General features: G+C 38.2%; 2 protein-coding genes across 7 annotated transcripts; one reads left to right on the top strand and one right to left on the bottom strand.

Moving 5' to 3' along the window:
* The first annotated feature begins 52,769 nt into the window (after positions 1–52,769).
* Positions 52,770–258,770, top strand: pcdh9 (protocadherin 9). Of its 4 annotated transcripts, none has more exons than XM_004543363.3 (5): positions 52,771–53,670; positions 54,174–57,310; positions 109,732–109,833; positions 197,225–197,426; positions 253,916–258,770. In XM_004543363.3, the coding sequence occupies exons 2-5, from the start codon at positions 54,275–54,277 to the stop codon at positions 254,284–254,286; spliced, it is 3,711 nt and encodes a 1,236-aa protein (XP_004543420.1). In that variant the 5' UTR covers positions 52,771–53,670; positions 54,174–54,274; the 3' UTR covers positions 254,287–258,770. The 4 variants fall into 4 exon arrangements, with proteins under 4 accessions (XP_024658379.1, XP_004543420.1, XP_004543422.1 ...); XM_004543365.3 differs by having other exon boundaries at positions 52,773–53,670; positions 197,351–197,426; XM_024802611.2 differs by lacking the exon at positions 109,732–109,833 and having other exon boundaries at positions 52,770–53,670.
* LOC106676618 (sterile alpha motif domain-containing protein 3-like) lies at positions 119,305–125,695 on the bottom strand. Of its 3 annotated transcripts, XM_076883900.1 has the most exons (9): positions 125,554–125,695; positions 124,413–124,496; positions 124,085–124,243; positions 123,839–123,926; positions 123,488–123,643; positions 122,823–123,029; positions 122,388–122,559; positions 122,189–122,268; positions 119,305–122,084 (listed from the first exon to the last, which is right to left on the bottom strand). In XM_076883900.1, the coding sequence occupies exons 2-9, from the start codon at positions 124,493–124,495 to the stop codon at positions 121,788–121,790; spliced, it is 1,242 nt and encodes a 413-aa protein (XP_076740015.1). In that variant the 5' UTR covers position 124,496; positions 125,554–125,695; the 3' UTR covers positions 119,305–121,787. The 3 variants fall into 3 exon arrangements, with proteins under 3 accessions (XP_076740015.1, XP_076740009.1, XP_076740016.1); XM_076883894.1 differs by lacking the exon at positions 125,554–125,695 and having other exon boundaries at positions 124,413–124,574; XM_076883901.1 differs by lacking the exons at positions 123,488–123,643; positions 125,554–125,695 and having other exon boundaries at positions 124,413–124,574.
* Positions 258,771–288,358: the final 29,588 nt, after the last annotated feature.

The following is a 288,358-nucleotide window of genomic DNA, read 5'->3' as shown; positions in this document are numbered from 1 at the left end:
CCTGGGGCAGTCCTTATGTGAGCCAGTTTCATCATAGCGCTCAGTGGTTTTTGTTGTCAGACAGGGCTGTCAGCTGTGTAACAACCTGACTTCTGCACAACATAACTGATGGTCCCAACACCACTAAGAAGGAAATAAATTCCACATCATGAATTCACAAATTGCTGAGTATTTTCAGCGTGGCTTCAAAAATGAGGAGATTCTTGCATTATTAGCTGAATCACATGGCATTACTATCAGCTTTCATACACTTCAAAGGATTTTACACAACAACCAACTTTGCCGCAGAAAGAACAAAACAGAGGTGGGAGAGGTGGCAGCTTTTATACAAGCACAATTGCCAACCTCAGGACAGCGTCATGGGTATCGTTGGATGCACCAGAGGTGTTGGATGAATGGCATTGTTACTGACAGAGAAACCGTTCGTCTTCTGCTCCGTTTATTCGATGGAGAAGGTGTGGATTTGAGGTCATGTAGACGACTGCGGAGGCGAGTGTATCATAGCAGAGGCCCCAACTATGTGTGACATATCGACGGCTACGATAAGCTGTAGCCATTTGGGACTGGACTTCTCAGATGATGTGTTTCATACAGTGGATCTGTATGTATATGTAAGTGTTTAGAAAGATATTGCCTCAGTTGTAATAAGAAAACACACAAACACAAAGAAGTACCTCAAATTGGATTACAGTGGTATTTCACCAAAGAGTCTTTATTGGAACTCAGTTTAATGTCCATGACCCACATTGATTCCAACACACTGTTCATCTCCGATCTGAAGTCAGGATAGCTGTCATAATTTATCGACAGCTCCAGTACACATCCACATGTGTGTGCCACAGGCCGTCTCTGAAAACCTTTAAGTTCGTTAAACCCAATGATAATGTTCTTTCCAAGATGTAAATCTGAACCTGTGAAAAACCTGAGGAACAAGCACAAATGTTCCTTCTCAGCATTCTTCACATATGTAGTTAGATATTTCTGAATCAGCTTCTGGTGAGCTGCCATTGTTTCAGGGAAAGTGAGACACTTGAGAACTTTTCTCACATTTGGTCGGAGGGTTTCATAAACTGAAGATAGATCACAAAGGCTTTCCCATGCAGTGCTGAGTGTTCTTGCCCACTGTTCAATAACATAGGCAGGCTCTTGGACAAGTGTTTCGTGTGCAAGCTCCAGTAGGACTTCAGTGGCATTGTAGGCTGTTGGTATCTTTCTGCAGCTGTGGTTATCAAGTATGTCTACAAGTTGTTCTTGGTCCACGGTGTTTCAGTTTCATGATTGAAGTAGAAACAGGAGCGGGAGTGGAGAAAATGAGAGAAGAAGAGGCAGCTGTGCAGCAAAGGCACAGAATAACTCCAGCTTTGTGGTTTTTTTTTCGTTGCAGCTGAAGACCCAGCTCTCTAGAAACTCCATCATGCTAGCCAGTACCCAGTACGAAAAAGTCAGCATAACGAAAATAAACTACACCTAAACTTGGTTTATATCTGACCCAGATAGACTGCAGGTCATAACTTCTTACCTGAAGTTCAGTTCGCCTGGCAATCGGACCGGCCCAGCCTCGGGTCTCTGCTCCTCCTGCCTCCCCTTTCCCTCATCCACCTGCTGGCCTCCACCACTTGCGAATGTTACTGAATCTGTGGAAGCTCCGCGATAGCCACCGCAAGAAGTAGCGAATAACGACCCTATCTAAATCCCAGTAACGATTAACACGTTCCTGATTTTGGATAATAACTAGTTACCGTGCTCGTTACCACAATAATAACGTAGTTACTGTAACACGTTACTTAATAACGCATTAGTCCCTACACTGGACTTATGACACTGGCATCAATCTAAAGATGGAAAAATAATTTAATTTATTAAAACAACCAGCCTTGATAATACAATCCTGTTTTTAACTTAAAAACAATGAGGAAAAGTTGCATTTCAACCAGTATCTTGTTGGAATTAAGTACCTTCTCATTCTCCAAGGTCTGTATAATTTCCTCAGAGATTTCTCTTTGTTTCAAGAATTCCATCAAGTCTCCCATGCTGTAAGAAAGGATGTAAATTAAAATGACCTATTATAAAGCCACCATATTATCATCAAAGTATCTGGGCCTACTTTATGAGCTATGGTGGAGAAGTAGGAATTGCATTTTTAAGTGTCCATTTGCACTGTAACTACAATCTGCATCACAATACAGTCAATCCCACATTTTCTCAGTTGTCTGGTTGCATTTTTATTGGTTTGTTCCTTATTTATGGAGTTTTCAGTCATATTCCCTGTTTTGGGTGATTTGTGATTTTTATACAGTGCTGTACACTTATTATTTACGCACGCTTTCAGCAAAACATCGTCTTAAATAAGTTTCACCAGACCTAACAGGTGTCATTAGCGTGTAACAGAAACCTTGTAGGTACCTTTGGTTAACCCTCACGTTGCATTCTAGTCAACTTTGTGTGTAACAATCGGTCACACCGTTGTTGTATACCTTTTATCCAATTATCATTTGTGGGAAAGCATTCAAAACTGAAGAACCTGGTGGCAAAATTTGTTGTTATACAGTAGCTCACGACACGATCCAGTTTTGAGTGCGCACCCCTTTGCGCCATATCCTTCTGGGTAACAAGGAAATTTTTTTTTTTAGTGGCGGAAACGGGCTTCCATAGATTTCAACTGGAAAATTGGGAAATGCAAATGCATAAAGAGTCTGAAAGATAATTTCTATACTTTTTTTATCGCTACGTTTTCTGTGAGTTCATCTAAGTAGCTGATATAGATTGAAGTTAATTTCTGAAAATAGTCTAATTATAATTACACTATAGACCATTATGCTGATCACAAGTTGTGTCATCCAAGAATTGTAATTTTCAGCATTTTTTTCTTTCCTTTTATTGATGGCTATATCATTAAGCTGAACAGGATTATGTTTTATGTGGGTAAGCACCGTAGTTACTTCACCATTACCTTAATTACACGTACAGTTGATTGGTCTCAGAGGGCGTAAAGATTAAAAGTGCCAGGGAATCTAAGTGTGGGTGGCAATGATATAGTGGGGGCATCTAATGCTAGAAAAACCCTGCATTTTCTAATTTAACCGCTTTCAAAAAGCAACCGCTTTAACAAAAAAGGCACTGACCAGCATGTCCCGAGGCTGGAGTGTACATTTCTACAGTTAAACCAGCTAGAACAGCTAGACTGGATCTCATTGTTATTTTCATGGCCATACGTTCCTGTTGAATAGAGGCCAAGTGTATTTGAGGGAAATTATACTTTACAGACTTGTTTTGGAAATCAAAAGTTACATTAAAAATGAATAAAAACAAACAAATGAACAATAAAAGAAAATACATATGTCTTCACAGTCCACTTTCACTGAACTCAGATTTCTTTTCCTGAATAAAATAATTGGGAGAAAAATGTAGATGATGGTACAAGAAACAACAACAAATATGATAATGGCATGTGGACCACACGTTTTAGTACTTCTTGTGAGAAGAGACATCCCTCACCAAGGCAAATGTTAAAATTAGCATTTTGAAAGTAGGAGGTCTAAATGTTCATGGGGTTTTCATGGATCCACACTCCACCTCTATAGTGAGTTTAAGTTTGCCATTAATCTAAACACACTGGATATACTAAATAAACCACATTAAATTCAAGGACTTCTAACCCTAACCCTCTTCTATGTCACCTTGCCTGTTATACTTTAATATGCCTTGTGTCAAAATTTAGGTCATGTAAATGCTTATGGTGAGAAATGTTCTCTGTTGTAAGCATTTCTGAGTCTCTACAAACATGCCTTCAACATGGAATTTATTATATTATGTCATGCATCTTAATTTAGTGCTAGAATAACTAAAATTGCATATGCATTGCCAGGGTTACCGTGCAGCTACTGTGGTGGGGCAAAATGGTTTTCGTTTAAGCAATTTCTGCCTTTGAACTCACCAGTTACCTTATTAAATCATAAACTCTCATAAAGCTGCAGGGTACACTTGTTAAATTAGCTTAAGTTAGTGTGGACCACCAAATGCAGCCTACTAGACAGCATGCAGTGTTTGCTAACATTTAGGCAATAAGATATATGCAGAGCTACATACCAATAAAGTACGAATGTAGTTTAGATGCCGAATAAAGACACTTTTTCTCTCTCACAGAAAACTCAACAAGTAAATACTGATTTTATCTCATTAAAAAATGTTTAACTAGAAACACGATGAAAAACATTTTACACTCAGTGTGTACAATGAACTGGAGGCTTCAAGTTATCATAAGAAAAGCAACTGCAAAACTCAGTTATTATAAAGTTTTATTGTTATTTGGTGCAGCTGAACCTTGAAAAACATTTAAACATGCTGAGGACTGTGACTTTTGTCCCATATCACTCTCACTGAAACCATTTTAGAAATGTATCTTTAACAGTGTGTGCGAAGAGCAAGCAAAGCTTCTTTCAATACTCCTATGGGCCCCTGGCTGCTAAAACAAGAATAAAATTGAATCACGGATAAATATTCTCCCTTAAGGAGATGAATTTGAAAACAGCCATTTACCACCAAACTATGCACAAAACATCATTGCAAATGCAAGAAAATAACTAACTGCAGAGAAGAAAACAAGCATATCAGCATTACAATAAGCCTACTTTGTAATGGATATTCTTGTGCTATTCTCTAAAGGTATGCTGATTAACTATTAACTGTCATCAGGAAAACATGAAAATACAATCACCTTACAGACAAAAGCACAGCCAGGTAAGAAGAGTCAGACTTTAATCTGGCATGCTCTCTATGTCTGTTTGGTGAAGGTTGTGGTGTTCCAGGGCCAGCAGGAATTCACACAAGAAAATAACATATCGTATTTCCCCTCCCTTTCACACAGCTCTATCGTTTTGCTTATTATTCGAACAGTGTAATAAGAATTCTAGTTAATTTGCAAAACCTCTCATTCTGTCTGTTTTGCCTAATATTCAGCATGCAGATCTGGAGGTTTAATACGTAACACGTGTGTATACACCACGTTAATTGCCATGTCATTTATCAAAAAAGCAACAGAATTCAAATTGCTGGTTCTTCACTGAAAGAACGCATTCAGTTGCTTTTGTAGCAAAAGGGACTGTGAAAAGACTCAGATAAAGAATCTCAGGTATATTTCTAATGGCTAAGATGTGATGCTATAATTACATTTAATCATAGCATGGGTTAGAATGGCTTTCAGTTTTACTCGTTTGCTAAATGGAATATGGAAAGTCAATCACCACTAAAATGTTAATGCAGCAGGTACACCAACACAATTATCCTCTAAGATAATGACTGCAGACTCTAACTCTGCATGAACAGCAGTGATGGATAAATGTAAAATAGGAAGTTTTACTGCAGATATTGTGTCTACCATGCCTTCAGCCAGTGTCTGTCTCGGTATTAGTTTTACTGCTTCCAACATACAATTAATTAATGAGTATTAAATGCAATCCCACTGGAACGCTCAGCCAGTATGGGAATGAACTCAATTTTCCTTTCCATATATGGGCTGGTAATAGGAGAAAGGGTCTTAGATTATCTCTAACCTAAGTAAAACTGCAGACACACTTGTGCATAGTCAAAGTCAATTAACTTTATGGGTCTTCAGTGTAGAGGTATAACTGTGGTGCAATTAGAGTGGCCATCTCGGGGCATCAGGTACTACTGTTCTGTCTGATGTTGCTGGTGACACAGAAATATATGTGTATCTCCCAGAGATAGATATTTTTAAACAAATCATCCAAACAGTCCAAAAAGAAACTTAGCCTTGTTTGACTGAAATTACAGGCAGACAGGAAAATAGTAACACACTGGTTGGGGCTGGAGGGCAACAGCCAAGAACTGAGGGGACGAAATTGACAATAAACCTGCCTAAACACCTCAGGTGAGATGGCAGCTCTTATAAATATTATAGTATACACATAGGTCTGATTGGGGATTGAAAATGTGTGTGTGTGTGTGTGTGTGTAAGTCAGGTTAATGGAATTGAAAGGAGCTGCTAGGGGCACCTGGAAGTCGTATAGCAGGAGACAAGACGGAAAATCACAAAATAGTCAGGATCTTAGAAAGTTTTGGTTGTGTCATGACCCCAGTTGTGATTTAGTTGTTTGAGGAAGTCTAAACTTAACCTCAGCTCATGCTGGAATGGTCACAGAATCCTAGATATATGACAGCATATTATCTTCATATTTTTCATGTCTATAGCCAGTGCTGTAAGGTGCCAGGTTATGGCATTAATGAGACAGGTATGTCATCCCCAACTCTGCATTAATCAGTTTGCAGGGTTACTGTTGTAAAGGAGCATATTCTAACCCAAATCACAATATTTTACTAACCTTAAAAGATATGGGTAGATTTTAGTTTCAAAATGTAACCAGTCAGTGAAAACAAGGTCACACAAAAACACAGGTCTTACCTTGACTCAGCACACAGGCAGTCTAACTCATGAATGCCCAGGCTTTGCGCTAATAGCGCCTATTATTGTTATTTGTAGCTATCTTAGGTTGTCATGTCTCAGTGCTAAATTATACCAGGGTTTTAAAAATTGTTATGATGCCATTCCTTGTGGTGCTATCCAGTTATGGATATAACTAATTTGTAAAATTAGTTATTTTCAAGAATTTTAATACTGACTAAAGTGTTGTCTAATTTAAGTATTCTAAGCAACAGAAACCCACAGGTACAACATTACAGCACATATAAAGATGGTCATAGACAAGTGATAGTAACCTACACAATGCAATTTTTTTTATTGTGTGCATCTGTGCATATTTACTGTATCCTCTGTTTTTTCACTTCCGTGCAAATATGTTGACATTAGTGGTTTTTTTATGAGACTATATCTTCAGTCCAATAGCACTTGTGTTTTGTCTCGCATTTTATCTTTTCAGTCTTGTCTCTCCCGGCAGCAGTCTCATCATTTAATTGTTGTGCCTGCATGATTCGCCGTGTTGCCTAGCACTGTCACTTTTACAGATAGCCTTTCTTCCTGTGTCCCTTTATCTTTCTCTCTGTCTCTCTCTCTCTGTGACACACAAAAACATAAACACACACCCCACATATTTACATTGGTAATTATTCATATCTTGTCTTTATCTGTATTTAGATTTTAGAGTCTGCACAACTTTGAGCCTGTTTGTTAAAAGCTCTTTTAACTTGATGAATAAAATCTAATCAATGCACAATATTGCAGGTACTTGAAGACTCAGTGGAAAACTCATTGTATTTCTATTTAGTATGAGTCTCTAAGTCTAACTTGAAAACATCTGCTTGTTTACTTTTTACTTCCTCATCATCTAAAAGTTAAGATTGGCATAATGAATATAAACAAATCAGTCAATACAAAGCCGAAAATGATGCGATTAACTTTTTAACATTCATAAAAACTTAGCCACAGATGTGGCTAACTGCACACAGATATTATCAGGTGTCCATTGCATGCTTTTGTGGCAATTTATAATATCAAAAATTTGATATTTGATGCTGTTTACATTGATGTAATTTCCAGATATTTGTAAAAAAAAGAAGTGGCTCAGCTTCAATTTTGCACTTTAAGTAAATTGTGAGTTGATGACAGGATTGGATATAGTAACAAATTAAAATCATTATTATAGGATATGGCAAGTTTTTAAATCTGTTTATCTCAAGCAATAAATGTGAATAAATAATAAATATTAAATAAATAGAGATGTAGCTTAATTATTTAAAAAAATACACACAGACAATGTTTGCTTTATTTGGTTAACTTAAGCCAGCTAATGTTACAGCTCTGAATAGCTCAACAGACATTGTTTCATAGCAGTGTTTCAAAAAAAATGCTATGTTGTTTAGCTTTTAATGTTGGCGTGGTAAATTAATTGAATCCCGTTGATGATTTTGGTACTTCGAGGTAAGTAAACTGACCGATAGGGATGGGTATTGATAAGATTTTCATGATTCCGATTCCATTTTCGATTCTGTTTAACGATTCGATTCTTTATCAATTCTCTTATCGATTATTTTTTAAAAAAGGAGAACACTAAGGTCGATTAGCCTAGAACTTTGTATCTTTGAACAAGATGGAAATTTAGGAGTAACATGGCCTTACAAACCCAACAGTGAGATCTTAAGAGATCCAGCCTAGGGCTCTTCAATGGGGTGTCAACAAAAACCGGTTTTCGATACCCATCCCTACCGACCGACCAACTTTCATGTCAAGAATCACAAAAGGCCCTTTTCTTGACTTTAGCATTTTGAGACTTCTTGTAATGTTTTTTACATTTTTAAATGTCCTACATATAACATATTGTATTTGCCACCTGTGAAGCAGATGTTACGTGTTTTTTTCTAGTTCCATTCAGTCTGCAGTGGTACAACATATGGTAGCCTCGGGCTGAGGGAGGGAAAAAATAAACTTCACGCTGAATAAAATTTTAACGTATCAGATGTTTAATTTTTAAGAAAATATAAACGTAGTGATAATGCAGTGACATGGCACACTGTTAAAAATTTTGATTACAATGAAAGACGAACATTCTTTTTATATTTTTAAATAATTAACAGTGAGAAACAAATAAATCTTATTCCACAATTTAATTAAGTTATAATTAAAGCTAATGAAATACAGAATGGCACCATTTGAGACAATATTCTGTAAAGCAACAAACATTTACATACAAATGCTGTATAGTACAGGGCAGCAATACAATAGATTGCAATTTAGATTACAATTTTATAAGATTTTTTCAAATATGCTTGTGCATAATGATATAAGATTATATCAAGCACTAAACAAACATATTCATAGGCTCCCAAGGGCACTATGCAATCTGTTACAGAGCTGTAATGATGAGGTAGGGAAGACAGAAAAACACAAGGTTGCAGTTTACAATTTGAAATACTGATGAATTACAGGTCAACAACCTCTCAGTTCTTGTATGGGTGGACACACAGAGGATAAGACAGGAGAATGGGCTGGGGGCAGTTATGCTGTACAGTGTAATCTGTGCTTACCAGTGCAGCTCTCTGTGGCAGGGAGCAAATAAATCTGCCAAGCAGCAGTAGATTCATAAAATCCCTCAGGTGGCTCTGTTCATTTATCTACATTTTCCAGGGCTTCCAGCTGCCAAAAGCAGGTGGCATACTTTGGCTTGGAAATTGACTGTTTTAAAGATGTAGAGCTGTTTAAATGGGTGGGAGAGCAGACAGGGAGATGCTGCTATGGCTTTAAAGGGAGGCAGTGGGGTATAGGTGACAAGGTCATATGGTGAAGGGTATCAAGGATGTGGGAGTTCCTTGCTGTAACATTAAAAGGACTTACATCAAAATTGTCTCATTTAAAAGATAAATTGAAATTTAAATTCCCTCATTTCTAATTTTCTCCCCTCCAATTCAATTTTGAGATGGGCGGCACACCCATTCAGTTAAAGGCATAGCCTTTGGGGGGTAGGGGGTGGGGATGGGTTGTGGCTGAGAAAGGGAGAGGCAGAATGAGTGTATGCCACAAGATAAGAAATTATAGATGGAAGCAATCAAGAGATCTATTTCCTCTTCTTCCTTTCTTGGCTTGCTGCAAATATGATGTGGCAAAGAAGGAAATTAAGAGTTACTGTGATGCACCTCATTGCAGCTAGCACTTGTTTGGGAGGTCTAAAGCTTCTTGAGATTGGACTTAGGCCTCAAACAGCTGCTGGCCAACACACACTTATGGCTTGATTCACATTAATCCACTGCTAACAAGCATCTACAAGTTAGATATTTTAGATATCAACAAATTACTTTAAAAACAATTGAGAAAAATCGCTTTCCCCCCCCCTCCTTTTCTTTTTTTTCTTTTTTTCTTTCTTTTTTTTTTTTTTTACACATAAACACACATTCTCGTGTGTGTTAAAAATAGTAGCAATCTGCAAAGCTCTTTTTTGGATGTTGGCTGCCTTTTGTTCTGTTCCCAATCAATATGATCCCACAATGCTTCGGTAATGTTGATTAATGGGTTCTGGGGAGGTCAATCCAAGACTCATAGTGTTCATTTGTGTTTTTCCATCCAGGTATGTTTTTACTGTTGGCAGCATATCAGGGATCATTGTCTCCCTGAACAACGAAGCTATTATCAGTCACATTTCAGATGGTACTGCATGGTGAATCAAAGTCTGATGGTACTTTTCTGTGTTCATAATTCTATGAATTTTACCAAGATTCCAACATGAGTTGATGAACTGTAGCCCCAAACCATGACACACCCTCAACTGTGCTTTAGTGGAGCTGCCTTTCATAGAAGAGTAGATGGATCAGCTGATGGGCCAGATGCATCTCAGTTTCAAGTCTTTACTGTTTTCTTTTCCTTTTTCTCAAGGACATGACTTTTTAAATCCTTTGTTCTTCACTTGTCCACTTTCCAGCACACCAGGACACCACTAAACAAGCAAAGGCATACCAAATGTTTAGCTTATTGTTCTTCAGAAAACACCTTGTTGTTGCAAATGTAATATTTTATACCTGTTAAACAGTGTCATCATTGATGTTTTACAAAGATTCAACTAATTTTGTGATTTTGTGCCTGGGTGCTAGTGCCCAAGGATACATTTAAAATAGATTATTTTCTAAGTTTGGTGCCTTTTTTGTGCTTGAATTGTCACGGCGAGTGAGATGAGCCGTGTGGAAAGATTAAAGGAGGATCCAGTCGCAGGCACTCGTGAAGGTGAGGTGGTTTATTGAACACAAAATGCAAATGGAGAAACGGCAAATGGGACTCAAAACTATTTAAACTGAGAACAACTAAACTACTGAACACAAACCAGGACCTGAACATGAAGGAGGACGAGCAGAGGTAAATAACGACGGACAGCAGGGAGAACACACAGATGAAGCATGCTGGATACACAGACGGACCAGCGACTACAATGACAGAAAACACGACTTAAATACACTCAGAGAAACACAGGGAGATTACACACAGGTGGGGGACTCAATTGGGAGTGATTAACGAGACGAGACAAGGGAGGTAGACTGAACACGCTCACATGAGACGCAGACCTTCACAATAAAACAGGAAACAAGAAATCACTACACAGAGACGCAGACTCGACACCGAGAGACAGACAGAAAATGACACATGGAACTTGAACTATACTAAACAGACACAACCAACGAACAAATCCTTAAACATGAATAAACAGACAAATAATAATCAAAGGACAACAAAACGATCATTCAAAAATAAACCAAAACATTAGAACTCAAAATACTGGGTCGCACCGACCCAGTACCGTGACATGAATGAGTCTTGGGTTAGAACAGTAAGTGGTATAAACAACAACAACAAGATCCAGTGAAAAGCTTCAGATACAGTAAAAGGACTGGACTGAAAATAAGTGAAAAAGCAGTCGATGTCCATACTTTTGAGAAAGCCTTGAGAAGTATTGCTCAGGACCACATGAGAAAGAGAAAATGAACAAAGACTGCCTCGTTCGATTTAAAAGAAATAAGGGGTGGCTCAAGACATTAGCACAGTACGGTCCATTGCTGAGCAGTATTAAGACAAATCGCGTACTAGGAATTTTGCCATAAACTGACATTTTGGAAATGTTTAACTTTTAACCAGATGATGTCATTTGAAAAAAATTAAATAAATACATTATCAACTTAGGTTAATATAGTTTATTTCTTTAAAATTAATATAGTTAATTAAATTAAAAGATGCTGATATATACATATAATCCTGGATCAAAGTGTTGGGTCATCTGGCTGAGAGACTACGTATGTTACCTGATGACATTAAATAACATTACTTTTAGAGGAAAATAATAAAAGGGACTCAGAGCTTTTTAACTAGCCCTTTTACTTCTTTTCAGGATGATGCTAATTCATGTATTTAGTAAATTTCACATAACATTTAATTAAGACTCGCCTCTAGAGTGAGGTCAAGTCTTGCAATGATACAATGAAATCTGCAGTGCATGAACATTCCCATAGCCACGTTTGGTTCTCAGTGCTTTTGCATTTAATTGCAGCTCCATTTGAATTCAACTGAGGTTCTACTTTGCTCTCAGTTGCCTTGAAACAGAATGAAGTACGAGGCGTAATGAAAAGAGCACAAGCAAACATGGATATGAGTTTTCAAACAGCCTTGCTCTCTCTTTCTTTTTCCAAGAGAGCTTAAAGATTGACATGAATAACTTTAATAGTTTTCTCTCCCCGCTCTTAAGGAAATGATGGAATACATACAGCACACAAGGAGAAACACTGATCAAAGCCATTCATGCTTCCCACCATGCAGTATAGCATAAAATCATCAAGAAATTAGACAAATTCATGATCTTCTATTTCAAATATGAATGTGTTCTGAGGTCTATTTACTGAGGTGTGAAAATATGTCTTCTCGTGCTTTTTCTGTTAAGTGAAGTAGAGTATCACCATCTGCCTAAAATGTCCCTGGATATCTCTGGTTCTTGATAAACTCTCTCAACACTGAAGGCATTATGCAGGAAACCAGTGTGATTACACATCATTAGAGGTAGTGCAATGCTGCTGACTATATTTTTTAAGAGCAGGTCAGGGGTAAGTAACAAGGAGAAAAGTGCTGAATAGGCAGATTTATTCCTATGCATGTGGTCAAGTCTTGCAGCATTGCATCATGTCCACTTTGACTCTTTTGCATTTTTTCCCCAGAAAAATGCATTCATAGCAATATCTTCTTCTTTGGAGGGGATCTTTGCAAAAACATTATAGCTACTAAGATATTGTTAAAAACATTCATTGTGTGATGGTTAAAGAATCAGTTTATATTAGTGCACAACATTCCTCACTTAAAAACTGGGTGAGTTTTGGACTCTGTCAGTGTAATTAATAAGGTTTAGATTTGAAAAGATGATTGGCTTATGGCAGACAACAGTGCCAGTACCATATAAGAGGCATACCGACAGCTGTAACAACTCACAGGAGATGAACACAATTTCAAAAGTCTAATGTAAAATGCCATGCGATACCTTAACAGAGTCTTGGTTGGCAGTGGTTCCCAAAATGTTTATGGCATATCCATCCTCAGAAGTTGAAAAAATAATGTTAATAATTACTAGTAATAAAAGAAACCTAAAATTCTAAGATGAATTTTAATATAATAAATAACTTCACAATAGCATTTAAGACTGATGCCCACTTAGCAGGATCTGCTGTCATCTTCCACATTGTCTAAAGAAGGAATCCAGCTGACGTTTTAGAAATGGCTAAGCTCTATTTGTCTCCAGACAGTGGACCTCTGAGGTTATTGTCTTTTTCTGCAGGATCATGTCATAAGGGCAGTAACCTTTAAACAACAAATCTTACGGTTGGATGGGGTTGGGGTTTGGAGAGTTGCAGAGGAGGCAATTTTCTGCAGTTGATTGCTGGGACTGGGCATGGCATCATATGTAGCTTGGATTAGGAAACTCATTCAGGCTTGGAGCACATGTCAATCCAGTTCATCTTGATGATTCCCTCCCATGTTGTCCAGTACCCTTCTGACTAGTAGCACTACTCCTGCTGTCAACCTGTTGGCTCTTATCTACCTTTTCCAGACCTTCAGAAATGTGATGAAACACTGTGGTTGACATATGCTTGTGTGGGGCTCTGCTGTACTGTATACAGCCAGGACATGCGCTAACAAGGGGATTCTCCCTCTATACACTCTCACAGTAAGACAAATTCTTTTCAAGATGTTTGCCGGATTGATCGGTTGGAATGATCCTGGCCCAGCAAGAAGTTTTTTTTCAGTTTTCCTAAAAATCAAGTTTGTGCCAGTTACTATTTGGAGAATGATGGTTACACCATATATGTAGCTACCTAGAGTTAGCTATGTTTTGAATTTGACTCCTTACAGTACAACCTGCAACTATAAATGAAGTTGTGGAGGTGGCACATCCTATTACTATAATCTTTGTTGGGGGTGATACCACCTGATTAATACTTCCATGAAGAACATTATGGTGGAAACTGGGATGTAGTGTTGTAGAGGATATTAAGTAATTTGGGACAAACGCAGGCATTCTCTAAGCGCAGACAGCAAGTCCGAGTCAGTACATTTAGTCCGTGTGGATGTGCTCTCAGATGATGATGGAGTGTTTTATAAAATCTGGCACTCCAGCAGATGTGTCATATGTTCTATCTTCAGAGTCTCTCAAAAGGCTAGTTCTGCATCAAGCTTGTTGATTTAGAATAAATGGAAGAATGACCTTGATCATTCCAAGTGCTGTCAACAGACTCCACCAGAAAGTTTTTACAGAGTCCAGTATAATAACTTGTACTGTATAGAATTATTTGGCCCTGAAGTCAAACAAAATCTAGCTTTGTATACCATGCCCCTGGTTTCATTCAGTGTTGTTAACAAGGTATCAAACTGTGTCACTAGCAGTAAGGCATCAAAGCCTAGTGCTCTCGGAGGCACATCCCTTTTCAGCTCTCCTCGATGACTTTTTATGCATTCCTCCGGTCTGACTTATCATTTGAAATACCATGGTAAAATGCATCAACTGATCAAGTTTCATGAAATCTACATTGGCTGCTAAATAAAAAAAACTGCCTACATGAACACAAAGTGATTTTCTCAGTTTTAATAATTGCTTGTGGCATTTCAACTTGCAGCTGACCATTTAGCCTACTTTGTAGAAAATATTGTTACGTGTCACTATTAAACCCCAAAATTACTACAAGAAATTATTGGGGGGAGGGCCATAGTGGTTCATATTGCCCAGCCATTATATCCCATTACCATTTTCACACTACAGGGAGTGCAGAATTAATAGGCAAGTTGTATTTTTGAGGAATAATTTTATTATTGAACAACAACCATGTTCTCAATGAAGCCAAAAAACTCATTAATATCAAAGCTGAATGTTTTTGGAAGTAGTTTTTAGTTTATTTTTAGTTTTAGCTATTTTAGGGGGATATCTGTGTGTGCAGGTGACTATTACTGTGCATAATTATTAGGCAACTTAACAAAAAACAAATATATACCCATTTCAATTATTTCTTTTTACCAGTGAAACCAATATAACATCTCCACATTCACAAATACACATTTCTGACATTCAAAAACAAAACAAAAACAAATCAGCGACCAATATAGCCACCTTTCTTTGCAAGGACACTCAAAAGCCTGCCATCCATGGATTCTGTCAGTGTTTTGATCTGTTCACCATCAACATTGCGTGCAGCAGCAACCACAGCCTCCCAGACACTGTTCAGAGAGGTGTACTGTTTTCCCTCCTTGTAAATCTCACATTTGATGATGGACCACAGGTTCTCAATGGGGTTCAGATCAGGTGAACAAGGAGGCCATGTCATTAGTTTTTTTTCTTTTATACCCTTTCTTGCCAGCCACGCTGTGGAGTACTTGGACGCGTGTGATGGAGCATTGTCCTGCATGGAAATCATGTTTTTCTTGAAGGATGCAGACTTCTTCCTGTACCACTGCTTGAAGAAGGTGTCTTCCAGAAACTGGCAGTAGGACTGGGAGTTGAGCTTGACTCCATCCTCAACCCGAAAAGGCTCCACAAGCTCATCTTTGATGATACCAGCCCAAACCAGTACTCCACCTCCACCTTGCTGGCGTCTGAGTCGGACTGGAGCTCTCTGCCCTTTACCAATCCAGCCACGGGCCCATCCATCTGGCCCATCAAGACTCACTCTCATTTCATCAGTCCATAAAACCTTAGAAAAACCAGTCTTGAGATATTTCTTGGCCCAGTCTTGACGTTTCAGCTTGTGTGTCTTGTTCAGTGGTGGTCGTCTTTCAGCCTTTCTTACCTTGGCCATGTCTCTGAGTATTGCACACCTTGTGCTTTTGGGCACTCCAGTGATGTTGCAGCTCTGAAATATGGCCAAACTGGTGGCAAGTGGCATCTTGGCAGCTGCACGCTTGACTTTTCTCAGTTCATGGGCAGTTATTTGGCGCCTTGGTTTTTCCACACGCTTCTTGCGACCCTGTTGACTATTTTGAATGAAACGCTTGATTGTTCGATGATCACGCTTCAGAAGCTTTGCAATTTTGAGACTGCTGCATCCCTCTGCAAGATATCTCACTATTTTTGACTTTTCTGAGCCTGTCAAGTCCTTCTTTTGACCCATTTTGCCAAAGGAAAGGATGTTGCCTAATAATTATGCACACCTGATATAGGGTGTTGATGTCATTAGACCACACCCCTTCTCATTACAGAGTTGCACATCACCTAATATGCTTAATTGGTAGTAGGCTTTCGAGCCTATACAGCTTGGAGTAAGACAACATGCATGAAGAGGATGATGTGGACAAAATACTCATTTGCCTAATAATTCTGCACTCCCTGTAGTTCCAGAGATATGTCTTTTCTTCATATTACACTCGGCCTGTCATACCACCGTTTCTGAAATTAATAAATCATTCAAATATACACAACTGACTTAGCTTTTGTGCATGTGTGTATTTATGAATTTTATTTTGTAATTTTAAGGAGGCAATTTTTTTTTAAATTCACATTTTCATACCTCCTTGTGCTGTCCACGGCTCTGATCAAGAGATTCTTCCAGACTTGCGGGAGGGAAAGTGGGGATGAATGCTCTGGGTATGAAAGTCCCACCAAGACTCTTAGTCGTGAGTTATAATAACAACAAATTATGTAAAAGTTAAGCCAAGTCTATATTAATGAACCTGTGGCTTGATAGCTGAATAGAGGAATTAATTCACTAAAAGCTATTTTTTAAATCTCTGTCTCCAGGTCCTTTGTCCATAAATAAATTAAAAAATGATAAGTTAAACCAATTTGAATAATCTTATTTTAGTTAGATTCATTGAAAATAACCTCTCACGTTTACAAAATGTTTTATATGTTTTCCAGCTTTAATGTTTATTACATCAAATACTTTATAATCTCTACAGTATGGATAACTAGTAGTTAGCATTATTGTCAAAACTGCTACTTAGAGAAGCATAATTTTTAAAGCTCTGTGTCTAATTCTTCTGATTTTTGTAGTACCAGCAATAAGAAACAGCTGCAAACAGTGTGCTAGAATTTCAGTGGAAAACCGATTAAGCTAAATGACTGCCTGGATGTCCAATTATTTTATAGCTCTACAATCCTAGGGAGGAAATTGCAATATCATGCGTAGCTGGTACAATATCTTGAACTGAGTTATTTATGAAAATGTGCTCTGACCTGAAGATTATTGCATGGTTTTCTGTGGGAAAATAAAATCGACAGGCATGGAAGTTATCGGTTGAACACTCAATCTGCATTTTGAAACATGTCTCCCCGGATATAAGTGCATGTAATTACAGAGAATATATTCCATGCTTTCTAAACTGGTTTGTCTAAACTGATATTTTATTTATATAGTGTTTGACAGTATTTTAGAAAAGCATAGAAACAAACAAAGACATGCACGAAATGTTTAAAGGTAGAAATATGCATTACAATTGTGTTAATATAAATACACTCTATGCACATTGTTTGTTTTATACTAACGATTTAACTATGGTTCCTAATTTTCCAATTAATTTCCCCCTGCCCGCACAAATGTTCCAATCTGTCACAATCAATCATGATCAGTTTTATAGTGTCTCCTATTGACCCCGTCATCTGGTCTACCTGCTGCTGCCCTTTCATATTCTTTTCATCTCATTAATTTAACAAATTTCAATTGTGTATGTTTTTGACAGGTTTCATTTTCTGTCTGAAATTTTTAAATGGTTTTTTATCAGTGTGGGATTATTAACCGCCAACTCATGCATATGCGTAAGCCCGAATAAACAATGCAAGGTTAATAACACTCAGTCAGACATTCCGTCACTCCTTCACTCACAGTTGAGCTTGCAGACATTCACACTTATTAATAAAGACAAGGGTACTTAAAGAAGAATTAAGAGACAAATAGAATAAAAAGAAAAGCTACACGCATTTCTGTTCTATGGCATAGCTGGCAAGGCAAACAAGTCAGGGACTAGAGGTTTTGAACTATGCAAAGGCAGATTAATCACCTCGATAGTAGCAATACAATATGCCAGCAATCAATCAAGCTGTGGAATTACCCACTGTGACAGCAATCTATTCTCCTGTTTAGCCTCTTTTGTACATATTAATTCTTGCGGTCAAGCCACCTCCACTCCAATCTGCTCCACTGTGGGAATCCATTTGAGCATTAAAATGTCCTCTGGCTGATATAATTTCAAGGAAAAACATTTTGAATATCTATTTATAGCTTAACTTTAAGCAGACTGACAGGCTGTCAATGTTATACATAATTAACAACAATAAAGAATGTATATTTCCCCAAGGTTGCTGCTTTCTAACCAAGCCACATGTTTTTCTTGAATGTAAAACAGATAATTGTAACAGTTTTGCTGTTAAATTATGATTATTTATTTTATTTTTTGGGATTTTTCTAATCTGGATACAACTGTGAATTCAACAATCACTATATTGTGGAAATGTTGAATTTTGACTTTGATGATTTTATGCAAAAATGGCTTAGCAAAATCAATTTTTGTTTAACAGTAATGTTATGTGACATCAATAGAACATAAATCTTATCACTTAAAGTGAAGAAGTTAATTGATATTGCAAAGGAGATCTTATATCTAACAACATGTCAGACAATCTCCTTTGCATGTGAGAAGGATGCAGCTGGGCATGCAATGCTGTAATACTTGCCCACTCTGGAACTGAAACTAAAATGGTCCTAAGGAAAGCTATAAAAGCTACAATTTTTTATCTGCAGTCACTATAAAAAGAAATTTCAGTCAGTTCTGAGGCTTTACTATTCAAAATGTAACACGAAAAATACATATTTATTACCAGGATTTAACATGAGGTAAATGCAACATGTGACATATTACACTGCGTCATTATTTATTATTATTTAACAAAAACTAAATCAAAATGCAGTGTATGAAAAACAAAGCATGCCCCATGATACACTAGCTTGTAGAAACACTTTTAATAGTAATAAAATAAAATGAAGTAATTAAAGTAACAGTTAAAAACATTTTCCGTATAAATTTAACAGTCACTCAGATCACTGTGGGGGGAATTTTGGCTCACTCTTCTTTTTAATGTTGCTTCAGTACCTTTTTGCTTACAGTGATTTTTTATTCAAAGCACTTTCAAGGCTTTGCCACAGCTTTTCAGTCAGGTTTAGGTTTGGACTTCGACTGGTCCATTGGAACACCTTGATTCTATTCTTTTCCAGAGATTTTGTGTTACATTTGCTGCTGTGCTTGGGATCATTGTCCTGTGGCATGATCAAAGTATGTGCAAGCTGTCAGACACGTGACCTCATATTTGACTCTAGACTACTTTGGTATGCGGAGGAGTTCATGGTTAACTCAATGGCTGCAGGGTGTGCAGTTCCTAATCATCACCCCACCAACACCATGTGTGACAGCTGGCATGGGGTGGTCGTGTTTATGTTTGTTTTTTGCCAAACATGGTGGGTTGCATTATTGCCAACAATCACGACTTTGGTCTTGTCTTTCTACAGGACATTGTTCCAGGAGTCTTGCAGTTTGTTCAGCTGTAACTTTACAAGTGTGAGACATGCTGACATGTTCTTTCCTCTTGAACCTTTCCAAACAAGTCATACTTTTCTTTTTCTAATTGTACTTTCACAAAGTTTAACAATTAACATGCTAACTGAGGCCTATAGAGTCTGAGATGTAGCGTTGAGTTTTGTTTTTTTTTGCAATTTCTCTGAGCACTGCATGGTCTCAGCTTGGGGTGAATTTTCTGGGACTTCTACTCCTAAGAAGCATGGCAATTGTCCAGAATGTTTTCCATTTGTGAATAATCTTTCTCTCTCGAATGATGGACTTCAAATTGTTTGGGAATGGCCTCATAATCCTTCCCAGATTGGTGGGCAGCAACAATTGCTTCTTTAACACTATTGCTGATCTCTTTCCTCCCTCACACTGTCATAATACGCTCCTGAAACCTGAGGTTGTCACTTTTCCAGATGATTAATTAATTGAGTGCATTTGTTTAACGCCAAATGACTGCTACCTACTCTATGGAAACAGTATATACTTAGTTTTCCACACATGTTTCTGCATTTAGACTTAATCGTTGCTAAATAAATAGTGACACGGTATATGTTTTGTAGTTCATCAAATTTACCTAATTTCAAGGACAAGATTATTTTTTATTATATTCCGATAACTGAAACCTTAAACCAGGCATACTTTGTACATGGCAGAAGCACTTTCATGGGTTGCAGTTCCCTTCTCTCTACCCTTTTCTTGCTTTTGTATGACTAATTTTGGTGTTCTTTGTTCACATATTGTGACACAGATTCAGCTCATATTTCAGGTCCTGACTCAGGACTCAAATTTTTCTTCATGAGATAAATATTAGACTTACTTTCCAAATGTACAAAGCAATAGTTTGGTTGCAGAATCTTCTGTGTCACCATTATTGGCAAAAAATATAAGCATTGTGTTTGGTAATGAACGTTTGCTATATACCAGCACTTTAAAACAAACTGACCAGCTATAGCGAGAGTATATGGTGTTTATAGCCTCTGTGCGTAGTCACATTTTTGAGGAGATGCCATCAGTGGGAGCAGAGAGACACTCTGATGCATAAGTATGACTCTGACTTCACAGAAGGGCATTGTCATGGGGATATTTTTTTCTTTCTACGCACACGGATCTTTCGAAGAGCTGACTTGGAAAATGATGGAATTAAAAAGCACCTTGTTCGTTTAGTACTTGTTTGACACAATCGCAGATTTAGTATTAAGAATATACGCTAAAGCAACACGGTTTAAAGTGTTGTAGTTTAAATAATGTATGATACTTTTCTCCTCCATATCTCAGGCAGAGAATATCAAACAGAGAATTTCTGATGGACGCAAATAGCACATTTCTCTTATTCATAAGTAAACAAGTGGAATCCATTGATTTTCAAAGGAAGCTGCTTGATTATGTCTTCATTTTTTAAGCATGGTTGATTTTTAAATGAGGTGAGGGAATTTGAAATACAACGGGGAGTCATAGGCTTGTCAAGGTTGCTTGCATGTACACATATATTTGCAGGCTGTGCTTAACGTGGCAAATGGCTTTTGATGCACATTTTGATTTACATAACTTTGGAGGAGGGATGCGGTAAAGGATTCCCTCAGCACCAAAGGACATGGAAGATATTGCGGTGTATTAATGACTGTCTCTTTTCCCCAGCGAAGAATCAAACAGAAATTTCAAGCAGGACACACAGAGAGTGAGGCTGGGCAGGGAGATCTGATAGATTTCAGCATCACACACAGTCTGCCATAGTCTATTACTGAATATGGATATGTCATAGCATGACCTTCTTTTTCAGTTATGCTCTCCTCTCCTTACCCACATTCCAATATATGTGCACAGACATAAATATATCACAACTTGTTGGATTTGAGAAACATCTTCTGAGAAAGCCATGACATACATCTGGTCTTTTAGGGTTGGTCTTGAATCATTTCTGTCATCATACCATCATATATGCAGCCACTCAGCTCAGAACCATCTGTAGATCAATAAGGAATGTTTGCATATTCACTCTCCCGGGCATAAGCAGCACAAAGCCCAATAATTTACCCAGACCACATTAGCAGTGAGAAAAGGGCTATGTGTTTTCTTGCTTAGCCATCTGAAACACTGAGGGAATTTATTTTTATTGCCCCTATTAATATCAAACATAACTAATAAGGTGTGATTGTCCTGTGTGCTTATTGTAATAATGATGCAGACACACTGTAATAAAGAGCCTGCAAGGAAAGGCTTGGCTTGCTTTTCAGCTACAGTGTCATTCTTGAATCTGTTTAATACCTGTGAGAATTTGTTACTTCCATAAAGCAGTAAATCAACTGTAACAGAGAAGAAAATCTAACAACAAATCAGCTCCCACTGGGAACAAAGTACAACACAGACTTTATAGGGCTCTGTGATAATATGGGACTTATCTTTGTACCTAACCTAAACATGACAAACTACTCCATTATCTGCCATAAGGATCATGCAGTGCAACTGCATGCATGTGCAGCCTGCAGTTAATGCGTGATCACATTATCTCATGCAAGTACATAATAAACATGTTTAAGATGTTCTTCTTCCCTTTGAGTTTCACTGTCTATATATCTGTCTGTATTCCTTCTTATATTTTGAATGGCCCACCATGTGTTATCTGACCTGACTTTGCCACCGAGAGCTGGATTTTACATGGAACCTGCTTAGATTTAGATTAAGATTTTTATAATAATTATTGGTTAGTAAATAAGACCTGACAGAACATGTATTCAGACCTTTCAGCTAATTATCAAGAAGATTAGAGAAAAAAATTTTTTTGGTGGAAATGCTAAAGCAAGATATATATATTTTTTAAAGAATTAGAAAACCAACATAGTTGGAGCACAATAGTTTGATAATGTAACATGGTTTTATTCATCCATCCATGCGCTTATCCTTTTTCAGGGTTGCGGGGACCGCTGGAGCCTATCCCAGCTGTCATAGGGCAAGAGGTACACCATGGACAGGTCGCCAGTCTGTCGCAGGGCTAACACACAGAGACAGACAACCATTCCCGCATTCACATCTATGGGCAATTTAGATTGATCAATTAACCTATCCCCAATAACTGCATGTCTTTGGATTGTGGGAGGCAGTCGGAGTACCCGGAGAGACCCCACGCAAACACAGGGGGGGGATGCAAACTCCACACAGACAGATCCCGCCCTGATGGTGGAAATGAACTCAAGACCTTGCTGTGCGGCAACAGTGCTAACCACCGTGCCACCATGCTGCCCATGGTTTTGTTATAAACTTTTATTTTTGGAAGCATAATATGGCTAAAACAATTTCTAATGCCTCCAAATTTCACTTAAGTGCAGTGTTTGTGTTGACATAAATTTACTTTCTTTTGACATAATCCTTAATTCATTTCAATTCAATTCATGATCATTCATATAGTGCTAATTCACAACAATAGTCACCTCAAAGTGGTGTACAGGACTGAAGAAAACCCCAAAAATCAAGCAACCCACTGTGAGCAAGCACTTTGAGACAGTGGGAAGAAAAAACTCCCTTTTAACAGGAAGAAGCCTTTGGCAGAACCAGACTTAGGGAGGAGCAGGCATCTCCTGGGAGGGAGAGCCTTCAGTTTTCAGGCCCCTCTTCTGTGGAACCAGCTTCCAGTTTGGATTCGGGATACAGACACTATCTCCACTTTTAAGATTTGGCTTAAAACTTTCCTTTTTGCTAAAGCATATAGTTAGGGCTGGACTAGGTGACCCTGAATCCTCCCTTAGTTATGCTGCAATAGACATAGGCTGCTGGGGGATTCCCATGATGCATTGAGTTTTTCCTTTCCACTCACCTTTCTCACTCACTCTCTGCATTGAATCATATCTGTTATTAACCTCTGTCTCTCTTCCACAGCATGTCTTTATCCTGTCTTCCTTCTCTCACCCCAACCGGTTGCAGCAGATGGCCGCCCCTCCCTGAGCCTGGTTCCGCCGGAGGTTTCTTCCTGTTAAAAGGGAGTTTTTCCTTCCCACTGTCGCCAAAGTGCCTGCTCATAAGCGCTATATAAATGCAATCCATTGTTATTATTATATGATTGCTGGGTTTTTCTCTGTATCTATTATTGTGCGATCTACTGTACAATATAAAGCGCCTTGAGGCGACTGTTGTTGTGATTTGGCGCTAAATAAATAAAATTGAATTGAATCTGCTATAACTGGTTGGGGATTGAGAAAAGAGAAGACCAAAGTTGAATAACATGCTCCAGTAGTATATTAACACCTGAGGAATCAAAAAAGGTGAGTGGAGAAGTAGTGCTCAGTGCATCACATGAAGTCCTGGAGCAGTCTATAGCAGCATAATTAAGAGATGGCTAAGGGATACCTGGTCCATGTAACTACAAACTTTATCAAAATGGAAAGTTTTGAGACTAATCTTAAAATGAAAGAATGTCAGGAGAGGGCCTGAAAGCTGAATCCTTTGCCTCCAATTCTACTTTTAGAAACTCAAGAAGTCGCAAGTAAGTCTGTAGTCTAGGAGCAAAGTGTTCTATTAGGATAATACTATATCTTTAAGGCAGGATGGGACATGAAGCCAATAACAAAAAAGTCAATATGGTAGAAACGTGTCTTTCTCATCCCTGTTAGTACTCTTGAAACAGCATTTTGGATTAATTGGAGGCTTTTTAAGGAATTTTTAGAAGAACCTGATAATAATATATATTTTTTATATTTTTCCTGCTTCTAATAAAGAAACTTAGAGGACAAAATGCTCACTTGCGTGCTAATATATCATCACAACGGGGAATCATTGTTATTCACTTGACCTGTCAGGGATCATATAGTTATGTTTGATTGGTGTATTGTTGTAGATGGCTTACAACTCTCTACTACAAAAGTCCTTCCTTCAAAAAAATAAAAACAAACGAACAAGCAAACAAGAAAGAAACAAAATACGATGTCAGCATTGTGGTGGCACATGACAAGACCTTGACGTGCAGAGTTTGCATGTTGCCCTGCGGGTCTGAGGGTCACTCACATAGTTCATTGACATACATATAAGGTTAATTGTTGAATCATTCATGGATGTGAGCTGCAAAGAAAAAACATATTCTGTATGAATGCATGGATAAATGTGGCTTGTTAATAACACTAGAAAAGCACTAGATAAATGCAGTCCAAATATTATGTGTTACTGTGTTACATTTTCAGAAATGTGTGGTAGAATTTGATCTAAAGCACATGAAGTTATAGAAGACGAGTATTTTCTGGTTTCACAGCAGTAATGAAAAATTTCAGATTCCTTTCACCAGAAGTCTGAAATAGATATTTAGTAACAGTTTGTTGGTGTGTGTTAAGGACTGCCCTATTAAATAAATAATAATAATAAATAAATAAATGATAAATTATGAATCGTACATTAGTTGACTACAAAGAGAGAAGTATGGTATTCTACCACATTGTACCACAGAATGTCTTAAACAGAAAGTTGAGCTAGACTGTGGTCATGCAAACTTTCAGACTTTAAGATGGGAGGCCAAAGGTTTGAATCAATGTCTTTGGTCAGTAATGCTTCCTTTTAAACCGAACCACAGACTCTTAACATTAAAAGATAATTATGGTTATTTCAGCCTGGTATATTTCCACTAAGTGCAGATATTGTCTGTAGGGATGAATATGTGTGATGACTCGATGGGACGTTTTTAAAAAATGGCTGACTTCTTGCTTTACTTTTGGTAACAGTTTGTTGAGGAGTTGTAGGGGATCAAATACTTATTTCACTCAATGACATACAGATCAGCGCATAGGTTTTATGTAAATATGACTTTCCATCTGTGTCTTTGGCTTTTGGCTTCTTCTGTTTTCAGACCCCTTCGATAGTTATTCTAGTTTATTTATTATTTTTTCACCTGTAACTACCTACTCAGCAGCTCTATGTATCTATCTTCCACTAGAGTTCTGAAGTCTGTACTTTTGAAGCAAGTCAAGCAACCAACATATTTGCTATTATTGTTATTGTTGTTCTGATCGACTAAATGAAAAACGTGCTTGCACACTGAAGAAAATACCATAATTAAAATTATAATTTCAATGCTACATGGATGTAATGCATGCACAAAGAAAAAAAAATGCCATTAAGGACTGATCGCTCTATGTGACATGAAACCTCTAGTCACCTAAAAACACTCACCCAAAACCATTCCTACTAAATCAGTTGCTGTGAAGGCAACTTATAGGATGTTATAATGCTGACAGAAGACTTTGTATTCAAAATAGTGGCACCTCTTAAACGTATCAAGTCAGCACTGTTAAACCGACTCCTTGGGTCACTGAATCCATCCACAGATTTCCTATAAAACTGAGTACCTGTCGAAAGCCAGGAAACAAGAGGTCCACGAGCTTTATCTGAAGGAACTCTTGTCTACCTATAATAACATGGTGAAAGACGTGAGAGCCTCTTCTCTAAATTACTTACAGCATAAAAAAGGGATCCTAAGGATTCGATAAAGTGAACAGCATAGTTTCTCCTCCAACAGCACGTACATCCACGTGCATCCATCAGATAAGGACCATTATCAGATAAGGGGGCCATTATTCCCAAGTTAGAACATCACAGTCTTTCACTGTAAAAGCTAACCAAGGAACTTTGGTTTAATTTTGATCCGTCTTTGCCTTGTGACGCTCGCATAAAGTATCTGGCACAATTTCCATTTAAAGAATGTTGCTCAACTCAGTACCATCCCTAGTCTTCAAGTTGGATCCTTAGATCAGAAGCTAGAAGTCCTCTTGTGATCCCATGTACCCATCTAAAAACTAAGGGGAATTGTGCTAAACCTTAGCAACAAGATTTTGGAAGAGCTTACCACTCTCTATTCATACCCTTGACTCTGTAGCATCATTTTAAATAAACAATTTAAAACTCATCTATTCAGACAGGCATAATATTGTATTCTGTGTTGCTCATGTGTGTTTATTCTACCTAATTACTTACTAAAAAAAACCTGTGGCTCTTTTTGAGTTATTCTATAATTTCTGTATTAACTACCTCTTAACCCACTGTTGAACTAAATTTTGGGAAAACAGGTCTTTATTTAAACTTCCACTGCAGCCATGACCTCAGTCTGCTCCTCTGCTGCAGTCAGGTGGTTTTATTCAGCTTTTTGGCCACCCATTCCTTTTTCGCTGATGAGGCCTTGACACCGGTTACAGCCCTGTAGCTGGGCTCCCTGCACTACACTGTCAATTTCAAGTAGTTCAACCTTTCCTCTTTTTTTTTTTGTTTACCTTCTTCTCTCTGCCTTTTTAGCAGAGCTAATTCGGCAGTGCTTTTTCTCGTTTTACTAATCGTGAGATGTCTTCATGAACATTTTAAAGAGATTAACCATTAACAGTGTTTTTCATTGTTTTTGCAGTGATTGTGTGAGACAGACTAAGTGCAGTGCAGTCACACTGGGATGCCTCACATTCATCATCATAGTTATCGTGACCTTAATAATATCTCTTTTATGGCGTAGTGTGTAATGTGTGCTGTGATTAATAGCATGTGATTATCTGTTCAGTTTTCATCACAGCACTGAAAAGATTTGTTGAGATGGTAGTTTAAATATGACTCACTTCAGATATTGAAAATGTTCGATTCACAATTTATGGAAAAAAAGTAAAATTCTAATAAATTAAGACTTTGCTTTTGTCACCTATGCACAGCATATTCCACATGTTTCCCTACTGACTATTCACTCCTTGTTTCAACTGCAATGCCGCTCAGTCATCAGTAATCATTAATATATGCTGTAGATGGACACAGATGCAATAGGGCTCTCTACAGTTTAGTTGAAAGCAGAGGCTGGAGCAGAGGCTGCAGCTCTTATAAGAGATGATTTTGAAACTAGTTCGTTTCTGAGCAGGACACTGAGAGCAAAGAGCCTCAAGGGTTGCTGCTGTGCCTCTTGATTTTCTCCTCCCCTGTCTTTTCGCCTTTTGTTCATCCTCCTCTAATTTGGCATCACATTAGTTTGAGATATATAACAATATTTATATATCTCAAGCTTTTCTTCCTTTTGAAGACCAGATCTCCCCTTTCAAAAGCACTTTGTCCTCTAGCGCTGTTTGACATTCTGATTGCAAGTCAAATAACCAATGGGGGGTTTTGAAAGGATGTGAATTACTTCAACTGATGATGTGGTGTCTAACAAGATCAACCAATTTCTCTTCTTATCTTGTCAATCAATAGAACTCTGTAGTGCTTTTCAGAGCCTCCCTTCCTCAGGATGCAAGTTCATTGACTTGTTTTTTTCTCTATGTTCTTCTGTCAGCTAAATGGCATTGTGGCATGAGCAGTCGCTCACAAGGAGGCTCAACGAACATCAGGCGCAGAGCACACGCTGAAAAAAATCTTTCTATTAATTAATGGTGTAATTAAGGTTTTGTCATTGACATGGCATGAGCTGACAGGGATGGATGGCGTACTTGGTACTGCACCAAGCAGTCGCACATTCGATAATGAATGGCAGCTATTACGAGCACGTTTGGGTGGTGATGGGGCCACCTGCAAAGGCTTGGCATCCCCACCTATTCTTGCTCTTTTTCCCTCCCAGAGCTCTTTATCTGTTCCCAACACTTTGGTTTTCCAATTCTGACCTTATCCTTCATTTAGCATGCTCCTAATTTAACACAGTCTCTCCCATTGTGCTCACGCAGACTTAGTAGACCCTGCTGTTCTAACTGCTTAAAATTAATACCAGGTAATTTAACCAGAGGAATCCCTTTCTCCTAATATTTTTGTTGGCAATTATTGTCACCTTTTCACATCCGTTATTTAATTCAAGCTGGGAGAAATGTTCACGTTATTTTAATGCATAGTCCAGCTGTGAAGTCACTGTTCCTGATCAAGACAATCTGTCTCACAGCTTAACACTTAAATGAGCCTGCACAAAAGTGAATTTCTTTTTTTTTAGCTGGATAACTTCCAGCATCAGTCCAGCTGCATGACTTTACCTTAGCAGGATACCATAGATGGCAAAATTACCATTAGTTCTAATTTTAGTCCTAATAATTTATATAACAAAGTAGCTGTAGTTTAAGACAGAACAAAAACCAGACTGTACAGTTACCAAGGCTACGACAAGAAACATTTTGCAAGGCATGGGGTTTTGAGCTGTCAGTCTAAAACCCTAAAAGCAAGACAAGCTATTTTCACCCTCTTTGAAAATGTACATGAATAAGTTGCTTCAGTACACTATAGCAACTCAAAAGGATGTTCAGTGCTGAAGTGCATCAAAATGTGTCTTGGATGAAATCACATCTAAAGTAATAAAAAGTGGTGCTTTTTACATGCAGCTGTTTTTCGTTATGAGGCTGCTGAAAGCTTCAAATCAACATCAATGGTTCAGGCTTTAATTATTAAAATCAAAAGGATGGCATGTAATATTAAAACATCTTCAGGCACTCCACAGTTGAGGGGTAGGAGGAGGATGGTGGTGGTGGTAGTGGAGGTGAATCTGTTTCAGAGATAAGGCGATATTTTCATTTCCTATCAAGGGTAAGATTACATAGGTTTGGAGCTATAGACTACTTTTGAGGACAGTGTAAAAATGGCTCTTCTTGTAATATAGGGGAAGATTTATTAGTTCGCCAGTGACGATCTGAAGAACAGTTTGAATGCTCATTATCCAAATATGTTGGGTAATGAGTATTCAGTGAGCACAGATGTACATATTCACAACCCCACTTGCACCTGTGACACCTTTACCCATCCATTGCATGCTTGTGCAGTGGTGAAAGCAGTGCAAAGACCCCCCACCCCAAACACACACACACACACACACACACACACACACACACACACACACTCCACCCCACCCCAGTGGGGACAAAATGCAAATGCAGTATGGTAAAAACATGGGGCTGCAACTGAAGCTGTGAGCTGGGGGTGGAAAATGCTGTGCCAAAAAAAGCAACAAGAACAAAAAACAGTAATAAAAAGAAACGTAGGCTTAAAAAAACCTGCGGTACAGAGACTATTTATGATGCTTCAATACCATGCTGCATTATCCTTAGCTTAATATGAATGCTTAACTAATACATTTTAAAATCCTCTCTGAATTCATCTCGGGTACTTCAGAGTTGATTTTTGTCACATCGAAGCAGAAGGAGTATATCCAGACACGTCCTACACAAAGGAGATTATACTGTGTACAGTCATTCAATCTTTCATCGATCTTACACACATATAATTCCTCTTCATTATTATCCTTTGAGCCTGGGTCCTCTACCATAGGGCTGGGAGCTTGAGGGTCCTGTTCAGTATCTTTTCTGTTCCCAGGACTGCATACTTCTGGAGAGAGATCTATGATGATGTTCCTGGAATCTGCTGGAGCTTGTCTATTATGTCTGGTTGGTGCCACCCTAGGGGGTTTATCCCATTTTAACATTGGGACTTCCAGGTCGTACTTGACACAGATGTTCCTGTATACAGGGAGTGCAGAATTATTAGGCAAATGAGTATTTTGTCCACATCATCCCCTCCATGCATGTTGTCTTACTCCAAGCTGTATAGGCTCGAAAGCCTACTACCAATTAAGCATATTAGGTGATGTGCAACTCTGTAATGAGAAGGGGTGTGGTCTAATGACATCAACACCCTATATCAGGTGTGCATAATTATTAGGCAACGTCCTTTCCTTTGGCAAAATGGGTCAAAAGAAGAACTTGACAGGCTCAGAAAAGTCAAAAATAGTGAGATATCTTGCAGAGGGATGCAGCAGTCTCAAAATTGCAAAGCTTCTGAAGCGTGATCATCGACCAATCAAGCGTTTCATTCAAAATAGTCAACAGGGTCGCAAGAAGCGTGTGGAAAAACCAAGGCACCAAATAACTGCCCATGAACTGAGAAAAGTCAAGCGTGCAGCTGCCAAGATGTAACTGAGTTCAATTGAAAGCCTGCATGCGCTAGTACCTCTTGCCACAAGTTCCCAGAATCCTTTGCGGTTTTACCCCTGAATGACGTCACATTTTTGGTGGGCCGGTCTCTAGTCAAAATGCCCGGGCCGATTTTTTTGTCCCAGTCCAGCCCTGGTTGCATCTGTCTCCTATATGCTCTTCCAGTATTGCAGTGTCTCCAGCCTTGTTGGAGTGGTTGTCATATTGTGCCTTTGAGAATACACCTTGAATTGTTCAGTGGGGGACATCTGGTTTATTCTCCTGGCCTCTAGCCCTCTGGTATACCTCTTCAAGTGGTAGCTAAGACTGTGAGTCTTTGCTTGGCAGTTTCTAAGGCCTCGGGGATGAACAGCTTGTTGTATTTGTTAGACACCTCTTTTTTTTATCACATGTGTACAGTATATTCATCATCTCTTTTGGGTAGGACATTTTGTGTGTCAATATTTCAATAATATATTTTTACAAAATAAAGAAATACATAAAAACAAGACCTATATCCAAAAATTTGTGGAAATATTTCAAGGTGGCTGTTTTCCATTGCAGCTCCTTCTTGTTGTCTTTATTGTCATATTTCTGTGGTAACATTATGTTTAAATGGCCTGAAAACCTATTATGGTATTTTATCATGAAATGCAGGAAGCGTTTGCTATGATACAATAATGTATAGAGTCTGACACTAAATCTTTACCTCAGAGACAAAAAGTGAATTGTCTTATAGACAACAGAATAACAGATATAGGTTAGGCTTTTATTGCCAGGCCTTTGTGAAGGTTTATCAGTGATAGAAATTAATAATTTCGCCTCAGTGCTAGTGAACAGTGGAACAGTTACCAGCCTCGCAGCTGAGATCAAGCTCATGCATTTCATATATCATATATCCTTACATTTATGATCATTCAAGGTTATCCCTGCTTAGGATTAATGACAAGAAAGCTTGCCATGTGACCTTTCCCTGCATCTTCTGCTGTGTCCTCAAGTGTGTATGTTGTACCAACTCCCTGGTATGGTCTACTAAAACAAATCTGTCATTCTGGAAATCAATCATTCTCATATAAATTCCGCTATCAGCTTGACCTGTCTTAAATGAACTAGAACAGGGAACTGAATTGACTTGAATAGCCTGATCAAAGCATTAGCTTTTTTTTCCTTTTTGAAGATTTAAACAATTTTCATAGTCAGTTGGTTATGATGAGCTAATTTCCATTACACTCCAGATGGTTGTAAACATACACTGAAATAGGGTGTTAGAAATCCTGCGAAAATAATGCCGCATTTTCTTAACTAAAATTGACTTAAATTGTATGCAGCAAGTGCCTTTACCAAGCGAAGTAGAAATACACAAAAAAAAAATGAAGGTATGATGGTGTCAGAAATGAGTCAAACACACAGCCAAAGCCGTTCAAATTTCAATTACTCAGAAGGAGGTAAGAGGAGGATAGAAAAGAAGGATGAGGTGGAATGAGAAAAGAGAAGGTGGGGGTGGGGGTGGGGGGTTGTCACTGAAATGCGAGAGAAGCTATATCAGTCTGATCAGTCATCCGTCCTCCTCCAATCTCCTGATAAAGCAGGTACTGCAGGAGGTGAAACGATGTGTATCAAAACCTCATGAAGATCGATGGCATCCTTCTGCCAGCTTTGAGAGAGACAAAAGAGAATGACTGTAAGAAATAAAAAGGAAAAGACGGCTATCTAAAGTGGTCAACACAAACGTGACAAGAGCAGGGAGACAGAGGAAATTGTGGGCTATTAAAAAGTACGAACAGGAGGAAGGCTTGATTTTTCTGCAGCTTGTTAACACAATGTCAGGTGATGCGGTAAATAAGTCCCAGAGAAATGAGAGAGGGCTATAATCAGAAATTTGCAGGATCTTGAGCCAGGTGTGTTTATGTACACAGTTCTTAGGCAAACAGCAGAGCGACAGGTGATATCAGCTCTAAGAGCTTAACAGGCCCGCAGATGTAGAGGTCATGTCTTAGTTTCACAAACAGACACGGACTATAAGAGAGCCTTGATTTCACCCTCGTACTTCACAGAATTTACTCACTTTTCTTTTTACGGTTTAAACTGTGAGTGTACTTTAAGACACTTTAAGAATAACTTGGACTAAAATAAATTATATTTCCTTCAAAGCCAACAGAGGATTAATTAAACAACAAAATGCTATAATAAAAACAATAAAAAAACAGATGTAAATTATGTCCCTGGAAATATATTTAAATAATGCAAATGCACTTATTTTTAGTGAAAAGCCATGCACACTTATCCAACACCACTGTTATCATAGTTAGGAACAAAGACATTCCAGTATAGTATGCTTTAATATGCCTATAATAGATCACAGATGACTTTCATTATACGCCTGCCACGGTTATATGATTCACATCATGAATGGCGACACAGTGACTATTTATTTGCTGTTAAGAGCAAGTATTTTTCATATTCTACAGAGGAAAACATGAACTTATCACATGTGGTGTCAAAACAAATGCTGTTGTGTCTGCACACACAACGACTAATGTGCCATTAAAAGGGCAACCACAAACAAACAGCGAACATGTGAGAAATCCCACAGATGATATTTTTGAACTAGTGATTTTTTAAGATGCAAATTTGTATTAACAGAAAAAAGATCTTTGCTTGTGCAGCCGTGGCATAGGGCTTTTTACACTGAATACATTTTCACATGTGCGAAAAATGAAACTAATGACTGCTAGATTCTATTTAACTGCTTTAGATTCAAGGTCCTGAAATTAAGCATGCCTAGCCACTGTCACACTGTGAATAGAACAGAGCCACCAGCAACACTTTTACTGCCATGTCAAGGCAAGATATGTGCTAAAAGGCCTGTTGTTGTTTCCTATTTGCACAGACAAACTGTCCAAAGCCATCTGCATCAAATAAGTCTCATTACGACCACTCTTCAGCTATGATTAGCTAAACTACTCAGGTGGTACTTTGTGTGAGTTCCCCAAGAGTGAATATCCACAAATGATATGAAGTGGTAGCTAATAAGTCTTAATATTAACAAGCAATACCTCCGTTTACATCCACATTTCAATTAAGTATCAAATAGTGAATGCTTAGCTTGAAGAGACTGAAGATTTCTGAAAGACTTCTGTTGCACTGTTTATTTGCCTTTTTCAAAAAATAAAAAAGTTATCCAATGAGCAACATAACTGACATTATGTAACAAATAAACTGGCCACATTTCATGTTTTGTTACATAATTTTTTAACTTGAACAGAACTTTTACCTTTTCTAGGAAAGTGTCTTTTTGACACTCTTCAGTAGCACTTACATACAGCAGACTTCACAGTTTGAATTTTGTATATATACTGCAGGGATTTAGACAATGCGTTGCTCATGTGCCATTGACAGTATGATGTATGATTTAGGTGCAAGAACCTTCTAGTTTATTGGAGGAAGATAAAGAACAAAATTTTTAAACCAGGCTTTATCCAACATTTAAACTTCTCTTCTGAAAAGTTTGCATTATTAATGCCATATTTGCATATTTAAGAATTTCAGCAAATTTCAGAAAGATTGTAGAAGAAATACACACACACACACACACACACACACACACACACACACACACACACACACACACACACACACACACACACACACACACACACACACACACATTAGGTGTCTTTTAATTTCTATTTACTTGCAGTGAAAATAATCACTGAAAAAAGACAGTGGACGACCTGAGTTGGACTGAGAAGAGGACGAAACAGTGGAACTTTTGTATGATTAACCAGGATCCTCCCCCTCTACACACACACACAGTGATATGAGAATGAGAATAGTCAATTATTAATGCTCATTATATTTACTTTTTCCAGTTCAGTTTATCAACACATGTGCCGTGCAGCTGCTCCCTTGTTGAGGCTGACTGATGATCAGAGGTGGGAGTGGCTGCAGCTGTCGGGGAGGAGCTTCTTAACAGGCTGTGCATCATACCACGAGTTGGATACAGAGGGAAAGGAACCAAGCAGGGAACAAAGAGTCTGTTACAATCTCAAAACTTGCAGTTGCTCTCTTCTTTGAGTAGCATTTTAGAAAGTGTGAATCCCACTTTGCAAACTTGTGAAAGTGTTTGTGAAGAAAAATGCATTTAAAGGACAGAGAAATAGGTGTTAAATATTTTAGTACATTACCGAAGACTTCTTACTGTCAGTCTGGCAGCAGCCTCCCACTGAATAAAACTGGAAATAATTTCTAAAGTGTGCACCAAACTATGTGTTTAAAGTACAAAAGACTTTTGTTGTCTGAGCAATGATTGGATGTCCGCCAGAATAGGTCCAAGCGCTCACGTAGCCAGCCACAAGTGATGTGCTCGCTGTTCTTTTTTCATTTTCCTTAGACACTTCACTATCATCTTGTTTTGCAAAGTTGCAGGCTTTTGTATTGGGTAATTTTGCCTGAGGACACAAAGATAATGGTCAGCCAGTCAGTCACTCCATGAGATGCATATCAGATGTTTGTAAGGGTTATCAATAGCATTATAATAACAATCATGTAACATCAACTCAAGGAAGTCTGTTGAATTACGTCAGGGACTCAAATACTCTCATTTTGTGCACTGAGTACCCTCGCGTATTATTTTTCAGTGTTGCAGGGATAGTGTAGTGAGGAGGGATATTTTAGCCTAAACAATGATCTAAATTTAACCAGGCAGCAAGTAAAAGCCAAAGTAAAAATAAATGAAAACAAAACAAAAGATACCAAACAGTGCATCCGCCTGTGTGTATATGTTGCTGTTCTTTCAAGCTGCTCTCACCGTCCAGTATTTCTTCCATCACTGTGTCAAGGGTTGGAAGCCAAAGGGCACTTTTTGCATGTCTCTGTGATGCCAAAAGCTAAAATACAAATGGCAGTATTTGATGTTCTGGTAGGAGAATATGTCGAACAGATGCAAAAAGATTTGTTTTTAAAGCAAAATCTCATAAAATCTAAATAAAAAACAACATTTACACGTTGTATATAATCTACTGGTATATCTATAGCCTACGTTGAAAGCTGATCAATTCTTATTGAGCCCAAGTAAGGTAAGTAATATAGGTTCATATGGGTGTGCAACACGTATTGCAAAATGTATCAGCCTCATAATGTTGTTTGTTTATGCAGCTGCATAGTTCAGTTGGTGTAGTTTCTAAATTCTGTACATATTTATTGATTTATGTATTGACTGTAATAATATTGTACTGTGATGTCATGTCCACAAAACAGATACTTTGCTGCCATTCAGTTTCTATAAAACAGTATTTAAAAAACGATGTCTCCCAGCTATAACATAAAGATTTCAGAATATGACTGATTATACAGATATAGTTCTCAAATATGTAGTAGTGGTTTTACAGATGATACTTCTTCTGGTGAATAGTAAGCCCTGACCTGCCCTTTACTCTGTGATTCTGGTCCAAAAATGAACAGTATATTCTTCGTGTTATTTTGGTGTTACACAGGAAGATTTATTTTTTGTGGAGGCAGGCTGGTATTTTGTGGTGTAAATTTGAATTTGAGTTAAAAAGTATTTTCCTGGGTGGGAACAGGTTTGCCTGGGCTGGTTTCCAAGGGAAGGCCTATGTTTTGGAAACACTGATCTGGCATACACAAGCCGCTGGTCAGTTTCCAAGGCACCTAGCCTCAAAACTCACTCTTCACACCTTCCCTCCGCTGCTGTAAAAGCCTAGAGTATTTGCCAAACACAACTAGGCACAGTTGTGGTGGTGATGCTGGATGCGTACAACCACTGATTATGGTAGTTCAACAAAAACATCTCCATATTTATCCATTTATCTACCCCTACTAACACAATAAAAGCAACATTTAAAATTGTAATGTTCCTTCTGAATCCATTTTGAGTTTCATTGAGAAATATTTTAATGGCTAAACGGAACCAACGTAATTGTTATTCCTATGTTTGTGATGATTACATTCATTAACTACAACAAAGTGCAAAAAAATGAAATAAAAAAAAGAATCTTTTAACTTGCGTCTTCATCCTATCACCCCAAATAAACTCAAATGTACTCCATAAGGCTGGATATCTGTGCAGCCTTAAACCTGTTGTGTACCAGGGGGATGAAAGGGGGAGATGTTTGTCTGCTCAATATTGCAGCAGATCAGCCAGCCACAACACGGATCTGTGTGCAAACACTTCTATAATAAGAAATTTGTATCTAAGTATACCTCTGCCGTTTCCAACAACAGTCTAATTTCATGGTGTGTCGTGTTTATTCTCTCAAGATGTTTGACCCTTTATGGAACAACTCAAATTTAATTTGTAGCAGGAAGATCCAGAACACTGCAGAGCCCCACTGTTAAGCCTCCTATACATGGAAAATCACTGCGAGGGCACAGGGGTCTGGTTTGTCGGAAAAGCAGTTTATTTATAAGGGGATTTGTGCTGATCTGCATATAAACACAAAGGAATGATGAGGCTATTATCCTATCACTAACCTTACTACAATAATGTGTTTTTAATTACTGTATTGGGTCCCCTGGTTGTATTTAGTACTTAATGGAAATTCATGAGAGCGACTTGGCATCACAATACTAGAATATGTGATGCATTTGATCCTGTATTTTCTATGCTTGCTTAGAAATTAGAAATTAGGTATTAACATTAACTTAAAGTAATAAAGCTTAAATGTGAAGCACAGTTGTGGGATGCACCAAAAGACTTTGTTCTTTTACATTGTCTTATAAAGGAAATAAGTAATGCACATGAATCTTGGGTCCACAAACAGTGCAAATAGCTTTAGGCTATTTATTGAAATTTTAAAAGTAAAACTAGGACCCAGTTGTATGATCCATCGTGGCAAGTTACCAAAACCAGCACATTTACAACTAAAATTTTTACCATTAAATCTGAAATAAATTCAAATCTAACACTACGGATACTGCAGTCTTTGTGTATGGGCTGAATGGAAGAAGAGGTGGGAGTTAGTTGAGTGGGAGTCAGGGTTATCTCTCTGACCTTTTTATATTGTATTGCAGGTGTCATTTACATGTCCTAGGTGATTTTGTTGTAATTGGATAGTGCACAACACATAAAATCCAGATGGAAAAGCTTCCAGAAAGCATTAAAAACCTGATTACCAATGCAACCTCGGGGTGCTCATTACCATGCAGTCTAATACAGAAAACAGTCTCAAAGATGAGCGTAGAGTTGAGTCAACACTTGACCCAAGCAAACAAAATGAACATCAGCAGCTTCACCATAGTATTTTTATTTTTTTGCATTCACGCATCTTAACTGCTGATGTGAAATTACTACTGCATCAGTTGATAACATGTTTTTTACAGCTTTTCAGATGTGAAGACTTTCTTGCTCTGGGATGATATAATAGAAATACAATGAAATTTTTTTCACTATTCACTTCCATGTCGTATTATTTACTATTACTTATTTATGCTTCTAACTTCAATCCTAATGCTGGGTAGAACTCCTTGGTTTTTCATTTTAATGCACTAGGTACCCTATAGTAAGGTTCTTGAGGTAGTGAATGACTTGAACAACAATGAGACATGCTCTGTTTGACTTTGACTTTGACACTGAGATACAGTGACAAATCAGAAAATGATGCTGCAGTGATACACCTTGTATCCCCCCCAAAAAAGATGGCCCCGATAAAGCATCCATATATTGAATACACCTGTTAGGATTAAAAGTTTATTGTCATGAAAAGTTCTCTGCTGGTGTTATTGCAATTTCTGCCGTGGTTCTTGTAGTGGTTCTTGTTCTTTTTTCAGTTGCTTCCTTTAAGTCAGGGGTGGGGGAACTCCAGGCCTTAAGGGCCGGTATCCTGCAGGTTTTAGATGTGTCCATGATCCAACACAGTTGATTTAAATGGCTAAATTACCTCCTCAACATATCTCGAAGTTCTCCAGAGGCCTGGTAATGAATTAATGATTTGATTTAGGTGTGCTGACCCAGGGTGATATTTAAAACCTGCAGCACATCGGCGCTTGAGGCCTGGAGTTCCCTCGCCCTGCTTTAGGGGATTCCACAGCTGGTCATCTGCTCTCATCATATCCCTAATATTGTTCTTTGTCACACCGACCCTCTGCATGTCCACTACATCTATGAATCTTCTCTGTGGTCGTGCTCCTGCCTGGCAGCTCAATATTAAACATACATTGTCAAATATATTGACTGTCTCTCCTCTGTACATGTCCAAACCATCTCAGCTTGCCCTTCCTAACTTTGTCTCCAAACTGCTCAACCTGAGCTGTCCCTCTGATATACTCATTTCTAATCTTGTCCATCCTAGTCACTGCCAATAAAAATCTTAATATTTTCAGCTCTGTTTTACAGGTCAGCCTTGTGTCTTTTTGACAATGCCACTGTCTCCAAACCATACACCATAGCAGGTCTCAATACCATTTTGTAAATCTTCCCTTTCACTTTTGGTGACAGTCATCTCTACTCACTCCACCCTGCCTGAACTCTCTTCTTCACTTCTCTCGTGCACTGTCTGTTGCTTTGGTTGTTAACCCCAGGTATTTAAACTCATCTGCCTTCATGATTTCTACTCCTTGTATGTTGCCTTTGCCTTTTGACACCTTTATACGGACACATATTCTGCCTTGTGTCTACTGACTTTCATTCCTCCTTTCTCCAGCGCATACCTCTACCTCTCCAATCTCTTTCACCTGCTCTCTACTCTCAGTATAGATCACGCGATTGTCTGCAAAAACCATATACGACAGAGAATCCTTCCTGACCTCATCTGTCAATTTATCAATCACCAATGCAAAGAAGTCAGAGCTGATTCCTGATAAACTCTATCCATACCTTGCACCTTTTTGTCACTCCTACTGCACACTTCACCACTGCCTCAATGTGTCCCCATGTCCCTTGCATATCTGCACCACCATCATATAATTCTCTGTCACTCCTGACTTCCTCATGCTGTACCACAGTTCTTTTCTTGGCACCCTATCGCATGCTTTCTCTAGATCCACAAAGACACAGCACAGCGCCTTCTGATTTTCTCTATACGTCTATATCAACACTCCCACAGCAAACATTGCATCTGTAGTGCTCTTTCTCAGCATGAAGCCATGCTGCTGCTCACTTGTCACCCCTCTTCTTAACTGAACTTCAACAGTTCTTTCCTATATTTTTTGAATTGTTATGTATGTCACTGTAGTTACTACATCTCTGCACATCATGTTTGTCCTTGCAAACTTGTACCAGTACGATTCTTCTCTATTCCTCTGGCATTTTCGTACTCTCCAAGATTGTTTAGCATAATCTGGCCAAAAGGTCCACTGCCCTTTCTCCAAGACATCTTCACAACTGCACACCTCCACAGTTATGTCATCTCGGCAACCACCTTTTTCACTCTTCATCCTCATCAGAGCTGCCCTCACATTCTCATTACTAATCCTCAAAACTTTCTGTCCTCCGTCTCTCAGGTTCTCTCTTATTTTCTTCACTCATGAGCTCTTGAAAGTACTCCTTCCATTTTCTCAAGACATCTTGTTACTCCCTAGTACATTTTCATCTATGTCCTAAATCAACCCAACCTGCTGCACATCCTAAACAGCTTGATCTCTTTGTTCAGCCATCTGATACAAATGCTTTTCCCTTTTGTTAGTATCCACAGTGTCCAGCCTCACATGCAACTCACTATTAGAGTTTTCCTTTGCCACTTCTCTCTGGAAGTAGCCTCCCAGTAATCCTGCCCTGCGTACTTGTGGTTGGACTTATAAAAAAGCGTGTGCATGAGTGTGTACACATTTTACCCCAAACCATGATAATAGTAGCTAGATGTAACCAAGTATTTGATTCCTAAAGTTAATCTGCCAACATCTAAAAACAAGTGTCCTACACAAAATCTTCAAGTTTAAAGGCTTTTTGTTTGTACACCCACCACGATACTACCAACATCAAAATTTGTCAGTTTATACGCCTTTTTGTCAAGCTATATGTTTTCCACAGCACTGCTTTGTACGTTGGACAATCTCAAACTGGACAAGTGGTGAAAAACTGGGTGAATGGGTAATGATGTTAACTGCTTCCATGTGTGTTATGAAGACAAGGGGTCCTGACCATGACACTTTATGGGGAGTTAGGGGTGAGAATGTGTTGGTAATTTGACTAATTTTCCTGTCTCCATTTCGCATCTGGAGTGTGACTATAGGTGACAAATGCACTTTTTTCCCATAGTTGTGGCTTGTGTTCCACATGTAACCCAAAGAAGCATGCAGGAGAAACCCACATAGGAAAACTGCAACTAAACTATCAGAATAAACACTAATGAGGGCCGTGGAAGTTATAGTTAACACTAATCTATGCATTGTTTACCTCATTGCCACCACATTCAAAGCCTAACTATTAACTATTAACAACCAACCGAAGTGCATTTTTTCTTTACACTGTTGCATCTGTTTCAGAACTGTCCATCCATTCATTTTCTTTACAGCTTATCGAGTTCAGGGTTACAGGGAGTAAGAGGGTGAACCCTATTCCAGCTGTCTGAGAGGTAGGGTACACCCTGGACAGGTCAGCAGTCCATCATAGGGCTAACACAGAGAGACAAACAACAGTTTATGTTCAGAGTCATACCTATGGCCAATTTAGAATCATCAGTTAACCTACGAAGCGTCCCTTTGTACTGGAGGAGGAAGGTAGAGTAGCCAGAGATAACTCAGGGAGAACATTCAAACTCCACAAAGAAAGGCTTCAGCCAGCTGATGGTATAGAACCCAGAACCTTCTTGGTATTAGGTGACAGTGCTAACCACTGCACCAATGTGGCACCCTGTTTCTGAACTACTACCCTGAAAAAAAAAGGCCTTTCTGAAAAAACACAGTTTTTGAGCCACTGCTTGAACTACTGTGATGTGTGTAGCACAGGGTTTAGGTATTACTATCACAGTGTCAGTGCTATAACTGCAGTAGATAAGCATCAGGAACTTCTTTTCTCAGAAAGGCTACTGGATAGAAGATGCTTGCATTATTTAAAATAATTGATTATTATAGTCTAAGTCACTGTGCAAGACAGCTGTAATGGCCACAGTTACCATTTCTTATCGAGGTGAGTAAATAGTTTTAACAGTCCTGTCAGCATCAGTCTTGTTATTTATTGCAGATCACTTATCTATGACACAGTTGACAGCGACAACACAAACAGGAAGTCAGCGATATGAGCATTGCTGCAATCCTCCAATCACGGCAAGACAGACAAGTAGGCAGGTCTTCATTGCACTGCACTCTACTAGATGGGCTTCTCCCTGGCCCCTGCGATTGCCATTGCATCAATATGTCCTGTTTAATGAATCTAACAGACTGGAGATAAACAGATCAATTGAAGCTGTCAATGTTGAACCAGTGTTACAAAACAATTTTTGTTTTTTGCATTGAAAGTCAGCCTGAGTATTACTTAACTGCTGTTTCTTGTAAGACCTATTGTGAGATGTATTTCAGCTGAAATAGAAGATGACTACTTGGGAAGATGTTATTTACACTGGTCAGAGTTTTAGCTATGGTAGAGACGTATGTCAAGATGACACAGTCAATCTGCCAGCTGGTTTTGTTTGTTCATTCTACTACAACACCAAGGATTATAGTACTTGTAACATAAATACAATAACTATGTCAAGTATGCTGACATGGTTATTATTACTACCTTAGCATGCTAGCAAAGATTAGCATTCAGCCTAAACACTAAAGTAAACACTAAAGTACCCATAGATACACTGTAAAAATAAATTGTAATATAAAAGTATTTTACTGTGTATTTTACAGTTTTGTACTGTTCTTCTAGAATATCATTAAATTTACATAAATAGACTGTGGTTTAACATTTCAAATGTAAATTAACGTAAAATCACTGTAAATGTAATAAAACATAATTTTCTTGTTTTTAAATATATTTGTCTGTACATATGCATATTTAGATTGTTAAAATACATTCACAAATGTATCATAATTTCACAAATATTTGTCCGTTATTTGAAAGATTGAACTGTTAAATTCAAATGTAATGCTATGGAAAAATATATAAAATGACTCGTATAAACTTTTTTTACATCAAATAATTATTATTATTATTGTTATTTAGGGCGATCGTGGCTCAAGAGTTGGCAGTTCGCCTTGTAATCAGAAGATTGCTGGTTCGAGCCCCGGCTCGGACACTCTCGGACGTTGTGTCCTTGGGCAAGACACTTCTCCTACTGGTGATGACCAGAGGGGCCAATGGTGCGATATGGCAGCCTCGCCTCTGTCCCCGGGCATGCAATCCATTATTATTTAAACCAACTGTTAACTGTATATTTCTGTACATTTACGTATAATTATTCATATTGCCGCATTCATTGACCTTGTTTATAGGTAATTTCATTGTTTAATCACATTAAAATGTTCCTAATTTAATGTTTAAAAGCACTTGAAAAAGGAAAAATCCCATGTAAAATTAGGGCAACAAACTGTATTGTCATTACTGAAAATAACCGTATTATTCATTAGAAAGTTATTTTCTGTTATTTTATGGTATTATTTCACCGCCCCAGCTGCCGGAATATTACTGGTTTTTTTAGGATTTTTTTTTTACAGTGTAGTATAAAAGATGGACACAGCTTCTGAGTCTTAAAAAAATAAAAACCAAAGCAATGTCTCAAACCTGATTTCTATCTGAGAGTCACCAGATGATGATAGTTGTGTTTGAAACAAGGCATTTAAACCATATAGAAGTTTACACGCATGCTTTTTTTTAATTTTTAATTTTTATTTTTATGATTTTATGGTCCAGGCCACAAATTTTGGGTCACTGCAAACAAATACTGTCTTTCAAAAAGAAGGATTATCGGACATGCTCAGTGGTTAATGACTTTGATGGACAAGTTTATTATTTTTTTGGCATACAAAAAAGTTACAATTTCTCACAGTATTTTTAAACCAAAAGCATAACTCATTTATACTTAAATAAATTTTTTAATCCAGGTGAACTGAAATGGGAACATATTGATTAGATTATATTTCAAATGTCTGACTAAATTTTTAAATAACAAGAAAAAGTCATGGATGATTCAAGCAGAACATCCATGACATCCAAAATGAAACTTTGAAGGCATGATGTAATTTTCTGTCCTCTCCAAACAAACTAAGACACATCTCTCGTAGGAAAATGCTTTTTGAATGTGAATTCACAGTAAAGAGACAATCTTCTAAAGGAGTTTCCATGTGTAGGCAAATTGCAGGCACAGGGGTTACTTTAACCTTTGAAACTCACATATGACATGAGAGCAGTAAGCCACAAGCTTTAAAGTTCATAAAAAGCATAAGGTCCACATCATTGCACAGAGACGACTCTCTTTCTTTTGAGAACTTGTATTAATCATGTGATTATTTAATTCTTCAAGATGTTACTTTTCCCCTCCAAGTTTTCTCGTTAAAAGTTTCCTTGAATTATTTTCTCTGAGAGACACAAAAGGAGAACAATTAGGAAGGATTTTTTTTTATCAGATTTCTCTTGTGCTACAGAGTCAACAGTGAGTTGACTGTGGGGTTAAAAAGCTTGTGAGATGCCTAACAATATTCAGTTTTTGTTATGACTTGAACTAGTTATCTTTATTTTTTTGGAAGGGTTGTTGTTTAGACTTACAGGTCCAGAAATATATGTACGGTATATCTCTTAAAGAACTAGAGGCTGGAAAAAAGATTGCTAAGTGACTGCAGTCTGACAGACAAAGCAAACTAAAGGGGGTCATGTAATTCACTGAGTATGCGAGTTTATATTAGGAATGTTTCCAGGGAAGAACACAATTCATTAGTCTACAGTTGTGGTAACATTTTGCTGATGTTTGTGTGTATAAACCATAGGTTGCAATAGAATGTGATCCTCAATTAGTGAAAAAAGGGAACTCATTAGGAAACAATTACAGTCACACATCCGTGCGAATCCCCACTGAGCAGTCTCGCTGCTTGTCCCAGGTTGTGAAATGAAAATCTGAAGATGAAGAAAGTGAAATGCATCACTCTGCACCTGTGATTCCTCTTCCAGATCTCCACCAGCTGCAGCCCATTAACGGCTGGAGGTAAAGGTTAAGTTTAAATATCTATTAAGGATAAAATAGAAAATGGTTTTCAGTGAAAGGTACCTTGTTTAAGTTGTTGCCATCACGACCTGGATACGAGGCAGAAAATAGATCGATGCATGGATGGATGGTTGGAATATTCTGCGCTCTTCTGTGGAACCAGAGAATAGCAGTGTTTAGATCTCGCAGGGTCACTATGCCTGAAAATAGCATTCATGTTGCCTGTAACATCCAAGAATATGGCTTTCTACCTAAGCTGGTGAAGATGTTACACAGGCCAGCGAATCAGTACAATATAGAGTGAAAGAGGTAAATCGCTAGATAAAACATTGATTGGCACAAAGATAGACTTCGAAGACTTCAAGATTTAATATAAATCAGGAGCTACTCATAAAATTTTGCTCCGCCTTGCAAGTTTTCATAGGCGATGTCAGCCACAGTGTATGGGTATTTGTGTTTTTGCTCCACGCCAAGTATGGGTTCTTTCAATTGACAAGTCTTTACAGCTGAATGAGACCAGACATGAACATATGAAAAGGCAAGAATTATCCTTCAGGTACCCTCAAAGTTGTCAGTCATGTGGGGTTGCTTGCTATATTCATCATGCAAAAAGGATTTATTGGCAGTCCCCAGCGTCAAACATCATGCCACACAGAATGAATAACAACAACACATGACATTATTTTCTTAGCTGAATCTGTGCTTTTGAAAATGTGGACATGAGGGAGAGTGGCATTTTCCATTCTCTGTGTCATCTGCTAAACATTAATTGTATGTTGTCACTGATTATACCGTATCATTTTGACCAGTGATTTGAATGCTAAGAGCTTGTGTTGCCTGTAAAATGATGTGTAGAGTTGGTACCCTGGCATTTGTTCAACAGAAGCAAGCATTAGCATGTGAAGAGGCTAAGAAAAAACAAACAAGCAACAAAGATTCGTAACTTTCCCACCAACAACGTGATTTCTGTGTGTGTAGATTGTTAAATCAACATAGACTTAAGATACAGATACACTAAAACAATATTATGCAACATTGTGTAAAATACAAAGCTATGTATATCGAATAGAATATGACATTTATTCATTTTGAAATAATGAACATAGTTACCATATGGTTGGAATTTGTCAAGGAGTTTGACATATGGTTAAAAAGTATGCATTCAACAAAGTAGCATTAAATTAAATTGCAGCTGCTGTGAGGTAAATGCGTTAGTCATCTTCTCAGACACATATTTATTGTCAACTTCCACAACAACTTTTAGAATACACAAAAGCCTGTTTTGATTAGCACTGATGGGATATTTACTAGTTTGAAACTGATAAATAACCCATTATATGAATGCCGTAAGAAGAGGTCTGGGTCATTGTTGACAAGCGTCATTTGCTTATGTTTGAGACACAGTTTGTCCTTTTTATTCGCTTCTTCTGTTTTCTCCCCAGTGTCCATTGTCGACATTAGAAATATTCTTTTGCATTTACAGAACAAATCTATGGCACCTCATTCTGAGGCAATGACTCATTCTCTCTTGTAGACCAATGATTAAAACTGATAAGTGGGTGGTTTTTTTTCTCCTTTTTACATAAAAATCTAGGTGCAACAATTACTGGACACCTACAGGGTGATAATAGCATTTTTCATAGGAGACTGTATTTTTACTCATAATGGCTTTATTAACATAAATTGTTTAATGATGACAGGTATTCAGCAGATATAGTGCTATAGCTTGAGATTTAGCAGAGTGTGTGCCTGTATGATGGCTGTCTTCCCTTTAACTTTTCAAGATTATTTTTACAATTTTTTTTTACAGTACAATATAAAGCGAAGAAACAAAGCTATAAACTGCCTGGTTTTCAAATTTTGTTAATTCAAATTTTCAAATTTCAGCACTTCAGTGGATTTGGTCCACAAATACAATGTGAATAATACCTGCAAAATATTCTTAAACCTTCTTCACAGTAAAGCCCAATCACACTAATTTAATCCATTTCGGTGTGGGGGAAATAAACAGTGGGGAACCAGTAACGCTACCACACCTAACTACCTCGTATCTCACATTTTCATGCAGAACGGAATCAGTATATTACTGGAATAACTGTGCAAATGATAAATTAGCCAGATCCCTTTTTGTAAATGTGAAGCCACTTGGCTACTGCATGATAAAAAACTGCCATGTAGAAGTCTGACCTTTAGAATGACACACTAGAGTCTCAGTATGTACAACATGTGGGCATTTTCTTGCCATCCCCTCTCTTCTTCATGAGCTGTCCTCACTGTCAGAGTCATAATTACTACAAGATATAAATTAGTTCAATGTAGGTTACACTCATGTTGATCCAGACATTTTTTAAAGCTGCAGTTCTCCAAGTATGTACTCGAGTACTGTATGGAATCATTAAATATGTCACAGTTGGCTGGAGTCTAGAAATTTCGCAGCCTGATAAAAGATAAGTGACATCAAACCTCTGAGGAAATGGTATTTAATTGCACAGGGGCTATAAAAATAGTAATCGTGTAGAAATAAACTGACACTTCAAAGCCAGCTTGTGGAGTCCTGCATTTATATATGTAAACGAGTTACTCGGGACAAACAAAAAGAAATCTGAGAATGTAACTCAGGATCACCTGACACATATAGTTAAAGCTTCTACGAATAAAGATGACCTTTGAGTGCAAGATCGCTCGTGTCAAAAATATCCAAATCAATTTGATGTGATCTGGAAAAAAAAGTACTGGTATTTGAGCGCAGTCAAGTATCTTATAACTTTGTATTGCTTCATTCATACTGCACAAGGTCAAATCAGCCTGTGCACTGAGCAGAGAGGGATCTTGCTCGACTCTCTTTCCCTGGTTTGACCAGGATCTATTTCAGCTACTACAGGCAGCCTTCTGGCTTTCACATCAGTAAGAAAAGAGAATGGGAGGGAATGTTTGACCTTTTTCGGTGCACAGTCTGGAAAGTGATATGTGATTCAAATGTGTCAGGGAGAAGAAAAAAATGGGGAGAGACAGAAAGCAAAGGGAGAGAGCAAATTACAGTCCAAGGGAAGGTTTGAAGACAGAAGAGGCATTTCTTATAAGGCGTATCTTGCAACTTCTGACATCTTGAAACTCTAATCCACCCAGAATATCTTTTTTTTGATCAAACAATGTGTCAATCAATATTCAAGGGATTATCATGAATGGCATTATACCTCCCAAAATGCCAACCATAAGGCAGTAACGGATGTGCTGTGTGCATGAAAATGGTTTTGCAGTAATTAGGAGGGCTCAGTAGCAACTACGGGATATCTTTGGGGTTGCCATATGGTGAATCAAAACAATTACCTTGAGCAAGCATTTATATTTTAACTCATAAACTCACAGGTGTAAAGTTCTGTCTCAACACAAATCAAAGCACCTTGTTACAGCCTTGTTAAGTGATATAAGGCAAATTCCTTGGGGGAATTCAAAGATTTGAATACAGTGAAATCTGTTCCAAAGAAAATCATATGCATTTCCTATTCAGTTCACTCCCATGTATTTGGATTTTTAAGTTGGAGATGCCTGATTAGAAGATCTGATTAGTATTCAGGGTCCACAGCATGTGTGATGCCAATTATCCACCGGGTCATTACCACTCTGGAGAGAAGTCGCACTAGCAAAAGGCATTTAAGGAAAAAGGCCTAAATTTTCATCAGCGGTTGCAGTGGCTCTTTGACAAAGTACAAATGAAACCAGTCTTCTCAGTGGAACAAGAGAAAGAGCGAGCTGAGATAAAATAGAAAATTATTGGTTTCTATTTATACAAAACATAGGTAGACGACCTCATCTTTGTAAATGCAGCCCAACATTTTGACTTGAGTAACACAAAGCAGTTCCGGCACTGAGTAAATACCCTCTATAGACTTGATTATTGCACAAGTCAGTTTCTGCGCACATTTGTTTAGCTGGCAGGTGGTAGAGCGCCTCAAACAGAAGGATTCAGCTTGTGTGATAATAGCCTCACTAATGTTTTGCCTGAGTCAGCTGATTACGTGAACTGCGATGGAAAGTAGTGAAAATTTTCAGCAGTCATTAGAGTATGGGGAAAGCATGTTTTTCCAAATAATATAGACGCTTACACTGTGTACCCTGTTCACAGTGTGCTGGAAAAGACATCACTGACTGTCAAAGAGCTTTCACACTCTGAGCTGGCCTCTTATTAATACTGCTTCTCACCAACCAGCATAGATTTTCTCACTTGTACTAGTGAGGGCCATAACAGAAAATTACCCAAATTATGTTTACCCCAATAGTGCTTTTAAAGTTTAAATTTCCCAAATTGTTTCTCCTCCGCATTTCTTTAAATAAAAGGAAGAAGTTTCATATTAAATAATTAAGATGTAATTACAGAAAAACTGCTGCTTAACCCTGCTGATTACAGCCCTCAGCCATGTTTGCTGCTCCTTACACAGCAAATTCAAAAGTGTTAAATTTTTTGGTGTTAATAGTCTCCTTGCAAAAGTAGAGTTAATTTTACTCTAAGCAGAGTCACATTTTTTTAATGTAACTCTGAGGTGTAAAATGATAGTAGTTAAAATCGAGTGTTAAAAATGAGTGTTTCTATGTCAAATCTGGAGGTGTTACAATGGAAACATTAACTCTTGACCTCTTAACTCTGAACTCCTAGAGGGGCTATGACACCAACAGAGTAAATTCACAGACTCCGCCCTCAGCACGGCTCCAATCGAAGCTGAAGTGAAGCCGTTTCAGAACATTTTGCTCTACATATTTGAGTTGTTTGCCATGCTTGGTAAGTCATTTTTTCAAAGATTGTTTCAATTATTATTATGAGCTTTTACTTCTGTGGCTCTTTGGAGTTGAGACAAAGCTGTGTGAAAGGCATTAGCCATGTTGCTCGGTGATAGCATAATATTCTGTTTTAGCTAGCTGAAAGGTATTGTTTGCCGGCAAATACCACAGCCTTGAAAAAAAGCTTGCATGTGAATTTTCAGTCAAACTTTTGGTCAAATACACCTAAAACAATGTCTAGAATGTGAAATGTTGGTATAATGGTGCTACTTGAAGCCTGAAAACGATCGCCCATAAAAAAAAACAAAAAAACGAGCAAACAGCAGTAGCAGACGTCCTGACTGGATTCTACGTTAGCATAGATCCCTCCAGAGTTTTGTGCACACGGTTTAGGTAAAAATGAAAAAGGTTGAGGTTTTACATTTAGTTCAGTATTACCTGTTGCCTGTGTCCTTGTCTTTTGGGAAAATACTTTACACAAGTAATGGCTCAAAGAGGATTCCTTTTTTTTTTTACTGTGCTGCAATTGTTTACTGGATTATTTGTGCCATTAATTAGTGTCAACTAATTTTTATTCAATCTCCGCACAGGATATGCTTGTGAAGATGGAATATGGGGGAGAGCAGAAGTGCGTTGAAGTTCCACAAAGGGATGAATGAAGGACATGCATATTGTATTGAAGAAATAAGTGATGAGAATGCTGTTATTTGCATTTACCATGTCAGACCTTTTGATAAACAAAATTCTAATGAAAGTGAGAACATGTATACTGTTACATCTTTCAGAAAATGTTTTGAAATTGTGGTGCACAGTTCAGAATAAATGTTTTTCAAAAACCATTGCATCTTTTTAGCAAATGTTTATTTCCAAAAGAAATTTCTAGAAGTTCAGAACAGTAAAATTCCCACTTTTTAGAATGAATTAGAAGATAACTCTTACGTAGTTAAACTAAAATACTCTTTGAGAGTTAATATATAAACTCTTAACACCAAGTGTTAAATTATCAACTCCAGACAGATTTGGTGTTTAACACTAAATCAGAGTTAACGTACCAACTCTCCAAAAAGAGTTAAATTAACACTCTCTGGTGTGGACCCATATAGACACTTTAATAGTGTTGAAATCAAATCTGACAGTGTTAATTTGGACATGCTGGATTTGCTGTGTACTTCTATCAACACAGAAGTTGTGTTTATTACCATCCACCTCCAGCTATACTCAGACCTCCTTTAAGTTTAAATAGATAGATAGATATTACTTGTTTGATCTTGTGTTTTGACACACACGAAAAATACACATACTTGTTCCTTGTATTATTCATGAAGCCAATTCAAGAGTAAGAACAAGTCAATAAGGTGAATAATCTGACTGACTTCACCTGGTATATGGGGAATCATAGGGCCTAAGGTTTGGACACTTCCCTTAGGCTCTCTCTTCGACGTGAGTTTGTAGGAGGTAAGACCTACATTACATATTAACAAACTACATTATTCATCACTTGTCAGTGACTTGACTGGCAGAAACATAAGCTTTAGCTGATTTAAAACAGGCTTAATAAGATGATAAGAGACTCTAGAGCTCTGGTAGAATTGGAATTATCAGCCATACAGCTACTAACTTTGTCCTTGTCTAGTGTTTATATCACCATCGTGTGACATTTAACACATCTGTGAGGATAAAAAAGTTTTACTAAGCCATGGAACGAAATGTCCACATTTCTTGTGTGGAGTTCTGATAGGGTTGGTAATCAATACCAATGTTTTAACAGTTGCTTCACAATATGGGTATTTTTCGCTTTCTGGTTTACTTTTTGTCCAATACTCCTAATTACTGCTCATTCACTTGCATCACCCACACAGATACCTTAGAGACTTGACAAAGGTGGAAATTTCTACCAAATCGAAGCATATTTCTCATTTTCCAGATAAAGAAGAAAAAAATCCAGGACACACATACCACACAGGTTCCCAGAGAGCAACTAAAGGCAGGTGATGAGTTCCTAATGACTGCAGTTGGCCAGCAGAGCAAGAAAGTGTTTCACCACTACAGACAGTTATGTTGTCACTTTTCTTTCTACATCAGGGTGTCAAGCTTTAAGCTGAAGTGACAGATCACTCCTTTAGCTGCTCCCTTCCAGCTAAGGACAGTGACGGCTGCATCCAGAGGCAGAAAGGTCAGGCCACCAGGTTGGTTGTGCTAATGGACTGCTGACCAGGCAATAAGCCAGCCTCTCAAGAGACATTGGCAGCCTAGTTCTCACCTCAACTGTGCCGGTCTAATGTCCTTTGCATCACTTTCATCACCACTTGCCCAAACTGGGGCATATTCTCATTTTGCTTGATTTCCCATTCACGCATTGTTTCTTCTTCCTCTGAGCTGCCGATGATGCACTATGTTGTCTTAGTTGTCACGCTAAGTTGACCCAGGGTTGCGTGGCTGATCATGTTTTAAGACTTGAAGCTCAAATCATAGCTGAGGCGTTTGTGAAAGTCCACCTCAAGATGGCAGTGTTCACCACGACAGGCACTGAGCTCAACAGCTTGCCATTTCTCAGCAACAGCAACAGCACTGAGCCCAGGCTTAAATTGAGGGTTATCTCCTGCATTGAAATTAAGTAATGATTGGATGGAAGCAGGTAATAAATGATGTCTGGATCTGTATGGCTCAGTCTGATTTGCATTTTATGAAATTGCTATTTTCTACTTACCTTATAACATTCGGGGCGACTCGGAACAGTTCAGTCTCTTGTTGCTTTGAAACTTGTCACGTAAGGTCATCTGCGTTTATTCCAAAGTCACGCCACAGACTCCTCGGAGCACCACAGCAAGAGGCAGTAAACTTAAAATAAGAAGTGCAATTCACCCGTTAAACCAAGAACTCCGGCCACACGCGGCTTTGTAGCCTTGATGACTAGGATAACTGTCAAGGTTATTTCTCATAAACAAATGCTGACGACTGGCTGCAGGGTGCTAAGTGCGGTGGACGGAGCGTGAATATGCACCCGGCGCAAACATGCTTAGACAACGGATTCTCTGTTTAGAGTGCAATTATAACTGACTCTCACACAAGGCTTGTATTGTATATGCCAGTGTTTATTCTTGGCAAGTCAATATGCACGGGAAACCGCCATAGCGCATCTTTCTAATGTGCTTCAGTCTAGTGGCTTTTATGTCCACCCCAATTAGGCTATTGTAGCCTACCTGACAACAGCCTAACAGGTTGGCGTATGCTTTTGATGCGTCCCTTTAGAGCCAATGAGTGTTATCTGCTTTTATATAATCACACACACACTATAAAAGCTAGAGGACATCCACTATCTCTTTATTCTTTTCTCCCAGTGTCTTTTTTTACACTATCATCAGCAGCAGCTTCATCATCATCATCGTCGTCATCCTCCTCCTCCAGCCCAGCCACGGGGTTTTTGGTTAAGCGTCTCTTCAGCCTGCAGCATCTTCGCGGAGAATCTCACCGCGGACAGCCCTCCGGTTCGCTTTAAGTGACGTGACATCGGGCCAATCCCGTCCTCGCTCGGGTTGCCAACGCAATTGAAAGCGAGGGGCGGTGTCCAATGACGAGGGTCGGCCGGGTGGGGGTGCGGGGTGGTTAGTCGGTGTGGTGTGCATCGCCAACCCCTCCTATGGGTTTACACAGAGTTAGTGCAAGATATTCTGCTCTGGGAGTGAGAGTGCAAGGATAAACGCCACACACACGCTGCGCATCCGTGTCACACTGAGCAGCCGTAAGGCTGGTGTTTCTAAGTGGGATCGACTCTGAGCTTTTACACCTTTTTTGTTGTTGGCTTTTTTTTTTGTCTTTTTCATAAATGTCCTCGTGATCTTTTTTTCTTTCTTTTTAACCTTGAGTCTGATTATTGATGGAGCTCCGTGAACTTGAAACATAATGGGACACGCGTGTCTCTTTTTGGGTTCACCTCGTCTGCGCCTTAACCTTCACAGGTAGCCGGGGAGAAAAGGAAAGAAAGAAAGGGGGAAAGACGCCGGTTCTCTCTGGACATGCACAGGAGATGAGCATTGATTTTGGGACCCGTTTAATTGAAGACACCGCAAACCACTGACCACCTTGCTGTGTCTGCTGGAGAGCGACGCTGATCACCGCAATCACCGCAGGTCGCACAATTAGATCCAGTCAATTCCTGAAGTTAAATGGGGGGGAAAGGAACTGCGACATATGCAGCTTCTAATTTACCCCAGTTTCTGCGACCGGCTGCTTTTATTTAAAACCTGTACTCGTGTCTGATTAACCCAGTGCTGCTGGGTGATTGTTGTTATTATTATTTACCTGGAGCCAAAAGCAGATCGACAGAGGAGGATATCTTTACCTGAATGAACTACTGTACTACTGTGGATGAGAAGACTATGAGCTGACACACTCCAGTTTTTCTTCTGTGCTGCAACCGATTTGGGTATGTAATACAAGCATGGGTCTCTTTTGCCCACTAAGAATTCAAAATCTCACTGAGCTTACTTTGTTGGCTTCATTTATGCTTATTCACTCGTTAAGCAGCCCACTCACAGCCTAAGCTCTTTAATTTTGACAGTTTAAGTGGAAAAATTAATAAGACTGTGTAATGTGTTGTGAAGTTTTGTTGCCGTGGGGGTGTTCGAGGCACTGAAAATTCATAGTGACCGTAAAACGTAGAGGATGTAGAAAGAGAGTAACAGACATTAATGGCTGCTTAAAAGGTTAATGCAGTTTATTTTGGGATTTTCATTTTACTGTTTGAATGAAGTCATGATTTGTGGCTATGTTCAGATTTAAGGGTAAATCCTAAAGAAGAGGGGAAAAAAATATAGTGCATGAATCAGCTGACTGTGAGGAGAGGGATTGGATGATTGTTAATTAAATTTATTTACTGTGCATAATAAAGTTACTTCACTGAAGGGAATCTCTGTCCTGTATTCATAGGTTTATTCGTGGAAGATTCCTGCCAGGAGTCACTGTCTGTAACAACACTGCATAGAAAGAAACCTTTGAGTTTTGAAGGCTGGAAGCATATTAACACTGTTATGGATCTAAAAGACTATTACCTGTTGGGTGCACTGCTTGCCTGCATATGGCTAGATCCTTCAATAGCCCAAGAGCTAATCTACCCCATCAGGGAGGAGTTGCAAGAAAATGTCCTCATTGGGAACATACCAAAGGACCTAAACATTTCCCATACAAATGCTGCCACCGGAACGAGTGCTAATCTTGTGTACCGGCTCGTCTCCAAAGCAGGAGATAACCCACTGGTCCGTGTTCTGAGCAGCACTGGAGAAATATTCACAACATCAAACCGAATTGACAGAGAGAAGTTATGCCCCGGTCCCTCATTTGAGGACAGCGAGTGCTCCTTTGAAATTGAAGTGGTCATCCTGCCTAATGATTATTTCAGGCTGATTAAGATCAAAATAATCGTTAAAGACACAAACGATAATGCCCCCATGTTCCCGTCCCCTGTGATCAACATCTCTATCCCAGAGAACACGCTCATTAACAGCCGCTTTGCTATTCCTTCTGCCACTGACCCAGACACTGGCCCCAACAGTGTCCACAAATACGAGCTGATCAATGGGCAAAGTGCCTTCGGCTTAGACATAGTAGAAACGCCTGAGGGGGAAAAGTGGCCCCAGCTTATTGTGCAGCAGAATCTGGACAGAGAGCAGAAGGACACGTATGTGATGAAGATTAAAGTAGAGGATGGTGGCAGTCCACAGAAATCCAGCACTGCCATTCTCCAGGTTACTGTGACAGATGTCAATGACAACAAACCGGTGTTTAAAGAGAGTCAGATAGAGGTTCATATACCGGAGAACTCCATTATTGGCACATCTGTAGTGCAGCTCCAAGCTACAGATGCAGACATAGGGGCAAATGCAGAGATACATTATGTATTTGGGACTCAGGTGTCTCCTGCTACAAAAAGACTGTTTGCACTGAATGCAACATCTGGCCTAATTACAGTGCAGAGACCTTTGGACAGGGAAGAAACTGCTATCCATAAGCTCTCTGTTTTAGCTAGTGATGGCAGCTCAAGTCCAGCCAGAGCTACTGTTACCATAAATGTGACTGATGTTAATGACAATCCACCTAATATAGACCTGAGATACATAATCAGTCCCATTAATGGCACTGTTTTCCTCTCAGAGAAGGATCCCATCAATACAAAGATAGCACTCATCACAGTGTCAGACAAAGACACTGACATTAACGGCAAGGTCATTTGTTTCATAGAGAAGGATGTGCCCTTCCATCTAAAAGCTGTGTATGACAACCAGTATCTGTTAGAGACGTCCGCACTGCTTGACTACGAAGGGACAAAGGAATATAACTTTAAAATTGTAGCGTCTGACTCTGGAAAGCCGAGCTTGAATCAGACTGCCTTGGTGAGAGTGAGGCTGGAGGATGAGAATGACAACCCGCCTATTTTTACTCAGCCAGTTATTGAGCTGGCTGTTATGGAAAACAACAAACGTGACTTGTTCCTCACGACTCTTAGCGCCACAGATGAGGACAGTGGGAAAAATGCAGAAATTGTTTACCAGCTGGGACCAAATGCATCATTTTTTGATCTTGACCGTAAAACAGGTGTTCTGACTGCATCCAGGGTTTTTGACCGGGAGGATCAGGATAGGTTCCTCTTCACTGTAACAGCAAGAGATAACGGGACGCCCCCTCTACAAACGCAGGCAGCCGTTATTGTAACCGTGCTGGATGAAAATGATAACAACCCCAAGTTCACACATAACCACTTCCAGTTCTTTGTGTCAGAGAATCTTCCTAAGTACAGTACTGTGGGGGTGATAACTGTGACAGATTCAGACGCCGGAGAAAATGCTGCTGTTTCTCTTTCTATTCTGAATGACAATGAGAACTTTATACTAGATCCTTACTCTGGGGTGATAAAGTCTAATGTATCCTTCGACAGAGAGCAGCAGAGTTCCTACACTTTTGATGTAAGGGCTGTGGACAGTGGCAGGCCTCCTTGCTCCTCAGCTGCCAAGGTGACCATCAATGTCATTGATGTGAACGACAACACACCCATCGTTATCTACCCACCCTCCAACACGTCTTTCAAGCTCGTGCCTCTCTCCTCTATCCCAGGATCTGTGGTAGCAGAGGTGTTTGCTGTAGACGGTGATACAGGGATGAATGCGGAACTCAAATACACAATTGTGAGTGGGAATAACAAAGGTCTGTTTCGAATTGACCCAGTCACAGGGAATATTACTTTGGAGGAAAAGCCAGCACTAACCGACATAGGCTTGCACAGATTAGTGGTCAATATCAGTGACCTGGGTTATCCCAAATCTCTCCATACTCTTGTGCTGGTGTTTTTGTATGTTAATGACACTGTGGGCAACTCAACACTCATCAATGATCTCATTCGACGCACCATGGAGACCCCAATTGACCGAAACATTGGTGAAAGCAGTGAAACCTATCAGAGTGGTGACTATTTAACCATAATGATAGCCTTTGTTACCGGCGCCTTGGTGGTGATTATTGTCATCTTTGTGACTGTGTTGCTGCGCTGCCGCCATGCTTCTAGATTCAAAGCCGCACAGAGAAAAAAGCAGGGGGCAGAGTGGATGTCACCCAACACAGAAAACAAACAGAACAAGAAGAAAAAGCGCAAGAAAAGGAAGTCCCCCAAAAACTCCTTGCTCAACTTTGTCACCATAGAGGGGAACAAACCTGACGATCCTGCCCATGAGCCAATCAACGGAACCATCAGTCTGCCCACCGAGCTGGAAGAGCAAGGGATTGGACGCTTCGATTGGAATGCCACGCCGACCACAACCTTCAAACCTAGCAGCCCAGACCTGGCCCGGCACTACAAGTCCGCCTCACCGCAGTCGGCCTTTCATCTCAAGGCTGACACACCGGTCTCAGTGAAGAAGCATCACGTGATACAAGAGCTCCCATTGGATAACACATTTGTGGGGGGCTGTGACACCCTTTCCAAGAGATCTTCCACGAGCTCCGACCACTTCAGTGCCTCAGAGTGCAGCTCCCAAGGAGGGTTCAAGACGAAGGGGCCCATGCACACCAGACAGCAGGTAAAAGAGCACTTTTACTGGTCTATAAGTACTGCGTATAACTGCCCTGTTCCACAGTGCTAAAGTGCCAGTCTAGATTAGGGACTGACTCTAAGGTACTGTGAAGCAACAGAAAACTGTTCAGGAGACACACTGCTTCAGCAGATTTTCCAACCTAAACATAAAAAGAAAAGAGAGAAAAAGTAACTTGAACAACAGCTGATTAATGGAGTTGATTATGGACTCAGCAATCACACAATGCATAATTTGGGGGTAACACTTGCAAACCCATGTTTTGTATTTAATATATATTTAATTCATATTTACCAAAATGCAAGTGGACGAGTGACTGCTTTGCCTTATTTTGTCTCTTCAGTACCCAGGTTAGATCACTGGCAAACATGTACCAACATAACATTAACTGTAACCCAATGATCTTTGTAAAAGAAACATTTTTTTCTTGCCTATCTACTCAGATTGCTGCTTTTCATCATAGACAAATGCTGCACACATCCTCCAAAAAGTAGTTGACTTTTCACCTCTCTCTTTCTCTCTCTCTCTCTCTCTCTCTCTCTTCATAAAACTCTTGAGTGTATTCATGTTTTTTTGTTTGTTTGTTTCTTTATTATTATTATTTTTTTGGTGTGCATTGTAATATCATGAAAGACTTTGTAACCTTTTCAACACCTGCAGCAATAACAACATTCAATAATTAGACTGCTGCAATGGTATTGTGAATGTCACTGTAGGCTTTGCCACATCATCTGAGCTTGAATTAAATGCCTCCTCTCAAAGCACACTAGCGAACTGAGTGAAGCTTGTCTGGAACTTGATACACATCCAATTCAAAAAGGATTAGCCAATAATGAGCCTCAAATTTCAACGTAATCCATGCTGCTTTTTATCAAAGCCCTATTAATTTTTTTGCTAATAAAGCACCACTACACAACACACAGTTTTAATCTAATGGAACACACGTGGACAAATATTGGGAACTGCAGAAAAGAGTGAAGAAAGAGCGCAGAAGGAGAAGGGAAGGCAGAGACAGAGGCTGTTGTCGACGGGTCAGGCTTGACGGTGGTACTGAACCTTTAGGTGGCAGTGTTGCGCTGCATGGCAGAGCTTGGCACTACGCCAACCTGCAGTGGACTTATAAATGCAAGGGAGGAGAAGAAAGGAGTGAAACCTATGTTAGTGTTCTTAGTGAAATACTCTCGCCTAATGATGCAGAGGCTGCACAGGAAAGATTGATAATGGCAGTTAGAGATGTGAGTGATAAGATCTATCCGGACGAGCGAGTGGAATTACAGGGGTGACACTGTGCGACTCCTGTCGATGCATACCTCCGGGTCACTGCATCTGGGGTTGCATTTAATGTGTTTCTGTGTGAGAGGTAGCAGTCAAAAGAGGCATTCAGTGTGCCATCATTTGCCAGGCGCCGTTAGTGTGTGTTTGTGTGTGTGTGTGTGTGTGTGTGTGGGGGGGGGGGGGGGGGGGGGGGGGGGGTTGGTGATGTGTGAGAGAGAGATGAGACGAGGCGATGAAATGGGTGATGCTGGCGGTGGCAGCGGGTGGGGTGAGGTGGGGGCCACTATTCAACCCTAGAGGAGGACACATGAGATATGACACTATACTGTAAGCACAACTTCATTGATTTGCTCAGTCATCCTACAATTCCACACAAGATTTATTGGGATCAATAATTCTGACAAATGATTCAAAGAAGCACACAAACAGAGCCAGTGTATTCTATATTGTGCCACCGATATTATAAATGATGCACTGTTACAGACGCTTTTGGGCACAGACTTATGTCTAAAATGTTCTGTACAGTTTCGTGTTTTTCTCTGAACTTGTGTAAGTTGTGCCCCAGTCTAATTCTACTACTGTTCTGCTATTACTTACTGATATAAATTAGTTGAAATAAGTCCATTGTCTTTTATTTTTATGAAAGGGAATAAGAGAATCATATCTTTAAAAACTCTAAAGATGCATTTGCTTACATATTAAAACAACATTATCATACAGATATGCACAGAAAAGAAGTATGAGTTCCTTTTTTTACCAGTATGCATGGTTACATTGCGACTCCATACAACAAAGCACTTTATCTCCATTAAATAGTGATTATCCGTCTTTCCATTAATGGCTGATATCAATCTTTCAAATTTGTAAAGAAGGCCCTTACAGCATGCGGTTGGTTCTTAGTCATAATTACTCCAAAAAACATCTCACAGACAAAGACTCCAGCTCAGATTGGCAGTTATTGATTGTGGTTAAATGATTAGACTGCCCCGACTGCACTGACATGTCTTTCTGGATAAACCAGGGTATGTTATCAATGCCACTGTTCCATCCATTGTTTTGATTGTTTTGTACAATGCAGCCATTTGTATTGACATGCACATGTCATCTCCATTTCATGATCATTCATGCGGAGATGCCCATCCACTAAATTCTATGCCTTTTGGATTTGTGCTGTAGTTTAAAAAAAAAGAAGATCAAGAAAATACCAATTACCTTTGACTGAATCTTTAAACAGACAGTATATCCAAAAGGTAATATCACTGGATTATCATATCATTCTCTGCAGAGTAGAAGCGCTTTAGAAGAAGATAAGAGCTACATTATTAAAAGATTTCTTATATATACAGATAACAAAAATGAGCCAATTTCATTTAAAGTTATTACTGGTTAGTTTTTGGTTGGAAAATGTGATTTGATGTAATATATTGAAATTAAAGCTAAAGGTGTTAAACTGCTGCCATAGTTAAAGGATCCAAAAAGGTATACGGTAGGAAGATCAAATTTAGCACTTAGTTTGCTGCCCTATGACTAACAAACCAACACCAATAAACAACTGGTGCCTGAAGTTAACACGAAACAGTAAAATAGGAAGTTCAAGAGGAAGACACAAGCGAAGCTGTGGGTGGATCGCTTTTAAGATTGACCTTCTCTCAAGAAATTGAAAAGCCATTTTCTTCCAGTTTTCAAGAGTCACTTCTATGCAACATCAGCACCAGTCAAAAAAATAAGGAAACTGAAAGGAAATTGACAAACGATTAGACAGAGAATAAGACACTGCGAACAACAGCAAAGCACGAAGACGTCAGTGCTGTCTTCTTTTTAGGTGATATAGAGCGTATAAGTAAAAGAAATAGCTTATCTGCAGTAGCGTTATTACGCACTAATGCCTAGTGCAATCAGTTTTATACAGATCCTTATAGCTTATAGCAATAGGGGAATCTTTGCCTTTCCTTTCATTTTTCTCACTTATTTTTTTACCCTCTAGGGACCTACATTAGTGTAAACAACACAGAGGGAAAAAAGCATGAAAACACTGTCCTAGTTTCACTAGGCAACACAAGCATCTAAGAAACGGAGGATAATAATCATCATCATTCTTATTCTCATCCTGTCAGTAGTCATAGACATAGATGTGGCTCACTACCACAACATGAGCCCAGTGGCTATGCATTAACTATGTACTGTGCATCAGATCCCAAGGCTCGTGTTAAGAATACGTTAACATGGTTTTGCTGAGGGGAGCAGGGTTTGAAAGTAGTCTCAGAGACAGCGAATGCAACATCATTGCTGACTGATTGCAATCTACATTTTCCATATATCTAGTCTTCAGAATTAAACTTGAACAAATCTTGTAGTAAACGCGAATAAAGGGATGTTAATTATTACGTTTGCTACCACATATTGACAAGTTCACACAAGATGTGTTCTCTCTTCCGTCACTTTGCGGAAGCAACATTACGTATGTGAGAATCCACAGTTATGGGCCCTGTATGACATTTTTCAGTTGTGCAACCTTGTGGTCTGAACACCTAATCTGTAACATGTAGGCTGTAGGCTTCTAGGTTGTTGTTGGGTTTTTTTCATGCACATGCAAACACGGAAAGGAAGCGTGCATTGACAATTAACCCATCTCCTGTTGCTGTGATGTGCTTTTCTTCACCCCAAATCTGCCTCAGGCTGGGGGACATGTAACAGCTTTCTATCTGAGCAGTCTCAGTTTAGTTTCCGCACATATAGAGCAAATGGCAACATGTGAATATGGGTTAATTATTCCAAATAATACTGGAGGTATTTAAAATTTGATTCAGTATTTCTGTCTACATCTGACTCATGGATCATTTCCTTCTCTGTGTTGAGCACTACAGTGAAAATAGGCGTATGGTACATTATCTCATAAACAACAAGCAGGGTTTTAAATATCACAGTAACTGGAGTATTCAGTTTAAAGCGCAGGATATTAGAAGACTTGTGGAAAAAAAAGGGGGGAATCCTCAGCGAGAAGATTCCTGGAGTTGTCAGTAATATAATGAATGTAATGAATGGACATTCTATGCAAACAGGAGTTTGTACAGACCATTGTAATTATGGAGCCTTGAGGGAGTCGTCCTTCTTGTGCAGGTTCATTTGCCACATTAATAAGGGGATTAGTAGTATGTACGGGGGCTGATGGCAGCAGGAGAAGTTTGAGAAGATTAATGAACTATGACAATGTTGCACCTGAGGGGAAAAGTCTGTTGCAATATCTTATGGGTTGTGCTGACACAGAGTTTGGCAGTATGAAAGAGGAAGATGGAGAGAGGCCAGTGATTGCTGCCGACTGTGATCATACATCGTTTCTCCCAAGCTATCCTGTCACTTAATCAGGATACCGTGTTTGTGATCTCTTACACTGAGCATGTCCTTCATACATTTAACTAATGGCGTTCCAACAGCCTTAGCATTTTTTGTAATAAGAGGAAGAACGGAAAAAGGACACCAACATGTACAAAAGGTTAAATTGGGTCACTAAGTAAAGATATTAATTAACCAAATCTGTGAGCAAGCTCTGTGAAGTTAGGTCTGTTGCCAACATCTGCTGAATAATTAAGAAAACAGCAGGTAAATCCAAGAAGACAGATCTTTAGCGCTGCATCTTCTTATTGAGTAAAATGTAGCAGATCCTCAAAACAAATGTAGCTGTCTGGAGAAAGTAAGACAGGAAGTGTGCGAGTGAAGTTTCTATCAAAGTTTTAAATTATCAGTGGAGGATTTGCAAAGCCCTTCACCACAGAGAACATTGTATCTGCGTCTTTAAAAAACTTGTCATGTCCTTTATATTCTAGGTGGGTAAGAGGAAATGAAATGGATTGCGAGCTATACTATGGTAGTGGGTGTGAGTACTATCAGAGTAGATTATTGCCCCAAGGGGGATCCAGTTTTGTCTGCACAAAACAACAAAATAAATCAAAGCTCCCTGTTGATACACTGGCTGAACTATGGAGTTCATTTATATGTTTTTATTTTCCCCTGTTTCAGAAAAATGAAGTGCTACTGATTTCTAATAGATTTATATATTTATTAATTTATGGGCCTGTTTTTTCTTTTTTCTTTGTAACTGCCAGGGACATAATTGCCAAACACAGATGATGGCAAATTACCAGGAATTACATGTTTGTTGTTGTTGTTGTTCCTTTGTTTGTTTGTTTTTTGTGAACATTTCATGAATTTTTCCCTCATCTACAGAAACCTTCTCATCATTGCGCTGTTTCATTCTGTCCAAAATATACGACACCGTTTTGATAATGACAAATATTGTCTCTTATCAAAAGGTCTCTTGCAAGTGTGTTCATATGTGATTTTATTTGATTTTTTTCACAGCTGCTTTGTTGTTTGTCCATCACTTTTGGCTGGCAACCCATTCATCTTAAATTTATCATCCATTTCTGCAAATTCTCGAAGCGCATTGATTGATGATCAGTCTTCAGGGGCTTTGCTTTGTGAAATTAATGCACAAAAGTCATAGCGGCTTTTGTAGGACTGTCATTACTTAATTCATCTCCATGTTTTCACTAATCCACAAAACGCATTTCCCATTTTTCTAAGGCAATCAATCAAGTTGACATACTAGCTTCGTGTTTTTTTTCCTTTTCTTTTTTTCCCCAACACTGCATGACGTGAAAAGACAAACTGCAGCTTAAAACACTTAAGGTATCAACACCTCATCTGAAATTCTCTTGAATTTTCCTTAAAAATAAGAGTAGAGGGTGGAAGAAAATGTTTCTTGACTGCTTGCTTGTCTATAAATCTATCTATCTCTATATATATTATATAAAAAAAAGATGGAGTTATGATGCTACGTCATTGTTTGAATGCCCCCAATCCCCCCTTCCTCCCCACCAACAACAACCCATCTCTCCTTTCCACTCCTCACTTGGCTCCTCCACCCACTCCTTATCTTCCCCGTCTCCAGCCCTAACCTCTCACCCGTGTTTTACTGGGGTCAGCGCCGTTACATACGATGTTAAATCACCAAAGGTGTGTTCACCTTTGTGTTCTGATCATTTGTGACAGATGAGGGTGCTTTGTGTTCAACACATAGCCCAACTTTCACTCTTTTTTTCCCTGTTACCATCCTCTCTCCGTTTATCATCAGAGAAAAAGGGTGTGCGGGTAAAAGATGGGCAAAGCGGCGCTGTCTATTCTGACATGACAAACCCAGAGGGAGATGTGTCCTTGTCATTGGGGTGTTGCGTCAAATAACACACAGGCCGCTGCTCTGTCACTAGCGTGTGCCAGTGTCTAGACTAATAGTTGTGATAATGGCATTGCCAGCCAAAACCCCCCTCAAGCTAAGAGCCTCACTTGACTTGAAATGTGACTGCCATTGACTGCTTTGCCACTGGGCCTCATAGCTCACAAAGACTCTGTAACCCTCATCGATGTAAATCTTGTATATATGAGATGTTTCATGTAAATTGAACTCCTGGTAATCTTGCCTAATGTGCTGTGTTAAACAATAATGGACTTGTTTTATTTTAGTTTTGTATTATTTATTTCCGCTGCCTTCTCCTTTTCCTTTTTTTTCATTGCTGGCTATACATTAATTACATCTGAAATAAACTCTTCCAAATCTCCAGTACACTGCAAATCCCACTCTGTTTATAAAGCCTTTATTTGAACAGTGGTATTCTACCTTTACAATTTCATAATAAATGTTTCAAAGAGATCATATCTTTCTTGTTTGGAATTTGTCCGTTTGTTCTGCCTCTGTGATGTTGTGATGGGACATTATGTATAAACTGGGATATGTTTCAGTCAAGCTACCATGTGCGCACCGATTCTAATCAGCGTTTGCTCATATACATGTGCTTCGGCTCATTACGTTGCCAACTCGTGTATTTTAAGAAGCAAACAGATTTTCTGCTTTGACTGATCTGGTGTTTTTAAAGAGGCATACAAAGTCACTGACACACAGCCAACCCGATAATTCACTTAGAGTGGAAGGGAAATTTAATTCAAGGTTAATTTACAGAGGTATGTCATTTGGGGGGATTTCACTGTTCCTCAGTCTTAAACAGTCACACGTGCAAATGCTGTCTTTAATTTTCCTTCCAGCTGACCTAAATACATGAATGTTAATGAGATCAAGTTAGCAGCTGCTCTAAACATGTGACGGTGACGGATTTTTACACATACTGTAGTGCTTGTTTGGATAGCACCAGAAAATGGGCTCAGAGTTTTTTCCAAGTCTTGTATGTTTCCTCCTGTCTCTACTGGCCATGAAGAGATCAAATCTTTTTTAAAAATAAATAAATAAAGGACATGAGAGAAAAGCTTTTCCTTTATGAAAAATTGATCCTAAAATTTTCATAAAACTTCCAGCTATGCATCCATCTGACTACCTTCTACAGCTTCAGTTTTATAAGTGTGACGCCCCACAACCAATATGGACCCGAGGAACCGTTACAGTGAGTTTCTTTGCAGTTGCTCACATCCTTCTACAGCAGGACTTTAAAACCAATTTTAAAACATACGGTGTGCATATATTTGTACAAATCTGACATGGCTGTAAGCTAAATGTGGATAATAGTCTAATATGACTTCAAAGAACATGAAGCCTTTCATGAATTGTCTGACTGTAAGGCTGCACAGAGAAAAAATGCGCAAGTGAATTTTCTTTATGGTAGTATTTTAAAATTGAGTTCTAAAACACTCAGATTGTGTTGCCTCTTCACTCTTTCACATCAGATTTTTGTATTATCACATATACATGTGAACGGGAAACATACTAACCATTAGCAGCTGGGAGTTCCTAACCTATACCATCTTCATCATCATCATCATCATCACTGCCAGCTGCATCCTAATAAACCCTAACGCCGTGAAAATGTATATATTGTGAATATGTCTATATATCTATGAAATATTTATGAAAAAAAGATATATTTTTTGCAGCTATTGGCATTTTTGTACTGATGCTTCCATTTTTTTTTTTAATCTTCAGCTGTTTTCCAGTTAAAGCAGTGTAGATGTGTCACCTCTTAACTGGTTTTTGGAGAAAGGGTGATGGGGTAGGGGGTGGAGGGTGGATTTCAAATTGCTACGACAACACATCCATGGAAAGTAGGGCTAACTCAGCTTAATCTGTCCACTGAGTCTGAAAGCCAAAGGCAGAGCTTAGTCTGCATTTGAGTGAAGATGAGGAGGGGGGGAAGAAAGGATAAATAAATAAATATAGGCTTTAAAGTTTGACCTCATATATATGGTCACTTTCAAAAAAGCTGTCTGCACTTACTGAGTAGAATTTGAAACCTGACTTCTGACCTAAAGGATAATCATAGTGCTGGTCTATGAAAAAAAAAGTTGGGGTGGTGATCAGGTTAGGTAGGCAATCCTAATCTTGCACTTCCAAACATTTTATGAGAAATATATTTTCAGTGTTTCTCAGTCTTGTAAATCATGTCCTAAATTTAGTATCATTTGTGGACAATTGAGGGAACACATTGCATAGAGCTAGAAAAAAACTGCTCTCCAACCACTGAATTTGATGAGACTTTCTTTTGCTCCTACAGGCCAAATTTAATGCCTCACATGATCTCATGTACCACCTCTATGTGCATATACTGGTTAGTGAAAGACTGAATGTTCTCCACAAACCACGTCTTCAATTAATATCCCAGGCGCAAGATGTAATGTAAGCTTTGCCAAAGTGGAGGAAAATAACAGACTGCGCAATACAAAAGTCTTGTCTCACATATTGAAGCTGAACCACTTCAGCAACCAGATGCATTAAGCTGTGCGTGGATGCTTCGCAGAAAGAACCGTGTGTCTACCACAATCAGGCGTAGACAGTCTGTGCAGCAAATTTATAAAGCTCCAGCATTCAGACTGTTCTGTTACACAGTTCATCATGAAACTGCGCACGACAGAGCTGAACATCCACTTGAACAATTATCCACATGTGGATGATGTCACATGCCTTTTTAACCTTGTTTGGGCAGAAATCAGATTAATTCTGTTCCTGGTCTTCTACCAGCCGTGTCCTCAAAGCAGCACTTGTTTCATTATGCATAGTCACTATGCATTAACATGGATGCTAATAAACATGATCGTCTCATGACCCATAGGTGTTCGAACATATGACTCGCTTCCGGTAGTCGAAGAAGTCTTCACATTTTCAGCAGCAATCCACCTGGTTAGAAGGACAAGTTCTGAATGATAAATGTAAAGTATTATCAAGGTTTACATTAGAATCAAACTCATTATGCAGGGGGAAAAAATCCCCCTAGAGAGTGTTTTCTGATTAAATCTGATCACAACAGTAGAGTGAATGCACTTGTGTGCGTTCCACGCTGCTGTTCACTTGAGAGGCTACCTATTATACAGCCCAATTTGGGGAAGATTATGCGTGCTACAACTATATGTTGTAACGACACACATGAAAAACGCTGAACTCTGATCAGAAATTCAAAAGAACTCTAATGTGCAAAAAGAAAAAAAAAAGATGAAGGCTCCAAAGTCTCTTTCGGGGGTTTCCTTTCTCTTTGCTGCATTGCAGCATCAAGCTCTTCTCCGTCATAAAAGGCTGTCTTCATACACTGTGGATTGCATTTTTATAAATATGAGGATGTGTTTTTGAAGTGGTCTGTGAACACAAGGGACTGAAGTGAAAAAGGTTAATTTCAAAACTGACTTCAGCTTTACCTTTGTTATTAAACTGATAATTGCCCCTACATAATGTTGAAATCAATATTTTTATCAAATTTGGTTCACATTAGCTAGGAGGCTGACTTGCACTCTGGGGGCAACAACCAATTTTTCAGAGCTTCCAGTGTAGCCAGCCAATATCAGGGCTGACACGTTTGCAGGTAATTGTTTAGAAATGCAGATAATTTTAAAAAGGTAATAAAAAGCTAAATCAATGTCAGATGATAGCCGACTGTTTTGAGATTGCTTTCGGAAAATGCAATCTCTCTTTTGCTTCCCAAATGGGCCGCTAACCAGCATGCAAGAAAACCCTGCTCAATCCTGATTGGTCAATAGCACTGAGACTACAAGTGAATGTCAAAAAGCTTCCAGTACCAAAGATTTCTCCCTCTTGCCTACAGATTCTACATATTCACAAGCAGATGTCTTATTATGGAGATTAACAGATTAAGCTTAATAGACTGGAGAAATTTCATAGATGCTGGGCTTTTTTTTTTTTCGTGTTTTGACAAATTTAGGTGACAAAAAGAAACAAAAAGTTTAAGTAAGTAATAAACAAAGCAACAGTTGATATATTTGGGCAAAGTGCAATTTACATTAAAAGGGCCAAATAGCTGCTTTAAGTTTTTAGCAAACATGACTTGACTGAATATTCTCACATATGTTCCACTCATATTTTTCCATGAATTGACTGATGTCTTTTGAAAATTCTTTTTGCTTGGAGCGTCACCAAATTATTCATGCGCCCGATGTCATTCCACTGAATTAAAATCAGCATCAGTCAGACACTCGAAATTATTTTTCTGCCATTATTGTTATTATTATTTCTGCACATGCTGATGCACATGCTGTCATATTCCCCTTTAGTCTAGTTACACAAACATTTCCCCACAGTGGGTTATTGATCTATAACCAGTTTATAGTTTTTTGTAATTTCCCATGTAGGGAAACATTACGAATGTTTACTGCATTTCTTACATTTTAATTCCCGAATGTATTTTAACTCTAGAGAAAGAGAAAACTGTTCATTTTTACTGTTACAATAGTAACACAGAATCCATCAGGACAGCAGTGTGTTGTGCACTGAAGTTGCAGGCGGGGAAAACCCCATCTAGCATAATGTGTCTCTATCTTGGAAGAAGGTCTCGCTTCGCAGTGGCCACATTACTTAGGGCCTGAGCCAAGTGTGATTTTTCTGTTTACTTTTATTTCCAAAGACAGCAAACAACAAGACCAACCAAACAGCTGAGTAAAATAAAAATAAAAGTGGCCCAAGGGTTCCTGAGGTGACCTCTGGACCGGAAGGTTGTAGGGTCAGCTTTGGCCTGGCAAGATATATTAGAAATAATAAAATAAAACAAAAAACAGCCGCTTATATGCCTGTAAGCAAGGCGCTTTTGTTCCAGTGGGGTTACTTAGTAGATAAAAACTGCAACTTTCAAGTGTAGATGTGTAAACCCATGTGAGTGTGAAGCAGGATAATTCTGGAAAGAGATATTTGCTCGGTGAATCTACCCTGTATTTAAAAAGATAAAACTTCGCACCGAGGGAAAGAGTGGTGAATTGATCTTTATGCTTCTCTTCTCTATGACATTTTGACCCTGGATTGAAATTTAACCGCCACTCCTGGGTCTTTTAAGCACATAAACACGATATTTAGCTGTAGTCTTCTTACAACTTGGTTAGTTGATTCCACATGGATTCTTACGGCAAACACCTCAGACTTAAAATGCATGAATATCATTTTATAGGGATTCTGAAGGATTTCCATTTAAGAGCACAGTAATGAACAACATGAAAATAGAAGCGATGCTGCAACCTGCAACATTTTTGCTGCCTTTATGAGCATAAACAGCTTTCTACCAAAAATACTCTTAAGTAGTAAATTAAACTTTTGACCCTTTGGCGCTTTGCAGATTTGTTCCTAGACTTCAAAATAATACCACATCTGTGCAGATTCTGTTGGGAAAACATTTAACGTTGACACAGTGACTCCAGAAGGTATCGCTTGAGAGAGGAGCAGCAGCTACATTGGTATTAGGTTTGGAAGAGGTTTGATCTTGTGATTGAACTGCTGCAGATCATAGAATTAAGCCCACATTATTTCCCATGGTGAAACAGATGAAGGCCATTGATTAAATGGTGTTAAGACTAATTATATATTTCCTTAAATCTGTACTGTATCATTAATAGATTCCCTTCATCACAACAACAAAAAGCAACAACACTTAGCGTGGATGGCTTATTATTTCTTTTCTGGCAGAGAGTACAATGACTGAATTAGCAGACATATAAAGCTCTTCAGGGAGCTAATTAAATAAGAAGTTGTGATGTATGGCTGCTAGAAGGATGTGTGTCAACTCGGCCCTGTCCGACGTATAGACTGAAGATTTGTATTGATCGTATGCTTTGTCTCGTGCCTCAGGCATCAGCACGCCGCAGTGTAAGCCATGCGCCTTGCCTTTGTCTGTTGAGTTGAGCAGATAAAGGTTGTGATAAATCTGCCTGAGAATAAGCTGTCATAGAGGTGGCGCACATGGGAATATTTAACACAAACATAAAAAATGGCTTGTCTGTTGTTTTATCGTCGAGGGTATAAGAAATGGCAAGGTTTTAAAATACTCTCACCTCTGTATTTTTGCACTTTTCTATCTCTGCAGCCCTCATATGCACAGAAGTTTGCAGTCCTGCTCATCTTTGTTAGGCCCATGGAACAGACCTAAAAAAAAAAATGGGGGAAGGAAAGGAAGAGATGCTTTGCACAGAATGGTGAACCAGCACCTTATCTTCTCTCAGTAATATGCAGAGGTGTAAAACATTTGGCTAGCTTATTTAGATGAAATGATTTAGTCCTGGTTGCGCAGAGTTAGCGAAGGCTGAATCAAGTAGTGTGCTGGGGATGAGGAGGGAGGAGGTGAAAATTGGTTTCCACTATCTTACGGCACACATAGAGGCCCGGTTTCCTCTCTCTCCACAGACTCCCTTCTGACGATAACGTGCCCTGATAATGGATATATGCACCCAGATTTATTTTCTATTTCCTGCCACAACTGCTTTTCCAAGAAACTTTTTTTAATGTATGAGTTTTATGGCTGCTTTCAGCTGTGACATTCAGACGGCAGAGTTCCAGTAGCAGAGAATTGAGGGGAACATTTGCCATGCAAAAAATAGAAGAGGGTGCTCTTTTGTGGCCTGAAACTTTTACTGTAACATATATAAAAAGGATATAATGGAAGTTCAGATGCAAAGGAAGTGAAACTTCCACTCTGCTGATTTGTCTGCCTCAGTGCCTGCTCACAGAGTTTGTATCCCACTTGGCATCATTGCAAGAAACTACGGTAACACAGAGCATTTCATTATAGTCTCTCTGTTGCTGGAATGGTCTCATGGCCATCTGATTTATTAGGCTATCATGGATGAAAATTAGTTGGTCATTTATTGGTCAAAATTTGAAATCCAGTCTCGCAAAGTTTACTGTATGGGAGATGGTCTGAGTGACTTATAGATGACCCGAGAGAACATCACAGGCCCTAGTTTGACTATATTTGCCCCTTCCCCCTTAAATCTTTCAGAAGCGTTAGCTTTGTTTGTCATGTGACATATGACCCCACGACATACTTGCTAGGGCGTTTCAGTGTCCCAGAAACCAGCCCAGTCTCTGTGCTGGGAACAATAAGGTTCCTTCATCACCACAGACTCGGGACTTTGGTTGCCCCAGGCCATATATCACATGAAATCCCACATGAATCGAATACATGTGTGTCTGAGTGGAAGTGTGTATTTTGTTGTGGTGATGATGGGACTGTATTCCCTCAACACTTATTCAACACTGCTCTAAGCTGTTCACCCATTGAGATTAGTGACTCCCTTGTTCTGGTCCATATCTTCCCTGTAGGAAGTGTGTGCATGTGTGTGTCCACTTATTAATAGCCCAGCCTCTTGGATGATATTCATAACCAGAGCAGGACAGAGGGGGGTTTTATGCAGCACACTTGGCAGATTGGACTGATTCATATCTTAAAAGAGGACGTGCTTTGATCTTGTGTTTATTTTGTGATTAGGAACACACAGTTTGCCGTCAAAGATGTGCGTTATTGATTTGTAAAGGTTGAGCTAAGATGTTTTTAATAATTTTAGATTTTAAGCAACTTTACCTTTATAGAACAAAAATTCTCTTCCTAATATTGCATTCATATAACTATCCACATCTCAAGTGGAGATACACACGTCCTTAAATAAAGAACTGTGAATTCAGCATTTTGCCAAAACTGCTCCCTTTTTATTGGATACACTGTGGACACGCAATTTAGAGTGTTGATGGCTCAGTGAGAGACTAAATGACTTGTTTGGTGCAATGAAGGGTCAGTTTGTCACTTAACACTTTTTGCATGAGTGTGCACACGTACACACACACACACACACACACACTCATATTCCATTATTAATGTATCTTACAGGTTTAACTTGGCTACCTCATCCTATCAGTCAGCTCCTGTAATACTGGCAAAATTGACCAGTGCTCTCCAAAGCATGAATCCCTTGGATGCTGGTTGTTCCATGATGTTTTTATAAGTAAGAGTATGAACATTATTAGATCAGTAAACAACTACTTGCTGTGTAAAAACGGGAAGTAATGGTCTTAGTCACACTCCCTCTGTGTGTTTTGCGGTCCAAGCAGTGTTTTGGTAGCCGGTCCACCTGCAGGTGCAGGACAGCTCCCTTTGAAAGTGCATCAATAAAGAAATGATGCTTTAGATATATTGTCATAAGAAATTAGATAGACATTCATGTGCCCCTCAGGATAAATTGTAATCACTTCAGTGATTCCCTTTTCACATTAAAAATTCAATTTTTGTCCAATAGCCTACTTTGGTTTATGACTAAATACTTGTAAAACTGCAGTCAGCTTCAGTTTTGATATCTGTTTTGTTTTACCTAATGCTAATACACTTGTACACTGAGGTAAATGTTATAACTACTAAACTTCAGCATGTTTGGAATGCTTTTATTTCTGATATGTACGTGTCTGTCTAAGTAAAGGCAGCTCATTTTTCTTCCTTTTTTGTAAATGTAAGTTCTTCATTGAAGAGTGAAGATTTCAGTGATTTCAAATAATTGTTATTCCATTTAAGAATACCCAGTTTGTAAGAGATCACCACAAAGGATTTTCGGGTTACTTAAAGTTCCATTATATTTTATCTATAACGCCCCTTTGTGTTGAATAAAGCAAGTAAAACAGGCTAGCTTTATTATACTATCCTCTCAGAATATAAGGCTTTTTGTATCATTATGAATCAATACCTGAAAGCTTTAGCCTGTTATTTTTTAAGGAAATCCGTAAAGCAAGATTTGATCTGACAACTTTTTACTCTGCACCTGACAGTCTGCACTGGGCTTCGCAAGAAGGAATCCTTTCTTTCTTCTTCTTGTGTGTCTGTGTATGTGCTTGAGGAGGGGGTGAGGAGAGGTCACTGCTCTATAATTGAATAATTGACTGGAAAAACTCTTTCTTGCCCGAAAACATACAAAAAACTTGAAAGTCACTGACTTGGAAAAACATTCCAATTGTCAATGAACCCTACAGCTAAAAAGAGATGGCAACAAGCATTTGCTAATTAGATGAAGGCTTCCTCCATCACTGCTCATTGTGAGGATAATAGCAACGCACAGGTTTGTATTTAGTTTTTCAATTCCTTAGGCTTTACAAAATGCCATCTCTAATTTTCGACGAGGATCTGGCCTTGAAGCCCCTGGTAATATCAAGTACAAACAATCAATCCCGGCCAATCTCTTGAGGCCTTAATGGACTTGGAAGGAATATTAAGAGGTTTTGTCTGCAGAGAAGCTTTCTGCCACAGCAGTCGTCCCTCAGCAAATTTGTGTTTGTGTGCCAAGGGAGGCTACACACTGGGACTGCTGTAACAGACTCTCAGTCCTACTTTCTGAGAAGCTGCTGCCAGGCCAACGAGCAAGCAAACACATGCAAATATGGTGCTCCCACGTAGATGCATAAAGACTGCACAGGCTTCATTTTACATCAAATCAATCAGTTTTCACTGAATGAATTTCAACAGGACATTTTAATTCTTTTGTGTTTTGTTGGGTTTATGTGACAAATACGGCTGTGCTGATTATTTTGTGTGTGAGGCTGCACAGGCGGTGGCATTTTGCGATGCCAGACTGAATGTGGGGTAACCATGAGATTGTGGGACGAGTGCCCAATCCTTGGGTGGCAGTCCAGTTGTAAATCCGCCTGTTGTTGGCCACACATTGAAACTAATGAAACTGATGAAACACCATCCTAGACGTGTCATCGCTTCTCAGCATTACGTCACTGTTCAGTGAGAAAAGTCTGCACCGAGGAGTCTAATTAATTTGGATAGGAGGTTCTATTGCAGGCTTTCTATCCTGGTTATTCATTTTTTAGAGAGGCCCTGTTGGTGTGATGTGAGATGAGAGGGTTGACTTAAGATTCTGACTTAATACTAGCCTGACATTTGTGGGGTTTTTTCTTCCTTTTCTCTTCTTCTCTCTCTGTCAGTATTCATTTTCTGTCTCTGCTTGAGTGCAGGGACAAGACCATAGGCTACCTCAGTGACAAGCTGTTCTTTACATAAATGTATTTTTTGTGCCCTGTGATATCAAAGAATAAGCTATTTACCATTATTTTATTTCAGATTTTTCTCTTTGACCTTGCCTGTCTCTTCATCTCTCTTCTTCGATTTCTAATTTTCATGCCTGTATTTTCATCTCCATTTCTTGCCCGCTGCTCCACTCATTCCTTTCTCCATCTGTGTTCCTCAATCTTCTCTCTTTTTACACTTGCATTTCATTCCTTCCTATGCATTTCTCATTTTGTCCTCTAATTTATTTCTCAATTTTCATCATTCACCATCTGCCTGTCAATTTACTTTCACCCCAGCCATCTCTCCATCCCTGTTTGTTGGAAGTGAACATTTCACTCGTCCAATTTGCCACTATTTCACATTTTATTCTCTTGTTTTCAATATGCACTTACCCAATGTGTATAGCACAACATAGTATATATCTATTTGACTTTACCCACCTGAACCTTCCTGTCTAAGTGGCTGCTTAGCCGACTGCCAATTTAGAGTTTAACCTCAGGAGAGGAAGGCTATTGCCAGAGAGGCAGATGGTCAGAGGCGGAGGCAAAAGATGCTGGGAAATTCATCCCTTAACCTCTAATGCTCACTCTGTCATTCTCTCCCTTTATTTCTGTGGTTTTATGAGTGAATGAGGAAAGGCAGAGAGTGAGCGAGAGAGAGAGAATAGCAAATATATGTGGGAGTGCTTGCTGGGTGGCAGCAGCAACAGCCTGTGCACTTAGAACCAACTTCACAACCTACCTGCATATTTTAAAGCCCTCATGCAATATTGCGTCTTATTCTTCTGCTGATGTATGTTGCTGCTCTCACCAATTTTCTGCCTCATTGTCATTCATATGCAATCTGTTTGTTTGGCTAACCTTCTCGTATTCAGGCCATTTCAGCTGAGCTACTTCATGTCCATGTGTCACTGAGTGTATTTTGTGCTATCTTTTGTATTATCTGCATCACCTTGGTGATTCACACCTTTATCAGAAATGCTGCAGGACTTCTTTACAAGCTCAAGGCTTTTACACCTCCTCTAGGTGTAAGACCACGCATTAAGACTGGAACAATAAAACCTTCCAAGAGGTCTCACAATTGCACAATCGCTTTCTTTCCTTTGCCTCAGTCGAAGGATGTCTTTAGAAAAGTGTTCAATTCTGCACTGATAACCATGGAGAGATTTAGTGCAGCAACCCTTACCTGTGCCTGCGTACTGATTAAAGAAATGATTTATACCTGCTATTTTGATTGCATATGACCCAGCAGGAAACCTTTTTATTGTACACGGAGCACATGCAGCCATACTCTGTAATCTGGCCCTTCTTGTCAACGTCATACTGGTTCTAATTAGCTCTGCAATGTGAATTTATCTTTACAGACACACTGCATGACTTTTATGCTTCAGCTACAGAAATTGTTTCAATATATTCAATACCGTACGTGTTTCAGTGTTATAAAACTCCAATGAAATATGCAAGACAATGACGCTAAATTTGGATGAAACTTGTGTTTAGCATTTCACCAAGAAAAAAAAAACATTAAAAAAACATTAATGTCGCTTTAGCTGGGCGGTGCACTTTATAGCCTTTTAAATTTCCTCCTGTAAAAAAAGACTTGCTACACAGCATGAAGTCATCTTTAAAGAAAACTTTTTTCTCATTTATATTATAGTCTTTGTGTACAATGACTAATTTGTAGATATTATTTTTCAGTTTCATAAAACTTCTCCATTTTAAGGTCCAGTGGTAATTTGTCATGCTGATTTTCACATAAAGATGAGACACATCGTTAGCCTTCTGGAAAGCATACAGCACAATATCTGGATCTTAAAATTACACATATTTATTCTGCCTTATTATAAATGCTGTGGTAGTTCTGCTGTTCTTCGCTGCTCCTGTCAGAGCTGGTATGGTTTCTAATGGTAACCGGGCTGGATAAGAGGATGAAAGGCTCATTACAACCCCACTGAGTGGAAATTAGCCCCTCTCTCTCAGTAGTGCAGTAGCCTCCTCTTCACTGGACAGTCCGACATATCTGTTGTCATGATAATAGGCCTATTCTCCGTGAGTGGGGAGGCTGTTTTCAGCTCTATAGGTCATTTCCAGGCTGTGAATGTTCAGTGTTTGTGTACAGTGCCCATGTGAGTGTGTATTCATGATGTTCAACAGCCAACCAGTCAAGCTCACTCTAAATCACTCTCATTACTATGACTAATTATTGTGTAAACACTAAATACTTTTCATTCCAAAAATCCTACTTAATAAAAGACTATTGCTCAGTACTGAGTGTTTCATTATTTTCATAATAAGGATGCTAGAATCCTGTAAATTAATGCTATGCAAATCTGGAAACATAAACCCCTGCAAAATAATACCTAATAATTTATGGTTGTGGAGTGAAAATATGTTGATGTACTGTGAGCGAATGTAGTTATACATATGATTTAGAGTCATTCGTTGTCCATGAAAGAAGCAAAAAGTTTACTTTCAAACTGACTGGAGGCGAGATATGTTCAGGCAGAGAGTCACAAGACTGCTTTCAAGGGAGTTTAGTTTTCCCTAACCAAGGTCAGACATTATTTTCAACAGCAGACTTTTGAATGCTCACATCTTTGGTAAATACTGACAAAATATTTAAAAAATGCAGTTATAGTTATATAAGGACTTTACTTATTGTTTACTGCTTGTTCCTAGTTGTCCTTCTAGAGAGCTTTAAGAACGCTAAGCTTTTTATCATTTCATATTTATTCTAACTATGCAGTTTAAAACCTGCAGTGACTTTTAGCAGACAATAGCACCTTTCTCACTGGCTAGATAGCTCCGCCGAAGCCTGCAGTGAATGTAGCCAGTATTAGCCTCTTGTAACTGGAGTGCATTATGAAGTTGGTTCCCAAGACAACCCAGTATCATGACAAAACATGGAACAGACACACCGGTCCACCGTGTCCATTTCACGCTTTGACACTCCAAAGTGTGAAACGTACACGCATGCAGAAGTTCAATTACCAGCAGGGAGAGATATTTATTGCCAAGAAGTCGGTAGTGAGCAAAAAAAACCAAACAAAACATATTAAGTACATTCCAGGGTCCTTAATCACCAGAAACGACTGAGCTAGGTGTCTGTGTAAATGTGTCTGTTTTCATGTTAGCTTAAAGTAAAATATCTCTCTCTGCTCTTCTTGCAGCTTACTACAACTTAAGTGAGAAATGAACACAGTGAAGAACCTTTGAATTTCTGAATCATTATTTTATTTGAAAAAGCAACAATTGACTTGAGAACTTCACCATTAAGAGCACAAACCATTTTAAGAAATCTCCACACATATTTGTTGCATATTCATCTCATTGGAATATCTATCTTTGATTTTAGTTATATATTTCAGGAAAATACGCTGGATTAGATGAGCTTTTAAACAAAATCAACATGAGCTAAATAAATCACAAAAAAATTCATAGTGTTTTTTAACACCTCATAAGTAACTTGACTCCTACACCTCCTCTGAGTTCCTGATTTTAAGCTTCAAAAATCGAGCCCCTGATGGAGAATTTTGGTTGATCACAAGTCTTTACAGATCACATCAGGTGAATAGTATAAAGTAGTATAAAGAGACAAAAAAATCTATGTAGGAGTTGTGCAATAGGACAGGCAGAAGACTCTCACCTGGGAGAGTAGGGATTTAATCCTTCAATGCCTCAAAAATAGAAAAAAAGAGAAAACTCAGCAAGCTCTGCCAAAACACACGGCCCTTTACAGCAAGGTTGCTGTTTTGCCGTTTTTGAGCTCATCTGTATCTGTAAATAACTGGCTTGCAGTAGTTTGTTTTGATGGTACCTTATTTTAGTTAGCTTGTAATTGGATTCTTCTTTCTCTGTAACACAAATCCAGAGAAACTCAATTGGTTTAATCAGGAGGATGGTCAACAAAGCAACGTAGACAGAGGGGATAAGGGATCATTCTATTTTATAGGTGACTCATTGGGTTGCCGCACACTTTCAAATTTGCAAAAAAACACCTCTGCACATGCATTTCATATTTGACTTTGTTATTGTTATAAAAATGCAAAAACAAGTAGATAAGCAGAGCATGAAATAGAAATTCAGCGATAAAAAAAGGCTTTCTCAAGAAACACCACATCATTTCGATCAGCCACTATTCTGCTGCACTATATCACAAAGCACTCCGAGCACTATGTAGACTTTTCTTTAAATCATTGTTCAACTTGTTTTTGTGTTTCTCGAGCAGATGCGGCAGAAACTCTGCTCTGCCTGTGCTTTTCTTTTTAAGCCTGTTAAAACTTACAGCTTGTTTGCTCAAAAGATATTCATATTATAGTCAGTCCAAATGAATTGACTTCAGAAAATCCCACCGCAATTATACTTAATTCATAATTAATGCGGAGCAGACTGGGGACCTAATTTACACTTGCACATTGTCAGTTTCCCTGCATGTGCTTGTCATTCTGCATAAGAGTAAACATGGCTGGCTTTGGAAAGAGGGTGGCATCTCCCCACCATTACCTAGGCACTGGGGAGGTGTGCACCATGGCACACAATTATGCCATTAGATGCTAAAAACAAAGGAAATGATCTCACTGCCCAATTGCTCCAAACAAGATCAGGTGTGCACAGCCGTGTTAACAACAGGATGTATGCTCCTATTGTAAAGTAGGCAGCACTGCTGATTATTGAACACCCTCAGAAATGCAACTGACACCATCACTTTAGGTGATGGAAGAACAACACAAAAGCTTTGTTTCATCTGCAAGATAGAACCTTACAGACTGTGATAATCCGTACACATGTATTATATATCTATACATGTATAATGCATGTATACATGTAAGCGAATGGGCTTTTTTTTAGCATGCATTTGTATGTGCATGAGTTAGAGGAGATTTGGTTGGCGTTTCGACTGTCTTAAGGAGTGTCACACTGAGATACTGTGGCTCTTGATCTTTGTTGTTTGTGCTGTTGCGTTGTATTGTGCTGAGCTGTGCGTTGCTGTATAGAGTGGTCTTTCTGATAGGGTTTGACGTGCTGCAGCCGATGTGCACAGGCAGAGGCTGCTTTGGAAAACCACAGAGCATTAGTCCAATCACAGTACTGACAGTCAGGCTGACATTTTGAATTTGTTATTCTCCTTCTTTCTAGGCTTGAACACTCACTCATATCCTTTCTACGAGCCACCTCTTTTGGATCAGACTGATCTGCTTGCACCCTGTCACAGGCTTCCGCTTCGTCTTGTTTATGTGCAGTATGTTGCTTGGAAACTTCATGTTGTCAGAAAAGGGTTGGAAGGGAGGGTCTAGCACTGAATCTAAACCTATACCAGTTTTATTTATTTATTTATTTATTTTCTCTGGTCCTTAATTTCTGGAATGCAAAGAAAGTCCTAACCCAATCTGTTTCAAGCTACATTGCAATTTATGTGTAAGTGCATTCCTGAGCAGTGTTTTCACTGTTTGTTCTCACACAAATAGAATCAAGCATAGAGTAAAATGTATTAGCTGTGCTAAAAGTTTCACGATAAGGAGTCAAACATCTAAAAATCCAAGGTAAAAACACAAGGCATTTACTGTAGCTTGGTATACCACTGACATTTTTATATTTATATTGACAATGTTAGCTCCAGTAAGAACATCTACATAGTAAACACTAAACCTGAGCAATCAAGTATTCAGCACAGTTAAATGGTTTCATTTGACATTTTAAGCAGGAAGAATTTGAAAAATGCCATTACTTATGATAGACATTCACATCTGCTGACAGTAAAGGTTGTTCAAAGGTTTTCTTGTCTCTTAATCAGGTGTGCCAAGACCATAACAACAGTTGGCTTCACAGTGGTGAACAATGAATAATCCATATGCCATATCATCAAAATATTCAGAGAGCACATCAGTTTAATAAAATAACACACACAATATTCCAGTTGTTTTTACAGAGTCCACTCAGCATGCATTTGCTTTCCACAAAACAAAAAAATACATTTTGGAAAGCTAGTAGCTTCAATTATAGAAATACTGTATCAATTATTAAAATGTTAAAGGACCACTCGGTAAGTTATCCAAAAACCTCAACACCACACCACACCCACACCACCTCTTTAACATTGTTACCCTTTTCTGAGTGGCATGCCTGCACAGTAAACACTGCCAAAAGGAAGTCAAAAAAGGAACATTGCAGTGGCGGACACACCGGTGCCCTACGTCTTGGGAGGTAGCAAAATAAAATCAACAGATCCATTTCAGGAGATGGTAGTTTAGTGTAGGACTTTCACCAAGCTGACTGAATTTTGTGTCCTGTGATGGACCACTGTTTTCAGACATAGTGCATAGATATAGCATAGTACACAGACTCAGAAACAAATCAGCTTGATTAGGCTAGGGAAAAGGTTAGCGTAAGACAAATTACATTACTGATCGATTGTTTAGGGTGATCACCTGTGACTGACTGCTGCCCCATGACAGCGGGGACTGGCTCTAGTGACCCTGAATTGGATAAGTGGAGATGAATGGATGGATGGAGAAAAAACATATGTAAAATCTTCAGTCTTTTCAGAGTGACGTTACCTTGTTGCGGGAAAACAATGGAGTCAAGAGGCATGGCCATTTGAAGTATATAAGAACAAGTTATGGTAATGAATCAGATACAACCACAGATCACAGTTTCAATGTCAACTTTTAAAAAATGTAAGTATTACAAAAACATCAGATCTACTGAAGGTGGCAGCTCAATGCTGGTCTTTTCCTATTAATATCCTAAGTTCATGCAAATACACACACACACACACACACACACACACACACACACACACACACACACACACACACACACACACACAGATAGGGATACGAACACCTGCCTCACACATTTCTCACACTGAAATGGTTTCTCATGTGAAAAGGTTTAAATTGCAACAGTCTCTTTGGTTCTAATCAGAGGATAGAGGGATAGTCTTTTTAATTTCATTACTACTGGAGGTCTTATTTTAGCTCCGATTGCCTGTGATCCTTCTGGTTTGTAAGTTTGACGAGTCCTATTATTCACAGGGCTGCTCATCCTCTGAGCTTGTACTTCTCAAAGCAACCTTTCCCTCTTCTCATCAAACACATTTTATTACCAGCACATTAAGGTAGCTAGTTGTTGTGATTTTACAAGCAAGCCCGTCTGCTGTGATCTTATGGAGGATGATCTCTTCCCAAAAGGAAAAGTAAGAAAAAAAGTTAGAACAGAAGGAATAATTGGATAATGGTTGAAAAAAAAGAAGAAGTGGAGATTAGTGAAGATTAGTGAAGATTAGTGAAGATTAGCAAAGTTAGCCTCAGATGACAACTTGAAAAACTTTAACTCAATATTTAAAGAAAACATTTTTATGGTTAATTTTACAGCTTGTTTTCGTGTTTTGAAGTTTTGTTTGCTCTTTTTTGTTGTATTTCACTTTTCATAAGTAACTAATTTGGGATTTGGGGAAAAATACATTATGTTTTTGTCTCTAGTTTGCTGAGCGTTTGCAAACAGGCAGACACTGGCCTACAAACAATGCAATGCATGATCCCTAGAAAACCACCACTGATCTTTGGTACTTAGTTCTTCTGGTCATGAGTATTAGTTCTTCAAGGTCTCTGAAGGCCTTCAAGTTTTTCTGTTGGTTGCCTTTTCACTGTTTTTTAGTCCAGTCCTTGAACCTGACCATTTTCAGAGTGCTGCTTCTTTTTGTTTGTTAATCCGTTTAACACTGACCTATGAATCATTTTAGCATAAAAAAGCCACCTGATTCAAGGGATGAACAAAAAAGAAACAACTTAGCAGAGAGCCAAATTTAAACTGTGTGCTTTGGCACTTTGTCAGTAGCAGCCCATTGCAAAAACATTTTATTTGTTCCTTTTCTGTTTGTTTGGGGGGTTTTCAAATCTACAAAAAATATCAAGCATAGCAGAGTTTAACAGGCATAAAAATGGTAGTTTTGCATCAACAAGGTGATTAATAAAGAGCTATAAGATGAAAATTACGCATCTCTTAATATCTCGGTGTTCAGTGAGTCCTTAAAAAAGAAAAACATGAGGAAACTAAACAACTGGAGGACAAAAGAAGAAGTGGGAGGACTTAGAAAATATCGACAAAAGATGAACATTATCGGAAATTCATGTCCTTAATATATAGGAAGATATACAGTAAACAGCTCTCACAGAACCTGAGAAATGCATATGGTCCTTCACTTGTATTTGAATATGGTCAATCTACTGTTGGCCAAAGGCTCATAAGAAATCATCTCAGTGGAAGGGTGCCTGTCATGAAGCCATTCTTAAGTAAGTGAAACAGGGAGAAAAGGCTGAGGTGCCAAATTACACGAGGACTGGGCTTACAATCAATGGCAACAGATCTGAAGGAGTGATGAATCCAAATGTTAAAGTAGTTTCAGTATGGACAGCAGTGGTCAGGAGAGAGATACAACAGCCCATGTCTACAAACGTGGTGAGGGCTCTGTCATGATTCTAGGCTACATTTCAGCCATTGGCGTTGAAGGTCAAAAATCAATTGAATGATGAACATAGAAAATTATGCCAGATTTTCATTCACCATGCAGTACCATCTGGAAAGCATCTGATTGGCAACTGCTTCAATATTCACACTGGCCATTTATCCCAGACACTGAAAATGCATTCAAAGCCTACCTGGAGAGAAAAGCAAACAATCAAACACATGTCATCAATTGGCCTCCCCAGACATCAACATTGCTGAAGCCTTGAGGGATCATCTTGACACAGAAGAGAACAAAAGGCAGCCGATATCCAAAGAAAAGCTTTGAATGTTCTTCATGAAGCCTGGAGCATTATTCCTGAGAAACATTTAAAGAAAATTAAAGTATTTATTAATTTTTATTGTACTTTATGTTAATAATATACATATGCATATATTTTTCTCATTATTATATTCTACATTTCTCAACACAATGAAATTTACACCAAAGCATCTCTGTGGAAATGTGCAGTTCATATGCATTCATACATCGCCATCGAAATGAAAACCCAGGTGGCTTTAAAATTTATTAGATTTCCTCACTAAGCATTTAATTACCTTTCTCTGTGTGCGTGTGTGAGTGTGTGTCTGTGTGTCTCCATGTTTGCAGTTTTGTTAATGCTTTTCAGCTCCGTACATGCACGGCCAAGTACAGACACGAGTGAGTCATGAGTCGCAACACACACACAAAAGGAATACACGTTAGTGGAGGAGATCTGTGAGGAGGAGGGGGTGCGTGGATAAGAGGTGACCAGGGTGTCATCGATTTCTGCAGGGATGGAGAGATGTGTCCCTCGCTGTGAGGCGAGTCAAGACGAGGCAAAGCCGCGTGCTGCAGGCCATTTTTGTGCCTGATGACTCGCAGCTGATGTCTTATCTTGGCCATTCAACATGGGGGATTGAATGTGTGCACAGGGAAAAGAGAGGTGGGAAGAGGCAGGGGTGACAGAGTAAAAAAAAAAAAAAAGTTATTTAACTTGAGATACAGCAGATGTTCTAGATTTGTTGCAGGGCTTAAAGATTTTGCCTTGCAATCTTTAAATATTACAGTGTAATTGGAGAAAGAGAGAGCAGCATAAATTGCTGGAGAAAACTTTAATGCTTGAGATTTGTCAGCATTTGTGTTTCGATCACATGAGAAATGTTATGTTAGAAGATTGTGAGAGCTTAGTTTGTTTTTTCTCTACAAATGGATATGCATTCTAGTTAATATAATGTGTAGCAGCTGTTCGGGCCAATATTTATATTTGTTTTTCCTAGCAAGTTGTTTGTTGCTGTGAATTTACCATCTTTCAAGCTTGAATTAGTAAATGTCTGAAAATATATATTTTTTTGAAGATTCAGCCAGCTAAATAAAATATCTTGACTACACCAAGTTGCTTTGATTTACCCTTTCTGAAATTATATAACCTGGGCTACTGAGAATCTTCACGCTAGTTATTTTTAAGAAAGTTTATTTATTAATTTAGTCCTTGGCACACAGTGCCTTCTCTCTCTCTATCACACTCTTTCTCTCTCTGCTAAAGCAACTGATTTACTATATAATAGTCATGATGAAATCTGAACTATTTAAGGGATAATGTAGTACACTTCTCATCAATATAATGGGTTTAGACTTTTATACTTTGATGCTTCTTTTGGACTCTGTATAATATAGCTTGCCTTAGCCAACATCTTATCTTGCTGTAAGCAAATCAAAGGGAGCAATCCAAATTCCTGTTTCAACACGGATGTTATTATGAAGTCTCACCATGTACCGAAACCTATTTTAGGAGTTTAAAACAAACTTTTGAATGCAAATAAATTTCTAGTTAAACCACCAACCTCTTATGCCTCTTTCTAGGAGTTTTTCTGCTACTGAGGTTTTCAGCGTTTTATAAAATGTAATCAGCCTAGTTGTTAGTTTAGTGAACAACCGAAGCAGTCCCATGTAGTTAAAGCCTCAGCCATTTATTTATGTGGTAAATTCAAGTTTTTTCATGGTTGTCATATGAGCAGATGGCTTTCATTTCGATGCAAAGACTCTTTGTTATTAATGCCAAAACAGTGTACATCAAAATTAAAACATGGTATCTATATTAAAGTGATTTCTGAGATACAGCTGTTTAGCTGCCTGTTAATGTAAAAATCCAATCAGCCAATCACATGGCAGCAGGTCAGTGCATTTAGGCATGCAGACATGCACAAGAAGACCTGCTGTGGTTTAAACTGAGGATGAGACTGTGTAAGAAATGGCATCTAAGTGGCTTTAAATGCTTATTGGTGGCAGACTTATCTGAGTATTTCCGAAACTGCTGATCTACTGGGATTTTCCCATATAACAATTTCTACGCTTTACAAAGAATTATTCCAAAAACATAAACTATCAAGTGAGAGGCAGTTCTCTAGGGGAAAATGTCATGTTGATGCAAGAGGCCAGAGGAGAATGGCAGACTTTAAACTGAGTAGGAAACTTTGTGCTATAAGGTAAACAAACTAGTTAATGGACAGAAAACCCCAACAAACTGGATAGGCCCCTATAAACAAGCACTTGGCGACAGTGGGAGGAAAAAAAACCCTGATAAAAACCTCTGGTCAAACCAGGGTCAGGGAGGGACACCCATCTGCAACAGTCTACCTGACTGGGGGTTAGGGGAGAGTTTAATAATAACTAATGATTAAATGCAAAATGATTTATAAACACACTGGGTTTGCGCGGGTAATTTTCAGGGTTGAGTGCAATGACCTAATTTTTAACTGATCACTAGTTGTCTATCACTAGTGTCGTTTCTGTACTGTGTTAAGTTCTGAATCCTCACTGGAGTTTGTCGAATAAACCATTTCTATGCAGATAATGAGTTAGCAACAGCAACTAAAATAAGCAGTCGTCACAACCAAGGTATGCAAAAAAGCATCTCTGAATGCAAAACACATTAAACCCTGAAATAGATGAGCTACATAACCAGAAGACCACTTCACAGCAGAGGCTGTTCTGGTCATCTTAGAGCAAGAAACTGAGGCTAGAGTTCCCACAGGCTGTCCAAAATTGGACAGAGGATTGGAAAAATATTGCCTGGTGTTTTAGTAGGGGCAGATTTTGGCATAAGTAACATGAAAGCGTGGATCTATGTTGGTAGTGTAATGGGGTTATGTTTTTTTAAACACACATTGAGTTCCTTAATACCATCTGAGCATCATTTAAAGACCACAGACTACTCTTGGTGACCATATTGACCCTTCATGCTGACCCTTCTGATGGCTGTTTCCAGCAGGATAACACATCATGTCACAAAGCTCAAATCATCTGACACTTGTTTTTTGAACATGACCAATCTGGGCAAACCAGCTGATCAACCTGGAACAACTGTGTGCTGCTATTATGCCAATAATTGAACCTGTGCCACAAAGAATTGAGGCAGTTCTCTAGGGAAAGGGGATACTTGGAAAAGGTTTACCTAATGAAGTTAGCAGTTAGTGTATTTAGTATAAATATGATATACAGTTCTGTGCAAATGCTTTAAACTGATTATAGTAAAATGCCATGAAACAGGTAAACACAAACAACTTAAATAAGACGATCTTTAATCATCCTGTGCTTTAATTCACTGTAATTCTCCTTAGTAAGCTCTTCAATGTATTTGGCAGGTAGGTTGTTTCACGCATCTTCAAGAACTTGTCACAGCACTTTTGTCTCTTTATGTAATCCCAGATTGACTCAGTGGTATTGAGATTAGTGCTCTGTGGTGGCAATAACATCTGTTGTAGTGCTCCTTGTTCTGCTTGGCACTGAAGAAAGTTCTTAATCACTCCAGCTGTATATTTACAGTCCTTATCACACTGCACACTGAATCTGAGACAAATCAAACGCCTGCCTAATGGCAGGCTATTACACAGTTAACAAAAATCTCAACATCTGATCTGCCTAAAACATTTGCACAGAAATATACTTGGGTACAGTAAAGGTAATTTATTGCTTATCACCTTTTAGAAAGTAGTTGAGAGGAGTACACTTCCAAAAACAGTCAAAAGTAACAGTCACTGGCAGCAACTGCCTTAGCAATTATTAGCAAGTGACAGTAAAAAGTTGCCTCAGGAGCTCCATAATGAGTGAACAGTCATTTCCATTCTGACCTTTTCCTGCTAAACTGTCATGGTGGTTATTTTCATGCACGCTGTCAGAGTAACACACTTGCATTATCTTTAATGTCATTGGCTTTAATGTCAAACTCTCATTCTGATAGAGCACTGCAGACTTTTCCAAAGATAAGATTTATGACGTCAGACTATAATATGCTGATTATTTCTCATTTGAATATTTACATGGATTATGGATTGTTTGTGTTGTTTCAGAAAAAAATGTGTAAGAAATATCACCTCTCTAATACAAAATACATGTTAGAGGTATATTTATGGCCATTAAAAAGGAAGATTTTATAGCTGATGTGCTGTTAATAAGAAAGTCTTGGAGTCTTACAAAAGTAGTGTACTGGGAAACTGGCCATTTCTATGATTTAAGAAGCAGCCTTTATTTCAGTAAAGTGTCAACCTTTAAGATCGATATGAGCCACTCACTAGCTCCACTTAAAGTGCATTGTGTTAATATAAGTTGAAAGACTTGAAAGAAATGCTGCAGTCTTCAGACTTTTTCTTTTAAAAAAAAATGGCTTTGCGGATGACAGATGATGACAAGCTGATCCTATCAATTTAGAAATGGTCCTTTACGCAAACTTTGTTTGATTTTTGTTTAAACCAAAGAAGAAGACCACCTTTGGTCGCATAAAACAAATGCATACTAATTATCAAATCTGTAAACAAGCAAGTTGCCAAACATTGTGACATAGTAGTTGCTTCTTTCATTAGAGATCCATATGATGGTTGGGGACCTCAGGAGGTGGCTTGGCTCATATTATCATCAGATCTCAGCCAGGGAGTCAGCCAAGTGGAAATGCAATCTGCACCGTGTGTTTGCATTAGTGAAAAAGTATCCACTGACAGGACACAGACATTATTACCATGTCTTCTTGCCATGCCTCTCACTAAAGAGTCTCAGAGGACAAGTCTTGCTGCAAAAACGGAAATAAGTCTTGGCTCTGTAGCATCCACAGCCCTCACGACACTACACCTGCCCATGTACAGCATGTGACAACACACAGACTTGGCACAGCTTTACCTCTCCTGCACCGTCCTTATTTTGCAAAGCCCTCATAAAAAAAACAAGATCCAATTACTAAGCCGACAGATGCAGTCATCAACTTCTATGTGTAAATGCAAGGGCACAATCGGTTTGTTCATTGTCTGTATAGCATTTCCAGATGCACATTACACTTTTATAGTAGGTGTAAATAGTCTTACTCCATTCGGCCCTTCAGTCAGCTACACTGCCAGTCAATGCTAGTGCAGGCTGAGTGGAAGGATGAGCACTGGCGCAAACAATCTGCCAGGGACACATGGATAATTTTTGTTTTGTCATCATGTAATGGTAGGCTAACCAGCAAGCTAATCTCTCCAAAATTCAGTAGTATAGTTCAGTAATAAAACTCAGTATAGTCCATTTAACAAACTCTTTCAACCTTGACTGGAAAGGGTTACAGAATAAAAATCAATCAAAAAAAATTTTTTTGGCATATTTGTCACACTTTTCAGATTATCGAATACATTTGAATATTAGATAAGATAACCCAATCAAAAACAAAATACAATTTTTAAGTGATGATTTCATTTTTTAAGAAAAAGAGGTTATCCAAACCTACCTGTCCCTGTTTGAAAAAGTAACTGCCCCCTAAAACCTAATAACTGGTTGTCCCACTTTTCTCAGTCTTTCACATATCTCTGGAGCACTGAACTCTTCTTTCCAGAATTGCTTTAATTCAGCCACACTGGAGGGGTTTCGAGTATGAAAGCCCATTTAATATCATGCAGAAAACATCTCAATCTGATTTAACTATGCCACTCCAAAACCCTCATTTTTTTTCGTTCTTTGAGCCATTCACAGGTGGACTTTGTGGTGTGTTTTGGATTATTATCCTGCTGCATAACAAAAATGCACTCGAGTTTCAGAGCAAAAGGGATGGACACACATTTTCCTTTCCAGGATTTTCTGGTAGAGCAAAATTCACAGTTCCATCAATTACAGCAAGTCGTCCAGCTCCCAAAGCAGCAAAACAGCCCGAGACCATCATGACCATCATCATCACTGTTGGTATGATGTTCTCATTATGGTACCCTTGTTTACACTTTGCATGGCAGATGTAATGCAACTCAAACCTTCCACAAAATTGTATATTTTTCTTGTCACTCCACAGAATGTTTTCCCAAAAGTCTCAGGGATCATCAAGATTTTTTTTTTTTTTTAATGTGAGACTTTGTGTTCTTTTTGGTCAGCAGTAATTGTACATTGGAACTCTCTCATGGATGCCACTTCTGTCCAGTCTCTTTCTTATTGCTGAAATATGAACTCTGACCTCAACTAAAGACAAGTGAGGCCTGCAGTTAGATGTTGTTTTGGGTTATTTTGGGACCTCCTGGATAAGTCTTTGATGCACTCTTGGAATAATGTTGGTTGACCAGTCACTATGGGAAAGGTTCAGCACTGTTCCAAGTCTTCTCTATTTGTGAATCTCACCGTGGTTCATTGGAGTCCCAAGGCCTTAGAAATGGTTTTGTAACCATTTCCAAACTGATAGCTGTTAATTACTCTGTTTCTCAGCTGTTTCTTTCGATTACTGCAAAATGCAATATGCAGAATTTCTCCTGTTTTTCCATTTTGAATCATTTCCTTCAGTGACAGACAATAATAAGTAGACTATATTAGGACATCCTCTGATCTGATTTGAAGGTATAAGACTGTGCGTCTAGTGTGTAACACTAGAAAAAAGTAGCCTTTGAGAGCTGGACAATCTAAAGTAACTAGAATCAGTAGAATAAGACAGCAGGCTGTCATTGTCAGTAGCCAAAAATCATATTAGAATGATGGTGAAGACTTTTGATCACAGAGAGGGATAAAGCACTATATAATTGGAAAGATAACCTATAGTAACATTTGCCTTTGCACTATATGCCCCATGGGCAAATTAAAAAGATATTTTACATCTTAAAAAAGGCCTTTATCTGCTATACCCAAGAGGGTATAATTCTTTTACAACAACAAAGGTAAGTTGAGTTTCAATCAGTGTTAAGAAGGTTGATTTTGAACAATAAATGAGTTCAGATCCACTTTCCATTTCTATACTCCAGCTACATGTGTGCAAATACACTGTTACTAAAGAGAGCAATGATAGGATGAATGAAATGAGTGCACATAATAGAAAATAATACATTTATTGGTGGAAAAAAGGTTTGACAGTTTCCTCTTTATCCTATATATTTGAGTTGCTGCTGAACCAATTTATTAAACAGAAAACCTAATAACTGTGTTTAAAACAAAAAAAAAATCATTTAAAGACCAAATTAAGCACACAGAAGCATTATTGTGCACTACAAAGTGTTGACAGAAGCAGAATTTCCACATATATATATTTTATGTGGTAATGAAAATGTAGCACCGCAGAATGACAAACAATATCAAATAAAACAAATATTCAAGTGTGTGTTAATAACACAGAAAGCACAAACTCGTACTATTAGTAATTTGAGATGTAGGTTGCAGTGCTGACAAAGAAATTATATCCATGGTTCTTTTTGGCAGGAGCACCAGCACAACAGCTCTCTGGCTTGCATATTGTGGTATTTCCATTTGATTGACAGGTGTGTCATAGCCAGAGACGCATTGGGCAGACCCCCAACTGCCGTTGCCTTCCCTGTCACTGTGGTTGGTTTGAGGCTGTCTACATGGATTGTCTGGCCAACATGGAGAACATGGTGAATTAGAGAAGTTGACATGGTAAATCAGTGGAGTTGGCTCGGCGGTGCACTGCTATGAGCCAGGCTTTGTATCACTGCAGAGGCTGGGCTTCAGGCTATGAGTAGTGCTTATCAACCAGCAGATGCCAGTGAAGGTTTTTGTATCTGCGCATATTTATGTTTTCGGCATTTTAAGAGTTTCCCAATTAGTGTTCTGAAACATCAAAAGCAAATGCTGGGCAAATAATACTAATCATCAGCCAAAACAAAGCAAAATTTCTAAATTTAATTAGAAATATGTGGGATTTTGGTGTAATGACAAAAAAGGGTTGCATGTATTTTATCACCTCTTGCTAACTTCCAGTTACAATATTGCCAATATTGAAAATATTGAAAAATAATAGTCAACAGAAGCCTCTGTCAGTGTCCAATTATTTTAACAGATAATTACTGCAGATGCATATTTCTGTAAGTAGTGCTTTGTGTCACAGACACACTGATTTTAACGTCTTTATCAGTGAAAAAATAAAACCAAAGTTGAATCCCCAGTAAAGGCATCATGTAAACTCTTGGCTATTTTGTTGGTATTGTCCATTTATAAAGAAGAGTCACTGTAAATCAATAAAACACTGTCCAAAGTGACGACCTTTATCCTGTGATGAAACATTTGCAGTGGCCCCAACCAAAGGTCCGGAGGAGTCACTGAATGGTTTGATGAGAATAAAAATGTGCATCATAGGCTGTGGCCTTATGAGTCAATAGAGCTAAACCTATATTTAAAACCAACGTGTTAGACTACACTCTCCACTCTCATCATCAAAACAGCAAATTGAGGAGATATTGGTAAGAGAGGAGATCCAGGGACTTGTAAAATCAATACTAAGGCACAGTGCTTTAGTGGCATGTGGTGATTTTTGTGTGTATTTTAACCCTTTAGTAACTAAATGAATTTAAATGACAACTCTGAAATTTACTGGAGCAGAAGCATAAAGTAGCATAAAATGGCAACAGTTAAGCAAAATACATGTGCAAATTCTGTATGCCTGCAGTTAAACTGAATATTTAGGTTCCATTTAGTGATGTACTCTAGATCCAGTTTTCCTAAGGGGAACGCTGGCATAGATCGCATTATAATGTGAACATTGTTCAAAGGATTTTAAGAAAACTGATCAATAATTCAGCCATTTAATTTGCAAACATTCTAATTACTGCAAAATTTCAGTTGATTAAAATGACACATATATGAGTCAATTAATGATCAAAATTTAGGCCTCTGTTTTCTTTTTCTTGTGTGTGTGTCTTTTTCTGTTAACTATAGCACAATATAAACCGTCATAGGAAACAGACATGAGTGAGGCTAATTGCAAATTGCTTTAGTTAAGTGTAGTTCATCACCCCCCAGACACGTTTTGGCTATCATGGATACTCGACATAGAAACTAAAAGCATTATGGGACGGAGGATAGAGAGAGATACTGCAGAGCGAGGAGAAAGAGTGTGTGTATGAGTGAGGGGGAGAGCTTATCCACACACAGAGATAGAAACATACATTCTTAGAAAGAGATAGTGAGTTTCAGTGACGCAGCAGACAACGAATTATCAAGGGAGAAAGAAAACTGCAGCGTTTTGATTAAGCCCATCACACTGTGCTAAGACCATTTAGACTACAGACATCCATGCTTGGCCGTCTCTCAGCGGTCAGAGTCTTTACTCCTTCCCTGACTTCCTCATAGCCAGGAGCTCTAATCACTGTAAAACTGATTCATTAAAATCTGCTGTTAGTGAGAGGACACACACGCGGGTGAGCAAATGGACCACAGCCAATTATGTGATTCCCTGCCAGTTAGAAAGAGATTTAGGCATTAACTATCTCTGAGGAGGGAGACAGTGATCACTACAGCAGATCTACACATTATTATAGGTTGTGGAAGTGTGTGCACATCCATACAGAGTACATTGCTGGTTGCCTTGAAAAGACTCGGGTCACCAAGGGATCTGAAACTGTGTCCGAATCCGTGATGCAAACCTTCGTGGACTGTGCAGAAGAGAAATTGTAAAAGTTATGGGGAATGCAGCAGCTCGGTGCACGAATGTAAACACAGACACAGGAGGAGGATTAGGTGACAGAGATATTCAGGAGGATTATGTGAACCATGGCAATGAAAGAGGGATAGCTTCACCACTGTAGCTAACTGCAAGGACACTACTGGTATGTTACCTTAGCTTTGTTGTGAAATACAGTTTAAAGCAATGTCTGTTTAAACACTTTAAAAACAAACAAACATTGATGTTGTTGTGTACCGCATGTGTGTGTGTAAACATAGGCTGAGAAAAAGCTTTAGCATATGCAGTAATAGCATGCAAATTAGCTTCAGGCTCACATTACTTATGGTAATTAGCCATGTGAATCTGTTGTGGTTAATGCAGGGTAAAACATGCTAATCTGGTAAAGGTTGTAAGGTTTAAATGTAATTCAGGTCATTTTTTAATACTTCTACCATCCCAAATGACCCCCCCCCCCCCCTTCCAAAAAAGGAGGAGTTTACAGATGGTCTTGCAGATCAAGATATAACAGAAAGTTACAGGTTTGACAGATCGTTACGCTCCTGCTCTCCAACACTCAAGAGAACGTCAATGCTTCCTTAAAATGATTAAGAATTTATTTATTTATTTACTGATCACGTTTTGACCACCCTAAAAGATACCTTTCAAGTAAATGAAACGTGAATACAAAAGTTAATAGAGTGCTAATACAGCAGAGGAGCTTCTAAACTGTATATAAGAAGGAAAGAGTTGTGATATAAACAGTAATCACACCTGACAACGTTATCTCAAAAATTTTGAATTCAGTTTGAGGCTGCAAGTGGTTTCTGTTTGTGCTGCTGCTGAAGAAATATCCCCATGGAAAATGCTTTCCATTTGCTCTGTTTGATTCTTCAGAATGATAAGACAGGGAAAGGACTTAATCAGAGGCCTGTGGGCAGATTCAACCTCCCAAGAAAGTAAGAAGCCAATATAGTCTGACTAGGTGTGATTTCCATGTTACGTTTTACTATTTGAGGAATGAAGGAGAATCTTAGAACTGTCTAATACCACAAGAAACATGGGCTGTAGCTCAAGTTGTTTAACAGCCCTCCGCTGATTTTATGCAAGACAATATTCTACTTGACATAAAGACTACTGATGTCCTCCTTAATCTGCTCTGTGACTCTCAAAGAAAAAAAATACAGTATTGTGCCAGTAATACACTGTGCCAGTACTAGCCACATCTTCTTTATATTTTGTTAGGAAACTGGAATATCGGTGCAATGATTTAACGAAACACTCAAACATAAACAGGAATAACAAGCTTTCTTGTAATTTCTTTAAGTTGTCTTCAGATATAGTTTACTGTACATAATGTTCCTGATCTGAGCCAATCATTTCACGTTTAACTTTCAGATATTATTCATCTTTTGTAGCTCTCATGTAGTTTTTTTTTTTTAGGTCCGGCATCTCTTCTTTTATCGTTCATTTGTGCAGTTTCCTCAACATTTTTAAGGACACTCTGCACACCATGCAGAGATATGCCAGTTTGTTAGCTAATGATTCTTTGTCAATTTACTTGTTGGTGCAAATATAATTTTTAATGTCTGTCAAACTGTGTTATCTTTGGCATTTTTTACATGTTCATTCAAAGGAATGGAAGACATATGATTTTAGAACAGAAAAAGATACAATTTGAAATTAGTTCTTGTCTGTCATGTGCAGACACAACACTGATTCATAACTTGAGTAGAGTGTGTTTTTTACGCTTGATTGATTTGATTTGATTTGATTTGATTTGATTGAGGTCAGTTTTATGTGGCTTAACAACAAGAAAATTTTCTCTGAAAATAGTCAGGTTCAAGGACTGGACTGAAAGTAAGCAGAAAGGGATCAAATTTCTTAAGGACCTAGCGAGACCCCAGAGAACTATACCTTATTAAATTAAATTACCGGTGGAAGTCTGGCATTATAGTATAGCATAATAGAATAGAATAGAATAATAACTAAACACAAAGTATTGTTCAAGTTTAAGATGTTAAGTGTGGGAAATGCAGGTGTGTACTAGAAAAGGCGGTTCTAACAAAGATGTTATTTGCTTTCTTCTTGAACTGTTAACTCTTCTTGATTAATATTTTAAGATTGAGATATTTTGGCCAACAGAAAGCCGTGCTCTTACCCTTCACAATAGGGTGGTGTATTCTATTTTTGCACGTCACTGTAGTACAAAGTAAGAATGTACTACAAGAAGTAAATTTGTTTTTCTCCTTGCGTGAACATAACAATGGACATTTTTGAATGTTAAGTGGAAATTCATTTTTAATCAGGTATTTCCTTACTGGTCCAGAGTGGGATGCAATAGGGGATAAAAGTGCTTCATGCAGAAAGCAAAACAAGTACAGCACTTTGTTGGTAAGTAACAGGACAAACATTTTTTTCAAGACTCGTATGCATTTCCTTTTGTGCCTGTTAAGCCTTGGGTTTAGCTGTCATACTGTCATTTAAAGTTCAGGAATAATATGATGAAAGTAGGTTAGGTCTCTGAATTCCATTATTTTAAAACAATCTTAAAATAATCACAGAGACACACACATATATGGTGCTGTAGTACAATTAAAATATTGGCAGCCTTTACAGCTTTGTATGCTGCATTTACAACCTTGTGCTCTAGGCTTGGATTTCATGGATAATATGCTGGATCTCACAAAGAAAAGTGCTTTATGGCACTGAACAGAGGGAGAGCAGCTTTTACAATTTATTGTAATAGCAGATGGTGGAACAAGTGAAAGGTTGATGGTAAAATCACATCCAACATTCCATCTAACAGCCCCTTTAAAGTCTAACCGAACTTAATTTCTTCCCAAAGGACTGGAAATCTTGGATCTGTGATTTCTTTCACTTTTATTTCTCTTGTTACCTTTAGGGCATAAGAAATTTTTCTGAAGTGCGAGGCAGAATCAATACTGCAATATCAAGTGAACCTCTGTTAAACATCCAGCTGTATTTTCCCAGACCAGCAATTTGGGGTGTTCATTGTGAGGAGGTGAAAGGAGATCACGTTTCTGAAAGATGCTGTAGACATCAGTTAAATCTGAATTGTGGTTCAACATTAGCGGTTCAAAAATAAATTCAAAGTACAAAAATATCCTTTCACAGTCCTGACTTCATCACAGGTTAAAATGACATTACAGTTCCTGAATCTATTATTCTATCAGGGACTGTGCTCAATCTAAAGCATTGCCGACCTACTAAATGTTCAATTTGTCTCTGTGCAGTTCCAGATTTTCAAAGTCCAGGAGGTTTACATTTGCTGTAAAAATAGTGACACTGACAGGAAGCATTGAATTAGCTGACTTGGGTTTGTCTGCAAGCTACATCAGCCTGGAGATAATCTATCTGGACCATTAGCTTCGTTGACACACTTGACTTCATCTAATTCCCTGACACTAGGGATTGACCAGAGCAGATAACATCTGATGTCTTTGTGTTATTAATTGTGGATTACCTTATGTGGCCCTACTGTTGACTCATTTGAATTCTCTCTAATATTATTTCTTATCGCTTTGTGATTTATCACTGGCTGGGTTTGGCCTGCGGCTTTACGTTGATTCTTTCAGGTTCACTGTTGATTTACATATTCATGAGGAGAAGGTTCATTGCAACCCACAGATGAAGCTGCCAGATGCTCCTTTGATACAAGAAAGTGTTTTAATTATAGCAAATTACATATTTTTGACATTGGTGGATGGTTAACAAGATACTTATCCATAAGATATAAAAAGTAACAAGCTTTTAATTTCAACCTTCAGTAGCTTCAAAGGTTACAAATAGACTTTGCATTATATGCTAGTTCCACCTTATATCATCTTCTGCATATTTATTGTTTATTTTTGGCTATAGCATATCAGTTCTAGTTATATTATTAGAAATACTGTATTCCACATTAATAAGAGAAATGATGGGGCCAGAATTGAATGCATAATACTATGCTGTAAACAGGGCTGTTTTAAATATGTACACATGTTGTAAGGCTGTGGACCTTACAATAAGACGAGTAAAGTTATACAGTATGATTTAAAATTACTTTGCCTATAAAGTTTTACATCAATAGAAAAGATCATTGCAAAAAAAACCCCCCAAAACAACAACAATACAGGGAGTGCAGAATTATTAGGCAAATGAGTATTTTGTCCACATCATCCTCTTCATGCATGTTGTCTTACTCCTGTATAGGCTCGAAAGCCCACTACCAATTAAGCATATTAGGTGATGTGCATCTCTGTAATGAGAAGGGGTGTGGTCTAATGACATCAACACCCTATATCAGGTGTGCATAATTATTAGGCAACGTCCTTTTCTTTGGCAAAATGGGTCAAAAGAAGGACTTGACAGGCTCAGAAAAGTCAAAAATAGTGAGATATCTTGCAGAGGGATGCAGCAGTCTCAAAATTGCAAAGCTTCTGAAGTGTGATCATCGAACAATCAAGCGTTTCATTCAAAATAGTCAACAGCGCGTGGAAAAACCAAGGCGCCGAATAACTGCCCATGAACTGAGAAAAGTCAAGCGTGAAGCTGCCAAGATGCCACCAGTTTGGCCATATTTCAGAGCTGCAACATCACTGGAGTGCCCAAAAGCACAAGGTGTGCAATACTCAGAGACATGGCCAAGGTAAGAAAGGCTGAAAGACGACCACCACTGAACAAGACACACAAGCTTGAAACGTCAAGACTGGGCCAAGAAATATCTCAAGACTGGTTTTTCTAAGGTTTTATGGACTGATGAAATGAGAGTGAGTCTTGATGGGCCAGATGTATGGGCCCGTGGCTGGATTGGTAAAGGGCAGAGAGCTCCAGTCCGACTCAGACGCCAGCAAGGTGGAGGTGGAGTACTGGTTTGGGCTGGTATCATCAAAGATGAGCTTGTGGGGCCTTTTCGGGTTGAGGATGGAGTCAAGCTCAACTCCCAGTCCTACTGCCAGTTTCTGGAAGACACCTTCTTCAAGCAGTGGTACAGGAAGAAGTCTGCATCCTTCAAGAAAAACATGATTTTCATGCAGGACAATGCTCCATTACACGCGTCCAAGTACTCCACAGCGTGGCTGGCAAGAAAGGGTATAAAAGAAGAAAAACTAATGACATGGCCTCCTTGTTCACCTGATCTGAACCCCATTGAGAACCTGTGGTCCATCATCAAATGTGAGATTTACAAGGAGGGAAAACAGTACACCTCTCTGAACAGTGTCTGGGAGGCTGTGGTTGCTGCTGCACGCAATGTTGATGGTGAACAGATCAAAACACTGACAGAATCCATGGATGGCAGGCTTTTGAGTGTCCTTGCAAAGAAAGGTGGCTATATTGGTCGCTGATTTGTTTTTGGTTTTGTTTTTGAATGTCAGAAATGTATATTTGTGAATGTGGAGATGTTATATTGGTTTCACTGGTAAAAATCAATAATTGAAATGGGTATATATTTGTTTTTTGTTAAGTTGCCTAATAATTATGCACAGTAATAGTCACCTGCACACACAGATATCCCCCTAAAATAGCTCAAACTAAAAACAAACTAAAAACTACTTCCAAAAACATTCAGCTTTGATATTAATGAGTTTTTTGGGTTCATTGAGAACATGGTTGTTGTTCAATAATAAAATTATTCCTCAAAAATACAACTTGCCTATTAATTCTGCACTCCCCGTAATAGAAATGTTCTGTAACCAAAGCTGGGAGTGGTGGTTTCGCCTAAGTTTGGGACAGCTGCTGATGAAACAGATGAAAAGTTGTTCTTATTGTTGTATTTTCTACTGTGTTGGAGGTCACACACATAATAGTTACCTATAGGGTAACTGCATCAACAAGTCTGCAAGGTCACAACAAATTGGAGGGCATGTGAGTGCGTGGCGTTGCTTTCATTGTCTGATGATGATATTTATTTCATGCCGACTAAGACCTTCAAATACTTCTAGATAATAGCAAAGTACAACAATATATCACAATATAACGATGTCTTGATGTCACAATATAAGACATAGTGCATATGCAAACTTAAAATGACAGGAATGACAGGTTTGTTACACTTTGTCTTGTCACTTGTTAATTTTTCTTTTCACTGGTAAATGTGGAAAGTGAGAAGACCTGTTAGGTTATTGGTAGGAAAGAATCTATTTTTTGAATAAACTTGAACTCACGAATTTACTTTCAAATACTGTAAGACCTATATATCAGGAGCAATTTACAATTAAACACTGATATTCCTGCCTCCAGAAAAGAATCAAGGATCCCATAAATGAGCCAAAAAATGACATTACATGTGAATATTCCTTCTACTTCAGCTGTAGCAATAATAAAATGAAGGTTTATGTTCTAACCCTCTCCAGCACACAGTGCAAGTTTGACAACTGCTAAAAACGTGCTGACAAATACGGGTATATTCTGACACTGTCAGCTGAAACACTCTCTAACATAAACATAAAAATTCTCAAACAGCATTCAGTAAGCTGACAAACACAAATCCATGAATCTTTTCAAGTGGCTGATGAAATTTTAATTGACGATCAGTGTCTGATGGTTAGGTTTTTGTCTGAGCCATGTGGGTATCCGCCTTCCTTTTTGGCATCAAGCTGTGACTACTAGTGTCTGATAAGAAAAACCACAGACTAAAACAACTGCTTCCAATAGCAAACTTTGCGCTGATATCATTACAATTTAATGATATGATTCAATTAATTTTTGAGAAGGCCACTGACAAAGAACTCATGTGCCACATTTTGATTCAGTTAAATGGGAGCAAAGATGACCATAAGAGTTCACCTTTTTTTCATGGGGAAATAAACTATGATAGTGGCAAAACAAAAAAGAAATGCAAAATAATAAATAAACTGTTGGATGGATGGATGAAATCTATTCATCCACCCATTTTATAGCATAAATCAGTCACTGTGGTGTTGGCCACAACTGTCTATTCCAACTAAAAGACTGTAGAAAGCATTTGGAGCAGTTACTCTGGTTACAGACATTGTATAGTCGTCTCACTTTTTAACTACTCTACTGCCCTCCTTTTTCTGTTGCTCACCCAAGATAAAAGACAGAAAGGAGATATATACTCATTACTGTTACTCACCCCAACGCCAAGCATCAGGACACCTCAGTGACTTCACTTTTGATTCAGATTTTTAACTTTAGAGGTTCATGTGCAGGGTGCGACAAAACTGTTTTTTATCCATTATCCTTTTTATAAAAACTACTGAGCAACTCAGAGAGACAACAGAGAGATGCACACAGGGCATCCTACGATTACAGCACTCTGACTTCTGGGATACTGAAGAATGCTATCAATCTGTTATAATTACTTCTGCTATACAACTGCTTACTAAAAACCAAAAGGAGAGTATACAACATGCCAATTTTTAAGACTTTTACCAGTTGCCTGTTATCTTTCTCATTGATTTGAAATAGCTCTTTAATATTTATAATGGTGGTAGTGTGCACCATAGACTATAGATGATAAATGCTTTTAATTTATAGACCACAAAGCCTTCTCGGTTGCTTTTGTTCCTTTTGCTGTTCCTAAAAGCACAGCAGAAACATTGGATGGTGCTCTATACAGCCATTATACTCCAAACCACTGGAGCAGCCTTCCTGACTATTTGAGAGAAACTGAAAAAGGCAGTAATTCCATATTGACAGTTTAATCTGGATTCAATGAAATGTTTTATTGCTTTTAAAATATTTGAAATCACTTCTGCCAAGGAGCTTGTTTTTGTTGATGTTTGTTTGTCTGTTAGTCACTCTGTTAGCATGGATAGAAACTGAAGAGGCAGTTTTTATGAAGCTTGAAAAGAGATGGGCTAGAGCAGCGGTCCCCAACTCCCGGGCCTCGGACCGGTACCAGTCCGTGAGTCGCTTGGTACCGGGTCGCGAGAGTTGAGGCTCAGGTGTGAAATGTATGGTTTTCAGGGTTTTTATTGGTTTTCAGCGTTATTTTGTTATCGTTTTTATCGTTAACTCTGTTTTCCTGGGTCTTTTCACGTGTGTTATGAATAAATCTTCTTTTTTTTCGGTACCGGTAGTTTTATTTTGTTGTATTTATCCGCGACACATTAAAGGCCGGTCCGTGAAAATATTGTCGGGCATAAACCGGTCCATGGCGCAAAAAAGGTTGGGGATCGCTGGGCTAGAGGAAGAACTCACTATGTTTGGTACGGATCTGGTGATATTTAGAAGTGTATTGTTATTTTTTCTTACTCTTTTCTACTTTGCTTCATGTTCTTCATAGCACCACTAGGTCTTGGCGAGTGGTTTGTGAGTATTTGCAAGGAAGTTAGCATCTTCCTTGTAAACTATAGGTAACTGTGGCAACCTGCTGTGACCAAAGCAATTGCAACAAAGTTTTCAGAGCAGCGTAGCTTAAGGGACCAATTTCACTCAGTGACTGACAGTAGCCAACTGCAGCTACTCACCAGTCAGTTGGGGAATACTGAGTTTTCAATACCAGCTAGTGATGGGTCGTTCGCGAACGAAATGGCTCTTAGAGCCGACTCTTTGACGTGAACAACGCGAGCCGGCTCCTTATCGCGAGCCGTCACGTGGTTTTTTTTTTTTTTTTTCCTTTCTCTCAGCCTCTCTCTCGCACTTTTTTTCCGCTTCACTCTGCACGCGAGCCTTGTGCTTTACGCTGGGCAGAGGGGGGAGGGGCGGTAGTTACACTCAGTAGCACAGGAACAGAGCCAGAGAGAGCGAAAGAGAGGCAGGGACAACAACATTAGAAAGGTATAGTAATCATCCACAACTATTTTCAGTTGCAGATGATAAAGGATTGAGAAAGTTTATTCATGCAGGTCCATATGACAGAGAATATGCATGTTCTTTTAGTTTTCATATTATAATTTATATTTAATTGTGTTGTGGTTTGCAGTGTTTTGTGTTCTTTTCACTTTAAATTTGTGAAAGGAAAAAGCTGAAAATTTAAATAGTTAAAACTTGAAATGTGAATAGTTGATTTTTGTATTATATGATTTATTTATTACATTTTATGTGGAGTGAATAAATAAAAGTATATTTACGGTGGCCCCTAGAGACAAAGCACATACAAACTTCAAATCACGTACGAACTCTGAAGCATGTACAAACTCCAAAACACGTAAAAACACGTACAAACTCCAAAACACGTAAAAACTCCAAAACACGTAAAAACACGTACAAACTCCGAAGCACGTAAAAACTCAGAAGCATATAAAAACTCAGAAGCACATAAAAACTCAAAACACGTACAAAAGACAACAGAAGTGCTCCAGGATGCTGGGCGCAGTGTTGAGCCTTTGTTATCTTGTGGCTACACAAACCAGCAAGTACCAACGACCGGATTTGGTGTGTGGTAATAACAGGTAAATGAACTTTTTTTTAAATTATTTGAATATATATATGAGTGCCTGTGTATAAATACACAAACAATACACACATGCTTTCAATTGTGTAATTTAAGTGATCTAGTAGCTCTGCTTTGGAAGTTCAGTTCATGCTAGAAATGTGTTTTGGAGTTTGTACGTGTTTTGTCTCTAGGGGCCACCGCATATATTTATATATAAACATATATAAATAAAACCACTTGTTTTTATGTTAGTAATTCCTTTTGTGCATAATTTTATATTATTGTTAATAATAAATTAATTAAAGCAACAAAACAACCTGAAGAGCCGGTTCGGAGCCGAAAGAGCCGGCTCTTTTTAGTGAGCCAAACCGAAAGAGCCGGATCTCTAAAAAGAGCCGGAAATCCCATCACTAATACCAGCTGGCAGTTGCCAGGGTGTCCCTGACAGGTCTCTAGACCTGTGTGAGAGGGGCCTAAAACAAAAGAATGGTTTATGTCATGAATGGTGTTTGAGGAACTATTGTGAGCTAATGTTTAATGTTACACTGTTGTTCTTAAAATATTCCAATCTATGAGTGTACCTGGTGTTATTATTTTTTAATAAATGAGTAGGATGTTTAATCAGAGCCACTGACTTTTGTGGAAGCCTGCACTCAATGACTGCTCTTCAGGCTTCAAATCAAACCAATTTGAACAATTACAGTTGCAATTCTTTTATGAAGTATTCTAACATTTGTAATTTGAGTATAGTAAAAGTATTTGCAACTTTTTTTTTTTAAAGTTTCAGCCCTTAATAGCAGTAGTACAGTAATATTGCAGTTAAGACATTTGAAGAAAGTGCTGCTTCCTTTTGATAACTGGCAATGCCATCCTTGGAGCTATGCACATTTGCTAGTGTTGCTGTTCAAGAGTTGACACATAAAAAGAGAAGTTGGCATTCAACTTAAACGTATACCGTGTCCTACCTGTAGGCTGTACAACATTCAATCTTGTAAACTGGTATTTTTCAAGAATGTAAGAATCCCCATCAGGAAGAGAGCAATTTAATACACTCAGTGCATGGAGCTTAGAGAATAATGTCCCTCATTCTATAGCTTGAACTGTATGTGGGCAATACCCTTTTTCTTTGTAAGCCATACACATAAATTGGATATAGCAGGATTTAGACTACTTCAAATTCTTACAACTATTCCACCCTTCATTGTCCAGGGTTCGATTTAATAGGGTGGAGTAGAGCAGATCTGAAAGTTGCTGTATTCGACTTACGTGGATGAAAACATTGCTTGGCCTCAAGGGTGAATGCTCAGTTGACTTAAACACTGCACTTTTACTGCAACAGCGTCTTCAATTCACTGAATTCTTTTGAAGTAGAGCTGCAGTTCCAGATTGAACAAAGAACTTTTGACTAGATGGAGAACCAAAGACAGAGGCATACAGGAGACAGGCAGAAAATGTCTCTGTTGTGTAAGAATGGCTGTGGGGTTGTACACAAACTGTCTCTCACTGTTCTGACAGTGCAGCAGAAGTTTATATTTTTGTCAGTTTCTGCCTCGGTGGATTCCAGAGGAAATTATTCTTGTTTATGGGTAACTTAATTTTTAATTATAATGTTTGGTTATAAAGAGGTTACCATAATTAAGGTTACCATGATTAAAAACGAAACAAATAAGAAGCGATTGTTAAAAAAAGGAGTGACCAGTTGAAAAACCAACCTGATCTCAGAGAAATGAGCTGCACTGAAACAACTTTCCTCTCTTTCTGTATATGCCCCCTTAGGGAGGAAAGATGAAGTCCAACACTTGAGAGATAAAATATGTTCTTACAGCATATATGAAGAGCTCAGGCGAAAAAGAAAACTTTGTTTGTTGCTTGAATGTCAAACATTAGTGTGTTAGATAGTCAAAGAAACTGCTTTTTAAACAGCTGAAATGTTTGTTCAGCCAGGTTACAATTATCAGTATTGCAACTTGTTTCATCAGAAAAGCTGACCTCTCTGGCATCTCGATCTTATTTCAGCATCTTAGAACAGAGGTAATTCCAACTGTGCAGTAATGGGAGAGAATTGTTTTGTTAATGCATTCACTGTGTTCTCTGAACGACCTGCAGCAATCTGCCTTCTAGTTCCTGCACTCCAAATTCATAAAATCTGCTTATTAGAATTCTGCCACAAGTCCAGCTGAATTCCTTGAAGCCATTAGTGGTTGCTGAAAATGGTTTGGGCTGGCCTCAGCATCAATTGTAATGACAAGGACAGGGTGCCAAGGAGAATCAATGTTTCTCTGTGGCTCAAGAATTAAACTGTAACAGCAAGACTGCTCCCGCTGAATGCCGGACTCCCGTCTTTTTCAACCACTTAATTGATCAAGGTTTTATTTATCTTGTCACAAGATGTTAACCTAATTTGTTTTCCCATTTGCTCACAAAGCACCTTCATTGAACAGCATTGTTAACAATCCAGATGTATTTCTTTCTCAGCTTTGAACACAGTTACGAGATTGTGCTTTTACATATAGATGTTACACTTTTAAACTTTTATAAGTAATTATCATATCAAACATCATTTTAGTGTTATTATTTCCCACTATACATACGCATAGGGAGATTTTCTTTGTAGACTATTATTCTGTTTGTGTGTGAATAGCTAAAATGATTCCCTCTCCCTTTCTTCTTTATGAACAAAGCAGTGGTGCATCATGCACTCGTTTTCTTTTTTACTCTCCAACTATGCAAAAATGTAATTGGGTGATATCTTTTACTGCAATGCCTCCTGCATGCATTTCCATTACATTTCTGTCATAAAATACCCTCCTCACTGTTGTCAACTTAAATGGAATGTCAATACTTTGTGTGTGCAATAGGGAGCGTGGAAATGAGCTTAACACTGGGACCCATAAACATAAAGTTTAATGCCACCACCCATGAAAGGGCCAATCACAACATAGCTTTGCAAATCAAAGAATAATAATCACATAATTTCTTGCCTAGCCTTCTCAATAGCTTAATATAAATAACTTAGTAGCACCCTATGGTGTGCTTTCATTTCCTATCATCACCAATTTCCTTCTATCTTGGCCCCAAACGCTTTGCCTCTTTACCCTCAAAAGCCTGTTGTATATTCGTTTTCCAAGCTCTTTTTTCATTTATTATATGGACAAAAAAGACCAAAGTATAGAATAAAATCTGATTATCTTGTACAAAGAAGAGACTAAATTGTTGAATAACAGAGAGCACTTCTCAGCTGATGTCAGTCCAATGTCCAGAGGGGAATTCCCCACACAGGGACACTTTATAGGCTCATTTGCATTACTAGAGCTCCAACTGTAAGTCAGCAGGCTGCTAAGAAGGAGACTTCCATGCCAGCACAGGGTGATTATAGCTATAATATATTAACCAATAGCGAACAATTTTAAAGACAAGTCAGATGATAATGTGATTGATAAGCCTTTCCCGTAAGTCAACCGACTGTAGACCAATCTACACATTTTTTCTTCCACTGCCAGCTTTGTAGGTGTCCCCCTATCCATCTCATGAAAGAGATTTTTTAATTAAAATTTCACATCAAATCTTCCTAAAAACAAATTGTTTTGATATTTTGATATGATTAGTTAATAAATAAACAAGTAAATTGCTAATTTAATAAAAAATGATTGAAGAAATGCTTGAATAAGTCATATGCAAACTGTAATGCATTATGTGTCATACCATCTTCATAAGTCTTGCAAGATAAACACACAAGATAAACATCATGTAGTTCTCTTAGTGGTAGACACACACATGCACAGAACTTGTTGAGAAATTAATGTTTTCTCGTAATGTCAAGGAAGAGTGCATACAGTGGAATCTCCAAGGTAATTAAACAGAATTAAAGGTCTGCTGTGACTGGAAAAGCTTGGCAGGAATAGACTAATGGTAAAGTTAATTAAGGTGTGTTTTATCCCCCTAATGAAACTCATCTTCTCAGCTCACGGTATAGAGGAAAGTTCAAAAGAATAGCTTTACAAGTCCAGAGAGACTTTTAGCAGTATGTTGTTATTTTTACCTGTACATGTCGGTCATTAAAGAGCATTTTCACTGGGTTTACCAATGTAAAAACACTACCTTGTAATTGATTAACCCCCACCAGTTCGTCTGTGTGTTTTCAATTAGCTGTTCCAGAAAAAACACTAGACCTTTTTATCTTACATCTTGAAATTTTTAACTTAAGAGCTTCTATATATATGGTTTTATTTTGCAGATACCTTAAAAATATATAGATCCTACCTCCAAAAGAGCAAAACCTAGATCTCAAAGTGTATGTGCACTGCTTCCAAACTAATATGTTACCAGTATCAGAGTGCCAAAAACCAAAGTTCCTTGAGACTAACGCCATAAGCATGTCAATCCCCATAGATTCCCTTGATAAGAGACGAGACATGTTTAGATACTGGTACATGAAAAATTATTTCAGTATTCATATCAAGATTCAGTCTTCATAACAACTGTATGAGAGGTGAATATTTTAAATAGTAACCCATTTAAGTTTTATTAAGGCTACTAAGGGATGCTAACAACTTGATATTTAAGGCCACAAGTACTTGGACCCGCAAGCTATCTGCTGTGCATCACGTGAAAAGAGTCTCTGAACTGGACCCCTAAACCATGTTTGTGATATTGGTTGGTTTTCAAGATTCTTTTTATTGCAGCATCAAACAAACAGTGTGGCCAACTCAGTGGTGTTGTTCTGAAATTCCATGTCATTAATCAGCAGGTACCTTTGTTTGTATGACACACCCATAAACGAACATGCTGGTGCTTGTAATTTACCTTTTTTATTAAAATACGTTCCCTCCCAGTTCCCAAAGACAGGAAAAAAAGATGTGGAAGACCAAATTTTTGAGTCTTGATGTAGTGTGAAAGTACTCCTTCTATCCATCAAGGATCAGAAGTGATACTTTGTTGTAGCACCACCACTAAACTGTAGCATTAGCAGTATAAAGAATAAAATATAAATGCAAGAGTAGAGTCGTTACTAATAGATCTGATCTTTTACTATTTTCTGTTCAGGTATTGGGAAGTCTATTGAAACCTAATGTTACTGCCAGCACTTAATCAATCTAAATAACCTGCTTTATTCATGCACCTTATTTTTGTTGTCAGTGTTGACAGAATCACATACTGCAACCAAGAGTTTACCACAATCACTCTGACTATATCGAGTGAAAAATGATCAATTACAGTGTTGCCAACTCTCACTTCCCCTCTCTCTGTCACTTATCACGCTGGTGATAAATGGCTAGGTACTAATAAATAATCTCACATTCTGGGCGGTTTATGGAGAAGGACAGCCATTAATTAGAGTGACAGACAAGCGGAATATATTACGAAGATGCATAATGAAATCGGGGTTCTAAGTATTGCTTTACCCTATTCACCCATTTCCATTTCTTTCTCAAATAATTGGAAGAATTTGCTGGGGAACATTTGTGAGGAAAAGTTTGTTTTTATTGGTCTAGTAAAAGCAACACCAACACAAGTCTGCACAGTTCCAGTTTATTTAAACTTTTAAGAGATTTATACTGTTAAAAGTTTTAAAGGAACTAAAATTACCGTTAGCCACTCACAAATACTAGTTAACTGCTTACTCAAGGATACAGTGTTTCTGGTAAAATACTTCACTAAGGAGTAAATCTGTTGTGTAAATTGATAGCACATTTTGAAAATTTCATAAAGATGACACATCTAAGCAATGTGGACTAGGTTGCTGTCCCAGCTGGTAAACTATAAATGGAGTTGGTATATAGACTACGGCCCCAAAGTAACAATAAAATGACAGATTAGAAATCTGTATAACTATTTTAAATATATATTTAAAACATATTAAATATAATTTAATGAATATTTGTAATTATTTAACTTCTTGTGAAACTCCCCAAATTTTTTGGACTTAAAGAGGCCATTTGTTTCACAAATGGTTCACCAAGATGGTCTGCCATCTTTACTTACTATTAAAATAATTGTTGATGAATTTTTTTGTTATTACGGGCTATAGAGCAAGATATAGGTACGGTTTTTTGGTTGATACTCCCTAATTTCTCCCTAATATTAAAGGTGATTTGATGTGTTTTTGTAGTATGGTGATTATATATAGGGGTTCACTAAAACAATTTGAGGTTGCACACATTCTTCCTGTACAGAAAATTAGATATTGCTAACATAGTCAAAGAGCATGTTTCTCTTTTTTATGCTATAGTAGTTTTAAATTGGGGGGGGGGGGGGGGGCAAACAAGCAATTAGTTCTTACAAGTATTTAAAGACATAAAATTTGGGGGCAGCTGGGGGGAGGGCAAGGCTCTACAGCACAGGGGCAGTTACCACCCTTGACCCCCTATACATATTACTATATAAGAGTATTTATCTATGAAAAGAAAAAAATGTAAAAATAAAAGTGAAGTAAAATTAAGATAAAATTAACACAATAAGCAGTCATGATAAAAGCATGTAATATATGGATATAACCCTTAAAAGAAGATGACGTGGTTTCTACCCAACTATGTATACAGTCCATTACATTCTGTAAGTAGCTGTATGACTATAAAAAAAGCCCTCGTTCGTTAATATTCAGAATATGTTTCCAGTTTATGTGTGTGCGGCTGCAGTTTACTTGTTTATGACATTTGATTATGATTATTTGTGTGAGTCAAGGCAGTTTTATGCCAAGAACAGCATGCAGCCTGATGGGCTCACTGGCATGTTTCCATTCAGCACAGATGAGCATAGCTCCTAAAAAGTCTCCACCTGTGTTGCATAGCTAAATAAAGCTGTGAGAAGTTAATACATTGGTAGACAAGCTATAAACAGATACCTCTGAATAAGTGCATGTGAGTTAACAGAGACAGACAACTGTCTTAAGTCAGCAAGCTCAGCTAACAATGTGGCCTTTGCTGATAAGAAGCACAAGTTGGATGCTGTGGTTCTGCTACCCAGATAACCCATTTCCTCCTTTCTCTCTGCTTCTGCTCTGTGTTGTTGGTCATCTGGAAGTCAGTTAAAGACAGTGATTTATGCCTGGAACTTCATGCGGCATAGCCTCATTACACACAGCCATTTTGAGAATCAGCAGATAATTACAGTATACATCATAGAGCTCATGGGGCCCAGCAGATTCAGACCATTCCACTAGCCTGTCATTTAGGGGAGAAGGCCCAAGGAAAAACAGGATTCTAACCTCATTTGCTCTTCATTTTATAGAAACTTCTGTTTAAATATGTTATGTATATAAAATTTACTTTTTTTTTCTTTAATTGCTCTACTATAGATACTCAGTAACATTTCTGTACCTCCATAATGGTGACTGTTTTTTTGTGTTGTCCATTTGACTGTCCCATTCTTCACTCAAAATCAACTGATTCACTTTTAGATGCTGAAGCTTACTCTCACACTTCCAAATTCTAGTTTTTGCAACTCTGTGTTTTACTAATGCTATAGCTATGACAGCATTCAACACAAATATCAAAGGTAAACTTCACCGTGAAAGTATAATGTTTTGAAACTAGACTTTTCTGACAGTTCTTCAGAATCATAACCCAGGTTGCTCCAGAAGATAATTTAGTCAAGTGATCTGAACTGAAGTGAACTTAAATGAACTGAATTAATGACATTCAGATTTGGTGCTCACCTCGAAATTGATGGCAGGTTGAAGCGCACATATTCTAGAATTTGTAACTTCATTGCAAAAGCATACAGATCATATCTGCTGTTGTTACTACAGCTGTGCTTTTAATCAGGAATAGATTTTTTTGGCCAAACACTTAGAAACAACAGTTAAGAACAACATCCTGATTTCCATGTTTATTACATGTATGACTCTTGACAGACATGCATGTAACCTGAACACGACTGGCTGGTGGAGACAGAAAACAGTGAGGCTTAGTTTGTTCAGTCAAATAAAGGTGGTAAAGAGTTAATTTGAACAGTAAATTCAGTTTAAACAGTGATTAGTAAAAACATATTGTGTTTTTTTACTCTGTTTAGTTACCTTATATTGGGTTTCGTGGACTCAACTACTTGTATAAATAACAACCAATCTAAAATGACACAGTGAGCAGTTCTAACCTTTTTTTTTCAATCTTCCATGAAGGGAACATTAACTCGTGCCCGAACTGAACTGAACCCTGAATATCTGGACCTTCGTCCTCGAGCTGAGCTGAACCCTGAATATTGGACCCCTTGCACCCCTTTAGTGAGTACTGATGGTCCCATTTCTACTAATCGCTCACTGTAGATTCACTTCATATAGTTTGTTATTTTTTAACAACTCTAATCATTTTGTGTTCCATTTTCACATCAGGTATCCATGAAGTAGCATATGAAAGCCTGTTATGGTGATGATTTTCTCATTCATGTTTCCATCCTTGTTCAGCCATGTTTCTCTGTGAGACACTGCAGTGAAATAGATTGCAGTTTCTTCATATTTCCTCCTTCTTCTCTATATAATGTTTAAATATGTTTTGCCTCCGAGTAACAGTGACATATTGTACTTACAACATCATTAAATATGGGGCCTAATGTGATGCTAATATTCATGCCATTTTTACTTGAGTAATAAGTATTTGTCTCATTACCTCCATGCTTGGAAAACACAGTGCTTGATAGTCATCTGGGGGTTGGAGGAGGTTGGCTTGTGTTGCTTTGCTTGCACAGTTGTGAATCTTAATGATGTCAGTTTTTCTTACTGTTATCAACCACACTATATCAACATGGAACAGGGGGTTTTGTAAACTTGGACTCCAACCATATTCTGCCTCCATTGCAATCTGCAGTGCTAAGTTTATTTATTTTTGTCCTGTTTTAACGCAGGAATAATTTGCTGCCTGTAAATTACTTACTCATCAGTGTATATTACACACAGCAGTAGTTAGAGGTTAATTTTCTGACCATTTATACAGCATATACCACCTTTGTGTAAAACTACTGTGAATGATTTGATGTTTTTCTTGAAGTTACTTAACGGGAGCCATCGATTAATTGTCTCATGTGCTGTAAGGGCAATGTGGACTAATATGTTTTGCCTTTTAAATTCGAAAGTAGATATATTACATTTAATTTCTTTAATTATTTATTTAACAGCAATATTGTTCACAATAGTTGTACTCCTTTTCTCAGCATTAAATATTTATTGCAAGTTGCTCACCCTTGGGGCTCACCATCAGCAAATGGGAAAAGATAACAAGGTGTTGGTATAAACACAATGAGGTCTCTCTTACCTAAACTCCCCTGGGTGGGAATCAAGTCCTGTGGTACACCATCGTGTTGCACTGATTGTACTTCTAGTAGCCAGAGTCAGCACAGACAACAGTTGGAATATTTTATTATCATGGAGCTTGAACCCTCGGGTCATTGTAAAAGCCAGTTTTAAAAATCATTCCTACGTGGACAGTTGATGTAGTGTGAGAGAAAGAGCACACTGTACACACCATAGGAGCTGAAATTAAATTAAACAAATGTCTTTGAGCATAAGAATTCCTTTCACTTCTCATCCCTTCATTTATAACTGCGCTATGTTTAACTTACAGCATTACTGGCCTCAGAGAGAAAGTAGGTGATCAAAATTCCTGAATAAAGTTCCATTCATCATCATAATGTGTATTAATGAACTACGAATGCTGCATATATGTAAATATCTCAGTCAGTATTTTGGAGCAAGCAAAACTCAAAAATTTGAACCAATACATTAAACCTACTAGATAAATAGAAACTCTTTTTTTCAGTTTGAAAAAAGATTCTAATGATTACGGATCCAGCAGTAACACGGCTTCCTTTCAAACAAAAGGATTCGTCATTGTGGATCTCTTGTTAGACAATAATTCATGTTGCATTCCAATAACAAGTGGTACTTTTCTTTTTCGTTAGAGACAGGTTTCTTTTATCATCCTGAGACATATTCCCCAAACATATACATGGCTGAGGGACCAATAATATGATAAATGGGGCAGTCCATGTTCTGTGTCTCGCTAAAGTTTATAAACTCAATATTTGGACTTTAGCCTGATTTAATGAACAGTATTTCTCAGACATCTCTCCCAAGCTGTATTCAGTCGGAGATCTATCTTTCTTTGTTGTAGCACTATGCTGTTTGCTTATTGGGCCTCACCGGACTAAAAAAAAATCTCAAAGACTACTTGCATGCGCATATACACAAATGCATGTGCAAACACACACTATCACCACTGAGGAGGCCCCTTTCTTCCAGCCCAAGAGGGAATGATGACTCTCATTATCGCCTCAAAGCAAGAAGGCCACAGTGCCCCTACTCAGCAGCCCTATTAAGTTACCAGACAGCTTTATTGTATTGGTGTTCGATAATTTCCTTTCCTCTGTCATTCGGAGTGCATAGGGGAGTTGTTGCATGGGGAGAAAGGGGTTGGGAATGTGGCAAGAACTAACGTGAAATGGCACAGCTGGCTGAAAATATTCCCTTCTCTGGTTGGTAAGTGCTTGGGCTGATTGTTTATTGTTTAAAAGTCCTTGGCCACACATGTGCATTCATTAATGGTTTAATTGTATTCAGAAATCATGTCTATAGAAATGGAGTATTGCAGTTATCATGTAAACTAGTCACAACACACATACATCCTCCAGAGTCATTTTAACAGCTGAATGAATCCATTAGCTAATTGGAAAAGTATCCTCGTAGACTGCTTTTGTCACAACGATTTATTGGGAATTTTGTCACTCCGTGGTCCTTGAAATCATAAAGATCAATGCATTTACTGCCATGTGATTATATCCATTGTAAAGTATTGGGGTAGGGGGAATCTAAAACAACCAGGATGCAGGCCACATGTCCCTGTAAGGATAAAACTATTAGATAAAGGATAAAATTACCAGAATACATTTAAAAATCAGTTATTTTTCCATTGTAAATTGCAAGACAGATGCCCTATGTAGTAAGTAACTGATGTTTCATGGGACTTTGTTTTTTGTTTATGACATCAGATTACTCTTATCTTGTTTCTGATAAGATTGTCTTTAATTACTGTAGTGGCATACTGGAAATTAAGTTTAACATCTTTAATTAAGTCTCTGAAAGTACAGGACTGAACAGTAGGTGTAAGAATTTGATGAAACTAGTCTGAGGTAACTTGAGACAAACCACCTACATATTACAGCTGAGAGAGGAAGCCTGTGCCATGGAGCTCCCGGCACACAGTTTTTGTACTGATGTTAATTCCAAAGGAGGTTTGGGTCTCCGCAGTTGCTGAATCATCAAAGTGTCAGCAAAAGTGTACCTTTGTAACCCCTCTTTATAACTGCTGTAGTCCCTGAACAGTTCAACTTTGCAAAAACACCACATAGAGTTGAGCATGGTGGTGTGATTTGTTTACAAATCTTTGTAAAGATGCTGCAAAGCTAGATGCTTTATTTTATACATCTGTCTGGAAGAGACTGTGTGGCCACTTATAGTACACCTGGATTAGAGGATGAAACATAATCTAACAATGGAGAGAATGTATCGTTAAAACTATGGTGCAGGATGTTCGGAATGCAAGTCCAGCTGCTAAGCTTAGATTAGTGATGTATTACGTACAATTTGATTTAATCAATCTGAAAGTGTCTTGACTGAAAATATTGATAAGACTAGAAAGGAAAGTAGACCTTCAGACTAATTTTTGTACTCATAAATTTAGGCAGCTTACTCTTACTCCATATAGCAGATAAAACAGCATGTGTGTGTTTTAACATGCTTGAAGTAATCATTGATTTTTGGAAAATTGTGACAAATCAGCGACTTTCAGGATTCATACAAGATTCCAGTTATGCATGCTTCCTCTTCTAAAGCGACATTAGGCATACTGTCAGGGACAATCTCTGTAGGTGTTTCTTTGGAAGCTGAAATGAACCAATGTCAGATAGAGTTATAACGTATACCTGTGTATAGGGCAACAGTTTTATTCTGTGAAATGTGCTTTATTGTCTGAAATGTACTTATTGATCAAGCTGGAAAATCACATTAGGAAAATGCTATAGATTCATACATCTATTAATGATTACAGTATTTAGACCATGATGAACTGCTTTAAGCAGAGATGAGGAAGAGTGTTTGGCCAGCTATACAATTGCAAAGAGCATTGTAAAACACAACTACACAGCAGTAAATAATGAATTAATCTTTCTGATGATGATTAACTCCTTTAGTCAGTTTTTAGATTGTGAGATCTCATGTTTTTTGTTGTTTTGTCTTTGGCAAGTATTCTGTCCAAAGTCAAACAATATCACTGAAAAATTAGTCAGTTTTGAATTAAAATGTGTGGCCTAGTACACGGGTTTGGCACCTGTTTAATAACATAAGAACTCTTTATCTTATTAAACAGCTTCTCATGACATGTAACTATTTGCTCCTAGTTTTTGTAGTGTGGTACCCTTTTTATGGGCACTTTATGGACAGATTTTTAAAATACATTTGGGCTTTTCAAATTTTTATTTGGGTCCTATTTACATGTATTTTCTTTTTTCTAGGTAGTTTTCATCTTTCACAGTAACTCCTGCTACTTAGAGATATTAATGAATTAATCAAGGTTTTTTTTAAAGTCTAATATAAAAAGAACTCCAAAAGAAACTTACTTAACTACTCAATAGTCCTCTTTAAGCTCTTACTATAATCTATGCTTTGCATCCCAATAACAAAATACCACAAAAAAAACTGTTCTATATTTTTACAAACCATGTTGACAGAAAAATAAATAAATAAATATAAACTTTAATGTGAGATTCAACAGTAATCCTGAGAGAGGTGCAGTTGTCATTGTGAGTGTTTGCCTGAGACTATGTCTCAATCAGGTATAGCAGAGAAATGCTCCACAGACTGTAAAGTGGAAAGATGTGATGAAGACCAGATAGTGGAGGATATGCCTGGGGTAATTTTACTTTATATGAAACCAGCTCTGTGCTATCCTAAAATTTCAAATGATATTGCCTATATACAGTACATTATTATGCTTTAGTCAGCCTTTCCACTTCTTGAGCACTGATGTCAATTCATGATGGAAAAAACTCCCAAGGTAGATAAAATCATTGAAATTATGCTGCAAATTTCTGCCTTAGGAAGAATGAATTTGTTTACATTTAGGAATTACCAAAAAAATACAAGTTGTTTAGATGTATTCCACTCTTTATGAGACAAAAAACATATATGGTTTATCCCTTTTTTTATCCGATCCGATATCATTTTTATCTTTTCTAATATTAATGTTGAAGTTGTGCAACACATACTGAGCAATCAATGAAATTTTAACTACTTGTTTAAAATCACAAGGCAGTAGGAAAGTCTGGCATAATGGAAATAGCCTTGATTAAACTGCAGTGGCTTAGTATGACACGCTACTTACTCTTCTTACCATTTGACTTTATGTGAAGGTCAGTTTGGCCATTAGCTAGATCAGCCTAACACTGTCTGCCCCACCTCTCCACTCCAATTCTTCTCATCTACTCTCTCCTCTCTTCTCCTCCCCTCTCCACAGTCTGAAGAGAGATGTGATGGGGCTAAATTTATCTTCACAGAAACCAAAGCTAAGATGTTAAAAGAGAACTCCTGCCAGCTTGGTAACTGACTGCTGATCGTGATCAGCTTCACCTTTGCGAGGCGCCTGTCAAAATAACATGCACCCTTTTCTCTTTTACCCTTCTCTCCATCCTTCTTTCTTTTTTATCCTCTTTCTCAACTCAATCCTCCAATCCCCTGTTTTATTAACAACAGAGCTGGTGGCTAGTGATAACTGGTCACTCCTCAAGGCGCTGAAAGGCAAGGACACTCTATTATCCTAGCTAGATGGATGGGTTGAAATATTGCCTGCAAGTGGTAGAGCCTGCCAAATCATCCAGTCTTAAAACCCCTTTGTCTCTGACAAGGAGGAACATTAGTGAGAGAGCCAGGTTCATGGATAAAGATACACTTCTCTGTATTCGACATGGAGAGAATAAAACCGATGAGGAAGTGCACGTGTGTTGAAAGGTCAAGAAATTCAAAATATGCATAATGGCTCTGTTTTCTCCCTGTTTCTGCAAAATGTCAAGTGCAGGTTTTCATAGTTTGTCTTGAGGTAAAGAATAGTCGCTTAGATTCCTTAGTTTTTGTACTTATTTCAATATGAATCATGAACCAATTACCAACCACTTAACAAAAAACAGGACCAATAATGGGGACTCGAGAAGATGCAAAAATGTCTAGGTCAAATTTTGTGTTGCAGGTGGACAGAGGTAGCAGTGGCCCCAGATGCCATAGATATTTATGTATGCCATGCATATACAGTATGTACTGTACTGTACTGTACTGTACACATGGCATATAGACATACCAGTGGACGCCATGCTACATAACTATAGCCTCAGACATAACACAGACACATAAACATAGAAGATGCAGAATAACCACATTCATACTTTTTGCCATTAAAAGCCACACAATTTTCTTGCTTTGTTTCAGACTGCAGTTAGTTGGTAAAAATGTTTTAACTTGATATTTGGGGTGAGCATCACAAAATTATTGTTCGTGAAAGTCAGTAATTGTGAATGTTGTACACTTACAAAAACAGCAGCACAGCAGCAGCACCTTATACAAAGTAGTGCCACAGTCTTGTATTTGTGTGCTTCTTAGGGTTACATACGGTTTTCTGTTATTTTTTCATGTAGTATTTTTGTATGCAATATAATTTTGCCCCTATTTTTATTACAGTAAGTAATTGAATCAAGAACATTGTGCTACACGTCAGTCAGCAGTCAAACAATCATGCACAAGAACAATATATGAAAATATTATTTATAATGAAAATATAGTAAGAAAATTTGACCTGAACATTCACTGGTACTGAAAATCCACTTTAAAAAGACCATCTAACATCTTTCAAAGAAATGTAGAGCTGTGAAGTTTATCACTGCTCCGAGGTCTTCTTTTTGCATGGCACGCTCATTGTCCATGCTTTTTAATTGAATTAAGGAGCACTCAGGGAGGTTTCTCTGTTATTGTTGTCTTGTAGGTGTACAAGGTTATTAAAGAGGGAAGCATGTTAAGTCATTTGTTATCCCTGGCATACTAACAAACATGTTGGCTTTGGGCAAGGTCTACAGGTTGCATGAGCAGTTCAGATTGATACTCCTGCCACAGCCACACCTAGATACCATGTTATCCCAAGAGGATGCTTAGGATGAGACGAATATGGGGGGGTATTGAAGGAAAAGCACTAGAGAAGGAAGTGGGTACTATACAGTATTTTTTTTTCTCAATTCAGATATAAGAAATCTCAAAATGTCAATAGTAAAAGTGATCCAGCTTTGTTGCTACCCACTATTACATATATGCTTAGTAAAATAACGACTAAAGCGACTAACAACATATAGAATATATAGAACAAAGTCATTTACCCCATTGTCCCAATTATTCTAGATTCAGATCTACGCTTACTTCTTCTTCTTTTTTTTTAACTCAAGCATTAGTTCTTGACACATATAACCCCATGGGTTTTTCATCAGCAAAGGCTTGATTTTACTAATTGGTACCAAAGCTGTTAATTGGAGCTGTGGAAACAAGAAATGTAAAATCAGAGGACACTCTCATGGGAAATATGTGTGTTCAACCTCATTTTCCACCTTTACTCATTGTTTTTTTTTTAATTATCTAACTGCAGAGAGGACATCATGTTGTTGTCATAACAAAATACACAGTTAAAAAAATACGCTGTTCAAAACAAACATACTGCATGCAGCACTGCATTTGTTTACAGTAAATATAAAGACAATATATAAAGAGGCCATGACAGCATATTCTTATAATTATGCTACAGGAAGATTTATGACGATGCAGACTGTAATTTCATTCAGTAGAATGCACTATTTTCTCACTCATCGGGCCTATATCAGTGCCCTTCTCTCTTCTTCATACACGGTTCATTCACTTATATATATTTAACCTACTAAGCTATTAAGTGTTGGGGGGGGGGGGGGGGGGGGGGGGGGTTGTCAAGCTTTTGCATTTATTGCTTGCTGATTAAAGTCATGTTAACAGTTCTGGTCTCTCTGTGAATGCAGTTATGCTTTTTTGTTTTGTTTTGTTTTTGTTTTTTTTTGCAATAACAAAAAAAACTATGTTACTGTGGATTGGATATTACACTGATACTATCTTGGAGGTTGGTATTAAAAGTGATCTTATCTTGACTGCATTGAACTGCTTTATTCCTAGTTCATAGTAATTAATTGCTGTCATGTGTTCAGTTATACAGTTGCTCTTACTGTGGTGTTTGTGAACTGCACTTTTAAGAGAGCTCTTAACAGTTATGCCTTTTACCTTAGATGTTTTCTTAATGAACTGGTTTCTGAGCCAGTAATTATGCTGTTAAGTGCTTCTGCTTTGAAATTTGATTTATTTCTATCTATGAGGGCCATAGATAGATAGATAGATAGATAGATAGATAGATAGATAGATAGATAGATAGATAGATAGATAGATAGATAGATAGATAGATAGTTTCAACAGCTGTGATTGCTTAATCTCCTCCAGCCACATTACATCCTCTCAAGGGTCAGTCATCCCTTGAAATGCTCAAATGATTTTCTGTTGTCAGTCACATTAGCAGCTTCAAACTCCTTGTCACTCAACAACAGCCACGTGCTGTGCACCTTGGGAAATACAATACATGCAATTTATCATGGGAAATCATCATCAAAAAACTTTGAAATTGTAAGAAGATTCCTTCTCTCTACCACAGCAATTCTTATTAATCTTTTGTTTTTAGTTCACTCAAACCCAATCTGTTAGAACGCTGACAACGAAGAAACATTTTTTATTCATTTACTGCTCTGAATTTGTTCAGAGAAACACAGTTAAACTCACCCAACATCACCATAGCAGCTGGTTATTCACTATTCATTGAATACTGTTTGCTATTGGGCTTTGCCAAAAAGAAGAATTTAATTTTCTGATAATTTCTTTTTTGTCTACATCTAAAGGGAGAAGTTAGATGTTCTGCTACCATTAATCCTTCTGACAGCAACACAAAAGATAACTGACTGATTGTTACAGTATGTTAAGGTTCATCCATTTCTACAGCATTATATAGTTAGATGAGATCACTAAAATTCAGCCTCAGAGGCAGAGCATATCGTGGCAGCTTTTGATGTTTTGCCCAGTACTGTGAACACATGCAGTCCAAATCTAGATACTAACAAAAAAAAATTCTTAGTATGTACAACATACCCACAGTGCAGTTGACTTGTTGGAATATATCCAGGGTGTGCTGGAGGAGTTTCAGATGTCTGACCTATAAAACTGTTCCATGACCATTTTTGAGGTTATGAGACACTGGAACATAAATTGTTGCACTTTCAAAATAAGTTAGCAGAAAAAGCACATTCACTTCTTGGTGCTTATCTACACACTCAGAAATTAAAGTACAGAAATGTACCTATAGGGGTACAATAGCTTGTCACTGGGGTGGTACCCTCTAAGGTGCCGTTCTGTACCCTAAACTGTGGGTACTGATTTGTACCCTTGTAATTTGTACCTTTTACACGTCAAACCTGTACTTTAAAGGGCAAAGTTGTACCCTTAGTATAAAGTACAAAAAAGAACCCTTAAAAGGAGTACAAAAATGTCTTTCTAAAGGTTCAGTATCTACACACAGATTTCCTATACTTTTCCTCTCAGGATTTGAAAAATTGAAGATACAAAGTCAAAAATACTTGTCACATTTATTACCTTCTTAAATACATTGCTTAACTGTTACATACAAACTGTTATCAACAGAGTATGTGTCATAAGCTGCAACATCAATTTCCTGTCCAGGGTTTAGCAACGTCCATTCACTATCAACTCTAACACTGTATGAATGAAAATGGTTGTCATATAACAGAGGAATGAGAATTTTTCCACAAAAGACCCACATTGTGTCAATATTAAATATGTACTTAATTTGCCAGAACAGAGGAATCTTCTCTGAATGCAGTACATCAATGACAAACACATCTCTTACACAGTATTTGACACTGTTCACAATTACTTCTGACACACGCTGGTAAGCTTTCTTAGCACTATCAACTTCAGAAAAGCCACAATAGACTGTCAGTGCTTGTTGCAGTTCCAGTGGTAATGACAAAAATGGTGTAGTCACACTTTTTCCAAAAACATTTTCAAATTCACCAAGTAAACTTTTGTTAGAAAACTCCCAGCACTGTCTGAACTGATGTCTGTTGCTCAAAGTTGTAGCAATGTTCATAAAATTTCTACAATTGCGGGATGTTTTGAAATACTGGTGCTTACTTTCAAATCTCATACACCATAACAAACGTAGAGGGCCGAACATTTCAATCAGTCTTGCATAGTGGATTAAATAATGACACTTTGGTGTAATTACATCCCCAAATACACTTTTCAGTTTTGTGAGAAACTCATGGACAAGCAACTTCAACAATAAAATATTCTCTTTTCGCACTTTTTTAGCCATTACAATCTCTGTTATTTCACGACATAGAAGAAAAACATGCCAATATTTACAATTAGGTGGCACACGGTCTGCCATCAGAAATGGCAGCAATCTGAACAGGCACCACTTTTGAGATGCTGATCCAACAATACCAACACTCTGAAGTCTCTCTGATAACTGTACTGGTTTGTTTGTTTTGTCATTCTGACCGATGGGCATTTTTTGCAATTCTTCATTGATCTAATTGTAATATGCTTCTCAGTGTGGGCTTTACAAATCACTAGTTTCATAACTAGAGGAACTACACCTTCCAACAGATCATGCATTACATCAGGTGGTAAAGCTTGCGTAACACTGAAATAACTCAGTCTGTCAAAAGGACGTGAACTATTTACACCATATATTGTTTTATCATCCGGAAATTCTTGGATTCGTGCAAGATGATACTGGTGAACCTCTGATGTTCTTAAAACAAAGCTTTCTTCCTCAAAGGATTGTTTCATATCTTCATAAGAAGCCATGCAATACCGACAAATTCTACCAGTGTTAAATGACATAGAAAAACCACCAATCATGTGAGCTGATAAATTATCAGAAGATAAAGTTGCAAGAGCAGCATGAATAGTGTGTTCAGTTTTATCAATGGTAAAAGTAAAGCCATCAGTGGAAAGTTTTTCCAAATCATCAAGCAAAGGTTTAAGGATAACATGCCAACCACACCGCTTAACGAAAGAATAGCGTACCAATAACGCTAGATGAATGTGCCTCTGCTGAGAAGTGTACCTTTTGTCCAAATTGCCTACAGTGTAATAAAATGCACTAAGTTTGTGTTTGGATCGTTTAGATCCTAGAGGATTAAGTACTTCAAATTCATCCTCATAAAAATGGAGTCGCAGTGCATTTGGGTTATCCTTGAAGAATTGATGTCTGAAGATTTCTCCATCAGAGTAATCTGTTAGAAATTCATCAGTTTCCGAATTGCCACTTGAAAAAATGTGATCTTGTATGTCTTCATGAGAAAGATAATTTTTTAGCACCTTATCAACAGGCACATATGAATACGAGCCAACTGTATGACCCACAGAGTCTCTTAATTTGCAATGAACAGGCTCTGTCATGTTGAGCTTTGATTTGCAATGTTCTTTGACCAAATAAGGAGATCGAATAGCTGTTGAAGCCTTCTCAAAAAATTCATTTGAATGCAGGACATTTTTAAGCTCTGGACACAAAGACACATCAAGACCCATTTTCTCTAAATGATATGCTATAAAAGCATCGTAGTTCTCCTTGAAAAAACACATCAGAAAATTTACATCTTCCACAATTTCTTCCTGAACAGAGACTGGTAAAGAATTTTTCTCTCTGCACTTAAGAATGAACTTGAAAAGATTGTCTCTGAAATTTATCAAAAATTCATCCCAGGATGGAGGGGTTTCAATATTTTCAGTTATGTCATTTGCAAATTCATTTGGGTGTGGACTGACTACCTCCTGCTCATTTTCATCTAAGTCTTTATGGGGACACAACACCTGTTCTCTGTGTTTCCTATACACATGTCGTCTGAAAGATTCATATTTTTTGAAGGAAGAACAGCAGTCACTGAGTCCACAGGTTATATCAAAATTGGCATCATGGGAATGAATAAGTCCTATGTGCTGAATAAGCTTTGTCAAACTGAAGGTTCTTCTGCCACATTTGGAGCACTGATATGGCTGAGGCATGGTGGTCAATACAGAAGATTTATTTGTCTGGTGACTGTGATTGGCAGAGGCCGGTCCTCACCCTCATCTATTTTCACAATGTACTTTTGGAGAAAAATCAGGGTGTTCTTCAGATGTTTTGGATAAGCAAGGTTGAAGACAAAATACAAGCAGAAAGAAGAGATGATTCCTTCAAAAATACACGAGCTTCTGCACACTTCACTGCCATCCAACTTCACAATGTTTGGAGCGCTTCTGGAGAACACTGGTTTCCAGTCTTCATGAAGTAGCTGCACAGTTGGATAGGGGGTTTTCGGATGAACCTTTGAAGTCAAAAGAGAAGGTAGAGGAAAGCAATATCTTAGTCTCTTAACAAAAGATACATTTGTTTTCCTTTTATATGGACTAAATATTTTAATACACACACCTCTCCAAGTATGACAAAGAGATCCAGTTTCTCCTTGAAGACGTATGGCAGGAATAAAAGTGCAGCCCTTGTGTCAAGATCTGCCAAAAAAAAACCAAAAACAACACAAGATCACCCATGCATTTTATCTGGCATTTCCAGTTACCTATAAAAATTATATAAAATGGAAGCCTTGAAGTTAAAAAATAAAAGCAAATACCTGGTAGGTCATCAGTGAGAGCCTCCTCTCTTGCATCAAGGTAGAGCTGGTAGAGTGGGGTTTTCCCTCGTGTAAGGTCAATCACCTTTGCTGCAACACATGAGAGCCCTTCACAAAATCGCTGGCTTACATTACCCGTTGTTGGTTGGATCCACCCGAGTTCGTTGCACAGCTACAAGTAAAAAATTAATTTTCAGTACAAAATAACAGTGTATGAAAATGAAATAATCTAAAGTTGATATTAATTATGTATGGTGCTGCATAATTATTTTTTTATAGAATTTAACAACAATACTGTAAGAAGTTACATGAACATACAAAAAAAGGAAAGAGGGACAGATGAAGAAAGCAAGGTCAAGGGCAAATAAAATTTACTACTTTAAACATGTTAAATGTGACAGCTATTTCCAAGTTCAATTCAGCTTTCTGACTTACACCAGTAGGCATCCCTAAGAAGGGGTACTTCTTCAACACATCCTCCACAGGCATACCATCTGCAATTTCTTTTTGCCGCCAAGCAAACGTTTGCTGCATACGGTTATGAACCACCATGGTATCTGGTTGCATCTTCTGATATTGGCACTGTAAGACCTTTAAGTGGGCGTCTATGGATAATAAATCCTCTCCTTGGACGCATGGTCCCTTGAAAGAAAGCAAGAGTGAGAAGAGAAAGTCAAAACAGATTAGAAACCCAACATAAGACTAAATATACAATTAGAGCTGACACGATCTGTGCATCACAAAGAACTCATATCGTTTAAAGTTAACCGATACCATGAACCAATATTTAAAATATGGAAACTCTGAAATAATTTCACATAAAATCTTAATTGTTAACTTGAAATTTTAGTTTTGGAGTCATATTTAAAATCTTTTGTTTTTTTTAATCTAGTTCACCCTCTTTTAGCGCCTTCTAATTAATAATATTTTGTGAGGTAGAAGTATTAGCACTGTTACTTTGTATTAGCAAGTGCTCTAACCCAAGTATTGGTATAGTTTCGGTTTGAAAAAAGGGGTACAGTTGCATCCCTAATCCTTAGTTTTAGATGTAATAACACAGGCAAGAACATTTTATAGCTCAAGATGTCCCTCACACCAACCTGACAAACATTTCTCTGACTTGTTCGTTGACATTTATTAGGCTGCCCTCTCCTCGTAGAACCAAACTTCTCCTTACAACGCCTCACTGCCTCACTGTCGACTAGTGGTGTTCGCTCTGATTTGAATTTACGTCTCAAAGACATATGCCATGTGTGCTTGTTGAACAGAAACATAAATTACTGTAAAAACAATCTACACAAAATACACCCAACAAAGAATCAGTAAACATACTTCATACAAACCTACTGAGAGGCTACAGATTGTCTTACTAACAAAACAAGATCGAAAAAAGCTTCACTTTTACTTTGTAATCTTGAAGGAACCTTATGCAAATTTTAAATTTAACTTACATAACCATTTCCCTCACGATCCTTGAGGAAAGGATACTTCATTACCAGCGTCTTCACAGCTTGCACATATTCAGAATTTGTGGGATACCTGTAATATCAGAAGAAACATAAGTGTTAGAGCAACTGCTGACAAACAAACTTTATCAAGTGTCAGTTTTTGTTTCTTAGTAATGTAGCGTTTATTTTCAATATGACAGATTCAGCTTTTTCTAAAGCAACAAGCTAACATTACCCTGATTAACTTACATAGTATACTGTGCCACAGCTTCATATAGAACTCTGATTATTGTGTGTCTGTCCCTTGGATTTTTATGGCACGGTTCTTTGTTGTCCAGTTTTAGTTGCAGATTTTTGGGAAATCTTGGAATTTCAAAAGAGGCTGGCAGTCTCAAAGTATTTTCATTGCTGTGAAAACAGTTAAGTGTTTGTTTTTATTGCATGAATTGAAGTATAAAACACTACAGTAACAATACATATGGTAGAAACAATGATCATATTAACTAAATCCTAAAAGTGCATAACGGCCAACATGTATGTTTCAGACATACTAACTTCATTATAAATAAGAAAATACCTTATTGAAGTTGACGAAGTAGATGGTTGCCAGTCTTCTGGAGAGACAGTCTGTAGAGTCAGCGTCACTGAAGATTCCTTCATCCTTGACACAAATTGGTTGAATTTAACCTGCTTTTTGAAGGATCCTTGGAAAAGGTATGCAACCATAGTCTCAGTAAGACCGCAGTCGACTGTGTCACCATCAACCTCATTGTCTGCAAGATAAATGGTAGTACAAACTCTAAATTCCATGTAAGAATATTTATCACCACATTTTTACATGGGTAAAAACCATATATCACACACATTAAAACCTTTTGTACAACTTCTTTCAGTTCAAAGAAATATTCATTAAAAAAATCAGTAAATTAAATAAAATAAACCAAATTTTTAGAGTGAATCCTCTTGATATGCAAAGTTTTCATTTTTAAATTTAGATGTTTGTTTGGGACTACTGGACACAGGAGAGCAGAGTCTGAGCATGCTTTTGTGCCCTTTCAAGTTTGGAAGAAAAAAAAAGACTAGAATGCTGTAATTTGTTAATATTCACTACTAAGGTGACTCCTTTCTCCAGATTTCCGACAGTTTTTGCCGTCTGTTCTTTCAGACCGATTACTTATAGCGATAACACCCGCAGGACCGTATTACAAGCTCAGATTACATGCTGAAAAAGTTCCCACATTGCTGAAAACGGGACTATCAAACCCCAGCTGCGACACCCTTGTTATATTTTAAACAAGTGCGGCGTCAAGATATTTCCTTTAAACGTTATTATCAGCCGCCCATGTGTGTTAATGGCCTTGGAGTGGATGTAAAAACGTGATTTTATTAAACCATTAATACACTAACGGTAAACTGCATTCAGCTACCAGGGAATCAAATTTCGCGCCGTTCCGCTGCGCAGGGGTTACCGAACCCATAGACTGTGGCCGAACCACATATATAAGTTCAAACTTATACAAATACTATGTGTACACATTTTTCATTTTTCAGAACTGTGACACCTCAACTTTACACATGAAACGTTTGTAAAAACGTTTGTAAAAAGACATAATTTGAGCTAAGAGAGTGCCGAAACTAGCTAAATTGCTAATATACGTTAAGCTAGGCTAAACCAATAATTAGTAATTACGCTACATTTTTCTTTAAATAAAACTTACCTCTGAAACGCTGAGCTTCAGCTTCGGTGACATCTAAGCCCCACTCTTGTATTTTTGTTAAGAGTTCCTCGGTTGAAAGTGAACAGAGCACACCAGGACTTGCAAGTTCGTAATCCATCTCCGTCCGTTGATAAAACAAAATGGCACCTGCTGCATGTACAGAAAGTTCTAGAATCCACCAGCTATTCGTTGAGTTTCTTCTTCTACTTTTTGTTTGATGTTGTGAGGATGGGCTCAACTCGCACTCCGAGGGTGCTTTTTTGCAATTCATCCAAATAGTTATACTTTAAAAAAAAACACTCTCTTAAAAAAATGTTTAAATGCATTTTTACTTTTTTTTCTTTCAAATAAATTCATTGTTCTTAAAGCAGCTTAAAAATAAGAGGGGTTCAGGGAATACAAAAACAACAACAGCCATGAAAATAATAAAAAATAAAATAAAAACACTAAAATATATGCTTAAATCAATACAGTTGCAAATAAATTACTGTCAAAAAGAATTAAAAAAAAACCTCTAATCAAAAAGAGCTTAATCAACCTGTACTTTATCTTTTGAAAGAATGGGTACAAATAAGTACTTTTCACAATTAAGGAACATGTATGTACCTTTCAGACGCTAAAAAAGGTACAGATAGTTCCCCCGAGGTCCGATATTTGTCCTTAGACTGTATTAATGTCATTTTTGTACCTTGGGGCACAGTAATGTACCCCTTCCGTACCCCTATTTCTGACTGTGTAGTGCTTAGTAGTTTTGTTTGTCTGATATTTTCATCTTAATGCTTTTTCACTGTGTTGGAGCAGATGCAGTACAGTATGATGGAGTTAAAGCCTTATTTATCCAGAAAAGTAATTAAGCTATCAAAGTTCTCAGATGCTATAAAAAACCATCTGAATTAAAAATAATGTTATCCCAAAATTCTCTATATATATCATGCTATATATGTATATTTATATGTAGCAACAATCATGCTAAGAAGTAAGTTTTAAAACCCAAGCCACACAAGATGTATACATTACTACAGTAACTGGTGAAAGGTATGCTACGAACAACCTTACTGATAATAGAATTTAGCAGAAATTCTGCAGTAACAATTATTAGCTATAACGGGTATCATCTGATTTGTTAAGAGTTCAATTTATTCAGCTGGATAATGAGTCACAAAAATGATGGTGATTCATCGCCAGTTCACAGAATTGCTATTTAAAGAATTTTTAATTTTAACACAAAAAAGCCAAAAAAAAAGCCCCCCAAAAAAGAAAAGCTGATGAACCTCAAGAAATCTCTTACCACTGAGCTTGTCAACAAAGGTTTCTCCATCAAATACTAAGTCATATTTTGCTTGTGGATTAAATACTTGCTTCTAAAATTCAGCAGCAGATAAACAAATAATAATAATAGATAATACTTTAATGATTATTTTTTCCTATCAACATCAACAAATATACTAATGCATTCAAGTGTTGTCGTGTCTGTACACTGTTAAAAAAAACATCCTAAAACAACGGTAATATTCCAGCAGCTGGGGCGCCAAGATACGACCGTGAAATAACAGAAAATAACTCCCCATAAAAATACGGTTATTTCCAGTAATGAAAATAGAGTTTGTTGCGCTAATTTGACATGGGATTCTGCCTTTTCTAAGTGCTTTTAGACATTAAATTAGGAACATTTTTACGTGATCAAACAATGAAATTACCTATAAACAAGGTCACTGAATGTGGAAATATGAATCATAATACGTAAATGTACAGAAATATACAGTTAACAGTTGGTTTAAATAACAATTGATTGCATGCCCTGGGACAGACTGACAGAGGCGAGGCTGCCATATCGCACCCTTTGGCTATCACTAGTAGGCGGTAGGTGAAGAGTCTTGACCACGGACACAACGACGGAGAGTGTCCGAGCCGGGGCGCGAACCGGCAATCTTCTAATCACAAGGCGAACTGCCAACTCTTGAGCCACGATGGCCCTAACTAGCAATGATAATAATACTTATGTGATGTAACACAAGCTTATAGGGATCATGTTATATACTTTTCCATAGCATTACATTTGAATTCAACAGTTCAATCTTTCAAATAACGGACAGATATTTGTGAAATCATGATACATTTGTGAATGTATTTTAACAATCTAAATATGCATATGTACAGACAGATACATTTAATAATCATAACAATTATGTTGTATTACATTACAGTGATTTAATGTTAATTTACATTCAAAATGTGAAGTCAAAGTCTATTTACGTAACTTTAATGATATTCTAGAAGAACAGAACATTACTGTAAAATTCACAGTAAAATACCTTCATATTAGGGTTTTTTCCTACGGTCACAGCCATACCCGCGACCTTGTTGTTGTTAGTTCACATTCATTGGCCGATGCTTAGCGTCAAGTTATTTATATTAATTGCAATTCCTACCTCTACTTTTCTTTTTCAAAATATATAATTAGCACAGCGTGTCCGTGCAACGTTTTACATTGTGGCATGCAGAGAAATCTTAACAAAGAAGCTCACAGAGAGAGATTGAGCTTGTTATTTAACCCCAAGCTGGTAGGGGGAGCTCTTTATTAAAACACTTGCCGGTGCTACAATGTGCCTCAAGGTTCAACAACAGCACAACAGAAGTCACTCATGGTACAGCACTCTCTCTACAAAACAACAACTGTCAGTGACGCTGCACCACGGCGTAAACACAACATTCAAGATAACAGTTAAAAGTAACGTAACCATAAACAATAAAACAAGAACATCTAAACAGCAGCACATGTCCCAACGCATGATGGGAGACATTTCTGGATGTATTTTTACAATCTAAATATGCATATGTAGAACAAAATATATTTAACAAACAAGTAAATTGTGTTTTATTACATTTACAGTGATGTTATGTTATTTTACATTTGACGTGTCAGATCACAGTCTACTTATGTGAATGTAATGATATTCTAGAAAAACAGTACACAACTGTAAAATACACAGTAAAATAATTTGACATTACTATTTTTTGGAACAGTGTACATGAAAACTGATAAAACAGTTCAACACATATGTGTCCCTTTGAAATCTTCTATAGAAACAATCACTTTTACTTTCAATTTTTATGAGTACACACGATTTCAAATCAAGTGCAAAACTATTTTCAGCATAAAGTCAGTGGGAGATTGGCTTTAATTTCGGCAAGCTAGGTGGGAAACTACCTGCCTTTAAAAATCAAACACAACAGAATGTTTTGATCTTTGTCTTGAACTACAGGGTTACAAAACACAATTTTTAGAATAAAAAAATTGAAAAATGAAAAAAAAAATAAAAAATTTCAACATATTTGAAGACTGCTGTCAAATTTTAGCGGTGTTGCCTCACAGCAAGAAGGTCCTGGGTTCAATTCTGACTGGGGCTTTTCTCTATGGAGTTTGCATTTTCTCCCTGTGTCTGGGTGGGTTACCCATGCAGTCAGGGTGGTTAAGTTAACTGGTGGCTCCAAAAGGTACATACCAGTAGTTGTGAATGTGAGCGTGAAGCCCTGTGACAGACTGGCGATATGTTAAGCATGTACTGTGCCTCTCACCCTATCCTAATAAGGATTGGCAGAAGAAAACAAATGGATGGATATATTTCCAAGCATTTAAAAAAAAAAAAAAAAAGTGGTTCATTGACCCACGTTCAGGCTTTTATTTTTTGCACACTGAACTCTGTGGAAATGTTTAAACAAGCTTATCTCTAGAACTATTAAAGATAATGCATGAAATTTTTTACTGATCTTTTTACCATTAAAATTAATCAGCATTTGTACTTTTGGAATGGAGATTAAACCATGTTTGACTAGTTAAAATATGAAAAAAGGGGCAGCACTCCTGCAAAGTTTCATATTTGACCACACACAAATTAAAAGCTTCAAATTGCACAAGGCAGATAGTCACAATTTTGGAATAGTATGTAGTTGAATCTCACAATACTACAAAATCAAGCATGCTTTAAATTCTCACATAAAAGAAGAAAATGGCATTTTCATTCAATTTTCATGCAGCATACAGCAAGCTGTACCAAAAAGTACAAAAATCTTAAATAGTCTAATTAAAAATGAAGTGCAATTATTCAGTTTCCCGAAGTTTCACTAATTACAACTCAGAAAAGTTAAATAAGTGCATATTTTTCATTTTCGAGACCCGTGTCGCTCCATTTTAGAGAGCTGCTGAATTACTTTTTCCTGAGCAGAGCATCTTGTTGTCAGGTTAGAAGGGACAGCAAAAAATGTGGAGTACTTGTGGAATTAAGAAAAAAGTAGGTTTTTTACTAACACTGTAGAAAACATACTTACCACATTATTGCTCTAACTGCATATTACAAAGATGATACTTCTCCAACTTTAGAATAAATACAGATTAAACACTCAACACAGAACTGATGCAACAGCAAAAACTTGACTAAAATATTCGTTCAATCAATTCATTTAGATTATGATTAAAATTACAATCATTTCCCTGAACAAAATACAACTAAAACTGATTCTTCACGCTTGCATTGACAAGGTCATGGCATGCACAGATATAAAGTCGCTTGTTTTGCTGTTGATTTGCAACTCAGAAGTTATAAAAAAGGCACAGTTTCTAACTTAGGCAAGGGTATGTTTGTTGCTATAAAAAGATGTTTATGCTTCTCTCCTTTTAAAGAAAAGCATTCAGTCACGTCAGGGACACATCTACAAATTCACAATAAACCTCTCACAAACACACCCACAAATGTCAGTGATGCTCATTGAGCCGAGGCTAATTAGACCTGCCAAACAAAATCAGCTGACAATCTGAACAGATTTCATTGATGAATATTAGATGTATTCATCTAATAGTACAAAGGATTAAGTTAAGGTGAGGTGGGGGGGTAATAAATTAATGGTTGCATATATATATTTATAAATATTGAAATAAAATAAATTAAATCTCTTGTGGTCAGCCTCTATAGACCTAGTGGTCTTTGAAGGCATCATTAGCTGGTTTTATCAGAACATTGACCCTAAAACTAGTACCTGAGGGGCCTGACTGTAGTGGTGCAGACATGAGCATATGAGTCTTGGATGGATGAAATAAGACTTTGAAGTGGATTTTCTATTTGAAGGATTATACATCAGGGATTTTGATTCATACCCATTCTGTGTCCATGAGGCTGTGTGCTTGTGTGGGTGGAAAGAGTTAGCATTCACAATATGATTAATCTATTTATTTCTTCCTCAACTAAAACAATACAATTTAGATAATACGCAGAGAACTTGGCAGATGGTTCATTTGAATGGGTTAATGAAAAAAAAGAAAACAAATGAACAACTACAAAAACAAAAATCATCAATGGAAATATTGTTCTAGTGAGAGAATTTCAGAGATTGAATCCTTTCAGGTTTCTTGTCCATAATAGTCGCAATCTTTTAAGCAGATAAGACTTCATGTCTTGTGATAGCAAAGTTGACTGAAATGCTGAGAAAGGTACATTTGTGATATGGTTTTAAAAGCACTAAAACCACTGTTTCACTTCCGTTGATTTTCTTTTGTTTTGATTATGCCTTAAATTGGAAGCATAAATAGCTTACAATAAAGATGATTATTTTAGTTTAGATGAAAATCTCATAACATAGTCATTTCTATTTCATATGGATTTTCCTAATCCTAGTGTAAGTTGCCATGACCTAGTTTAATATTGAAATTTACTGAATACCTTTTACTTGTTAATCCTTGAATATAATATAAGCACCCTTTCAGCCTCAGTGACCTATTTTAAGCAAAATTTGTTTTGTTTTGAAAAAAAAAACCTCTCTAAGCCATGCCATCAAGAATATGAAGCATAAGATAAGATAAGATAAGATAACCTTTATTAGTCCCACACGTGGGAAATTTGTTTTGTCACAGCAGGAAGTGGACAGTGCAAAAGTTATGAGGCAAAAATTAGAATACAATAAGAATAAATACAGTACACAGCTGTACAGAATAGAATAAAATAATATACTATATACAGTAGAATAAAATAGAATAAAAATATACAATAAGATAAAAATAGAATACGAATGCTATATACAACTGAGTAAAAATACAACGATGCCAGAAAAGATTATTGCACTTAGTGTTATTGCACATGTGTGGATGTGTGTGTTTGTTCAGTTAAAGTCTTTGTTGTGGAGTCTGACAGCAGTGGGGAGGAAAGACCTGCGAAATCTCTCCGTCCCACACCGTGGGTGCCGCAGTCTCCCACTGAAGGAGCTGCTCAGTGCTGTCACAGTCTGCTGCATGTTAGAGAATCCACCACAATTTTAAAGTTTCATTACAAAACATAAATTGCAACGTGAAGAAGCACTTACACCCCCAATGTCAGGAAGAATTACAGTGTATATGGATCAGATATATTGAAAGCCTACGTGAAGAGTATCCCCTGTGCTTGAGGGAGATAGGTTTTCTATGCTGTAGCGGCAACACCTTAATTTCTCTGAATAATTTCCATAACAATGGGGTCTTTGTATAGTAGCACATTGTTTTCCTTTGCTCAAATAGTGGAGGGGTTATTGTTTCCAATATGTTAATGCTGTTATTTCCTAAAGGAATACTGTCTTTGAAGTAATCTCTTTGAGTGTGTTTGGTTCAAGTACCATTCTCCCGGGAGGAGGTTGAACTTTTAAAATGTAATTTTCCTCTTACCACCCTTGAACAGTCTTAGTATGGCAGTTCTAACCTTGAGCCGTCAAAACAGATAAAGCCTTGCAGATTGTATTCTGATTAGATTATCTACTTAATCTAAACACATGCATGTGGAACTCCGAGCAGCAGGAAATGCTTCTAGCAAGTTAAAGTAAATGCAATAATAACTGGATGCTAGTAGCTGTTGCCTTATTTTTGATGATACAAGCAAATATTAATTGACCACAGTTCTGCCCGCTAGCAATATATTTTAGGCACTTTTTGGTCCAGTAAGTATTTGGTTGGGGATTTGAAGTAAGTCTTCAAATCCCTGGCCAGTCGAAACCCCCATGTTCAGTAGTGTCCAAGTAACTCCAGCATTATCAGTCTACAAGTAAGCATCAAATTTTATGTTAATTCACATAATGAGTGAGTGTCTCTGTGTCTTTGTAACAGCAAAACTTGATTAGATTTTACCTGGTTATGGGATTCTTCTGAAGGTTTGTATTTGGGATTTGTCAGAATGAAATGGCCGGTGTAGTTTAAATTACTGTGTTTAACACAACTTTTTTATAAAAAAAATTGAACAATTAAAAAAATAGGTTCAACTGGACGCAACATTTTCAGTGGGAGAAACGTTTCGTCACTCATCCAAGTGACTTCTTCAGTCTCCACTGACTGCAGGTTTCCCTAATCTTATAAACACTGAAAACGCTACATCTAGATGAACAGAATCGACTTTTGGAGATTTACTTACCTGGATGATTGAGAATGCATCAAGACATGATCAAGATTTCTTTTCCTTAAAGTAAAGTCATTGATTTCTCAAATAAAATAAGAACCAGCTTTGGGTTTCAGAGATTACTTCTTCACTTTTGTTGTCTTGTTGAAAAAGTCTTCTGTGAGCTCCAGGAGACAATTCATGCTTTTTATCTTTGATTAAGGTTTTTTGCTGTATAATTTCGGTACTTGCTGCTGATCTGCACCACTCAGCCATAAAAAGTTCACTAAAATCAGTGGTTTAATCTTAGACATAGCAGCTATTAGGACTAAAATTGTTGCCTGTAATGGTCATTTCTACCTGTGCTGCTTGATTTTAAGTAATGAAAATCATTTGATTTGATTTGTTTAGATATCTTAAAAGTACCCAGTAAAACTGAAGCATGTTCCTCCTTGTTATTTTAGTTTTTCAGTTTTTAAAAACAAATACAAATGTTTGAAGCATGAATGTAGTGTAAGGAAATGTTTGTATGCATTAAAAGAGCACTAAATAAGCACTGAATCACTGTGCAGTAAAGGTATCAGATTGTCTTTCTCTTTTAGTTGCTGTAATACGATGATCTTTGATTCCAGTCCATGAGCCTGAGAAGAAAACTCAAATTGCACACTCTAGTCACCATAAGAGACATATCTGAGGTAAATACTTTTTTTTTGCTACATTTAACATTAATAACAACACATTATAGTGTGTGAGTTAACTTTAGGTTATAATTTTAGAATTTATTCTGCTATTTATAGGCACACATTTTAAAATGATTACCCAAGACAGTGTGTAGCTTGTGCAACTGGAACTTGTTCTTTTATTGCATTTATGTAAAGTATAGTCACAGTCAGTTTTACCCTCTTGATTGAATATGTATTAAAGCAACTAAAAATAGTACTCAGTATGGCCCCTGGGTGCTTATAATGTACTGACAACATTGCTGCATACTCTTTATTGTGATGATTGAAGAGGATCTCTTCCCAGATCTGGACCAGGACTCCAGGAGTAACCTGGTGGGTTCGGATGGACCAAAACATAATGTCCCAGTGCTGTTATATTGGACGTAAGTCAGGCAATTGTTGTGGGCAGTTGATGGTATGAATTCCTTCATCCTCCAGGAACTGTTTATATTCTAAAGTTGTTCCCATCCATAACCAGACCAGCTTTACAATTTGGAGGGGATGAATCCTCTCTGGTGGTCGCATTTATTCAATCTTTTACCAGATTCACAGCTATAAACTTGAACATTTAGCCTACTTACAGAATAATCTGATCTTTACATGTTAGTGCAAAGGGATTATTAGTGACCTGTAGTAGAGCAATTAAATATGAAATGCTGCATAAATACATTTTGTTTCTGAAAAAAAGGATGATGCAAATGTTGCTGTGTTTAAGTAAGCTTAGGAGAATTTTTTTCCCCTTTTCTTAAATAATACAGTTGCAAAATCACCATTATTGTTGAAACTGTAAACAAAACAAAGCAGTTTTGATGTTGAATATTCACTTTGATGGGCTTAGATAAAAAAAAAAAACACATTTCCTGTTAAAAGAGAATACTGAAATGAATTAACTCAGTACCACTTAATTTAGGGCAGCATGGTGCGATGGTTAGCAAGAAGGTTCTGGGTTCAAATCCCTTATCTGACTAAAGCCTCTGTGGAGTTTGCTCTTGTTCTGCCCATGCATGGGTTCTCTCTGGGTACTCAGCTTCCTCCCACAGTCCAAAGACGTGCAGTCAAGGGTTAGATTAACTGGTGAACCAAAATTGCCTATAGGTGTGACTGTGAGTGGTCATCTGCCACTCTGTGTTGGCAGCTGGGATAGGCTCCAGCACCCCTTTGTAAGCAGAAGACCTCTTAACAGTTTGAGAACAAGAGGGAACGCATATGAGACAAGAAAATAATTACAGCTATATGAGAGCTTATAATATATGACGTGTATGTATATTGTAACAGATTAAAACGGATGGAGAGTTTTATTAGAATATCACGAGTGGTTACATACTATAAAGACTCGATGGCTATTTGAACTAAACAATGTGGTTACAACAGGGGAAATAATTATTAGATCTCCTGGTGAATTTGTAAATTTGCTCAATTAAGAAATTAACAGTCTTTAATTTTTATTGTAGTTTACTTTTAATGAGATCAGGAGGATCTTTAACTGATTGATTGATTGGAATCAGAATTGAGGGCTGGGTTGTTGGGATCAAATGCTTATTTGATCAATTTATGCAAATCATGCAATCATGCACTTTTTAGTCAAATATGACAATGTTCTAGCTATAACTTTACCTTGATAAATATAATAGATCACTCAACTGTCGATATGCTTCAGTTTATGCATATAAAAAAAAGGAAAAGAAAAAAGAAAATCACATAATCTCTACTCTGGACACCTGATTGTTTTATAAATGATTTTCTTGATCACCTGATCTGAAACATATCTGGATATGGCCTCAAGCTACAAGAATTTACAGGCTTTTTTGCCTCCAAGTTACCCAGTGTGGCATTGGACCCTCAGGCAGGGTTCTTGCTACTCCAAAGATAGGGTTGAAGACCTTAAGGTAATCAAGCCTCGGGGCTATATTCCAACTCTTGTATAGAGTTGGAATCAGAATATTCATCTGGCAAAACTACCATTCTGGTGACTAATTGGGTTTTTTAACCACTTAATTAATCTATTATAAGTGGTAAAAGAGAACCACCTGAAACAGAGCTACAAGAAACATTCTGTTAAACCATTTAACTGTTGTATTACTAAAAAACACCAACCACATATTTCAGGGCAATAGTAGTGCGTCTTTGTTCATTTTTGTCTCACTAAACAGTTGAAATTTGGCTGTGTGCATGGTTTTCTATCAATGACGCAAGATGAAAAATTAAGATCCTCTCAAGGTCAGTGAAAAAATAAAAAAATCAAGATTTAAAGCAGTTAATATGTGTATCTTCATTACTGCATGTGCACTGTTTAAACAGCGGTTTATTTCTTTTAATAGTTTATTATTAATAGTAATATCCATTTCAGTCACTTTCCTGGAAAACTTACTTTATCCACCCTAATACTCAGCTGTCAGTCTAGCGTGCCAGTTTTTTGGCATATTGTAGCTATACTGAATATTACTGCTTTGAAAAAAGGTACTAATACTTACAGAATTACTTAAATATCTTAAGAATACCTTCTTTAAAAATGAAGATTTCTGTCAGTTGGGCCTTTATTTCAGTGTTACCCAGAAATCGAAACCATCCCAGCTCATATTGACTCATTCATCTTTGAACCTTGAGGAAAGTAGATTCAGGTATTGGAGAAGAAAGTAAAAGATAAAAACACACTAGAGTTCGTAACTTAGGCTTTTGAGAGCTGAAAGATTGCATTTCATGCTTTGTAACTTTCATTACATACCACCCAGGGGGTGAGAAATCAATTTGTGAATCTAAACCATTTTTGGGGCCACTCAAATGTAAATATGTGAATTAAAATGATCTAAATTACTCTATGATTCATATGGACACTAAATCAATATGCTATTACTAGCATTAATTAAGTCATTAACGAATAAATATATGTTTGAACTTTTAATGTTTATAAAGAAGTTCCTTACAAGTTCCTTATAAGTTCCTTATAAAGAAGTTCCTTAAATTTAATCAGAATCAGAATCGTGTTTATTGGCCAAGTATATGTGCAGACACATACAAGGAATTTGGTTCCGGTAGATGGTGGCTCTCAAGCACAGCAATGTAAATCACACACACGTGTCTATATATACGTTACACATACATACACATACATACACAACGCTGTGTAAACCAACTATAAATAACTAATCTAAACTTATATACATAAAATACAGAAATGAAATGAGGTGGAATGAATACTACAGAATGTACATAAGGTGCAGCTGCAGTCTGGCAGTGGGAGCAGTGTGACAGGTCAACTGTTTAGAAGGGAGATGTCGAGGGGAAAGAAACTGTTCCTATGTCGGGTGGTCCTGGTCTGCAGGCTTCTGTACCGTCTGCCAGAGGGCAGCAGATCAAAAAGTCTGTGACCAGGGTGTGAGGGGTCTGCGATGATTTTCCCTGCCCATTTCCCGGTTCTTGAGAGGTACAGATCCTGGATGGAGGGCAGGGGGGCGCCGATGATCCTTTCTGCTGCCCGTACAGTCCGCTGCAGTCTGCTCCTGTCCTGTTTAGTGGCTGCACCATACCAGACTGTGATGGAGGAGCACAGGACAGACTCAATGACCGCAGTGTAGAATTGGATCAGCAGCTCCTGTGGGAGACTGTACTTCCCCAGTTGTCTCAGGAAGTACATCCTCTGCTGGGTCTTTTTGAGGATGGAGTTGATGTTGGTCTCCCACTTCAGGTCCTGGGAGATGGTTGTACCCAGGAACTTGAAGGTCTTCACAGTTGTCACAGGGCTGTCTGATATGGTGAGGGGGAGCAGAGTTGAGGGATGTCTCCTGAAGTCCACTGTCATCTCTACAGTTTTAAGAGTGTTCAGCTCCAGATTGTGCTGACTGCACCAGAGTACCAGCCGCTCAACTTCCTGCCGGTATGCAGACTCATCACCATCCTGAATCAGGCCAATGACAGTGGTGTCATCTGCAAACTTTAGGAGTTCTTGGAGGTGCAGTCGTTAGTGTAGAGGGAGAACAGTAGTGGTGAGAGGACACATCCTTGAGGGGCACCAATACTGAGGGACCGAGTTTCAGAGGTGATCTCCCCCAGCCTCACTTGTTGCTTTCTATCTGTCAGGAAGCTGGTGATCCATTGACAGGTAGCTGGTGACACGCTGAGCTGGGAGAGTTTGGAGGAGAGAAGTTCAGGCACAATGGTGTTAAAAGCCGAACTAAAGTCCACAAACAGGACCCTGGCATAAGTTCCCGGGTGGTCGAGGTGTTGCAGGATGTAATGCAGCCCCATGTTTACTGCATCCATCCACCGACCTGTTTGTCCGGTAGACAAACTGCAGAGGGTCCAGCTGGTGGCCTGTAATGTCTTTCAGATGGGCTAACACCAGTCGTTCGAAGGATTTCATGACCACAGACGTCAAGGCGACAGGTCTGTAGTCATTCAGTCCTGTGATGGTGGGTTTCTTGGGAACAGGGATGATGGTGGAGCGTTTGAAGCAAGAGGGAACGTCACACAGCTCCAGGGATCTGTTGAAGATGTGAGTAAAGATGGGAGCCAGCTGTTCAGCACAGGTTTTGAGGCAGGAGGGTGTCTAGTTCTAATTGTCTAGTTTCTAGCATCCATTGTTTTAACTCTCTAGCTATGCAAGAAATACTTTAACTACATATGAAAGAGGACATGGGAATTATCATCTGGGTCTATATTTAAAAAGTACTGAAAACTAGACTATACCACGTCTGGAGAACTTGCGGTGGGAGTGTTGCTACCAGCAGACTCGGCCTGTAGCTTGTGCAGCTAAAATGTTGGTGGTAAAGACTAACAAAATTGAAGAGAGATGGCCTATAGCATAGCTACTTTAATCAGCCACATGTGTACTGTACCTGAGATGGTCTGCATTTGTGTAGCACTTTACTTAGTCCCTAAGGACCCCAAAGCGCTTTACACTACAGGCAGACATTCACACATTCACACACTGGTGATGGCAAGCTACACTGTAGCCACAGCTGCCCTGGGGCGCACTGACAGAGGCGAGGCTGCCGGACACTGGTGCCACCGGGCCCACTAACCACCACCAGTAGGCAAACATGGAGTTAGTATCTTGCCCAAGGATATTTGGCAACTGCAGCAACTCTATACGTTACCTACTTTCTCCATCCATCCATCTATCCATTCGCTTCCGGTTATCCGTGTAAGGGTAACAGAGGAGGTTGGGGGCAGCTAGCTAACACAGAGAGACGGACAACCATTCGCACTCACATTCACAGCTATGGGCAATTTAGATTCACCAATAAAGTATCCCCATTGACTGCATGTCTTTGGACTGTGGGAGTTCCTGGAGAGAATCTGCACAGACACAGTTAGAATCTGCAAACTCCACATATAAAGGCCGAATAGTGGACCTTCTTGATAATTCTTTTTTCCAATAATTAGGATAATACTCTTTCTTATCTCTTTCTTTCTTTTTTCCCTACTGCAAGTTTGTTATTTAGCTTGGTAAATAGTTGAGTTACTGCAGAGTATGACTGGGATTGGTTGGTAAGCACTGGATTGGAATTGTTTTGTAAAAAAAAAAAAAAGAAGGAAAAGAAACATAAACTGGCTGGGAAAAATAGTAACTAAAACCAACAAATCTATATCAGTGCAGGAAAAAGAAAGTGAACTTAATAAGCATTAAAAAAATCATCAAAGGAGAAGCAACAACACACTGTTGTATTTTAGCCTGAAAGCACTCAAAGGTCAATGTAGCTATTTATATTTTCTTATTACGAAACACAGAGGTTACCAGAAATACAATCTCCTATTATAAAAAAGTGCTTATTCAACCTACACTTGAACCTCTTGGACATTCTTTTTTATAAAATGCAATTTTGCACTAAAGCGCCAAACAAGAGACTTGATCCCATTTTTCAACTGCGACAGCTTGTGAATATGACGTATTTAAATATTCCAACATATCAACCAGTGATTAGATAAATTGTTATTTGAAGCAGATATTACATACCTCACCACAAGCTTATAAACAGTAGCAAACACATGGGGACATTTGGTATGCATGGACTGTGGCATCCTTCTGACTCTCTTAGCATTTAAATATATTGTTTGCTTTGGGTTTAATAGTTAAATTTTTACGAAAATATTATTATCCCTTGTTTCTGAAATCGAACCTCAGCATTTGGCCATAGCGTAGCTGATGTTTGTATTTCTAATCTATGATAAATATTTATCAGGTTTTCAGTGTAAGTCTATATTGTGTTTTTTTCATTATGTCACAAATTCATATCACTTCATATTTTTTGCCAGAAGAATCTTACAAAAAAAGTCTATCTACTGTCAGAGGCTATAAGAAGATTTCTGTGATGTAAATTCTGAATCCTGACTGGAACACATCAAATAAATAATTTGATAAGTTATCTGTTTCACAACTATACTTTCAGAAAAACTATCTAGCCGAAGCCTTTCTGTGTAGCGTTTGCATAGTCTCTGTGTCTGTATGGGTTTTCTCCAGGTACCTGGTTGTTTATTGGTGACCTTTAATTGCTTATAGGTATGAATGTGAGTGCGGACGGTTGTCTGTCTCCCTGCATTGGCCTTCAGACAGATTGGCAACCTGTCTAGGGTGTATCCTGCCTCTCTCCCTATGCAGTCCCTGGCAGTCGCTCAATTAACCAAATTTGTTCTTCATGCGAAGCTTTTTGTCACGTGGTCACATTAGGGAACATGCCTAATCCTTTATAGTGCCACAGTTGTGTCAATTTGCACGTACAGCAGATAACAAGCCATCCAAGCCATACATGCAAAGCAATAAAACCACTATTCTTGAAATCCTGATGGTTCTGTGGGTACCTTCTATGAACTCTGAGGTTTAGTTCTTTCCATAGTTTTTCAGTTGGATTCAGCTCACGTGATCGGCTGGGTCATTTTAGCATTTTTATTTTCTTTCCTTGACTTTCTGTTTGGGATCATTGTCTCGCTGCAACGTTCACCCTCATTCTTCTTCATCAACATGTGGTAGATAACCAATACATTCTTCATAAAAATCGGTAGTTGATTTTTGTATTTATCCCTGCTGCAGTTATTTCACAATATTTTACAGGCTTGCTAAGTAAACTTTAAACGCACCTCAACCTGCTTTTTCTTCAGCAATGGATTTTGGCATGGGGAGCGTGCATGCAGCTCAGGGCGGTTGAGTGCATTTCTTATTGTATTCTTTGTAACAGTTGTACTCGTGATTCCAGGTCTTTCTGTAGAACTCCACAAGTGGTCCTTGGCTCTTGGACAGCATTTCATTTTAGAAGAGTTGTCCAATCTTTTAGAGGAATGTAACAGCATTTGTGGATTGGATGGGTTGATGCCGACATCTGCGAATTTCATTTCAGTAGCACTTTTAGAAATATATTTACTTTGAAAAATTGGTGACATGTTCAATACTTCAAACATGCTCTTGCACAGTCCTCCAGGTCCTTGCTGTACTCTTCACTCTTTTCCGCAGCTGACCAACAAAAGTACAGGAGTACCCTGGTTGTGCCCCATATTTATTTATAACACTGCCCCCATCTGACAACAGATGCTCTCTGCAGGTAGACAGGCAGCTTCCTGTGAACCAACAGGCTGCCAACGTGCTATCACTGGCAAATTTTTTAGCATTCTTTTTTCAGAAACAGAGTTCCCACTTCATTGTTTGTGATTGTTTCCTGCTTATTAATAGATCGCAGCTGTATTTTTAACTACTAACCTAGTAACCTCTAATGGTTAGCTACATAGCTAAAGCTAATGTCGCTAATTAGTCCCAAGAATGCCCCTTTAAACTCCAATTAGATTTTTCAGCAATAGAGTAAATTCTTACAAAAATAGTAAGTTAGATAACAGGCAAAAAGGTTACTTACTAATACAGCATTACAAAAAGACTGTAGCACAAATAAGACCTTCTGAATGTCTCTTTTAAAACAACCTAAATCTAGAAATTCTTAATGCAACGGTTTATTCAAGGTCTTCCTTTGTCCCATCTTCTGTCACGCTCTCTTGGCTCACTGTACTTCTTCTAATTAAGTAGCTCTTTTATTTGGGATGGCTGTGTTTCCCAAGGTGGTATCCATTCTATCTACCATGTCAACTAACTAATTATATCTCTACCTGTAGGAGATAACTGCTTCCAGGTTTGTGTGTACACTTACTGACAATTTGCCATAAAAAAATCTGTTACTGCTTTTCTTTTACATCTAGTTTAAAGGAAGTGACATCACTCCTGAGTTGACTGTCTTGCAGCAGTAGCAGAAAAGCAAGGGGAAAATGGTTTTCCTTTACTCCCAAGCAAGTAATAAACAGTGTACCTTTACAATACATATACATATATATTTTATTTGTATACACTTCGGTAAAGATCACATTGTTTACATTTAGATTTTTTAATTCTTTCAAGTAATTTTTATATCACAAATGTTTCAGATTCTTTTTATGTATCCAGACAGTTTTAATAATCTATGATTTGCATGTATAATTCATTTTGGTAGTCTCATCTGAACATCACAATCCAAACTTTTGCACCAACTATGTCTTAAAACATTTCATCTCGTTTTTCTTTCAATAGCCAATTCACGGGCTGGCTTCTTTTCTTATAATCTGTTTTTTGTTGTCCTCCCTCTTATGTTCCTATCTATTCCCAACCTCAATTTCCTTCCATCTTCAGTCTTTGTTCTTTTCCCTATTCTCTCTCCTTTTTGCTGTCTGCTTAACTCATTGACATTGATGGCCGCAACTCTAATAAGTATTGAAGAATGGTCACAGTTTTATCTTTTGTTCCTGACTCATATCTACTTCTGAAAGCTGGTTAGGCCTACCACATGAGAGATAAATGGAGGATCAAATGCAATAAAGTATTTTGTATTTCCCAACATCCTCACAGGGGAGGACAACGGATACAAGTCACTTAGACTTGACCTTGCATTGCATTAGGAAGTGGGGAAACTATAAGAGTTTCAAAGTTTCTCTTTTGCAGTGGAATGATGATATGCGTATATAGTATAAAAGGAGAATTCCAAGGAAAAGGAGGCATTGTTATCTCAAAGAAAATTCTATATATTATCTGCTTGTTAGTTCTGGCATCATTAGGGCATTCAGATCCAACTGGCCTTGGGTTTCCAAAATCAAATAAAAAGTGAGAGACTGAGAGTTAAAAACAGTCCATAATCATTCATCTTTACTGATCACTTTGGCTCATCGCAATAATTTTGCAATGAAGTTCAACCTTAAGGCATCCATGAAGAACGCTATTTACAAGGTTTAGAAGTTGGAAGTTAGCAGTAAGTTAGCTAACTGCTTTTTATCTAACAAAGACAGAAGTCCATATTTTCACAGTAAGTATTTCTGAAAAACTACAATCTACATCTCTTTAGATGTAAACAAAGACAGAAAACTAAACATCAGTTAAGCTGGACCAGCTGACATATAATTATATACTAGCTGGTGGCTAGCTATAGCACTATGGTTAGGCTAATATAACCACTTTAGAAAGGGATGATGTAGGACGAGGCTAAAACTGTTCTCAATAAAAGTTAATTTTGAGGCTCCCCAGTGGGCAGATCCAAACTTCAGCCAAGCAAATGTGTGAGATAATCCCCAACATGAACCTAGTCATTATTATGTTGTGCATTTTGGATTATTCGCTTTGAAACAAAAATCCTGTTCCCAAAATTGATGTCTACAATAAGATTTGAGTCAACCAAAGTTCAAATATTTGGTTTGCAGACATGTTACTATGACTGTAGTGTGCACATTTTTGAAAACTTTAGCCTAAAGATGTGCTACACAAAAATAATGATTTAAAAAGCTGGATTGTTCAAGAATGACTGCTAATTATTTTGGGAGCTTGTTTCTATTAAATTAACAAAAAAGACAAAACTGTAACATGATAAAAAGATTTTGACCTCAGTATAATTCCATCAGTCTAATATCTATGAATTAAAATTAATTTCTCTCCTTTTATTTTTCTGCAGAATAATTATACTGACTTTTTAAACTTTATGTGCAATTTTGTTTGAAAAAGTTGAAAAAAATCTACAACTTGCCATTGTCCGCTAATAGCAATTACTTTTTGCCAATATAATAGATATTTGATTAACCATATAAGTAATTATATTTTACAATTCTTCAACCAAGAAGGAGTACAGAAAGGTGAAGACATGCATGCAGAATGCAGAAAATAAGCAACAATGGTATTGTAAAATTTGATCCAGTTTATCTTTTCAAATAGTTAAATGGTGGAGGAAGTTGTTTTTGTGTGTGTTTGTGTGTGTTGCGGGTGGGCTACCATATTTGTTTGCCTATCTATAAAATTCACTGCACCTTACTGATATATAATATAACAAGCAGATATTGATGTTTGAACAATGAGCATTTTAGCCTTTGTACTGTACATTTTTACCTCCTTCTGACGTGTGCTTTCATGTCTCACATGCAAACTGGTGTGATGTTCAGTTTTCGTAAAAGCTCTCAAAATATTTTTTTAAGTATCAGCCGGGGCAACACTGCTTGTAGCTATAAAAGCATCAGTTTGTGTGTTTTTCAGCAACATTTATAGAAAATCAGTGTCTTTTCAGTTTGCGCTGATCCTCAGGTCGACCATGAAAATAGCTCTGAGTGGGAGAAGCCAAGCGTATGGCAAGTTTCAATTGTATCATAGTGAGGTTTTAACTGTGTTGAAGTTCCATTAATGGTGTTTGTATAGTAAATACTACATTAATAGGATTCATATAAATGATTGTTTTCATTGTGTGAGCCTATATGCATTCCATGCACATCTAAGAAAGTTGCTCTTTTATTACTTCTTTAGAACGACATCTGTCCATTCATTCCATGCTTGTAGTGGACTAAGTTATTTGCAGCGATAGGTTTTATTTACTTATGTTGAAACAAAACACGTCCAAATACACTTATGCTATTTTGTTATTTGTTTGGCCTTCACAGTTACTGATGGTAAATCACATTTTAATGTCAGTATAAGCCTCATTATCTGTCACATATATTAAGGTTCTTTATAACCAGGGACACATAGTAAAGGTCTGCTTGGTTTTCACAGCAATGTTAATTCTTTTAGAAAAAAACATATGCAGGTGGACTAGATTTTGAAGTGTATGCTATTGAAAGAAAATAGATTGTTAAGCATTTATCTGTGTGCAGCCAGCATCCTTTCTAGGAGCTTAGTCAGAAGGGCTGCTAGTTCTTGTTCTATAATTCTTACATTTTTATAAATAATGGAGGAGACTTTCAGAGCGAAGGTGCATCCTGCACTCCTGAAGCCCATGGTTCCCAATTAGAAGCATGGATTGTTGCCAGAGCACATGTTTCTCCACTGTATTTGTTGGCACTTTTGAGATATACCCTCCTGAAGAATTAATGAAACCAGCAAACAAAGCAGCACTTGCCACAGATATTTCATGCTGCCTTCACAAATTTGCCACTGTGCAGCAAGAGATTGTCACATAGCAGGCCTTAGTACCGCTGTTTTTCTAAATGGCTGAGGGAGCACAAATACATTGTCTTTCTAATTGTTTTGTTATGTGATAGTGCTAAGTAGACTGTTTCATGCTCTATGCTATCAACAAACATTATAATTCCAAGTCACAGGGCAAAGGTTACAGTCTATGTCACCACAGCCGAATCAGTAGGAGTGAAATCAGCAAATTTCAGCATCTTTTTTTCCAAAAGGGCTAAAACACTTTTTCTTTTTCTTGAGTCAAGCAATAAGTCAAGACAGAATATAAAGGGGTTTAATGCGTTTTAGTCCTGGTAGGGGATTATATTGAATGCAGAGAAGTCTCTACCATCCTTTTATTTTCTGAGCATCACAGTGTGAGAAGTCTTGGCCCAACAAAATTTAGCTGGCACCCCTCAGAAACATGGCGTATATTTAAGCAGCATGAGAGTTCATTGAGGTCTTGTTCATTTTATATTTATAGAGAAAACATGGCTTGTTCCTTAAAGAAATAAAGCGTGTCTTGCTAGTAAGTGTGCCTGCTGTCTTGTTTTCCGAGAATATAGACTCCCATGGAGCACAGCAGCTACCTCTAAGACACACTGTGACAAAACTTTGAAGAAGAAATTAGGTTTTGGGCAAGTGGTCGTGTTACCAGCTGTCAGAAAGTATCTTCTGCTTTTGGTTGACATCCTTATTTCCTTATTGAAGGTTTTATTGTACACAGCTTTTTTTATTTTCTTCTTGCATATTACATGATGCATCCTGTTGGTCTGATCAGCCAAACAACATCACCATTAAAAGCATTTGTATGTCTGCATGTCTAAAGGAGATTAATAATTAAACTCCTCATCATTCATTAACAACTGAAAAAAGAAAACAAAACAACTTGCAAAACAACGTTAGGAGCTACAAATAGGTAAGCAATCAACGCTTTTAAGGTATTATTATTTATTTGTCTGCAGCTGTAATGACAAGTGCCAGCTGATGGAATTTGCAACTTTTTCGACCACATCACTGGATTGGATCAGACGGTTGGCTGGTGTTAGACTGCTGAAGGAAGTTGGGGAAGATCACGGTCACGGTTAAAAGATTTCAGGGCTTTAAGATATTTCAGTACTGATTGGCAGGTCAGGAAACCAGCACACAGAGTTTGACGAAAATGCTTCTCTATGTCCAATTACTAAATAAGTTACACCGCATGCTGCACCGACACTGAAGGATGTCAGTTATCATCGAGAGAAAGTTTGATCAATTTATATATTTATGAGGCGAATAATATTCCTGCCCAGGCCAGGATGGTCAGACTTCTGATCATCAAACGTTCAATTTTTTGTTGTTTTTTTTTTTGCCTTAGAACAATACAAACTATGGTTTCTTTTGCAACAGCATTTGGCTATGTAGTATATTTTGTAAGTGTGAATACTTGTGGCTTAATTATGTTTAATATGTTTTTACTCATGTGGGTGTATTCCAGTGTTCTTGGACCTTCAGTAGAGGTTAACTACCACAGGTTCCAATTTTACCCCAGCCCAGCCCACTGTCTCTGTTTCCCATCCTCTCTTTTTTGTCTGTTTCTCTGTCTGTCTGTTCAAAGGTCTGTGCTCACCCTGCAAGCGTAGCAAAAAAAAAAAGAAAAAAAAAACTGCAGTCGCCTTTGTAGGTCGGGCGAATTACACGACGTGTCATGTTGGTCGTGTAGCAGGTAGCAGGGCCCATGGGAGATTTAGTGGCTTTAATTACATTTCTCTTGCTAGCCGTTGAGGAGAAAGGAATTAAATGGGACTGTTTTCTTAATCAGCTCTCTCTCGCTCAGTGGGTAACCACCCTAGCTTTCCAAATGAAAAAGTGCATTGAAGCGTAAACTCTTTGCTGCATCCAGTCATGCTCATGTGGTAAACAATAGTGTGTGTGTGTGTGTGTGTGTGTGTGTGTGTGTGTGTGTGTGTGTGTGTACTTGCCTGCGATGTGTTTTGAGTTTTGAGGATGGACATTTATTGCCATTTCCATGTTCTGTTCAGCGTGGGTTTTACTTTATCTGTAGTGTTGGATGGAAATATGTTTCTATTGATTGCTGTCCCTGGGAAGTGAGGAGATGCTGGCGGAAGAGCTGAAATAGTCTCAGCAAGGGGAACATGAACCTTTTGTGTGAGAAGATAGATCTCATAGTGAAGGGCCAGGCAGGTCTAAGGAAGACTTTAGGAAAAAGAGTGCACGATTCATTGGATGTACAAAGCTTATTGCAGAAATACAATAGATAATTGTAACAATGAGAAAGTCAGGCCCAGCTGGCTTTCTCCATTTTTCCCTCAGCTCTTTACTCTGTTTTTCTCTATTTCTCACATACAACCGCTGCTCACTAGAGCCCCCTCTGAGTCACATGCTTTCCCTTCTTGGCCTTTTCTATTTTTTCATTTAATTCCAAAATTTTCAATTTTTACTTGTCATTGAAACTTTTCCTTGGCTTTAGCATCAATTTTTCCTCTGGATGCACTCTGACGGTCGAGCTGCAGCTGTGAATTTACTGCCCCATCAGGTACTTCTAATGTATAAAGTAGAGCATATAATGGTTATTGAACAGGAGAGAGTTATGGTGCGTGGTATTTATATCCTTGGCCCCTGAGTCCGATAACATGATATTGAGATTGAGCTACCCGCCAAGAGCAGGGTTGATTCGAGGAATACAGGACACACACACACACACACACACACACAGTAAAGAGTAGAAAAGGAGAATGGGAATCCTATAAATGAAATAGAGCTTCCATGGTTTAAGATAAGAAAGTCTATAGGTAAGGTAAGGCATTAATCCTGATGTATTTTGACATAGTAATATCAGGGGTCAACAAAGAGGTGAAGGATAAAGTTGTGACCTTTAATCTGAGAGTCATGCTGAGGTTATTTTTGACGAGGCTTAACCTCGTTCCCAAGAGGAAAAGCCAAGGAAGCCAGTGAAAGCAAACCCTCTTGCAGGACAGTGAGAGCAGGACATCTGTATGTTCCTTGTGTAGGAGTGTTTCCAATAGCAGCAGAGGTGTGTTTGTAAACACAAGAGAGAAACTTGAGAGGCTGACGATCCCATGTTCAGTGCTGACAATAAGACAAGGGTGCCATGGTACGGATCGATAGCACAAAGTGTTGGGTGGAAGGCACTGGGGGGAGGCATACATAAAGAGCAGCAGAGGAAAGGAAGTTAACAGTAGCTATATGATAAGTGCTGGCAGAGAAGTGATTAAGACACAATGCATGAAATGATGCGGACTCTTTTTTTGCTTTTGTGCTACAGGACCGACAAACAACAGAGACAGTGCTTGACCTTGCTTGAAAAACTAATGACACATGTCACTGAGGATGTAGCACTATCTTAGTTTCATAGAATACCAGTGGGTTATTGTTTGTTATATGTATTTTTGCAGAAAGGACAAACAAATACTTTGACTGATGAGGAAAAAACTGCAAAAAACAGTGAAATATTTTGTCATTAAGAGAAACACAGACCTTTAATCTTAGGGTAGTATTTATGAGCTTTGTGTGTTTTTTTCCTGGGGTGTCGGACAACAACAAAGCCTTTCCACTTTTGTCATTCTCAGACAAGTGTTTCAGTGGTGCTCCAACTCTGGTTGGGAATCTTGACCTCAGCCTCCACGGGCTTCTGACATCAGGATTTGGGTCACCAACTTTTGTGTTTCCCCTCCAGTGTTGTGCTTTTCTTCTGATGAATCTATTCTGGCTTCTGATGACATGGCAAGACCAGTTCCAACATCTCTGCCTCAGACCGTTATGCTGTAGTCAGCATGTTAGCAGGTTGACAAAGTCCTTATCCAGAGGATGCCTGGAGAATTCCTTTTGGTGGTAAAGGTCATCCTTTATCCTTGAGCACGTTGGTGCTGTTATTGTACTCTGTTGACCATCAGACACTGTTCGTACGACGAAAGCTAAATAAATCAACCCTTGAGTCATTAGCGTTCTCTTCATGTTGCTGGCAGCACCTCCATCTCATCTAGCCACACTGCCCAGATATTCTTTTGGATATTTCTGGGATGTACACAAACATGTAATTTTAGATTGCCAAACTCACAGAGTGGCGTGTCAGTAGTGTTTATCAGTGGGCAGAGGAATACTTGCTCCACCGTATCTTCAAAAAATACATCCTGGCTGTCACTCTTCCGAAAGACAAATACATCTACAGAGGATGCCATGGTTTATTGATTATGCTTACATAAATAATACAGCCATTATGCTAGCTGGTACCCAAACATTGATATACAGAGATGATGCTTGTGAGTCAGAAGTGGAACAAAAAACTGGGAAATAGAGACCCTGTAGGCATTATTTTGAAACAAGGTCTGTCTGTGCTTTTTGCTATCCTTGTGGATTATTTTTTTATGCATGTGGTGTGTGGGTGTTTGGATGGTAGTCGTTTCATCAGCAGGAATGGAATCAAGGTCATCCAGGCAGCACCCAATTTCAATTATCCCTTGGTCACTTGAAACATCTAAAGAATTAAAACTCGTCCATTCTCAAAGAGATTGCCCAGTATTTTCGGTTGTTTCAGCTTACCCAGAAATAGGCAACGTAGCTCCGTGTGCTTGCCTTTTTAACAATTTGCTTTCATTTTTATCATCTATTGAACCATTCATATGACCTCCAACCCCATCAGGCCTTTTTTTCATAAACTCATGTCCTTTTCAAACCCATTTGTCATGCAGGGATAGTTGACCCAATCAGTCAGGCCAGAATATTTTCAAATATGCTTCTGGTTTCTAACACCAGCGAACCACTTATGGTAATATTTTGAACTACCGTTTCCCATGTGGTGTTTCTGTTGGACTATTTTGCATTTTAGGAAAAATACTGATATTGTCCACAGTGTTGACGTGCATCTGGAATGACTATAACTGCACACTTGTGTGTTTGCTCAGCAAACGCGAAATTCATTATGCAATATAAAAAGGTGTGCTTGTGTTAAAATACAGCTTACATGGTCCAAGTGCTCTTCTGTTTTGCTGACATTTTTATCACTTTCAACTTTTGTATGATACTCAGATAACAAATGTGTTGTATCAGGCCCAAACCTTCTCATATTTATCACAGACATAAGCAAGTATAGACTTCTAAGTCCAGTCTGGATAGCATTTCATACTGATGAATGAAATCAGACTTTGCGCAGGTCAAATTACTGTGTGAATTAATTTGAATAGCAAAAAACACTTAAATTGAAATTGTATTACGAGTAGGATTAGTTGGCAGTGTGCATGATTTGTATTATTTTCCAAACAAACAGCCTGAAGTAAATGAACTTGGCCCTGGTTACTGTCTACTATAAAACCATTCTGCATCTCTACTTAAAACACTTGATAAAAAGTTTAGCTGTTTTGCATAATATGTTAAAGCTCTCAGCTGTCTCATAAATTTGGATTCCACTTGTGCTCTGTTCCACTTGTTCTTCTCTTGTCAAAGCGAATATGTATTTCTGAGTTATGGATTGAAGAGCTAGGTTGACCGCGAAGGCCATTTTGAAGATGTGAAGCAGTGGACAATTATCACCACTTTTGAATCAACAAACAACTTCAGCTGGTAAGCATTCTGACCTATGTGTGTGCCTGGGATGCTGCATGCCAGCATTACAAGATAAGATCCTCCTACAGCTTGAACGCGCAGCTAGACCTGAATGTCATACTTTTGCTTAACAATGAGATATTTTTCCACCGCTATCCTTTTTCTCTAGAGAAGTGAATACGTGACTACCAACCCGAGTTAAGGTGGGAGGCATCAGGTGATTCCGAGTTTAGCCTGGTGTGGCCTCAGATTTGCACTGAGATTTAAGGGTATATTCTGTGTGTTGTCACAACCGCCTGCGAAGCCTCAAGAAGACAAGCGTAACGTGGTTCCCATAAGCCCCCTTAGACAGAAATCAATACCCTGTCTTCCTTCACAATGCTGACCCAAATTAAATCCATAGAGATGTAAAACAGAGGAAAGCAAAAACAATGAAACAAGGAAATTGATTCTGGAATATATAGCATTATAACAGACATTAGTATATACGCCAGATCAGTCATTGGTGGTGACAGAAATAGTAATAAATCTTGACAATGGAGTATTGCATCATATAGATGTTGCTTTTGTGTAACATTTTTAGTTCAGCTTTCTTCCTATCAGCCTACTGTCTTGTTTTATTTTGTATGAGTTGCTGTAGTAGTCAGAGTGCAAAAAGCACTTTTCTGTCTCTTTGTCCGGTCCCTGATCCCGACCAAAGGCCAGGGTGTGTACAATGGGACATGTTAACCTTGTCACTGTCTCTGTTTTCTTCCCACCCAACACATTTGTTATTTCTCTAAGGTGTTAGTAGGCCACAGATACAATATGACAAAGACCAACAGGACCAATAATTGCTTACTCACTATATGTCACTCTCAGAGCAGATCAGGCTTTGTAACAATGTGGGCATTCTTGTTCGTTTTTAGACCCATTTTATTTTCTATCTCAGAGTTTCGGTTCACGGCTTTGAACAACATGCTGGAAATACTTTTAATGAGTGAGGCGACTCAAATAATGCAGCTTTATTCTGGACACTGCTCTTGGAAAGATATGAACAAGGTGTCCTTTGGCATTCATAACAGTGATACGTGGGCTACTGCAGCAGGGAGACAGGCACTCCCAACTCACATGGAGATGGTTGTCCAGGACTACTTCAGGTCACATTTAAACGCCATTAAGAGTCATTTATCTGCAAAACAGAAACCCCACAAACAGCATACTAACCATAGTTTCCAGCTTGGACACACTTCCCGTATCCTCATCTTTTTGAACAGTGTTGCTAGCTCTTTGCATCCAGTATTACCACAGCAGGTGGCAAGCCACTGACTGAAAAGGACACCTTCATCATCTTTATGACTCTAGTGGCTTCTGACAAAACAACCGTGCTGGATGCACTGAAATGATAATGTGCTGGATGAGCATGTCCAATCGTTTTTTTTGGGGGGGATTTTTACAGTGTCTTTCAGGGAGCCGCTAGCTTCACAAATCAATAATTTGAACCTCACTCTGCCAATAAGAACTCAAAATAAGTTTGCTAATGGTTTAAGGTCAGGGGAAAAACTTGTAGACAAAGGAGTTTGTTTACACATTTTGTGTATTTGCTAAATTGTTCCCCTCTTGAGGCAAAAGCTACTTGTGTCTATTTTTATTCTACCACTTATCATCCTTTGTTAATAGCTGTTGCTGCTGTAAATAATGATTTTGCCTCGAGGTACCGTTTATCCAAGTCCTTATACCTAAGTTGAAAAATAGGTCATTTGTTATTGCAGTTTGAAATGGCCCTAACGAACATTGGAGAAACAAATCACAGAAATGTTTTCTGATTTGAAATGAGACAATCTGCTGAACAATCTAGATGCAAATGCAAGTTTTAGGTTTCTAAAAAATATTATAATTTTGATTGAGACCTAGTATATTATAGGGCAAGTGTTTTTATGTGTACTCCTTGGTCTTGAGGAAACATCAGATACACGATACATGCTTATTTAACTGGTAAACAAGATACCAAATAGGGACTTTCCAAGTCATAGGACACAAACTTGTGTTTAATGCTCATTTTAGACTTGTGCCTAAAGCCATATCTGTTTCAAGGCTGTTTAAGCTTGAGACTTTTGTGTAGTTAATGCCTTTGAAGTCAGAAAGAAAAAGCAATGAAGTCACCAACAAACAAGAAAAGAGGGCATTCAAGGAAATAAATCGGTGGCTTAGGCAGGGATAGCTCAACCCATTCCTGGCATGTCATAAAAATCAGAAATCTTCATGAGACACTTGAAATCATCCTTGAATAGCTGACAGAATGGGGACCTGGTATAAATAATTAGAACAGTTTTCAGCATGTTTGTTATTAGAAGTGGAAAAAGCCTGGCATACAAGGCTGCAGATTAGTAGACGTAAAGATGATTCCACTTGATATAATGGACTGAACTGGAGCAGACATGACAGTGCTTTAGACAGAAAATTGTGAAATACTGAAGAAATTCAGTCTCACCACAGCTGTGTGTCACTCTGGATCTTTGAGTGGCAGTGGCACATTATCGTGGTGTCAGAACAGAAATCCTTCCTCCCTCCTTTTACTCCCTCTAAAACTAGCACAGGTCCCTCGAGGGCATAAGGGAGATAGCTTCAAATTGATAATCACCAGTATTCATTATCATGGTTCCTGGATTTACTCTTGAGTTCATTTCCTAATTACTTGATTATGTATCGAAAATTATTCATTAATGTTTTCCACTTGCAACAGTTTGCGCAAGTCATTAATTACTTTGAGTGTCTCTCGATAAGTAATGATTGGTTCCCTCTCTGATATACCCCCCTGCTGCTCAGCTCTTGTCACATACAGGCACATTGTTGTACATCAAGTGTAGAGGCATTTTCTATTATACTGAAGCATGACAGAATGAAAAGCCACAACATCACTCTCGTACTTTGAAATGTGACATTTCACAGCAGGTCGTTTTCGATAGTTTTTTTTTTTTACTTTAAAAATAATGTTAGGCTCCCTTTTAGTTACATAAAATATAACCTTTGATTATATATTATATATCATCTTACAGGCAAATGCTTCTCATTGCTAAAAACAGTGGCAGATAACTCTGTAAGAGAAAACAAGAACAGGGGGGAAAGAAATCTGTATTTGCAACAATAATATAAAAAGAAAAATCTTGTTCTGTCTTTGTCCATCCTTCTACTCTCCAGCTTCATGAAGCTTCACGGTGGCTTGTTGTACCATCTTGCTCATTGCTTGATCAAAACCAATAATCAAAATCATCCGTCTTTGCTCTCAGAGGAATAGCATGACCAGTAGCTGTGGTTGGTAACTTAACTACTCTTCAGACCCGGCATGAAGATTGCAACCAGCAATCGATTATGACTTAGTATGACATTTCAACACGGCTGACATTCAAATTTCAAATGGAAAAAAGGAAAGAAAGTAAAGAACAAACATTACATATGGTTTTAAAAGAATTGCTAATTCTTTAGATAATCTCTATCTTCAGACTTTGGGTTTTACTGGTTTATATTAATGACATAATTAGTATTTTGATAGCATATAATTTTCTTTGAAAGCTGGATGGTAGCCAGATTTCATGACTGCATAATTTCCTACAAAATTAAATTAATTAATAAAATAACACACCAGAAATCATTTCTTAAACTTATTACTGTATTCTGTGAGTTTAGAAGTGCACTTTTGTTCTTTCTACTGAAGTATTCGGAAACTATCCATAATGCATTAGTCCTTAGTCATTTTCAACTCTATGCAGCCACTCTCTTATCTTTTTTTCTTCAGAGTAAAATCAGCAAAAGTTGCAATACCATTAGAATGCTCTTAGATTGATATTGAATTGCCGTACTTCCTCTTTAAGTGCATTTCAAAGCATGGCATGCCTCCTTTGGGAGAACACAGATGGACTGTTTACCATCCCTGTGTCATCTCATATTTTCCTCATTTCACATGTTTAGTTTTAAATCCTCTCCGAAGGACATCTCTTCCCCTTTTTTCTTTTTTCATTATTTAAAAATGATTCACCTCAGACATACGGCATGTGACATTTTCGGGCACTGCTGACTAAGAGACACATTCAGGCTTAGCAAGAAATGTTGACAGTTCTTTAAAAGCTTTTATTCAACTGAAAAATTTGACATTGGGTGTGGGCAACGTGTAGTATTTTTAGCTCTTATGATCAAATAAGCCCTCAAAACTGTTTAATGCTGCTGATAATATAAGAGGATATTATCATGTGGCTTAATTTGCTTATTTGGTCTTAGTTTCGAAATGCAATATTATGAACGGCATCATATTACAGTGAATAGCAATGTGGTCACAGTGTCAGATTCTGAGAACCGGTGCGCATGTTTGTGGGTGACATACTCTTCATTACACTGTATAATATAAATCTCTGTCACTTGCATTTGAGGGTCTGAAAAGCTGGTTGCAACAAAAATAAGTCATTACATTTGGCCCATGTTAGGGTTATAAGAAGCGTCACGATTGTGACATGATTAAAATATGTGTAGATTATGTATAAACTCAGGATGATGAATAGAATTTAATCACGAAGATAATAATAAAGAGCTCTGTACAGCAATATTTGTATTTCCATCCATCAATGCCCATGGACATACTATTCTTGTGTGTGTGTCTGTGTGTGTCTGTGTGTGGCTTTGTGCGTCTCAGGCCCTGAGGAGTTTTTGTATACTTACAGTACGTGGGTGCAGTTTTGCATTGCTGCTACTCTTTACAGTTTGAGAGACTGAGACACAGAAGGAAAGAGAGAACCATTTGGAGGATGGATACAAGAAGGGTCTTCTTGGGTTCATCTTGTTCAAATTTAAAAAGGCCTGTGGAAAGTATAAGGGAGGTTCAGTATATATAATCCAACATGCTATGAGTCATCTTCCACATATTTTCTGCTAAACATGCATGCATCAGTCTTTTTCTGCTGCTCTTGTAAGTTGATGTGCCCATCCCTTCAGAAGTCAGGCGAGATCACTGTAAAAGTCCTTTTCACTCATTTGTAATTCAGAGCACTTTAGAAGCCCAGAACTGTGTAGCCAGTGCCTGAACTTATCAGAAATTACTCGGTAAGACAGTAACAGGGGGGAATTCTGCCTCCTGAAAGTAAGAGTACTTTACAAATATTATTTCTGCCCCATTTGGCCAAGCTTCTCAGCGTCCATGCACAGATATGCTGACTTAACTTGTCTCTCTGATGGTGGAGTAGTTACTGATTTGGACAGCGGTGCACCATTAAATGACAGTATCAAATAATAACTTTTGTCTGAGGCTAATCTGCTGTGCCACCAGGTGGCACAGTCATGTCTCCTTAGAGTAAGTCTATCTTCTTACCCAATGTGTAAGGTAATTTCTGCACTGGTTAGTGAGGCTTTAAATTACTTGGGGCATCATAGGTATGTTATTTAATTAAATTCCTTGTTATCAGGGTAATATAGATGATCGTCGAATGTCATATAGGTTGTTTAAGGACTGCAAGGGAAATTATACACTTGATAATACCTGGATTCGTATCTTTGTCACAAGACTACTGGCCGTAAAGAAGACATATGTTTTTCAACTGAGAGTAGGAAAGTGCAATACTGCGAATAATAAAAACGAGTGCAAGTGGAGTTATTTTTCTCTGCATCACAATATGTATTTTAAAGGAGCAAATTCAGGTCAGCAGTCTGCCCTGTCACCTTGTATTCAGTCAGTTGAAACATGGATGTTTACGTGGCTACATCATAGTGTAGCACACTGCAATGAAACTAGTGAACTAGAAGCTCCAGAAAACCTGAAGTGGAGAGAAGCTTTTTTTTTTCATAAGAGAAATTTATGGCAATAGGTATATCTTTCTATTCACAAACAAATTAGCTTTTTTTTTTTTACACTTTTATTTAAAAGAAGAGTAGTCAGTTAGTTATCCAAGCTTCCCATTACATGCATTATACTATAAAGGAGCAAGAAGGTGACGTATTGAGGTATGACTTTGTGAAAAGCTTGTAACCTGCTCCTTTGGCAGGTTTAAGCACAAGGTGCTCAATGTTCATGTGTGCCAGGTAGCACATGTAGTTACATGTACCGCAAGTGAGATTCTCCCATTGCTTAATGGCAGTAATTGACATGCAAGACTGTGCTTCAGTGAGAGAAATGTTGTTTTCTACAAGGCTACAAGGTGCACCTGAGTCACTCGTCTAGCAGTTCCTTTATCAGAGCAGAGCAGCAGGATGAAGGAGCACATCTTGGACTGATAGTGGTGCTGCCGCTGCTGACTAATCCTGCTCACTGCTGGTGAAATAAAGAAATACATAACCAAGGACTTGAAAAAGGAGTGGAGTGAAAAATTCTGTTGTATAAAGAGCAGTTCAGAAGCTTTCAGTCATACAGAGGCGATCACCACTCCTGATCTAGAAGTGGCTGAAGACAGTGCCTGGGATTGGAAAAACAGAATGAACGAGAGATAGCGAGCGGCGTATGTGATCGCATAGTACATTTAAAAACACCCCATTGATTTTCACAAATCAAATTTTCAGGATGGCACTGTAAGTATATTTAATATGAGAAGACTTTGTGTGTATTAAAAGAAGTACATTCAATTGTAATGGCTTCTACATAACCTTCTGGTGTACCTTTTATGGTGTCTGAGTTCAAAATCTGTTATTGCATTTTACACTCGACACACACATTAGTGTGGGAGATGGAAGGAGGTGGAATGCAGCAGTTCGATCATTTTCTTTCTCTCGTTTGTTTGCGTAAATCACATTTCTAAGCCTTTTAAAGGGAATTCACAGCCACACATTTTTGCAGTTGAAGACGGCCAATATTCCAGGGTGGCTTTTATGTCATGTCTTTGCAATATGCAAAAAGGAAAATCACTACAAATCTGCGCAAATATGTCTTAAGCAGGATGCAGCAAAAAGGAGAGAAAAGAATGATTGCTTTGCTGAGATGAAATTTAATGTGATTTTACAACAAATACAGACGGTATGAGAAATGAAGTTCGCTGTCAGTGTTTAACAGTGAATAACAGCACATCTTCATGACTGCAAAACCCTCAGAGTCCCTGTAAGTGATGGGAAGTGGGCTATGACTCCAATCATGTCAGACAGAAAGAAAACCTGGATTCAAAGTCATTAAAATGGTTCATTGCTCTATTTTCTAATTTACTAAGATTAATAATAGGCAATGAACAACATATACTCTAAGGATTTCTTTAATTTGCAGAAATTTACACCAATACATTCCACAAGGACACTTTCTGGTTAGTGAATAAAGCTAAGAAGAAAGACCGGGGGAAAAAAAAGAAGCTGAAATTACAAACTGATTATGACATGATTTAATAGCACATTCCATAAAACTTATAGCAGCGACTAAAAGCTTTGTACGTCAATTTATACACCCATACTTTACCAATAAAAGCATTTCAGAGCAAAGCACTGTTATTGAGATGCTGAAAGCACAGATTTGTGCAAGGCAGTCGAAATGCACTGACTGGAGCTTTGGGAAGTATTGTACTGCTTTGTAGTGTCTTTTTTGCCACAATGAGTATTTTCAATACTAAATAGATAATGCAGAAGTCTAGAGGCACGGAAGTACCCTTCCCCTCAGCCTGTGCAGAGTGTGCTGAATATGGGTGATGTTCTGCCCAGAGGCAAACTGTGGCAATAAAAAGACTTTCAGGCGGACAGGTTGTCAGCACACGCTTAGTTACTGATGGTGCAATTGCTGCTCATTCTGGAAATCTTGAAGGCTCGGATGGATGCATGATGAATGCACCTAACATGTCCACAAAAGATGGATTTATGAAAAGTGCAGTGATATTTCTTACAGAACCTGGCATAAGCAAAAGCATGACAGCGTTTTCAATGAACAAACTAACCAGCCAGCTGTAAAAAGTAACTGGAAAGTGAAAACAGCACAGCCTTCCTACGTCTAATCTTCTTACCTTGACCAGAACAGACTCTTACTTCTCTATTTAAGACGCCTTAATTCAGTTAAAATTGTTGCCCGGGTTCAAGCCAATAGAACAGGTAGATGGCAACAAAATCAGATGAATGCCTTAATATTTTCACTTGTTACTTTTTCATGCTCTGTTCTATAGGAATTTTTCTTTTGGTCTTCTTCTAAGGTACTATCTGCGAGTGAATAGCTAAGATCGAGGTCAACCTACTCAAAAGAAGAGCGCCTTGAATGGCATGTTGAATTAACACCGGGCTCAGCATTCTTTCCATGCAGATTGAAGAAGAAGTCCTGCATCTTCCTCTGGACTTCAGAAAAGCTCAGTGAAAGACATGGTACATGCACCCATTTCCCCTCGCTATCCACTTCCTTTGAAAGGATGACAGCTACATCAGAGTGAGTCAAAATTTTGAAGCCAATACTTGGCAGCGCAGCAATATTTTTTTTTCTTTCACTGAGCAGAGGAAATCAGGGATCCTACAGACATCACAGAATTCACTTTATTTCCCTTGCTGCCTGTGCTCCCTCTGTTGTTATCCTCTGAAGGCTCAGTATGACCCCCAAACACAGCAGACTCACTTTGTTGTTATTTTCAATATAAAATATCCATTCAGGGATTACTTGATGCTTCTCAGTGTTTATTCTCTTCTCCGCCTACACAGTTCCCACTAAATGCAAGACAAATTGAGCATTTTCCAAACAGGCACTTCAGTAGAAGTATTTGCCAGAATCGTGCCCCATGTTAAAGCATTTGACAGTTAATAGAGCGTGTGCACACGGCCATGGCGATGAGTTTTGAGCATATTTTAGGGAGAGCGGTAGCAGTCGTCCTTATGGCTATTAACCACTCAATTACAGTTTTTCTCAAATGCTAAAACACAAAAGCCAATCCTGTAACCCAAATGACCAGTAGTCTAAACACATTTACTAAATGTAGCCACCATATTCCAGTACCATAAACACATGTCACATGAAGACACAATTCACAAAACACAACCCTCTGTACTCATAAATCTAAACACATTTTTCCTTGCTAAAACACATGTTGCAAAACAACTCTGCTCATATTCTCAAATGAAAGCCCATGTGATGCAAAATGCTTGCCACAGTCACCAATCTTTGAACACAGGGAACACACCTGGCGTCATTCACTACACACAATGACTCAAAATTGAAGACACTTGTTGCTAATGCTGTACCCACATGTAAAAGCAAGTTCAGAGTGCACAGTATGCTGAAGGTTCCAAACAAACACAATGGATGAAGGCAGAGTCAGGGGAAGAGGAATTTGATGCAGAGGAGGGAGAAGAGCTGGCCCTGGAAGAAGAGGAGCAGGCCAATGAGGAAGAGGAGTTCAAATGAGAGGAGGAAGAGGAGCGACCAACGAGGAAGAGGAGAAGGCCAACATGGGAGAGGAGAAGGTCCAGGAGGGAGAGCAAGACAACCTCGCACCATCATTACGGACGAGATGCGAGCAACAGCTCAGCGACATGATGCCGCACAGTGATTGTGGTGTGTGTGTGGTGTGAATAACGTAAATAAAAAAACTTCACACCCTGTTCATGTTTTCAAGATTACTGTTGTGTGCAATAGATTCTGTTTTTGCATTGAGTTGTGTTACAGTAGTGTACGTACATGCAGGATTTTCTATAGATTTATACTACTCATATGAAACTCACAAATCTAAATGCCTAATCCTCTGCAGAGATCTACGACGATCCGTTACTGTATAGTTTCTAAAATATGCATTGGCAGTTATGAAACAAAGAACCTTCTCACAAATTGAGCATTGTGTTTTCAATTGTTTTGCTGTAGTGTGTAATGCTGTGTATAGTGTTTACAGTTTTGACAGCTTCGAGCTGCTCTCTTGGTGTGGGAGTTTGAGTTTTGCAGTGGGAAGGTGTGGTTGTGTTTATGTAGCTTTAGAGAAGGGTGTTGTGTTTGGACATTGGGGAACATGGTGGTAACGTTTGTGACATGTGTTTTAGCATTTGGGAAAAACTGTAAGACTAAATAGAGAGAAAATCATGAATGCAAAAAGTGACGAAAAAGAGAGGAGAAAGAAGAGTGAAGATCTTGGCCACCCAGGAAACTCAGAAGACACTACATGCATCTATGTTGTGTTCTGCATCATTGATCTCCTCCTGCAGCCTTGCCCACTAAGCTCTGGACATACTTGCTATCATCCCACATTTCTCATTGGCTTGCCCGATGGGTTTTTGTCTCATTCGGTTTCCTGTAAGCCAGTGCAGTAAAGCCCCACCCCGAGCTACCCCTTCTACAAACACACACAGACAGACTATAATTTGCATAATCTCCACATCAAATTTCTGTTTTTACACTGTCGCTGTTACTTCTGTTATATTAAAAAAGTACAGTCATCCATTACAATTACTCTCTTTGCAAAAGAAAAGAGGAGAAAAAAAAAACATAATCTTGTCATCTGCTGTGTGTTTTGTGGCACCTGTGTGAACTAGCAGTGCTGTTTGCAATCAGAATGAATGCTTTACAGGACACTCACAAGGGTAAGGCCAAGGTTCTCAAAGGTGAGCACTGCCTCGGTGTTAGGCATTTATCACCACCACTGTGGGGATGGAGGAATCATGCTCTGAATGTAGAGTGATATTATGGGATGCTGGTCTTTTGATGTTGCCAGTGATAAACATTATGCTTGAGGCCAAGTGTGTCTTCCGTCATTATTTAGAGGACGTTGAATTGGAATTCCTTGCCTGTAGGCTGACCTGGATTACTTAGTAAATGGTATGTTTACAAACAAGCAACCGTGTCGTCGTGGGAGAGATAAGGGGTATTATGAATAGTGTTTCCTTTATTTGGTAGTACTGACTACAGAATCCGTGCTGCTAAAATACGGTAATGTGCAAAAGTCTTAAGCTGCGCCCCATTTTTTTTTATATTTCATTCCTTTTCAGTCTAATCCTTGACCATTTTCTGACAAATGTTTGTTGAACCACTTAACACTGACCTCAAACATTCAAGAATAAAAAAGGCAACTAACTCAAGGGATGAATTAGTGTCTACACATAACTGACAACTCGACGACAAACCAATTTTAAATCTTGTTTTTAAGTGTTTTGTTACAGCGGTGTGTCAGAAAAATAGTTTTTTGCATTAAGATGGTGATTCTTAGAGAGCGATTGGCAAAAACTTATTTGGAACGGTGTGTCATATGCCCCTAAAAACTATCTACGACGGAACGATTTTAAGGAAAACAATCTATACATCTGGCCCTTCAGTTGATCCATCTAATGTTCTCTGAAGCTTCATCAGAAATAATCTTGGTTGAAGTGGCTGCCAAAAAGCCTTTCTTAAAGCAGGAAAATGGTGAGTGGGAAGGAGTCTGAGGTGTGCCAGATTAACTGGACTGAAAATAAGTGGTGATACATCTGATGGAGCGATGAATCCAAATTTTAAATATTTGGTTCAAATTGTTGTCAGTAGGTATAGACAGAGGTACAGCAATGAGAGTGTAAAACATCGAGACTCTGTCAAGGTTTCGGGCTGCATTTCAGCAGTGTTGGGAAGGTTACTTTTAAAATGTATTCCGTTACAGAATACAGAATACATGCCCCAAAATGTATTCTGTAACGTATTCCGTTACGTTACTCAATGAGAGTAACGTATTCTGAATACTTTGGATTGCTTAATATATTATCGTGCTTTTTACAACAACGTGAATGTACTATTGCTGTGTGATTTATTACTATTACTGAAGGTCCGCGACTCCGAACTGTAGTAAAGGGACCTCTGACTAATACGGCGGGGTCCCTGTCGGCTCATAGCCGAAAAATAGCTTTACTTTGTTGTGTGGGTCAATTTTTCTTGCGAGAGACAGAGAGAGGCGTTGAAAGACTGCTCCAACGGAACTTATTGTTTTCGGAGGAAAACACGAACACGGTGTACAGTCGAGTCTTAATAGCTTACTTACAACTGGGCTCGTCAGGCACTCTTCTTGGCTGCAGTGGTTATTATTATATTTACATGTTTCCAGCTCCCGTTTTTCCTCGACGACAACTCGTACCTTTCCACTCGCCTTTTTCTCCCTCCTCGCGCTCACAGACACATAACGTGTATGGCAGTCCATTCTCCCTGCAACACGGACTACACTGCCCATGAGGCTACATTCTTTAGAGCTATGCTTGTAGCATTCTGCCTGTTAGCTTAGCACAACAACAACAACAACGAAAAGGCGCTCTCTCACCCAGGAAACACGCAGTCGCAGAGAGAGAGAGAGAGCGTCGCCCTGTAACCATGGCAACCGTAACGCTGCCGCCTGGAACAACAGAACGTAGCTGTCAAACAAAACCCAAACAGTCCTGACCCGCGACAAAATGAAACAGGAAAGTACCGCAGTGTAATCCATTTATTTCAACAAAGTAACTGTATTCTGAATACCACCTTTTTAAACGGTAACTGTAACGGAATACAGTTACTCATATTTTGTATTTTAAATACGTAACGGCGGTACATGTATTCCGTTACTCCCCAACACTGCATTTCAGCCAGTGGTTTGGGAGATCTTGTTAAAATGTATGAAATTACGAACACAGAAAAATATCATCAGATTTTGATCCACCGTGCATCTGGAAAGCATCCGATTGGCAGCAGTTTCATATTTGAGCATGGTAATGATCCCAAACAACAATGCAGTAAAAACATGCCCGGATAGAAAAACACACAGTGGATCACTATCAGTCATGGATTGGCCTCCCCAGAGCTGGAACATTTAAGCAGTGTGGGATCATCTTGACAGAGAACAGAAAAACAGCAGCTGATATCTAAAGAAGAGCTTTGAATGTCCTTCAAGAAGCCTAGAAAACTATTCCTGAAGACTATTTAAAGAAATCACAAGTAAGCTTGTCTAAGTGAGCTCAGGCGGTGAAGAATAAAGGTGGTAATACTAAATATCGACTTTCAAGCTTATTAGACCTGCACAATCTCTATTTTCGTCTTATGTACTGTATTTCCATGTGTGTCTGCACTTGTTTTAATAAACTGCTGCTCATATTTCCAATTTTTCTCAGAAAAGGTAAAGAAATGAGGGGTGGTTCAAAACTTTTGCAGATTAAATGAATACAGTTTCATATAATAAAAAAGGTCATATAAGTTCACCAAAGTTTTGTTTTTTTCAGTATTTTTATTCATGCAAAACACTTTGCAATCACCGTATGTGTTAATGTTTACTCTTCAGGGTTTTGTTTTTTTTTAGCTGTTTTAATTCTTCATACATTTTAAAATTGCACTGATTTTCTGAGCTTTAGAAAAGGCAAAAACACCTGTGATCTAGCCGGCAAGAGTAACCTGATAATTGCGGATCTTTATTTTTATTTCTCTTTTCACAGTTTCTGATAACGTAGCAGTTGGAATAGCAGTTTTTATTCATTTCGTTTTAATGGCGACAAAAATAGATGCATTAAAACGTGGAATTATTACAGAAATATTAGGCCAAAACAAAGACATACAAACTGTTCACATGTGCGCCATTGTAGATAACGAGTTTAAAAGAGCATCTGTTGCTATGCTCTGAAGATGGAGAGGGTGCTGGAGTAAATGTGTGCAGTTATGGCGAATGTGTCCAGAGAATAGAATCTGCATTCTGTTATCTGGTAATGACCACAAATCTGCGAGCAAACAAAAATCATTTCAAATCCTAAAATAAAGTAGTTACCGGCTGTCGCAGGATCAATTAGTGATTCCTTTTTCCGTTAAAACAGTGGTGAATACTGTCGGCTGGGGTTGATTGCAGACCTTTCAGTCTAGTTCTTCCACTTCTTGTCACTTATCAAAAGGACACATCTGACTGGCTTGTAAACACCCGGTTTCAAAGTTCCATTCCTGTTTTGAGCGGCAAAACAGAAACAATATATCCCTCAAATTCTGACAAAGTCTGATTCAAAAAAAAAAAGAAAAAAGAAAAGGGGGGCAGTCTCATGATCATCTGTTACAAAATGACATGCTTTCATCCCTGCTACATCCTCCCTTGGTATGTCACTGTATCTATCCCAGCTTTCTTTTGCCCTCCTTTTTGCTTTTGGCAGGAAAAGACAGGAGACATGAAACATTTCCCCATTTTTTTCCTTTTTTTTTTAAGCTTGACAAGTCTTGTGAAGACATGTCGGAGAGAGGAGGTGTGCCATTTTTCTTCAACCGCACAACCAACAAAATATAACAGCTTCTCTGCTCTGGAGAGATCACCTTTCCCTCAAAGGCCCAAAAAGCAGAAGCAGCAACAATCTTTGAGATTTCAGAAATAAAAGTTCTGAAGGGACATCAAGAGCACACAGTGTACTATACTGCATACTCAAGATGCTAGCTTACAGTCAGCATCATATTTGTCTTATCTAATGTAGCCTACTGTACTAATTTCAGATATTTGATATCAGAGGTGTGGACTCGAGTCACATGACTTGGACTCGAGTCAGACTCGAGTCATTAATTTTATGACTTTAGACTTGACTTGAAAAAATGTTCTAAGACTTGTGACTTGACTTGGACTTTTACACTATTAACTTGGGACTTGAATTGGACTTGAACCGATTTACTTGAAAAGACTTGATATTTTACCCCAAATATAAAATTTAACATGCATATTATCAGTGTTGGGGAGTAACGGAATACATGTACCGCCGTTACGTATTTAGAATACAAAATATGAGTAACTGTATTCCGTTACAGTTACCGTTTAAAAAGGTGGTATTCAGAATACAGTTACTTTGTTGAAATAAATGGATTACACTGCGGTACTTTCCTGTTTCATTTTGTCGCGGGTCAGGACTGTTTGGGTTTTGTTTGACAGCTACGTTCTGTTGTTCCAGGCGGCAGCGTTACGGTTGCCATGGTTACAGGGCGACGCTCTCTCTCTCTGCGACTGTGTGTTTCCTGGGTGAGAGAGCGCCTTTTCGTTGTTGTTGTTGTTGTGCTAAGCTAACAGGCAGAATGCTACAAGCATAGCTCTAAAGAATGTAGCATCATGTTCAGTGTAGTCCGTGCTGCTGGGAGAATGGACTGCCATACACGTTATGTGTCTGTGAGCGCTAGGAGGGAGAAAAAGGGGAGTGGAAAGGTACGAGCAGTCATCGAGCAAAAACGGGAGCTGGAAGCATGTAAATATAATAATAACCACTGCAGCCAAGAAGAGAGCCTGACGAGCCCAGTTGTAAGTAAGCTATTAAGACTCGACTGTACACTGTGTTCGTGTTTTCCTCCGAAAACAACAAGTTCCGTTGGAGCAGCCTTTCAACGCCTCTCTCTGTCTGTCGCAAGAAAAGTTGACCCACACAACAAAGTAGAGCTATTTTTCGGCTACCAGCCGACAGGGACCCCGCCGTATATTATGCTGGGCTTACACTGTGCGATTTTTTCAGTCGCGCGATTCAGCTCCTGCTCAAACTGTACGATTGACTCGCAGGGGTTAGAAGTTCATAGGTCACGATGCAGGGTCTCACACTATACGGCCCGATGCTCTGATGCGACCTGAGTGCTCACACTGTGCGTCCATAAAAATGAAGGTTATAACAGAAATTCTGTCGCTCGCTCTCCCTCTCCGTCTTTCACTCACACAGACACACCACCACCATCAACTTTGCTAAATTGCTAATGAAAAACATTGGTCAGGCAGCTGTGATTGAGCAGCAGTGTCGATCCAACTATTTTCACGGTTGTTGTGGTCGTGATAATTTTGTGAGGCCACATCGAAAGGGCTCGGATGGTTCTACAGGTTGTGCCTCCCTCGCTTGTGTCCAGATCACACGCTGCACTGCCGTGCTACGCCGTCTTTTTCGCTGACATTTGTGTTTGCGCGTGCGCAGTGTGGCAAACTGCGGTGACACCCTCACGACCAAGCGATTGATGATCGGGAGCTGGTCGTGAGGTGTCAATCGCTTCTCGTTACCCCACGTATACTACACGATGCACGACGCACGATGAAGGCCAAAATCGGGCCGATCGCCAAAACGATCGCACGACTCAAAAATCGGCTCAAAATGGGCCAAAAATCGCACAGTGTGAGCCCAGCATTAGTCAGAGGTCCCTTTACTACAGTTCGGAGTCGCGGACCTTCAGTAATAGTAATAAATCACACAGCAATAGTACATTCACGTTGTTGTAAAAAGCATGATAATATTGTAGCGGGTCAGGGCTGTTCGGGGTTCTGCTTGTACAGTTATGTTTTGTGTATGTTGCCATGGTGACGGGTGACGCCCTCTCGCTGCGACGGTGTGTCCTTCCGGGGTCAGAGGGCGCCCTATGTGTGTTGTGGTTGCCACGCTGAGCAGTTAGCTAGTGGCAGTGTGTTCTTCTGCAAATGTTATAAACGGCTGTGCTCCCTGGCTAGCTCACGGGAAGCAAGACCAAACGATACCTCCGTCTCCTCCTTGTCTGAACTCGCCACAATATATTAAGTAATCCAAAGTATTCAGAATATGTTACTGTCATTGAGTAACGTAACGGAATAGGTTACAGAATACATTTTGGGGCATGTATTCTGTATTCTGTAATGGAATACATTTTAAAAGTAACCTTCCCAACACTGCATATTATATAGAGATTGAAAATGTGACGTCATTCACGGGTAGAACCGCAAAGGATTCTGGGAACTCGTGGCAAGCGGTACTAGCGCACGCAGGCTTACAATTAAAATCAGTTATACAGCGATAAAAAGAAACACAAAAATGTCAAGAAGCTGTTGTATTATTAACTGCAATAGCCGGTCGCATGACAGCCACGGGAAGCCGACGGGTAAAGAGATCGGTTGTTATCGGATTACGTCGTTGAAGAGAAATTGTTCGAGCCATGTTTCCGAAGTAACAGACGCGACGGATGGCCTGGATTGCAGCCATTCAAAGATCAAATATAACGTCCCAGAACCCTCCAGCTCACAGGTTAATGCTCCAAGCATTTACACGAAGGTCAGTGTTTTTTAGTAGTTAATGCATCATTTTCATAACATAATTGGTGATATAGGTTACAAGCAAGTCTGGCGCTGAACAGAAATTGTCGCGCTATGCTCCTTTGTTTATTGTGCATAAATAGTGAATTGTCCTGACACAATATTGCGTTTCGCTTCTGTTATTATGGTACATTGACAAAAACATATACTTTTATTCACAGGATAAAACAGGTTTTTTGTATCACTAATTGCCCAGTACGATTACAGCATACAATATTATTGTCACTGCTACATTTCTGTGATGGGTACCAGAAATTATTTCCACTACTAATTAATTACCGTTGAGCTCAAAGGTCCTATTAATAAACGGTTAAGGAATGTGTATTTATGAGAACAATTTGTGAGACTGGTAAACTTATGATATGTACGATGGTCTTTCGTTCTACACGGTGCATTTCAAGGTCCTGCACCCATCCGTCGGTAAACTGTACCTGGGCTTGTTGCAGTGACCTGAAGTTACTAAACTTCATGAGTGTATGCACTCACTCCAAGAACCGTATGATTATAAATATGCATATAAATATGCTAAGATGAGATAGCTGACTTCATCTAACTAGCAAATGTTGTCCAGGCTACGTTGGTGATACAGTTTTTTTAATGTGTATGATATTTTTGTCATGCGATTTTAAAGCCGGTCCTACAACCGCATCCAAGAATAACATGCAGCTTATCTCAGAACTGTCGGTGAAAATTATTATTGGAGCTAGGTTTAATTGAGCTGCATTTTAAAGAGGTGCAATTTCACAATTTGTGTATATTTTCTAAGTTCACTATTTTGTCATGTGTTGAGAAAAACACAGATTTTAAAATTACATGGTCTAATATTTACATTTAGCATAACTGCAACATTCTTTTTTCGTTTTTTTTTTTTTTAAAGACTCGAAAGGACTTGAAATTCAAAGTTTCAGACTTGTGACTTGACTCGGACTTTTACACCAGTGACTTGAGACTCGACTCTGACTTGCCTGACATTACTTGAGACTTGACTTGAGACTTGAGGATAAAGACTTGAGACTTACTTGAGACTTGCAAAACAATGACTTGGTCCCACCTCTGTTTGATATAGCTCTTTTATAGTTCTTATACTTTATGAGTCCAAGATACGTTTTTATTACATGTTTGCCTTTTTTTCCCACAAAGAGATTTTGATCATATCAAGCTGCTTCTACTCTCTTAAAACCTTCTGCTCACACTTCCTGGTAATAGGCTTGTCTCAGACACAAAAGGCTGAACTTGACATCTACCTTGTGATGTCAGTGGTTGTTGGCAGGTTGATGGACAGCCAAGAATGGCGGAGTTGCCCCCTTTCTAGCTAATTAGTTCATAGAAGGAAATGAATGCAGTTTCAGCAAGGCTAGCGCTTATCAAAAAAAATTCCATTCCCCCTGCAGACATGATGATAGACAGGCCTTTTTACACCAGCGTGGCCTTCTAGGCAGCACTATTAAAAGGAATTGGAGCCGTTTGAATAGGCACAGTAACTACAGATGTATCGAGAGGTTAGGCTTCTCGCACTAAAAGATTGTAATGAAATGCTAGATATTTTAAAAAAATCTATATTATTACAAATATTTGAGCTTGGAAAAGCTGAATGCGAGTTTTCAAAATGTCCAGAGAAAAGATCAAAAGGGCAAAAAAAAAGAAATTTGGTTTTATGGGACACAACATTTATCAGCTCAGCTTCCCACAGAAGTGGAAGCCAGATGACCCTGAAAAACCTGCCAGCAAAGCACCGGGCGAACTAAAGAGTCTGTTTTGTAATGGATGGAAGATTTTTTTCTTTATATATTCAGTACACATAAACACATCAGAGCACACCTTGCTTGGGGGAGGCGACAGGGGCTGCAGAGAGAGTGTGTAGTGGCATAGAATTACCATGAATAATTAAAAGACTGGTGTGAGCATTCTGGTAGCTCTTTGATTGACTCTGAAAGCCCCAGGAAGAAATTGGCAGATGAGAGCAAACTGCAAAATGGCCAGCTCTTTGCTCTCAGCTCCCTGCCTAAGATTTACTTGGCTAAAACCTTGAATCAGCAGTGTGCTAGGAGGCCCTTTTTGTGTCTGCCTGCCCCCAGAGTGAAATCCAAATTCTGCTCATCAAAAAGGAAATAAATAAAAAAATAAGATTAAAAAATAAATAAAAGAAGACGGCAAAAGCAAAAGAACATAAGTTGGCATGTGGACACTATGAGGTTACATGCTCGGCTTCCTTGGTTTTTGCTTGTTCATCTTTTCATCAGTGCAGCTGAATGACTGGCAAACTGTTCAAGGTAGGTGGTCATTTCTTACATCCATAGTGCCATGTTTCCAACAATTACAAAAGAACAAAAAAATGGCTGACAGAAGTCACTACCGGTCAGGCTGGCCCGTGGGGTGTCATTGGCAAATTTGCTGAGTGCTCACGAAGGAGAGGTCATCAGGGACTGGAGCTTGGCAGCAGCCCCTCACCTTCCCAGAGTGTCCGGATGTGTACGGCATCCCATTACTCATCCATATCATTTTGCCAAGCCAGCACCAATGTCCTATGTGACATGAAGGCCATTCAGCTAAATGAAACCTACAGGTGACTCCCTGCTTGTGATTTTGTTGTGCTCCCTTTTCGATGTCAAAAAATCTGTTGCTCCGCTGTGCAAGTATTTCAGCCTGCTCGTGGTCGTGTGGATTTCTTCAAATACCCTTTGCTGTAGCCTTCGGAGTGAGAGAAGGACTGAACATTTCACTTGTACAATATGTTGATAATTCAGTATCACCATGTTGCCATTGTTAGTGCTGGGAATAAGGGCTGTATCTCTGTATGAGATTCAGTATGCATGACAGGAAGGAGAGACTATAAATAGGAAAGCTGTACAAAAGGCCATATTGTTGATTGTTACCTCTCTGCCGCTCTGAGGCCACGGTGTCAAAATCTGTTAACCACTTTCAGGATTAATACAAAACACATATCAATGTTACCATTATTATACCATCAAAAAGACCTTCATTCAAAATAATTATCAACCGTTGATCACATTGTAATTGGAAATGCTGAGTGTTCTGCTTTGCGTCTTATTTCGGTTTAGTTTTGGGATGAACAGTTTGCTTCAACATAATTAATCATTTTAGTATTTATAATAGATTCTGCTCTCATTCTTTTATCTTTCACACAGTGGATTTTCCTTACGAGGCGCAAGCTTTTAAAAAGTACACACAATGAGCTCAATTAAGTTGCTGCCAAATATAACCACAGATCTGCAGAAGGACGCCATTAAATATGAAAGCTTTATTCACTAACAATTGCCACTAATGAAATGTCAGCTAGCTACCTAAATACCTGACTGGCTGGCCTGTCAGCCATGCACAAAGCATCATTTTATGATGTAAACAGCTACGGTTAAAGTAAGCTTCTTTCAAGAGCATTAGTTCAAAAGGTAAATCTTGATTCAAGCTTTCTCATTGTGATGTGTCACAGTTCATTTCTATCAAGGCTATGCTTTAATTGGTGTCAGTTCTGTTTATTATTATATGTGTGGTCTTAAGGTCAAGCATTTGCAATGTTTCCATGGTGTCTTCTAATGCTGGTTATGTGAAATCAGCAGGTTTTGTTCATTCTTTTGTTCAAGAAGCCCTTTAGCATATGCACATTAAATGCAGGTGAGTTGCTGCATCTCTTCTGCATCGGGGTATAAACACTTAGCTCTCGTCAAGCATTGCTATAAAAATACGGATGTTAGAATAAAGCTAAAGAGATGCACAGGTAGTCGTTTAAAAGATGAAAGGTCATTTAAAATACCTACCTGTCTTCTTATTTTAAAGTAACAGGCGCCGCTTAGGAGTTAGTCCTTGACAAATACACACACAGACACACAAAACCCCTTATTCGTAGCTTGTAAACCATTTCCTAAACTTTAGCATGGAATAGAAATGCTAAATCACAGTCATTAAAGGTAAAGTCATTCAGTTTTGGATAACAGAAAAAGCTATTTAAATCACATTTGCTGATTTGTTCATATGACAAAACACTCCCCTTCTTTTCCCGTCCATCCATCCTCAATACGACCCCATAACTTTTGCTTGTGTTATATGCCACGTCTCAGCAGCAGTGTGTCTGTTCTTGTGCCGAACGTAAACATAGGTCATTAGCTCTTGCAGTCGCAAAGGTCAACTACTCATCCATTATCGGAACACGGTGACAAGGAAAATAACACATGATGAATATAGCAGAATAAGTAAATAACACGGGTAACCAATTTAATTCGCAGAAAGATGAATTACGGCGGATGAACCATTGTTCAACCAAGGCAATTTGATCAGAATTTCATATATCTGCTACTTTCCAGTCAGGTGTGAAAGGCTTGACAGAATGATAGAACAATAAAGAGAGGTAGGCTGATACAATGGAAAAGGTGTGAAAAATTGTTATATGTCGCTGTCAGTCATACGTAATTTTTCAACCTGTAGTATCTGATTGCGAGCGTCGGCAGCACGGATGGCCCACAATTTTCTACTCCGTTCCATATTACCCATGACCACAAGAAAAAAGCCTCTGGCAAAATATACCTTGAAAGTAGCTTGAGAGTGAATGGAAAGTGTGTGTTTGTGTGTGTGCATGTGTGTGTGTGTGTGTGAGAGAGAGTAAGAGGTGATGGGAAAAAGAAAGAAGAAACACAGAGCGAGAGCACTGTAGGTAGGCAGTGAAAGTAATGGTGCTGTTTATGGATTGGGGCTATTTTGTACATCAAAGTACACAGAAAAGGAGAGAGAGAGCGAGCAAGAGACAGAGGGAGAGAGAGGAAGGGGAAGGTCTGCTGCAGGCCATTTGATTGTCATTGTTTCTCCTAGGTCATGTGGGAGTGCATACGCCTTGTTTCTATTCTTTTTGTTTTCCCTCTTCTGTTCTTTCTTTCTCCCCAGTAATATCAAGGAGCACTGTTAAAAATGCCATTGACATAAGGATATAACAAGCACAGCGTGCTCGTCTTTGTTGTTTCCATGGATCAAAAACTCTGTGCTCTGTGTCCTGCCTCTCTCTGTGTCTCTCTAATATGCTGTATGCGACCTACCCTTCTAAGCCTTTCATAATCATTTTAAAGTAGTCAGTCTTAATCGCTTCATCCCTTTCCTTAATCTCATCATACCTATTCTTTAATCTCCTCAGAGAAATACTCTGTCTGCATACACGGTTATTCTTAACATAATCATTATGGATATATAGTCCAAATGAGCATGTTTCCGTTTTTTTTTCTTTTGGGGCTAAGATTTGATTTCATTACCGCTCGCTAATCTAGGTAACCACTGAACATCTGTGCGAGTATCCACACCCCATAAACACGGGAAACACATGCGACGTGCAGCCGACTGTCCGTTTCACTTTAAAGGTTAATGTATAGGGCAGAAATGAAGGTATCTGAGGCAAGCGACTGGTGCAGGAAGTTAATGGAAATCAACAGGAGAACGCCGGCCGTGCTTTGACATACGTTTACGCCAATGTTAATCACAAAGTCGCAAAATGGATGCTCTTCCTTTTTCTTGACACTCTGCAGAGTGTCCTTCAGGTCTCCTTCCAGCGTCATGTGTGAGCCTGTCCAAAGAGATTTGACAAGGGCCCTGCAAGGAGAAGGAAATAAAATCCAGAGAGATGAGGCAAACATATTAATCTTGTTAAGTTAAACGCCGACCCCCACCTCCTCTCTCAGTGCTCCTCTGCTCGACTCCGCTCCCCATTCCCCACCCAGATAATGTGCAGTGCTCACAGTGAAAAATCAGCTAATTTCAGAGCACAACTCAGTCTGGCTTACAGAGGCTCTTAGGGTGGTGCTGAGCTCTGTACAACTCCTCCATTAGTCGCCCCCCACCACCGTCTCCGCCTTTGTCTCTGTCACTGTTTCTGTGTCTGACTGTGTCTTTCTCCAACACACACACACACACACACACACACACACACACACACACACACACACACACACACACACACACACACACACACACACATTCTATCTTTCGTCCCTGTCTCTGTCTCTCTTTTCTCTCTCTCTATCTCTGTCTGCACAGACATTTACAGGAAAACACACACACATTTATCTCAGCCCCTCATCCTCGGTCCATCTGTGACCTTGAGATGTATGATGGATGCTGGGCTTTGATGTAAGTGAGTTTTAAGTTTTAGATTGACAGGGATGGAACGTATTGATTACGTTACAGAGAGAGTTTGGGAGTGGGGTGAGAGACAAACATACAATCCCACAAATTACAAGGAAAAAAAGAGGAAAAAAAGAGCGGCTTGTAGTGAGAGTGTAGAGTTGATGGACAATGTTTCCCCCTTGTGGTGCTGGAAAGCAGGTAGGATGTCTTTGTAGTGTGTCTTTAAAAGCCAAGCAAAGCATCTGGGGAAACGGGGGCTGGAGTTTGCTGAGTGCAGTGACTGTGTGCCCCCTGGGGAATGAAAAGGACATGGAAATTAAGCCCAGTGTTCAATTTTGATCTCTGTTTGTTTGCCTTCTCAACTAACCCACTCTGTCTCTTTCTCTCACACACCCTGAAAAATACAAATATCTTTAATTAGTATGAAAGGAAACAGCAAACAGATGTGACTCACATCCGATCAGGGACTTTCTGTTGAAGTGAGACCCACTGTAGACTTTATGTTTGAGACTTTCACCCCTGATTGAACCATTTCAAAGGTTGAAGAAAGCCGGTACCCATTTTAGCCTTTTTTATTCCTTTAAAGAAGCCTAACTTGAATATATTTTAAGAATATGTAAACAAGATGTTAAAACGTTACTAGGATAAAACTTAAAAGTACATGACCTCTCAATCCTGCATCACAAACAAGAAAGAACTTAACTCAGACACTCAGAAATTCAATTTTGTTTTCTTTCAGTCGAGCAAATTGGGAAATCTTATCAGTCATCACTGGCAGATGTTGTACACCAAAAGAGAAAATTGCTTTATGAATTTCACTTTAGTCACTATCTCTTCCGTCCCATGCTTTCTAGTGATACAGTATGTGGTCTCTACTGAGTAATGAGATTAGTCTTAAGTGACCATTGAAAATCCCACATCTCTGTCATATCCGGCCAGATTTCCTTTTTACAGCCCCTAGATCTTCTTGCTCCTGCAGAACTATAGAGGTCAGGCCACTTATGCTGACGACCGGTTTTTAGAGGGCACCAGTGAAAGAGAAGACAGACATACAAAGAGATTAAGAGAGAGTGAAAGAAGCTACTGCGGGAGACGGTACGGCACTAAGTTTTGAAGCGTTTCATCTCTGAACTTTGCAGACATTAAATGTATACACTTAGTCGAGTAGGTTTGGTCTAAATGTAAAATTAGAAAGTGGAGTATGCTAAATTTCAAAGTTACAGTCACTCGTTGTGGCCTCGTGGATTAATTTGGGAATTTAACAAAACTGACCGACAGAAGGAAGGGAGACACGTCAAAGCTGGACCTTGTGTCACTTCGGCTGTTAGCAGTTCCTGGTATAAAGTGTGTGAGCATGCTTGTATGTTCACCAAATGTCCAAGCATATGGCCATCCCATTGCTGCAAAGATGCCATTAATCCCGTACTGCCCCAAGAGCTTATACTGTATGGCTGTCATTCTAAGATGTCTCGATACCACTGCGCGTCTCCACGGTTATGGGGCTGGTTTTAAGCTGTTGATGACACTTTACAATGAAAGATGGAGATTATTCCTCAAATGCGCAAGCGAGATGGGGCAGATTATCTCTGTGCAGCTATCTCTACACTGCTGAAAGTTAGTACCAATGCTCTCAGTTTTCCCTGGCAGCCTAATGTTCAGCTGCATGGAGCTTGGAGCTTTAGTTTATTCATGATATCAGAACGTGCCACTTTTCTGCGAGCCTTCTGAAAGGACTTACATAATAAAACAACTGCAGTGCTAATGCTGCGAATATGACCGCAAACTGTATTTAGTCTGACAACAACGATACAGAGAGACGATATCCCTATGAATATATTCTCTTTATTGACCTCATGTGAGGATTAACTCTATTTTAGGTCAGAGAAAATCTGCTTGTTATGGATTGCATAAAAGTGTCATTTTCCAACAGGAAAATCTTTGCAAAGATTACGTGGAGATTGACCACTAACACCACTGGGAGAAAAAGTGTTTGTGTGATGCTGGGTTATAATTTAAATAGAGTGAGGGAATAGAGAGTACACTTTTTGGTGCATGGTAGATATTGAAAGGGTGTGTCTAACACACATCTACACTCTCAGAGTAATTTTTTAACACACATTTTCCTTCATTTGTGCTTCACTTTACTAACATTTCTAACGTACGGTAGCTGTTGCAGAAATGATAGCATAAAGGAATAAAATACAAAAAATTATGTATTATGTAATTTTAGAGACAAACAGGGGAATCTTATAGTGCTGGTTGGCTCTCTAATTGCTGCACCAGTGTTCAGTTGTGAGTGTATAACTGATTAGGGCTCACACATTTAGACTGAAACATCTACTCTATGCTAAACTACATGTTGAATCAATTTCAGGTCAAATAGCATTGAAATGTGCATTTGAAAATGGATGAGCTTGAAGAGATGAACACTGGAAGGCCTCTGAGGGTCCAGCAGAAATCACAGGGGGCATGACATTCTTTAGCTAAGAGAGAGGCAAGAACCCTTTCAAGAACAAGTACAGGAGAATAATTGGAGTACAAGTGCTAGACTCGCATTACCGGATCATGAGGGTAAGTGCTTGAGAGTTTGTGTGTGGTTGTGTATGTGTTGGCAAGGAGAGAAGGAGAGAACAGAGACAGATCAAGAGACAGACAGATGAAGATGGAGCCTGAAACACAGAGACGGATAGCCCTAAAGGTTGGATACCCTGGGAAGCCAGAGCAAAGGCGGTAACATGAGCTAAAACCAATGCTTTACAGCTGTTGAGAAAGAGAGAGATGGGACGAAACCTCACGAGACGAGTTGGGGGTTAAGTGTTAGCTAAATGCCCAGTTTGTGAGTGTCATTGAAATCATTTACCCCATCATACCTCTCAGAAATGAATGGGAATGTTTTTGTTCCATCACTCCTCATGGTCGTGAAGTTAGCCTGTATCCATGTATCTCTCGGGGGGGGGGGGTGTGTTAAATTTGCTGTAAATATTGAATCAACTGGTCATGTGACCCAGCAGTAATACATTCAGCTGTCATGTAGTAAAATTTGTTTGTGAATATCCGAGTGGGGAACGTGACATTTACTCTGGGGATATTGAGAGTTTGGCTGCTGATCAAAAAGGGAGCATTTAAATAGAAAATGTAGACACTGTGAAGACAGGGAAAGGACTGTGCAGGTATACTTTCACCGAAAAAGTATAACATCTGAAAAATACATTGAAATTGGAATCAACACCCGAGTTACAAGACATGAGAGGAATCCTTTAGGTAAACATCAAAGCTTGTGCGATATTTCTGCTTGTGAAAAATACTAAGGAAAGGCATGATTTGAATGGCTTTATTGCATTAACTTTACTCATTGATAGGGATGTCACATTATGCTTTTCTGAGCCAGTCCCAAGTCCTTTTATAATTTTGTGTCTCTGCAGCGATGTAGTTTCTTATTGGCTTGGAAAGAAAACATTATCGTTTGTTTGAGCAGTTTAAAACTTCTTCTTTTGTATGAACTAACAAGAATTTTCCTGGGCTAAAGTCTTCTACACTCACCTCTGTGTGGTATAATGAACCTGCCACTCTTTGTTAAATTGATTAATAAATCACTTTACTGAACATAACAACATTTTTGCGCAATGTTGAGTTTTGATGCAAAGGAAACAAAAAATTGTGAGCCGTATAGTGGAGTTAAGCCTAAACATTCTGTCATCTCTAGTTTTCTGAACAAGCAGGACCTGTCAAGCTCACATCAAAAACACCACTAATTTGTTCTAAAAGGCCACGAGGCTTGTTGAAAGGGTGAGTGAGAGAGGCAGATGGAGAGGGAGAGACCAAGAGAGATGTAGTTGCCGTGGATTTGCCAGATGAAAGTACAGAAACACATTCTTGACCAAGAAACGGACTCTGCTTCTTTTGTCACTCTCAAAAGAGACCCTCACTTCTTTATATAATGTGAACAGTACACGCCTCAATATCTCAGCCGCCGACTGAAAATGTAAAGTGTTACTAATGTTTTAAAGTGTTACTGGGCATTAGAAAAAAAAATAGCACAATTTGCTTCAAAATATCACTAAATACATGTCAAATGTAGAAGAAGTTTGTAAAGCTTTTCTCTCCCATTGCCTTCTGTTGTTTGGAGCCAAATTACATTGAATATATTGAACTGATTTATGAACTGCTCAATTCAAATGTTTCATTGGTGGTGATAGAAAATCTTCAATTATTTATTCAGTATCCATTATTTATGAACGTCCATTATTTGTCTAGACATTTTGTATGATACTTATAGCGTTCAATGGATTCTTCCCCTGTCGTGCCAGTGAAGCAGATTCAAACTGAACTGAATTGAGATAGACAGGAATGAAAAGAGACAGAGATACAGGGAGATATTGATAGACCGATAGAGTAAGTGTGTTGCATCTTTCGCTCTCCCTCACGCTCCCTCTTCATGCTGTACTTCATCAGCTGACAGCTGCTGTGAAGGGTTATCATGATAGCCAACCAGTCAGCGCTGTAGAAAACAAAGGAATACACTCATACTTACAGGCTCCTTTAGTACATATTTTGCTATATATTGGAATTTCATTTGTTTCTTTTTTTTCCACACTTGACTTCTCTCCCTCTCCCCTTTCTAATCTGTCCTGGTACTTTTTTCCCCTCTTTTGTCTTTTCCCTTTATCTCCTTGAATTTTTTCCTTTGTTTGCTTAATTCTCTAAGTGATTTTGCCATTGGATATTCGGAAACAGATCACAGTCCACAGCTGTACTATTTGAATAAAGCACAACATTATTTCCCAAGACAAATGATTAAAAATGTAACTTTTTTTTGATCTACTTGAGACAAATAGCATTTTAGGAACTTTGCGATTTCACTCCATCTGCGGCTTGATAAAAGAGAGCGTGTGCTTGAGATGATTAAAGACCCAGACCTCTCTCTATGTGTATTAATTAGCTATATCAGTTGTGCCTGTAATTGTGTTCACCTTGGGTTTCAGCGTACTTTTGTCATGTTAAGGTGCAATGTAAATCCATTTGTATCTTCAGTGGTAATACAGTTTGAAAAAGCCATGCCTGGAAGACAGCTTTTCTAAAAATCTCTTTGATGTGTATGCAATAGATTTTCTGATTAACAAGACTTTTTGGAGGCTGGAGCACTGAGATGATTGATACTTAGAAACCGACCCTCAAGATGAAAGCTGCTGATGAGTTAAGGATAAAAATCCTCTGAGCTGTCCTCTACACTGCATAGAATGGCTTTTTTTCTCAGTCCGAGAAAGGCTTGGTTGGAGGTTAGTCTAAAACCCCCCCCTTTTTTTTTTAAGATTGTCTTTACATGAACTAAATTTATTTTGCTTTCAAAGAGCTACCCTTTCTTGCAATTTTAAAAATTAGTCTTGAGCAATATTATCTGGGTTTTCTGGAGGTCTTTTTTCTTTTGTAGTCCAATTCTTGACTGAACTGGCCTGATTCCATTGGTTAAGACACTCAACACTGACTTATGAATCATTCAGGCATGAAAAAAAGCACCTAACTTAAGGAATGTACCAGTGGTGCCTAAAGGTAATAGGTAACTTTTCAAAGAACCCATTTCAAATGATATCTCTGGCCACTAGCAGCCTACTGCAAAAACATAATTTGTTCCCATTTCTTTATCTGAATCTATTAAAATGGAAAAAATAACAAGAAGACAGGCATAAAATAATATTTTTGCGCCAACCAGGTGATTCCCAGCTATTAAACCCCAAAAAATCCCTATATTGGCATGGTGTGCAGTGTGTCCTTAAAAAATGTGAGGACCAAAGAAAAAGTGGCAGACCTAAAAACTGTCTAGATGATCAGTAACCCAGGACATGATCTACTGTTCACTAAAAAACATCAGCAAAGATGGTCTCGGTTAATGGCTGACTGTCAAGAAACCATTCTTAAGGAAGCAAAATGGGGAGTAAAAGTTAAGGTATACCAAATTACACAAGAACTGGAGTGAACATCAGTGGAAACAGGTCTTATGGAGTCAAGAATCCAAATATGAACATACATCAACGTTATTAAAGCTGTCTGGGATCATCCTGATGATAATGAATGATAACAGAAGCCAGCCAACATCCAAAGTAGAGCCTTAAAATGTCCTTCAAGAAGCCTGGAGAACTATTCTTGAAGACTACAGTACTTACAAAATTTCATGAACGTTTGCCTAAGAGAGTTCTAACAGCTTCTAACAGCATAAATATTAACTTTTAAACTCATTATAACTGTGCAAACTCTTTCCCCCCCATTTGTACTGTATTTTCACTTATGTTTGTATTTCAAAAAATGACTGTACCTATTTCCTTTTCTTCCAGCAAAATATAAAGAAAAGAAGGGTGTCTCAAGACTTTTGCACAGCATTGTAAATACCACCGACATCTCTACAGAGAAGTTTTTATTGTCCATAGATTTTTGCATTTATATTACATATAACATGCAGTGTTTACCCACTGGGACATATTGTAAGAATACAGATACGGACAACAGTGAAAAGCCGAATGACATTCATATATAAGCATTGCCGAGATGTCATCACATCCCACATTTCATTGTTATAAAAATACAAGGTTCCTTTTTCACATATACAAAAAAATAAGCAAGGCACATTTCATACAGTACAAAGTGCATCGCCTTTTTGTGAGTACAATCATATTAGAAAGGAAGTGGCCTGTTTCTCTGCTGTCATTTCACATTAACAAACCATAATGTAAATGGGAATCTGTTGAGTAGATCATTTTAGTAGTTAGAATTGGTATTGAGAACATGGACAGCAATATTGTGTTTTTCTGCACATTCGATATTCGAATGACCAAATGTCCAAAATATAATGTCTAACTGAAAAAAAGAATGAATTGTCTTGACGTGACCGAAGTTTTTACTTCCATCAAGATGTAGCTGTCGTTTGGTTTCAGACCCTGATTGAAAGAAAATCCTCAAACGAAAAATTCCTTATGGGATTTTATTTTAATTTGGCCATATTAAAATGACTTCCAGGTCAGGCATCTGACTACCATTTGATGAAAATTCGTATTAAAATATTCATCTACTTAAGAGAAATAAAGAGATTGTATCATATCTTTGCCAAAGTGTAATTATATGCTGGTTTGTCCTCTTGAACCATTGTCAACCTGTCTTTTATCTGAGTATCTCAGGAGAAAGGTTTCATGGTAAGAGACAGAGATAGGCACGAGTTTCATGGACGTGTGTTTTGATATTAAGCCTGTCGGAGGACAAGGCTACTTGTCAGATCAGGTCACTTTAATTGATTTATCTGCTTGGCACAGCTGTGTGCGCAGTACAATCTATCTTGTTTTAGAATGCAATTTAACTGGCTGCATCACAACAGCACCCTGACAGAAAGTCAATACTACACAGAGTGTATGTATATATATATATATATATATATATATATATATATATATATATATATATATATATATATATATATATATATATATATATATATATATATATATATATATATATATATATATAAACACATACCAGTGGGGATGGTGTAACGGCTTCTTTGGGAGGCCTCTTTTCTTTTATTCTCTGACCTGCTCGTCCTGAACCTGTGTGCCCATTGCTTCTGAAGGTCAGCTCATCTGAAGTGAACTACTCCCCTTCTGCTACCAAGAAGCTTTGCCAGCTTCACTTTGTATTTCCCTCTACTTCAGTTATTTCTTTCTACCACCAAACCTTTCAGGGTGAGAAGTATTATACACATCACTACCCTTCAAAAAGAGACAGGAGAAGGAAACTGGCTTGTTGCTACAGAGAGACAGCGCTTCACACTATTTTATTCTGTCTCAGGAGAAAGTCTTCTCGATTCATCTGAACATTTTTGGTTCCTTTCTTATAGTAACTTGCACATGATTTCCACAGTGTCTGCTGGAAAACCTTTGCTAAAAGTCAAGATCTGCTGCTCAATGTTAGTGTTATATAAGCCATATCCATTTTTTTATGCTAAATTGCTAATAGTTTAACATCGTGGTCAGATAGTGCAGTGACGGTAATGAAATTCTGCTGTGCATTTACCTTAAAAGGTAGACTAAATGTAAAAAAACAAATAAAAAAAAATTAAGCCTTTTTTCAATTCAGTTCAATTCAAATCACAACAACAATCACCTCAAGGCATTTTATACTGTAAGGTAAACACCCTACAATATTAAAAAGAAATCCTAAAAATCACATGACCCCTTTGAGCAAACACTTGTCAACAGTGACAAGAAAAAGGCTCCCTTTTCACAGTAAGAAACTTCCAGATTACAAATTAAATTATATATAAGAGAGTTGCTAACTATTTATTATACTTTTAATCAAACTGGATGGATATGGTAATTTCCTCTAAAACCTTGATACTACTTTAATATATTTTAACCTACATGATAAAGAGAGTAATAAGATTATGAATTACTGTAAGTGCATAGCTGTGATGTGCTGGATGTACTACATGTATTTTTTTCCAAGTAAACTCACAATTATTTTTAAAGCAATCCTACTCTCAAATGGCCTTAAAATAAAGTGATATGCAGTAACAGAATTTAATTCATTGGTATATATGTTAAATATTTCCATGTGTATTTTACTCAATACAACACATAATTCAGTTTAACTGCAGCGCTATTGTAAAACTTTAATGGGTTGATTTACTAATTTGTTTCAAGAAAGACAATAATGAAACATTATTAGTGAACAGGGAAATTACCCTTATCCTCTACAAAATCACAGAGTATATTTATCTCAGGCTGATAATGGGATCGATAAGATAATGAAAACTCTCATTTCACCATGTGGAACAAATGGATATAGAGAATCACAAGAAAAGAGTATTTTTTTGGTGCATCAGTGCAATTTCTTAGCATATATACGTGCAATTTCCTTGAAGCTAAGTATACCTATAAGTGTCCAACATGCTTTTTTCCTTTGTTGCAGTTACAAGGTGCTTTCTCCTTTGTTCCCCGCACACAATGGCCAGACTTCTGGGTTTTCCCCTCTGGGTTTTTTTGATTCACTTGAAGAAAGTCAGAGCAGACACCTCAACTGATGGCAGGGCATAGCATGTCTGTACAAAGTAAACACACTTTTTTCTGCAAAAATCATCTTTGCTTTAGCTGATCAAACAGCTCAGAAGATATAACACTGCCTATGAATAGAATGAGTTCAATAAATTGACCAGTCATCAAAGTTTCGTGACTGTAGCTTGCATTGTTACAGAACTATTGTAATGGCAAAATCTGTTCGCAAACAGACAAAGTGCTGCGCTGAAAACCGCCTTTGTGGTAGTTCACACAGTAGGTGTGTCCGGTACAACATTTGATGATGACACACAGGAAAGCAAACAAACAGGCAGGCAAACAGACAGTCAGACACACAAGGTGAAGACAATACCAGCCACAAATGCTTAAAACATAGACCTAGAAAAGATTCTGAAATAGTCATTTGCTTCCAGTGTCCAGTTAGTATGTATAGTTATATTGTTAAAACTATTAATTATATATACATTTACATGAAAATTAAATAAAAGTTTCACAAACACTTACAAAAAATGATTGTGACTGTGATTAATGAAACATGCTGTTGTCTTTTAAATGATAGTTTTCAAAACAGCCGTTGGTAGCCATCTTCAGAGGGACTTGGGTGCATAAAGATGGTGATAAATTGATTGACTCAGTTTGCTATCAGTCTGCAATCCAAGTCTGACTGCAATTGGTAGGAGACAGGTTACCTCTCACTAGGCAGCCTGTGCAATTGCCTTGCGATCAAAAGTGGTCGCCCAGAATTTGAGGGTGGGCAACCGGTTGGTTCACTGCAACTTCTTGCAGCTGGTCACCAAGTGCGAAACAATTCAATACAATCAACAGGCAAGCACCTGAAACTGGGTCACGCAACAGGATAATGATCCCTTTCATAAAAGCAAATCTACAACAGAATGGCTGGAAAAGAAAAAAATGGCCCAGTCAAGCCCAGACTTCAACCTGATGGAAATCATGTGCCAGGATTGTGGCTGTGCATAAACAAATGCATGCAAATTGCAATGAACTCAAGCAACTTTGTACAGAAGAGTGTGCCACAATCATGTAGGAGACTTCAAGCTACTAAATCATGAGGTATATTTAATTTTTCCAAAGTCTGCATAGAGCCCTGTAACAATCTTCTTTTGTATATAACTACTTGTTTTTTGTATATAAATATACACACACAGTATCTGATAAACAGGTATAACATGAAAAAACAGCAAGAAATCTGTCTTAATATAGCAATAAATTGGACTGGCTCACAAAGCAAGATGGAAAAAAAAGGCATAGGTTTGAAATTCCCCAGCTTGTTTGTCTGGCTGAGCGGCCTTAATTTAGTTGTATCGCATTTATGCCTCGTGGTTGATACTGAGCAAGATGAATCATTGTAAAATATGAGCAAGATCAGCCGCTTGTTTCCTGGAGGTAAAAGCTTGTAAGACCGCTGGTAAATACACCCAGAAGAGAGCATATCCTCTGAGATAAAGGGGAGTAAAAACAAGAGAAAATGATAGAGGGATGTTGCAAATTCCTCTTGGCTTTTTTTTTTTTGGATTCCTGATAGAATATTCTGTGAATGTGTCAGGACTCTTTTTTTTTTTTTAAATGTTATATTATAAACTACGTTGTTGGCTATCTTTAAGACCTCCCATTTTGCCAACCCTTAATCTCCTGCCAGTCACTGAGATCATCTAAAAGTGCTGAGAGGCTGACCCCTCATCCACAGTTTCTGAAATCAGGGCAAGATCTTTGCAGTTGTAGCACATTTCTGAGGCCAGCTAATACCCTCAGAACAATCTGCAGGTCTCTGATAATGGCTTGTAAAATCTTTCATCTTGACATAAGCTGGCATATGCTGAGTGGCTCTGCATGTTTATCTTAAAGCAACAAAAGCAGGGCCAAAACATGTAAGGTAATCACATCAAAGACCTCTGCTCAACTCCAGTGTTAGATCCTGTTTTCTTTCTAATCAGCCGTTGACCGTGTAGGCATTATGTGCATCGGAAATTAGTTTACGAAATGTTGCTAGAGTATGTTGGGAGAAGCAAATTGGGTCTTTGCTCCTGAGAAATGTTGCGGAAGAAAATAAGCTTTGTAAAGCAAGACCTAAATTAGTCCTACCTTTGATGACTTATTCTTGAATAACCAGCTTAATACTGGCATGAATAATGACACAAAACCGATCTGTAAAATATCTCTCCACCAGAGTCTTCCACTTATTTCAGACGCCACACCCAAATGGAGCCAGGCAGCATGTTTATGTGGACTTTACTTTCTGTATTATGTCTTTGCTTTTATCTTTTGACACCCTAAAAAGGAGCTTTTCTTGAAAATGTGCTCTCTTGCTTTCTCATCTACAGGGCAGAAGAATAATCAAGCCCCCAACCCTCCTTTAATGAAAACAGAATGTACTGAGGTTCGGTACGGATGTTGCCAGGCAAAAACTGCAAATTATACTATTCCAGGAAAAAACTCAAACGACCGGCGTCTTAAAAACAAGCCTTTCTTTCTGGCAAATGATGGTAAGCGTCATATGAACAGAACAAGGGACAAAAGGCAGAAACTGTGACAGGGCATGAACCTCCCCTGTTGAGTAATGAAATTAAATGACAGCTCTTGAGCGAGGAAGGGATGCTGAGAGAGAGAGAGAGCAAGGGAGAGAGGAGTGGGGGGATTTTGTCCAGCCAGGAAATTGAAGCCATCACAAGCAAATTGAGTTCAGGTCCTTTTGGTGGGCAAGAGCAGACCAATCAATTTGGCCTACTACTCAGTGCCTGTCAGCCTCACAGAAGGACACCTTGGCATCCAATAATAGGAGCACAGTAAACAACTGAAGCCTTGGCTCAGTTAGTCTCAGCTAACCGCTACCTATCCCTAGTAATTTTTCATCAAGACAAACATATATGAAGATAGTGTGCATCATTCTCCATTTTTTTTAAAGTGTCTTTGTATTCATGTGCAAGCTAGTTAATGGGTGCCAAATTAAAGGCTGGATCATTTCCACTAATTGTGGTGTCTGTTCATGAAGAGAACAACACTTTTCACGAGATGAAATAAAAATTATCTTTTTATATCTCTCTCTTCCTTCAGGACACAAATAAGGTAAACGAAAACCAGACGTAACCTCTGTCAGTAAAGAAATCCTATCAAGTCTGTCTAAGTTGGAACCACATTTTAATGAGCCTGGTTTGGCCTTTCCCTTTTGCTAATCTTTGGACAGTGACACAACATTCTTGCTAATTATCTCGATTACACAGCAGGAACGCACTACATCACAGTTCTGAGGCAACAGTCGACGAGGGGTGGAATCATACAACCCCAAAGGCCTAATTATCTCTGTTGGTTTCCAATTAATCCATTAAGTTGTTTTGGCTCAGCTGCAAGACCTGAGGCACCATTTTATGTACCAATACAGTGCACCATCAAACAACTGCGGTACGTGAGCTTTTGTTTTGCAGCAATTCGCTCTTAATTCTTATGCTCTGCCCTCACTTTTACCTTTAATTTGTCCTAACAGATACATCTAGGAAGACATGATGAGATAAATCGATACGCTTTCAACAGAATATTCTCATTTACGGTAATCCAGTATAGCCCACGTTCAATTTAAAGAAATGCATCTTATTGTAGAAGCTAGTGTAGCACTATTGCTTCTCAGGCGTCCTGCCTCTACTGGCTTACAATGATGAAGTTGCCTGGCTTACCATATGTAAAACTGCACTGATCGTATTGATGAGTTGCACAGCAGTCAATAATCGTTTATGTGATAAGCTGCCGGACTCATGGGGGAGGCTGAGAAAAGGCTTCAGGGCCAAGACGGGTTATGAGATTCATGGTGATACAGGCTGTAGACATTAAGTTTGTTTACATGCTGCCAGTGAGCCATTGGAGCCAGTGCTTGTGAATGATTGTTTGAATATTGCAGCTGTCTCTTTAAACTAATATTGGGATTTTCACTCTACATCATTTTTTTCTCTTGGTCCTGTCTGTCACCTCCATTTTCCTCACACCAATATTGTCTTTCTCCCCTTGCACTTCTGTCATAAACTGGTAACAAGAGATGATGAGAGGGAAAAGCCAATATACTTTGCTTTTTTTCTCTCTTTCTTTTTTTTCTCTGATGGCAGTGCTGTGTCTCAGTTGGATTATTATTTGCCAAGTTGTAAGAGAATCCCAAGTGAGCACATGCAAATTTATAAACACTTATGTACTAGTTTTTCTTAGTCTATGCCATTTAGTTTTCTTTTATATGGATAGGGAACGGAGGTACCCATCTTTACGAAAACAGCTGAGCTTGTGCTACAGCTTATGTAACTTCCAGACATCTTTGTTTTTCTCTCTCTAGGGATTTTATTACTAGATGTGTAATAAGTTATTGCTCGAGGATATTCTTCAACAGCAAATAATATTTTGAGTGCGTATCCATGCCTTGCAAAACACATATTTGTGCCAAACTGAAATCATTACTGAAGGAATGACACCTCTGTATAATAGGGGTATGTGACAAGCCTGCAGTCTTCACTGGGAATGCTGCATATCTCTAGTCTGATTCTCAGCCTTAGGTGGCAGGATTCAAATGGGCTGTTTTACTTTGTAATAACATAAAATCACATGAATAATTGAGATCTGGTCAATCTGTCACCTTTTTTCTTTGTCATAGTCTATAATTGATATTGTGATTCCTTATTTTAATAGTTTCTTTAAATAATGGTTGGATAAATGTTTGAAGCAGCCTTTTCTTAGATTAGCTTTACTTTTCTTTTAAATCTGCCAACAAACAAATAAAAAAATCCAAAAAGTACTATAGGACACATGTAATTTCAGTGTTCAGCGATCGTTAACATGACTAAATGTCTCCTTGTGCTTGTTTATTGCTTAAAATTCTTCTCAGAAACAAGAATGCTACCCTATTGCTGGAAAAAGCTCTAGTCAGTGGGCATAGTGGCTAGAGAAGATCAGCTGTTAAGTACAACTATCTACTGCCACAACCTCAGCACCCGTATAAAAGACACTGCCATCACAGGCAAGCCATTTTCCCTCTATGGGAAATCAGGGCATCCTGCCTTAGGCTGTTGGTGTAAGTACTTAGAGTACAGAAGCTGCCACTGAGCAGGTCAGGAAAACACGCAGAGAGAAAAAGAACGATGACTAAAGAAGAAAGGAGGAAGAAAGTAAACTTGGTGCTGATAGAATGCAATACATATTTATCCATTTCACACAGTCATCTCACATCTGGTAACAGTAGAGCCACCGGGTACCCAGTACAAGAAGAAGCTAACTCTGGCATCCATTTAGTGATGTTATTGGGATTCTAAAGTTACAGACCTGTCTTGGTTAGGCTTGTTTAGTTTCAAGAAGAGTTGTTCAGAGTCACCCATATTTTACTGGTGGTGTAAGTCAACAGCGCCCCTGCTGCACATTAACTCTGTATCTTGCCAGATTTGGTGAGGAGACGCAGCTGAACTGACAGCAGAGACCATGGTGCTTTCTGTACAGTTGATATTGTTCAGAACTTAGCAGCATAGCAGATATTTTCTGTTTACAGCCAACTGTCAAACCAAGAAACAACAACTTACTCTACTGATCAAACCAGAAATTTCACACCAGGGGGCATTTCCAGCCATAAAGATAAAGCGCAAAGGATTGTATATCAGTGTTAAAGCACAGTATCAGTCATGCTGGGGGCCAACGAACGTGCGTGGAAAACTCTAGTTATTTACATTTGACCAATGAGGAGCGCATTAACAATAATCTCCTTTACGCTCACAGCCATTTTTTTTAAAAACATGATCAGAATGAGTTGCCATGGCAACAGTCCTGTGCCCCGTTGAACTGCTTAGGTTCATCAAGACTGCTTATACCACCAAAAGTGGGGGAAACTGACAGAGAATTGGTGGCTTGATTCATTTTTGCATGATTTATATTGGACCACAGTTTCTAGGAACAGGCTGTGCATGTGGAACAATCTTAAATTACTGGTCATAGTTGGAGCTGCTGGTCATTGATCCTGATGAGCCGATTTCCATCTGTTCGTTTTCTTAACTGCGTACCCAACTTTGGGTTGCCATGTGCAATTATATAGTATAGCAATGTTTCATCTTATTGTGATAATGTCAGTCAAACGTAGAACAACTATATCATGTTGATTATGAGCTCTGCCCATTTATCTGGACCCCTAAATAGAAGTCAGAATTTTTAAAATATACTGTTATATGGTGTAATATGCTGTAATATTTGGATTTTTTTTATTTGAGCGTTGTTCATCTGTATTCATGTTTCTTTTTTTTCTTTTTTTTATATATATATGTCTTTTGTTAACAGGGGAGACCTGAGAAGAAAATAGCCCAAAGAATCTGAACATAAAATAGTAATATATGACATATATATAGAAAATTTGCAAAAAATAGTGAGAGGCGTAAGTGAGGGGTATACTCAGGCTAACGCTGCTGCTTGCTGAGCTGTAAAATGATAATTATTCTCTATCAGTGTTAGATCATACCTCAGGAAAGGAAAACAAATTATCTCCTTCAAGATCAGCATTAATTTTTATCTACCCATCCCATATACAAATGTATGTATGTATAAAGCAGCAGCTGAATGGTTTTCCTTCTGAGGAAGAAATGCAAAACATAGCAGAGAAACTGAGAACTGCTCCTTTTTTGTCACACTCTCCCCCAAAATGCAAACAGGCAGGCGATCACATACAAACAAAAACAAATTATGCACTGCGACACACACTATCCACCACAATGCATTATGCTGGCACCTTGCTTTCACTAGGAACGGTTGGATGGAAATTACTGGCTGCTTGGCAACAAAACAAATGGAAAAAGGGTCTGGGTGATTTTTTTTTCAGATGATTAGCTGCATCACAATTATTGTTAGTAACATCATTGGCCATAAAATTAATTATTATGGCTAGAGCTTAATGTATGTCTGTACTGTGAATTCCTGTCAGATAAAAGAACAGAAAGTTACTGTAGTTCTAATTTTCTGTAACTTGTACTCACCTGAATCCATTGAAAGCATGTAGGTACAGAAATCCACCATCTGCTTAGAGGTAAAACTAAGCTCCAAAGTACACTGAATATCATAATTCGCTATTCACATCTATATTTTATAGCCAGAGCACACACTTTGGAAACATTTTGAAGAGTTTTCAGTAAACATGTTAGACGTGTAACATCTTACTGTATACAAGCACCAATATGTCTAGTGTGTAAGCCCATGTAGCACCATAACGGCTGACACGTACCGCAAGTGCAGGGTGTCGATAAGGATATTTGGTGGCGCTGTCAACACCTTGCCATGGTGCTTCAGTATCAAACATCCCTTCCGTTATCACTTTCTTTCCATTACCAAGTGGCATGAACATCTGCTGCTTTTGGGAGAGGTTACAAGTTGCCTTCTCAAGTGTTTTAACACGAACAGAGATTACAAAATGTCCTTCTCTCTCTGGAAAAAGGTTTTCTTGGTGTGGCATAAAATTCAACAAAGGTTTTGCAACTCAGACCATAACTTCAAACCCCAAGTCTGATTACAAAACTGTGCAATAGCCTTTTACTGCTGTGCTTTGTTTAAACAGCAGCTATCCTTTCAGATTCCATTTAAGCTGCATTATCAGACAAGCTTCTCGTTATATTATAAAACTTTGTGGCGCGTCACCAGTTTGGTTAGAGTTACCTTTTCGCTGACCTGATAAGATGGAGGAATCTTTCCAACCAAACTCTACTTGACTGTTTATCTAATCATGTATTCTATTCATTAAAACTGAGATTAAGAAATGAAGATTGAATTTGTTTCAGTGCAATTTATCATATTGGAAGCAGAAATGACATTCTCAGAACATAATGTTGTTAAACTTTATGGCTATTATTTTCAATTAATATGCTGGAATTGATGAACTGACTGTGCAAAAATTATATTAAATGTTTTATGTTATATATGTATATAGGTTATTAATTATATAACCTAAAGAAACCAAGGAACCATTGTGAAATTTAAATTACCAGTTGCCAGTCAACCAGACTGCACTGCATTGATTTACATTTGATCTCTAAAAGCTGGATAATCATGGCTGTGTAAATAGCCATTATTTCCACAGGATAAACACAGATCCAACTAAACAAACGTGTGCTTCCACCTATTTGATGTAATGGACTCACAAATAGGATTTCATGACAAGTAATAGGGTTGTAGGTTATTATGAATTATAGTGTACATTGTGATAATTCTATATTTCCCTACAAAATAAATCGGTGGTTTTAATGGACCGTTAACATGTTTTACTTGATTTGGATTTGGTTTTTTTTAGTATCCATCATTCATTTTATCAGCGCAGTACCACCGAACACCGACTTCACTGTCTACAGCTGAGTGTAGCAGCGAGATCACATGGACTGTAACTCATAAACACATCAAGATTCCCCATTCAGTGCTCAGGGCCTAGCCTGCTCTGCTCTGTAGTTAACTGTCTCTGAGTGTCAAATCCTTCATCCTGATGCAGGAGACACACATAGAGAAGAATTGCTGTGTCTCTCATTTTATGGATTTGGATGTCGGCAGAGGGTAGAGCCGATGAGTGAGTCAGTAGTGGTTAACTTTGTAGCTAATGCTCTGTGGCAGTTGCACAGGTTTCTTCAGCTCAGCTTGAGGCACATAGGGAAGCTGGTTGAGTTACAACTGTCTCACAGTTCTCACTCAGCCAAGTCAGGTTCTTTAACAGCATACCAAGGTTAGGATGAAAAGGGAGAGGTAGATGTATGGGGAGAGGGGAGTGAAACCTCCTACAGAAAAGAAAGAGCTGCAGTTCGGAGAGGAAAATAAAAGTAGATGAGTCTAAGTTGTCCAAATCTAGCCCCAGGTAGAGTTAGATGACATTAATTATAAATGAAATTTCACCCTTCTGAAGAAGCCTTTTCAGGTCAGATCTTTTTAGTTTAGAGATTTTCCTGCTCTTTTCAGAGACAAAAAAAATGTTCAGTCGCATTGTTTTACTTTATAGCATGCATCAATCTATCCCTCTATCCTAATGGCAACATCAGTCATTTCATGTGTTTATGTCACTGACTACTCATACGCATTTACTCATTTCAGTCTTTTTTATTTAAGTATTAATGAATTCTTATTAGTTATTGTGTAGAGATTGGTCATCATGTAACCAAGTATTCTGTTTTTCTATTGGCTGATATACATTGTGAGTGTATTTAACATTTGAAAAAGTGGCGCTTCCCTCTATCTGTATCTAAGTGTAGTGGTTTCCAAATTTGCCTAATTATTTGAAAGATCCTTAGTTTGATTGTGGGAGGCGACACAAATCCCTTGGGGGGGTTTGTGTCAGGAAGCGCCATGTGGTGTAAAAATCAGCCAAATCAAACATTCAGTTTCCACTATTTCACAAGGGGGCGCCACTTGTTTGTTTGTTTTTTAAGTCAGCTAGTGACCAATATGCAGGAAGGTTAGTGCAAAGTCCTGTGTTCGAATCCATCCTGGGCCTTTCAAATTTATTAAGAAACTTTAATATACTTATCAGTTCATCGGACTTGCAACTATATTTTTTCATAGTTGTATATACAGTTTTTTTGAGATTCTTGACTTTATTATGTTTTTATGTTAGATTGCTACATGTCATAAATATGGTAGCTTGCTCAAAAATATAGAGTAAAGCACTAGTATCTTTCTTTTTTTCATTTCAAACAAGCACACACAATGGAGGAGCAGTATTCATGATAACTTATGAAAGTGGGATGAGATTTAGTTTATTAGGGAAGTGTTGGCAGATGAAAATCAAGCAAATTGGACTTTGGGGGCACAAGCAAGAAGGAGCTTGTCACAGCTTTTGTCATCTGTGAAAGATGACAGGTGAGAGTGTGAGTCTGGTGACAAGCATGCTGTATGACTAGACTAGATTTATGCTTTTTGGTGGGGAAAAAAGTCCCTTATGTCAGTTAGACAGTAAACGGATAAACAAACATGCAATCTATGTACAGGATCCATAAATCTTTATAAGATCAGTTAGGCTAGAAAGAGTCAAAATGATGGACTGCGCTAATAATCACATGCTAAGCTTGTGTTCTGTAAATGAAAAAGAGAGAGCACAGTGCTGATAGACAATACAAACACGCACTCACATGCACTCACATACATGCCCGCTTTCCCAAGCTTGCAATTTGGGAAATGGGTCAGATGTGACTTAGATTTATGTATCTTTGTGTTTTTTCTTTGTGCGCTCGTGTGCTTGTGGTAAGCTAAAAAGTGAGGGAGTGACTGCGCAGGCTTTATTGTGGATGTGGCAGAATGCAGATGTTTCTCAGAACTGCCTAGCTATGATTTAATGATGAAAAGCAGAAGGCAGCAGACTTAGACTCTGGAGAGGCAGCGGGAGCAGACTACGTCAATATTAGAGTCAGAATCAAAGACGGGGAAGATTGTGATTTATTTGTCACTTTTTATTTGAGTGTTACTTACAGAAACACGTTTGGGAACTCTTTTTATCTCTGTGTCTTTCATCTTTTTTAAGCAGTTCGAAAAGCTTGTTTTTGACTGTGTTTATGTCATCAAAATAAAGCAATGCCTGACTGCGACTGTGATGCATTTTATGGATGAGCCCAAAGGAAATCCGAACGTTACCTTGACAGGAGGCGGTGTCTATCAGCTGCTAATATGTCACTTGATTTGATGTTTTGCGAAATGCTACAGCTTGTCAGGATTGTGGATGAACACTGTGGGGAATAGAGTATGATGCACGAATGTACTTTTTTCAAAACACAATAAAATATCAAACAAGGACATGCATTTTTTTTCTATTTGAGGGTTAGAAAAACTCAGGTGTGTCATTTTGTCATGTCAGGAAGAGTTAAAGTCAGCAATAGCAGCACAAAGGTGTGAGATAGAGGGGATACAATAGAAAAAAAGGGGGGGGGGGGGGAATCAATCAACACTCGCTGTGGAACACAGAAGGGCAAACACTTCAGTGGGTTTTTGTTGATATTAAAAAAATAAAGTTTTTCCCAAGGTGACCAGCAGATGGCAGAGCACCTTTGGGCTCTAAGGCCTGAACAAGAGCGAGAGAGCAGGGCAGGCAGAGAAAGAGATCTTTTCGTGAGTTTTGCTTTCCTGGTTGACTGATCTCCCTCAGTGGTCTGATTGTGAGAACGGACTCGTGGGAAGTGTTCTCTCACCGCAGGTGTCAGACTGCTGTTAGATAAGATTATTTGCGGTAGTGAGGAGGTTGCATTATTTGTGTGTGCATGTGTGTACGCACGCTTGTTTGTCTGCGTGCGCATGCACCACTTCTCGGTGTGTGCTTCTTCTCATTAAATGTCTGCCTGATAGAAATGTAGTGCTACATTGTGTTCGGTTGGAACACAGTACAACACAGAAGTTGTTTTCGACTTGCACACTGAGCTCCATATGGTCAAACTCAGGAGGAGAAAGACGGGGAAGCGAAGAGAAAGCCTGCGCTCCGTGTCATAAGCCCTATCCCTGTTTGTTTCTGTTTTACAAAACCAAAAGTTATAATGCTTTTGTGTTCTGTGGGATTCAGGCTTTAGTGTGGAGTCATTCTGATAGTGATTTTAACAAAAAAGGCAAAGCGTGCCTTGAGAAATCATTGAATCTGCTACGGTACTTTTACAATACGCTGTGTGTGTGACTCCCGACTGTGCCAAAAAGGAAAAATAATAAAAACAGAATAAACTAAGTGCTTAGCTTGCATTTAGTCTTTAAGAGGCAACAGCAATTGAGATCAATGAAACTGCTGTCGAGCTTTCCAATAACTAATAGTGTTAATAACGATTTTAATACTCACGTGGGTTGGCCCACTTCAAAGAAAACACAAAGGCAGACAGATTGGTTTTAGAATGCAAAACTTCACATTTATGCTTTTTAAGAAACACGTATAAAGTTGGAGCTGGTGTCAAATGAGACATTTATGGTCCCCTGGCAGTTTTTATTTTCCCTTTACTTAATATTGTGCTTTCTGTGAAGACCCTTGGGCAAATCCTATTCCTGTTCATTTGCTGGCTTGCTGGAATTGAAACCTTCCAGCAGCAAAGTGCTGCTAGTTGCTTTGTGTTTGTTAAAGTGACTGTGTTTGGTCAGGCAAATTATAAAAACAAGCGGATAACAAGGGTTAGCAGGCGTGATAAGCCATAATATCTTGTAAACTGGCAGCGGGGATAGTTTAAGCTGGTCTTATGCTAATATTACTACAAGTGACAGTCAGCAACAGAGAAATACAAACATCTTCAAACATGCTTAAACTTACAAATAAACATGTGCAAAAACACAAGCAGAAACATCCACAGAATCACTGTGTGTATTTTAAAGCCTTACAGCTACTGTGGTAGTGCAGTTACATCCTCAAATGTTACACATTTATACATTCCTCTGCTTGTAACGATATTTTTTTAATTGACTTTTTTAAAGAAGTCTAATTCATTTTACGGTGTATGTAGAATTATTTCTTTACACTGAACTTCTCCACTTTGTCCAAACAGAGCCTAGAATCTTTTCAAGGTCCCACCAGTGTCTGACAGCACACACTACCATTATCCCAATTAATTATAAACCATTTCTTCTCTGCTAGAAGTCAGAATCAAAGGAAATAACATCTCTAGAGTACTGTTCTATTAAATAATTTCTTGCACTTGTCATATATACAAGTAGACGACTTTGTAATATTACATTTGTCATGTCATATAAAATGTAGATTGCTGTTCGCTATTCTGGGCTTTGGATAATAGCAGACATTGTTTCCAGTATGGATTTGACTTTTTATTCACCCAATCAATTAATAATTAAACTACATTCATGTCTAGTTTAATGCCACATAAATCACTTTATAAAACTGTAATGCATTTATACAATCTGCATGTGACTGTGTTGTGAAATATACAGTGTTTCCATAAGTCTGACAAGAACTGGTAGAAAAAAAAACTGCCAGTGTTCGTTTTCCTGGCTGGACACTCTCAGGGCTGCCAACAAATAGATGGCTACCTTGCCTAAGGCCAACTTCTTTGGCATTAGCAGCAATAAAAACATATGCAGACACTGTTAATTAAGTGCAGACACACTACACCTGCCACCTTCCATTGCTTTTCTCTTTCGCTGGCTTCATTTTCTTTATAAAGTGTTTTTCAGGCTTCATAGACATAGCGTGTCTCCCCAAATGTGAAACTGATAGCGCTATATTACCATATCAGTATACATTAGCTTTCACAGAAACAAACAATGCAATGAATTCCTTTAGAAAGGTCTTCTCCCTGTTATCTTCATTCAAAAGGCCAGATCTGATCAGCGGCCGTTTTTAACTTACTGACAATGACATTTACCCAGTTTTACCTGCAGTTTTACAAGGCATTTACAGCCAGTCATACTTGCAATTGTCATTGGAGAATATGAGTTAATTGTTTAAACCATCCCTCCATCCATCATTATTCAATTTACACACTGTATTTAAATATGAAGCCAGCTTTTGTGCTAGTGTCCTGGGTCTAACTGCAAACCCCCCCCCCCTCCCCCTTTATTCCCTTTCTTTATTCTTCCTTTTTGTTTAATTGAATGTTTGGAGCAGTTCTAAAATATATAATGAGGTCATTTGCATTAGACTGCAGATTGGGTGACCTTTGCTTTTGCCAATAATTACAGTAAAACCCGTCTCTGTCTGTCATCACCAAGGATGTGGCAGGGACCTCTCTGTGCTCACGAAAGGTTAGCTGGAGGCTTGCGTCTGGACTTATGAAAAAGCCTGAGGAAAATGTCATTAGAGCAAGGGAAAAGACACTCAGAATTAACAATTGGAAATTCAATCAGGATGGCTTTAAGGATGGCATGTGTGTGCGTGTATATGTGTTTGTGTGTATGTGCAAGACATAGTCCCAGGAAAACTTGTGTTTTCCTTTCCTTGTGAGACTGCAGAATGTGATAGGAAGGGCACCCTGGGGGTGACTTCTGTTAGCTCCACAGGCCCCTTTGACTTTGCTAGCACCAAACAAATTAACAACACAAACTAAACAATCAGCCTGTAAAAGTCCCCGCAGTAGAATCGACAAACATGATAGAATTTTGCCTCCATTATTTTATTGTCCCTTTGCAGTTATGTAATACTTTAATGAAAACACAGTTTGTTTGTTTTTTCAAAAGTTTTTACACTTTTCACTTTGAGGAATTTTTCTAATAGTGCTCCTTGTTTATTTGCATGCAGTTAATGGTTGTCATTGTGCAGTGAAACGTGACTGTATTTACAGTGTGCAAACTCTTTCCCCATCAATATCTGGGCTTAAGTCAAAATAGACGTTTTATTCGACAATTCTTCTCAGTCGGCCGTGATGATATATATTACATTTTACATTGTTCGGGCAAAATGAATTCACACTGCAGTCCTGATCAGCGCTCAGTGTGCAAAAGCAGCATGCTTGAGCTTGTTCAGCTCAGTGTCAAATAAAACTGTAAATAAAAAAGAAAAAAAAATTAAATTAAGGGGGCAGAGCAGAGCACTAACATCAGAGGCTCTGTTTTGTGCTCTTGGTTCTAGTCACAGCGGCGCGTCACGTTTCACCTGCCGGATGGCTCCCAGGAGAGCTGCAGTGACAGCGGTCTGGGGGACCACGAGCCTGTAGGCAGTGGCTCCCTCCTCACACAACCTCTCCCTCTGGTGCAGGCGCAGGACGACTTCTACGAGCAGGCCTCCCCTGATAAGAGGACTGAAGCTGATGGAAACTCCGATCCCAACTCTGGTAAGTTGAATTATATTCTTTCTAGCATATATGCATAGTTTGGATTTTCTTATCTAACTTTAAATCTACCATTCTTCTTCTTCTTCTTTTTTTCAAACTCTATAGCTTAAATCAACATTGGTGGCATTGTGAAACAGCTGCAACATGTTCACGTTGACTCAATTTGGTGGACATTGTGCGCATAGTGATGGTGTCTTTTCTTTCAAATCCAATATGATTTTATTCATTTTTCTACTTATTGTATGCAGGATGGTGAAATCAGAACATTCATTGTCTACAGGTTGAAGAAAATGAAAACGTTTCATATCTGGCTTTGAGGGATGACTAAAACCTCTTGAAAAGAGATAATAAATTCTCATGAAAAGCAACATCTGTCTCCATAATGGACTCAACACACCAAAAATCATTTAATTTAGAGTTATTTGATTGCTCAAGTAGGTTTCTAGTGGATACATGAGCAGGTCATTCATTTCTCAGTTAATCATCCAGACTTGTTCATTCCTCCCAGGAGCAAACCTGGGCCTCCCATAGGCTCCTCACCTATTTGTGAAACTCATTTGATTTATTTAGAGATGATTTCCCAGTTGGAAGCCTTGTTCTCAGCTGAAGATGTTAACTTCCCACTATTTCTGGTGGGGATGTACATCTCCGACCCAGTTTTCTCATTTTATCATTAAGAGGTGAGGCGTGCGCAAAGATCAAGCGCATCGCCTCAAGGTCGATGCCAGCTTGCCTGCTGAGGGTGGAGCAGCTAGCACCGCATAAATACAAGTGCAGTGAGTAAACTGTGGGTGCATATGATTTAAAACAGATTTAACTTAGCAGATGCACTCACAGTTGGCAAATGTATTCAGTGAGCTTTGTGTAGGCCTACCCACTCACTATCTTCAGAAACAACCCATTCTCATTCCCAGAGACTTTAAATACTGCGATTTTGTCAGAGCTGCTGGCATCTCTGAGATATGCGCAAGTGTCCTTTGGAGTTGCTACACCAGTTATAGCGACATTTGATGCTGGGCACAAATGTTCCTACAATATGCAAAAAAGGTAAAAAAGTCCACAAAGCTTGGTTTGAAAAACTGGTGAATGCATAGCTACCATTCATCTCTTATTGTCTCACACACTGTTTTTTAGGTTTGTTTAGTTTTTTTTTTTTTTTGTTAAATTTGGTTTGAATTCACTGTTTAATTTTTTTTTCTTCTTTGGTTAAGTTTATTGTTGTCTATACTCGTTGAAATTCACCTGTTGGGATGACAGCTAAAATAAATGTAATGTATTGGATTACCAATTAGCAAAAGGAATCATATCAACTTCAAAACAAGTGATTACCAAATAGATTATTGGTGAACAGGGCTTTAGGTTATCCCATACTCAAAGTCAATAACAACTTTAAAAGTATTTAAGCCAATCAAGAGCCTAATCAAGTGGTTTGGTTTTTGGCTTTTGGCAACCAGTCAACCCAAATTCATACAGTAGAAGAATTATAAGAGAAAATTCATTAAAACAGTTTCAGTCAACAGTCAACATCCTTAAATGTTGACTGTATAATTAACAATTAGACAACGTACTCAGTGGTCCAGCAAATTTACACTACCTTTGAACCACATGACATATCTTGTACTGACATCAGGGGACAATGTTCATGAATTCATTGGAATCTCGAAAGAATAGAGATTTACAGTGTTACATTATATGAATGTGGGATTTTCAAATGTCATGAACTGTTGGCTAAGGAAAGCATTTCATCCTATGGCAGGTCAGAAATTTATGCTATTTGTTCAACTGGTATTTACTGCATAACAATTAATGAATAATGAGCTGTACATATCTCACACCTTCCGTCCTACTGTCTATAAATACAAATAAGGCTATGGATATGCTTACACAATTTGGTGCGCAGAGACAGATAAACTCTAACTGCCTTGGCTTTCAGAAGCTCGAAAAATAAAAGAAATAAACAATTAAATAAAGCATAAAATAAAATTGTATTAATTTCATTCTGTTAGCAGTATTTTACAGGTAAGATACAATGTAAAATGCTAATTTTAGAAGCAGCACCTCAAAGAAGGCCTCATCCATTAAACATGACTTACTAGCTTAAATATTTGTAGTTTTTCAGCACACTGCATCATTTTTGTCCTTAATCAGCGGCCTTCTCTTTTGTTAGTGTTGTTTGCCTGTCAGCAAACTATTAACAGTGACAGCAGTGGTCTTTGATCATTGACCTGCTTCTTGGCAGATAATGATTTTATGTCCTGTGTATGAGCGATATGTTACCTGCTGTGGCACTCTCTAATACGTGAACTCAGTGGACCCAGGTTAACTCGTTTTGAGTAAGTCTCTGTCAGACTTAAAAAGCCTCACACTGTTTTCCTACTAGCTGTACAATACGAGTCATTCTGTTGACAAAGGCAAACAGTATCTAAAAGGTGTTTGACACTTTCGTGTTCTGAGCTCCAAAGTATCTTCTAACGCTATTGAAAAGAACCCCATTCAGTGCAACATTTTAAATGCCGACCTTGACAGTAGGTGGTCTTTCCACGAGGCTTTATTCAAGATTTGACAATAATATTACTTGTGCCTTGTTTTCTAAAATGTTAAGACCGTTCAAAAGAACTTCAAGAATCAAAATGACAAAATGACATGAATTATTAAATTATTACAAGTCTCCAGTTGTCGTTTTGCAAGCAGAATATTGAAAAATGATTTATTTGAAGTAATACAGGAAAGTATTAATAGTTATATATAGGTTGCGGCTTTCATCTAAATTACAGAAATACAGCGTGCATACTACTGGGTATCTGATAACGTCCCTTTTTCCTTTTTTTAAGAACAACATAAAGACTGTCTTTGTAAGTTGGAAAATTTTCCTTAGTTTCACTATGATGAAAACAAATTAAAAAAACAACAACAACCCCCAAAAAGAAATATTAACAGATGGATGGTAACCAGGGATGTAGCAGTTTCAGTCAGCATTGTAGTTTTTTGATATAAAAAAAGAGAAAAAACCTCACAGTAATCTATGAGCCAGTGCTACATAAGCAAATGTAGTTAAATCTTAAGACCTTGCAGGGCCCGGTTTCCCAGCAATGATTGATTTTAAAGGTTAGGAGTGCTTTTTGGAGCTTTTTTTATATATAAAAGCTGTTGTATTTTCTCAAAACAACACTTACAAACAAGTCCACATGGAGTTCTGTTAATGCTGTTGAGGAGGAGGATGAATTGATTGAAACTAACCTATAACATTGAATACTCCATAGAGGAGTTCTGGATATTAAAATATTAAATATATAAATATATATTAAATATTATATATTATTAAAATATATAAAATGTAACATACGACACAAATGACACAGTAGAACGAACAGCTTGATTGCGTAGCAGGAAAGAAACACATTTTGCAGTCAGCAGTGACAGCCTTCAGCCTTTGGCATTTTATGTTAGTGGGTGGAAGTAAGTTTCAGAGTGAACTTTGTGAAATCTAATTTGATCGATTTAGCTTGTGCTCGACGTATTCCTATGCACACATTAAGCCATTTTGTTATTAAATTAATGTTACTGTACTCAGATCACTTGATAAATGGACATTGAAAAAAGAAAATAACCACCAATTTAAGCACACAACTGTGAAATAAAAACAGAACAAACAAACAAAACACATAATTAGGATAGAGAGCAGATGAATTATAGAGTATTAAACCTACAGGCAAAATTCTCTCAACTCTGATTTAAAGGAGTACAAACAAAAACATGTAAGCATAAACATCATGTTGCCAAAATCCACTACTCTGCACTCCCCCTCATGATAGTGTTTGCAGTCATCATTTAGAAAGCTCTGAAATCTGTGAGACTGATGTCTGTGTAACGCACATAAAACAGCCCACTCATCTAACAAATTAGTTCTGAATCAGACTTTTTAAGTGCATTAATAGCACCCAGTAAATGTAATACAATATTTTTTGAAATTATTGGATCTATTTACAAACCAGTATCACTTACATCTGCTGCTAAATACTCTGTCAAAAGTCACTACATAATTACACATAGAAATGAACCTGGTTCTTTGGGCATGTTTTATTTAGTAAGGTATTTGTTTAATTAAGTTTGATATTATAAATTTGATTCATTTTCTGATCCAAAACTAGAAAGGAATTGCCCAAAAATAATAATTTAAAGCTTATCAGTAGTTCATGTATCTTATTATGTCACTTGTATTGTAATCAAGATTTTTTTTACTCCTGAACTGGCTCAATACAAGAAACTCAATCCGTTCATTAGTCATTCCAGTTACTGTTGTTTTGAGCTTCGACTCCAGATGTAGAGTAGCAGAAATGGAAGATCCTGGGGAGTTTTTAATGAATAAGTTTTAATTGTTAGGCTATGTGAACTGTTTTTAATGCGTCTACCATCCATAATTTACAATGCATTAGAAACAGTAGAATAATTAAACGTTTGAATTACACATAAGCGCAGAGATTCTTTATGGTTATTTTGCTTTAGTCTTAGACTTAGATTTAACCAGTGGATCTGTAATGTGTAATTATGGCTCGCTCGTGCTCATTATCACAGACATTATTGCAGATGGAGCAGATACCTGGAGCCTTGGGATGGATGCAAAGGGCAAAGAAAAAGCTGTCAGTGTAGGCTACTAAATCTTACAGATTATTGAGTTGGTAAGAATTGTTCAGTAATCTCTATTTCGACTGTCTGGCAGTAATGCTGTATCACAGATATTTAAAATAGAATGTGAGCAAAATGCAAGTAAAAAAAACCTGAACATAATTTGAAGAGATTTCAGAGAGGTTTACATACAGCGATCAAAATATTAAAGAACACAAACATGCAAAATTTTGCTCTGAGCTGGAAAATGGTGGGCGAATGTGTTCATTCTTTGCCTCAGAGATTGCAGTGCACCGCTGGATTGGCATGTCCATGGCCTGTACTGAGGCATTCCTCCTACTGTGGCCACTGTAGTGCGTGAAGAGTCAGCAAGATACGAATCTGTTGCAGTTTAGGAAATAACCTCAGCACACCCTCGGGAAATACCAGTTTGTGCAGGGACACTGTGTTTTGCGCCATGGCTGGCAAAGTTCATAGAGTTAATATACAAGTTGCATGTGGACTGAAAACATTTGATTCCTATGAGAAAGAGTTTCTAGGAGTATCTAAAAAGTGTTCTGGAGGCATGCTAGAAATCGCCAGAGATGTGAGAAATAGGTTTAATATTTTACCTTAACGTGCATTTAGGTAATAGAGCCCAGGAGCATTTCTAACGTCCATCTTTCATCATAGTTTATATTTTAAAGAATGAACTTTACTGAGTAAATCTATTGACTTGAAATTAAAGTTTTTATTTTATTTTATTTTATTAGATTACACTAATAAAAACTAATGCAATAAACGATAAGGTTTATTGTAAAGTCATTCTCAACAGTTCCTTCAAAACAAACAGAAGAAATCAGCTGCAGTACTTGAATGGCTATAAAAAGTTGTTTTCATTAATAGGCTTTTTTGGTCTTTCACACTGGATGTGCATGGATGAGGCTCCCTAGACTGCAAAGAAGTTGAAATAATACATGATTGGAGAGTGCCCAGAATAAACAGAGAAACAAGTGGGGTGAGCTAGATAAACCAGCCATTATTGACTAAAGTGCTACATAAATTATTTAAAAACATTGGAGACAAGAAATATAGAGCAGTAAGACAAAAAAGATCACTTGCACAATCACGCATACAGAAATACACACACACACACAAAGTCAAAGGCCAATAGATATAGACTGTGAGATGAAATCTGAATGAAGTTGTTGGAGTGGGTGGAACTGATGTAATGAGAAAGGTTGTTTTTCTGCTCCAGCAACAATCCTTAAGCTTAAAATATAGACAATAAAACAGCCAAGAGTCGCATGCCTGATGACCTTAGCGTTCTACGGAACAAATGGGATCAAAACAAACAGAAATGTAATAAATCAGTCTCACAAACAACAACAGAATCTTTAAGTAGTTTCTGATTTGAGGACAATCTGCCAGCTGGGTAGTCTACCTGATGTTTATCAGAAGACTTTCCTGAGACAATAGTGTATATCCAAGTGAGCATGCATGAATAATTTCTTTTAAGTCAGAAGGCGATGGAGAAACACATGCATATTTAAAATATATACAGATAGAAATATCGGTTACCCTAAGGAATTCCTTTCTGTGCATTTAAAAATCACATATATGCAATATATGATAATACCATTGTGTGCAAATTACATTGTTTATTATTATTATTATTATTATTATTATTATTATTATAAAGGCTGTGGAAGTGGAACTGGATTGTAAAGTGGGAAGGATTCCCACCAAAATAGGTGTCTCCAGGACCACTTTTTCATTGCGACACTCACATACACAAAGACAGGTTCACAGAGTGATAACAATACTAGCCACACTGTGTTGTTGATAATTGTCTTGGTGGCTGCAGGTCTGTGTGGCTGAGCAATGACTTATACTAAACATAGAGTACTTCTAACAAGCAAAAGTGTGCTCATACAGTTTAAAAGAGCACACTCACATAGGCAGCTTTATCTTATCATGTGATATGTATCATGCAGTGTGGGTGTAAATCTTTAAATCTGTAGTTAAATACATTTCAAAGTGAATTTTTTTTTTACATTTCATTTTGCATTTTATTGGTTCTGATAGGGCTGGGCGATATATCGAGTTTTTTAAAAATATCGATATATTTTCATACGAGATATAAGATGTGACAATATCGTTTATATCGATATAATCTATGTTACGTTATAATTATACTTGTGGAGCCGCAGGTTTGCCTCTCTTTCGTCCACTTTTGTCTCTACGCAACGTTACTCGGCCTCGCCTCTCCTGCACTGAACACAACTCCCCCTCCCCCATAGCTTCACCTGCAGGCAATGACAAGATGAAAGCGGAAAATCTCCGTTAGCGAGTTACCGTGCGTGGGGCTGGATGGCGTCAACGTGTTAGCGAGCTAACCACGCTAACGACATGCAGCCCAGAGGGGCTGCACGGCCTAAAATCCTTTCCTTTTCTCAAAAATCGACAGTGCGCAATATGTATGAATTCTGGTTGTGCTTACTGACCGCGAACCGATTTTATGTGGTACACAGCGCTCAGCAATCTGTCAAAAAATGTTTTAATATGACTTTGCTAAGCTACGGAGCTGCACCGCTTGATGGATTGTCGGAGAATTACGGCTACAGAGGAGGAGCCTCGCGGAGTGATACGTACAGTGTGTGTATAAGGCACCTGTTCAGAGACGTGGAGCAGCTGTGAAATCTGTCTCTTTGTTATTATGCTCAGCGTCTTTTAGTTTACATTTTGACTGCACAATTGTGAGCTTTTTGTTATGCACAAAAACAACATTATTTTCTTTTATTTATGGACCATGATTATTTAATATATGCTGATAATTTATTTTTGAGTAATATCTACGCTGTATGTAAATAAAAGTGCCCGTGTGACATCTGGGACACAGTGTGACTAAGAACTCTCTTTTTGTTCTTAACTTATGGCTTTAAAAAGAAAAATCGAGATATATATCTTATATCGCCATCCAGCTAAAAAATATCGAGATATGAATTTTGGGTCATATCGCCCAGCCCTAGGTTCTGATGGATAATCCAAATTGTCACTAGGTGTGAATGTGCGAATGAATGTGAGTGCGAATGGTTGTCTGTCCCTGTGTGTTGGCTCTGTGACAGACTGGCGACCTGTCCAGGGTGTACCCCGCCTCTCGCCCTATGACAGCTGGGATAGGCTCCAGCGCCCCCCGCGACCCTGAAAAGGACAAGCGGAAGCGAATGGATGGATGGATGGATGGTTCTGATGGATAAAGACCAATCAATGTTCTTAAATGCTCATCAATTCAGGCCCGGTGGGAGTCTTTCCTGGTCATAGGGCAACAAAGGACAGGTTGCTAAACTATTGCATGGCTACACATACAGAAAGACATACGATATATGACCAATTTAGAATCACCAGTTAACCTAACCAAGGTAAAATTAATTCAAAGAAATCCAATATTGCAGGAATTCCATATCATAGCTTGATAACCATTGAGCTTATACAGCATCACCTATACTGACACAGTGGCAGACAAAAGTGCTCCATGACATGTAACCGTGCAATTCAATGGGCTACCTATGAATTAATTAATAAATTAATCAATCAAAAACGAAATAAAAATAAAAATAGTGTGGGTTCCTCTGAACATTTTGCTCTTGTCTTGAGCATTTAATTTGACTGGGTGAATAAAGCATTTTTTTCTATCTGTTATATACAGTGTTGGGCGTAATGCGTTACTAAGTAACGCGTTACTGTAATTAAATTACTTTTCCACTGAAAAAGTAGAGTAACTAATTACTGTTCATTTTTAGGTATTTTAATTACAGTTACTTACAATGTACTTGCGTTACATTGTAAAATAATTTAAAAAAAAATTTATCTTCTAAACGTAGACGTAAACTCTGCCGCTTTAACATCGTTGCAGTGCAGGTGCGCGTCATTTCGCGCCAGTTTGCTGCATAGTCGTAGGACTCGGCTGAAGCGAGTGGCTGTTTTATGAAATGGACATATTCCCGTCTCTTCACTTTTCTGAAACAAGCAGACAAGAATATTATCGTAATATGTAAGCTATGTCCTGGGGAGAAAAAACTATCGGCCACTGTTAATAGCAGGAGTAATCTACTGAAGCGCCTGACACGTAAGCATAGACAAACACTTCTGAGTGATCCTTGTTCATCATCCATGGATAACACTGCGGCAACTCCTGCTAAGCAGGCAAAACCTGATTTTACTTCAGCAGCACAGAAAATGTCTGAAGGTGAGCTTAAAAAAAATGATTGCAGGCTACATTGTGGAAGAGATGCTACCGCTGCGTACTGTAGAGTCTCCGTCTTTAAAAATGTATTTATTATTTAAAGAGTTTGATTTCTATTGTTTGCCCACTCAAGGTTTATAGGGATTTTAAGAAGTATTTAGTTAAATTACTTATTTAGTAATTAAGTTACTTTTCTGACACAGTAATTAGATAAGTATTTTAAATACAATTTTGGCTAAGTAATTAGTAATTAGTAATTAATTACTTTTTTAAAGTGACTTACCAAACACTGGTTATATACTTTAAACATAGACTTTACTTGCAGTCTAAACAGCTGTTTAGAACCATGCTGAAATCCATGAGCTGTGATGGAGCAATTATCATCATCAGTGACAATATAAATGAAGGAACACTCTCTTTTTTAATAATAAATAAATACACAATACATAATACATGAAAGATGATTTTTTTAAAATGAGAAAATTGCATTATATTGGTAAGAATGCCATACAACTAAGGATCATTGTTTTCTGACATGGATAAACAAGTGAACAAGCTGCAAGTGACATGTTTAACTTTAAATGAGAAACATTCATTTATCAGCTGACAACATGTTTACAAAAACAAGAGTTGTGTGTGACAAGGGTTTAATAAACCCTAATAACTGTGATCATTAGATTGTGGTCAAACAACACTTAGAACAATGCAGAACAGTATTTGTCATAAAGAAGTTTGTCAAGTGAGTTTAGCATTCTGAAAAATCATTGTCACTGATTATTGACATTTCTTGTTTGACACAATGCAGACATTGCTCAAAAATTGTTGACTGTATTGGAGGTGATACACCAATGGATGTATCCATTAAGGAAAAATGAGCATTCCCTGACTGTTCCTGGAGGTTCCTGGCTGTCACTGGTTGAAATCAGTTGGACTGCACCAGAAATGTCCTTATGATTGCTAGCAGCTTTGTCTGAAAATACTCACTAACTACTAGTCCAGCTTTACTAAAATCTGATGAAATGTGAGACATATTGGAAATGGAGAAGTACCCCAACCCCATGCATACTATGGGTGACTGCAGCAGTATGATGGAAACCAAAGTAATCACAAGGAGTTTCTTGCCAACCCCTTTGGGAAATACACTTTTGTTTTTTTGTTATTTGCCAGGTTGTCACCGATTGGTCTGTAGGCCTGCATAAATGGGACTTCAGCAATCCTTTTCCCAGCAACTGTCATCAGTCTCCAGAATAGTGGAGAAATACAAATTTTTCCTTCGTTACCAGTGTTTGGCAGATGGCTGTCTCTAGACCTAGACTCTAGACCTTATTTACTTGATCCCACATTGTCCAAACTGGTGGGCAAGTTAATGTTACATGATTATTGGTCATATGTCTGTAAAACTTTAATAATATGTGCTAATGTGCTTAAGATTACAGCAAACAAACCGTGCTTTACATACTACAGCAAGTGATTATTCTATTCACAAAATAACAAATGATGTTTAGGACCCTAGTGGAAACTGCATCCCTACAGCTTTCTTTGTGGTGGTCAGCACACCACAAAGAAAGAACTTACAGCAAGAAGTTCTGAATCCAGTCTGGGCCTCTTTTGGCATTCACATGTTCTCTGGAGGTTAATTGGTGATTCTAATTTGATCATAGATGTGAATGGTTGTCTGTCTCTGTGCTAGTCCTGCAACAGATTGGCAACCTCTCAAGGATGTACCCTGCCTCTAGCTCCATGACATCTGAGATAGGTTTGCAGGAAGATGGAGCCTAATGTACAAGAAAATGGATAGATGGATGGATTGATGGTTCACGTTGAGAAATGCTTATACTTATTTGTTGTGTAGTTGATCATTAGCTGAAGTTTATATTTGAAATGTTTGAAGATTAATGAGCTTAACAGAAACATGAGAACAAAATACTCAAATGCAAGATTGTTATGTCGTCTACAGTGACTGTGAAACTACATTAGCCATTAGTCATTGATAAGCAGGAAATGATGACTAACTCCTTTGTTCAAGTATCCTGCTCCATTGCATTCCACCCTGCTTTCTCTAAAACAGGGGTGTCAAACTCAAATACACAGTGGGCCAAAATTCAAAACTGGAACAAAGTCGCGGGCTAACGTTAATATTTATTGAAATATATTTATTCCTCCAGATATAAGAATGAATATTTTCTTATGGACTCAAACACGTTTTGCTGGAAAACTGAATATGGAACAAGCAAAGCTTAATACTAAACAATATATATATTAGCTGTATAATACCAGTAGGCCAGCTCTAATAGTAATTTGGTATGGCTTCGCGGGCCAAATGTAATTAGGCTGGGGGCCAAATCTGGCCCACGGGCCAGAGTTTGACACCTATGCTCTAAAACATCAAAGCATCTTTTCAAGCCCCACATCCATCAAGTATCACTACCCCTATTTGATTCTCAATTTGGAAAGAAGAAAATATTTCATTAAATATTTTCAATTTTTCATCAAATATGTTTTGTTACTGTGAAATATCATATTTCCATTTTGTTAATCACCAACACATGTCTGGCCATTGGGATTAGGTAATATAATTTTGTTTAATTTTCTAAGGACATTTTTATCAGGGTGTTGGCTGTTTAGTTCCTCTCAGTATCATGTAAATATGCTTCAGGCAAGAAAGCTGTCACAGTTCCATGTTTTTGTAATTCTTAGTGCCAAATTTCTGGTGCTATATTTCAAAATCCATTCCAACTATGTCTCTACTGCAAAAACAATTGCCATCTTCACTGCATTTTACTTTTGTGAGTGACAACAACAAGACACCAAGCTTCTTGTGAGTGAACACGTTTAAGATCACGTTTAATGCTTCACACAAAAACAGAACTGATTTACTTTGAATTTATTGTATTTTCTTTTTCTACTGCTTTGCTGTAGTTGAGTGTGGCAGTACAAAATAGATTTGGAATACATACAGTAGAAACTACAAATGGGAAGTTTCTGTATACTACTGTGTATAATTATTGAACACATTATGGCAACATTCAGATAGTAAAGTCAGAATTTGGCATGGACAACATAATAGTATTAATCTATCCAGTCTTGTCAATCATTTAGGCTGCTGGTGGTGGTGGTATTCTGGTATGGGGGATATGTTCTTGGCATGTTCATTTGTTCATGAGCTCTGGAACAATGCCCAGTTGGTACTGATCGTTGTTTCAGTGTCACATGTTTTTTCTGATGGCTTCTTCCAGCAGGATGAGTGATTTCCTGAACATGGCAGTCAGTTCACACAACTCAAGTGGCAATCTCAATTCAGTAGACTACTTTTGGGATGGGGTTAAACTGGTCATGCAGCCCACTAACCTGTTGGATCCATATGACGGTGTCACTCTGGACCATAATCTCTGAGGAATACTTTTACCACCTTATTGAATCACCTGATATAAGCAGGGTGTACCTAATAAAGTGCCTGATAAAGTTAATGCAGCTTCACAATCAGAAGTAAAATACTAACATATTCACAAATAAAATGAGACAGAGATACATAATGAGAAGAAAATGTAGCTTGGTAGTGAAACTATACAAGACATGAACTATGTATAATTGTTTCTTAGCGTTACGGGAAGCAGCTGGTAACTGCTGCGAGATGTTTTGAATCATGCTGGTATAAAGAAGACAAATTTCCCCTGAAAGAGAGTAGTAGATTTGGGCTCTTGATGCTACCAGGGCTTCACTGACATTAAATATCACATATTTATCTTTCAAAAATACTGAGATATTACTAAATAATTTTAACACAGCATGTAAACTATGGAATCTGACAAAATACTGATATAGTTAACCATTCAGACATAGATTTTACAGTAAATCTTATAATATGGTATGTTTGGAGAGAGGAAGAGAGTTAGGGCAAAGAGATAAAAATACCAAAGATCATTATGTATTTTAATTATGATGACTTCTTCTCAGTGCTGGGGTAAAATGTGTTTAAGGCTTGTGAATAAAATATCACTTTGTGCTTCAAAGCGGTGAAAAAGTCTGTCATCTTTTCTTTGTTCATTTCAATTCACAGCAACGTGATGTACAGTATCATTACAAGTTTCCATGTCTGGGCAATTAAATTGATTACCATATCACAGTATGGCCTTTTCCTAGACTTCTGAGGTGAAGTAAGAGTGTCCTCTTGCAGGTTTATCCTTGGAAATTGGATACCTTCCATGTTGAGTAATATTCCATTATTTTATATTCTGTGGAAGAAGGGAAGTGAAGGTCATTGCATTGAAATGGTAAGCACATATGACAAGACTGCAACATTAATTTTTAGTGATGTTCCATCATCTGGCTCTCACAGGTAAACAAACAAATTTAAACACAAACAAAAAACATACTTTCATGGTTTGGGGATTTGACTACGAGGGTGATTCATGTGAGAAGGGTTGAGCAGAAGCTACTGGCCTATAAAGGGATAGAGAATCTCCCACGCTCTTCCAGCAATTTCTTATATTCCATATTTAATTCTATTCATGCATCATTTTCTTATACTCTGTGTCTCTAAGACAATAGCAGTCTCTTACAAAAACTGTTTTCCTCGTCATGAAATTAATAAATGATCACAAGACAAAAAATGAGAGATATACATGAACTGCTTTGGTACCGTAGTACCGTTGCGTGACCCTCTAGAAGTTCTTTTAGTACCCTGAGGCCTCCGCACGTGTTTTGATTGCACCATCAGACATATGTTACAAGGATATTGCCAGGTCTATAACTGTCTGATTTTTTAGTGTTGCACTTGTATTCATAATTCATGGCATAACACATTGAATTGCTAATTTGTATTGTAATTCAGTGCTTTACTACACAAATTAGAAGAATTTTAAAACACCCTCTCGACTGAATAAGAATAATAGTCTGCTCGGTGTATTAGTCTGATACACTGGACTCTTTGCCAGCAGCTTTGTTGTTTCTGTAGTACAGATGCTCAGCAATTGACTATCCAGGATGAACAAATAGCAGGCTGTCACTCAGTCTGGCAGCCGTCCGACCACCTCAGTCACAGACAGCCAGTGATGCTATTGAGATGGTGGGATGCCAAAAACAGTAGATGGCTGTCACAGATCTTTTGACTACATCTCTATATTATAATGACAGATCTAGAGTATCTATTTACATATAATTTAACTCAGTTCAAAAGATAGTTTTCTAAATAGTTCAGCTTGATTCTGTCTAGGCCATATTAAGTTTACGTTAGAGTTTGATTTTACCTTGTTAACTGACTCACGAGACAGCCAGTTGCACCCAGGTCATTTCTGTTTTCTCTTCTCTTGGGGGAAATTCAGAGAGATGATCTATGCATATTCCCCTTAAACCCACTTCTGCCCTATGTAGGGAAGTGTGTGTTTGTGTGTTCCTAAATCCCATTGAGAGAAGAGGAAGTAGCAGGGTAGAGTAGCTAGGGCCCCTGACCAAGCCTGTGGGTGGGTGGCATGGATTCATAAATCAGGGAGCAGTGTTAATCTCTCTCAGGTATTGGAAAGCCAGCCCTCAGTAAATATGTTGCCCCGGGATACAATGGGGTTTAAAGGATTTCTGTCTCCAAAGAGAAATTAGGCAGGAGCTTCAGAAGTGAGCTAAATGGAAATGCTTGCTGGAGCATACAGAGAGAGCAGGGTGCCGCTGTCAGCTAGTAAACATAGTCTCAGAGTAGCCTCAGTCATTATCATGGCAGCCGGTGCCAACAGCTAGGGTGAGCAGACGGGAGGGCTGATGAAGAGCATCTTCTATGCAGATGATTAGTCACAATAGGGAGGAGGACAATCTGAGGTCTATTGGATTATACTGCTGGGAATGACAATTGTCTTTGTTAAAAGTAAAGTGGCTAATTACAACAAATTACAGTTATTTTTTGACAAATTTTGTGTTATCGAATTTTTCCAAAAATATATTTTTTTCGTAATTTGTCTGATCCCTTGCGTAGCAGCATTTTCATATTTCAATTATTTTAACATTTCAGCAGTAGCACCCAAGGGTGAAGTGAAAAACACCTTGTTATGAAGCTCTTCGAAGGTGGAATATATTTGGCATCAGCTAGACAGTTCTGTAATTTGTTGAGATAGGCACAAAAAATTGGCAGATATAAGCAATTAAAGACAAAGTTTGCACCAGTAAAAAGTGTTCCTAGAAAGTGTCTGTGAAGGTTCTCAGTCATCCAGGTCATCGTAGTCAAAGGAGCTTGCAAAGAAAAGCGTCTGGACTTCTTTAAGTTGCTTGAAGACGTTTCACCTCTCATCCGAGAAGCTTCTTCAGTTCTAAGGTCAAATGGTGGAGAGTCCCAGATATAACCTAGTGGGAGTAACCCCCCACGGAGGGACAAAAGGACCCCCTGATGATCCTCTAATCGCCTGAGCCAAGGTGTGAATCTGGGTGTGGGTCCCAATCAGCCAGAGTTTCGGGTGTTTTCATTGTGAAACCTGGCCCCACCTTATCATGCGAATTCCTGAGGTCAGATGGCCCAGGATGTGAGTGGGCGTTAAGGCGTCTGGGAAGGGATCTCAAAACTGGATTATAGATGGCAGAGAGTTGGTGTCGTAAACCCCCGCCTCTGTTCAAAGATGGTCACTCACAGTGGATATAGATGGCTTCTTGAAAGAGGAGTGAAAGAACCTGTTCCTAGAAAGGACTGCTAGCAAACCACCAAAAGGGTCAAGCTCGTGCATGGGCAGTGAAGGCAGACTGCGTTATTCAATCCCCGAGATGACTTATTGTAGCCCAGAAAGGTGACCTGCTGTCTTGTGTTCATGATCATTTACTTGAAAAGAAACAGACGGATGAACTATAGGAAGGCAAGTCGGTGGAGGTGGTATGATGCTCTGGTTAATGTTCAGGCAGGAAGCCTTGAGTTATACCATTCGTGGATTTTATAATGATAAATCTAACCAGCCTAAACACTCTTGATGACCACATTTAATTCTTGGCATGCTTCAAATTTTGTTCAAAAATGGTCTCAATAATATGTCAAAGAGTTCAATTTGTTGTACCCAGAAGTGTACCATTCCTGAGCACAATTGCCTATGTTCCTTGCAAAGTCTCGATTGTCCCCACTTTCTGATCTCCCACTGGCTGTCCTCACATTATGCTTAAAACTCCCACTCTTGAAAAGCCCTTTTGCAGAATAAGACTTAAAAACTAAGTCAATTAATTAAGGTATTTTCAGTTAAATAGCTGTGGGAAGCACTGGCATTCCATGCTTGGCCAAGACTAGCAAACACACTACATGCATAATGTGCCTGACTGCAATTGAACCAGATGGCACAGTAGCGTGTGTATCCTTAGCCTCCAAATACCCCTGATCTCAATCTAATTGAGCATCTACTATATGGGATCCAATGGAATAGCCAGACTGACTAAAAGGATCTGCTTTTAACTTCTAGATGCCTGACAAAACGGTATGTCTTTAGAGGTCTTGAGGTCAAGGCAGACGATTTTAATATCGTAGCTGATCAGTGTAGAAGTATATTTACTCTTGGCAACTATATTTATGTGTATGTATTAGTCAAGTCATAGTGCTTGGTCAGCCATTTGTTTGTGTAGAAAATAGAAAATATAGAAAAAGTGAATGTTTTCAAGAAGCTTGAGAGTTTTTTGACTTACCCTGATATCATACTCACAGTTAAGCAAAATCAGAATATAACTATTTTATCACATTTCTGTAGCCACTGATCTCTTTTTAGGATTCCTGAGACATGAGCTTATCACAATATATCAAAATGCTTTGTGCAAAAGTTGGCATGCCAGATTGCTACAAGAATACCTAGTGATATAAAAAAAAAAGAATTTAGTAATATTCACAATATTCACAGAGAGGCAGAGTTTTAAATGTCTGTGAGGGGCTGGAAAAACACAAACTCGCACACATATTAAAAACTTATACATTTTTAATATGATCATAATTGTTCTTGCATTTGTAAATTCTTAATAATCAGGATTGTTGACGTATCTCTTCGTGAAGTGTTTGAATGCTCAATATTACTTCTTCCTTTTTAGTGCCATTAGAATCAAATGTTGCAGTAAAATAGATGAATTCATTTACCCCTAAAAGGAAATTTTGAATCACAAACTTGTGAAAATATTTCTCTGTAGGAAATGTACTGTAATATGCTGTTACACTGCAGTGATGAAGCAAAATTTTAAAAGGTGTATAATGGCCAAGACAAGTATATAGAAGTTGACAGACATGGCCGTTTGATGAAAATGTTGAAAGGTTTGAATCTGATAAAACATTTTAGAAATTTGACTGTATGCACAGATGTGCATCTGCCTATTTATTGAATATGATGGTCTTATGAACATATAGGAAGCATGGCTTTTACTCAATGTAATTCATTTTTGCTGTGTTGTATTGACCAGGCAGCATTATAATTTTATTAATATTTAAGTAAACCCTGAGCTAGGAGCAAAGTTAATGTTACATGTTAATGTTAGTAGCATGGACACTGGGTGTTCATATAAGAAGACCTTATGTGATGTTCTATATAAGCAGATTGTAAAAATGTGCTAAAAACACATTTTTCAGACAGTTACAAAAATAAATATCAAACTTGAATTATCAGTTGAGAGTTCCTGGAAAATTAAGAGCACCCAAAAGTTTAAGACGAAAAAATTGATATTGCAGACAGATGTGGACTGTCACAGCTAATGTTTTCACACTTGCAGATGCCGATGTATAATTTGTGCTTGTTTACATACATAATCAGTCGACATATAAGGTTCATTGAAGAACTTAGGTACAGCCTTTCATTCAGTAGCTTGTAGAATTACCTTTAAACCAATAGGGTATTATCAGTCTCTCGCTGATGTCTCTCATCTCTCACATCAGATTTTGGCCCATTCTTTTTTAAAATGCTGCTTCAGTTCATTGAGGTTTGTCGTCATTCCTTTATGCACAGTTCAGCACAGGTCCTCCCACAGCGTTTTATTCAGGTTGAGGTCTGGACTGAGCCATTGAAACTTCTTGATTGTTTTCATTTTTCTGTTGCATGACTAATTTTTGAACAAACTTTACTTGTCAGACAGATAAAGTCACATCTGACTTTAGAATACTTTTGTATACAGAGGAGTCCATGGTCAACTCAATGACTGCACGATACCCAAGTCCCGTGGATTCAAAACAAGAACAAATTACCACCCCTCAACTAGCGTATTCGACAGTTGGTATGAGGTGAGCTTATTTGCTGTGGTTGGTTTTTGTCAGACATGACTGTACATTTCCTCTTGTGTGCTCAAAAGACAGTGGCACTCATTTCATGCGTATAGAAACATCCAACAATTTTGATCTTACAAAATTCCATATGTTAGTAAGTAAGAGCAGTCAATCAAGCATCTGCATACTATTGCTGTGCTGCCAGATAGTATACAGATAGTATGCATGCTTACCTGAATGTGAGGTGGAGAAAGCACCAACAATGTAAGAGAGAAGCCGGCACCACTGAGGCAGAAAAGTAGGAGAAAGACTGACTTGAGAACATAAGATAATTATGTCTGAGGTCCAGAGAGAAAGCCAGAAAAGGGGCAACTTTCCGAAGTATTTCTACAGGAGCGGCAACCATTAAAAAATAACTAAAATGTGATGTTTGGGCTGAAATAATGGGGACGCTGAATAATGTTTCCCCTGAGAAACTTACTGTGGTTCAAGTGACTTAAAGTTAAGTTATGAGAAAAGACTAACAGACTGCTGGAAAAAGAAGAAAGCAGGTGGAGGACAAAAACGGAAGGAGCACAAGATCTGTCGGACCATGATGAGAAAATCACTGCAATGAATAAGTCTGAGATGCAGACTTTTTGCATTTTCTTTGAGTATTGCATGGTTTGACTTTGATGAATTTGCTGGAATGTCCACTCCTGGTAAGCCTTTGGCTTCAGACCATTAAATTGCCCAAAAAATTGCTATAAAAGCAAGTTGCTTCTGCTTTTATAAAGGTATTCGGACATGTTAATGATCAATTAATCAAATGGATTTGATTACCAGCACCTGGCTGCTACTTACTCTCCTAATTCTATGGAAGCAATATGCGTGTGCTTAGTTTTTCACAGGACTGCAGAGTCTGTGCTAATCTGCAGGACTGAGTCTGCAGTCCTGTGAAAACTCTTTCACATGACCATATGTTGGATTTTTCTATTTGTCTTTCACCCATGTCATTGATGTTTGCTGTCACATTTAATAGTCCAGATCCCACAGTGCTTTGATATATATATAAATATATATCAAAGATATATCTCACCTAATATATATTAGGTGAGATATATATTAGAATATAAATCTTAAATATTGTGGGTTTTTTTGCTAGAGTGTAATGGAGTAATGTAAACCTACAGACCCTAAGAGTTAAAGAGACGGAAGGGGGGACAGACCAAAAGTGTGCAATAGAAAGAGTATTTATAGGAATGCAATTTAAATAGGTTATCATAGCATTAATGTTCCACTTTGACTGGTCTCCTTTAACGCGTCACTATGAGAATTCTCCCAAAGAAAAGCGGTATCTTCAGAAAAAAGCTGCACCTTAACCCTGGTGAACTGATCTGGGGGTAGTGAGTGCTGTGATAGGGACTAATCCCCTGCTGTGCGCTTTAAGCGGGACTCAGGGTAATACACCAGAGGACACCAAGGAGAAGTGAGGAACAAGTGCTAAGAAAGAGACTTCTGACAAACTGAAAAATGTGTTGAAGTGGTGCTGTCACCGTGATGAATCCTTTCAGACATCTTTTCAAAATGGGATGGAATCTTAAACCGTATGCATTGCATGATTCTACAGGAAGACTGTGTTTCTGTGTGTGTGTGTGTGCGTGCGTGCGTGCGTGTGTGTGTGTGTGTGTGTGTGGGTGGGTGGGGATACAGTGAATTTCTCAGTGAAGCATATGGCACAAGCATATTTAGCTTTTGGAAAACTCCACTAGGAGTCTTGCTGATGCCTCCTGGTTAATTGCAGAAATTTACCAATTTAGATTTCAGATTGTGACACTGAGAACTCTGGCAGATGTTTGGAACGTTACATTTAAAAAAATAAAAAATTCCCAGGTGCACATTAGACGGTGCAGTATTAACACGTGAAGCAAACACAGGTTCAATTGACAACTATCTTTTATATACCTACTTGTTTAATTAGTATGATAGTAGAACCTTGAAAGTTGTTTTCTTTTTATTCTTATCTAATGACTGAATGGCCCACATGATCCTTCATTTGCATTCAAAATGTTATTTTATGATCCTTTTTTTGTAAAGTAATTTGCGTGTGGTTTCATTAAGATATTAATTTCTTATAATGATAATCTGTTTTTTTGTACTATGAGTACAAAACTTCCACACATCTACTACTTCACCAAATATGAAACACATTATGAAGCATAATTGAACAATACAGTTATAATATATGATCCAATAAGCATTTGATGCTTGTAAATGTCAGTTTAAAATAGGTTAGTGTTACTGGGCTAGAACCACTTTGACATTTTCTATGTAAAAACAACATGTAAATACAATAAATTGCCAGGCATCGCTTGTGATGAGTCAGATCTAAAATAAGTCCTAAAGTATTGCAAATGCAAGAAAACATAAGAGGTGCTGAATTATTTGTTTGCTCCCCCATGTGTCAAGCACAATATCTCAGGGACTGTTGATCTGATTTTGACACAGCGTGGTAGCATGATGCATCTCACTGCTGCACTCAAGTATTTAAAACGACACTGAATAGCTGAAGGCAGATCAACAATTAAGGGTCAACAAAGGTGACATATTTGTTAGTGACAGGCTGACAGGGGCTTCACGGCAATAGAGGACAACATGTTTACTCTTGGTATTCGGTAGATACTGCTGCATTTTATTCTGTTTTCAGACAGAATAGTGGTTTAGATATATATTTTTTGTTTTACAAGAAACGTTCAAGTACTTCTTACTCCTATATTCGTGTGAATGATGATGTTTGTGTCATACAAACTGGTAAAAGCATGAAACTAATGTACTAGTAAGGAGTATTGCTCTAATTTGGAATGTTTACAAATGCATTCATAGTTTTTAGCACTTTTAGGACAATATTTTCATGATTTTAAAGTAAAGGTAAAGCTTGCCGTATGAGGAATGGGATTAACATTTTTTTTCTTCAGTTTGTGTTGGGTTCTTTTTCATTGATATTTAACGAAATAATGAATTAATAGTTGAGGAAATAGCTGATGAAGTTGTGTGTGTGTGTGACAGAGAAGGAGACAGAAAGATGAGTACTTAACACAGACTCAGATAGGCACAACTAATAAGAGGTGAGAAAAAAAATAGACAGAGGGATGACAGGTAAAGTCAAGGTGAGCTGACAGAGTGAGAAGTAATCACTGTAGGAGTAGAATGCATACTGATACTGCAAGCGATAAGTGGGAAAAGGTCATAGACAAAATAAAGCAGATTTGAGAAGAGAAATTTTTGCAAACACTCAGAGCTTCTCTGCGTCGACAATAGCACAGCGAAAGAATAAAGGCAGAGTTTCCCACAGGCTGACACTGCGATGGTGGTTGATAGTATAAGGGAATGTATAGTAATTCTGATATATCACAGCCTGGAATGGATCATTGATTCAGTTATTTACCTACACTACTGACAAATCCTGTGGTCAATAGCGAGCTTTGCCACATAATAATGTCACAGCTAAACACGGAGGTTTTCTGTGGTTGGCTTCACTTTGTGTATGTGATGACAATATGATGACTTGTACTGTGCAAAATTTCTGTCCATGGTCCTTGATTGCAGAATATATCATATAAAAATGAAAACGAGGCCACTTTATTATAAAGTACATTTAGAGTTTAAATGTGGGGAAAAAAACAAACAAACAAACCACATTTTACATTTTTTGTAAAACTGTAAAAGAAAACTCAGATCAGCTGTATTTTAAGATGCTTAATGCACATTCATGTTTTTGAAGTGTACAGAGAACTGGTAGTGGTGTTTTGTCATTGGTAAATAAAAACAACCTTTAGGATAAAGATTTTCTCTTTGTGGTTCAACCTTTCATCATAGTGATTTTGCACATTAGAGGTGTCTAAAGGGATCCTATAGTTCCCAAGCTGACCATTTAAATGTAATTCATTGTAATTTAATTCTAGGAGACCGAAAATTGATTGACGGTATTCTGACTCAGCTAATGTCATTGCCTTTATGTGTATACTCCAAGCTGAAGGGGAGGTGCAACACCCTCCCTATACGTTCTCTTCTGTTCACTCCACACATCAACTGCTTCCTTTCATTTATCCCTGCTGCTTCCGTCCATCCTCACTTCCTTACCTACCTCAGCTCATCATTACTTAGACCACATTTCCATCATCAGCATTAATAGTTGATTTTGTATAAGAAGCTAGAGGGTAGCTTTGCATTGTTTTGCAATAAAGTATCCATTATTATTATTATTATTATTATTATTATTATTATTATTATTATTATTATTATTATTATTATTTTCACTTCCCCTCTCTCAGTTCACACTGTTGCGCTAAAGGCAAAGGGTCAAAACAAAGGTGAGGAATATTCTGAAGTACAAGACCCAACTTGACTGAAGAAAGAAGAAATGGAAAATAAACAAATGCAATGTCATATCTGCATGCATTACCCTTATGAAACAAAACAAGAGGCAAGGCTGCGATACAGGCACACTTATTTGGTGACACACATACAGAACAAGGCAATCAGTTACTGACTAAAAATAAAGTCAGGAGCCAGTAAGTAATTGTAGGTTAGGATCCTCTGAAAAAAAAAGCCACATTTTTGATTTTCTCATCTGTTCCAGTTTGCATCCATGGCTTTACACTTAAGCTGACAGTGAATACATACAGTAGAAATACATAGGTACAGGAAGAGGTCTGTCAGTTCCAGCACAATGCTTTTTCAATAATGTGCTTTGAATTAATTATTTAAATTAGTTTGTAGGATTTAGAGGTTTTATTAGAAATATATATATATAAGTTAAATAAAAGGTAGTATATGTGTGTTTGTTAGAGCGGAGTATGTTATGATACTGCCCCTCCCACTGGGTCCTGCCTCAACCTCTAACATCATGAGCTAATCACTAGAAATGTCACCCAGAGCTTGGCAAGTCATTTGTTGCTTACTGGTGTGGAATTTGCCACTAGGTGAGAGTGATTCCATTTAATCTATCCTCCATTACAAGCTGCAATTTTGCATGGTAGACAGCATTACTCAGATAAAGTGTTTAGTGGAGTTTACACTATGATTTACAGAGGGCAATCCTTAAGGGACTAAACTCAAACTTTTTAACTTTAAAATGGTCAGCATCTCACTTGGAAATTCTTTTTAAAAAACTAATGAGTTTTGGATACATTTTCACATTTTCAAATGATCTGTAATTTGCATTTTGGTCACCTCTAAGCTGGAAGATTTTGTTTTCAGCTAAGTAGGTTCTGCATTCTGCTATACACACTTCTCTTAATGTGCTCCATGTCTAAGTTACAGCAAATATGGACAAACTTTACTGTATACACTACAGTACCTATGTTTTGTTAAAGCAGCTACCCTGTGTTATCCTTTACTTCTACTCAACTTTTACACCTTTAGCTTCTCCTCCCTAGAATCCCTGTCTGTATTATTTTTATGTCATAGATTTATCAGTCAGTCAGTACTACACAGTAGTTTTGCTGGAGTTGAAGTGCTGACCAGGCGATTTAAACCACAAGTGTTCCTTGCCAACTTGTAGCCATAACATTTATTGTATAAGACATTCCCTTAAAAAAAAAGAGGTTTACAGCATGTGTGCCAAACTGTGATGGTTCAGTGTAAGGCAGTATAGACAGTTGGCAGAAAAAACTCACACCCATCTCTCTTCCCTCTACTTGGCACTTCAGCACTCTCCTTATGAGAGATGAGAGAGTTCATTGTTTGTCTACGGCTTTGTAATTCACACATGAAAGAACTCAGCTGAGCATGTATGTCACTACAGCTGTCCAGTGCTGTCTCAATCACTGAAGAAATTCCTATAATGTATGTCTTGATGTCTTAGCCTTTCCACTGACAAAACTACATCATAGACTACACCATGTTGGACTGAAAACTCGGTCCCTTAAATTGAACCTGAAAATCTGACCTACATCAATCATGCAGATCGCTTTTTTTAATTATTAGGGTTTTTTTATTACTGTGGTGTAGGCTGAGTAATTGAGCTTCTGTGTGTGTGTGTTCAGTTCAAGCTTAGCCTGCCAGCTGATGTTATCTTGGCTCTTTTGTGACTACACGCGAGAATTCGCTTGAATAAGTAACATGGCAGGGATTTCACTCAAGGGAGGAATCGCCAGCAGCGTTTGGAGAGTTATTTGCATTGTGTGTTATAAACTTATGAAATGTTTTAATTTAATTGATAAATACTGGCGTGTTGCAGTGAAATTACATTGCTACCTGCATTTTATGCGACCTTAACGATTATGTCTAGAAGCCGTGTTTCTCATCAGTGCTTATCGAGCTGTGGCCTTTATACAGCTCTTCATTTTTTGTTCTTTCCTAATCACACACCTTAAAAACTGTACTATGATAACTACACAGTGTGCAGATGGTCTGCAGATTAATCCCAGGTCTTCACATCACCGGATTCCTGTGTTTAAAATACACCAAATGTATTAAATTCAGTACTACATACTAGATAACACGTAGCACTTATACTAACTCGGAGACCTTTGTAATCAATAACACTGTGGGAGTGACAGCTGTTTAGATGACTAGCATGGGCTGCCGTCGATGTAGAAGGAAATGAGAAATGTCAAGACTCAGCCCACCTCTTTCAGCACGAGCTGTCACACATCCCACTTGCTCACTCCCTCAGTTTTACTACGCAAAAGTCAGACAGTGTAGGAGTTAAGAGATTTAAGGGGCCCTCAAAGCTGCCACACAGGCACACTGTTGATGCTCTGTATCCAAACACTCAGAGTCTTTAAAAGAATGCAGAAGGACTCCATACGATGACTCCATAATTTTCTTTGCATTGATCACGTGCCACGAGATGAGAGGTTTGAGACTTTGACGAGTAACTATCATTAGTGAGTTACACATTATAAAGCATGTCAAAGAATACGTATTGACTCCTCAAAGTCAACCACCCATTTTTAAAATGTTTTAATTGATTTATTTTAAGCATGTTGCCCTTACAGCAGCTTACATCGAGTTCCAACTGTAAATCAGAATATGTTAACTTTAGAAGTTAATGTTTGAAGTTCTAATCCATATTCTCAACCACATTAAAAATCTGACCGGAGTTTCCTTTAATATGGCAGCAGCCAATAGGCAGAGAAGTTTTCACACACTACTTGGGTCCCTGGTGTGTTAATTAATATTTATATTTGTCCACTGCCTCAAACTCTGCCTTCAGGCATTTATTAAATTATCATGAGTTTGGGCAGAGGCATTACTGTGTGTGTTAGTGAGAGCACAGCAGTGCGGTGTAAGTACGTGCACCATCTGTGACAGGACCGCTCCCTGATCCACCAATCAAAAGATTCCACACAAATTAAAAACAGGACCATTATTAACACCACGTACAAACAATATCAACAGCAGCAGTAAATTGGGGGTGTGGCATTAAATTCTTGTTTGTTTACCCATTTATTTACATAAGTCAGTGATGCAGAGAGTTGCCTTTGGCAGCTTGAACCTAAACACCCATAGCTTTACAATCTCCACAATTAGAGCCAGTCCTGTGAGGTATCTGACAGCGTGACCAGGAGGTGCACACTACCTAGTGCTGAACACAGTGCTACTAAATGCAAGCAGCCATGATAATTAGTGTTTCTAGCCAGGAGCTCCTCACTGGCGTCTCACCCCCGCACTGACCCAGGGAGATTGGAAAGAGGCCCAGTGGCTCCCAAGAGACTGAGCCTGTCAGGTCCGTCACTTCTCCCACGACATAAGAGTGAGCGGAGGTGTTTTAAATGCCAAACAGGACACACTTGCCAGGCCTATCGGCTCTGCCTGAATACAAGGCCTGTCTGTCTATCTAGTGTCCCTACTCTGTAGACCCTGAAGCAGAGCCAAGTCTCACTGTCTGGGGACAGTTAACCTGCTGTGAGGAAGGGAACAAATCCAAAAAAACAAAAAACAGATGAAATGACAGTGTTGCTGGTTGGTATGCTGCTGAGTCTTCACACGCTCAAATGGAGTGCTGAATCACCCCAAAATATGTTTGTCTGCGGTTATTTTTCTTTCTTTTTTGGACATGTATGTCTGTCTATTTTTAAGTATTATTAAAGGATTTTGAGTGCAAAGCTTTTGTCAGATCGTTTTGCTGGATATTTATCTTTGCTTTGTATGTGAAGTAATCGAAAAAGAAAAAATACCAGTGAACAGGAATGAAGCCTGATCACCATGGTGGTTATACTGAGCCACGTATGGACATACGATCATGTTTCTTTGCACTTTTTTCTCACTCTGGCACAAAGCCTAATAATAATGAAATGCAAATTCCACTGATGAGAGGGTTTGTGCTTCAGGTTAGGTGAAATAACGGCGCAGGCATGCATGCTAAAGAAATATTTTAACCAATATATCAATACTGGTATACTCACCTATTTGTCCAAACAAACATCTTTTCATGTCAATTCATTGTTTTGTTGTTTTCACTTTAAGAGCAGTGAAGAGTTGTTTCCATTTTTAAGGTTTTTTTTTTTTTTAAATTAAAAATCAAAATAAAAGACAGAACAAGAAGGGCTTTGAACACGATAGAAATAGAAACAAATATGTGACAGACACTGTATGTGAAATTTATGGGATGAAAACACAATCTCCTTAAGAAGATCTCCTTAAAACCTCAAGTATAATTTATTTTTCCCGCCTGAGATGTCAGATTATTATAGACTTACTGTGGCTATATAATGCTTTTAAGATATCACACATCAAAATGTATTTATTCCCTCGAGCCTACATTACCCAGTGAAGAACAAATGTGTACATTTCCGCTATAAAGATACACACAGTTGTAAATTAGTGTCCACAATGCATTCTGTCCAATGCATCTTCCATTTATTGTAACGCGTAAAGCCCGTCTGTGTTGAAACGTTCTACACAGAACTTACTGCTCCAAGACCAGTTCATGATGTGAAAAATTATATTAATTTACAAATCTAGTAACAATGTAGCAAGGACACCAAAATGACTACATCTTGATTTGTCATAATTCAAACAACAAAATCACTTTGAAACTCTGTTGGATTTACATGTCTGTCTAGATTTGTCTATGAACACAAACAGTGATGGTGCCTGCGACAGTTAATGACAGTCCACCTTTGCGCAGCCTGCTACTTGGGTCATGTAGGCCATGGTGGGCTTCTGCCTCTATGGATTTGCAGCTTAGGGCAGTTTTTCTGCTGCCATGATCAGGGCCTCTGTGCTCTCCTTATGCTAGCCTTTTATAGCTACTGGTAGAATTTCTTGATGTCAACCACTTCTCAATCTGTCAGTGGGGCATCACATGGAGGGCCACCGTCTTCCGTGATTCTTCCTGCTCCTGTTTCTTATCAGACCATCTGTCTTCAGCTGCCTGAGGCACTCTTGTAGCAGACCACCTTGCTGATTACTTCACGGATGCTCCTCGTTTCATCCTGGATCGTGACTCTGACACATTCCTGCCTCATGGTTGAAACCTCTGTGCATTGTGAGTTTTCCTGTCTTGACATCAGCAGCTTCTTTCTCCTCGTCTTGCTAGCTGGGTATCTGATGACCAGAAGGGCATAAAGTCATGTGAAAAGGAAACGCTTCATAGAATTCTATGTCATCCTATGAAAAAAATAATTACACCCATACTGGGAATTAATCAAACTCAGTGGCAGCTAAGAAATTGCATGATTAGCTGATCAAGTATGAGGACATACTCTATAAAGGCAGATGTTTTGACAGCTTTGACAGTCTAGACCATTCAGATGTATGATAACAAAATGCCACAAAATGCCCCCCTCCCAAACAAAAAGAAAAAAAACTTCACTCTGTTCACAAGACCCATTGCCACTGGAGGCTCTCACTGCATGTATCCTTCATCTTATTGTTTCTATGATAACTGTGGCAGTGGCAGATACATGCTCTTTGGATTGGTTTCTATGATGCTGCAGGTCCCCTATTTTTGCATTTAGCTTCTGTCATGTGATCAGCTGTCAAATCAATATTATCTTCTCAGTCCATGCATGTCTTATTTGCTGTAGTCCAGTTTTATCAGTATGTTCTGGTTCCTCAACAACTAATGTGGCTCTTGTTAACATCTGAGCAAATATGGCTTCTCTTGCTCAGATTAAAACCATTTTCCAGAGGCAGTAATGGCAACACCACAACATCCAGCAATATATGTAAACCCCAAGATACTTACAGATACTTTGGACACAAATATATTGAGATCATAAAAGTCCCAGTTATCATAAAAGTCTCACTTTACAACATAATCTTGCTCAAAAAAATAAGGAAATGTAGAGAGTGTGCAAGAGTAAAGCTCACAAACAACAACCACACACTCACTGTTTGCTCAGTGCAAGTTCCTATGTCACTCACTCACTGGCATACACCCACACACCCCTACAAAGCAAAGGGCTTATTTGGATAGTCCTTAATCACTGCTGAGGGCTACACAAACATCCTGAGCTCAAAGGGCTTCACAGTGCTTCCATTAGAACAACAATTAATGCAAAACAATATTAAAAATTAAATATTAATCACATAATTGAAAATAAAACACAATGTGTATTTGGAGAATTCACTGAAGGCACAGGATATCAAGGCCAACCTGGTCATTATCATCCTTATCAAAAAATGCTCGCACAAGCGTGTCAGCATCAACCATTATTATTATTAATACATGGTAAATAAATGGTAATGCAGCCCCTAAAAATTGCATCACTGGTACATATTGCCCAGTTCTTTTATTTCATGCACAATGGCGCTAGATCATACACTGCAGGCAAATGAATATGTCTGTTACGGCTAGAACAACAAATTGAGTCGAAACATTTTTAATCAATTGTTGGTAACTGTTTTTCATAGATAAATAAATCTTAATCCATTTCCAATCTCTTGTTTGTTTGCTCTGGGGCTCCTACAGCTGTCAAAAATCCTCATTTGAACTCCCCTAAAAACACTGGAGCATCTACTAACGCACAGGATTGAGAGCGAGTGAACCACAGAGCACACAGCATCCAGCAGTTTCAGTTAATGATACGTCTGCAAGCAATGCAAGAAAGAAAAATATGATAGTTTGTCTCTATTTCATGCCTCTAAAATGCTCCTATTGGTTGACAACTGCATTTGAACTTTGTTTTTATTTTGTTCACGCCTATGGTGAGCAAAGTCTGTCTAAGTTTTGCCACAACAAATCCACACTGACAATGCTAATCTTCCCCTATTTTTCAATATAATATAGTGGCACTATGTAAAAACAAATAAAATTCATAAATGAAAGGAAAGCAATGATGAAAGCTATACTTTTTGCAGTCATTTACTAATTAGCTGTCACCCTTTTCAATAGCTATTTGTTTGCGTGGGCCACATAAAGGAAGAGATGTGAGCAGGGAAAGAAAATATATGTAAATAAAGTAAGAGTCTGAACGAAGACTTGAAGTATTTTGTGTTTCCATATATTCATTTTAGTTAGAATTATTATAGAATTGTTGATCTGATTAATATTAGGAACGCTTCAGCTATTTTGTAATTCAGCCTCTTGGGACAACAAATTTTCCCAAGAAAATTGGGAATTTTCCACATTATTAGACAGAGGTGTGGACTCGAGTCACATGACTTGGACTCGAGTCAGACTCGAGTCATTAATTTTATGACTTTAGACTTGACTTGAAAAAATGTTCTAGACTTGTGGCTTGACTTGGACTTTTACACCAATGACCTGGGACTTGAATTGGACTTGAACCGGTTTACTTGAAAAGACTTGATATTTTACCCCAAATATAAAATTTAACATGCATATTATATAGAGATTGAAAATGTGACGTCATTCACAGGTAGAACCGCAAAGGATTCTGGGAACTCGTGGCAAGCGGTACTAGCTCACGCAGGCTTTCAATTAAAATCAGTTACACAGCGATAAAAAGAAACACAAAAATGTCAAGAAGCTGTTGTATTATTAACTGCAATAGCCGGTCGCATGACAGCCATGGGAAGCCGACGGGTAAAGAGATCGGTTGTTATCGGATTATGTCGTTGAAGAGAAATTGTTCGAGCCATGTTTCCGAAGTAACAAAGAGGCGACGGATGGCCTGGATTGCAGCCATTCAAAGAGCAAATATAACGTCCCAGAACACTCCAGCTCACAGGTTAGTCTGCTCCAAGCATTTACACGAAGGTCAGTGTTTTTTAGTAGTTAATACGTCATTTTCATAACATAATTAGTGATATAGGTTACAAGCAAGTCTGGCGCTGAACAGAAATTGTCGCGCTATGCTCCTTTGTTTATTGTGCATAAATAGTGAATTGTCCTGACACAATATTGCGTTTCGCTTCTGTTATTATGGTACACTGACAAAAACATATACTTTTATTCACAGGATAAAACAGGTTTTTTGTATCACTAATTGCCCAGTACGATTACAGCATACAATATTATTGTCACTGCTACATTTCTGTGATGGGTACCAGAAATTATTTCCACTGCTAATTAATTACCGTTGAGCTCAAAGGTCCTATTAATAAACGGTTAAGGAATGTGTATTTATGAAGACGATTTGTGAGACTGGTAAACTTATGATACGTACGATGGTCTTTCGTTCTACACGGTGCATTTCAAGGTCCTGCACCCATCCGTCGGTAAACTGTACCTGGGCTTGTTGCAGTGACCTGAAGTTACTAAACTTCATGAGTGTATGCACTCACTCCAAGAACCGTATGATTATAAATATGCATATAAATATGCTACGATGAGATAGCTGACTTCATCTAACTAGCAAATGTTGTCCAGGCTACGTTGGTGATACAGTTTTTTTTAATGTGTATGATATTTTTGTCATGCGATTTTAAAGCTGGTCCTACAACCGCATCCAAGAATAACATGCAGCTTATCTCAGAACTGTCGGTGAAAATTATTCTTGGAGCTAAGTTTAATTGAGCTGCATTTTAAAGAGGTGCAATTTCACAATTTGTGTATATTTTCTAAGTTCACTATTTTGTCATGTGTTGAGAAAAACACAGATTTTAAAATTACATGGTCTAATATTTACATTTAGCATATAACTGCAACATTATTTTTTCGTTTTTTTTTTTTTTTTAAAGACTCGAAAGGACTTGAAATTCAAAGTTTCAGACTTGTGACTTGACTCGGACTTTTACACCAGTGACTTGAGACTCGACTCTGACTTGCCTGACATTACTTGAGACTTGACTTGAGACTTGAGGATAAAGACTTGAGACTTACTTGAGACTTGCAAAACAATGACTTGGTCCCACCTCTGTTATTAGATACATAAACTATTTCATATCACATCACATCAGCCAATATTACAGGGATTCCATTTGAGCCTGCCTATCAGGAATAGTGGGTAACAAATATCCAGGCCAAGATTTCCAGTTTTACCTGTCATTCATTGTTTATAGCTGCTGGTTTCAGATTCCATGTAGTGGAATGTAATCCTTCTCTTTTTTACTCCACGGAGAGTGAACTGTGCAATCAGATCCTACTCCAACTTGATTGTTCAACAGGACTCAGTGTACAAGAAATTTTCCAATACCAAAAATGTTGTGTGTATATATAGATATATGTGTGTGTCTGTGTCTGTGTGGTTTTATAACTAAATGCTTAGGCTAATTTAAAGCAAGCCACATTAACATATGAAAATGAAACACATAACAGGAGTCACAAAGCTAAAAGAGTCACAAGCACTAATGACCATTAGGGGTTGTGATGGCGTCAAACATGATGTGGTTACTAATTTACATATTTTAATTTTGAAACTAATTTGAAAGTAATGTAGTGTCACACAATATGCAAATATCATATAATGAATGGAAGCACATGAAGCACTATCCCTATTATTTGCTGCAGTGGATGATATGCTCAATGCATGCTAAATGATACAACAGTGGAGTTTAGGCCCTTCAAAATTAGCTCGGTAAATTGGAATAAAAAACTCTCTATCCTTCCCTGGTTCTGCTAGCATCAGATGCTGATCTTTATTATAAAAAGCACACTAAATGTATCAGAATTACTGCTGCTCCGTTTACATATCCATGCACATACATGAATGTTCATCACAAATCAAAGTATCTTCCAAATTTGAATTCAACTGTTGAAGCAATTATTTGCTTAAAATAAATAAATAAAAACATAAACAAATTCTCATTCTTCACTGTAGCAAAATGGCTGCTTGGGGAAAAAAATAAATAAAGTTGAAGTGTACAAAAAGGCATGATGTAACATAGCAGCAGATGGGTTTACAGAAGAGACAAAGAGTAAACCTACCCTATCAGGGGGGCCATATGTGCTTTGGATAGCATCCCAACTCTTGGTGCGTAAAAGTGGCAGATGTTTGCTTTAAGATTGCACTTGCACACTTTAAAACAACAGCACCAGAAACGACAAAATGGAAGAAGTAATTCTGTTCGCATGGTGCAAAACAGCCAACATATTGTATCATAGAACCTTTTATTCCTGACAAATTTCATTATATAAAACAGGGGAACATATCGCTGCATGATTAGAACAAAGCTGATGTCATCCTCACATTTTATCTACAAATCAGTTAGAGGATGAGGCTATAAATTATATGAGAAGGTTTTAAGAAACACACAGAGTTAGTACTTGAGATGTATCCTTTATTACCTTTAATTCATTAATGTGACTGCTCTTTTTACTGGACTAAGATCACATTGGTCTAATTGAGGTCGTTTCAACATTAAAGCCCAAGTTATCACATAAAGACGTTTTGCAGATACAGGCTAAGGGGAAAAACACAGGAAAGGCTTGAAATTGAGTAAATGACAAGCACTCACTGATGTTGACAACTGCCAGTTACTGCCTGGGGTGTCACATGATCAGTTATGATGGACTCTGATATGAGTCACTTGGAGTTAAGGCTCTTAAAATGGGACACTGTGACCTTTCTCTTGGGTACAAGAGCGGTCTGGAAGAGAACAGCTGATGCAGCTGTTAGTGCTGCAGCACTTTTGCTATTTACAAAGCATCTTCAATGTTCATAACCTTTTCTGCCAGAAGCTCTGTTATTCACAGTCTTCATGATCTGGGTTGATGGGCTTAGCGTGCTTAAATCTACATCCAAATGACCTCTGCTATCAGCCTTTCCAATTGTTCTCACATTTTTTTTTTTTATGTGGAATTAATGTTTTTGTCTTGAATATAAAGGCGTCACATATAAATGCATCATTCTGGATTGATAGATAGTGTCAAATTAATGCAACATATTACTGTCTTAGCACTAACTGTGTTAAAATGTAAAGTACCCCAAGATGACTGTTGTGAATTGGCTGGTAAAAAAAAAAAAAAAAACATTACACACCACACACACCCACGACACATGTGTGTGAATCCCTTCCACTTCACTGAGTACGGTGTGTTACTAAACACATGTGACTGGTTCTGTGCACCCAGGCTTGTATTGTGTGAGTGTGTGTTCCTGCATGTGAGAACGAGAGTGAGAAAAGGGAGAGAGCTGCTTTATATCTGATACCTGTGTCACTTCCACTTGCCCTAAAATGGAAATTATATTGATATTTCATACTGTGGATGTAGATATATGTAAGATTACCCTGTGGGGACTTTGACTCTTCTTTGAATTAGGACTTGGAATAATCAAATACTATGAATTTTTATTCTTCTTAATCATGAAAAGGCTATGTGGAAATAGCAGAGCCAGAGTTGATTAAATGCAGCTGAGATTCATTGAATCTGGCTCAGAGCTCGAAGGAGTGTTTTAAATAGGAGTCCATTTAACAAAATGTTATGTTCTTAATGGGAAGGTAATAAGATGGTCTTTATCTTTTATTGAAAAAAGTGGAGTCGTTTTCGAGCATGATGATGTATGCTTTGAAAGAGAAATACTTTGAGCAAAGGCGGTAGAGAGAAGGACCAGAAATATCATGAAAGAGAGTGACTTTTGATCATGTGCTTTGTGCCTGATGTTTGTCAAGTTTAAAGCGGAGGTTATATTGAGCAGGGAGACGTTAAAGGAAGTGAAAAGGACCATAAGTTGCATTATCTAAACAAGTATTCTTTTAGGAAGGTTTAGCTAAAAAAGCTAAATAAAGACATTGATTTAAGGAGTTAATTAGCCCATAAATATTACTGCCGTAACCTGATGCATTTTAGTGCCGCTGCATTACAATAAAATGTGCAAAGAGCTTAGATGCAGTTTCTTCCCCAGGGCTAATATACTAGAATCACTTTAATTGGGAGGTATTAGGTTAATTATCACACTGAGATAATTTGTGATGCTGCCAAAGTAATAGAGAAGTTAATTAAATGCATCTCGCAATTTGGACATGTCAAAGAATCCAGTGCGGTTTTGTTACCTTGTCAGGTTCAGTATCATTTGAATAGAACAAGAATGTACCGTCTTATTATTTATATTTGTGCTTAAAAAATTATATGACATGTCTCAAGTTGAGTATGAATGTTATACTCATTTGCTGAATGAATTTTTTGAGGTCTACATAATTTAATGTTCAAAAAATTGCTCATTTTTAACACTTTAGGGTTTTTTTTTTTCACTTTCTAGACTGCTGTTTTGTTGCATTGTGTTTAAAGTCTGTTGTGATTGGTCAGCTGACTCAGTGGAAACACTTTAGGGTTGTCTCCCTAAAGTGTGTCACTATTGGCCCAGCTCTTTAGTATCTCCCAGAAACAAGGAAAGACTGTAGAAGCTGCTGCTTCACATAATGTGGAATAGTTTCATGCAGTGGTACTGCCAGCATCACACTTTCATGCAGTGCTTTAATGCAGTGCCATTGCCATTTCCTAAATGGTTTGCACTGTGACCATTTATTCCTTGCAGCTGAGGCGTAGGCGAGAGCTACTGTACCGAGACTGGTCTCCACCAATACTGGTGAACCTGCTTTCATTGCTGCAACTGCTGTGGTAGCTTATGCTTTGTGCAGCATACTGTGCTTCCACCTGGAGTGTAATGTGCTATGTACTGCAATTATTTAAATACTGTGATTTTGTCCTCCTCACATGATTTATAAAGGCGGGTTTTTAAAACAATGTCAGTTTTAAATCCTTCTTCATGTTTTCCTCGCTGAATTTAAAAGTTTGACTTTTTTCTTTGTCACTCACATAAAAATAAATCATCATTCACAAAAAGAGAAAAAAGAAATGTGAAGCAACAAAGCTTGTGTCATTTCATGGATAACTTCTAATGCCAGAAGAACTGGATATGGCAGTATAACACATCAGCCTGCTCTTATTAAAGTCTAATTATACTCCTTTTGCATGTGTATATTCCTACTTAAGTAGAAGATGTCCAGCATTGTGGTGTATTGACAGCCCCACTGGCTGAGATGATGTTATGTGCAGGTTAATCTAGCAGGTCTTGTTGTAGTGGCACGAGATGAAGGGGAGGATTTAGACGTGCCCTCTTGTGTGTGCTAATTAACTGGTACAGATTGTTCCCCTCACCCCACTGCATCTACACACCAAACAGTCTACGCCAGCCCCTCCGCCTCTTGCAACCATACAAAATCTTGTGTTCTTTACAAACTCTTGACATTCATTGTTGGATATTCAGGCAGCTTCACCTTCTAATGAATTTCCCTGGAGCCGAGAGGTCAAGTCCTTAAATAAACACAATTAGATGTGTCAAAGGCCTTGACGCAAGCTAATGTTATACCATTTACTCCTAATTACTCTTTCAACTTGTCTAAACAGAGTGCCTGTGAACACTTTTTATGGTGACAAACCTACTTTTGACCTATCATCCAAAACACCATTCATGACTGCATTAACTTTTAATACAACTTTGAATACATATCAATGCTTTTTTTCTTTGCATTTATATATTTTTCCATTTATAATTTATGGCCAGAATAACTTTATACTATTGAATTGCACACATTTCAAGCATCATCCAGAGCGTATATATTATAGCCATAATGCCCCAGCAATGCTGTGAATACACATTATTGTGTGTTACTACCAAACATATGTTTTATAGGAGAGTATGAATAATTTTCTTTGTCCTTTATGCTTTAGAGAACACCTGTAGGCAGGCTGAGGAGGAGGATATATACGGTATGTGTAAAGTGTCTTTTGAACAGACAAGTTTTTGCTCTTGATGAGTAACTCTGCTGTCCTGACTTGAGTGGGAAGTTCATTTCACTGGAGAGGCAAGAGAGGGAAGAATCAAGGCCAGGTGATGAAGTAATGACAAGGTTACCTGCACGAATGAAGAACCATTGGTGGAGTAAGAACGCACAGCTTAAGGGCTTTTGTGGGTTGTTCTTTTCATTATTAAATTAATGTGTAGGATTCGGGAGCATGCACAGATATTTTGCAAAAACAGCACGCCTGCATCTGCAATTATCTGCCACTGCGCTGTTGTTAAAGAGTATTCCTTTGGAAAGATTCATCTCTGTCATTCTGTCTTTATCTCCCCCTCCTCTACCATGTCTATCTGTGAAAGATGAAGTCTTTAAGACCCACACTAATCCTGTCATTATGCTGTCGTCTTCACTGGCATATCTTTTCACTTTCTTGGTTATCCTGTGGACTTAAGCAATTATTGCGCTGCAATTGAAACATCAAGTAATTAATTCATTTTGTATGTTGAGCATACTTGGGTTGATGTCACACTTCGAGTGTGAGACGAGTGTGTTTATGGGTCAGCTGTTGAGAAGGGTAAGAATAGCAGTCAGGATTTTATGCATCTCTTGGCACATGGGACACCCACCCAAGGCCATGAAGTATATAACATGCAGAGTAATGTCATTTAGACCTTGGCAAGCTTCTTGTGTCCCACTCAGGGGACTATCTCGCCTCCACAGTGCTATCTCTCTCATCCTCTCTATTCCCTCTATGTTTCCCCTGCCTCTTCTTTTCATCTGCTCCATTGCTGCATGCCACATTGTTGAATTCTCTTTCTTCAGTCTGTTCCTATTCTCCATTTCCTTCTCTCTCTCGCTTCTCATCACTCTTCTTGGCCTCCCTCCTTTCATCTTAATTGTCTAGCCCTCTCTCTGTACATCTTCTGCCTCCTGGTGCATGCTGTCATCTGCGACCAGCGTGGCACAGAGCGCCGCAACGCACTGCGGTGCCATGATCCAGAAACCCCACATTAACACTGGGATTTCACCCAGAGATTATTTAAGTGTGGCATGCCTGCCAGGCAGGGTTCTTCTCTGTAATCTCTACAGCCCCATGAATAGAGTAGGACTGGGAAAGAGGGGATTTGGAGGAGTTTGAGGGCTGATTGGGTTCTAGAATGGGTACGGTATGGGCTTTTAGGCATTCTCAATATTTCAGTTCCATATGGAGTTGGATTTAGGAGGTGGGGTGATAGCTCAATGTGTCACAGAGAAACTGAGGTTAAATCCCTGGCAATATGATCCTCTTCTTCTCAGTTAGCTATGTATCCTTCTGAGGTTTGCAAAGTAATTTAATTTGAGGTAATTGTAGCGAGGATCCATAATTAAAAGGATTAAAATGCATGCCATTTATAGATGGGCTAAAGGAAATGAAATGATGAGGCCGCTGGCACCATTTCTGCTAATGCCCCATACATGTCTTTCCTTTTCATATCCACTCCTTTGTCAGGGAATTCAGATTTGCATTATTTAATGTGTCACAGGATTCAAATGTAGGATAAAAATAACAACTGCAGACGTTCACAGCGATGACACCACATGTCTGGCTGTTATTACTATCTTGTGCACATTTCATTTCACTTATTTTATTTTTTATCATACTAGTCTACTGTTTGAATTATGTCCCAGGAAATGTGTTTCTCTGTGTCTATTTGTGATGACAGAGCGTGTCCTCGACTCAACATGGTCACCCTCTCACAGCGGCAAAGGTCTTTGACCCCATCAGAGAGTCAGAGCGCCTGCTGATTTTTTGACATTGAGAGGGGAACAGACAAAGCTACTCATCAAATGTCCAATGACTGAGAGAACTGTAGGAGGAATGGTTTTTGATACAATGCCATTTACAATTTACTACCTATTCTTTGCCTCAACAACAGCTTGAAAAGGGTTTGTGTTGCCGCTTATTATTATTTAAATATTAGTTTTCTCAGCATATCCTTTGTGAACATTTCTGTGAGGTAAACATTAAAAGATCTGTTTTTGTCTTTTGCTATTTCAAAAATGGAGAGGCTGGACTCAAATAAATACTGCAAAGCAACCTATGAGGATGTACACTGCATAAGCACAGAAATGTCAACAATAAGGCAACTTACCACCATATTAGTTTAATTGTCAACAACAAAAACAAACAAAATGTTATTGCTAGAGAAGATTATGGAGTGGAATTTCTTTACAGTAGCACATTTTTCATATTTTGTACACTTTATGGTGTGAAACATCTGCATTTGTAATACCTACTTTATATTATCTATTTAACACTCCATTTGTTTGTTTATTCTTTTCAGCTGTTAAGGTGAGCTGAAAACTTCTGCACTAAAATAGAATTTGAAGGTTTTTTTTTTAAACCAACAGATATGTTTGATAATTGTAGGCATAGAGTTGTCTATAAAAACAATATTACATTTGTATTTTCATCTACCTTGTAGTTTTATGTTTCTGTGGCATACGGGACTGAGACATGTGTTCCAAACACACCTGAGTGGTGTATTACTTTGCTTTCATCCTCATGCCTCATGTTCTGCAGCTCCATGCTGGAAAGAGCTATTACAACAGGAGTAGCAAGGGAGAGTCATGGTGGTAGGCACAGATGTAAGGATTTAGGAGTACCTCAATGCCTATCATTTACACAGGCAGCATGACAAAGGTATTCTCTTAACAACAGTCCCTTAGAGAGCCAATGAGGGAACATAATCCTTAAGATTAGTTTGATTGATTTGTTTCTTCCAACACGATTCAAAATAGCAAGGTTGTTATAATCGTTCTCCTCTATCGAAACAAGTGAGGTGGAAAAGAAGCGTACACTGACAGCATAATGATATCTGCTCGACTGTTGATTTTATGAGTACCTTTTTCAAAACTGAAATGGTAGAATTTTTTTAAAAAGCCTTACATTTCAAAAAGAGCCCTAATTTCCACATTTACAATTATAGTCAAATTTGTCAGTGTCAGAAATGAATGCCGAATGCCTCTTTTCAGTAAAGTTGAACGTCAAAGTGTGTTGGAAAAAAAACAAAAACAAATCTACACTTAACAGGTCAACTGAGTATTATCACCAAAGCACATTTGAAGTAGCAAAAGATGCAAGATGTGTAAAATTAGTGAAGGAAAAGAAAAAACATTTTGATGAGTGGGAGTTATAATGACTATTTCATATTTTACTTATTCCAGATGGTTGCATTTCATCTAAACAGTGACTACAACCCACCATATCTATTTCTTGTGATAAACAGAGAAAATCATACCAGATTGCTTGTGCTGGTTAAAAGCGAAGCATTGTCATTTGTCCAAATATCATTTAAAAGGTTAACTTCATGCAATTGCACATTTTCAATCCCTACTAACCGGCACTTCTGAAATCTACATCTTTGAGCTCTACTGCTTCTTTTTTTCACTTATTAATATTTATGTAACATGAAAAATAATATTTTTCCATCCTTATATGCTCTGTTGCTCTGAAAGCTGAGTGATTTGTTAAGGGAAGAGGGATATGGCTGCAGAGGATGTGGGTAACAGTTTAAATGTCCTTGACAAGTGCACAGTTTGCAAAGGAGCAAATTTAATTTCCATGGTTTGAATTTTCAAAGGTATCACCTGCTGTAATTGCTTGACTGGGGGATCCATAAATCATTGTTCAGTAAGGTCATCTTGTAATTTCTTCCCTAATGCTGGCATTTATTTTCTTAGCATCCTCTCTTTCTTCTGATTTAATCTAGCTAGGTCATTTGAGAGATTAATTGCTGCCATCTTCAAAAACAACAAATTAGTTTCACACATGTTCTGACATTAAGACTGAGTAACCCCACGTAACAACATCTAGCCTGTCACAAAAATTCCCGACCACATTGGTGCTCGGTGTCATGTGAGTTTGCCACTGTTACAAAGTAATCACAATAAAGTGGTTTTTCCTCTTCATCTGAGAAAATGTAGATTTGACTTCTATAGAACTGGTGGGCTAAATTAATAATATACCACCTTCACATAGTTGTATGTTCTCCTTTTGCTTTTGACATGAATGTCATTAAAGGTCAGAAACGATGTAAATTAAATCAATGTTTTTGATTATCCCACTTCATCATTAGTTCTGATTAATTTCTCTCTTCAAAAAGATGAAAATGGGAAGCTGATCTCCTACTATTTCTAGTTCGGTAATCACACTTTCATCTTCAGCCGTAAATTAGACTTCCCTTTTATCTTTCAAGTAGTGAGGTAAAATACATCAGCCCATCAACAAGTCACATTTTCAAACTCTTAATAATTGGAAAGACTGAATTTAGCCTGGAACCAAAAGAGATGTAAAGGTTCTTATTCCATTAAGACAGCTTTGTTCATCATGCAGTCTTATTAAAGTTAACATATAGTGTGTTTTTAAAGTGTGAGAATAACTGCAAAAACACTTTCTTCTCAACCATCGTGACATATAGTTGTTACAATCTGACAATGAAGGACTAGGAAGTGTTGTTTTGAAACTTTTGATATAACTAAGTAGGTCGCTGTTACCTCCTGCTTACTTAGATCTTTTACCTTCTTAATTTGTTTGTGCTTTCAGCTACAAAATGTCTGTTACACATAAGAGGTATGGCATTAGTGATATAGAATATATACAGTACTTTTTAAACAAATTTCTTTGGAGAAGTTTAAACAGTCTCTCAAACTAAATATATGCTATATTTTTACCAGTGCATCTTTTTGTCTGTAAGAATATATATAGCAATCATACGTGGGCCATATTGTAGATCCGGTCCCTCTCACAGATGGAGATTGGAAGAGACTTCTGGGTTGCACAGACCTCCTGCAAAGATGTGATGGACACTTAATTACTTGGCTGACAGAAGTTATTCGCCACCTGCACCCAACAGGGGTTTCTGCCAGGCTCTGACCTCCACTTCCTCCCAGTGCACCCACCAGCTCACAGAGCAGATTTCTGCATATGGCTATCAGTCACATTCCATGTTATTATTATCAGGTTTTATTTCATTTTTAGTCTTGCTTTGTCGCTTTGTGCAAACACATGCACTGAAATACAATACTCATTTTTCATTACTGCAATAAATCTGTAGGAAATCATCATTTACTGATGATTGTCATTAAATTTACGTTTATCAAATCAGTGGGGATTTTTGCATTTGTACAATATCTATCCCGAGTGTGAGAGACGTACATTAAAGAAAAGCTTTGACACAGATGACTGAAATGCAAACTTTAAAAGTTTTATTTTGCAAACTTGCATCGCTTTGACTGTTTCTTATTTAGACTTTGCATTTTTAGTACATTTCTAATATTATTTTCTACTACTGAGGACACAGCTTCATGTGATCCAGTAGCTTTAAATATATAACTGCCAATTTTTGTTAACACCTTAACACCACTGTAGCCGAGGCAGACGGTTCTCACAGTTAAGGAGGAGGTGCTAACTTTTTTGTCACTGCCAATTTAATGCCTGAACAACTTGCAAATTTTGACACATTTGCTTATTTAACAGGTAGAAATCATTGCGAACTACATGGTATGATGTAGCTACAAGCTTATGTTTAGATGTGAGGGACCAAAAACAAGTAGCAATACACTGTTAATGCCAAGAGTACAAATAGCATGCAGTTACTTTGAAGTAATCTGCATGAAATGAATAATCCATGCAGTATATAGGTGACCTTGGAAATAATAAAAAAAGAGACAACCCTTCATTTTTTTACAAGCTGAAGTTTTATACAAAATCATAGATTATGGGCCACAAGTTTTCAAGCATACATTATTTCCATTTGATTCAGAACATTTTAATAGACACTATGGCACTGTCCTCTCCCTCAGGTAATTATGAATAAATGTATATGTAGGCAGAACGTTGTCTGAAATTACAGTTATTAACAGAGAGGAGATGTACCTCAATATTGCAATTACAGAGCTCTCCTGGGATTAACAAAATTCTGTTTTATTATCAAATTCCTTCAGGCTCCAGGTACTGATCAACACAGAGAATTACATGTCTTTCTGTCATTACAGTCTATGCCTCCCACCCACCCCCATCCATTTTCATTTTTTGTGCTACCCACTTGCTGTATCTCTGCAAATGAGCATTCACTGGACCTACTGTGCCCTTCAGTAGCTTGTTACATACTTTAATGGAATTGACATGCAAACCTGCGCTTTATATCACGGGATGAAGCTATAAGTTATGAAGAGTTGCCAAAAAATTTACCCAGTTTTAGAGACTTAAGAAAAGAAGTGTGTGTGTGTGTGTGTGTGTGTGTGTGTGTGTGTGTGTGTGTGTGTGTGTGTGTGTGTGTGTGTGTGTGTGTGTGTGTGTGTGTGAATTAATGATTAATTAACGAAACATAATTATGGCTTTACAACACATTGTAAAATATATGATGAAAGGCAATGAATGTTATTGAGGTACAAGTTTTGTGGGGAGCCATGAAAGAAAATTGCAATATAACCTAATGCATGCACTGCAGTAAACCACAGAGTTCAACCCAGTCTCCTACAAATTATATTATATGCATCTGATTTTCAAGGGTTATTTGATTATATTTTTTACAAGCAACATTTCATGCCTTTACAAAAGTACTGTGCCAACTTAAGCAAAGAGCAAAGTAAGACTGAAAATTGTAGAAATGGATGGAAATACAGTGTTTTACTAAAAAAAGAGGCTTATTAGTTATACTGCAATACCATACTATGGCATTATTTGGTCTGTGATATTAGCATGTTGCTTGGTAACATGATGCTGCTACAGATACTCCCCTACACAAGGGTTCACCAAAGGCGATTTGTGTCTTCTCCAGCTGGAATTAAACCAGTAACCTTTTGCCTGACAAGCAAATGTGTTAACCAGGACACCAATGGAAGACAGACATTTTGAGTTTTGAATATATATAGAGCGAGTTTTGACATCTGACATTTTTGAATATAAGTTTATCTAATATTATTAAACAGAATAAAATCTTTGACATATGTTAATCAAATGTATTGCAATTCTAAATACCTTAGCTAGTATAGAAGAATCAGTTTTAAACACAACTCTCAGCAGAGAGAGGAGAGCTGTGAATTAGGTGAATAATCTGTAAATTGTACCTCCCAACTTTGAAGTTTATTCTTATTCTAATGGCTGCTTCAATTCGTAATAATATACTTGCTGAATATTGTTTCAGTAGCATATAATCACTACCATACAATTTGAGATGCTGATTACCAGTAGTTTACACTGTTACACACCACTAAACCAATTTTTTTTGCTCACATGAAATGTAATACATAGCGATTGTGCTGCCAGTGACAATTTGTTTTCTTCTTATCCCTTCAAGATTAAAATCAATACTCACTACATAAAACAAAGATCCACATCACAAACAAAAACATAAAGACACGCTGCATTATGGCACGCCGTGAAGCAACTGAACTGAACCGCTGAGCTACACTGAAGCAGTCATTATTTTCTTTCATTTAGATTTTACTTTCTAATGTCTTCTTTAATACAGGAAAGAGAATTAGGGCTTTGGTGCACTATTACTTTTTTATGGGGTCAACTTGATCATTATCTGTATGTTACATTACTTATATCATTAAAAGCACAGCAAGCCCACACTAATTAAAAGATTATGCTCTTGTTTTCAATTGGAAATCTATTCGTCATATGGCAACATAATAACCATCATCTGGGTGGGTTTTTTGTATGTGTGTTTGAGGACAGGATTGTAATATATTTATGTCCCTCAATAATTGATATTTGGACTGTCAGGGCACCAATTTGTCCAAGAGTTTTCCAGAAAATTGGCTTAATAAAATTTATTCTCTCCTGCCATAAAATTCGTTCACTAGACTGCAAGAGGCAACTGTGAAAACTGTATTTATCATCACATACTTTATTCGTTATTGTAATCAACTATAGTAATATAAAATATGAATAAATGCATTTGTGTCACTGTTGAGATACTCACTGTCTTAGATGAGAAATCATATTAAAAGGTCAGTGACTGAGTTTTATGTAGTAGAAGATTAAAGAAGGAGATGAAATCAGTTACATATGCCAATTGTTGTCATGGCGACTGAACACTTCCACAGGACCGTACCAAACTTTGTATTTACACTGCCTTGCACAATAACTTAATAAAGAAAGTGAATTACTAACAAGGAAGAATTTAAAGAATGAAAAGAAATTTAAAAACAAGTCTTTGTTCAATTAAATCATTATGGTACTGTGTATTTAGCTAATATAATTCTTAAATAAAATAAGAACAACAGTTGTTTAAACTTAAGAATAACAATACGAAAGGATTAGGGATTTTCTTATCTCAGTGCCCTACAAAGAATCATTTCAGTAGCACAGCTGACTTAATTTAACCATTCAGATTTGGGTGTTCAGACTCATAAACTGTAATTAATTAGGCCTACTGCTGAAAAATGACATTATTGTTCCAAAGCTAGAATGCTTCCAGCAAATTTGTCATTAGCAACCCTTTAACTATTCATTGCTCAATAAACATGAATAATGCGCTTTGTCTTTGGTGGGTTTTATTCTGGTATCGATGGGATTTCTTTTGGTACTTTTTTGGGGGTTATATGTGTTACTTATGTTAGAGATAGCAGTGCTGTCAAAAGTAAAAGAATTTTCTGTAAAAAAATTGTATAGTACAGTATAGTTTAGTAAGAAAGATATGCAGCGTTTGTCTTAAAACCCTATGCACTTCATAATATATATATATATAAAAAAACACATAATATAACACTTTCTGTAATTGTAAGTGTGCACAAGGTAACACATCAAGTCACACTAGGCATAACCAGAAATTAGTATCATATATTCTTTAAGGATTTTTTTGGCAGTTATGTAGGTTTACAGTATGTCATGTCATCAAAAAAAAAAAAAACCCAGTAAAAATTATAGTAATGCTTTAAAGAAAATGAATAAAAACTACAACAATAATATACTCTTAGGTTCTGGTAATAAAATTATACATTAGCAAAGAATTATAAAGTCCATCTCTCTGTTATACTTTCAGTTAGCTTTAGCTAGTTAGCCATTTTTTGCGTCCTCTGTCTTTTTCTGTTAATGTTAATGTATCTACAGCAGTGCTGTAAAGCGCAGCTTTGAAACAATCTGCATTTGAAATTATTCTTCTAAACGTTGTAGTACAAATGATTCTTACAACAAAAAGCGCTTGTTAGCCCTGAGTAACACATATTCTTTGGCTGTCTGTTGAGCAGTGGCCTGGGCCCCACCCACAGTGAAAGTTGACCTCAGAAGCAGTATGACAAGAAATACCAGCAAAAGCCAGGTCACAGTCATTTCCTGTTTGACAATGTAGCATTATATATGGTAAATGGTAAATGGCCTGCATTTGTATAGCGCTTTTCTAGTCCCTAAGGACCCCAAAGCGCTTCACACTACATTCAGTCATTCACCCATTCACACACACATTCACACACTGGCGATGGCAAGCTACATTGTAGCCACAGCTGCCCTGGGGCGCACTGACAGAGGCGAGGCTGCCGGACACAGGCGCCACCGGGCCCTCTGACCACCACCAGTAAGCAAACATGGGGTTAGTATCTTGCCCAAGGATATTTGGCATGCAGCCAGGAGGCAGCCTGGGATCGAACCACCGACCTTCTGATTAGTGGCTGACCTGCTCTGCCACCTGAGCTACAGCAATATATGCTGATCTTACAATTTTATCTTACCTAAAATTATATTTTACTGGCTGTATTTTGCAATTTTTTTATAGCTTTTTTTTAACTTATGTTGACTATGAAAATAATCATTTACAACTGACAACTTTAACCTTTTAAACCTTGGACTTCACCTTTGTCTACAAGGAACCGTGAACTTAATAAAACATTCTTCATGCCATCTCTCTTGTCCTAATCATCAGTTTCTAAATCTAAAATACACAATTTTTCCTCCTTTTTTTAATTTTCCATCTACATTAATGTTACTTTTGTTTAACCTTATGAAAGATAAATGTTTATTACTGCACTTATACCAACTAAATTTTTGTAAACATGTATGAACTCTGGAGGCAGCCGACAGGTATCGACAGGCCAAGCGGAATACAGCTCGGGCAGTGGCTGAAGCAAAAACTCGGGTGTGGGAGGAGTTCGGAGAGGCCATGGAAAAAGACTTTCGGACTGCCTCGAAGAGATTCTGGCAAACCGTCAGGCGTCTCAGGAGGGGAAAGCCCCTGGTGTTGATGAGGTCTGCCCCGAGTTCCTGAAGGCTCTGGACGTTGTAAGACTGTCCTGGTTGACACGCCTCTACAATGTTGCGTGGAGATCAGGGGCAGTACCTGTGGACTGGCAGACCGGGGTGGTGATCCCCATCTTTAAGAAGCGGGACCGGAGGGTGTGTTCCAACTACAGGGGGATCACACTCCTCAGCCTCCCTGGGAAAGTCTATGCCAGGGTGCTGGAAAGGAGAGTTCGTCCGCTAGTCGAACCTTGGATACAGGAGGAACAATGCGGTTTTCGTCCTGGTCGCGGAACACTGGACCAGCTCTTTATCCTCTCAAGGATATTGCATGGGAGTTTGCCCAACCAGTCTACATGTGTTTTGTGGACTTGGAGAAGGCCTTCGACTGTGTCCCTCGGGGTGTCCTGTGGGAGGTGTTGCGGGAGTATGGGGTGTCTGGCCCATTGCTACGGGCCATTCGATCCCTATACAACCATTGCAAGAGCTTGGTTTGCATTACCGGCAACAAGTCGGACTCGTTCCCGGTGGGTGATGGGCTCCGCCAGGGCTGCCCTTTGTCACCGGTTCTGTTCATAATTTTTATGGACTGGATTTCTAGGCGCAGCCAAGTGGCGGAGGGCTTTCGCTTTGGTGGCCTCAGAATCTCATCTCAGATTTTTGCAGATGATGTGGTTCTGTTGGCTTCATCGGGTGAGGGCCTCCAGCTCGCACTGGAACGGTTCGCAGCCGAGTGTGAAGCAGCGGGAAAGAGGATCAGCACCTCCAAATCTGAGGCCATGGTTCTCAGCCGGAAAAGCGTGGAGTGCCCACTCCAGGTCGGGGATGAGTTCCTGCCCCAAGTGGAGGAGTTCAAGTATCTCGGGGTCTTGTTCGCGAGTGATGGGAGAAGGGAGCCGGAGATCGACAGACGGATTGGGGCTGCGGCTGCAGTGATGCAGACACGGTCCATCGTGGTGAAGAGGGAGCTGAGTGTAAAAGCGAAGCTCTCAATTTACTGGTCAATCTACGTCCCTCACCTATGGCCACAAGCTGTGGGTAGTGACCGAAAGAACGAGATTGCGGATACAAGCGACAGAAATGAGCTTCCTCCAGCTGGCCTCTGCCTTAGAGATAGGGTGAGAAGTTCGGCCATCCGGGAGGGGCTCACGTAGAGCCGCTGCTGCTCCACATCAAAAGGAGCCAGCTGAGGTGGTTCGGGCATTTGACAAGGATGCCTCCTGGGCGCCTCCTGGGTGAGGTGTTCCGGGCATATCCCACCGGGAGGAGGCCCCGGGGCAGACCCAGGAGAGATTATATCTCTCGGCTGGCCTGGGAACGCCTTGGTGTTCCCCCGGATAAGCTGGAGGAGGTGGCTGGGGAGAGGGAGGTCTGGGCCTCTCTGCTTAGGCTGCTGCCCCCGCGACCCGGCCTCGGATAAAGCGGATGAAGATGGATGGATGGATGGATGGATGGATGGCTGCTTTTGACCACAAACTGAATCATCCTCTATTAACACTGCCAGTGATCAAAGTGTCTCAATATTCTGTGCCCTATTTGACAGCCAAGGCTCGCGTGTCTGAATATTCCCACATAAACAACCTGGCTGATCCCTTCAACACAGTCAGCGTGTCCTCATTGTTCTTATCATTTCACCTGTTAAGACTATGTCATACTTTTATTTAAGAATTTTGATAAACTGATAAATCCATCCCCATCTTTCACTTTTGCTCATCATGAAATGTTTTTTTCTTTCCTTTTTTAAATCCTATTTTACTGATAAAATGAAGTCACTTAGTATTTGATTACACCCAACTTACTACTGTGTCTTTGATTACAAGTGTACTGTTCAAACCAGTTTTATTTGATTACTTTGTCTGTACTTTTAGAAGTGCTGTCACACATGAGAGTGCTTTCCTTTGATATATACTGCCTTCTTTTTACTTGAAGTAATATATACTATTGAGCTCAGTCTTCTTGGTATTTTTAATATTTCCTTGTTAAGTAGTTTGTTCCCGAAGACTTGGGCTAGATCCCTCTTTCCTTTAAAATCATAGGCCAGTTTCTAAGTGACCTTTTTATCTCAAAATGCTGATGTCTCCTTTTTATGCTGATGACACAAAGATATATTTGCCCATTAAATGATCCTATCCAGATATGCTGAGATTGATTAATAATGGTGTGAAATCCTAAATTGGATGTCAAGCAATTTTCTCCAACTGAACTCAAAACTTAAATTACTGTCATCGAGTCTTAACTCTTGAACAATTTTCCAGTGTAGAAAAGAGTCGCTTTCTGCAGTGTAATGTAGAGATCCTTCCTAAATTCTTTCTTTAACTTGCACTATAGTTGTATTTGGTCCCAAACCTAGTACTCATCCTTACCCTGGGTCATAGTGCGATGTACAGTCTAACAGTGACAAAAGTGCAGATGCTGAGGTGTTTTGGATCTCACTATAAATAGGATGCAAGGTGTTTTCTACAGTGAAATTTAGTTCAGTCCTCATCATCCCTTTTTACTGTTGCCTCCAGGCCAAACAGCGGTTTTTCACCAGTTTATTAATTCCTTGTCGGTACCTTTTCTTCTTCGTCGTCACAAAGAACAGTGTTGCTTCCCCGAGCTGATACTGTGCATATGGTCTGCTGCATGCACTTAAGAGTCAGAGCTCAACAACAACAGTCTAATCTGCCCTTCTTCTCCCCAACTCTCTATGTTATCAGCACAGCACAGTTTGTTTTTAATATGGAAATCTCACCACGTCTTCAAATGCAGCTTCAGCATATTTTCACTGTGCTTACTCACATTCTCAGTTACTTATTCCTCTAGGAATATATTTATTTCCAAAAAATCAGTAGAGGCAAGTTTGTCAGTTGTCTATATCTGGTGCCGGTGTTGCTCTGGGAGTTGATGTTTGCTGTGGATATGTATAGTATTAAGGCAAATATAGGAAGACATGAAAATGCATTTTGGTTCCATTCATATAAAAATCAAATATTTGATCTTTTGGAAATCTTGAATGGAGACTCTGGTCTCAGAAGGTCATTTGTCTTTCAGCCATTCGATCATCCTTTTTTGCTTATCCAATTTAGGGTTGCGATGTGCCTCGCAGAGCTGTCATAGGGTGAGACACACAGGGCAGACAACCATTTACAATCACAATCACCAATTAACCACGTCTTCAGACTGTGGGAGGAGACACGGGGGAGAACATGCAAACTTCACACAGAAAGATCCCGGCTAGTTGGTGGAGTCGAACTCAGGGCCTTCTTGCTGTAAGGCAACAGCGCTAACCGCACCACCGTGCTGCCCCCAAATGTATTTCAGATTTTGAGGAAATGTATTTTGCTTTCCCACACTGCCAAAGCTCTTCATGTTTCTACAATCCAATTCTCTTCTCACAAGTGCTGCACTGTGAAAAGCAGTTTCAGCTAAGAGTGGTTGTAGGTGGCACGACCCAGAAATTTGTGGTGTACAGTAGATGGACAAAAAAAGCTCAACATCTGTATTGTCCCTGTGCTATTATTCCAGTAACTTTAAACTTGTTTTCCAAGTGTGAGAGCCCAGATGATTTTAATAGTATCTGTTGTATCACTTTTAGAGAGTCATGTAGAAAATGTAAGAGCAAAAAGAGGAATAACAAATATGGTATGTGATTACAGAATTAGTTATTGTAAGGCTTAGCAGTTAAAGCAGAATGCTGGAAAGTCGAAAGAAGCTGAAATAACTTTTTCTAAGATAACTCTTTTTCACTAAGGCTTAGTAGCTCCAGATTTAAACCTTTATATCATGCCAAGGAGTTTAATTGAGTTTTTAACAGAGGTGAATAATGAAAATGCTCACCAAATGCTCTCACGTGTTGATTTGTTGAAGGAAACTTGTAATTTGTAATTTATGTTACTTGGTAATGCGAGCTATCAGACCACATGCTGTTTTAAAGCACTCTAGGCCATTTAAGCAACAAGCCATGCTACTGTAGAATTACCACTTTAGTGTGCTTCCAAATCATCATTAATCTTACTAATCAGGCAAACCGTAGTCCAGGGCACATGTTGGAAGAATGAACAGGAGCAAATAGGAGGTTAAGAGACTTATTCTTTGAAAAGTGAAAAGGAGGGAAAATGCTAATTACATTTCTCGAGGTTCTTTTCCAAGAAACACACAAAGTTCAGTTTCACACATACTTCTTCACACACCATACTGTACAGCTGACATTAAAAAAGTCTGGTCGAGAGAGAGAGAGAGTAGCTTTAACTGAAAATTTGAATTACAAATTGATCTGAGAATAGCTTTAAGTGAGGTCTAAGATAATAATATTTACCACTGATCATGGAAAATTATGTAAATGATAGTCATTTTTTGACAGGCTTTGTGTTTTTTTTTCTTACAATTGCTCACCTTCACTTCCCTTTTATTTTTCTTCGCTCCCCTTCAATTTTTTTATCTGACCACCCTTCACTTCCATTCTCAAACTTTGTCTTTTTTTTCTATTTTGACTCCATCCTGCGCTTCATCTCCTCTCATGAGAAGCTTCTTGCTGGCCTCAAAGGGAGCACTAGAAAGGATCCATCAGCCAGACTGGTATTCTCAGGAGAATGCATCCAGTGTTTTGCTCTGTTCTGCTCCACTCACTATTATATCTATCCAACCCTAGATAGCCTTTACTGTAGATCACAGGGCCTGTTTTCAAATTTGCTGCATAGCAGTATGAAGCTGTGATTCTATGCCTCGTTGGTTACCAACCACTATATATATATACACTTTTACTACAAGACGGACCTTTATGTATTGGTTATGTTTATAACATTGTGTGCCATTACATGCCTTAGTGTGCACAGTGATGGAAAGGTGGCATGCGTATATATCCTTAGTAGTAGAAGATAAAAGGGTCACAAAGAAAAAACTTACACCAGAAGCATACAGAATAAATCTCTCTGACATATCTTGAGGGTTTTTGAGTGGTAGTGGAAAAACAGCACTATGGAACTTTTAGCCTCCGTGCTGGACTAAAACAAAGCCTCATTCATCCCTAAATAACAACATCTGGGCATGCTTAACAGCATGGATAAATAAACAAGCCCTGTGGACACTAAATCCCCCACACTCAATCACTCTCATTCCCTCTCCACCCGTTCCCCCTTGCCATTCTCAAGGCTGTGAGTTGTTGGTGTGGGACTGGCACATCAGCACTGATAGTGTGCATCCAATTAATTAGCCAAATGTTATCTCATTAGTAATAGCCAGAAGACTAAAACAAGACTCCCTTATAGTTGCAAACAACCTCTGGTCAAAAATAAGGATGATTCTCTCCTCCTCTGTAACCTCTGTGATCTTTTGATGCTGAGTGGGAGGAGAGAAAGAGAGGCATGTAAATACTTTTTTGGTCAAAGTGTCCATCGTTAAACAGCTATTTCTTGTACCTCACATTTATTCCACAGCTTCCGCAGAATTAAGCACACCAGCCCTTAGCACAGCCTAATGACATCGTATCAGGAGGCAATCTAATGGTTTCTTTGTCTTTAAGGTATCTGTCTTTGTGGACATCTGCAACATTTGCACAGCGCTGTAAGCAAAAGTCAGCACCATCTGACACAGTTCTGAATCCCTTGCATTCCTCAACACCTGTGCCACAATGTTATTTAAAGTACTCAGGGGCTCTGCACCAAACACAAGCCACCGGCTATTTGCTTCTTTGTGCGTTTGTGTGCGTTTGTGTGAGTGTGCGTGTGTGTGTGTGTGTGTGTGTGTGTGTGTGTGTGTGTGTGTGTGTGTGTGTGTGTGTGTGTGTGCGCGTGTGTGTGTGCGTGTGTGTGTGCGTGTGTGTGTGTGTGTGTGTGTGTGCAAGCACAGGGAGGAATTTGACTTCCTGAGCACAGTAACCATGAGCAACACACTATGCAGAGATAAAGTAGAAATAAATAATGTGAAAGCAATTTTGTATGAATGAAAGGAACATTAATTTACATATACTCTATACTCCTTATTTATGCAGTAGAGCCATGTGCTTGTGAAATCAGCTGAATTAAAAAGCTTAAAAAAGCTTAGGGTATTTTGGTTTTGTTTCCAAATGACACGTTTTGTCTGTATTTAAAAAAAAAAAAAACATGAACAAAAACGCAATAATGTTAGGCAGGAGATTCGGAAAACAATTCTGTTTCTCTATCTGTTTGTTCATAACATCAGTATATTAAAAGAACTTCTCTGTGACTTAGGAAAGCTATGTTTATATCAAAACTTTAGCTAAGGTACAAAAGAGACACTGAGGTGTATTTTCTCTACAATTACTTCGCAAGTCACAAAAGGAATTCATACTCGGTCTGTTGATGTTGTGACGTTATGGTTTGTTGGTGCTTTTCATCCGTCCAGCGCTCTTCAGGATTCAGTAGGAGTAACAAGATGTTATTTGACATCCTCTGGAGTATTCCCATTCACCAGTGACAGGTTTTTTATTACACGTTTGGCATGTGCAGCCATGTTATTATGCAAGAATGTTTAAATAAATTACAATCCAAATAGGAAACTGGGTTTCATGAATTATATGGTCCATCACCAGTCCACTCCGAATTGTAATACATGACATGAGATGTAACTCTGAGAACAGAGTTGGGAAGTCAGAAGGTAATGAGGCAAAAAGGGAAGCTTTTCTTCGGAACAAGATAACCAGGAAAAGTTAGCAGCTAATAAGTGCTGGTAGTCAGTGTTATCCAATTCGGTAATTGAGCCCAATCAACAGGTAAGATTAAAATAAAGAGCAATGAAAGGAAAAGAAATTATTTAAAAAAATGCATAATTAACTACGTGTGCATATTGATTATGGATATGGAAACTGTGACTAGTCCAGCAAAAAAAAAAGGACATGACAAAAATTATTAAAAAATATAAAGAAAAATAATAATGCTGGCTAAAATGAGGGTTTTGTTCTTAATAAATGGGTTTCACCCACTCTAAGAGGAGGCATTCTCTTGCAGTGTCAAAAAGTCTTCTCCAGGGCAACGTGGACTAATGGGATAAAATTCCTGCTCTTACAGTGTACTTTCAATTAAACAGACTCACATATTTCTGCACACTTAAGAACAGGGCTCCGTTCGCATGCGTGCATCAATGGGGAGCCAGTAAAGAAGGATTGCTGGTGTTTTGGTTTTGTTTGAAATTGGTCTGCTGAGTCTGAGTTTTAAATACTCTCCATTTCTTTCATTTTTGGAAGTGTGGAGTCGGGCTCCTGGAGAGTGATATACCACAGAACTTTTATTAAGCTGGTAATAGCGAAGTGATATCCTGGAGTTGTTGCTGAAGTTTAAATATGTTGCTTTACTAACAGTGCCTCAGATAAATGTTTTAAAAAAAAAGACTAAAAACCTGAAGGGACAGTGTTCTGATAATCCTGTCATATGTTTTATTGGATTGATTTATTTTGCAATGTATGGTCATGTTACTGTATTTTCCATAGCATCTCTTGGGGTACAGTGGAGTGTGGACATTTCAATCTTTTATCCTTTATATTTAGGTATCCAATTTATTTTGACTTCCCTACTCATTTGCTTTCCCTGTATGGGAATTATAGGCCGGTATTATAAGACTCTTGTATATGAATAGATTTTGTAACCTATCAGCTCTATACCTCAAGTGGTCTTTTCAATCAGGCTTTGTCTCTGCATTTTCTCAAACAGCAGGTATACAGAGATTAACGGTGAAAATGGCTGATTCAAATTATCCTCTGCTGCCCACTGGGGCCACTGATTGTACCAATCTGCATGCAAATGGTCATGTTTATTACACCAGGGGAAAAGCAAAGCACAAAGTGTTCTTGATTAATGACTGGCTCTGCTTTGTTAAAAAAGGAATCAAAATTAAACAGGAAACATAGACATTGCAGTCATTTGATCCTGCTGTAATCAATACACAAAGTCCAAATTCATCATATGTATATAGTCTAATTTACAACCTTGTGTTATTACATTATTATTTCTCAAGTGTCCAGTGATTGCAAAGTTAGAAGAAATGCCATCAGAGACATAATGATTTTAATGTCGTCATTATTATCTTATTAAAAAAAGTAGATGCAAATGGAAGCCTTCTTTCTTGTTCATTTGTTCTCAACTGCACACCATGTACTGTATATGTACACGGCATTTTTCCTTCTTACCATCTCTCTTCCTTAAGAGTTCCCCAGATATCTACTCACTCATCTACAATTTCATTTGAGGAATTCATCTTGCCGTCTCCTGGGTACCATGTATTATTGCTCTCTGTGGTTCTTCATGCAACTATGATAATGTGTATCTTGGTTATACTCCTCATATGCCAATTATGGGTGCCTGTTATTGTGATGGACTCTACATTCACACAGAAGAGTGACTGACTCCTGCTTCTGCTTTCTTCACATCATTTTCCAGTATGTGCTGTAAAAGTCAGAAAGCAGTATTAAAGAAGCGAGGCTTAGTGGAGTATGAGAAAATGTTCCCATTTGGATCAGAAGACATGAATAATTATAGCAATAGGAAAAAATTGCTCTCCTCATGCAAAACAGTTTTATTTTTGCCCAAGATGAGCTTTATAAAAAGGTTTATAGGCCAAGCAGTGACTGTCAGAAACAAACAATATGTGAATCTCCAAATATAAAAAATGTAAATGTCAATTTGTATGCTGTGTTGCATAATCCAAGACAATCATGTTAGATTACAGTTAACTCAACATCAATTTTGAAAATATGAATTCGCAATTTGAACTACAGACTCAATATTTTATATGAAGTGGGTGTTTTATGTATCAAAATCCCTTAAAAGTCAGTGCTAAACATACACACAATTGCATTTTAGCATTAACATTTACTAATTATTGTATTGTTATTATATTGATCCATCTAGAAGTCTTTGACAGAGCTCACAAAAACAGTTTCAATATAAAAGTAGCTGCCCGATGTAGTGAGTTTGGTTCTTAGACATTTCCAGTGTTTTTCAAACTTAATCCCAGAAGTAAAGTACAGCAAGGCTGCTTTCAATGCAAAATGTTTAACTGACCTTGAAATGTTTACAGCTGAATTTTCTGATCACATTGGTACAGGATAAAGGTTATGCAGACCTTAAAGGTCAGCAGACTAAAACAGTTAGGTGATGATGTTATTCTAAGCCAAAAGTGTTTGTTATGGATTCTCAGTAGACCTTGCACACTGTAAACATTGCAGCAAGGCTTTGACCATTCACTGAATATTAAGTTAAACTTTAATTAGCAAAAACGTTTTACCACTCTATACCATTTTCTGGTATATCTTTGTAACATAACTAATCTGAAATTTTATATATGTAAATGAAGAAGGAGAAAAACCAGTTCATGCCCAGGTTTGCAAAAAACAAAAAGCAACCCCTTTTAGCTGATGCACCAGCCGATTAGCAGTTTGTGAAGCAAAGGGACAAATTAGGACAAATAGGTATAATTTTCTCTTTTAGGTAAAACAGAAAAAAAACCCATATGAATTAATTACCCACTAATGCTATACTATACAAACACAAACATGACTGCTTTGTTTTTCATTTTAAGAAAATAAAACTGATTCAAAGAAGGAGATTTATTCAAATGGGAGAATTCCATTACGTTTCATGCATTATGCATGTTTTCTATCAAATGAGATTTCAACAAATACCACCTGAAATATTTACTGTTTGATGGTGATGTATGTTCAGCCAAGGAGTAGCAGATGGTGGCAGAGAGCTGGCAAGGAAAGATGATTTGTTGTGATGCAAATTGTCCTTCAACTTTCTTCCCCCCACCTCCCGGTTTAGGTGAAGTGAGGTAGGCTAATTTCCAGAAAATCATTTATAGTGGAGACAGCAACATGATTTACAATAAGGAATTAGTGAACTTCTATGCCTTTGAATAGCTTATAACATAACCGTTGGCTGACGTGTTTAAAAACCTGTTTAGATTAACAAATAAATAATAAAGACTATTAGAAACAATTTTAAATCTGCCAGACGGTGGCTTTCCTAAGATCTATAGCACTACCATGTCTCCCAGTTCCCCAAAGCAAATCTCCTTCTCTGTTACATTCCTAGCTTGTTTTCTGAATCACTAAAGTATGCGAAGTTCCCCCTCTCATATTCTGGGCTATTCTGGAGTGGAGAACCTTACGTTCAGCGAGAACAGCAAAATATATAACAACTCTCTTTCTGGTTCTTCTGTTTTAGATGGCCCCCTTGGACCACGCGGTCTAGTGGAAGCTACAGAGATGTGTACACAGGAGTGCCTTGTCCTGGGACATTCAGACAACTGCTGGATGCCGCCAACACTGGGAACATACCAACAGCCCAAGTCACCTGTAACCAGCTTCGGGTCTCAGAGGGAGTGGGGTCCCAAGGACAAACTGCTCAATGGACATACTCTGAGCAGAACCTGGAAAAATGAGAGTGGGCGGTCAGAGCATTTTGGTGACAGAAAGCAGTTTGGAAGTGGGGAGGGACACTTCACCAGCAGTGGCATGGCTGATATTCCACTGGTGAGTCTCAAGTCCTGCCAGCCAGCCTCTTGCCCAGACAGCCCAAAGGACCAGCAGCTATAAGAGGGACTTTCCTTCTGTGCTGTTAGATGTCCTTACATCTGGACACAGTGAACAGGCGGAGCAATCATCGGAGCTCCTCCCCATTTTATTTTTTCTCTCTTATTTCTGTTCTTCGCGCTTAAGTTGATGCTTCTGCAGTGTAAGAGCCACATTTACTATGGTGGTCACAAAATAGTGCTTATGCTGTGTTACCATGGCTCTAGAGGAAACTGTGTGTGTGATCCTCTATGGATTTCTTTAACATTCAGCAAGGTTTTTTTGTTGAGTGTGAATTGGACAAGTGCCACGGGGACGTGCATAAATTAAAAGAAATTAGAAGAAAGGAAAAAAAAACTACCATGGCTGACCAATATATACAAATATTTGTGGTGTGGTTGTTATTGAGTTGTTCAGGACTATATTTAATCGACACAATCAAAGAAAATGGAATTACACTTCAGAAAGTGTTGTTCTAACACTGTTTGTGAACACTTGTTTATTCTGTCATTGTCTCTGTGTTTGTAAATAAGACTTATTAACCACTATCATGTATCTGTAATATCCAAAGTGAATAGGACAGTTTTTGGCCGTTATCATTATAATGCCTTGTCATCAGAATTTGGGATTTTAGCTGGACTGAGCTCTATAATAAGGGAAAATGTACAACAACAAGACATTTATGTATTTCTTGGAAAAAATACTGTTGATTTAAGCAAATTTTCCATCTCGTAATATACCCAGTGTTGCCCATATTTCTTAATAATTTTCTTCAAGTAATGCAAAACCACAACCAAATCTTTTTTTCTATAAAAAACAAAAGAAAAACACAAACAAACAAAAAACAAAAAAGCAAAATGTTTTGTATGAAGGATGTCAGTGCTCAATATGTGCATAAAAATGAAAAGTTCTGAAAGCTCTCCATAAACCAGTTTTGAAGGTGTTCAGTACAAATTAAATAGCAATATATTTGTAAATGGCTAAATGTTTTATCTAATGTTGATCTTATTACTGTATAGATTTTATTCGAATTGTGATTTGACTGAGAAAAATCCCTCAGTAGTATCTGCAGTTTCCTGGCATATGTATATATCTGTATTATTTCCACACAAACTATTATTTTCCATACATAAGAAAACACAGGTTAAGATCACATTTTAATCACTGTGCCTTCATGATGTTTCTTCAAATACTGAATTGTGCTTATTTCAATGACAACATGTTGGCTACAAAGAATATTCTGTATGATAATCAAATGCCTTACGCATTGAATGTTTGCCAAATTTAGAGACATAATCACACACATGTTAAAGTACAAAATCAAGTAGATGATACTGAAGAAAAACACAAAGGCATGTGCAGATAATGGGTTAACCATGAGAGACCATTTTCTGTCATTCCACTGTCTGAAAAGGTTTGTTTTATTCCACAGCATGGAGGGCAAATTACACGATGGAAAAAGCATGCTAAAAGATATAGCTTTTAAAATTAACTTGATCATTTTTGTGTCATTTTACTTTGTTGGAATAGCGTTGATTTGTGCATTAAGGAGAGATTCAGTTTGTAAAGCACTTTCATATTTATGTCACAATATAATGAAGTTAAGTGGGATGGAGTGATTTGCTTATCGCAGTATGTTTGTCAGTTGTGAGGGTGTTTGACAACACAGATACTGAACAGTTAATCCTTGTTACTACTCTACAGGTATACAGCTACTGCAATAAATGTTTTAAGTACGTGTATGCTTAATTTGTGTGCAGGATAATCGCCTCAGCAGCTATGTGTGTGCTGTAAATGTATTCCCACTTGGGTCATTTTTCCTTAATAATTTAGTGTAAAAAAAAAGCAAGCCAGCCCCTTTATTTTGAGAGCACAGTGCATTCATGAGGTACAATTTAGTTTTTCCTAATTTTTTTTTATTTCTTTGAACACAGCGAGATTCTTCCTGTTATCAGGTCCCATTTTCTGCTTAAAATATTTTACCTTAAAAAGGTGTCAAAACAGCCTTGATACGACTGATTCTTGAGTAATAATCCCTCTGCCTGTTGCTTTAGTTTGCATGTTGTGTCCTTACCATACACATAATGCTTCTTTAAAGCATTAATGTCAGGGTCACTGTGCGTCAAATCCTGAGGGAAGCAATCTAGGAAGGTCAAATTTCTGGAAGTGAGTTGCCATGGAAATGAAGATGGCTTAAACATCTAAAGAACATGAAAAAAAAAACTCCCAGTAGTTTCTTTCAGTAACTTTTCTTTGGTTTTCAGCTTCACTATGTTTAGTAACAGTAAAGAACAGGTCTCTTTCTGGATTTTTTTTGTATCAAACCTGGTACATTTTTTGCTGCATATCCTTGATGTGACTCTCCAGCTCCACCATATTCCAAAGGGTGCTCTATTAGATTGAGATCTAGTGACAGTGCACTCACTCACATGTTCAAGCAACCAGTTTGATTTGTGCTTGTTACATGGAGCCTTTTTCTGCTGGAAGCAGCCATCAGATGAGTGTATTGTGGTCCTGAAGGAATGGACATACACCATTACACCGCCAATTTTAATTTCAGCATGTCATCTTGAGCATCAGAATGGGGATGATAGTCAGTCACATGACGGCATGGCAGGTAGCTCATGTAGCTTTGACCAAAGACTACAAATAAACAATGGCTGAAACCACCATACTATCACCAATCAGTTAGTCAAGTCCTGCTGTGAAGACTTAAACTCAGCATTTGTTATTGCCACCTTGGTGTCTTAAAACTTGATGTGATGAGTGACGAATCAACTGAAGGACTCTTTTGTCTTTTTGACTCGCTGTCTTTTTTACGTGTTTTAATGCTTTATATCCTGCTCTAATCTGAACAACCCCCTAAGAATAGTCAATGAGCCTCTCTGGGTTTTTATCATCACTATTCATCAGCATGTTTTAAAGCTCAGTTTGTAAAACCTTGCGATGTAACTACAGCCCATTGCCTCACTGTTTGCCAGACAACAAATATTTGAACAGGTTAGAAAAGAATCACTCTGAGACTTACAAATCTTTGAATGGGTACATGGAGCTGAGGATCAGGAATTTTTCATAGAAAGTCATCCAAACCATGCAGCACTATATTAATGACTTACCTTGTGCTGGAGATTTCAGCATCTTTTTCCTGCCATGCGATTGCATTTGGATCTGCCCATCAGGGCCCTCACATGAACTTTTATTGAGGGGAAAAAAGTTAGCGTTTATCCTCCAGCTTCACTGTGCTAATGTGTTTATATTATCCTAACTGTAGCTTTGTAACTAGCCACATAACACACCATGGTCGTGTCCAAATTCATGGGCTGCATCCTCCTGAGGTCGCATTTGTAGGCCTCAGGAGGATGCAGCGACGCGTCACAGAGACGCAACGGAGGCTGTCCAAATTCGTAGACTCCTCCGAATGCGGCCGACAAATGCGTCCTCCTTTTCCCCGAATTTGAAGGCTGGGTCGGGTGTGTCCTTCGTGGCCCACCATATCCCAGAATTCATAGCACAGCCCAGCCAATTCCAGTTTTCAACAATGGCGGCCGCTACTAAGTTTTTAATATTACTCTTATTACTCTTTCTGGGTCAGAAAATAAAGTTTTAACTAATTTTCAGGCGAGAATGTGGGTGTGTAAACTTCAAATATCTGCTCGGCTTATCAAGATATTGCATATTTGCAAAAGTGCTCCGACGTTTTCGGAGACGTCTGCTACCCACCGGTTCGATAAGTAGCCGAGAGCTTGAGAGTCACTGGAGCCGCTGAGAACGGCACAATTCCCGACACATCATTTTCAGATCACCGCGGACTTTCGCTACTTTAACCCTTTGCAGATGTGTTTGGGAGCATGCAAGTTGGTGTTACAGAGATGTAAACTTCATTTTTATCCCTTTTTGGATCAATGTTACAACAACATATTTATGGGGCATCCGTAAACGAGGAAACTCAGTCTGCATTTTACTGTAAATATATCTTGATTTTTTGTCACTGGAGTGGGAAAAACAGCGTAAGTGGTGAATGCATGATAACAACAGAATGTGCTTACTACTAGCGCCACTGTAAAATTAGGTGGCATATTTTCACACTGCTTAATTCATATCTAAAAGTTAATAACCTTTCTAAAACACAATCCACACTCATTTTCAAGATATTGAGCCCTTAACAGCTTCTTGCAATGCTCTAAGCGAAAAAATAACATGAAATGATCATACCCTTTTAACACCACATTAAGAAGTGGTGATGTGTAATTGGTTCGAATTAGATCCGAGCAACATGGAAAACAAGAACCTTTTTTTCACCGTCTTGGGTATCAGTGTCAAGTTTCAAGTTCCATAACAGGTAAAATAATGAAGTTGTGGCCATTCGACTTGTTTTTAAGTGACAAGATTGCAGTATACACCTATAAGCTTACAATGATCAATAAATCAGGTTTGTAAAAACTCTGAGAAGATATTTTGTTATAATTTATCAATTATCAATCACCTAATAAAAAAAATCATCAAACAACCACATGAGTCTCATCATGCGTTGAAACATGAACATGTCTGAGTTCATTTACAAATCGCATAGAGAATGAACATTCAATTAACAGTATACGGTAAGTTAAATGTATGTATATTCAATTTTTCTGGTGTCCTAAATGCCTGCATAGGCTGTTCCTTTACACAAAATGTGCTTCAGTGAACGTATCATTACATGGTTTAATCATCAAAGTTTCCTCACAAAAAAACTTGCAGTTTGTTGTGCTCATCAAGTCAAAGCCAGTCAGATATAAATTTTCATACCTCTGGCCAGTAATGAAGGGCCGGGCAACCAGTGAAATTGGTGAAGTAATTATATTTTCTTTATTCTTTTAGGTTTCTCTTTTTCAGTGTAACCTCATTTGATATATTTATCAGTTGTCGCCCAATGGACCTGCTTAAATTCTTACTTGCCATGCTAGCTATCGACTGGTGCAAGAATAGTTTCTGAGAAGCTTCAAAGCTAATTGCCTTGGAAGTGTGAGGCGAACTAAATTAGTGTCACGCCACAACCAAGAAAAAAGGTTCCCAATCGCATTTGCTTTTTATATGGCTTTGAGAATATTTTTCAGACAGGGAAGTCTCTGTGCACAAAGTGGAACTGAGTGAATGTTCAGCAGGGAATCAGTCACAGAGAGAGCATGCACATCAGACAGACGAAGAGAACTCTCCATACGGATACAGTAGGCATAAGCAGCAGCATCTATATATTGTTAGAGGTAGCTTTTAGTATAATAAGAGCAGAAATCAAGCTCAGTTTTCTGAAACACTTAAATAAATTTCTTTTTTATGTAAATAGCATGGGAATATCTATTCTGAATTTTAAACAATCTAAAAGACCCTGTGGCCTTGTGAACCTCGTGAGTTAGCAGAGATTCCTGGATGGCTCATTTAAAAAAAAGAGAGCTCTGCTGGAGACCAAGTTCTAAAACTGGTTGCTGTGGAAATGTAAAAGTATCACATTTCTCTGTCAATTGTAGTGAAATGAAGGACAGTACTCCAAAGCTTTGGATCCCAAGCAGCCTTGTTTGGCAAGATGGGTCTCCCCTCTACTCATGCTTTAGATCAGGGGTAGGGAACTCGGGGCCTCAAGGGCCATTGTCCTTCAGGTTTTAGATATCACCCTAGGTCAACACATCTGAATTAAATGAAGAGTTCATTGCCAGGCCTCTGGAGAACTTCAAGACATGTTGAGGAGGTAATTTGCCATTTAAATCAGCTGTGTTGGATCAAGAACACATCTGCAGGACAGATATTTTCCCCACCCCCACTTTAGCTACTTGCACTAAATACTTTATTTTCATAACATTAGGTTGACATGAGAGATTTGAATTTATCAAAGATAATTTTTTAAGCTTATTGTACAAAACATAACCATTGTTGGTTGTTTGCAAGAAAAGCTTAATTAATTCATAGCTGAACATTTGTTGAATTTGTTTTATTCTGCCCTCACTGCTACACTGAGCACACCAGCACATGTTTGAAGAAAACATCATGCTGTCTCTCTATACTGGTATGGACTGGATAAAGTTTCCAAAGATTTCATCCCGATACCAAATGGCAGGTTTGTGCTATTAGCTATCAGTCATTAGGTAGAGGTGCGTACGTTCAAGGATATGCCTTCCCAGACCACTGAACAGGTCATGCTGAATGATGCTACATATCATATCATCCAGTATATCATTCTCCACAGCTTGTCCAGAACATTTCATGTCTGTCAAAGGTGCTAAAGGTGAACCTGCTCTCATCTGTGAAAGTGCCATTGGTGGACATACTAATTCTGGTGTTGTAAGGCAAATGCCAATAGGACTCCATGGTGGTGGGTATTTAGCATGGGGCCCACTGGAGACCCTCAGCCCATGCTCATGAAGTCTGTTTCTGATTGTTTGGAGACATTCATGCTAGTGTCATTTTGGGCTGTGGCAGTGCAGTCCTGTAATTCTTTGCACAAAAGAGCAGATACTAGTTCTGCTTATGGGTTAACGATCTTTAACACCTCTGTCCAACTCCTAGAGCAACTGCCTGACTCCTGGAAATCTCGATGCTCTTCTGACTGTGCTGGAAGACAGAGCAAACCTTCTGGCAATGGCATATATTGATTCGCCATCCTGAAGGACTTTGACCACTTCTGCAACCTCTGTAGGGTCTACAAATATCATCATGCAACAATTAAGTCACTGATTCTAGCCAAATGCAAAACTAGGGAAATACAGTAAAAAAAGACAAGGAGAGGAAAACTGTCAGCGACCTCCATCTGTAGAACCATTTCTGTTTTGGGGGTTGTCTCGTTGTTGCCCCTGGTTTACCTGTTGTTTATTTCATTAACACCAAAGCAGCTAAACTGAAACAACCCCCAAACTCTGATAAAAAAGTCATCCTTAAATTTTTTTTTGAGCAGCGAGGAAAATAATAATTTGACCCCCTGCTGAATTTGTATTTTTGTTCACTTAGAAAGAAATGAAGAGTCTCACATTTTTATGGCAATTCGATTTTAATGGAGAGAGACAACCAACAACCAAACATCTAGAAAAATACATAACATAAAACTTATAAATTGATTTACAAGTTACTGAGTGAAATAAACAATCGTGGCTCCCACAGACTGACTGTGCATCTAAGTGACACACAAATTACAATCAATTAATCATTTACAGATACTCTTAATTGTAACTCGTTCAGTTTGTTCTGGCCTTTAACACCGGTTGAAAGTGCACTACATAACTGTAGTGGGTTTTCTTGTATTATATGGAAATTTCTGAATACCTCCCAAAAGCTATCCGGTTGTTGAGTCTGACATCACTAGCCGTGTCTGGACCTAAACTCCGCTGCAGGTTCATATATCAAACGATCACTATGGCATTACTGAGAGTTGAAAAACTGTCTAAAGTCTTTCATCTTTTTTTTTTTTTTTTTTTTGCCTGTCCCATTTGGTTCTTTAGCCATCAGAATTGTTGTCTGAAGACCAACAAGGATACTCAATGGATTTACTTTGCCAAATGGATCATCGTGGCATTGCCGTATTGGTCCATTTGATCGAACTTTGTTTTTATTATTTATTATATTTTATTTTCAGATGTTACAGACGGGACAGACATGAGTGAGGGATAGGAAAGGGAGAAAGAAAGAGGAAGGAAAAGAAAAACAGAAGGGGAGAGGGACAGTGAGAAAGGGGGGGGAGAAAAAATCTCCTGGATCACCTGTTGAGAGAAGAATAGAAAACAAGCAAAAAAAAAAAACCCCAAAGCAACATACTAAACACAACACCATCGCATTAATCTAGCTAAGTGTAAACAGCAGTAAATACTAAATATTCAATGTTGTTGTGCAGCACGCAGGACAGACAGCGCACAATGTGCTTTGAAGTAGCAGCCAAGAAAGGTGTAATTTAAGTCTACGAGCAGTGAACACCCGTGTGCATACCTGTGTGGATCAGCGCGCTTGTATTCAAATGGTTTCCACATGTAATGGTCTGCAAGAGGATGTAGCGAGCCATAGCCCCTTCCCCCAGGGCATGAAGCAGGCATGGAGGAGATCCAAGCCCCAGACATCCAGAGGCCTCAGAGTGCGAGAGCCCAAGGAGCACCACCGGAGGGGCATCCGTGCCACCCTCATGGGAAGGGCTGAGGATCCCCAGACGAGGTGTCACCCAGTAGCCACCGAGCAGAAGCTAGAGGGGGCTGCACCGGCGTGCCCGCCGGCTCTGCCAGCAGCCAGCTGTGCCAGAGTGAACCGAGCCGCAGGCCCAGAGGCCGGAGGCCCAAGGGCCCGCACCCCGGAGGAGGCCTGACCGAGCAACAGGCGCCAGGCCCCGCCAGGTAGCCACCGGGAGTGAGCCGGTACATACCTGAGTGCCCAGCCCCGGACACCAAGAACCACCAATGCACCGACCCCTGAGGGCATCAGTCACCGGCAGGGAGTGTGGTGAGGGGAGATAGGCCTTGGAGGGCCTGGGAGTTCCCAGAGAGGTGGAGTCTAAGACCCGACCTGACATATAGACACAGACAAACAGGCACACACAGACACAAACATGCATTCCCACCCTCATGCACACATATACAAACACTCAGCACTCACCCAACGTAAGGATTGACATAAATGGACATGTACACACAATCACACTCCCCAAACATACTCTATACCCCGGGTCCAGGTATCCTCGCCCCCAGATGGGGAAACAGAACCCAGACCCAAGAGATGTTACCCTTCCCCCCGGGGTGGAGGCAAGCAGACCGTCCCAGGCTCCGCAGCAGCAGGGAGGCCAATCGGACAGCTAACATCTCCTCCCAGCCCCCCCCAATGGCTAGCAGAGAACGGGAGTGTGTGAAGACCCCATACCTCCCTCCTCCCGCTCATGTGTAGTGTTGCTGCATATTGTTCTAAAGTGCATTTAAAACAAGGGTGCTGCTGCCAGAGAGCAGCAGGTGTTAGCACGGCCCCTCCCGAGAACCCTCAATGTCTACATGGATTTAAAATTGAGAGGTGGGCACCAGCGCCAGAGGTAGGTTTGAGTACACAGACCGTCCACTGGACGCCGTTAACGTGCCCACCCTCAAGGCCCTATATATATGTGTGTGTTATGAGAGTGTAAGTAATGTGGATGTCTAAGTTGTGAGATAAAATTGAGGCACAGGTGGCCAGAAGGGGACAGAGGGGGGGGGGGAGGGGGGGAATGTCTCCCCTGCACCCTTGTGACACACCCGCACCCCAAGGCCCTACCTGTGTGGGTGAGTGTGGTGGAGCGGGAAGAGGGAGGTAGCCGGGGATGGGGAGGAAAAGGAGGGAGGGGAGGAAGTCTTTAATAAATTGATCAGCGTTCTGCTCTACCAGGTGTAACAATTGAGTTTAACATCCAGGCATCCATGAAAATGGAATTTATGACATTTAACGGAGTTAGAAGTTAGCAGGGAGTTAGCTCGCTAGCTTCTAAATACAATATAGCATGTCCTGACTGCGGGGTTTTGGAAACAAATTAAAACGTACAGCTCTGTTATCACTTCCAACATAAATGAAGACAGAAAACTAAACAGCAGTGACGTTTGTAGGGTTACTGAAGTTGGGCTAGCTGGTATATAATGATGTGCTACGTGACCGCTAGCGACACAGCTATGTTAGCATAATATAAACAAGCTAACTTTTTTTCCACTCGATAAAAGTTAACGCGAGTGTTCTCGGTGGTCAGGAACAAATGTGATGTCTTGATAAATCGAGCAGATATGGCAGGATGCTGTAAAAGGACCAAACTTCAGCCAGGAGAACAACTGAGATAATCCATCCACAATATGAGGTTAGTCATTCATATACTGCTGCATGGGCTGGGCTGTAGTTACATCCTAAGGTTTTAAAAACTGAGATTAAATAAATGATTAGCGATAATAAAAGCCGAGGGAGGTCAACAGTGATCACTGACTGTTTTAGGAGCTTTTTGAGATTAAATAGAAGAAAATACATAACATTAAACATGTTAACAACACAAAAGCCATATTAAACGCAGACTACTTTAGGCCCGGAAGTAGGATTCGTCACGTCATCACTTAACAATCGGATAGATTATATGCATTTTGTCTATAACACTCTTCTTAATGGTCAGAATTTAAATAAACAGCAGGGCATATATTAATTTTATCTACCCAGTAAAAGACTTGGCTGGCCAAATGAATCATGAAGGTCAGTGGAGAAGATGATAAGTGAACAGGAACTGTCATGCAATAGCCACTGCAATAACTATGACAGATTAAGAGTCTGTCAGAAGAAATTGTACCTTTACTATTCCCTCTTACTATGACCTTAAACCACAAATCTGAGGCATTTGAGTTATTACATCCCTAGAGGTCACTACTGTAGGTCAAAGCTGAATACTGAGGGTGTCACTAAAAATGCTTCAACACGTACTGTTTCAAATGCAAACAAGAGAGTACCTCTGTAAGGCTGAAACTGTCCTGAAAATCTTCAGTTTCAAAACACTGACACAGCTAAAAAAAAAAAGCCAAATCGTCAGTGTCATTTTTGTGTATGGTTTTTCAAAATACCAGAGGTCTTGATTTTAATATAAGTCAGTTAAATGAAGGTTCTCTTTTTAAGACAGAGTTTAAACAATTCAGGACAAAAAGTCTATTCTGCAGCATCAGCACTATGTGCTGGTATTTGGGATCCAGGCCCTTCTAAAGAGGTCACTGTGCCACTTCAGCTTCATCTGGCCTGTTGACATAAGTCATTCTGATGCTGATTTGAAATGAAAAGTATAAACATCTACTATGGCGTTATTTTTGTGCCACTATTCTGAGCACACGCAAAAAAAAGTTGAGCGCACGTAAAAAAATTTTGCAGATGCAAGTGTTGTATTTTGAGGAGAAATTTATTTTGAGCGAAGAAAAGCTAAATTTGAGTGAACAAAATTCAGTGCTGCGTGCAAAAAATGTATTTCAGTGTTTGCTATTATCCCCACACACACACACACACACACACACACACACACACACACACACACACACACACACAATAGCAGCCCCTGTCGCTCAGTTTTTGCATTGTGTTGCTTGCGCTCTCAACATTTCTGCCCGTGCGCGCTCAACTCTTTCTGTACACCGTTATATTTGTGCCACAAAACCAGCCAATCACAGACTTGGATGCAAAAAAATCTCATTGGCTGTTTTGGTCTCCAATCAGCTCGAAATGACGAAATGCAATATCCCAGAATCCATTTCGTCCAAAACTCAAACGAGGAGGGGGCGGAGGAACACAGAGTGGCGGAGTTTGAAATATTACTCTTTCTGGGTCACAAAATAAACATTTAAGATATTTTCATGCGAGAATGGTGCAGTGTAAACTTCACATATCTGCTCGATTTATCAAGACATCACATACTTGCATAAGTGCTCTAACGTTTTCGGAGATGCCTGTCTTCCTCTTTGTACACTGTGGCAAGTATTTTTCACACTTTTATCGATGTGGCTAAATTGCTCTATGAGCACACCACACACATGGTCTTAACTGTGGTTCGTGATGTGGTGTAGATTATCTTTGATTATTTTTGTGTAGCCTTTGAGCATGGCCCAGTGAATAGGTGTATTCCTTTTACACGATTGCTACTTGCAGCACATTTTTCAGTGTAAATGAATAAAAGTTCACAAGTTTATTTAGAAAAAAAAAAGTGCAACAGAACATTGAGGCAAAAATATTCTAGTTAGTGCAGGTCCAGGTCCACAAACACAAAATTCCAAAGTATGGTCCTTCCACAATGGGTCCTCTCTCAAAACTCTCCCAGAAACCCAGTTTATGTTCTATGTTTTTGAGACATTCATCTCAAAATCGTTACAAATGCAAACAGTATGCTCCACAAGAGCAAACTGAGATTGACATCTTTTTTTAATAACGTTTGAGGTCTCACAAGTATGTGCTTAAATCCACACATAAATGCAAAGCAATTTTACTACACGTGAAACTGTCTTACAAATCTTTACATCAAAACATGAATAAATACTCATCATTTATACACAACTTATTAAGTTCAGCTTCACAAATGGTATAATTGTATCTTTGTGTGCATAAAAATTTCAAATTCCAAGTAACATCTCTCAAAAGTTACACACAAATGACTGCATACATTCGTAAATCTTAGTTTATGCTTGTGGATCATACCTTACACATTTGTAACCCTTTTCAGACATATTTCTCTCCATACAGGTTGTCCTACACAGAAAGAGAAATAAGTGCCAGTCACAGGACCAAAACATAGCATACATACATTGGGGAGGAGCCAACTGCACTAATGGTGTTAGTTAAAGGATCAGACATCTTCTGATGAACTTCTGTCAGTTTAAGTAAGGGAAGCAGGATGAGCTGATGACACACAGGTGTACTCATCAAGTCCAGGTGTAAAAGAACTAAGGTCAGGAAACCCAGGGGGATCCCACCCCTGCAAGCAGAGAACTGGTTAATCACACACATTCTTAAAGACAGAGAGAAAATAAACAGAAAGGTGAATCAGCTGGGGAAGACTGGAGGGCTGGACTAGAGGAGTGGGCATATGAGTTTGCTTTCAAGGTTTGCTTTGTGGACAAGTGATAAACTCACCAATGACACATTCATACCATTCCTGAAAAGATTTCACATACTTTTTGTTTTATAAATTTGTTTTTAAACTTTTGAAATTCTCTTTGATAAATTCAAATCTCTGCAAAACTCACGTCAACCTTTTTGTTTTATGTATAAAAAACCCCATTCAGAAACAGTGGGTTCATGAAAAGTAAGTAAAGTAATAACAAAAACAAATGAAATGTAAAATATATGAAATATTTACAGAAAACATGAAAACTTTATACCTTCTGATATAACATATTTTAATTAATAACCCTTTCACAGTTAGGTTTACTGTACCAGCACAAAGACCGAACAGAAAAAAATCCAAAGATATTATTAGCTATAAACGCTTAATACATGAAACCACATTTATTAAAACACATTCACCCACACTGCTTGTGTCACAAATAAATTATACTACTTCGGTTATAGCAGCCTTATTGCTGCTTCTTTTAATATATATAAAACTATCATGATTCCGCCCCTTCAGGAAAAACTTGTGTCCTTATGTTGACAAAAAGTGTGGGAGTATGAAGATTGCAGACAGTAAGCATGAGCCAATTCATTTAGAATAATTCACTGACACATTGATTTTAGAAGAAACAAAATACGTTGATATGCATGTTTCCTGCCCATATGGAAAAGAAATAGTAAAAACATATATGATTTACTCATGAAAGTGGATGTCAAATCTAAAAATAGACAAATTAAAAACATACCAAAGTAAAGTGCTCTTTTTCCTCTCATGTAAGAAAGGGCTTTTGTGAAGCTCCTTACCCATCCTTTGTATGAATTTCCCCAATGAGCAACAATAAAGGATATTTATATTCTATTCATAACTGCCGTCACGTGGCTCCAGTTAGCTATTGTCGCTGAAAGCGCCGCTTGTCTTTTACTCATAGAGAACTGTAGCTGCCTCCATTTTATGGACATGTCTGCAAGCTGTGAGGCCAGCGTGTGAGACAAGCTGCTCTGAGATCAGTTTCTATCTGCGTGAATTTGGGTGAAACCCAGCTGGCACTAAGTGAGCTTCAGGTATTTAGGATCCCAACAGATGAGTTTTTACTTGCTAAACACCTAGGCCAACATATATGATGTAGAGAAGATGCAGTAGCCACTACACCAGTGCTGGGTCTGGTAATGGTGTCCATGGGTCATCCCGATACCTAATGACAGTCAACGTGCAATTGTCTAGCGTGTAGAGGTCAGTATGTTCCACCATGACCCTAGATCATCAGTAACCCACCACCGAACTGGGCATGCTGAATGATGTTACAAGCAGCATAACAATCTACACACTTTCTCCAGACCATTTTACATCAGTCACATATGCTCAGGGTGAACCCGCTCTCAGCCAGTCAGTCACTCCATGGTGCTGCGTAGTGAGCACAGGGCCCACTAGAGGACGTTCTGCACTCAGCCCACTGTCAAGTCTGTTTCTTATTGTTTGGAGACATTCACACCAGTTGGGTACTAGAGGCCATTTTGTAGGGCTGTGACCAGAACCTATGCAGTTTCTCCTTGCACAAAGAAGCAGATACTGGTCCTTCTGACCTTTTACAGCTTTTTTTACTCATAGAGTAACTGCCTGATTCTTGGAATCACTTCCATGCTCTTGAGACTGTGCTGGGAGACATAGCCAATCTTCTTGCAATCCTGGAGGAGTTGGGCAACCTGTGCAACCTCTGCACGGTCTGGATATAGACTCATGTTACCAGTACTGACACTGACCCTGGCCAGATGACCAACAGTCAAAAAAGATGAGAAGGGAAAAAAATACCAGTGGCCTCCCCCTCTAAAAGTATTAAGTCCACACTAACTGTGAAAAATGAGAGGGAATAATCATGTAATTATTCTGCTTTCAAAACTTAGAGTTCTTCCACTAAACTAACTCACTTGAACAATGGTAATACTATGTTTTGACAGGCCCTTTTTGAGCTTCCCGCTTGAAAAAATGACATGCCCAAAATGAACACAGTATTTCTCTGCAATTATAAATTCTGTGTAAACAATCTTGGCATCAAAATAAAGCTAACACTTGTGAAATTTCATCAGAGGTGTAAAAATTGCAGATGTTACTGTGTCATAGTTACTGAGGCTGGAACACAGAAAAAGTAAGTAGATTTTTTCCTTACCTAATTTATTTATTTATTTATTTTTAGCATATGACTAAAATATGACTCAAGAATATGCTTTAGTTTACATTTTAACCCACAAATTCAGTAATCAATATATAAACATCATCTGTGCAAAGATTTATGTTTCTAAAGTGAAACAGTGAAAAATGACAGCATTTTTGATAAATAAATATTCAGGCGTTGTCCAGCCCTGTCCAATTTTGGCACACATTGGAAACTATATGTGAGCTGAATTTTTTTAGGTATTAAACAGCAGAAATTATTTAATTTCATTAACATGCCTAAAAATGCCTATTTTCTGAATATTTGTGAAGAATCAAGCACACATTCACAGGTGACGGGCTCTTTCTGCCCTGCGCATGGAGTTTTTAAATGGCCTCTGGTGCTTAAAAGTCTGAGGGCCTGTAGCTCCGTCTTCTTTTGGCCAATTTGTATGATTGGCGCCTCTTTTTAATCATTTGAGCCAATAGAATCAAGGTAACAATGCTGCATTCACATCACTTCAACCAGTCAGAAGTTGCAAGGCCAGACCCCACGTCGCCCAAAATTTATAACATGTGCGTCTAGTTAGCCTTCCATTATCAGTAGCTATGCAGGCTATTGGCTACCTGCGAAAACAGCGGAGGAAACTGAGACGGTAAAACTATTTCTGTCTTAGTGCATCTGCGCCTCTACGTGTTTTGGTGCTCTTCTTTTGCAGCTGGTTCAGTAAAGGTCGGAACATGGTGAAACTTGGTGTTTTGGAATCTGTGAGGTCTCTGCGAGTTAACAAGCCATTGTTTACCCAATTATATGAAGTCTGACAGGCTTGGTTGTTTGTGTTTAGCGGACTTTTGCGCATTTACGTTCCATAATTACGTTACCAGATTCTAAGGTTTCTTTGGATACTACACATGTTACATGTTGATATTTGCATAAAAGGCATGGTGGGTTACATAACTCTTGAACCAGTGCCCCCGGTACCAGGGGCATTGGGACTTAACTGCAACCAAATCACCAGAAAAAAATGCCTGTATTTCCTTCATGTCACCTTTCACCTTATTTTTTCTCAAAATATTATGAGTTAAGCAGCTGCGATCTAATGAAAAAAATAATTAGCTTTTTAAAACAAACAGCAGCCCTGGCAAGACCAACAACCATCTGAACAAGTCTAACTTGGTGGCAGTGTGAACTCTTACTATAGTTGTGTTGTGACTGGAAACATCTAAAAACAACTAAAAGTTCACTCAGTATCGGAAGTTATAGCACGCTGTTTACTGTGTACATATTTTACTCGGGGCATAATGACAGGGGGAGCAGTTACTACCTTTGTGTCTGTGTTTCAGCAGCAAAGGATAACATCTTTTTCAAGACGATTTTCCACTGAGTAGTGGACAGTTACATCAGCAGGTGGAGTTTTCTATCACTCCCAGGAGGGTCATTGCTGCTTGGATTAGGGCTTGCAGTGTAGCAGCATCAGCTTTCATTTTCATGTGCAGCATGACCAGGGCATCTATATGTCTCAGGTAGATTGGTAACATATCCAGCATTCTGATCGCGTCCAGGTTGGAAAGTTGATGATGAATTCAGTAATGGCATCTGACTTTTTCTTCTTGAAATGGACTGCCAGCATGGCCCTACCTCTCTTGATACTATGTTATACTTTTATTTTGGACCAATTATAAATATTAACTGAATAAACAGTGCAGTTCAATAAAACTGGAATTGGATGCTTTTAACTGGGTTCTCCTCAAGAACATTTTTATTTTTAAAAGAGCAGAAGTAGAAAATAATACATGGAACGTCATTAGGAGGAACAAACTGATTGTCAAAGTAAAAAAATAAAATAAAATCGGATGACACATTTAAAAACACAGACTTATGTGCAAGAACCCCAGTTGTTAGGAAGAGGATTAAATTTTTTTTTAATCAAACAGCATTTCAAGCATGCATTCTTTAACAAAATCACCTCGGTCCTCTGTTTCTTTTACATGCATTTATTTACAGTCAGTGACTAATGTACGCCTGTCACATTCAAACATCTACCAAGTTAGTTTACAAAACAAGAACAAACAATATGTCTTTGCGACCCAATGACATGACTGTCTTAGATCCTGTGAAATGAGGTGCTCTGATGTAGTAAATTAATTTTGTGATGTTTTAGAATCCTATATAAAGTCCATTAATATCTCTAATCACTCACCCTTGGTTTTCCAAGAGTAATTTTTCATTTGTCAGTGAGATTAACAGGAATGAAAGGGAGATAGAGCCCAATAAATACAAAAGACAACTTCACATTTGTTTATGCTGTGAACGTGGGGTTGGGGAGGGGGTGTGCAACGACTAGTCACTGGGCCTAAAACCGACAATTAACACACAGTGACAATTCAAATAAGTCTCACAGGAACTTAACAAATTTGAATATTTTTAGGCACTAAAGACTACTTTGTTAGATTCAGGAAAACTGTGACTTGGGCAACATATTTCTGCAGAAAGTAAAAGAAAACATCACAATTGCAAAAACTCTAATACAGAAACTTAAACACAAAAGCTGAAGATTCATGAAACAACTTGGTAATGAAAAATGTAAACACCCATGTCTCCAATACGTTTGTAGTTATGCAAGTTCAATTTAATTATTTGATTCACAGTAGTTTAGTGCTGCAGCAGTCGTGGTAAACATCATAACTGTGGAGGACACTGAGTGGATGGGCCTAAGGGGAGCTACCCTTCACATCCCTTTGAAACTAAGGAAAGGTCATTCGTGCAGATAGTCTTAGCACTAAAAACACCAAGGGGGTCATTTTGACCCGTTGGCATTTTAAAAATCCCGTAACTGTGATGAATTAAAACCCCATCATTTCATATTTCATTACTTTTCCTAAAATGGGCAAAATGTGTAAAATGTCTTTACACACATTTGGAGTGAAAGCTGTTACATGACCGAAGCTAGCTAACCTTGAGTGATAAATAAATATACAGGTAATTGTACAAGATAAATAATTAATGCCGTGGTGATTTTGCTCTGGCTCAAAATCCCATCTTCAGGGGCATGTTCGACCAAACACTTGAACCAGGTGAACCAGGTAGGTAGCTGACTGTTCCAGTAGCTGGAGAACCATAGCTAGACTAAACAGAAAGTACATACTATGGAGAAGTAATCTAAGCAAATAAAAAATGAAATTCAGGGGATAGAACCCAAACAGGTTTTGGGCTAGAGCTTGTTTTTTCTAAGAAAAAACAAAACAAAACATTAATGATTTTTTCCACTTCTTTTATTTCACCTGATTGTCCATGTCCTTCAAGTGGGATGTAGACAACCAGCATCACAGTTTGAGAATCACTCACAGTTTTGAGAACCATTAATGGGACCAGAGAGTTGAATGAGTATGAATACCACAACTATCTCACTGCAAACTGTAATATAGAACTGCAATCTTATCTACTTAGCATTCACTTAACGACATTAAATTGCAAACATAATACTGTTTGAATAACACAAAATTATTACTTTAGTTTACTTTTAATGTTATTTTGTATAACGAAATAACCAACAACACATGATGTAGAAATCCACTGTCTGATTAAAAAACTGGAGTTAACAAATATCAAGATTTTCACAATGTTATTTAGCGAACAGTTATCTTCTAAAAACAAAAAACATCTCATCTTTCTCTGAGAGTGAACTGCACAAAACGAAATTTGTTTGTTGATATTGGTAAAGCTGTGTGAAACTTTGCATTAGAAATCACCTACCACTTTAAACACAGTTACACAGTTTATGCTCCCCACCATTTTGCTGCTGTATCATCATGCCTAAAGCAGAATTTCCATAACTACAACTTTATTGACATCCGCATGTGTTAATGCATAGCGGAGATGAGAAGCACAATAAAATGTGTAGCTGGTCCAATGAGATCATGGGAAGATTTTACTTTCTAACTTGTTAAGCCAGTAGCTTCATGGCATCAGCTGAAAGTACCACAAGACTGCAGCACACACAAGATGAACTCACTTGACAGTATTTTGTATATAGCTGCCAGATTTAATTACACACTAACAGAAAGTGCCAGAACACTGTTCCAGATTGTTCTGGCACATTTTAACCCCTGCTTTTGTCTGCTAAAATTACAATGGAGCAGTCTGCAGCATTTGTTAAGAGGTAAGTTGTGACCATTTTCTGAACTATCAATTTTCAGTTACTTTTCAGTTTTTGAATTTTTTTCTGGTTTTCTCTGCACACAGTTTATTAATAGTCATGCCTGGCCTATCGCAGTGCCTTGTTAACTTGCATCAGTCAAGTTTCTATGGCTCATTTCCAGTTTGCCCAAAATGCTACTCATAAAACCAATTATATGGTTCCTACTACTTTGACTTTTCACACCATCTAACTATGAGATCATTCTTTGACTTTTAAATTATTTAAACTGTGTCCAAAGTGCACTGGTCATGATCCCTGTTAAACAGTTTTTTTCTGAAATATTATATCTATTAAAAGCTGTTGTAAATATAGGGTCACAAACATGAGAAATTCCTTTACTCTTTGCTCTTCTTCACTGTTGCTGACAAAACATGAAAGAAGAACATATTTCCCCCCCCAAAACTGATTTGAGATAATTCTAGTTTCCTTATTAGTGGGATTATTTTTCTATATGTCAGCATCATTGTTGACATGAGTTTTTCCTTGAGTTTCTTTCCTTTTTTCTAGGGTGACACATGCAGTTATGTGAGCAACACACAGACCTGTGTTGCAATCAAATGTGTGACCAACTGCAGACACACATTTGTAACTTGGATGTGGAGCAGAAGCACCATCTTAATGTCTGCAAAGATATTTATTAACAAGCCTGTGACTCAGTGGTCATGAGATTTGGGTTCATAGCTACAACTTTTAGACCAAACAGCAGTTCTTCCAAGTAAGAGAACCCACTGTCTTCTTAACATTCATAGTACAATGTGAATTCACTCATCAGATGTCATAAAGTGTGTAAAGGAGTGCCCACTATCAGAACTGTGGCACAATAGTAAATGGGTGCTCCAGCAAGATAGCCCATCATGACCGACTCGTAGCACCTTATATAGTCTGTGAAAATGAAAAAAATATACCTCAAACACTCTAAGAAAAAAATAACTTTTTGTGCTAACTGTCACATCTGTTTTATTTGTAACCTATAGCACATTAAAACAACAAAAGCTGACCCAAAGTGCTTTAGAGACAGACAAATTTACATTAGAAGAAATCTGTTTCAAAATACATGAAAAACTGACAGGTGTGTTTTACTGTATTAAATAATTATTATGGAAAGTAAAAATAAAAGTGATTCGGTGGTTGTTGAAATGTCTTCAGAATTTGCGAATTGATGATTCATCTCACAAATCATGACACGGTGCTCTCCCCTACATAAGCTGCATTTATAGGTTAATTCGTTATCTGAGTAACACGAAAATTTGCATTATTGAACAGCACTAGCAAAAAGATGGTGGTCAATTTTAAATCAGGTACAGTTTTGTCACTAAGCTTTTGGATCTCAACTTACATTATGCTGATTTTCCACATTGCATGTTGAATGTTTTTTATTCCTGTCTTGTCTGGCAGCTTTTACAATCAGAGTTATGATCTGAACGCACTGTTGCGCCATAAACTGTGAGAAAGTGAGTGTCTGTGTATGTGTGTTTGTCATGAAATGTATTTGACAAGGGTGCGCAGTTGCAATAATGACCCCTAGGAGCCAGAGGCAGATGGAGATAGATCCAGGAGATTCAGGCCATCCACAGTCCCCAAGAGTACCTAAGACCATCTTGGTGCCACATCTTGGTGACAACTGTGCGTCCATCCCAGCAGGAGAAGTTTGGTGGCCCCAGATGGGGTGCCCACGGCCAAAGGACGAGAGCTCCAGAGAACCAACCCCAGAACCAACAAGTACCCACATCCCAGGGAGGAGGATTGGAATCAAGCGGAGAGAAGCGGTAACTCCACCCTCTATGAACATGTCCCACAGGGGCTAAAGCTCAGCAAGCCCCAGACCAAGGACCAGCCATGCACACAGGCACACACACATACGACACACAAAGACAAACATGCACACACATCAACGCACTCCCCCTGAGGTGTAGGTGAGCAGACGCCCTCAAACCACCAGTGGAGCCTCGACCAAGGCAAGATGTGTGAATGAAGGGTGTATGAAGACACCCCCCGTCAAACACACGCACACACACACTTTCTGAATGTTTTTTTGTTTTTTCTTTACAGATATATATGTAAAGGAATATTAAAATATTACTAATGTTAACTGGTAATTTTCTCTGTGGTTTCTCTGTAGCAGTTAGAGAACAGGGGGTGATTAACCTTTCTTGCTACTTTTTAAGTATATAGTGTTATTTTTATTGCTGTACTGTAAAGAAAGAAAATATTAAAACAGGACAGCTCATGGAAGTGTTGATAGAAAGTCCTGAGTATTTCATCAAGACTTAATGCCTTGGTAAAGATCAATGATCACTCTGCTTTATGGCGAGCCATTCCCTGGACCCTGAGGCCGTTTACAGAGAGATCTGATGGCTTCAGTCTGTCTTGGTCCTTCCAGAAGTCTGATCCACATGGGCACAAGAGACACATCTGTATGGATTACTCCCGCAAAGCCAATCAAGGAACAAACACTCTGCCAATATTCCCTCCAGATGAGTCCTGAGCTCTCAACAGAGGACTGAGATGAAAGAGAGAAACCAGAGAGGGATTGTTGATTAACCCCTCTAGTCAGAAGTAAATCTGTACACAGTAAAGGAGAACCCCAGTCACTGGTGCAGGACTCAAACATGTCCACCACAGCAATTTGAAAAAGGCTTCTTGTCAGCACCACTTGTTTTTAAGTACAGTGTTCAAAGCAGTTTCCTTTTCACTTGTTTAACTAAATTAAAATTTATCAAAAGAAAATTTGAATTTTCTTTTTGTGTGCTGAATGATCTCAAAATTTCAAGTGAGGGTATTTGACAAATCTAATCTGTGTACTGGTTTCATAAGACACAGAAGCATTGTCATGTGTGTCTTAGTGTGTTAGCCCCCTTTCCTCCACCACCAGCCTTTCAGTTGCATTTTGCAGATTTGTTGAGATTATTAGTTGAGTTGGGACTTACCAGCACTCCTGTTTTTTTTTTTTCTTTTCTTTCTGGGCTTCATTCGATTTGTTATTTTATTTATTTTATATTCGTTTAGTGTAGAAGTCTGAATTCAATAGTGATTGGTTAATCTTTAGAAAGAAACGAACTTGATTAGAAAATAAATTTATTTGGGTGAAATGTAGCAGTTGCCTGGATTTTCTTTGAAATCCACCACATTTGAAAACTTTGAGTACCACAAGCAGAGTACATCCTATTGGAATAAATTGGTTTCAAAGTCACAAAATGGACATTGTGTGCCCATTTACACAAGCAGTAGACTACGTTTTCATGACCACCTCAAGTTTTGCCATCAGACAGGAATGAAAATTTCTTTTTAACTGCTGTACACGTTGGCCTTTGCTCAACATTTTGAAGTGTTAAGTGCAAAATAATCTGGATGAGGGATCCTTGTAGCTCCTTCAGTTCTCATACTTAGATGTACATGAGAGTAGACAGCTTTGTGTGCAAGTTCAATAACCAAAATCTGACAAATACTGTAGGGTCTGTGAAAGAATAATATGACCATGATGTTAACCTTAAGCATGATTTGTATGAAGCCCCATTGGGTGATCATTGTGTATACGTTTAATTAATTATTGTAAAACCTTAAATAATAATACCAATACTATAACATTCTATGCAAAAAACACTATTAAATAACTATTAGTATATAGTCACCATGATAATAAATAAATACTATCATGGTTACTGATGGGATAAGGTCCGTTGTAATCTCCAAACACTATATCCCCACACACTCACCGTCCGTATAATTGAAACCAAAATTTCATTTTTAACCACCTGCCAACATTTGAAATGCTCACTGTCACGTCACCTTTTGGCTGAATTAAAATGGAATTAGCTGTAATTGCGCTGGCTTTGGGGATTATTTTACTTAACGTAAGGTCCTTTGAACACCTGAAAGACAGGACATAGATAAGCGATTTCCATTAAAATTCTAATGAAAAGACGGTGGTGGAGTATTACCAGAAATAAGAGCGTTTAGTCATTCCCTTGCCAGTAATTGGACAAGAAATTTTCAGTAAATTCCTCGGTGACATTTGATTTAGAAGAGATTGATCAATTAAGTTGCAATACATGAGGAATCCACAGTATTGAAGTATGGGATTGACTGCTGTGAAATATTTGATTCCTTCATGTGCATGTCATTGCAATGATGTGGTAGCTGTTTGTAGTTTTAAAATTCACTTTTTGCACTTCTAACAAAATGGTTTGAGGGTACATTAATTAACAACTTGAAACAATAAGCAAATAAGTCTTTCCTTTCAGACGGAAAGAGCCAATGGGATTTTATTGTAATGTTTACATTCACGTATCATTGCTCTCCTCATTATTTGGAACTAGAGCAAAGTAGGAAAACTTGGCTTACTTAACTCAGTAGAGATCAGCTTAGACACTGGACTGCAAAGGCCCTTTCTACTCATTCTACTTATAACAATTTTTTGCTTTTCTGTACCTCACAACTCTGCATAACTGATAGGATTTTTCTCACTTAGAATTTATCTTATATCAAGTCCCAGTAACATTTTATTAGCTTGTATTGAACTCAGTGTTAGAAAACTTGAATAATGTTCAGACCCTGAACCAGAACTCAGTGTTACATAAAGCTTTTGTAAAACACACGTATCCACCACCCACTATCTTTCACGCACATGCATACATGCGTGCACACACCTGACAGAATGTATATAAAGGAGTCATCTATTCATCTGTATGATAAATAAGGACAAGATCCCAGCTGAATTCGAGAAATCTCATTTCTATACCCCACTGACGACGCACATCAGGTTATTGATTTGTATCCATGACCTGTAACAAATCAGTAATGTCGTGCTCCCATGACCCAGTGTTAAATAATGAAGGTGCTTTTAGAGTTAGAACTTTGCCATTTAAAATGAAGTACATGACTCATCAAACCTTTCTCTGGAGGTTTATTCTTACAATTCAATGACAGCTACAGTACAGGAGCAGTTCTTATTGATGTTTCACTAGAGCAAAAAAAATAGGAAGCTTCCTTTACTAAAAACACTCGAATTAAGTGGATTGATAATATGGGGATTTCACTGACAGATGGCCCACGTTCCCTAAACACACAGCTAAATCACAACCTATGTGTTAAGGTGATTTAGAATGTAAATTTTCTGCATTTAGCCATTGAAATGCACATGACAAAACTTGTATAAATGCCAGAAATCCATATAAGGATAAATGAAACAAGTGAATTGAAGATTTCTAAAAATCTGCAGGTGTTAGTGTATTTTCCCCTCGGTTCTTAAACATTTAAAGTTGGATCATAATGTTTTCAAAAGCAAAGGAAGGAAGATTTCCTAAAGCACACATATATATGTCAAATATATGACACACAGATTTTTTGTGAGACTCTTTATAATTCCGATAAGACCCGGTTAGCCATCAGTTGCTGCTTAAACACAAATGGTTTACAAAGTTCAAATGAACTCGGTCCTTTCCTTCATGTTTTCATTAACATTATTAACATATAACTCAACAGCACTCACTCTTTTTCCCTTTATCCCATCTTCATACTTAAAATACATAATCTCCGAGGAGAGCCAATGAGCGCGAGTCATTTTCCGTGCAGCATCAGCATCATCATCCTAATTGTATGCAGAGAACAGAAAGGGCTTTTCCTGACCTTGTGCTTCGTTTGTAATCTCCTTTGTGGAAATTACACTCTCACTTTATGAATATATTGTAATTAGGCATATGTATTCTAACAGGCAGTAAGATATAGTTTCTGCCTAATCTCTCATTTATATGCAAAGGAGCACCAGTTAAAGAGCTTAGACTTTCTTCCGTCTTACTGATTCCTTTTTCCCCTAATCAAGTTACTTTTTTTATTTCTCTTTTCTTGGGCTGCTGTATCCTTTGCCTTTTTTCTGCTAGCAGAGCAGCACCCATTACCAATTCTTCTGAGGTTATGTGAGAAAAATGTAGATGTCAAATGTTCCAGACGAAAGTCCAGGGGCATGGAAGCAATTACAGCCTAATGACGTTTTGTTTTGTTTTTGCTTTTATTTTGCTTTTTTTTTAAATCTAAAACTATAGCAATAAACATGTAGCCAAGCAAGGGTTACCTTTGTTAATTCAATGAGTGGAAATTACATTTTATACAAAATATTCTTTTTAAAGTGTTAATTGTGCATTTTAAATAAATATCTGTTTTTAATGGATAACATTGTATTGTATAAATATTATTAAGTTAATACAATTAATAAAATCCTGTGAGTGCATTTCTTCACAGAGAACTACTCTTCATGTGCAAAATCATGTAAAAGGGTTGAAGTTACTTCATATTCTAAGATTAAAGTTTAAAAAGAGTGAGTGCCTGAAGGGCAGCAGGCCAGCAGACATTTTTGCTTTGATCAAAAACCACGGCAAGGCTAAAACAGGAACAAGAGACATAACACGCATAGATGATGGCTTGTTGAAAGCTAAAACTATTCAAAGGATGAAAACAAGTGTGTAGTTTGCTTTTAATAAATCCAAAGTATTGTGCCTAATTGACTGATAACCTTACACAGATTGAAAAAGCTGTTTCTGTTTAGAAAATACATTTCATTACACACAGCAGCAAAAACTAATAATAAAATAAAAGGTAAAAATGCACCAATCAAGTATCAAATTAGGATTTCAATTAGGGGAAGAAAAATCTCTAGTAGTAACAAACATTTTAAGTATTAAATAGGTAGCGTAGGCTTGTTTAATTATTGACCTATTCACTGGAATAATATTTCTCTTTCAATTTTATTGTTTTATTTCATGTAAACTTCATATTCTGGCCTAAAGAAAAGAAAAGGCAAGCAAACACTTACTTATTCATTTTAAGAGTTCGTGATTCCATAAATGTCAATGAATTCTGAGGCTCAGTTATGAAACGCATATCCCTAAAAGAAAAAACTGAATGGTCCACCTGTTCTCATAAATATCTTTGGTGAAAAGCCTTCAGTCACTTGGAAATTAAGCTCCAAACAAGTTCATTTACTCCCAGACGTGTTCAATTGATTTTGCACCTCAACTTCAAAGGAGTGCCAGTCAGTCTCTGTGGGGCATGGATGGAAAGGCAGAGGCTTCGGCCGGCTGGTTTTGCAGACCTGATCAAATTCCCACCTACTGGCTACACCTACTATCCCTGCAAACACAATTAGTATTCATGGAAATGCTATTGATTTATTGTACCATTGGGTGGATACTTGAGGCATAGAAAATGAAATAATTAAATTGAGCCTTTTATATCTTTGTACCACAAGTACTGATGAAAAATGTGCAAACTGTCTAGCCTTAGGTGCTATTTACTCTGGTAAAACATCAAGCAACACATCAGTTCATTGCTGGATAGATCCATGCAATTAGCATTTTAAAATCCCATTTAAGTTGCTGTTTACACTACTCCTGAGAATTTTAACGAGTACCGAGTTCAGACACTTCTATTAGCCTTAGCACCCGAGAGTAACAACATTTTTATATGCACTGCTTAGACAAGGTTATTATTATTCGTTTTCAGACTCACAAATGACATCACATTTCCAGTGCAAGAGTCTTGATGACTATGGAGACATTTGTAATGTTACAAATGGTAAAGTAGTAATTATTCCTGAATGTGAAAGAAAGAAAACTTTAGACACTCACACAGCAAAAAGAACTGAAGCATGTGGACACTAAATAAATAAATAACAACTTGAATGTTGAATGTCTTAACCTGGGATAAATGTGCAAATTTATTTTAAACCCTGATTATGTCTTCACTGACAAAGTGGGGCTAAACTGCATCATTTTAGAGATTACATTGACAAAAGGCTTTTTTAGGCAGGTTTGCAGAAAAAAAAATAGCTTAAGCCAATCCAAACCCCTAATTCTTTATAAACAGTCCTTCTTTTTATGTGTTTCATTTCACATCTTTGCGCTAAAGTCCTCTTTTTGTGTAATTGTTGTGACTAGGCCATGCAATGAATAAAACTGCTCCTCTGTGCTTAGTGATTGAAGTTTGTTTTTGTGTAGATGTCTGAAGATTCCAGCTGTTATTGTTCAGAAAGCCTCACATTTTTTTTTTGTCGAGTACACCTTGAAATTTATCCGTCAGCTATTTAAAGTCTAAAATTGCTACAAAAAAGAACTTAGAAGTGAATTATTAATACAACAGGTGAAGGTCACACCATTTTTATTGCACCACATCTGGTATTATGGCTCAATGCGAGAGAGGTGTTCTATACAAAAATAAATGAACAAGATAGGGAAGTTGATGAGAGCAGATTTACTAGTTGCAGTAATATATTTAAATAAAATTGTGTATCCTGAACATAAAAAACTCCCTTAACTTCCAAGTGTCAACTTTGCCTCTATTTTTTTCAATTCCAACCAAGAGTTACAAGAGTCACTTGTAACATAAATATAATAACAATAATGGTCTATAATAAATTCTTCATGGCCCATATACATGTCATGGTGTGACAGATTAAAAGCATTTCAGCATACAGGCCACTTTCCTTTTTTTCAAATAAGGTGAAAGGAGGGCATTTCAGGTTCTAGTTACATGACAGATTACAACATTTCTAAGTAGTCTTTAAGTGTATGTAGGCGATGTATTCAAAGACACTGCATTATTTAATACTTGTTAATTTGTAAAACACATACACTATCACTCAAAAGTCACTTAGGTCACATAGAAATTGTCTTGTTTTTGGTAGAAAGGTCCATTTGCTTATCAATACTATACCACAAAATTGTCAGTTGTTGGGAATTCTTATTAAAAGAGGAACAAATTCCAGTAATTTGAGTAACTGGAGCATTAATTTTCGCTACTTTAACAAAAGGTTTGTTTTCTCATGTGACTCTGTGGGAAAATTAATTGCCCATCCCTGGTTTAAGAGGAATAGTGCTTCATTTCTGAGTGTGAGACAGAGATGCTTCACTGGCAGTTTGATTAAATGGCACCCAAAAAATACCTGTCGACAGAGAAGAGATGTTGGCCTTCTAGGCAGAATTTAAAAAAAAAAAAAAAAAAAAAAAAAAGACTGGAAAAGAAAAAGAGGAAAGATTAAGATGGCAAAAAAGTCCACTCTTTTTCTGCCTGTAATTGAGTCAGTCATTGGATCGTAACCCTATTGAGCTGTTAAGGGAACAGTTTGACCAAATGCTACATTGGAAGTGTCTATCAAACCAGTCCCACTTGTGGGAGGTAAGCACGGGGTGATATTTCTCCAGATTACCTCAACAAATTGATTTTGATTGCTGCAAATGGATGATCCCTTAACAAAACTTTGAAGGATAACATTATTCTTTCAATTAATGTCTAACCTTTTCAGTGCCTACACCATAGTCCCTTTTCACTTTAAAACAGATTTTATGAATCAAGCATTTGGAGTCTATTTTTTGAGTAACTATTCAGCACTGGTGTGTAAATAATCAATCTCATAACAACTGGCAAGCTTACAAAAAAACTGAAAAAAAAAAAAGAATCATGGGCTCATTAACTCACAAACAACTATTTTATCAGCAACCAACAACTGTGTACAAAGTGCCAAGATACAGAGTTTGCTAAGCTAGAGAAAGACTTGAGCAAAAAGAGATAATTAGGTGAAGAGGTTGAAAGTTTAAAACTATTGATTCAAAACCCAATTTCTGGGGAAAGTTTCTCTTATACAGACAGTTTTTAGTTCAAGGTCAAAACAGAAACACTGGAGGTGAGATGCATGGGAGGTGGAGGATCAGCCACATGATAAAACATGGTCTAATTATTGCAGTGCATAATATTCTCAAGGTCCTTTTTTTTGGTGTGTCCTACTCTTTGACATAGATTTAGAAAATGAAGTACAAATCCTTTTCTGTAAGTTGACAAAACTCTGGCTTGAAAGTTGTATTTCATGGTAAACTGACACACTAGCAGCAGGCGAGTTTCTTTACTGCTTGTGCTTTCCCGCATTATTTTCTTGTTTGGGGACTGCATGAAACCAAAGTGGCCAATTAAATACATGACATATTTAGAGGATTGCGATGCTGCTTTATTTAATTGTATTTCCAGTTACTGCAAAAACCCACGGTCTCTAACTAGATGATACTTTGAGCTTGGTCTACTCTTATTAAATACCCTTTTTCATAATATCTGGGGAGAGTTTTGTAAGCGAATGCAGCACTTAAGCCTCTGTTTGTCCTCACCTATAACTTGCTCCAGGCTCGTCTTGCTGTTTGTAAACCTTTTGGGAGGCAGAGCAAAATTTTCTCTGCAGTTTGTATGAAAGACAAGCGCCAGATATCATGAAATTAGTAAGTTGATAATAATATGAATAATTCATATCCCAGAGTGGGATGAGTCTCCGGCTCTCATGCCACTCTGGATTAATCACAGAATTAGCTCACAAAAACACACAAAGAAAAACAAACAAATTACTGAGAGAGAATAGGACTGACACAGGGGAGAATTCGAAGCTGGTCTCAAAGTTTCTATGACTATCAGAAATATTCGCTTCCTTTCCCTTCAGCCACTTCACATACCATGATGGAGGTTATGGTCTAATAATTTGCTACTGGGAAAAGCATCCATCCCCTGTGGTGGTGACTGAAATCTCTTGGCACTGGAGGGAGTCCCCGGAAGGCGTTGAAAAGGGGTTGTCAAAAGGCAGTGGGGAATATGGTGAAATTATTAGTGGTCTATTTCAGGCAGGTCTTATATGGATATGGATGTTTAAGGCTGTCCAGCTCACACTTGGACTGCTCAGTGTGCACACTGAAGATTTCGTGTGTTGGTTTCACCTGTAAATGATTTGTTCAGAATCTGCATTTCTTCATGTACTTTTTTAGACCAATAGAGAGACGTCCAGTGTCTTTAAATCATAGCTTGATTTTCTAATAAGCAATGAAAAAGTGAAGCTTTGGCTATTTTTGAAGTAGATGGGACACATACCGGAGTTTATATCTACTTTCTATTATTTCTCTGTTTCTCTATTATTTCTATTTATTTTAGGAGTCATACTTGTCACTGGGCCAAGCTTTCAAAACACTTTGGACTGCATTAGTTTTCTGATTATTTCAGATAAGAGTAAATCTTTACAGATGATGTAATCTATCTGTAAGATGTTTTGTTGATAGCAGCAAACGAATTTGGAAAGTCTCAAAGAACCTGTGTCTTTCATGCCTTTGATCATTAATGTATGTATAGGTTATTTTCATTTCATTAAGTGTGGGAGGGCTAAAGTGTAAATTACCTTAAGGACTGCCTGACCTCTTTCTTGACCACACACCATGACAGACAAAATTTTCACAGCTAATATATTTTGGTGTTTAGCAACATATAAGGTAGCCAGACAAAGGAGACTTTGTTTAGGTAAGGGGGAGTCTCCTTGCTGACAGTTTATGATTGTGTTTCCCATTATACAGCTTTTATGCATAATTAAGCATCTGTTAAAGGTTAAAATGCTCCTCCTGTGGCAAACACGGTTTAACTGTGTTCATTTGGTGGCTTTAGCTACCCTTCATTAACGCTTAACTCTTGCCATCTTTATTTCCATGTACCACATTCCACCCTTCTTTCATATCTAAATTATGTTTTATGTATATTGTTTGTTTATGTGAGTGCTTATAAAACAACTTGATTGTGTTAAACTTTGATTATTTAAATAGTTTTTGTTTTGCATGTACAGTGCATTGAAAAAGCAATGGCCCTTTTTCTAATTTCTTAGTTTTTGCACTTGTTCAATCAGAAATCTGCTAAATAGAACCTTTCTGACAAAGTGAAGTAGGCTAAAATATCTCAAAAATGTCTCGCCCTCTGTGTGTTTATAAATCACTTTGTATTATTAAAGTCTCTCTTTTGTCCTGTTTGACACACAAGTACTTTCTAGGTTTAGGAGGTGTTTCCTTTATCACATGGGCAAGGTAGGTTTTTTAGTCCCCCCCCCCTTAATAATGCAAGATAACTCAGGCTATCTAATATTAAAAACATGTTTGCTGATGTCAAACACTGAAAGTGTGAAAAATATGTAAGAAAACAAAAAAACAAAGAAATCCTGGCCCTGTATACTGTATATATTTATCAACTCAATCTTTGAAAGCAAGTGAGGTGGGGTTGTGTACTAAGACAACAGTCTCAAATTGAAAAAAGTTTGAGAATATCAAGCCTGAAAAACTGAAATGAACCGAGCGAAGAAATATTTTTTTGAGTTTCAATATAGACAGCACCACTTGTAAAATGTGAAACTTCTCTTTACACTGTTGGTGTTAAATGAAATCCCCTGAGCGGATACAAATATTGAAAAGCAGATGGTCTGACGCTAATCTGGATTTCATATTAATGCCTTAAGTCACTAAGAAATGTATACAACAGAGAGTTTTCTTGACAACTTAAAGAAAATCTGTTGGTGTCAGTTAAAATACTGATGCAGATTTACCCCTCACTCCACCCCACCCAACACCCATTCCTGCTTATTTTTCTTGCTCTTCCGCCGTCTCTCCACCTCCATCATTCTTTTTTCCCTCTAAATCAACTTCCACTGTCCTGAAAAATGAGTTACCCTGAGGAGAAGGATAATTATTAACAATTAATATTCATAATGATGTCTCCGTCCCTGGACAGCCTTCGCCTAGTCTCAGTCAAATGGATTTAGAATTCAATTTTTATTTTACATAATCCAATCAAAAATGTGAATGCACCCCTCAAACACATCATTCCCTTGGTGCTTGCAAATCCAAATCTGGTATTCTCAAAGTTTGACATCTGCTAGGTTTAATATTCGCCACTATATACTGAAGAAGAAAAATGAGAATGTTCATTGTTAACTAATGCATTATCATACTTTGGTGAACACAACATCAAGAGTATATGCAATAAGTTACCAAGAACAAAAGGTTCTGTTCAGAAATTTCAGGCCAAGAGGTTAAAGGTCAAAGTGTTGTTAAGCTGGTACTCTCAAAAACTAAATGCCTACCTGCATTTACCTTACAGCACAAAGGTGTTGTGCAGCTTGAACTGTTATGTTGTGTTAAAATCCGCATGCAAATTAACATTCAATTCAAATGCTAGCCTAATTTAACCATCAGTGACAGGCTCTGCATGTTAATCACAAGCTAAAAAACACAATCACTGACAAAATTTTTGAACCTTTAGCTTTTCAGTCATCAGTGCACTTTGGAAGAAAAATGAAAAATACAGCTGAATCCATTTAAAAACATCCGGTATCATCACACGCATAGGTGTAGTACATTATAGCTGTAGTTATAAACCACGTTTAAAACTGAAGTACTGAGTCTGATGTCAGACCTGGTAAGCAATGGCAGAATATGTGTTTTTGTGCTTTCCAACCAAATAAAATCTCCAGAGATTTCACAGCTTAAAGCACACGTGTAAACGAAAGCAATCAATATAGTTTACTCGCAGTTCACTAAATATCCCTTTTTGTTTGCTTTAAACGCTCAGGTATTTCATCCAATTATCACCTTGTTTCTTCATTAGAAGTTGTATTATTTGTTTTGTTTTGAAGTAATTCACTGAGGCTTTCTAATACACCATGAGTGCTGTGCATGCTCTTTCCCTGCAATCACTGAGACTTCAGTTTTGTTTTCGACAGCTTTTAAATCACTGTTGCTTTGCACCTGCTTTTTAACAGGCATGAGAAATTGCGAAAGCACTTTATCAAATGTGCACACAGCACACTACACAGGAGGGCCAAGTGATATCCCAGGATGAAGTGTTGACAAAATGCTGCAGACTCATTTCAGAATATCATTTCAACATATTTAAAATGTCTTCTTTATTTCCATTGCATAAGAAGAGTGCAAAAAAAAAAAAAAAGGAGGTGCTCTAGCAACTACACAGTGCCAGACCCCACAGCCTCGTTGATGGCTGCTTCTGGCCCACATATTTGAAATACATAAAATGTGCTTTTGATGAGCCAAAAACATCACAGCATGGAATTAATACTTACAGCGTTTACAGCTTAAGAGACTGTATTCAAAACTCAGGATTACTCAGATTTTCTGCAATTCTATCAAAACTTTTCCCGGAACTCCATAAAAACAATAAAATCACACATTAAAAACATCTTTTAGGTGAAATTTGTACATTGGATTAGAGAATTATACTTATTATTGTTAAAAAGATTTGAGGCTCATTTATGTTCACTACTTATGGACTATGTAATTCTGTAGTAGTTTAGTTTTAATGTAGATAAAGTGCTGTCAATAGATTAAAAAAAATTAACTAACTAATCTCACAATTTTCTGTTATTAATTGCGATTAATCTCAATTACTTTATTAATAGCCTGGCTCCAATTACATTTTTTTATTCTTTATATTTTAAGTAATTATCGTTGTTCACCGAAGTCCAGTGGTCTCCGGTGAGAGCGACATTCCTTACTTGCACAAGCTTGCTGGACTGCTGAGCCCTCTGGTCCTCATACAATGTGTGCAGTCTCGACACAATGGTTCCTCTCGAGGGCAGATTGTAACACTCATCTCCTGATGCAGCACGAATGACTTCTCTCAGTCCATCATCTTCTACTATGCTAACTGGTCGGCAGTTTTTAGCTATCCAAACAACCAAGGAATTGGTTACCTTTTCTCTCACATTTTTTGTTATTCGTCCACAAGCACCATACTCCTGAAGCGTAGACTGGCGAGGTCCCGTAGAGGTGGATTCAGTTGGGTGTTTTGCTCTCAGGTGATACGCCAGTGATGAACTGCTTCTGTGGTACTTGAATTCAGCGTTGCAAATTGTGCATCTTACTCTCCTTTTGTCCAACAAGCCATCAGGCAACTTCTTAAAGAGAAACTTTCCACCCAAAAGTCCGCCCTCGTCCATGCTTGCGTGTGTTAGCTAGTGTTAGCTAGATAGTAGCATGGTGTCACTTCTTCTTCTTCTTCTAATCATTTCTGTCAGGCCAAACGCCAGCATAGCACACTGTTGCCCCCTCCTCCAGAGGTGCTCATGAATTTAAAGGTCTTAGATTACAGGAAATTAATAAAAAAAAACAAAATCAGCGTTAAATTTTTTTAATGCATTAAACATTTCGCGTTGATCTTAACAATTAACGCGATAATTTTGACCGCACTAAGATAAACCTTTTTTTTTTTTTAGCAAAAGAGCAATCCCATTATCCTTCAATTAAAAAGAAAAATCGATTTGTGTGAGATGCATCATTGACTTTCATAGAGATCTTTTTCTTTAAATCCCTCTTCAGCATGCACTTGTCCTTGCTGCTTT

This window comes from Maylandia zebra, linkage group LG1, assembly GCF_041146795.1.
Source record: "Maylandia zebra isolate NMK-2024a linkage group LG1, Mzebra_GT3a, whole genome shotgun sequence".
Classification (NCBI taxonomy): domain Eukaryota; kingdom Metazoa; phylum Chordata; class Actinopteri; order Cichliformes; family Cichlidae; genus Maylandia; species Maylandia zebra.
This window is presented reverse-complemented; position numbering and strand designations above follow the sequence as displayed.

Bases quoted from the DNA above. Each gene is read 5' to 3' on its own strand.
- pcdh9 (XM_004543363.3), top strand. From the start codon at position 54,275: ATGGATCTAAAAGACTATTACCTGTTGGGTGCACTGCTTGCCTGCATA. The intron at 57,311-109,731 runs GTAAAAGAGCAC...TCTTCCATGAAG, and splicing joins CCATGCACACCAGACAGCAG to GGAACATTAACTCGTGCCCG. The intron at 109,834-197,224 runs GTGAGTACTGAT...TCTTGGTTCTAG, and splicing joins GGACCCCTTGCACCCCTTTA to TCACAGCGGCGCGTCACGTT.
- LOC106676618 (XM_076883894.1), bottom strand. From the start codon at position 124,561: ATGGTTGCATACCTTTTCCAAGGATCCTTCAAAAAGCAGGTTAAATTC. The intron at 124,244-124,412 runs GTATTTTCTTAT...CTGTTTTCACAG, and splicing joins ACTTCGTCAACTTCAATAAG to CAATGAAAATACTTTGAGAC. The intron at 122,269-122,387 runs GTATTTGCTTTT...TTTTTTTGGCAG, and splicing joins TCTCACTGATGACCTACCAG to ATCTTGACACAAGGGCTGCA.